At 41.0% G+C, this 207,802-nt stretch overlaps 3 protein-coding genes and 1 long non-coding RNA gene across 8 annotated transcripts; 1 reads left to right on the top strand and 3 right to left on the bottom strand.

Moving 5' to 3' along the window:
• Window positions 1–1,674: 1,674 nt before the first annotated feature.
• LOC145344020 (uncharacterized) lies at window positions 1,675–47,352 on the bottom strand. Its single transcript, XR_013886828.1, has 4 exons — window positions 46,698–47,352; window positions 4,956–5,134; window positions 4,368–4,486; window positions 1,675–2,431 (listed from the first exon to the last, which is right to left on the bottom strand). It is a non-coding gene; the product is annotated as an uncharacterized LOC145344020 (long non-coding RNA).
• On the top strand, window positions 14,055–148,531 carry LOC145344011 (coiled-coil domain-containing protein 158-like). Of its 4 annotated transcripts, XM_080190675.1 has the most exons (25): window positions 14,055–14,587; window positions 29,195–29,290; window positions 35,821–35,866; window positions 40,310–40,473; window positions 48,503–48,699; window positions 51,054–51,163; window positions 52,554–52,881; window positions 61,348–61,424; window positions 79,509–79,619; window positions 87,388–87,502; window positions 88,977–89,096; window positions 91,897–92,094; window positions 93,920–94,435; window positions 100,220–100,409; window positions 106,363–106,515; window positions 107,821–107,933; window positions 113,545–113,703; window positions 118,193–118,285; window positions 125,629–125,748; window positions 132,140–132,300; window positions 135,827–135,883; window positions 137,117–137,181; window positions 143,434–143,643; window positions 147,329–147,430; window positions 147,672–148,531. In XM_080190675.1, the coding sequence occupies exons 1-25, from the start codon at window positions 14,464–14,466 to the stop codon at window positions 147,746–147,748; spliced, it is 3,702 nt and encodes a 1,233-aa protein (XP_080046801.1). In that variant the 5' UTR covers window positions 14,055–14,463; the 3' UTR covers window positions 147,749–148,531. The 4 variants fall into 4 exon arrangements, 3 of the variants coding, with proteins under 3 accessions (XP_080046801.1, XP_080046811.1, XP_080046826.1); XM_080190685.1 differs by lacking the exon at window positions 79,509–79,619; XR_013886827.1 differs by lacking the exons at window positions 137,117–137,181; window positions 147,672–148,531.
• Window positions 148,532–148,543: 12 nt separating this feature from the next.
• On the bottom strand, window positions 148,544–156,378 carry stbd1 (starch binding domain 1). The gene is made up of 2 exons (XM_080190717.1): window positions 156,091–156,378; window positions 148,544–150,785 (listed from the first exon to the last, which is right to left on the bottom strand). Exons 1-2 carry the CDS (start codon window positions 156,311–156,313, stop codon window positions 149,881–149,883), a joined length of 1,128 nt encoding a protein of 375 aa, XP_080046843.1. The 5' UTR covers window positions 156,314–156,378; the 3' UTR covers window positions 148,544–149,880.
• Window positions 156,379–174,809: 18,431 nt separating this feature from the next.
• On the bottom strand, window positions 174,810–207,574 carry fam47e (family with sequence similarity 47 member E). Of its 2 annotated transcripts, none has more exons than XM_080190750.1 (8): window positions 206,349–207,574; window positions 203,219–203,591; window positions 200,933–201,075; window positions 193,329–193,488; window positions 190,735–190,821; window positions 188,297–188,452; window positions 181,474–181,551; window positions 174,810–175,102 (listed from the first exon to the last, which is right to left on the bottom strand). In XM_080190750.1, the coding sequence occupies exons 1-8, from the start codon at window positions 206,432–206,434 to the stop codon at window positions 174,995–174,997; spliced, it is 1,191 nt and encodes a 396-aa protein (XP_080046876.1). In that variant the 5' UTR covers window positions 206,435–207,574; the 3' UTR covers window positions 174,810–174,994. The 2 variants fall into 2 exon arrangements, with proteins under 2 accessions (XP_080046876.1, XP_080046866.1); XM_080190740.1 differs by having other exon boundaries at window positions 190,735–190,923.
• Window positions 207,575–207,802: the final 228 nt, after the last annotated feature.

Below are 207,802 nucleotides of genomic sequence, written 5' to 3' on the forward strand. Positions count from 1 at the left end.
CGATTCCCTCGAATTGAGGAGATTATCCTCCAAAAACCACAAACCTTTGTTCTGGGTATGACTCCAACCAGTGGAAGGTTTTCCTCATTTGTCATGTGTCCATTCAATTCATCAGCCAGTGTATGTCCTCCTGATTATTATTTTTCTCATGTTTACTATTTTATCAATTTTGTGTCATATGCAAATTTTGAAATTATGCTATGTGTACTTAAGTCCAGTTCATTAATATATATCAAAAAGAGCACTGTCCCCAACCCTGAATCCTGGGGGACACCGTCTTCCCTTTCTGAACCATGCTGTCTTATTGGTGACCCCTCTGTCCTCAGGCACCACTCCAGTCTCTAAGGAGAATTGGAAGATTGTGGTCAGTGACTCTGTAATTCCACCCCTACTTCCTACAGCAACCTAGGGTACATTCCATCCAGAGGGTGACTTTTCAACTTTGAGCGCTGTTAGTTCCCCTTCTTACTCAATGTTTCCTATCCAATTTTTCTACTAGCTTGTTTTCATATATATTTTTACATTTTTTGTGCATGTGTATACACTGTTACTTAGTTGTGAGTCTTCAGTGGGATCTGAGTCCAAGTAATCAAAGTGGAATCATATAATCATAGAATACTAAAGTGCAGAAGGAGGCCATTCGGCCCATTGAGTCTGCACCAATCACAATCCCACCAAGCCCTATCCCCATAACCCCATGCATTTACCCTAACTTTGACACTAATCGCCAATCCACCTAATCCATATGTCCTTGGATTGGGTCTTATGTAACTGTAGGGTCAGGGAGGGGAAGCAACCATGTGTGTGTAGCAACAGCAAAGTGTGGATGGCGTCCATTCAGCAAATGCACAATCATTGACATGGCTAGGGGCTACACAACGAAGTGGGCTAACCCAGAGGAGTGTGACAGTACTTGCTGCGGTCAGGATCTGTCAGCTTTTCCAAGAGGAACAACTTATGCGCTAGGTCTGCAGGACTTTCTTTTTCTTACGTTCTCTGCCCAAACATGCTTGGTGATTATTTGCCAAACTATGGGTAAGTGCCCTGATTTTTTTTGTTATTGTTAGGGTGACAAGGTAGATCCTGAGACTGTCTCAGCTGGAACAGGAGTCAAACCCCGTGCTGTTAATATTAATCAGATCCACATGCTAGCTGTCCAGCCAACGAGCTACCTGCTCCCCATGTAGGGTGTTAAAGATGAATAAATACAAGCTTAAAAGCCTTGACAGGTACAAGGATTGTTCCTGGAGATCTTAAAATGAACCAAACAACAGGGAATGGGCTGATTTCTCATTTTCCCACAGGATAATCAAGGCTTGAAGTGTCTAAGACAGAAAAATGTGAAAAGTTTGTTAAGAAAAAGATTAAGTTTAAACTTAGCCAAGGGAAAAGACAAGATGACAAAAAGAGGCTTTAAAAATTTTCAGAGACAGTCTACAAAAAGGCGCAGATAAGGCACTAAGCCCCCAAGTGCTCAGTTTATGCAATTACAGTGTGATGAAGTTGCATAAAGGTCATTTGAAATTTTGGCAAAGGAATTTATAATGATATAAAAGTGAGACAAAAGGTCAGACAAAATTATGGTAACACCACATAAAGTGGTACAAAACAAACCGCAGATAATTGTAAGATTTTTAATATATTAGATATATACATTTAAATGATGGAGTAAAACCTCTCAGTAGAATCAATAATATTTGTAACGATAATACAAATAGTAAAAGTTTATATTTATATAGTGACCTTCATGAACTCAGAATGTCCCTAGGTACATTACAGTTAATGATGTGCTCTTTGAAATATACTCACTGTTGTAACTGCAGGGGAACACAGTGGACAATTTGGGGAAACAAACCAACAAGATCCCACCAACAGCATATTATCTGAAAATTTATTGCATGACACTCATCATGGATTGATATTAAGACAGGCAATAATGTCATATCAGGTATTGATAAACAATTGCTGGAAATGTTCAGCAGGTCAGACAGCATCTATGGAGAGGAAGGTGTTAACATTTCAGGTCACTAACCTTAGTTCAGAACAGGTCTATCAGCTTCTGATGAAAGGTCATTGATCTGAAACATTAACTTTTTCTCACCACAGATGCTGCCTGACCTACTAAGCATTTCCAGCATCTTTTGTTTTTATTTCAATTTTTCAGCATCTGTCACAGTTTGCTTTTGTAATATTGAAAATATTTTGTATTTTGTAATATTGAACCAAGAAGCTCTGGGTTCAGGTCTCATCCTAGGACCTGATGACCAAGGAAGGTGTGTTCATAATGCAGCCAACAGGTTGAATATTAACTGCAAAATCCTTCTAAATATGCAAATGGTTGGTGGTCAGAATGGGAGAGATTCCTGGTCATCCATATTTGATGTGGAGTGGTCCCCGTCAAGGTATAAGCCCCTGGTGACCAGCTAGCAACCTGTTCAAAGAGAAAAAAATCACGATAGGAGCAGATGAAAGACTGCCAACAATAGGTAAAAAGACAAAGATAAACCCTGATTGTTATTTTGAATTTGGACAACAAATTAGATATAGATGAATGAGACATAAGACTCCCTATGTCCACATTGTAATTCAGCTTCCAGCTTTGAGAAGAGGTTATTCTACTTTATACAAAAGAATGCCCTCAGGAAAGAGGGACAAAAGGAAATTAAATTTTATGTGAAGAACACAGGCCAAAGTGCAGCAGTGGAGATGAGTACTGCAACGACAGCAACTTTATATTGCCTTTAACAGCCGTCCCATATTATGTCATAGGAACATCATCAAACAAAACTTGAAGCAAAGTTACATAAGAAGACATTGGAACGGGTGGTTGAAGCAGTAGGCTGTAAGGAGTATCTTAAGGGACAAGAGAGAGGTAAAAAGGCAGAGAGATTTCAAGCTGATCTTCCAGACCTGAGGACTCAAGCAGATGAAAGCATCGTTTGCAATGATGGAACAATTAAATATTGAAATGTGCAAGAGGCAGGGATCCCAGTCGGTTGCGAGACTGGGGAATGTCAGTGATAGGTAAGAGTGAGGCCACTGAGGGATTTGAAAACTGAGGTAAAAAATTTAAAATCAAGCCCTGCTCTTTGAGCCTCTCTTGATTTTTTTAAATGAAGGCTCAAAAGAGTTTGAGCTCAAATATCATACAGACGCTACCACCTTCACCAGCAGAATCTGCTGCTCCATTTGGCCATGAAAGATGGCAGGCTTATTCTTCTGCTATTGTACAATCTCGTTATACAGGTAGCTCATTGTACAAGCTTAGTAACTTGTTAACTGGTGATTTAAAAATGGTGGGTGGGTTTCTGATGTAAGTGCCAGTTCACCTTGCATAATATTTGAGACTGGCGTGATGATCTAATCTTGTCGATCTGAATCATCACATCCCATGTTCCATTGCTGTAGGGGCGTGACCCACCCAATTTGTAACCATAAAATTCAGCCCAAGTTTACTTTCGGAATGACATGAAACTCTTTTATATATTGTCAGAATATATAAAGATCACAATGTGATCTTTAAGCATCAGGCTTCCTTCATATAATATATTTTTGGAAAGGATGGCAAAATTATTGTCAGTGTTTCCAGGTGTTCATACCACCAGTAAGGAAGTCAACTATCCTACTTCAGGTACTTGTGTCATCGCACTATGAGGCTCTGTTGAGTTGCCCAATTCTTAATCTGGCAAAGATAACATAAAAAAGTCTGGAGTGCAGTGTTTCAGTATAAACCATTTTCCATTAAGAGGCACCATGTGTTGTTTATAGAAGGGACACTAAACATGCCACTGTCGCTTCATTCTTCTCAGCCTCCTCTCAGTGCAAGCAGGCATTGAAGATGAAATGCAGCATCAACTCCAATGTGCCAGTGCTGTCTTCCGACACCTGAAGAAACATGCACAATGTACAACGGACACCTTGAATCCTTGGAGAGATATCACAATCATTGCCTCTGCAAAATCCTGTAAATCCATTGGCAGGATAGGCTTACCAACGTGAGCATCCTCTCCCAGGCCAATATCCCCAGCATCAAGGCACAGGGCACGCTCGACCAGCTCGATGGGCAGGCCACATTGTCCACATGCCTGATACAAGACTCCCAAACAAGTGCCCTAATCCGAGCTCCACAATGGCAAGTGATCAATAAGAATGCAGAGAAAATGCTATAAGGATACCCTGAAAGCCTCTTTAAATAAATGCAACATCCCCATTGACATGTGAGAAACGCTTGCCTTAGCTCGCACAAACTGGAGAAGAAGCATCCTCAAAGGTGCCAATCACCTTGAGCATCAGTGGATGCAGCATGTGGAGGCCAAGTGTAAATAGCGGAAAGAGGGCACAGAATCTAAAGCATCCCATTCACCCACCTCATCAAACACCACCTGCCAAACCTGTGGCAGAGTGTGCGGCCCCAGGATTGGACTATTCAGCCACCACAGAACCCATCTCCCCGGAGTGAAAGCAAATCATCCTCGACCATGAGGGACTGCCAAAAAAGAAAAAAGTTACTTCACTGTAGGTCAGTGTCATTTCTACCCAACTTACGTTCTAATTCCTAAAGCTAATGTTAAAAGAAATTCTCATCAGTTATTGTAGCAACTGACAAATTTTAACTTCCCACTCATTTTTTTGCCAGTAATCTTCCATTTCATGCATACAGCTTTGAAAGCCACGTCAGAAAATACAATTTCCATTTCCGATCAAGGATGTCCTTTGATGTAACATCCATTGTTCTTCTTGGCAGGCATTTTTAAAAACAGAATTAGTATTCTTTTATGACCATGGACGCCAGAAGTTATTTCAAAGTAGTGCATCGTTGTTAATTGCTATAGTATTTTTTAAATCACTGCCTCAATGGAATAACTATAATTATATAAAAATAACTTCTTCCAAGGTACATCAGAGGTAAGTGAATTTGTAATCAAATCAAATTTTTGATTTTTCCTTTCCTTTACCTTATTTAAAAGCAGTACATCCAAAAATGTAAAAAACAGAATTCATTTATTTTCTATTTTTTTATTAACAGAATCTTCTATGGAGTTTATGTTTTTTTTCATGTGTTCAAGGTGATAAGATTCCTCCAAACCATCACAATGGAATTGATGCATCATATGTCTTGACAGGACAGCTTCTTCTAAACAAAAAGGGGAGTGACATTTATCAAGTTGTTTCCAGATATAGGCTTCCAGATATTTCTCAGTAGATCAACATGTCACATGCATCTTGATTTTTTTATAGTTTGGATCAGATTTGGCTGAAGAACCAACCATTGGAAACAGTTTGTCAAGGACATTTTTATATGTGGCTTTCACTTCATAGAGCCACAGAGTTCACATGGCACAGAAGGAGGCAATTTGGCCGATCGAGTCCATGCTGGCTGTTCATAGAACAATCCAATCAGTCCCATTCTCCCTTTCTATCCTCATAGACCTGCATGTTTATTTTCCTCAAGCGCCCATTCAATTTCCTTTTAAGGTTATTTATCATTTCTATTTCCATCACCCTTGTAGTCAGCAAGTTCCAGTTCATTGCTTAAAGGAGCTTTTCCTCACATACCCCATGTATCTCTTGTCAAAAGCCTTAAATCTGTGATCATTAGCCCTTGCACCATCAGCTAATGGGAACAACTTTTCTTTGTCAACTGTAGCTAACTTGTCATAATCTTGCACACATTAAGCAAGTCTCTGCTTAACCTCCTTTGTTCTGAAGAGAACAATCCCAGCTTCTCTAACCTTTTAGCTAAAATCCTTCAACCCTGAAACTAACCTGACAAACCTATACTGTACCCTCTCACAAACACTCCCATCTTTCCTAAACTGTGTTGACCAGAACTGGTCACAATTCTGTGGTTTGGTCTAACCAAAGGTTTACAAAGTTCAACATAATTGTCCCTGCTTTTGTACTCAATACCATTCCCCTCGCCAAGTCCCATTGGCTTTGCTAATTACTCTCTCAATATGCCCTGCCACATTCAAGTAAAGTTAAAGTTTATTTATTAGCCACAAGTAATGCTTACATTACCATTGAAATTCCCTTAGTCCGGCTCCTGTTCGGGTCAATGCACCTAACCAGTATGTCCTTCAGAATGTGGGAGGAAACCGGAGCACCTGGAGGAAACCCATGCAGACATGGGGAGACCACACAAACTCCAAGCAGTGACTCAATTCGGGAATTGAATCTGGGTCCCTGGTGCTGTGAAACAGCAGTACTAACCTCTGTACAACCGTGCCGCCCTTTGAAGATTCATAGATATATATGCACATGAACGCCTAGTTCTCACTGTCCCTGCACATTCTTCAGAACTGTACTGATGAGCCTATATTGCCTTTCCCTATCTATTCCTTCTGCCAAGATGTATTACCTCACACTACTCTATTAAATTCCATCAGGCACTTGACTGCCCATTCTGCTAACCTATCTACGTCCTCTTGCAGTTGATTTGTATCATCTTCACTGTTTGATAGACCTCCAGATTTGGTATCATTGGCAAATTTTAAAATTTGACCCTGCAGTACAATATCCAAGTCATTTATATATATGTGAACAAAGCAATGGTCCTACTACTGACCCTTGGGGAACACTATTGTCAACAAGCCTGAGAAAGAACCATATACCATGATTTGTGATCTTCTGTCCTTAAGCCCAAACAAACAGTAGGAAATGCCACAGGAAAAATATTGAATATTGTTTGTTCAGACTGATTTTTTAAAGATCAGAAAAGATGGATTTGGTTATACTGACAAATAAAAACACAATAAAAGCAAGGGCAGTGGAAGATGAGAAGAGAATGGGTCTCAATGATGGGGAGGGGTGGGGGGAGGCAGCTCAGTAGTGGTGTTTGTTGGTGAAGTTTCTCCAAAACAAACAGAATGCGTGTTATTTTCTGTAATTAATGACTTGATAACTAATTTACACCCTCAAGATGAGCACGTCTCAAATTCCTGACATTGTGTCAGCAGGTTTTTAATTAATTATGCTTATTATTCTCTGTAATTAATCATCTATTGACACAATTACATGAATTGCAAATGTGCGCATCCTGAGAGGGCAAATTAATTATCAGGTTATTAATAATAAGCAGCTTATTTTTTCCAAAAGAACACTTTTACCTCCACGTGTTTGCATGTTTTATATGATTGTAGCTTAACTGGTGTTGCATGTGGGTGTCAAGACAAAGTGCATCTTTCACTGGAACAGGGTAAGAGGACAGGATTTAAGTAGGGCAGTGTGGACAGATCTAATTCAATTACCATTTTAAAGTAATCTATTCTGTTGTTAGTTTATATTACATGTAATTAATCAGAAAATGATACAGTAATTTGGGAAGCTGAACTGCTGGGAGATTTAAACATATGGTACTATAGCATCACCATTAGCAGGAGAGTGGAAGTACAACATGATAAATGCAGTTTGAAAGTGAGCCAAAAAATTACAATGTGACAATGGAAAACTGAGTTTCTTCGAATGAGCTGAGAATTGTCTACGTTTGTGTTGCTGGTTTGAAAAAATGAATTGTTGATTTAATTTATATTTGTTGACACTTGTTTCATGTCATAAAGCAGTAGGTTTTTAGTTGCCACAATCTTGACAGTGATTGACTAGATTTTAGCAGAAATTATCATTTATACCTAATATTTATAATCACTAGGGGGCTACAGGGCTAGGGTGGGTGAAAGGATTTGGGTAAGATATTCGTTAGGCCAAACGGCCTCCTTCTGCACTGTGTTAAAATGTAACCAATGATAACATTGAATCTGTTATAATGTAACCAATGGTAACATGTTGTGAGGGTCAGCTGATCAGCTGACCTGGTAGACAATGTAACCAATCACAAATTGACCAAAAAAAAGGGCAGCACAGTGGCATAGTGGTTAGCACTGTTGCCTCACAGTGTCAGGGACCTGGGTTCAATTTCGGCCTTAGGTCACTGTTTGTGTGGAATTTGCACATTCTCCGTGTCTGCATAGGTTTCTTCCGAGTGCTCCGGTTTTCTCTCACACTCAAAAAATGAGGCTAAATTGACCATTAGTGTCAGGAGATTAGCAGGGTAAATACACGGGGTTATGTGGATAGGGTCTGGGTGGAATTGTTGTCGGTGCAGGCTCGATGGGTGGAATGGTCTCCTTCTGCACTGTAGGGATTCTCTGATTCTATGAAAATGATGTGGTCAGTATAAATAGAAACAGTTGGGAATTACAGGGTGCTTGCATGGCCCAGATGTGGCCTCAAGTGTTGCAGTAATTAAGTTTCTTTGATTAAATCTTTTCCTTTGATTTACTTGCGAAGTAAGTTTTTTTATTGCTTACAACTGAAGAATTCCTTCTGTCGGATGAACATACTGTAGGGATTATATGATTCTATAATACTATAATTTCCCATACCTATTTTACCAAGAACAAACTTTCAATTATATAACGCATCTCATAGCAATTAAAAACAAATGAATTACTGTTGAAGTATTGTTACTATAGCTTGGTTGGGAAATACTGCAACCATTTTCTGCACTACAGAGTCCAACAAACATCAACTGAGATGAATGGCATAATTCTGTTTTGATTGAGAGCTGAATGTTGGCCAGTAGAAGCTCCAACTCTTCTTTGAACAATGTTAAAGGATCTTTCACAATACCCTGAACAGGCAGAGAGGGCATTGTTTTGATGACCAAATCATCACAATGTTGATATTCCTCATCCTCCAGTGTTACATTTCCACCACAACTGACTGGACAAACGATTAGAATATTTTTCAGCGAACAAAGCCGTGTAATGCTGCAAATAATAGATAGTAATGAAAAAATTTCAATTGCAAATATCTGTGGGAATTTCAAACTTCAGGTCATAAAATTTTTAAGTGTAATGCTAACTACAGTTAAAAATAATAACCTCATTTATCTCTAATACTGGTAAATTATTTGCTTTCAAATAATTATAGAAGCCACATTTTATCTATGTTGACTCTATCTCTGACTTTTATCTCTGTGAGCTAAATATAGACTGGGAAAGGAATAGTGCCAAGCGGGGGCAAGAGTTCCTGGAATGTATTCAAGATCATTTTCTGCAGTTGTATGTTTCCGGTTCAATTAGAGGGAAGGCATTCTTGGACCTGATTCTGGGAATAATGGCTCAAGTCGATCAAGTATCAGTGTGAGAGCATTTAGGGACAGTGACCATTGTATCGTAAGGTTTAGGCACACAGATGGCAGATGAAGTTCAATGAGGGGAAGTGTGAAGTGATTCATTGTGGCAGGAAAAATATGGAGAGACAATATAAAAAAAGGGGAAAAACTCTAAAGGAGATGCAGGAGCAGTGGGGCTGTGGCGTATATGTATATAAGTCAATGAAGAGGAGAGAGCAATTAATAAAACATATTATATTTAAGACTTTATTAATAGGGGCATTAAGTATAATAGTAAGGATGTCATGTTGACATTATGTAAGACATTAGCTTTTAGTCCTCATCTAGAGTACTGTGTCCAGTTCTGGGCACCATGTTTTAGGAAAGTTCTGAAAGCATTGGAGGGAGGACAGAGAAGATTCACAAGAATGATTCCAGGGATAAAGAATTGTAGCTATGGGGATAGATTGGAGAGGTTGGGACTGTTTTCCTTGCAGAAAAAATGGCTGAGACTTGATAGAGGTATTCAAAATCCTAAGGGCTCTGGACAGGTAAATAGTGAGAAATTATTCCCATTCAAGGGAGCATCAAGAATTAGAGGGTACAGATTCAAAATCATTGGCAAAAGGAGCAGTTTTTTTCACCCAAAGGATGGTTGGATTCTGAAACAAACATCCTGAGAGGGTGGTGGAGGTAGGTTTGATTGAGATATCCAAAAGGGATTTCTACGTGAAAAGAAAGAATGGGCAAGGTTATAGAGATAAGGCAGAGGAGTGAGATTAGATAAAAATGCTCTTGCAGAGAGGCAGTGAGAACTTGACGGGCTGATTGGCCTCCTTCTGGACCGTTGTGAATTCCAGTTCATAATTCCCTTGTTTTAGAATGTAATTCCAGTTTTCAGAATCAAAGTTTTAATTCCATAAATTGGGGGGCAACCCTGATGTAAATACAACTCAAACAAATCTGGGTTTATTACACTTAAATGGTAACTTCTGTTTGTCTTGCAAAGTCAGTGGTAGAGGTGTAGACTTCAAATAATAAATTATCCACTCTGAGCTTATAAGGGAGCAATTAAACATTTTAATAATTCATATAGATGCCAGATCAAAAGAAGGTAAGACCAGGTACAAACATGTTGTTAAGGAATAACGCCTACAATTTTGAAGAGGGTAATTACATCCATTAGCGATTTGACTTATTCATGTGGGTTACAGAATCAAAGAGATATGTTGAAGGTAAAATAACTTGTTTAATTGAACCATCCCAAAACATGCCACAATTCCATGGAGATAGTGGATCAGGGTGGAGCTTTGGTTAGAAGGTTATTTTCTTTAATTTTTTTCTGTGTGGTTGCTAACAGAAGCAGACAGTTTAGTTTTGGATTTTGTTGAGGAAAAGCCATGGGGAGATTTGCTTGCAGCTCGTGGAAGAAAGCTATAGTGGTCCACTAGGGCTCTTTGGCAGAAAGCAGTCAGCAGAGTTAGCCTGTAAGTTTGTGAGAAATAGTTGGATATATGCCAACAACTTCATACCTTTGAGTTGATACCAGGAAAAACAAATGAACTTTCAAGGTTTTAAAAGATAAAGGAACTCTTGGCTGTTGGGTGGGGGTGGGGAGGGAACAAAAGGTAGAACTGAGTTAATGGTATAAGTCTTTATAAGCTATAGTATTCAGTTAGTAGGCTTTGCTTTATTTAATTTCTCTTTATACATACAATAATGTTTGTTTTTGATTAAAGACATTAAATCTTGTAGCATCTTTGTGTTGGTTATTTGCAGGTTATTTGCAAGGCGTTAGGATTTTATCTTTAAATAATAACCATCCCTGACAGGATTGTAATGTTACAAAAATATAAACTGTTATTGTTGTTAACATAGACTTAACAATATTGACAAAAAAGAAAAGGGAAATGAAGAGAGTGTTTGTTTATGCTGGAAAGGGGAAAATGCAGCCCTATGGAAAAGAGCAGGGGAATGGGACTAATTAGATAGCTCTTTCAAAAAGCCAGGACAAGCATGGTAGGCTAAATAGCCTCCTTCAATGCTAAACAATTCCATAAATACATAAAAACACAACAGCACCTAATCTTTAGATTGTTTCTATGGTCAATATGTACTTAAATTCAGCAGAAAAATGTTGAAAGATAATAAAAGAGGACAATATTGTTCCAAGAACATACAGTTTTCCTGTACTCTCACACTATATCAACCAAGGTAATTGAAATGAATAGAAGGATTCAGCTTCTACTTGTAATGAATAGCTGCAATTCAACCTCCATTGATAGAGGGACAGAACACAGACCAGCGATGACAGTTCCCTTCTTGTTCTCACAACTACAGTGTTAGGGGGCGACCCTTGAAGCTACTGGCTCTGCATAGGTAAGGTTACTAGGCAACAGGAGAAGAACTTCTGGGTTCGATGGACTAATGAATTCCTAATTCTGCGAGCAGATAGAATGCTATTGGCCAATGTAAATAAAGTGTATTAACGTAATTGGGCCATCCAGCTTGGATGACAGGTTGGCCAAGAGCATCAAACCTTCAGAAATGTATATCTGTTGTACACATGTGATGTAAGGAATGAGAGAAGTTAGAATCCTCTGACCATCTCTCTCCCAATGCAATGGTCAAATAAAGAACATCTTTGACAACATACTGTCTTTCGCAAGTCTTTGTGTTTACTGAAATTAGCTGAATACAAGAGGACACCCCAAGGAAATCTCCTTAAGGTTACTGAATCAGCTCAATGGCAGAGAAGAAACACCATGAATGAGAATGAAATGAAATACAGAAAGAGAAAGGGAGGGAAAGAAAGATTAGATTGAGAGGCATCATTCTATACTAAGATTGGGTGACCAATAGTATTCTACAACTGTTTGTGCCATTGCTGTACTGGAAGAATTTTGGCCAAATTATAAATGCATCTTGCCTGGCCTTCAAGTCCAGCGTTTGGATTTAAACCCAGAGCCTTTGGCTCAGAGGGCAAGGATGCTACCCAATGCACCACTAGACCTTCATGGGGGGCACTGTGGTGGTTTGTACTGCTACCTTACAGCACCAAGGACCTGGGTTCGATTCCAGCACTGAATGACTGTGTGTGCGTGGGTTTCCTCAGGGCACTCCAGTTTCCTCTCACAGTCCAAAGATGTGCGGGTTAGGTGGATTGGCTGTGCTAAATTGCCCGTGGTGTCTCAAAATGCGCAGGTTGGGGGATCAGTTGGGTAAATACATGAGGTTACAGGGGCAGAGTGCGTGATGGACATGGGTAAGATACTCTATTGGAGAGTTGATGCAGACTTGATGGGCTGAATAGCCTGCTTCTGCACTGTTGGGATTCTATGATTCATTGAGAGACATTGCAGGAACATAAATCTTGGTTTATGTTACTGCAATGCTGTTATCAGCCTTGATCTTCTACAACGAGTTTAATTTGTAATTAATGTGTTAATTAATTAACAGCAAATTTTTGAAACTCACAAGTAGGTTAACATCATGATATTGATGAAACATGGTTAACAATGTAACAGTGATTGACAACTCACACCATTTCTGCTCTATGCCAAAACATGCAGCACAATTTACACATAACAACAAAATTTGCACTAGACTTGCTATTATTTTGGTGGAAAGCTATGGTTCAATAATGATTCAGATAAGGAATGTCAGGAAATTTCATCATGGTCCATGATGCAAATAATGCCTCAGTCAGCGGTGTCCTAAAGTTTAAAGTTTATTTATTAGTGTCACAAGTAGGCTTACATTAACACTGCAATGAAGTTACTGTGAAAAATCCCCAAGTCGCCGCACTCTGGCACCTGTTCAGGTACACTGAGGGAGAATTTAGCATGGCCAATGCACCTAACCAGCACGTCTTTCAGACTGTGGGAGAAAACTGGAACACCCAGAGGAAATCCACGCAGACATGGGGAGTGGGTGCAGACTCCAAACAGACAGTGACCCAAGCCAGGAATGACCCACTGCGCAGAGAGGCAGCAGTGCTAACCACTGTGCCACCTGCTGTCCTTCCACTCCCTGGAAAAAAATCCTGATCAGTGAAATGGATAACCTTTCTCCTGCTCCTTTGGGTTTCTGGAACTTGTCATCATTAGCGCCCATGATTCACCAATCTTCAGAACATCAACAAGCAAGTATTTAAATTCTTATTGCTTGTGATTGTTACAATTGGCACTCCAAATAGTTCTTCAAACTTGAATGACTTCACAGTCCAAAACATTAATGCTTCTTATGCCCAAATTTATTTTATTTATTAATTCACAGGATGGGGGCATTATTGATTTTGCCAGAATTTACTGGCCACCCTAATTGCTGTTGAGGTGGTGGTGGTGGGGAGCTGCCTTCTGAATCGTTGAATGGTTTCAAAAAGGAGATGGATAAATTTCTAATAAAAAAGGGTTAAGGGGATATGGAAACAGGTGGTGAGATGGATTTAAGACTAGGGAGAGATGAACCATGATCTGATTGAATAGCAGAGTAGGCTCAAAGGGCTGAATTTGCCTACTTCTGCTCCTAATGCCTATATTCTTGAAGTGTGGCCGTCCATATGGTGTTAGCGAGGGAGTTCCATGAGTTTGACCCAGTGACTGAAGGAATGGCAATACAGTCCCAAATCAGGATGGTGTGTGGCTCAGAGGGGAACTTGCAGGTGGTGGTATTCCAGCGCCTCTGTTGCCCCGGTCCTTCTAGGTGATAAGAGGTGCTGCCCAAAATGTCTAATGGAGTGGACAACAGGGGAGCAGACTGCATGTCCCCCTCCTCCCTCCCCCTTTTTGTGAGCAAGCCCTAGTTGGGGAGCAGGAGGCTCGTGTTGTGATAAAATGCCCAGTAATGCCCACATCGACACAGTCCATTGTGACTGCACAGGGGCAGTCCTTTGTGACCTCACAGAGCCGCAGGGAACTGGAACGGCGACTGCTAAGATATGGAGCGTTGGAAGCCTTCGAGCGTTCAGCCGCCTCATTTCCCGCTTTGCAGTCGGCTCCAGCGTAGCGGACAGCGTCAGCACTTTGGAACCACAGCCGAGGCTGGGCTGGGCTGGGCTGGGCTGGAGGCCGCTGAGCGCCCGTAGACTGAGGGAAAGGCTTCCTCTGTAACCAGGGCGACAGCTGGCGTTGAACCGAACTCTCACAGTGTGCGCGGCGGGCAGGATAACAATAGTTATATTTTTATTCTCTTATTTGGAATTTTTTTACCTGAACTCTTTTTATATATATATAAAAAATCGCAATAAAGGTCGATATATTTATTTAAATGTAAATGTTTATTTTTAAGTAAACAAACGTTAATGCCCAAAGGATTTATTTTTAAAAAACGAGTCGCTTGTATTAAAAATGTCCAACGTCTTTGAAACTGAAGCTGAGAAGAAGGCAGCGACCAATGGCAGCTTTACGAAAGGTGGATCACTGAGTTGTTCATCGCTTCTCGATGTTTCAGAACTATCCCCAGCTTTAGAGAGTGAGTATCGTGTGGTGAAATTTTCATTCATGCTGTGTTATGTAAACAGGGCTGGGCATGCAATCTAAGACAATGGTTCTGAACTGGGACACTTTGATGTGAATATTGAGTATCTGATTGAAGTTGAACATTACCAAGGTAGGATGGGGAGGACAAGCACTTCTCACCTTCAGCTAGGCCGCAGTTTTCCAAGCGTTCTTGCCGTCGTGGGAAGCTGGATGAGTGGTGCCATGGGTCAGAATAGAATTGAGGATGCAAAAGGAGTTAACGTTTATTTATTCGAGCCACAAATAGGCTTACATTAACATTACAATGAAGTTACTGTCAAAATCCCCTTGTCGCCACACTCCAGCACTATTTGGCCACACTGAGGGAAACTTTAGCATGGTCAATGCATCTAACCAACAAATCTTTTGGATTGTGGGAGGAAATCAGAGCACCTGGAGGAAACCCATGGAGGACGTGCAGACTCTGTACAGACAGTGACCCAAGCTGGAAATTGAACCCAGGTCTCTGGCTCTATGAGGCAGCAGAGCTAACCACTATGCCACCATATCACCCAAAGAATGTGGCATAAGTCTACAGGTCGCAGTTTCCACTGAGTGCTTTTGTTTTTCATCACCTCCCAGCAACCAAATAATTGAAACAAAATGTTGTGTTTTAAATTTATTCCTTCATGGTAATGTGGGCATTGTTGGCTAGACCAACATTTATGGCCCATCCCTAATTGCCTTTGAGGAGGTGGTGGTGGGGAACTATTGATAACTATTGTAATAATAAGTAGATTTAACTGAACAAGTCAAAATTGGTTTTGCTTTTACTGACAATTCACCGACAATTCCAGTCTTTGTGTCTTTGAGATGAGATGATAATCCTGTCGAACTACTGGAGCAACTTGATTATATGACAGACAATGCAGATTTGCCAAAGGCAAATTGTGTCTGACTAAACTGGTTCTCTTTATGGAAGTAGCAGAGAGGATTGATGAAGGTGTTGCGGTAGGTGGATTTCCTGACGTTCAAAAGGCACTGGATGATGTCCCATATCATGGCTTATTTGGAAAATAGTAACACATTGCATTAAAGTGACAGTGATTAATTGGGTACACTGGTTGTGTGAAAGAAGGTAAAAGAGTAATGGTGGATAGATGCTTTTCTGACTGGAGAGAAGTATACAGTAATGCCTGCCAGAGGTCAATATTGGGGCCACTGCTTTTCTTGTTATATTTAAATTAATTGGACTTACGTATAAGACTTGTGATAAAAGTAAATTACTGCGGATGCTGAAATCTGAACCAAATGGGGCATGTGGCACAGTGGTTAGCACTGCTGCCTCACAGTGCCAGGGACCTGGGTTCGATTCCTGGCTTGGGTTACTGTCTGTATGGAGTTCTCCCTGTTCCTCCGGGTGCTCTGGTTTCCTCCCACATTCTGAAACACGTGCTGGTTGGGTGCATTGACCTGAACAGGCACCAGACTGTAGCGACTAGGGGAATTTCACAGTAACTTAGTTTTAGTGTTAATGTAAAGCTTACTTGTGACTAATAAATAAGCTTTAAACAAATACAGAAAATGCTGTGACAGCATCTGTGGAGAGAACAGCTAACGTTTCGAGTTTAGATGTTTTTGAGACAGGAGCAATCAGAGTGGGAAATAAGGAAATAACAGAAACATTTACAAAAGAATGTTCTAGTTGAGGATCAAGAGCCTCAGGACATTCCTGGGAATTAATAGATTCTTATGGGCTGTCCAACATATTTTATGGCTCAACTGTCTCTTACGTTGGAGCTACTGGGGATCTTCCGTTAGTGTCTGTAAAGGCTGTTGTATGTTTATTGATGTCTCTTTTTTGCATCCACAGGCGATTGGGTCCACCTTGTTGGCCAACAAGGGGCATACACATGGTGGGTCGTGCAAGGGCTGCTCTTGGATGTTGCTTCGAGAGTTGCGTAGTGCTTCACGTCGTTAGTGTATGCTTAAACTGGACCAATTGACGGGCAACACGACAGCTCAGTGACTAACGCTGTTTGCTGTGCAGTTACAGGGACCCGGGTTGGATCTCCGACTTGGGTCGGTGTCTGTGGGAGTTTGCACATTCTCCCTGTGCTTGCGTGGGTTTTCTCCGGGTGCTCCGGTTTCCTCCCACACCCCAAAAACGTGCTTTTAGGCTGATTGGTGTTAATAAATTGTCCCTAAATTGGATCTCCGTTAATCTGGCGCACATATAATTCTCTAAATTTGCACCCCTCTATTGTGGAGTCCACGAGATGTAGACAAAAGTTGTAGGTAGAAGAAGGATTAGAATGAGGCACTCACTGAGTGTTAAAATGGGCGGCACGGGCTTGTAGGGCTGAAGGGCCTGTTTCTTGTGTTGTGTTTGTTCTTTAATAAAACAAATAGAAGATACATTCAGAAATAGTGTGGAACCAAAGATCTCATGAAAATGAGGAATTTGGAGAAAACAGAAAATGCTGGATAAACTCAGCAGATTTGGAAACATCTGTACAGAGAGAAACTGTCAATCCTAATGTGCTTGGCCGGAATATTATTAAGGCATGTGGAGAAATAACTAATGCCTGTACAACAGCATCTTGGGTACAACCATCAAGGGAAGCCTAAAGATTTTAACAGATTAGATGTGACAAAAGAAGTCTGGTCCCATCATACAATTTGTACGAGATCAAAATATGCAGGCCTGTCATGAAATATAGCAGGAGCAGTGGCTTTATTCAGTTGCATTGGTTTGATTCTGGGGTCTGAAACAAATCAATGGCTTGGAATTTGAAGTGTTCCAACAAATAAGAGTTGCACTAAAAATATCGTAAAGAATAATTAAAAATATGCACGATGCATCAGTAGGCATCGTGTATGAGGCATTGTTTACTAAATTTTATTGCTCAATTATTTTAAAGTTTAAAAGGCATAATATTGTAGAGCGTACAATTAATGCTAAAGAATGCGCAAGGCGAGAGAATTGAGACAAAGTGAGGTTACATTCTCCATGGAATATGTAAACAGCCTTTTAAATATAATGGGTGCAAATGTAATGGGACCATTGCTGGCAAGGAATACCCCAGTGTGTAGATACAAAATGAGCTTTGCATTAGCTATTTGAATACAGGGATACAAACTTCAGTGAAAAGCATATAAGTGTAGTTAAACCCATGCTTTAACATAGTGCTTAAACCTATGCTTTAACATAGTGGGTAGAATTTCTTCTAGAAAATCAATCAGGTTAGAAACCTTGCATTTCAGCTAGTCAAGTAACCAGAGAAGCAGTGTACATCAAACAGCTCTGCACTATTCGTGGAGCGATTTATTGAAGCATGGAACCAAATGTTGCACCCATATGCTGAATAGAACTCCTGTGGCTAGAATCACAAGTGAAATGTATCCTGTACAGAGAAGCTGGTGACACCATTTTCAGAGCAGGTGGTCAGGAAGGCTAATGGGATGCTGGCCTTCATAGCGAGGGGGATTGAAAATAAAAGTAGGGAGGTCTTGCTGCGGCTATATAGGGCATTGGTGAGGCCACAGCTGGAGTACTGTGTGCAGTTTTGGTCGCCGCACTTACGCGAGGATATTTTGGCCTTGGAGGGAGTGCAGAGGAGGTTTACTAGGCTGATACCAGAGTTGAGGGGGTTGAGCTATGAGGAGAGGCTGAATAAACTAGGCTTGTACTCGTTAGAGTTTAGAAGAATGAGGGGAGATCTCATTGAGACATATAAGATGATGAATGGGATGGATAGGATAGAGGTGGAGAGACTCTTCCCGCTCAGAAAGGACAGTAGGACTAGGGGGCACAGCCTCAAGATAAAGGGGGGGCGGTTTAGAACGGAGTTGAGGAGGAACTTCTTCACTCAAAGGGTGGTGAATCTCTGGAATTCTCTGCCCGTTGAGGTGGTGGAGGCTGCCTTGTTAAATATTTTTAAGACGCGGGTTGATGGGTTTTTGATAAGCGAGGGGATTAAGGGTTATGGGGAGAGGGCGGGAATGTGGAACTGAGACATGACAGATCAGCCATGATCTTGTTGAATGGCGGGGCAGGCTCGAAGGGCTAGATGGCCTACTCCTGCTCCTATTTCTTATGTTCTTATATTATTTGCTTGTTGAATAGACCATTGTTGATTACAGCAGCTTGTCAGGGAAGACAGAAATTTGGTGGAATGCGTCTCACTTTGCAGGATGACTTGACCTAATTGGTAGAATGCACTGAGGAAAACCTGGGACGTGTGTGGCTTTGCCAGAACTTCTGCTAAAATTGTAATCCGAACCACTGCAAGTACCAAATGAACCAAATGTTGGTTCTACTGTTGGTCAACAACATAAACTATCGGCCTACAGGAAGGTTCTTTATAAGGCAGTGAGCAAATATGACGACGAGTTGCATAGTTGAAGTACTGTTCTGGTGGCATAAAAGTAAGATTTATCATGTTTAAAATGTTAAAATTGTATGTAATTATGAAGGGAATATCCATGTGGTATCTGTGGATGAGATGTTTTAATGTAACTAATAGTAATGCAACTATTAGTGTAATGCATTGAAAATTGTATTGTGTATTTTGCCCACTTGTGGCTAGGAAACAGAAGGCATCTGCTAGCCAGAGAATACATATTAAAGGATTCCTAGTTAACAGCTTATGTGTTCTAACTTTAATTTTAAATATCTCTGGCTGTCTATATAACTATTTCTGCCCCAAGAATTTCACAAATACCATTGTATTAGTTTAAATGTTTATTTTTCACGTGCCTCTGCAGTTTTAATTGATGTGTGCTATTTAGAACATAGAAAAACTACAGCACAAACAGGCCCTTCGGCCCACAAGTTGCGTTGATGATATCCATACCTACTAGGGTTACCTATAACCCTCAATTCTATTAAGCCCCATGTACTCATCCAGAAGTCTCTTGAAAGACCCTATCGAATTTGCTTCACCACCACTGACGGCAGCTGATTCCCCTGAGTGAAAAACTTACCCCTAATATCTCCTCTGTGTCTACTCCCCAGCACCTTAAACCTGTGTCCTCTCATAGCAACCATTCTGGCCCTGGGAAAAAGCCTCTGAAATCCACCCAATCTATATCTTGTTTCATTTTTGAGTTCAAATGAAAATTCAGTAATTGAGCAAGTTATTTATTCTGTCAAATGCATGTATTGTGGACTACATTTTGCATATTACAAATAAGTTGATGGTCAAATAATAGTAAGAATAGATTTCTTGAGATATGGGCTTTGCTGGCAGTTATTCCCTGTAGTTGCCCCAAGATTGTGGTGGTGATTTGCCTTGTTGAACAACTGTCCCTATCTACTTCAAGAAGACGACCATCATCCCTGTACCAAAGAAAAGCCAGGCAGTGTGCCTTAATGACTATCGCGTGGTGGCTCTGACATCCATCATTATAAAGTGGTTTGAAAGGTTAGTCACGTCACCAATCAATTCTGGCCTCCCAGATTGCTCAGATCCACTACAGTTCGGCTATTGCTGCAACAGGTCCACAGTAAACATCATCTTCGTGGCCTTACACTCAACACCTTGATAACAAAGACACCTATGTCAGACTCCTATTTATTGACTACGATTCAGCTTCAACGCCATTATTCCTATAAAACCCATGTCCAACTTCCGTGGTCTAGGGTTCGGCTCCTCCTTCTGCAACTGGATCCTAGACTTCCTTACCGACAGACCTCAATCAGTAAGGATAGGCAACATCATCTCCTCCACGATTATCCTAAATACCGGTGCCCCACAAGGCTGTGTCCTCAGCCTCTTATTATACTCCTTGTACACCTGTGACTGTGTTGCCAAATTCTCCATCAACTCGATTTTCACTCGCCCCGTTTAATTTTTTGACCGACAGATCTTTAATTGTTATGAGGCAAGACTTCCACCCTGTTCCAGGAGAAAGAGCTTTGAGCCAATTAGAGGCTGGTAGCTCTGCAATACTGGTAGTGCCATCAGGAGCAGTGACCTCTGCTGCGATGAGGACATTGAGGAGACAAAGTGATGGACCAAACCTCCAGATAAGTCTTGGATTTCGCCAGGACCAGGCTGACAGGCCCTGATGAGGGTGGTGGGTTTGTATGTTGGAGGGGTTCCTGAATGGTACTGGAGGCCTGGAGAGAAAGCACTCTCCCATCTCGGTAGCTAGCAACTTGCAGGGTCATACGTGTCGAGCTGCATGTTAGGCTGTTGTAAAGTGAAAGGTGGGTAGATGTGCCCTGACTAACTTTGACTAGTTTGTAGTAACCCTTTATAACTTAGACAGGTTAGGCGGTGAGATAGACAAAGGGGACAAGAATCAGGTGAAGTTCCAACACAACCTTATTGAACACTATCAAGGAAAAACAATATTGATCAAACTCTACTATCTTACTTTAATTAAACTCCAACAATCTTACCATAGGACTCTTCTGTAAACAGTCTCAAATCTACACTATTTTCTCCTGACACGTGCTTCTGAGGATTCGTTACACCCTGTCCACAAGCCCCTATCACTGTATTGGAACTGTTTGTCTGAAAAGATTGGTAATGCCCATTCAATAAGACTGGGACAGACTGTTCCTTGGTCTTTGAGGATTGGCTGATGTTTGAGTTTGTGCAGTCATCGATTTAGGCTTCGTCTGTCATCTAGGGCTGGTTCTGGTCTTTGGGTCATCTCACCAGGTTGTCAGTCTGATAACGCTGTCCCTGAGGTACAAGGAGCTGGAGATGCTGTGCAGCTTGGCTTGGTCGAAGGTGCTCTCAGGAGATGTCATTGAAGAAGGCGCAAAAACAGAGCCAGGCTCCAGGTTGCCCCCTCCATCCTCCTCTTCACACCCTTCTCAAAGATTCTATGGCCTGTGTCAAATATTAGTATTGGGTGGGGGCAGGAAGATCCAATGAGGCGACTGCTTTCCATATTTGGAGGTCACAGAGCATGGTTTTGGATCTTCAATGGTCAAGTCCTGTCCTTGTCATGTTATGCTGCTGGCCTCCTACCGAGCTGGGTGCCACCAAGTGTAGCAGGTTCACTGGAGATGTAAATAATGTGACCATTAGCACCTGGCCAGGCAGTTCCAGGCCTGTCTGGTTTTGACGGAGAGTTGATTGTCCAAGGCCTGGCTGCGTGAATACAGTCTATTCCATCTCTGCAGTTTGCAAATTGCAAAGTCTGGCTAGGTTTAAACTTGGCCTCCACATTTTGAGTTTTTATCCACGCTTATGAAAAACTACCAATATTTCTGTCACAATCCTGGATGTCTTGGGTCACCTAACCACAATGTGCAGGCCTCTCCTGTTGCCCATTAAATCTGAGCAGAACAGGATGAAGCCCACATGTGACCTGCTGATTATTTCTACCATTTTCCATTTCTAGCACAGCGCTGATAATTGGTGTAAACAGACAGATAAGAATGTAAGAAATAGGATCATGAGGAGACCAGATGGTGCGTTGAGCCTGCTGCACCATTCAATATGGTCGCGGCTGATCTTGGATATATTTCCATTATTCCACCTGCTTCCCATATCCCTTAATTCCCTGAGAGGCCAAACATCTGTTCATCCCAGCCTTAACTGTATCTAGCAATGGGGAATCCAAAGCTCTCTGGGGTAGAGAATTCCAAAGATTCATAACTCTGAGTGAAGAATTGTCTCTTCATCTCAATTCTAAATAATTAGCCCCTTGTCCTGAGACTGTCCCCTCGTTTTAAGTTCACAACCAATGAAAACTATCTCTCTGCACCTACTCTATCAAGCCCATTCAAAATCTTGCAGGTTTCAATGAGATCGCTTTTCATTCTTCAAAACACCAGGCAATATGAGCACAATTTACACAGCCTCTCATCATAGGGCAATCCCTTCATCCATGGACTAATTTAGTGAACTTTTGCTATGCCGCCTCCAATGCAAGTATATTCTTTCTCAAACATGGAGACCAAAACTGCGCACAGTACTGATATGTTCTCGTCAAAACCTTATACTACTGTAGCAAGACTTCTAATTTTTGTATTCCAATTCCCTTAAAGTCTAACATGCCATATGCCTTCCTAATTGCTTGCTGCACTTTCTGCATTCCTTATACCAGCACACCCTCTTTGGACATCAACATTAAGTTTCCCACCTTTTTGAAACAAAAATTCTGCTGACCAAAATAAATAACTTCACATTTCCCTATATTATACTCCATCTGCCATCTTGTTGTCTACTCGCCTTACCTGTCTATATCTCTTTGCAGCCTCTCTGGGTGGGATTTCTGGCCTTTGCGAGCAACAGGATCTTCTGAACCCACGAAAGGTGACCAACCCCCTCATGACAGGTTCCCTGGTAGTGAGGCGGGTGAGCTATACAAAATGCCACAGACTTTGACAGGACCAGGAGATCTCGCTGATTTCCGAGCCACATCTGCTACTTTAAAACACACCATGAATTTGTCTATCGTATTGCAGGCACTTTGTGCATTCAGCTAAAGAAACTTTAATTTCATTATTTTACTTCTGTTCCCTGCAATGACCTTGTTCATAGTTGTATATTTTTTGTTAAACTCTGTCCCTTTCTGCCCCACACTGCTTGGCTTTCTGTATGTCACTATATTATTTCAATACCTTGACTTTCTCTTTGAACTTCCAAGTCTCCCTTTCCCCCATCCACTCTGTTAGTTTAAAGTGCTTTCCTCTAGTTATACAATTGGCTTGGACATTGTTCCCAGCTCAGTTCAAGTTGAGCGCATTCCAGTGGAATAGCTCACTCTTCCCTGACTGCTAATGCCAGTGCACTATGAAGCAAAACCCTTCTTTCTGCACTGTTCTTTCAGCCATGCATTTAATTCATTGATCTTTAATAGTGTGCCAATTAGCTCACAATTCAGGTAACAGTCCAGAGATGATTACCTTTGATGTTCTCAGTTTTAATATGGACCCTATCTCCTCAAATTCTCTTTGCAGAACACTATTCTGGATTCTATCTATGTTGTTTGTTCCCACATGGACCCTCATACTTCAAGTTTCTCTCCAACTGTGAGGAAATGTCGTTAACACAGGCATTGGGCACATTGCACAATCTTCGGAGGTCCCTGTCACAGCTGAGGAGACAGTTTCTATGTCCCCGATCGTTTCGTCCCCTATCACACCACATTCCTCTTCACTCTACCACTTGAATGGCATCCTTCACCATAGTCAGTCCGTTTATTCACCTTGCAGTCCTTCTCTTATCCACAGGGTAACAAGCATTTGATACCTGTTGGATAAAGTCAGGGGCTAAGGGGTCTCCATCACTACATGCTGATCCCCCACTCCCACCTGACCTGCAACCACATCTTCCAGTCTCTGACTATTGACCAAATCTAAAGTCCTGCCTTTCCTAAGGGATGTGACCACCTCCTTAAGTGCATAGCTAACTGTTTCCCTCCCTGATGCATCACAGGTTCTGCAGCTCTGACTCTAAATCAATAACTCAGAGTCCTCAAGCTGCAGACGTTTACTGCAGCCGTATTTGCCTTGGATCACACTGGTGTCCAGAAACTATCACGTTTCATAGCCATAACACATCACCTACCCTCCCATCTTAATTCTGTGTTCATTAGTTAATTAAGTACTTTTCCTTAATTAATTTATAATTAACAAATCCCACCTCTCCTAATAAACTTCACTACTGCAAGTACAATGTAATGCTACTAATAAAATCTTACAATTATTAATAAATAACACACTTTAAAAGATACAGAAACAAAACACTCACCAACCAATCACTTATCTGTTTTCCTGTGACTGCATACTTTGATAATTTTCCAAATGTGGGTGTTCCATACACTGATCCACCCCCCACCCCCTGCTCCACCCTCTGCTCCCTCAAGACCTGTCTACCATCTACAAGGCACAAGTCAAGAGTGTGATAGAATACTCTCTCCAATTGTCTGGATGAATGCAGCTCCAACAGGTCTCAAGAAGCTCAACCTCATCCAGGACAACAGCCGGTTTGGTTGGCACCCCATCCACCACAATAAACATTCACTCCCTCCACCATGGACGCACAGTGGCAGCAGTGTGAACCATTTATCAGATGCTATCAAACAGTGCGACTGGAATCTTGTGCTGTTCACGCTGGCAGGATTTTCCCATCCCACTGCAGTGAACAGAAATTTGGGTGGCCGCTAAATTCTCTGACCTTGCTCCAGCGGAGAGTAGCGTGAACGGGCGGTAAGATAGTGCCCACAATTTTTCTGATTTCCTCAGGCACTGTATCCTGTCCTGAATATTCTTTCTATAACTCCAATCGGAGTATTCTCCCCACCAACTCTAAAGTCCTGCCTTTCCTAAGGGATGTGACCACCTCCTTAAGTGCATAGCTAACTGTTTCCCTCCCTGATGCATCACAGGTTCTGCAGCTCAGACTCCAAATCAATGACTCAGAGTCCTCGAGCTCCCCAAATTGCAGAGCTTTTAATTGCTTTTGTTTTACTCTTTTTAAAATTTCCTTCTTAAATATGCCTATGCAGCAATGTACCAAGGCTCCTTTGACAGCACATTTCAAACCTGCAATCTCTACCACCTAGAAGGACAAGGACAGCAGCTGTATGGAAGCACCAGCACCTGCGAATTCCCCTCCAAGTCGCATAACATCCCGACTTAGGGATATATCGCTATTCCTTTGCTGTGGCTGGGTAAAAATCCTGGAATTCCCTCCCTAATGGCACTATGGGTGTACCTACAACATACAGATTGCAATGGTTCAAGAAGGCAGCTCACCATCATCTTCTCAAGGGCAATAAATGCTGGTCTAGCCAGTGATAGCCATACCCCATGAGTTAATATACAAAAACAAAAGAGCAACTTTTATATAGGAGTGGGCTCTCTTCTATTTGATTCTTCTATCTTATGGCATGGCAAGTTTGAATTGTGGGGAACTGAAACCCAAACCGACATTGTCCCACTGTGCCAGCGTTCATTAGAGGTGTGGCAGGAGTAAGTGAAATTTAGAGGCATGGAACAGAGATGGAAAGACAGCACAAGTGTGACATGTACATGCTGAGGGAAGGGCAAATTTAAGATAAAATTGATTAGCAAAATCATGATTTCCATAAATGTATAAATCATAAATTCCCAACTGCAAAATAATGTTCTTGTTTATGTTGCTGTGAATCATAAACTGATTATTCTTTGTTAATTATGTCATAATACCCCATCACAACACTGTCATTGCAATATCTCTCTAAGCTTTTTCCACTTTTGTCCAGCTGTGGCGGTAAGAATATCTCTCTTTGATTTTTAATTTTGTTTCAATATATATGTAATGAAAAGAGTAGAGGACTTCAGCTAATTACTAATTAATGTCATTTGAAGCTCTTTATTTTTAAGTTATGCCCTTGCTATTTACTCTCTGTCCATACACATGGGTCTGGATATATCTTAATTTCTTAAATACTCCCTCACTTAAGTTTTAAAAGTAATTTTATTGAAATATTGAAGTCAATTGAGAAAATGTGACTTCACCTCATTTGATATAATCTCATTCTGGAAGAGAACTGTAAACATTATTACATTATTTTGAAGCTAGGCTTTTTTCTTAACATTGCATATTTGCCTTAATTAATTATGATGTGGAGTTCCAGTGTTGGATTGGGGTGGGCACGGTAAGAAGTCTCACAACACTACGTTAAAGTCAAACAAAATAAACCAAATAAATCTTTTGGACTTTAACTTAGTGTTGTGAGACTTCTTACTTAATTAATTAGTACGCAATACCACATAATGAGATTTCACTTTACTTTTACTGAAGCTGTCGTCATTTGCAGACTTTTTAAAATATGTTTTTGTAGTCTGTGCAGTACAACGGATTCTATGTGGTCTGTGGGAGAAATTGGTTTTGTTGGCTTTTTTCTTGTATGTTTGCTCATGATGCAATTTTGAAGCAGATCCTGATCCTATTCCATCAAAGTCATAGGCCGGAATTCTCATGCTGTGCCAGGAGAGAGGAAGGAGAATTTGGCGCTTAGCCAAATCTCCATTCACAGCGGCGAGAAAGGAGAATCCCACTGGCGTGAATGGCTGGAGAATTCCAGCCATTATTTCTGGTGCTGTTCACAGCTTTCCTATGCTCTTTCTTTGTAATTCTCTCAAGCGCTATATATTGGCTTAAATGTTCTTTAACCCTGACCTGAATATTCCCTGTTCTTTGTCCCAATATTAATTACAGAGCTTTTAACTGCTTCCGACGTACTCTTCAGAACTTTCTTCCTAAATGTGTCTTTTCTTTTCCCCTCTACCTTTCTCATTTTTTTCAATCTCTACACAATACTCAACTCTTAGTAATCCTTTTTGTCCATGGCACAAACAACTCTCTTCTACTTCCACAGCATCCACCTCCATCCCATTTCTCCATTATGCCTTGAAGCCCCGGTCCCTCAAAGTTGATTATTCCAATATCCTTCTTGCAAGTTCCCTAGCATCAATCTGCCACATGTTTAAATTCATCTGAAAAACCACATTTAATTTCCTTATCCATAGTAAACCCCTTTTGCTATCAACCAACTCCCTTCCAAAGTCAGTGACTGTACACCCCGACAATTGATTTGACACTCACCCACCTTCCATTGTCTCCTCCTATGTTACATTTTTAAAAATGATTTTATGAGATGTGGGCATTGCTGTCCAGACCAGCATTTATTGTCCATCACTGTTTGCCTTTGAGAAGTTGGTGGTCAGATGCCTTCTTGAACCGTTGCTGTCCCTGTAGTATTGAAACACCCTCAGTACTGTCAGGGAGGGAATTCCAGGATTTTGACCCAGTGACAGTGAAGGATTGGCAATATTTCTGCGTGCACCTTTGATTCTTAGATGTATTGGCCTCTCTAGCATTAGCAGCTGCTTATTCAGCCACTGTGATCCTGTTTTTTGGAATTTTCTTTGTGTTCCCTTCCCTACTCTTGAAAGTTTCCTCAAAACTTCCTTCTTTAACAGCATTTTCAGTTCCACATCTGAGACTCTCTGTTCCTTTTTTTTTTAACTGCATCCCCTTTTTTCCTTCATTGTAAAAGACTGAGTTCTCTTCTGGTCTTGACTGCCATATAAATGCAAGTTCGTATGGATGTGATTGTAGTTGGTGTAATGATAAAATTAGGAAATTAATACTTGGACCATTTCATCTAAAATTGGATTTATTTTCATTTTCAGTATCAAAAACTTGTAATGTTCTGTACTGTGTTGCTGTTATTTTGTAATGCTTTGAATATTGGAAGTGCAAAAGTTATGACACCCAAACCAACAAATGGTAAATCTACAAGTCTAAGTACAAAGATGGCCTGACCTGTTGTCTGCTAAGACAGTGAATAACGTTTAGCTGATTTGGTAGTGGAGTGAAATCATCTTTTAGATTTATACTGACATTGATGTGACTTCATCAAAATGTTCCTCTCCTTTCAACAATATCCTTGCACTGTCGTAGTTTCCATTAATGGAAAAAGTGTTGTCAACTGTTGTCGTTGATGAGCAACCTCTTGTGGCAGAATTCAAAGGAAAACATTGTATTTTCATTACTTATTTCTGTGCTTTCTAATTAGTCATTCAGATCAGATGGGCAGCACGGTAGCACAGTGGTTAGCACTGCTGCTTCATAGCTCCAGGGACCTGGGTTCGATTCCCGGCTTGGGTCACTGTATGTGTGGAGTTTGCACATTCTCCTTGTGTCTGCATGGGTTTCCTCTGGGTGCTCCGGTTTCCTCCCACAATCCAGAGATGTGCAGGTTAGGTTGATTGGCCATGCTAAAATTGCCTCTTAGTGTCCTGAGATGTGTAGGTTAGAGGGATTAGTGGGTAAAATATGTCGGGATATGGGGGTAGGGCCTGGATGGGATTGTGGTCGGTGCAGACTCAGTGGGCTGAATGGCCTCTTTCTGCACTGTAGGGATTCTATGGATCAGATGCAATATTGACTAAAGAGTTTGAGATCTTGGGGAAATTCATTATCCAGCTTCACTTAATTCTGACGAAGGGTCATTCCGACTCGAAATGTTAACTCTGTTCTCCCTCCACAGATGCTGTCAGACCTGCTGAATTTCTCCAGCATTTTCTGTTTATGTTTCAGATTCCAGCATCTGCAGTATTTTGTCTTTATTTCACTGTTAACTTGTTTACTTGCAAAATGGCAATATCTATTTAATATGAATATTAACTTAATGGCTGGAATTCTTCTGTGGGTTTCCCATCAGTGTGGGATGATGTCAATGGGAATTCCCATTGACAATGGCAAGACCAGAGAATCCTGCCACTAGCAAACAATACACTAACTCCCACAGGCAGAAAGCACACAGCTGAGAGGCCAGAGAACCTCACCCAACATGATATAGAATGTGTTACAAAAATCTATTGCCATACTCGTGCTGTCAACTGCTAGTTAAATCACATGGAAGAAAGCATTTTACTACTGTGCTACTATCGAAATGTTTCAATTATTCTTCATGAAAGTGAAATCTCTTTTTGGAATGAGTGAATTAATGTAGTTTGGAATTCAAAGAGTAAAATAAAAGCTGGTGATTGAGTTGGGCTGAAAAGAAGAGCAACAGCATGCACACAGACTAAAGAGCAACATACTTGTGAATCCAGTTCCATGCTATGATTATTATGTTATTTTATTACTAGGGGCTCGTGGACGCTTATCATCTACTGACAATCGGTCTTGTCAGTCAAGTCTGCATGCCACAGAAGCTGGAAAAGAACCATTTACATTGTGTAAATGTAAGTGTTTGGATTATTGATATTCTTTGGATATTTTAATTCCTGATTGAATACTTGAACATAACACTAACTCAATTTTAGACATTAAGAGGTTGTTTTAACTAGATGAGGAATCTAGGCCTAGTGGGCACAGTTTTAGGACCACCAATCATTTAGGACTGAGATGAAATTTCTTCGTTCAAAGTGTTGTGAATCTTTGGAATTCTGTACCCTAGGCGATTGCAGATGCTCCATCGCTAACTATATTTAAGGCTGAGATGGACAAATGTTTGGTCTGTCAGTGAAGGAAGGGATATGGGGAGCGGGCAGGTAGATGGAGTTGAAACCCAAGGTCAGCTGTGATTGTATTGAATGGCAGAGCAGACTCAATTGTATGGCCTACTACTATTTCTATCTCTTGTGTTTTTGGATTCTTAATGTGTTCTTGTGAAATCTTTGTAGTGGAGAGATTATAAGCCATGGTGTGTCAGTTTTTATTCTATGGTAGCAAATTCTAACTTAAATTAATAATTTTTACAAAGTTATAATATGTCCTCTCATTTTACAATATCTTTTTTAAGCATTTGTCTAGTGTTATAGAATTTTAACTTCAGAATACTATTTGTGTATTTTTGTGGAATTGTAGTGCTTGTGGGTGTATATGCAGTCTGTGCAGCTTCAGCATGTTAAGGTACTTTATTGAATGGGGAGGTTACAAGATCAATTCAAATTCATTTAATGAAATAAATCTAGAACAAACAGCCAGTCTTCGTAATCGTGATCAGAATTGTCATAAAACCCATGCTCATTATCTCTTAACAAAGGAAATCCACTGTCCATACCTGTTCTGGCCTGTATGTGACTCCAGACTCACAGCAATGCAGTCATCTAAATTGCCTTCTGAAATGGCCCAGCAAGCCTTTCCATTGTCTCAAACTGCTAAGGAAAGTTTAATAAAAATAAAACTGGGCAGACCTCCCAACATTCACCTCAAGTGAACAAAACAAAGTCTTCCATTCTAACATCTGGGAACCTTTGCCAAAACTTGAATAGCGCTTTCATAGACTAATTAAGCAAACAGGCTGACAACCTTACAACCAATGTTGCAGAGCTTCTCCTTTGCCATCCTGTCCTGACCCATTGGCAGATATACCCATCAGAGGGGGGTGACACAATGGCATACAGTTGCGAGGGAATAGCAACTCCCTCAATATTTGGGGCCTCAACATTGATTCCAGGGCCCATTGAGTTCTATGGCGTCCAGTCAAACCTATTCAAGGAAACCTTGTGCAATTACCATTACCAGTTGTGCCATCCCACAACTGTTGAATGCCACTTGGAAGAAGCATTGAGGGTAACAAAGGCATAGAATGTACTCTGGGTGCTGACTTCAACATCCATCATGAAGAGTGCCTCAGTAATGTGATTACTGATAGCTGTCTGAGTCCTGAAGGACATACCTGCCTGTGGGAGAAAGTTAAATCTCACGGGATCCAGGGTGAAGCATCTAAATGCATACAAAATTGGCTTCTTGACAGAAGCCAGAGTTTGGTTGTAGGAGTTGTTTTTCAAACTGGAGGCCTGTGACCAGCGGTGTACCTCAGGGATCAGTGCTGGGTCCACTGTTATTTGTCATTTATATTAATGATTTGGATGAGAATATAGGGGGCATGGTTAGTAAGTTTGCAGATAACACCAAGATTGGTGGCATGGTGGACAGTGAAGAAGGTTATCTCTAATTGCAGTGGGATCTTGATCAATTGGGCCAGAGGGCTGATGAATGGCATATGGAGTTTAATTTAGTAAAATGCGAGGTAATGCAGTGCAGAGGGACCTGGGGGTCCTTGTGCACGAATCGCAAAAACTCAGTCTGCAGGTGCAGCAGGTGATTAAGAAGGCAAATGGAATGTTTGCCTTTATAGCGAGGGGGATAGAATATAAAAGCAGGGAAGTCTTGCTGCAACTGTACAGGGCACTGGTGAGGCCGCAACTGGAGTACTGTGTGCAGTTTTGGTCCCCTTATTTGCAAAAGGATATATTGGCCTTGGAAGGAGTACAGAGAAGGTTCACCAGGCTGATACCGGAGATGAGGAGGTTAGCTTATAAAGAGAGATTGAATAAACTGGGCCTGTTCTCGTTAGAGTTTAGAAGGCTGAGGGGGGATCTTACAGCGACATATAAGATAATGAAGGGGATAGATAGGGTAGAGGTAGAGACATTCTTCCCACTTAGAAAGGAAAACAGAACTAGAGGGCACAGTCTCAAAATAAGTGGGGGGGCAGTTTAGGATGGAGTTGAGGAGGAACTTCTTCACTCAAAGGATGGTGAATCTCTGGAATTCTCTGCCTGTTGAAGTGGTAGAGGCTACCTCGCTGAATATATTTAAGTCACAGGTAGATAGATTTCTGATAGACAAGGGAATTAAGGGTTATGGGGAGAAAGCAGGAAAGTGGAACTGATCCACTTCAGATCAGCCATGATCTTATTGAATGGCGGGGCAGGCTCGAAGGGCTAGACGGTCTACTCCTGCTCCTATTTCTTATGTTCTTATTTTGGTAGGTTGAACCAGGGCAGGACTTAATCAATTAATGGTAGGGCACTGGGGAGAGTTACAGAACAAAGAGATCTTTGGGTACATGTTCTTAGCTCCTTGAAAGTGGAGTCACAGGTGGACAGAGTGGTTAAGAAGGCATTCGGCATGCTTGGTTTCATTGGTCAGAACATTGAATACAGGAGTTGGGATGTCTTCTTGAAGTTGGACATGACATTAGTACGGCCATACTTGGAATACCGTGTGCAATTCTGGTCACCCTATTATAGAAAGGATATTATTAAACTAGAAAGAGGAAGATTTACTAGGATGCAACCAGGACTTAATGGATTGGGTTATAAGGAGAGGCTGAATAGATTGGAACTTTTTTCTCTGGAGCCATAGGAGGCTGAAGGGTGTCCTTATAGGGGTCTATAAAATAATGAGGGACATAGACAAGATAGATAGTCAATATCTTTTCCCAAAGGTAGGGGAGTCTAAAACTAGAGGGCATAGGTTTAAGGTGCGAGGGCAGAGATACAAAAGTGTCAGGAGGGGCAATTTTTTCGCACAGAGAGTGGTGAGTGTCTGGAACAAGCTGCCAGAGGTAGTAGTAAAGGCAGATTCAATTTTATCTTTTAAAAAGTATTTAGATAGTTATATGGTTATGACAGGTATAGAGGGATATGGGCCAAATGCGGGCAATTGGGATTAGTTTAGGGGTTTTAAAAAACAAGGGCTGCATGAACAAGTTGGGCTGAAGGGCTTGTTTCCATGCTGTAAATCTCTATGACTCTATGGCAAATATTGAGCGAATCCACATAAGTGAAAGATCTACTTTACTTTATCCTCACCAAGCTACATGTCACAGATGCATCTGTCCATGACAGTATTGGTAAAATAACCATCACACAGCCCTTTGGAGGTGAAGTCCCACCTTGACACCCTCCATCATGTTGCATGGCACCACCACCATGCAAAATGGAATAGATTCAGAATAGATCTGGCAACTCAAAACTGAGGATCCATCATCTGTTGCACATCATCAGTAGCAACAGACTTGTATTCAAACATAATCTGTAACCTTACAGCCTGGCACATCCCTCATTCTATCATTGTCATCAGGCCAGAGGACCACCCCGCTTTAGTGATCAGTGCAGAATGCATGTCAGGTAGAGCACCAAGTGTACTTAAAGATGGGGTGCCAACCTGGTGAAAAAAGGACAACATGCATGCTAAACAGCATACTGTGGAGGAACTAAGAAATCCAAAATCATTGGATTAGATTTAAGCTCTGCAATCCTGCCATATCCAGCCATGAATGATGGTGAACAATTAAATAAATAATAGGTGGAGGATTTTCCCCATTCTTAATAATGGTGGAGCCCCCAGCAAGTAAATGCAAAGGATAAGGTTGAAGTATTTGCAACCATCTTCAGTTGGAGGTGCCAAGTAGATGATCCATCTTGACGTCTTCCTGAGATGCACAGCATTACAGATACCAATCTTCAGCCAATTCAATTCACTCCATGTAATGTAGAGAAACTGAAGACACTGGATAAAACAAAAGCTGTGGACATCCAATAGTTTCTCAGCTGTAGTATTGAAGATATGTGCTTCAATACAAGCTGTGCGTCTGTCAAACTGTTCCAATGCAGCATTGGCATTGACATGTCAACATGGAAAATTACTCAGGAATGTCCTGTCCACAAAAAGCAGGATTATTCCAATCTGGCCGATTACAGCCTTATCAGTCTACACTCAATCACCAGCAAAGTCATGAACGGTGTCATTGACAGTGCAATCAAATGGCACTGATTCACCAAAAAACCTGCTAACTGATGCTCAGTTTGGGTTCTGTCAGGCCCACTTGGCGCCAGATGTTATTTCAGCACTTGTCCAAACATGGACCACAAAACCTATGTTCTAGACGTGAGGTGAGAATGGCATTTGAGTGTCGCATTGAGGAGCCGTAGCAAAGCTGAAGTCAACGGGAACTGGAGAGGGGGAGGAGGGCAGTGGGGGTGGATGGTGGTGGAAGCGGGGAATTCTCCATTTGCTGGAATCATACCAAGCACAAAGTTTACGGTTATCACAGAGGAAAATGTCCTAGACCCAGTCACCTTTAGCTGATACATCAATGACCTCCCTCCAACTTCATGTCAGAAGCAGGAATTTTCACTGTGCAAAGTTCATTACCATTCGCAACTTCTCATTTAAATAAACAGTCCCAGCGCATGTGCAGCAAGACCTAGACAATATTCAGGCTTGTTCTGATAATTGAGAATTAATATTCATGCTACTCAAATGCCAAACATGACCCTGAACAATGAGAGAATCTAACCGCCTCTCTTGATATTCAATGACATTGCTGTCACACAATCTCCCACTATCAACTTCCCCAGGGGATTACCATTAATTAGATACTGCAGTGATTCACGGAGATAGTTCATAGCCATTTTCTCGAGGACAATTAGGGTTGAATAATAAATGCTGGCCTTGCTAATGGTGTCCACATCCCATGAATGAATAAGCATACTAGCTGCCTAGTTCCTTCTCTGGAGTGTTTCGCTGATTTTTTTGAATTGCCATACACTATTTCCACTCAGGATGTGACAGGCAAGTCAACAAGTGACCATGTGAGCAGAAACAATACAGACAGTTTCTCTGTTAATCTAGCCTATTACATCAGTTGAGATAACTCTTGACAGTTTCTGACTCAGTTCTTTATGTCTGGGGTCACAGTCATAGATACAGAAAGTCGTGTGTGATATTTTCATTTCAGAATAATGAGGGCACCTCAAAGGCTGATGGGGCCAGAATTAATTTGCTTTATTATTTCACATGTATTAGTATACAGTGAAAAAGTATTGTTTCTTGCACGCTGTACAGAGAAAGCATAATGTTCATAGAGAAGGAAAGGAGAGAGTGCAGCATGTAGTGTTACAGTCATAGCTAGTGTGTAGAGAAAGATCAACTTAATGCACGGTAGGTCCATTCAGAAGTCTGATGGCAGGAAGGAAGAGGCTGTTCTTGAGTCGGTTGGTATGTGACCTCAGACTTTTGTATCTTTTTCCTGATGGAAAAAGGTGGAAGAGAATATGTCTTGGGGTATGTGGAGGCCTTAATTATGCTGGCTGCATAATTCCCAAGGCAGTGGGAAGTATAAATAGAGTTATTGGATAGGTGGCTGGTTTGAGTGATGGATTGGGCTACATTAACGATCTTCTGTAGTTTCTTGCGCGTTGAACAGAGCAGGATCCATACCAAGCAGTGATACAACCAGAAAGAATGCTTTCTATTGTGCATCTGTAAAGATTGGTGAGAATCGTAGCTGATATGCCAAATTTCCTTGGTCGTTTGTGAAAGTAGAGACGTTGGTGGGCTTTCTTAACTATAATGTCAGCATGGAGGGGGACCAGGAGAGGTTGTTGGTGATCTAGACACCTAAAAACATGAAGCTGTTGACTTTTTCTACTTCATCCCCATTGATATAGCAGGGGCATGTTCTCCCCTATGCTCCTTGAAGCCAATGGCAATTTCCTTTGTTTTGTTGAGGGAGAGATTGGATTGATGATGAAATTAAATTAATTGAAATTAGGCTGGGAGTGCGCTCATGTGGAGCATAAATATCAGCATAGACCAATTGGGCTCAATGGCCTGTCCCTGTGCTTTAGATTTGAGACACATATCGTGATGCCCAGTTTAATAATAGCATATCTCTGGCTACTGAGCTATTGTAAAGAAAATTACAATCGGCTACTGGGCTATTGTAAAGAAAATTACACTCATCCAATGTTCATGTCCTTGTTGCAAAGGACTGTGACACAGATGCCAATTCTTTGTCCCATGTCTTGAATCAAGAATGTCTTTGGCAGTTCCACACAAGAGTTTTCTTAATAATTCATTCAGGGATTTAAGAAAACACTGATATTTTCAACTTCTTAATTTGATTAATTGTAGTTATGATTCTCATGGTCTTAAAATGAAAATATTTTGAATAATACATTTTCTTTTTCAGATATTTCTGATAGCAGAAGACCGAGCAAAAACTTAGAGGAATTGAGGTTAGTTTCAGGTAGAGTTATTAAGTGCATGTTTGGTTGACGTCTCTCTGCTGATGTGATACTCAACTGAATGTGCTGCAGATAGTGCGTTACTTGTTAATAGAACATTACAGCACAAACAGGCCCTTCGGCCCACGAGTTGCGCCGATCACATCAACACCTACCAATCTATAGACCTATCTATAACCCCCAATCCCATTAAATTCCATACACTCATCCAGAAGTCTTTTAAAAGACCCCAGCGAGTTCGCCTTCACCACCACTGACGGCAGCCAATTCCATTCACTCACCACCCTCTGAGTGAAAAACTTACCCCTAACATCACTTCTGTACTTGCCTCCCCGCACCTTCAAGCTGTGTCCTCTTGTAGCGACCATTTCAACCCGGGGAAATAGCCTCTGAGAATCCACCCTATCTATTCCACTCAACATTTTATAAACTTCTATCAGGTCGCCTCTCAACCTACGTCTCTCCAGGGAAAAGAGTCCCAGCTCCCTCAACCTACTTCATAAGGCATGCCTCCCAGTCCAGGCAACATCCTTGTAAATCTCCTCTGTACCCTTTCAATAGCTTCTACGTCCTTCCTATAGTGAGGCGACCAGAACTGCGCACAGTACTCCAAATGAGGCCTGACAAGGGTCCTATAAAGTTGCAGCATTACCTCCCGATTCCTAAACTCAATCCCTCGATTAATGAAGGCCAGTACACCATATGCCTTCTTGACCACATCCTCCGCCTGTGAGGCCGATTTAAGAGTCCTGTGGACCCGGACCCCAAGATCCTTCTGCTCTACAACACTACTAAGACTCCTGATCCTTCTGCTCTACAACACTACTAAGACTCCTTGTTCTCATCCAAAGAAGGAAAGCTTAGGAGAAATTAATTTCATACATTTAACAACCTTATCACAAATTAGAATATGGAAGATTCAGTGCACACACTGTAAAATGGCACTCCGTAGGGACTTACAACTTGAGAAACAGTGGTTGGGCAATCTGTGATTTTTTTTTAATCCATTAAAGTTAATGGCAAAAAATCACATTTGACATTTCACAATTTCCCAAGATGCACTCCTCACCAGGAATACTAAATCAAGGGGCAGACTTTTCTGCTCTCTGGTGGTGAGCTTGGAGGGAGGAAGGGGTGGGGGATTTGCAGAGGAAGAAAGTGTATTTACTTATGTGGGATGGTGACGGTCCTGAATCTTGTCACCACCAATGGAGGTCCTTAAGTGACCAATTAATGATCACTTAAGGACCTCATCTAGCCACCACTAATATTAGCCCAGCTGCAGACAGGTCCGTCACCTTGTGGTGTGCATGGCAGCTAATACTATGCAGCCAGCTTCTCACCTCTTAGCAGGTTGTGGGGAATGGGATGGAGACATCAAAGGCATTCAATGCCTGATTGAGGTACTGGACATCAGGAAAACAGAACCCGCTGAGAGTCATCTCCCTGCCCTTGCTACCAACCCTCCTCCCCCCCACTACCACCACCACCAAGCCCACCTTCCTATGACCCCCTCCCCCAGCACATTACTTACCACAAATTAGAATATGGAAGATTCTGCGCGCACACTGTAAAATGGCACTCATTTTACAGTTCTTCAGCGTCCTGGAACTCTGGTGTCTATCCTTCTGGCAGTAGCCACGGTCTCCCCCAGTAGCACTGCTGAGCACAAGAGCTGCCACCTGTGGTGGGTGAGACTTCTTGTACCGGGGCCTGGATTCAGAGAAATGGCCTGTTGCTGGCTTCGCTTGGTTGGCTTGTGGTTCAGCGAGCCTTCCTGACAAGAAGCAACGCAGGTCTCTCACCAGCACCCTAGCTGACAGATGAGACCCTCTATCGCCTCAACAAGATTTTGCCCAACGAGTCACTCTTTCACTCTTTACATAAGTTTAGGTTTTAAATTCCAAGGAAGGTATTTTCTGATGCATTTGACACAATTTTCAAACATACTGAATATTGTTGCAATTTTCTCCATCCCTGCCAGTGAGGCACAGGTATGGTGCAGAAGATCACAATCACTGGTCACATTTTGCCATTTAGATGGAAGATTAAACAGAGATTAAAACGTTCTGATTTTTCTTGTTTTAAATTGATATAGTTGACCATATCTTTAAGTTAGAGACCATTGTATTCCTCGGCCCCTTTTTCTGTGAAGATAGAGTGTGAGCGAGATTATATTGTAGCAGTTTGCATCAGTCAGTGCTTTGTCCCTAAACACTAATTCTGAGAATCTGTCGTAGACACACCTATTCCTTAGTATTCATCCTTTTCACAGAAACATTAAATACTACAAGTTTCTGAATTGTTCTTGCTGGTAATATTTTGGTTACTAAACATTAATTCAGTAACATAATAATTTCTTTCTTAAATCATAACTTTTCTGATCATATAGTTAGTTTCTTTTCCCCATCCTCCTCAACTAATAAATTTGTGACAAGCTTGACAACAGAACTTGATTGAGCACTTAGTCCTTTTCAAAAGCAGGAAGTGTAATGAAACCGGTCTGCCAGTACATTAAAACTTAAGATTTTAATGGAACTAACTTTCTTTCCTCCAACACTCCTCTTTTTATCACAGGTGTGCAGGGCAGTTTATGAATGTGAACATCAGTTTAACTGAAAGAATCACTGATTCTAGTCAGAGTAGACTATAGTGGCCTGAAGACTACAATATGTTAAACAACGACAATAATGTACATTTATCTGGCCTCCAAAAGAAAAAGCTTGTTCAAAGAAGTAGGTTTGAGAAAGAGCAAGAGATAGAGAGCTTTAAGGAGGGAATACCAGCTCATGGGACTTGTACTGCTGAAGGCAAGATTGTCAGTAGCAAGGTGGAGGGAGTAGGGATACAGAAAAGGCCAGAAATCTCAGATTGCAAAGTACTCATAGAATTTTTGGGTTGGAGGAGGCTACTGAGATATGGAGGCTACAAAGTAATTTAAACACAAGGATAAGTATTTTAAATTGGAATTGTTGGAAGACTGGGTGCCACTGTAGATTAGTGAATTTGGGTTTGAGGTGAACAGAATTTAGTGCAAGTTGGGTTATCGGCAACTGTGTTTATGGAAGATAGACAGATAGCAGGAAAGCATTTGTATAGTTGACTCTAGTGGTTGGAAATCTACAGATGACGGTTTTGGCAGTTAATGGACTGAGGCAGAGGTAGAGGCAGACAAAGTTGGAGGCGGAACTTAGTGGTCTTCATGATGGAGAGGATATGAGATTGGAAGATCTGCTCAGAGTTAAATCACCTTCAGACAGTGAGTGAGGCTAAAGACTCCATTACTTTCATTAATTTAACGTTTTTAAAATTTAGGTTCAAAGTCAGCAGTGCTGACTTAAACTTAGTCAGTTAATTGATCAGATTTTGCTGGAGCTATGTCCCATAAAGTTAGATTTGGTGCAGCAAGTTTAACTTTAGAAGATGTTACCCCGAAAGCTTTTGAAACTGCAAACAATATTGGTGTGGCAAGGGCATTAGTGCATCTGGGAGCTTGGAGAAAAATGGGACAAATGCTGTATCTCATTAATCAATGAAATTAAAGATTGAGAAATAAAGAGAGAAAAGTGGATATGAGAGTGATTGAATTCATTGTCAAATTAGGTGCAGAAAAAGAAATAAAGAGAGGGAAAGAAAGATTGGATTCAGGGAGAGAGGAAAAAAGAGGCAAAGGGAAGTTTAGAATTTTTAAAATTGTATTTGACAACAGCCTGAAGGAATAAGATTACATTCTTATAATAGTTTACTTGGCAAGAGAGTTTGACTGGAAATCAAGTTATGTTAAAAGGATACTTACACTGAACATTATTAAACTTTGGCAAAATTTAGTGAATTTAATGGACAATTAATGTGCAAATGCAGCAACTTCATATAACTCATAGGAAGGTTAAGCATAAGATACCTTTTCTTACAGCTAATCACAGAGCTTTGCAAATTAACCAGCAACTTGAGGATTCACAATTCATGTGTTATTTCTTCCTCACTGTTGCTGGCTGATTTGCACTTTAATAACTTTGCGTTGTTGAAAAGTTGTTTTTTAACAAATTCTGACCCTTAGTTATAATTCTTGTGACTTTTTCAAGATCTATGAAGAAGATCTCAAAACATATTCACCTTGTTACTTAAAAAAAAAGGAAGTTATATTGGATGAATATAATAAAGTATTGTATTTTCACTGCTGCATGTGTTTTATGGAGTGTGTAGGAAGTAGAATTGAGCAAAGATCTGATTGTTGAGACTTGCAATAGGGACAAGACTAATCTTTAGCAAAAACATTGCTGACTTATTTATAATGAGCGCAGCAGATGCAATTTATCATTGGCTGATTTTCTTTTGTGATGGCTGAGATGATGGATGTTACTGTTGGCTAGTAGAACATTTTCCAGCATCAGTGACAAAACACCTTATACCCTATTTTTGTGTTCCTATCTATAGGAAAGAATTAGAAAGACAGACAAAAGAAACAAAGATACTTCAGGAAGAGGTAGAACTTGCTACCAAATTAACAATGGAAAAATTCAACTGGAATTTAAATGAGGGTAGAAATTGTAGTCATGATGAGTTCTCAACTAGCCCCAACGACACGTCAAAAACAGACCGTAAGTATAGGACCATGTACTACAATGTGGAGATGATGTCTTGATGCATAGTACAATTACCATAAATTTTAGACATGTGTATTTGGGGTCAATTATCCCCACATTTTCCTGATGGATAAGACAGCTTTCAAAAGAGGCATCTTAAGGGACACTGGATGGTCATTGTTTGAAATGTTGAGAATGTGCAGAAAATCCTTTCTTTCAATATGCTACAATGGAAAATAAAACTTTATGCCACGGTCTCCACTTTGGAAATGTAGGGTTACAATTTCTTGCATTTATTTCAATCTTTAGATATTGTTAGATCAAAGTCTCAAATTTATTCAAAATTTGAGTCATTGCTATTTCCATCAATGCACCCCTCCCCAATAAGCTCAACACATTCTCTGCTCGTTTTGAGCAAGATGTCAACAAGAGCATGCCCTCCACCCCAGAAGCCTCGGCCAAACCCATTTCCAAGGTCACCATCGCAGATGTCAGAGCAGCTTTCTTGAAAGTCAATCCACATGAAGCAACCGGCCTGGATGGGGTACCCAGACGATCTCTCAGATCCTGTGCGGACCAGCTGGTGGGGATATTCACAGACATCTCTAACCTCTCTTTACACAGTCTGAGCTCCCTATCTGCTTTTAAAAAAATGACAATCATCCCAGTATCAAAGAGAAGTGTGTCTTAATGACTATTGTCCGGTGGCCCTGACATCCATCATTATGAAGTGCTTTGAAAAGTTAGTCATGGCACAAATTAATTCCGACCTCCCAGACTGTCTGGATCCACTACAGTTTGCCTACCGCTGCAACAGGTCCACAGCAAACACCAACTGCCTGATCCTGCATTCAACCCTGGAACACTAAGATAACATAGGCACCTATGTCAGACTCCTATTTACTGACCTCAATTCAGCCTTCAACACTATTATTCCTACAAAACTCATCTCCAAACTCTGTAGCTTGGGGCTCGGTTCCTCCCTCTGCGACTGGATCGTAGACCCAGAGACCACAATCAGTAAGGATAGGCGACATTACCTCCTCCATGATCACCCTCAACATCGGTGCCCTACAAGGCTGTGTCCTCAGCCCCTTGCTATATTCCTTATACACCCCTGACTGCGTTGCCAAACTCCTTTTCAATTCGATCTTCAAGTTTGCTGATGACACCACTGTAGTGGGTTGGATCTCAAACAATGATGAGATGAAATATAGGAAAGAGACAGAAAATCTGGTGAACTGGTGCAACAATAATAATCTCTCCCTCAATGTCAACAAAATGAAGAAAGTAGTCATCAACTTCAGGAACCATAGTGGAGGACATGCCCCCTGTTTACATCAATGGGGATTAAGTGGAAATGGTTGAGAGCTTCAAGCTCCCAGGTGTCCAGGTCACCAACAACCTGTGTCCTGGTCCTTCCACACTAATACTATAGTTAAGAAAGCCCAATAATGCCTCTACCTTCTCAAGAGGTTCAGAAAATTTGGCATATCCACTATGACTCTCACCAACCTTTACAGATGCACCATAGAAAGCATTCTTTCTGGTTGTATCACAGCTTGGTTTGACTCCTGCTCTGCTGAAGACTGCAAAAAAACTACGAAGGGTCCAGTCCAGTCCATTACACAAACCAGCCTCCCATCCATTGACTGTTTATACTTCCCGCTGCCTCGGAAAAGCAGCCAGCATAAAAAAGGATCCCACCCACCCCAAACATATCTTCTTCCACCTTCTTCTGCAGGGAAAAAGAATCAAAAGCTTGATTCTATGACACATACTAACTGATTCAAGAACAGCTTCTTCCCTGCTGCCATCATACTTTTGAATGGACCTACCTTGCATTAAGTTGATCTTTCTCTACACCCTAGCTATCACTATAACACTACATTCTGCACCCTCTCCTTTCCTTCTTTATGTGTAGAATGCTTTGTCTGTTTAACGCGCAAGGAACAATACTTTTCACTGTATACTAATACTTGTGACAATAATAAATCCAATCAAATCAATTACCCATCACGTTTTGTGTCCTAGCCTAAAACGACTGACCCTTCCCCTACCCACTGCTTTGGTTCTCTCCACATTGAAAATAAGTTTGGTTCTAAATGCTTTGTTTGCCAACACTCGATCATGATCATTTTGTTCTGGAGTTACACTGCAAAACAAAAACTTTTTTGTAATAACTTAGTCAATTTTAAGCAACTAACTTGTTAAAGTCTTTTCAGGGAGGATGTAAAGCACTTATGAGTGATGGTCGTAGTGCATTACAAATTGTTTAACAAAGGGAGCAGGGATAATCCAGGAAATTATAGGTTGATGAGCCTGATGTCAGTGGAAGGGAAGCTTTTGGAGAAGATACTGAGGGACAGGATATATGCGCATTTTGAAGAAAATAGACTAGTTAGTGACAGACAGCATGGTGTTGTACAGGGAAGGTCACGTCTTACCAAGTTGATTGAGTTTTTGAAGAGGTGACAAAGATAATTGACAGAAGGGCTTTGGATATAATTTAAATAGACTTTAGTAAAGCATTTGACATAGTTCCACATGGCAGACTGGTACGAAAACTAAAATCACATGGGATTTGGAGTGGGCTGGCTAGATGGATACAGAACTGATTTGGTCATAGAAGACAGGGTAGCAATGGAAGGATGCTTTTCAAAATGTAGCTAGTGCTGTTCCACAGGTTGTTTGTAGTATATATAAATGATCTACAGGAAAATGTGTGTGGTCTGATTAGTAAGTTTGCAGATGACACAAAGATTGGTGGTGTTGCTAATAGTGCTGGGGGTTGTCAGAGGATACAGCAAGATATAGATAGATTGGAGACTTGCGTACAGAAATGGCAGATGGAGTTTAATCGGGACAAATGCGAGGTGATGCATTTTGGATGATCAAATTTAGATATAAATTATACTGTAAATGGCAGAACACTTAGGAACCATTAACATACAGAGGGATCTGGACATGCAGTCCACAGTTTCCAAAAATTAGCAACACAGGTGACCAAGGTAATTAAAAAGGCAAATGGCATGCTTGTCTTCATCAGCTGGGGCATTGCAATTCCACAGTGGTCTTATTTAATTGTTCCTCAGTAAACTGTGGCCATTTATCTTAGCCAGATCTATGCTACCCAATCCCCACTTCCACCAAATCCACCAGGGGTCAAGCTGCTTGAACACAGCTGACACTTTTATGTGCTTGATGATGTGTAAAATTGTTCAGGTATATCCTACCTGCAAAAAATGTTTTAACCTATCTCATATCTCCCAATCGTCAGCAAAGTAATGGAAGAAGCTACCAACAGTGCTATGAGGCAACATTTACTCACGGAGATCTATTCATTGATTCCCAATGCAGACTCCATTTAGCTTCAGACTTCATCATTATCTTATTGCAGGCATTGATGCAAGAGCTAAATGCAGAGTGGGATGAGAGTGAGTGCAACTGCTCGCAACATCAGCATTCAACTTTATATGGATAAAGCTGGAACTCCTCTAATAACTGGAGCTGTCACTGACCTATAAGAAAGTAGTTGTGATTGTTGTCGGAGAGTTGTTAGAGTAGGAGTTCACTGGTCACCTCTTGCCGCTCAGCCACCTTAATTTGCCCCTTTGATGACCTTCCCTTCATTATGATGTCAGAATTGGGATTGTTTGGTGATAATTACAATGTGCTCAGGTCCATTCACAGCTCTGTGACAATGAAACAGCCCATTGCAGAACTGCATTAACACGTGGACAATATTTAAACTCAGGCTGACAAGTGTCAAGGACCACTTGCATGATGTAGGTGCTATGTAACGACCATCTGCAGCAAGGCAAACTGCAACTACCCATTCTTGACCTTTAATTGCATGACTGAATTTTCCACTTTCCAAATCTTCTATGTCATTTTGAACTGAATTTTAAAAGGATTAACCAAGTTAATAGAAGCAGACGTTATGTACCCTGACAAGTGCATCACTTCTTGACCCCTCAAAGCTTTGCCGATATCTACAATAATGATTGAAAACACATCTTGGTGTGCCTATGATGGCTGCTGCAACAAGAATCGGAGTTCAACATTATCCAGAACAGTGAACCGTGCTTATTCAGAGTCCTGCCATCGGATTCGATAATTTTCTCCCTCCATAATTGGCACAGTGTGGCTTCAGTAGATCCAATTTACAGGAGACGTTGCAGCAACTCACTAAGATTACTTTGACAGCACGTCTCATCCAGCTGGAGAAACTATTGATTTAACCACATCAGACAGGAAGTCCAATGACATGGTGGTGGTTGTTGGGTTGAGAGAAATGGCAGAGTTAGGGTGGTGTGCTGTGCAAGGTGACAATGTTGATGGGCAGCATATTGATGGGGATGAGTTATGAGTTAAAAATGGATTTTTCAAGGACACTAATGACTATAAAGCGACAACGAGAGAATCCTTTGATAGAGTTATATTCGTTGCTTTGAGATAAGTGGGAACTGAACCAAGTTAAATGCATAAACCTTAACCATAGTGGATGAAATAGTGAGGGTAGTTCAGTTTAACGTAATGTTTAAGATTTTTTAAATTTCCTGAATAATTTTGTAAACCTTTTATATCCAGCTTTCAGAATCTCTTGCCCAGGTTGAAAAGCTGAACATTTCCCTCCACAATCCTGAATTTTACACTGTGAATTTACAGGTCTTCATTGTTCCCTGAATAAAACCTAAATACTGTGGATGCTGGAAATTGGAGATAAAAATACAGTATAGGAAAAGCTCAGATCTGGCAACATGGAGAGATAAGCAGAACTATAATTTCTAAAAAAAAGTCAGCCACAATCGACTCCATATTATTTCTCTCTCTCCACAGATGCAGCCAGACTTGCTGAATTTTTCCAGCACTTTATTGTTCCCCTTGTTTCTTGGCCAGCAGACTGGGCATTGTTTTCGAGCTGCAGTCTGGTCTGCATGGAAAAAAAATCATAGAAACCCTATAGTACAGAAAGAGGCCATTCAGCCCATTGAGTCTGCACCGAGCACAACCCCACCCAGGCCCTACACCCATATCCCTATATATTTACCCACTAATCTCTCTAACCTACGCATCTCAGGACAATTTTAGCATGGCCAATCAACCTAACCCGCACATCTTTGGACTGTGGGAGGAAACTGGAGCACCAGGAGGAAACCCATGCAGACACAAGGAGAGTGTGCAAACACCACACATACAGTGACCCAAGCCAGGAATCGAACCCAGGTCCCTGGAGCTGTGAAGCAGCAGTACTAACCACTAAGCTACCGTGCCGCCCTCATTTACATGGTTTAATGAGAATTTCTTCTTATCATTATTCTACTGTTATTAATATGTTGCCAATGACTTGAGTGTAATAAGTTTACCAGGGTATTATGTTCACATTTGGAACAAGGGGAAATAGATTAAGGCAACTCTCTTTACCTCCATTTTCCCAGATGGCTTTACATTTCCTTTTCCCTTGTACTTATTAGTGACTGCCTGATAATGCCTTTGGACAACCTGAACCATGAATTGTTGGGTAATGTAGAGAATGCAAAAAGAAATGTAAAGGCTGTGCTGAAGCACAGCTTGCCTTTTTTACCACCCTACCAATTTCTGATGATAACTATTCTTTGGTTATGCTGCTGGTCACACATCTTGATCCCAAAAGGACAGTGCTATTTGCCAAATGATGGAAGATTTTTGAACCACCACAGGTTTTACCAATCGTGAAGTCAAAGGAAAGCTAAAATATAATTCACTTGCGAATATCATCAGAATGAATCTAAAAATATTTCATTTGACTGAATTTGTTTCAAAATTGATGTAAGCTGTTTCTTTCTATAGCTGTCTGGAACTTTTTCTAATTTTCCACCTTGCTTTGCCTCGATCTCTTTTGTATTATACATATCTTCTACGTTCAAATGGCTGTCTGCACATTTTTCTTTGTGTTCACCTTTTGCATATGGTTTCAAAATGCATTTGTTGTGGGCTTTAACTGATCACAGCTTTACCCTTCGAGTAACCAGGTAAGTAACAGGGTTCTCTTAAACACCTGTTTTAATACAAGCTACAGAAAGAATGCTGCGAAGCTACAGTTCACCAGAGTGGTGTATTCCAAGATATAATGGCAATTAAAATTTTCAAAATCAATTACAAGTAATTAGCATAAACCAATCACAATCACTTTACACTTGCTTCATTATAAAATCCATTCAGCATGTACTACTTCATAGCACAACTCATTTTTGTACCTGTGGATCACTCCCATTTTCCAGTTACAGACGTCTGATTTATGTGCTTTGCCAGACTAATGGCTTTGGTGTCTGTCCATGAAGGCTCTTATAAGAAGATCTTTGTTTTTCAGTCTGTGTGATTTTTAAACTTGTGTGATTATTAACCCATTAAACATTATTTTATATTTTTCAGTTTCCCTTTCAGAACATGGTGTTACAACATTACAACCTAAGAAATAGGAATAAAACTAGGCCATTTGACCTTGAACTTGCCTAATCATTCAACAAAATTGTGGCTGGTTGTCTTTACTTCCGGGTCCTACTGTATCTCTATTGTCATCTCATTCCCTTTGTATCCAAAATTCTGCTGATTTCTGTTTTGAATCTACTCAACAACAGATTATCCATAGACTACTGGGGTAGAGAATTCCAAAATATCACCATCCTTTGAGTGAAGACATTTCTCATCTCAGTGCTAAATGGCTGACCCTTTCTTTATTCTGAGATTGTGATCCCTAATTCTAAACTTTTGGAACAAGGAGAAACATTGTCCCAACATCTACTTGTCAAACTCCATGTGTTTCAATGAGATTTCCTCACATTTTTCTAAGTTCAGTGGAATATAGGCTATTCACCTTGACCTCTCCTTGTAGGGCAATCTGCTCATCTCGGAAACCAGTGTAGAAAATCTTGGTACACTCCCTCTCAGGCAGGTGTATCCTTCTCTGGTCAATGAGACCAAAACTGTACACAATACTTAAGGTGTGATCTCACTAAGGCCCTAAATAACGCAAGTAAAACTGCTTTACTCTTGCACTTGTTATAATCGCAAATGAGACCACCAATTGTCATGATCTCAGTAGTGATCAGTAATGAAAACCCAGATATTTAATAAAAGGCTGAAAGGACGAGATTCATGGTTTAAATCAAAACAGTTTTCCTAAACAAAATCAAAACATCAGTATTCATAGTTATACCAAGTTAAATGTTTGGAGATATTTAAAGTACAAAAAACATTGCTACTTATTTTCTAAACTGAGTTTAACATTAATTTTCTCCTGCTTCCATTTGCTTTCCGCCCCCAAAACCCAAGTGAGATACTTAACAAAATTTTGAAAAACAACCACTTGATCTGAGTACCTTGCTCTGCAGTCAGATTATTCTAAAAACACTGAACACTGTTTTCAACTTGCATGCTGCGTTAAAAGAATTTCAAAATGGTTACCTCAGTCACAAGAACACTCCCCATATTTATTTCCCAAAGTTTTGCTTATATGATGTCGAAACTGGCAATGCTTTTGTTTTATGGTGAGGGGGGTAAGTAGATTCTGTAATGGCCCAGCAGTCAATCCCCTGAATGTATCATTTTTCAGTTTAATGTGATAGGAAGATATACCTCCAGATAACCAACCTTCCAGCAGACTTTCTGTCTCTGCTGAAGAGCTAGTCTTATGGGAATGTAAATTTTAGGTCCGATATATTTTTTCAGTAAATTCCTTTGAAGTAGTTTTTGACATTCTTAGGTCTGAAATTCCATAGAGTGTCTTGGCATGTCTGATTTACAGTTCACAGTGGAATTTTCAGAAGTTGGTTAACTTGCAGTACCATACTTCAGGTGACTTGTGGCAGCAATCTTTAGCCAGCATCTTTTTTTGTCATTTAAAAGTCCGTTTTAATCAGCGAATATATGTTTAGTCAACCAGTGAAATTGCAGATGAATATCATTTATGCACAAGTCACATCATTATGACAATGTCTTTTTTTCAGAAATATGCAAATTCTATACTGCCAAACAATTATTTGTTTTTAAACTGATTTTTCAGGTTCTTTTGCAGCAGCCTTCCCAAAGGTGCGATCTCCATTTCATAGCTCATTATTTCAGGCTTCTAACTCAAAAACCTCTCGTAACAAATCGCCACAGACTACGAGATATGATTTGGATTTGGTTATATCCAGAAAGAATGTCCCGTCTTCTGGATTACCATGTGTGGAGAAGCCAATGGATGACTGTGCAAGTGAGGTAAACAATTTATATAAGTGATCAAGCGAAGAGAAATTCTTTATGAAAAGCAAATTATTTGAAAATATATCTTTTTGTCCTCTACCTCTCCATTTCATGCTTGAGAGTATGGGTAGATGTCGCTCAGGAGTCAGTCCTACTGTTGAACTGAGCACCAGTAAGTATCTTGTACAACTATACCCAGAGATTTTTTTTTGAATATTGCATTCCCTTTCCTGGTCATGTTTACGAACTTGCTTTTGGAGAAATTGTAGAAACGATACCTGCATCTTCTCATTTCCATGACATTCATATGTTTGTTGTAAACTTTATTTATTATTATTTGCTGAGCCATTTGATGTGGCAACCAAACTTTGTCGGAATTTTCCCAGTTAAAATAAAACACAAAGGTCCTCCAGCCCTCAGCTCTCATATCCCTCACACTCCCCATGCCCCATCTATACCACCCTCATGGCCCAGTGCCGAGCTGTAGCACTCCACCCATTCCCCCATGACCTCTCACGCTCCTTATGTCAAGTTACAGCCTCACTCATCCTCGTGGTCCCTTATGCCCCCATGCCAATCTCTGCACTTCGATACCAATTGACTCACTTATATACTGTATAGACCAATGAATCCTATAGTGGCAGCAGGGTGTGCTTAACAAAAAAACTTTAAAAAGTTATTCATTCATTACATTCCACAATGTTTAAAAAAAAAGTCATCTCACTATAAGGCAGCTGTCTCAACAAAAGTAATAATGCCTTGGCTCCCGAACAGCCAAGCCTCATTATACATGCCTCGTTATGATCTCTCCAATGAGAGTAACTTTCTTATTGGGCTCCCTTTACGCTGCTGTTTTTTCCCCCCATTAACCAGCCCATGCTACGGTCACCATTGGCAGCTGCACATGCATGAAGTGTTCCAGTCCGCTGCATGCCCCATGTGCCTCCAAATGCATCAGGCAATGTCCAATAAATAAATCCACCAATAGACATGATAGACGTGCCCTTAAACCAATCAATGAACACTGTTCAAGCAGACTAAAACTGAGATAAAAGCAAAATACTGCGGGTGCTAGAAATCTGAAGAAAAAAAAAGAAAATGCTGGAAAAACTCAGCAGGTTGGGCAGGATTGGTAGAGAGAGAGAGAAACAGAGTTAAAGTTTTGAGTTCTTATGACTCTCTTTCAGAACAGAAACAGAGTATTGTTATTATAAATGTGGGGTCTGAATAGGATCAAATGTGGATGTGAGATCCACTTACCCCATGATTGAATGGTCTTCTGCCACTCATCTGGCTCGTACATGAAAATAACTAATTGGTTGAGGTACCAGAGACCTGCCTTTACCTGTAACACTTTGATGTCTTTAAGGAAGTGAAGGAGGATGCTAATGATTCAGAGATGGGGAAAATACTATAACTGTTGGAGTTCATAACTGCTGTATTCACCTTCTTCAATACCCACCACATTTTAAGATATTATTTTGATCCAAAATGCTGGCTCATGTGGCCTTTTAAGGCAAATGTCTCAGCAATCACTGCGATAATGTGCTGGGATTGCATATCTAAAATAACATACTATTTTGACAAGTATTTATGACAAAATTCCATAGTACAGGGATAATACACAAGATATGGATAAATCAAATATATTTCTAACCTTGGCAAATATTAAAAAGAACAATGATTCTTTGATCATTGATGGGTCTTTGGGTGCAGATGAAGAATACTTGAAATTCTGTGTTGTGCTGTGAAAATCATTCTCATATTTCTGTAAATTTAATTTTCATTTAGCATGCCCCAATTTGAAATTTAGTGCGCGACAAATCGGCAAGGTTTCTGAAATCGGCAGAATTTAAAGAAGTTGTGATCACTGCATTTTCTTAGCTCAAAGTACATTTAAATTTCTTTGCAGATTTTTCTTCACAGAAAATGAATGAAAGTAATGCTGTCCTTGAAGAATTTTGATGAAAGTTAGGAGTTTCTTGAACAATGAGAATCACTCCTTATCTCATTATTTCTGTTGGGTGTATTCAGAGAAAAGGCTGCAATCCCTTAGGTGCAGGACAAAAATGGTCCCTGAACTTGTGTGTGCTCTTTTCCATAAGAACTTTTAACAGGAGTTTGGTGAATAGATGATGAAATGCACTTATGAAGGAACTCATTGTCTAATCATTTTAATGTACTGAAATAGTTTTATCACAGATTTTACTTAAAGTTCTGTGATAAGGTAATTTGCTTTCTTTTCATTGTTAGTATTCATATATGTATAATTTTTTAATGACAATGGACCTAAAATGAATTATTGTTATGACAATAAATTGAAGCTTAATTTTGCTAAACATCTTATACATTTTCCTCCCTCTTTTCAGAATGTTCAATATCATGAACAGCCAAAGTTTAATATGAGACAGTCTGTGATAGATTTGCAGAGTAAATTACAGGAATTGCAAACTGAAAGAGATAACTTGATGGACCTCAGGCAAGTACTGACCTGATTTACTGTCGGGAAATCTGGTGAACATATTTTTAGACTTATTTAAATTCCCTCTCATTTTTGTTCACTGTAACCTCCTACTCAATTAATATTATTAATTTTTCAACGTGGAGGTGGGATGTTTTGACAAATTCAGTTACAGGGTGGCATGGCAGCACAGTGGTTAGCACTGGTGCCTCAGTGCTGATACGGGCACCCTTTAAAGATGGCGTTCCAGCCTCTGTGGCCGACTGGAGGGACAGTGTAAACCACACTCCCGATTTTTTTTTTAGTAGCGTGGTAAAGATCTGGTCTGAATATTCGACTATACAACTGGAGAGATACACATCTTGATTTAGTTAGAGCCTGGCACTCTGACAAATTATGGGAAAATTTCACCCCCAGTATTTTCCATATCATACAACAACTGTGGTCTTAAATGTGAACAATCTGAGCAGACTGTAGCTTCACGTTTCCAACCATCTGCAGCCCTGGTTATGTTTTTTGTAGATGCCTTGTGAGCAAATAAACTTCTTATCATATTTTTCTCTCTGATCTGGAGGGTGCCACAACAGTTAAATTCAAAGGAACACAAAGCAACCCTGAGTTTATATAAACAGTTGTTCCTTTTTAAAAAGAACTCTGTCCAATTTTCAACCATTTCTCTTGAAGACACTAACTATCTGTCAAGGTGCACTTTCTCCCATACCTGACGCTCTGTTTTCTTGTCCAATTAACCATTCCTTATGGCAACTGTGAGTGCCAACATGGAATAGCATTTTCCATCTTCCCCTGAAATTCACACACATATACAGTGGAAATTATCAGCTTTGGGAAATCTGACTGATTCCTATTTAACCCCGGCCCTCCCTGCTTCATCTTTACACAAAGTTACTTAGGCCAGTGGTAGAAGACTGAAGCAAAGTAGCTTTAAATCAGCTAATTAGGGAGAGACTAGGGATTCCAAATGGAAGATTCCTTGTGTGGCTTAGCAGCATACCAGGTGGTATATTTTATTCAGTAAGATAAATCTTTTTTAAAATAATTGTGGTCTATCTGTTCTCCATCTTGCCCTCATCACCTCTGGAGTCTCAATGCATTAACATGCTATTCCAGAACTAAAACTTGCTGGCATCTCAAAAGGTGCTGCTACTGTGATAGCTCACCAGATTTTATGCAATGGTGACAATGGACAAGTATGCCGGCTATTATTTTTTCTCATTCTTAATTACTTCTGTATTATTCCCAGTTGGATTTTTCTACTTTAATGTAAAAATTGTTCTATTTTGGCCTGGATTGATTTAAAAGTATTTAAACAGAGCTGTAAAAAGTCCAAGAATTAATGGAACCTTGCAAGAGTGGTGGCTGAAATCAGTGAATTTTTGTTCTATTTCAGATTTAAAGAAAGTCAGGACCAAGGAGAATTGATATGCAAGCTGCACAACACAGTGCAAGACCTTGAAACAGTTAATCATATGCAAGATGAGACTGTTCGAGATGCCAACATTCAGATTGAGCAACTGAGGAAAAAAGTACATGTCTATGATACTGTGCTTAATGAAATCCGTCAAGCATTGATGAATTATGAAGAGCGCACTGGCAAGAAAATATATGAACATGAGAATATCTGCAACCTTCTTGTCCAGAAAATGGGCACAACAGTGGATAAAATCCTGAGAGACATGGATGCTGATATTTGCTACCTCAAAGAAAGACTTGGTCCAGTAAGTGATTGACATGTTTCACTGGGTGGAAATTTCCTGGGCTTTGGGTGGGGGCTGAGGGATGTTGCGCACACTGGGCAGTATTCATAGAATCATAGAATCTCTACAGTGCAGAAGCAGGCCATTCAACCCATCAAGTCTACGCTGACTCTCTGTCAGAGCATCAAACCCAGACCCTAACTCTTAACCTACATATTTACCCCACTAATCCCCCTAACCTAGACTTCCTGGGACACTAAGGGACAGTTTAGCATGACCAATCCATCTACCCTGCACATGTTTGGACTGTGGGAGGAAACTTGAACACCTGGAGGAAACCCATGCAGACATGGGAAAAATATGCAAACTCTACACAGTTGCACAAGGCTGGAATTGAACCTGGATCCCAGCAGTGCCACCTGTGCCACCCTGCCACCCTGTGGGATTGCGGGGCGTTGCCAAGAAAATGGTGGATACCATGTTGTGACAGTTTTCTGATGCAGTGCTGCCATCAGGAAAATTTCCCAGGGACAGGACTGCAGGCAAAGAGGCTGTGTGCCAAATAGAGGCAGGTAGCCAATTTAAATATTTAATTAGACACCATTAGGATCTTTTGTTGAGGCCATGGTGGTAGGTACCCTGCTGGGTGGAGGGGCTGCTAGTTTCATGGAGTGGCTATCCACAAGGGCATTGGAGCTGGAATTGCTGGAATTTTACCGGCACGACCGCCCCAGAATCGAGGTGGGCGGGGCTCGCAGAACAGCATTCTCAGGTGGGATCTTAGGAGCCTTGGGCAGGCAAAGAGGTAAAATTCTGCTACATGTCTCAAAGAGCAGTAAAATTGCTGAGCAGACCCCATTGCTGGAAATGTGGGCTCAGGACTCCCATTTAGTCTCAATGTCAGTGTCCCAAAGCTTGTGGTAGAGTTCTGACCATTGTTTTCTAAAGATTTCTGATGGAACTTGGATATTTCTGGGATACTGTTTACTCAAACACATTTGATGATCTCATCCCCAGCAAAAACTCACCCATCTAATTAATTTTCCCAGTATAGCTTCGCTGCTTCAAGTCTGAGCAGTGTAGACAAACTCATCTAGTGCACGATTGTTTGAGCCATCTATTATCGGATCTCATCTCCCTCTGCCAAAACCACCCACTATTGCAGACTTATCCAGGGGCTTCTGCTTCTCCTGCCTCCTCCACCCTAGTACCCCTAGTACAAGGGGTTCAAGAAGCCTATTTATTCAACTACTTACTGCTGCCTTCTTTTTCCGGGTCAAACTCTTAAACACGTCTCATGTTTCTCTGATTCCTGTCATGTTTCCCTCTGATCTCTCATTATGCCCTCTCTGAGCATCTCTTTTCAATGAGACTTACCTCGTGCTCCCTTAACCCAGTCCTTCTGAAGTGCTGATCACAAATATCCATGAATAAGTGATTCCCCTCCCTTGAGCATTGGGCTCTTGCCTTAAGAAATGCTATCATTGCATTCCCCAAAAAATCCACTTCTGACCCCGAGTCCATGGAAGTACCTGCCCACATTTCAAAAAGATGAAAATTCATCAACCTGAAATGCTAACTTGCTTCTCTCTCCATATATGTTGCCAGACCTGAAATGTATTTCCAGCGTTTTTTTGGTGTTTTGCAGAGCTTCAAATTTCCATTTTTCTACAGTCCTTATTATTTCAATATCTATGTCCTTCTTTCTGACAGCCTCTTGTTTGAATCTCTCCAATCCAGTTCTGCCATACCAGAGCACTGAATCAACTCCAATCAAAGTCACTGTTACTGTATTCACCGTGCATTATTCTTTCTCACTCATTTCCATATCGCTGCAACCGGTGACACAATTGGCCACACCATCCTCCTATCTAACACTGTACAACTTCAATACATTCTTTCTACTTTTATCATTCCCACTGTGACTGGAGCATCTTCAGCAATGGCTAGTTTTCCTGTGATGCGCCAATTTCGCTAGACATTCTCAAGGATTTATCTTTAGCTCATTCACTTGCCTCAAAAATGTGGCTCCTTGTTGTTGACATCCGCAGGCATGGGAACAGTTTCTACATTTACACAGACAAGAGCTACTATAATTCCCTTGATCCCTTCATTTCCTATTCCATGCTTCAACTCCTCAGCCCCATTGTCATTGACCTATATTGGCTCCCAGTACCCTTGTATCCTTTTTGGTCTTCCCTGATAATGTCTGCTTTTGCTTTGATATCCATATTTTCCTCGTGCCTATGTGAAGTTCCTTGGAATGTCTGAGGCTCAGTATAAATGCATGATGCCTAGAAGCTGTCCAAGTGAAGCATGAGACAACAAACTAATATTAAGTTATCAGTGAGAAATATTATTATCTGAAGAATCATATGCAAAGCAAACAAGGAGGACACCTCTGAGTTAGTGGTATGGAAATGCATTTTCACATCTGATCATTTTCTGAGGAAAATATATACTTTTGATATTTTGCCAAATTTGAAATCCATCATTTTCTGAATTAACTTATCATTATTTTGTTGTTCCAAAAACATAATAGAACTAGAATATAGAATTAGCCTTAATCCTGACACAGGTAAAGCTGATTTTTTTATATTTTTGAAATGATAGTCTGGTGTTTTGCATGTATTTTCTGGCACAGTGTTTTGTGGGTCTGGGAATCCTTGCTGACTTTCCATTACCCCTGCCTAAGGATACTGAGACAGATATAGTTTCTGATAAATATAGTTTCCCATAGCAGACACAGCTGACATCATTTACTTCAGCGCATTCCATTTATCAAGTTTGTGACACTGTTGAGCTTATGGCACATTGCCACATAGTTGTTCTATTAATATCAGTCTGAGTACGAGTTGAAGTATTTCTATTTGTTTATACAGCCTTACTTTAACAAGAATTGATATGCATGCACCTGTGTGTCTATGTGACAATTTCCAATTACTACCTACCAACCACATGACTACAAATGTATCTCTGCCAGGGAGTAATGAAATTCTTTTAGTTAGGGCTTGATCAGATGCTGCCTCAGACTTGACTCATTTTTGTCCCATTGTCATTTTCACAGTGGTTGACTGCCAGATTTCAGGCCTCAGCCAGATTTCTTCCTAACTTTCCATCTGGCTATCGGCCTGTCTCACTGCTATTCCTCATATTGTCCCATTCTCACTGCAGTTGGCCTCAGATCTACTGCACAAGAAACTGGAAGACAATCCAATGTATTGGTATAGTGGTATTATAACCGGACCAGTAATCCAGGATAATACTGTGAGGACTTGAGTTCGAATCCCGTCATGGCAGATTCTGAAATTTGAATTCAATAAAAATTCTGGAATTAAGAGTCTAATGTGACCATTAAATCATTGTAAAAACCCATTTTGTTCATTAATGCCTTTTTGAGGAAGGAAATCTGCTGTCTTTACATGGTTTGGCCTGTATGTGACTCCAAATCCACAGTAATGTTGACTCTTAGTGCTTGGCTTGCTAGAGCACCTGTGGGTATACCTGCAGCAGATGAAGAAGTTAGCTCGCCACCATATTCTCAAGAGCAATATGGATTAGCAATAAATGCTGGCCTAGCCAGCAAAACCCAGATTATTTGAATGATTAAAAAAAAATTGAAAATGCTCAAGCTCAAGTCCTCATTTTGCTATTCCACTCATTTCCATTCGCCTTTTCAAATCTCTTGCCCCCTCCATCATTGATCCCTCTGAGATTTTTGTGTCTTGTTCTGGCCTCTAATGCAGATTTTCAAAGCTGTGCACCTAGTTGCAAGCGCTGGAAACTTCTCTCTGAACGTCTCTGCTCATCTTAATTTTCCCTCCTTCTCAAAAATGCACCTGTCAATGTTCAAGGTCAATGGAACTACCTGTTTGACGAAGGCAGTGGCTCAGGTTTTATGGTCAGCAACAAGTTAGACACTTCACACTGACCTCTGGTTATAAGGCCGAATGAGATTAAAAAGAAAGGGATGAATTAAAACAAAGGTGAAAATTTTAAAACCAAGGCATTGCTTAACTGGGGTCAACAGGTTCACATGCATTGTCTTTGTAAGAACATGGTCAGCAGAGAATTGGCCTCGGGTTTACAGAGTGTGGGAACCTCACTGGGGATGCTTGGAGTTGTCAAGTCTAGAAGTAGCAAAGTCACAGATGAAGATTTCAGCAGCAGATGAACTAAGATGGGTCAAAGCTGGACGATGTTACAAAAGTGGAAACGAGCAATCTTAGTGGGAGTGTGAATATGTAGTTGGATGCGTATCTTGGGGCCGAATTTTGTGAACAAACTAGTTCAGCTGCAAGCAGTTTGTTGAGGACAGAAATGGAGCTGATAGCTTGGGACTGGGATTTGGAACAGAGCCCTCTGAGTGAGCTTGCTAATTAGTACCAAATATTGGTATGGCTTCTAGAGTAGATGCAGGCAAATCTTGCATTGAGACCATTTAAACTAATTTCACGGGATCCTTAAAGCAACAAATATAAAAAAGGATAGCAAGAGTTTTTATAAATATATAAAAAGGAAGAGGCTGGCTCGGGTGAACGTTGGCCCCTTAGAGGATGAGAAGGGGGACTTAGTGGTAGGGGATGGGGAAATGGCTGAGGGCTTGAATAACTTTTTTGTTTCGGTCTTCACGGAGGAGGACGTGAATAATTTGCCGGATGTTAGAGATGGAAAGGTGGTAGGACTGGAGGGTCTTAATGACATTACTGTTACTAGAGAGGTGGTGCTCGACAGACTGGAGGGGCTGATTGTGGACAAGTCCCCAGGACCGGATGGAATGCATCCAAGGGCCCTGAAAGAAATGGCGGAGCTGATAGTGGATGCCTTGGTGGTTATTTTCCAGACGTCGCTGGATTCCGGGGAAGTGCCGGAAGATTGGAAAACGGCTAATGTTACGCCGTTGTTTAAGAAGGGTGCCAGGCAAAAGGCGGGGAATTATAGGCCTGTTAGTTTAATGTCTGTTGTAGGTAAAATGTTAGAATCCGTCATCAAGGAGGAAATAGCGAGGCATTTTGAGGGGAACTGCTTGATAGAGCAGACGCAGCACGGTTTCATTAAAGGGAAGTCGTGTCTGACAAATTTACTGGAGTTCTATGAGGATGTGTCTAGGGCGGTGGATAGAGGAGAGCCGGTGGATGTGGTCTTTCTGGATTTTCAGAAGGCATTTGACAAGGTACCTCACAAGAGGTTATTGCAGAAGGTGTAAGGGGGCATGGAGTTGGGGGTAGGGTGTTAGCGTGGATAGAGGACTGGTTGTCAAATAGGAGGCAGAGAGTGGGGGTCAATGGGTGCTATTCGGATTGGCGGATGGTGACTAGTGGAGTGCCCCAGGGTTCGGTGCTGGGGCCTCAGCTATTTACCATTTATATAGATGATCTGGAGGAGGGAACCGAGTGTAGGGTGTCGAAATTTGCTGATGACAACAAAATTGGTGGAAAGGCAAATTGTGCGGAGGGTGGGGAGAGTCTACAGAAGGATCTAGATAGGCTGGGCGAATGGGCCAGGAAATGGCAAATGGAATTTAATGTTGGCAAGTGCGAAGTGGTCCACTTTGGTAGGAATAATGGTAGGAAGGATTATTACTTACGTGGAGAAAAACTGCAGCAGGCGACGGTGCAGAGGGACCTCGGGGTCCTTGTGCATGAGTCGCAAAAACCCAGTTTGCAGGTGCAGCAGGTGGTCAGGAAGGCGAATGGGATGCTGGCCTTCATCGCGAGGGGGATTGAATGTAAAAGTAGGGAGGTCTTGCTGCGGCTGTATAGGGCATTGGTGAGGCTGCAGCTGGAGTACTGTGTGCAGTTTTGGGCGCCGTACTTATGCAAGGATATTTTGGCCTTGGAGGGAGTGCAGGGGAGGTTTACTAGGCTGATGCCGGAGTTGAGGGGGTTGAGCTATGAGGAGAGGCTGAATAAATTAGGCTTGTACTCATTAGAGTTTAGAAGAATGAGGGGAGATCTCATTGAGACGTATAAGATGATGAATGGGATGGATAGGATAGAGGTGGAGAGACTCTTCCTGCTCAGAAAGGATAGTAGGACTAGGGGGCACAGCCTCAAGATAAAGGGGGGGCGGTTTAGAACGGAGTTGAGGAGGAACTTCTTCACTCAAAGGGTGGTGAATCTCTGGAATTCTCTGCCAGTTGAAGTGGTGGAGGCTACCTCGCTAAATATTTTTAAGACGCGTGTTGATGGGTTTTTGATAAGCGAGGGAATTAAGGGTTATGGGGAGAGGGCGGGAATGTGGAGCTGAGCCAAGACAGATCAGCCATGATCTTATTGAATGGCGGGGCAGGCTCGAAGGGCTAGATGGCCTACTCCTGCTCCTATTTCTTATGTTCTTATGTTCAACTTAGCGGTGTTCCGAATATTTAAGTGGACAATTCTGCTGCTTATCTAGTACTGATGCACAACAAGCAGTCTGATAATTTAGCAGCAGTGGAGAAATTGGGAGGGATAGTGGTGAGGTGTTATCATAGGGCAGCATGCAGATGAGAATTAAGATTGAGCCAAGGATAGATTCTTGAACCACAGGTAGTTGTATGGTAGTAAGAAGATAGGAAGAGAAGACACTGCAGGTGATAACCTGATAATGATTTGATAAATGAGAATCGAAATAGCCAAGTGCAGTCTCAGCACCTGTTGAGAGGTGTTAGGGGAGGTTGATATTGTTAGGCATGCTGAAGGCTGCACACGGGTGAAGAAGGATGAGCAGAAGTAATTTACCTCTCTCACAATCTCACAGGATGCCACTCATAACTTTGATAAGAGACCTTTCAGTTCTGTGGAGAAGAGAAAACTTGTGTTATGATCTCTGTGGAAATTAACAAACCCACAAGAACCAAATTTATCCAACTTCCACAGCAAAAAAACCCAAGCACACTACCTCATCTTTTATAACTTTTGCTTTAGCACTGAAACGAAAGTTAACATAAATTAAATATGAACTAACAGACAAATTGTAGTCAGTATAAACTATAAATTGCACTCGAAAGAGCAGATGCAAGGAAGATAGATCTCAGGGATTTAATAGGTAGCCCACTTAGTACATATGGCATCATGTTCAACCACAAAATTCATCAAAATTCTGGGCGGGATTTTATGACCTCGCTCGTCCCAAACATTAAAATCCCATCCGAGGTCAATGGAACTTTCCATGTTCTGCCCCTCGCCTGCTCCGATTCCCATGGCGGGAGGGGTGGTAAAATTCTGGCTTCTGTCTTCCTCAGAGCTCCAGTTCCTTTCTCCAAGCACAAGTCAGACATAGATGCTCTTTCAACACATGCTCTCTACCAACCCAAGTTTCACACAAGCATTCATAGAACATAGAATCCCTAAAGTGCAAAAAGAGGCCATTCAGCCCATCGAGTCTGCACCAACTCTCCAGAAAAGCACCCCACCCAGGCCCTCCCCTCCGCACTATCTCCGTAACCCTGCACATTTACCATGGCTAATCCACCTACCTTTCCCTTTCAGTTAGGGTGATCTCTTCCCAAGAATCTGTTCCTACACCTGGATAAATGAATTAGATTTTTAATGTGTGTAATACTGTGTACAGTTCTGGTCACCCTATTATAGAAAAGATTATTACACTAGAAAGAGTGCAGAAGAGATGCTACCGGGACTTGATGGTTTGAGTTATAAGGAGAGGCTGGATAGAATGGGTCTTTTTTCTCTGGAGTGTAGAAGATTGAGGGGTGATCTTATAGAGATCTATAAAATAATGAGGGGCAACGATCAGCTAGATTGTCAATATCTTTTCCCAAAGGTAAAACTAGAGGTTTAAGGTGAGAGAGGAGAGATACAAAAGTGTCCAAAGAGGCAATTTTTTCACACAGAGGGTGGTGAGTAGCTGGAACAAGCTGTCAGAGGTAGTAGTAGAGGTGGTTTCAATTTTGTCTTTTAAAAAACATTTTGGCAATTACATGGATAAAATGGGTATAGAGGGATACATGCCAGTGCAGGCAATTGGGACTAGCTTAGGGGTTTAAAAAAAAGGGTGGCATGGATGTTGGGCTGAAGTGCCTGTTTCCATGCTGTAAACCTCTATGGTTCAGATGTGTAAAAAATATTGTAAGTAGATTAAAACAATGAAAGTTTAAGAGAGAAAGGCAGACATTAGGATGAAGTAGAAGCAGGGAAGAAGAGAAATCTATAAAAGGATGGAGAAAGTGCACAAACTATGAAAATAGAGCCAGAAGTGAGAAAGTGTAAGATCCAGAGAGGGGAATCATAAGTTAACAAGAACAAGTGAGGAGATGGAAATAATTATGGCACGATAGATAAGTAATGACAGTCACGGAAGGGACATTTAGATCTAGATTTTATTCATTAGAAATTAGTTCCAGGAATATTGCAACTTTCTATTAAAAAGATTTCCACGTTTACTTTGCATTATTATTTCTGAGAAACAATTCAGTATCATTGTGTCATTATCTGTTCACTAGTTGAATTAGTTATTATCATCCTGAAACATGTTATTTGGGTTTAGATGGAAGAACAGCTGGAAAACCTGAAAACTGAATCTCACAGCAAAACTGAAGCTTTGCTTAAGCAACAAGAAGACCGGTAATTCTCTTTAAGGTCTCCTTTATGTTAAATTGCACTTTGTGTTATTATGGATTGTTAGGTAGGGAGAAGCTGAATTAGAATAAATTTGCTATCTGAAGCTTCCCCACACAGTATTTTTGAAATTTGTGGTTTTAATATACATGTTTTCCCTTTTTTAGATTTACCCTGTGTCACTCATCATTCTTTGCTGAGAGATTGTTTAATCCCAAGACTTATGCATTTTGTTGTTGAACTGAATGTTTCTGATGACTTTTTTAAATTCCCTTTTTCTTTCTTTGGGAAATGGTCTACCTTTGATTCAGCGTATGTCCCAGTACCACAGGTTGGAAATCTCAGATGTAAACATACACTGTGCATGGAAATATAAAAGTGCTTTGCCAGTTTAATGAACACCTTTTCGACAATTGTTAAAAATTCCAGTTTCTCTTTACTGTTAGTTCATGATTATGAACAATGTTTCAAAATCATAGATACTAATTTTAAAGAACTATAATGTCTGAGATTCAATATCCAACTTTAATTTCATGTGTTGACTACATGCTAAGGTAACCGTTTCCTCTGGCACATTGCCCTAGTAGCCATTCTTCATGTATGGACATAGAGTGACCGGCAGTAGGTTATTTGGATGTACCAGTGAGGGCTTTGCAACCTCACTGGTACCGTTCCAGTATGTTGGTTTAATCTTCTGTCCAGGAGCATCTTAATTTTAAAATTCTCACTCTTGATTCCAAATCTCTCTATGGCCTCACCCCTCTCCATCTTTGTGATTTCCTTCAGTCCAACAACCCTCCAATGTATCTGTGCTGATCTAATTCTGGCCTCTTATGCAGCCACAGTTTTAATCACCTTAATATTTGGCGCATGTGCCTTCAGTCAACTAGACCTCCAAGCTCTGGAATACCCTCCCTCCACGTATCCACCTCACATTCCTCCTTATCACACTCCTTACAACCTACCACTCTGACCAAGCTTTTATCCATCTGACCCCATGTTTTGTTTTATAATATTCCTGTGATATGACTTGGGATGTTTCATTACATTAAAGGTACTACTGTTGTTACTGGGGGTACTGAGGGCAGATTCCCTGATAGAGGTCAATTAACACAGCACAGATTGGAAGCCATGTCTAGGTTATCGCTGGATAGTGTGGTGCAACCACCTCATGTTTTAAACAGCTAAGCCATTGTGGAAGTCATGTTGATTGTTAAGTTTTTATTACTGTGGAAATCGAAGACTTCAAGTAACATTTAAACAGACTTTAAAAATAGAGATGTCAGACCTTGGTATTGCAAGGGGCTAGTGTAAAAGAGCGAAGAAGCCTTGCTACAATTGTACAAAGCTTTCGGAGACCACATCATGACTCTGCAATTTTGATGTATTTATCTGAGGAAGAATATTGGAACTGGTCTGGCAAAGGTTTGCTAGATTGATTCCTGGGGACAAGAGGGTGTCCTATGATGAGAAGCTGCGTGAATTGTGTTGTAGGGTGTTAGGCATAGTTTGATAGGTCTTATTCGGGTATTCATTGTCTTAGGTAGTTTCACAGAAAGCATTTATAAACTACTAAAAACTATCTACATAAATACAGTAAAAGTCTAAGCTAGGAGCTGTCTCCGTGCTTGCTTAGACACATGGCTCTGACAATACTACACTGAGTCCTAGGTGGGAGATAGTGGTGTCATGGTAATTTCACTAGACAAATAGACCTGGTTAATTCTCTGGAGACATGGATTTAAATCCCATCATGGCAGCTGGTGGAGATTGAATAAATTTGATTTTTAAAAAAGACTGTGATTGAAATAGTAATATTGACCTTGAAACTGAGATTGATTATTGTAAAAATCCACAGCATACTCGAGAAAGAATGAACTCAGTTAGTTTAATTGCACAAACCGAGGGAGGTAGATAGCAACTTTGTCTCCTTTGCATCAGACAGTAAAAGAGGTATTGAGAGAAGAAAGATTTACAGTGCAGAGACCACAGAAATATAAATATTGTTTCACCTTTGTCCAAAGTCTAACAAGGTATTCCTTCTCGGAGGTCAGCAGGTTGAAAACTGATACTGTATAATTCACTTTTCTGGTGAAGCTAACTTCACGCAATAAAAAAGGACTGCAGAGATGAATCAATCTTGTTGGCAGTGTTACAGATGTTCCTGCAGAAAACAGTGTAAATGGTGGCAGCTATTTTCTTTTTTTTTATTTGTTCATGGGATGTGGGCTTCACTGTCCGAGCCAGCATTTATTGCCCATCCCTGAGGACATTTTAAGAGTCAACCACTTTGCTGTCAATCTGGAGTCACGTGTAGGTTGGAATAGGTAAGGATGACAGATTTCCCTCCCTAAAGGATAGATGGGATTTTACAATAGTTGAAAATAGTTCCATTGTCATCATTAAGAATTTTAATTCCAGATCTTTATTGAATTCAAATTTCACTATCTGTCATTGTGGGGATTGAACCTGGGTCCTCAGTGCATTACCCTGGGTCTCTGGATTGCTAGTTCAGTGACAATACTACTATACCATTGCCTCCTCTTATTTGACCTGGGCACAGCTCCTTTTCTGTGAGGCTGTATGTGGAATGGTAAAATGGCAAGATTTGAAATTTTACGGTACAGTAAAGCACTATAGCATGTTTTGCCAGCTAGAGTCCTCATTACCCCTATCTCTCCTCTCCCTTTGGCAAAGGACATGTATCCCTCATCCAGCCCCTGAAATTGTTGAGCATCCCAGCCATTAAAAATTGAAAGGAAATTTGTGGGGCCCTTTGTCCTAGTAGATGAGCAGAGTCGATTTGCTAGTTTGAGTTATGAAATGTAGTCGTGTGCTCCAGAGAACTCCCCCTTTCTTATATCAGCTACACTTTATGCACAGTCTACTGAATTCACACTTCAGTTTAAGTTTCTATTTTCTTTGTCGCCAATCAATCCTATTGTCCACACCAGGGAGAAAAATCATCTTCAGACTTGGTCATTTCTTATAGTTAGTTTCAGTAATGTAATTAGTCTGGTCAAACTAAATTTAAATAAATGATTGAAAGTGTTTTTGTTCAGTTTAGTCTTTGTTATTGATTTTCTGGGAAAAATTTGATACTATCCTCAGATGAGCTCAGAGGCAGTGCCAGGGGGAGGCGGTGGGAGAATGGTGGCCATTTGATGACGTGGGTCGGGGGGAGCACTGCCATCTTTTCAGCTTCTCCTGGTTCAGCTTTGAGAGGGAATGGTGGATGATAACTTCATCAACTGAAGATAGTTGAAGTAATTAAATAATTACTTAAAGGCCTCTGTTGCTGGTATTCAACCAGTAGGGAGCTTGCCATCTGGGCAGACCATTCAGCAATCCAGATTATATTTGCTAGCAGCCTACCCTTATTCACGAACAAGGAGCATCTGCTGAAAGCTACCTCCTTGCCTTGCTTCCAACCCCTAACCCTTCACTGGCAACACTCTCAGTGTCATCCTTACCTTGGTGCACACTCATCACTATGTAGAGATTCATTACTGATCCCTCCTGCAGGTCTTCATGTAGTACCTACAATGGCCACTGTTCCTGGTGGTGCTATGCAGATGACTTCAGATTGGCCAGCTGCTTTTGGGGGTGTGATTTCCATTCCACTGGGGGCTTAATTTTGTGGGAGGCCTGACGCTGTCCGGGTAAGTGCCTGATTACGTGATAATTGTGTCAGGCCTCCTGGAGAGAAAGTTCATGGGGCTCCCATTGGTCCTCCAATCATTGGCAAGACTCCTGTTGCACTCATTAAATTCCACCCTTTATTCCAGAGGGCAATGTTTTGCTTCTTAAGTCGAAATGTATATCATTAAATGTGGTATCTTCTTGACCCATTGTGACTACATCAAAGTTCTTGATAACATTTAGTCAAGAATCATACCCACAAATGTTGCTTAGATTGCTTTTGGATGTGGAGTGGGTACATTTAAGTGCAAGACTTCAAATGGGCATGGGAGGCTGAAGTGGTGCAAGGTGATCCTAGAAAATTGTATGGTATCAGGATTCCTCTGTACTTGCCCATCTCCTCAAGCTCTGACAGGATTTCTACAATGGTGTAACTATAACCGAGCCCATCAACTGGCACAAAACCAACTTTAAACTCAGGGATACAGATATCAGTGATGGACTGGTTGGATGAGGATTCCTCCTCAAAGCCTTTTGCAAAGAAGCCATCCTTGAATCAGTTGCTGCCCACTTTGTCAATCTTTAGCTATGGCCCTGATTTATGAGAAGGAGTGATATGAATGGAGGGAAGAAATTGCTTTTAATAATGAGTTGATCAAGAATTCCATACCAAAAGCCCTTGACTGATGCATGCTTGTCCATTTACGTTGGCACCTGATCTAGCTGAGATAATGGGTGTTTATTGCCTTTTGGATATACCCAGGGATTTTGTTTACTAGAATAAGATAGCCATTGGGTCCAGGCAAATAAAAATCAAATATGAATGAATAGTTGAGGAATATTATGTCCACACAGCAGATGTACTTGATGTTACTTAGTTCACATTGTGATATCTACCACTGGGAATGGATATCTTGCATTAGAAGACAATTTAGACTTTTTCCTTTCACCTTTTTCATGCTGAGCTCCAGCAAAATAGTATAGGAGGCTTTAACTCGGCTTTTCTTAGAAATTAAAAAAATACAGTGAATACGAGTGGACTTTTTGTATTTTTCTTTACTTGCTGTTGACCAAATCTGTTATTCCATATATGGCAATGCAAGACTCCTGTACAGTCTGCTTTGTGCACAGAGCAAATATAATGAGGTTCGAGCATAAAATCCTATCCCCAGTGCCAGGTCTAAGGAGTTCTGAGGGAAGAGCAATGATAAACAAAGTCACTTATGGGGTACAGAATTTTGAGAATCAGCTTCTTTGGATAGTGCTGGTGCTCATATTTGGTGAACTTGAACCTCCTTCCAATATTGAGAGCTTCTTTGTTTTGTTTAGATTAAAGCTGGGTGTTGAGTTGCACAAGCAGACAGTTGAGCTGTACCTGGGATTACATTTGGTGAAACCATTCAGTATCTCCAACTTCTCATAAGAGAAATTCTCCTGCCAAGATAGACTGGAAGATTCATTTGCCTGTTACTGGGGAGATCTGAAACATGCAAACGTGCCTGTCTGTGGAGCAAGATATCCTGAGCTGCATCATCTACCACCACTACCACCACCACCAATGAGGTCATCAATTGTGGATTGTTGCAGTAGCTTAGCAGTCTGTGCAAAAGCAACACAGCAAACCAGCTATCCCTGACCAATGGCATGAGGTTAGTTAATGTCATCATTAAACTGAACCATGTGATAAATAAATGTAACTAATTTTCAGTGTGACATGGGTACATGGAGTTTTAGCACAGACACCCCAATTTTTAAATGACTTGTGCTTTTCCATATCCCTTTGATAAAATTCTCAGAGTTTAGGGGCTAGGTTTCTTGGGACAGTCAACCTATTGCCATGGAAGTTTTGGCTTCAGAGATAAATATTGAGTGGTTATTTTTCAAACTGTGTGGTGAAGTGTGCAATTGTGTCATGCAGGGTTGGGACTGTTGCTGTCTTTGATATATATTAATGACGTGGACTTGGAGACACGTAACATCATTTCAAAGTTTGCAGATGACACAAAATATAGTGGTGCAGTAAATAACGAGGAGGATATTAACAGATTTTAGGAGGTTATAGACAGACTTGTATAATTGGCAAACTCATGGCTGATGAAATTTAACGCAGAGGTGTGTAAAGTGATTAATTTTGGCAGGAAGAAAGATGAGAGACATCATAAACTGAGTAGTACAATTAAAAGGAGGTACAGGAACAGCAACTTGCAGCTGGATATATGCAATTCTCTGAAGGTGGCAGGACAAATTTAGAAGGCTATTTAAAAAGGCACGTGGGATCGTTGACTTTACAAGTAGAAACATTAGAATACGAAAGCAACAAAGTTATGCTGAACCTTGCACAAACACAGTTCTGGTCCCCAGGTGGAATGCTGTGACCAGTTGAGAAGCATGTCAATGCCTTAGCAAGGCGAAGAAAAGATTTATTAGAATGGTGCCAGGTGTGAACTGCTTCAGCTACATGGAGAAACTTCAAGAAAGGGCTTCTACTCCTAAGAGCTTAGAAGATTTGATGGAGGTATTCAAAGCCGTGAAGAGTTTTAATAGGTTAAGTAAGGAGAAACTGACAAAGGGGCAAGCCAACAGATTTAAGGGAACAATATGAGGAAGCAAGACTTTTTGCGGTATTCTAAAATACACTGCCTGAAAGGGTATTGGAAGTTGATTAAATAATCATTTTCAATGAATAATTGGATAAGTACTTGAAGTGGAAACATTTGCAGGACCATGGGAAAGAGCAGGAATGTGGAACTAATTAAATAACGTTTTGAAGAACCAGTACGGGCATTGTGGGCCAAATGGCTTCCTTCTGTGCTGTATCATTCTATGACCGTATGAAGACTCATCTTCAGCTAAAGGGATGCCTTCTTTGTGACTAGGATTTACTCTTGTTGTTTGGTCACCCCAAGAAGGATGAGTGTTTCCTGAAATGCAATTAATGTAAAGATCTTGAATTATTTTATCCTTAAGGAGGCGTTCAAAATGGTAATGCTACTTCAGATCATTTAGGGAGTAGACTTCTGGCATCTATCAACCTTAAAGATCCGTCCATGATAATTGAGGTAAATCCAGCCCTTGAGTCTCAAAGCCAGCTATCGGTGTAACATTCTCCCTTTCAGTCTGGTCTCAGCATTACCATAGTGCTTCTTCGCTGCGACAGCTACATATTTCTATCTGCTTAGAAAGTAAGTCTGCTGCACTCCTTTTCAAAACTCACAAACTATATATATTCATGGAAAATCAATAATTCCTCCTTAATGAAAAAAATGAACTACCAATCAGCAATGAATCTGCCTTTCATAACAGCTTCATTTTAAATAGATCTGCTCAAAGTCTGAATATAATTTTGTATACCATGAAGAAGAAAGCAGAATCCAAATGTAAAATTGTTTGTAGGCCCTACATGGCAGCTTTGTTGTGTCAGGTATGAAAGGATTCACAAGAGAATTGTCATCACACTTGTCTTGGAGTGTGCCTTAAAGCATCCACAGTTGCTTCATGACGTAAACAATAAGACAACTGCTACCTCAATCTCATGTTCTTGCGAAAGAAGAGGGATTGTGTGTGTGTGTGTGTGTGTGTGTGTGTGAAGGGGATGGCAGAGGAACTCATCACTCACTGTATTTTCTAATCTCCTGAATGTAGTCACAACTTAAAGAGAGGGCCTGTTCTTTCACACAGACCTCTGGATACTCATAGCATCCCCTGGATTGGCCATTTATTTAAAATCACTCTTGGCATGAAAATTTTATTGAGGCAACATTTCTTTCCTCACATGACAATTATTCAGCATTCAGAAAAAGGTCTGCTCTAAAGTCATAAAATATCAAATTAATTTAAATTTCTTGACTCCTTGGTATTCAGTACCCCAGCTGGTTTTGGTTTCTTTTGGAACTTTTTGGCCCATCATGTAATTTGTTGGAGTTTTGGGTTTCATGTTTCCAGATTCATGTAAAGCAGGTTAACACAGGGCTGCACAGTATCATAGTGGTTAGCACTGCTGCCTCACAGTACCAGGGACCTGGGTTCAATTCCAGCTTTGGGTGACTGTGTGGAATTTGTACATTCTCTATGTCTGCATGGGATTCCTCCGGATGCTCTGGTTTGCCTCCAGAATCCAAAGATGTGCAGGTTAGGTGGACTGGCCAGGGTAAATGTGCAGGCTTACGAGGACATGATGGAGAGAAGGGCCTGAGTCAGATGCTCTTTCAGAGAATCGGTGTAGACTCGATGGGCTTAATAGGAATTCTTTGGTTCCATGGGTTCTATGGTTTAAAACTTAAACTTTCCATTTTTCTGTTGTCTTTACCTGAAACATGAGCCTTGATTTTTGCAAGATCTTATCTGGTCTATTTCATCTATTGATCTTATGAGGCTATGTATTTGTATATGAGGCACTAGTCAGCTGCATAGTTTGGTGATTTCCCCTGCGTTATTGAGGCAATTAAATAGAGCGCTCCTATTTCAGATGTAAAAGTTTTGTGTTTTACAAGAAGTGACCAAACATTAATACAAAATTTGGCGGTCAACAATAAACAAACAATTTTTGAATGGGTGGTTAGAATACATCTTTACTCATCAGCAGCTAAAATGAACAGCTTGGGGTTGTTTTGCTTGTGCCCTGGACCAAAATATAAATAGTCTATCTTGGCGAACCTGTGTTAGCTAAATGAAATGGTTTGCAAGTATTGTTGTAGAATTTTAAACTAAATCGTGGGGGCAAGGGTTCAGTTGCATGGCAAATTAAGAAATCAAAGTTAAAGGAAAAGGTATGAGTGCAAGTTAGTGATGAGGCTGATTGTTACCAGAAAAGAAAAGGAAGGGACAGAATGTGTGAACATCATATTACATTAAAGAATTGTGCAAGAGTAGGGAAATTTGATAATAGAACAAACTTAAAGACTTTGTACTTAAATGCACTAAGCATTCAGAATAAAATTAGTGAGTTAGTGGTGCAAATAGAGACAAATAGGTATGATTTGGTGGTGATTACTGAGACATGGTTACAAGGAGACCAGGTTTAGGAATTGAATATCCAAGGGTAACCAGTGTTTCGGAAAGATAAGCAGAAAGGAAAAGGAAGTGTTGGAGCTTTGTTAGTAAAGGGAGGGATCAGTGCTGCAGTGAGAAATGGTACAGGCATTGAAAATCAAAATGTGAATTAGTCTGGGTAGAAATGAGAAATAACAAGGGCAAGTTGAAGTAATCTACAGGTTCCCAAACAGCAGTTCTGCAGTATAAACCAGAAGATACTGGAGGCTTGTAAGAAAGGCATGGGAATAATCATAGGTGAAGCTAATATGCACATAGACTGGAGTATCAAATTGATAAGGGTAGACTTGAGGGAGAGTTCATTTAATGTATTAGAAATTCTTTCTTGGAACCATCCAAGGAGCAGGCTATTCTGGGCTTTGAATTGTGTAATGAGGAGGGATTGATTAATGATCTCATAGTTAAAGATCATTTAGGGAAGAGTGATCATAGCGTGCTAGAATTCCAAATTCAGTTTGAAGGTGAGAAATTGGAGCCCCACAGTAGCGTTCTAAAGTTAAACAAAGGTAATTATATAGGCATGAGGATAGAGTTAGCCCTGGTGGATTGGGCAGGAGGACTAAAAGGTGAGACAGCTGATGAACAATGGCAGATGTTTAAGGAGATAGTCAATTCCAACTAAAATATATTCCGAAGAGGAAAAAAGATTTGGGAAAAGCATCTATGGCTAAGCAAGGAAGTTAAAGATAATGTAAAGACAAAAATTAAGGCATACCATACTGCAAAGGCTGGTGGCAGGCTAGAAAATTGGAAAAGTTTTAAAGATCAACAAAGGCTATTTAAAAAAAAGAAAAAAGGTAAGTTATGGAAGAAAATTAGCACAAAATATTTAAAAACACAAAAGTATATAAAAAAGAAGAGAATTGCTAAAGTGAATGTTGGCCCCTTGGAGGATGAGACGGGGGTGTTAATAACATGAACAAGAAATGGCAGCATGCTAAATTAATATTTTGCGTCAGTTTTCATGGTGGAAGACATTAGTACCGTCTGGATAGTAACTGGTAATGTAGAGGGTATAGAAAGAGAGGAACTTAGAACAATCATCATCACTAAGGAAAAAGTATTGAGCAAACTATTGAGATTGAAAGCAGACAGATCTCCAGGGCCTGATGGACAATGTCTTGGTGTCTTAATGGAAGTGGCAGAGGAGATAGTGGATCCATTGGTTATAATACTCCAAAATTCTCTGGATGTGGGAAAGGTCCCAGTGGATTGGAAAAATGCTAATATTTTCTTATGCAAAAAAGGAGGGAAGCAGAAAGTTGAAAACTATAGACCAGATAGTTTAGCATCTGTCATTGGAAAATTGTTAGAATCTATTATTAAGCAAGTAATAATAGGATGTTTGGAAAGTCAAAATGCAATTGCTCAGAGTCAGCATGGATATGTGAAGGGAAAATCATGTTTGACTAATTTGCTGGAGTTGTTTGAAGATGCAACGTGCAAAGTGGATAATAGGGATCCTATAGACGTATGTCTAGATTTCTAGAATGTGTTTGATAACGTGCTGCACGAAAGGTTAACACACAAACAAAGATTACATGACGTTCGCAGTAATTTATTAGCTTGGTTAGACTAGTTAACCAACAGAAAGCAAAGAGTCGGGATAAATGGATTTTTTCTGGTTGGCAAGGGGTGCCACAGGGTTCAGTCCTCAGACCTGAAACTATTTATAATCTATGTTAATGACTTGGATGCAGGAATAGAAGATACTGTAGCCAAATTTGCAGGTTACACTAAAATGGTGGGATAGTAAATTGCAATGAGGAAATAAGAAATTTACACGTTCATAGAAATGCTTATAGAAATATGGATAGGTTAGATGAATGAGCCAAAATTTGGCAGGTGGAGTTTAATGTGGATGAGTGTGAAGTTATCCATTTTGGTCAGAAAAAAGAAAGGCAACGTATTATCCAAATTGAGAGAAACCTCATAGTGCTTTGGTGCAGAGAGATCTCACTTGTGCATGAATTGCAAAGAAGTGGTATGCAGATACAGCAGCTTATAACAAAGGCAAATTGAATTTTAGTATTTGTTGCTCAAGGAATAGAGTGGAAAAGTAGGGACATGTTGCTGCAACTGTACAAGGCATTAGTGAGACTGCGCCTGGAGTATTGTGTACAGCTTTGGTCCTCTTACTAAAGAAGGAATATAGTTGCATTGGAGGCAGTTCGAAGGAGGTCACTAGATTGGTTCCAGAAATGAGGGGTTTGTCTTATGAAGAGAGATTGAGCAATTCTGGCATATGCTGTTCAGAATTTGGACCAATGAGAGGAGATCTTATTGAGGTATGTAAGATGATGGAGGGTTTTGACAGGATGGACGTAGCGGGGATGTTTCCACTTGGGCAAGCAAGAACAGAGGTTATAGCACTAGGATAAGGTGTAGCAGATTTAAAACAGGTATGAGGAGAAATTACTTTTCTCAAAGGGCCATGAACCTGTGAAATTCACTACCCCAGAGTGTGGTGGATGCTGGGACTTTGAGTAAATTTGAGAAGATAGACAGATTTTTAATTAATAACGGGTTGAGGAGTTATGGAGAATGGGCAGGAAAATGGAGTTGAGATTGAGTTGACATCAGCCATGATCCTGTTGAATGGCAGAACAGGCTCAAGTGGTTAAAGTGTCTACTCCTGCTCCGAGTTCTTGCGTTGTGTTGAACTGGCTGCTCAAGTTAATATCTAATTGAGGCTTGCTTCAAAATTAAGTCCTGGAAATTCACACCCTCATTTTTCTCTATTCCTTTCACTTACACCACTTCTGTTTGAAGAATGAATACATTTTGAGGAATGTTTAAGATTTTATCTTTAATATGTTTTCCCTCATTCTTTGAATACCGGTCAGACCTCAGATTCAAAGGTCCTGCTGCACAATCAACTCTCAGTGCTTTTCTGATCTGATTTACTTTAGTTCTTATTCTTTATGTATGCATTAATTTAGTCTTATTCTTTATATATGCATTTATTTAGTCATCAACTATTTGATAAATTTAGTTTCTCTTCTGTTGATTCAATTTTTTTAGAGAAGTTGAATCTTAAATTAGGAGGCGGATCACTATGACTTCTGAATAGTTTAAAAAATGGCCATGTGTAAGGGGGTTCCCCTTTCCTTTTCCCAGTCAAGGCTGACTCATTATTTTTTATAAGGAGGCTGAACTGCATTTAAAGAAAACCATAACAAAGGTAGCAAATCTAAAGTGTTCATATTCTGATGTATGAATAAAATGGTCTGGTGCATCATTTGTATACGAATGATGTCTTGTATTTAGTATCATTCCTCTGTACTGAATTCAAGTCTATGTGTACTTCAGTATGTTCTTTGGATATGTTACTGTGAGAGGACCAAGTCCTTGGCATCCGTCATTGTTGCAGTGACTGTAAGCTGCTTGGAGTTCCAACAGGAAAAATACAACATTACCTTTTCCTCCAGTTTCCTCTTCTCCAATGAGGAAGCAGCTGTCCTTGCTCAAGAATTGCACCACAATGTTTTAGCTGTGATGAAATATTTATTGGCGTGGAGTGTGTATAGAGTGCTGTTCAGAACTCTTTATAAATTCACCAATTAAGAATTTTGATTTTACTTTTGCTGTTACATCCTCATAGAAATATAGAATGATACTGCACAGAAGAAGGTTGCTCAGCCCATTTGTACCTGTGATGATAGAGCTATCTAGTCAGTCCCACTCCTTTCTTTGTTTTTTCCACACAGATCTGTAATTCCTTTTGCTTCAAATGCATATCCAATTCCATTTTGAAGGTTACTATTGAATGGCTTCTGCTACCCTTTAAGGCAATGCATTCTAGATCACAACAACTTGTTACATAAAATGTTTTCTCTTGTTTGTTCTGGTTCTTTGACTAATCGTCTCGAATCAGTGTCCTCTGGTTATCAACCCTCCATCCATGAGAAATTGTTTATCCTTATGTACAGTATGAAAGCAGTTCATGACTGAGCACCTCAATCATTTATTTTTAACCTCAATTCTGAGAACAATACTGCAGCTTCTCCAGAGTTTCCACATGACTGAAGTTTCTCATTCCTGGTAACTTTCTAATACATCTCTCCTGCATCTTATCTTCTCTTAAGGCCTTCACATCCTTCCTAATGAGTGGTGCACATAATTGAACACAACACTCCTGCTGATGTGTTCTCTATAAAAACACAATAATAATCTATACTTCAGTGCAATGCTCAGTGAGTTGCATGGTGTCACAAACCCAGCTGATATCTGCAAGGGTGTCCCATGGTCCATGGTGGCGTATTGTTTTGTCTACAGGAATGGTGTAAGGAGCCACATGCGGTGGTACACAGCGAGAACAGTAACCAGCCCAGTCATAGTGTAACACTTACTAAAGACTATTTATTCCAATAAAAACACAGGTTTACACAAACAGGACAATAATGATCTAAGATGGTTGTATACAAGAAAACAAATAAACACACCCACGCAGTTTAAGTAGGAATTAACCTTTTGATCCAAAGTACATTTACCAGATCTGAACTCCTTCAGGACATCCATCTATCTGAACAACATCCAATTCAATGGACCTGTAGGTAAAGGCCAGCTTGTAGTTACCACACCGTATATGATTGAGTAATTATTATGGAGAATGTCTCTTCTTGGTTCCACAGAGGTATGGATTTTACCTACCTCCATGAAGGTTTTCTGCACCCTTGTTTCAGATCTGTCAGTTGGTACTGGTTTACATGTTACTAGATGGAATCTGCTCCCTGCTTCCATGAAGAGGTTGTCAATTATTATCATTGTTTCACTTTGAAGATTCTTTCTGTATATTTGGTTGTCTGTCCCTTTGGCTTCTGTCAAAATGTGTCTTCCCTCAATGCTGCAATCTATGTGTTGCAAGAAGCAGGATGGTGTATTTATTTTCGTCTGTCTACAACTTTTAATCTCGTTATTGGGATTCACATCTGATGAAATATACTTTGAAATGCTGGCAGTTTTGAACCTGCATGCACATTCATGACACATGGTCAGAGGTGGGTTTCTCTGGATAAAATGGTAAATTTTTCCCATTGTCCCAGTTAACATTCCTCTTTGAGTATCACTGATTAATTATCAGCCTGTTGGTTTTTGTGGTGTCTTAATGTATGTAAAATGTCTACCACATTTTCAGTCTTTGAGCTTCAAAGAAATTTTTAAATATGTAAGAGTTAGGGATGTTTCTGAGGAGTGATAAGGCAGTAGATAGAATGTTTTTCCTTCATTTTAGTATTGGATTCAATGCTATTTTGCTTATTTCTTGAGTACTTGACAAATGCAATCTACTGTGTACTAAAAAGGTTGAATGCACTGCAACATTCCGCCTCACTTAGGAGGCAGGTTTTTTAAATCCTACAGTGCCAGAGACACCTGCTGAAAACTTCCATACCTGGCTTTATAAATGGAAAGCACCATTTTGAAAATATCACTGTTTGGCTGCAGTACTTGTTACACTTTAGGAGGTGCTGTGGTTGGTATTAACAATTGAAACTCCTTCATGTTCCCTTACTAATAGAGTATTTGCTTTGAGGGTCTTAAACTCCAAAACTGGATTGTCAGAATCGTAGTCTGAGGTTGCGATAATTTGCAGTAAGTCCTCACTTAAAGTTGTGTTTGAACTCCTGAAAATCACAACTTTAAATGAAGCAAGTGAATTTTGAGTTTCCATAGGAATCAATGCTACAGCCAATGTTAGGTTACTTTGGACATTTCTTACCTGGAAATGTACAAGTTGAAATACTGTACAATACATGTGCAGCATTGTGTATTTCTATCTGAAAGAACTTGAAAAACAAAATAAGCTGCTAACTATAAAAGAAATATTGTATAAACCGAAAGGAAGATTTTGTAGGGCTATGGGGAAAGAACAAGGGATTGGGACTAGTTGGATAGCTACTGTATTTCAAAACATCGGGCATGATTGGCTGAATGTCTTCCTTCGGTGTTGCATAAGTTGACTGTTCTCTGATTAGAAACCTTGTCCTCTGATCTTTTCTCTGAATAGAAAATCGTTACCAAATTTTCCTCTGTACGATTCAGAAATCTTGTCACCTCAGTGCTTTATTCTGCAATTCTTCCACTCATGCAGCTAAATGTATTTTAAAAAATATCTTTTGGTAACCTCTCAACTTTGAAATACCGCATCACATTTTCATGTCTCCTTTTATCTCAGCACATTGCGTTTAGTTGGCCCAGTGATTTTCTTCCCAAGCATTCCTTACCCTTTGAAGGACACATTTAATCCCTTTGTCATAGGTGGCTACTCAAGCCCTCCAGTCACCTTCAGATCGGTTTACGATATCCTCTGCCTGAATTTCCATACATTCATGGCAATAGGATTTCTTCTCATTTACGATAAACTGATCTGTGATGATGATGTGCAAATCTGACACCAATGCACAATTCTGAAGCTGATGTTAGAAATGATGAAAACATGAAAATGGCGATGCAAAATGGAAAACAGACCCTGAAGAATAAACTTTAAACCAAAATGGTATTGAGGGGATCACTTAAATTGAGGACTTCCTGTAGTGCAGTAATCAACTAAGTGATCACAGTACGATCCAACAATTTCTCCGCCAACTTAAGATTAAAAATTCTCTCCTTGGTGAATAGAGGAAAAGGAGGGATGAGGATTGGTTCCTAAATTTCTGCCTTGACTCCTATTGAGAAAGAAACCTTAGTGCCACCCCCAACCACTCAAAAAAGCATGAAAATCCAAATCTTGCATAGATGTCATGAATGATCAATTTATATTATCTATGATCAAAAGTTTTTTTTGTTATGTATTAGTCACAAGTAAGGCTTACATTAACACTGCAATGAAGTTATTGTGAAATTCCCCTCATCACCACACTCCGGTGTCTGTTCAGGTCAACGCACCTAACCAGCACATCTTTCAGAATGTGGGAAGAAACTGGAGCACCCGGAGGAAACGCACGTAGACAGGGGGAGAATGTGCAAACTCCACACAGACAGTGATCCAAGCTGTGAATCGAACCCAGGTCCCTTGTCATTCTGTAGCAGCAGTGCTAACCGCTGTGCTACCATGCCACCCCCATATAAATGTAAAAGTAAAGTTGTTCCTTGTTCTCAATTGATGTTCTTTTTTTAAACTAGCACTAAATATAAAAAAGGATAGTAAGAATTTTTATAAATATATAAAGAGGAGGAGGCTGGCTAGGGTGAATGTTGGACCCTTAGAGGATGAGAGGGGAGATTTAGTGGTGGGGGATGAGGAAATGGCTGAGACCTTAAATAAGTTTTTTGTCTCGGTCTTCATGGAGGAGGACACGAATAGTTTGCCAGGTATTAAAGATAGAAGGATAGTAGGAGTTGAGGGCCTGAATGCGATCACTGTCACTAGAGAGGTAGTGCTTGATCGACTAGCAGGACTGATGGTGGACAAGTCCCCAGGACCGGATGGAATGCATCCCAGGGTTCTGAAGGAAATGGCAGAGGTGATAGTAGATGCCTTAGTGATTATTTTCCAAACCTCGCTGGATTCCGGGGAAGTGCCGGAAGATTGGAAAACGGCTAATGTTATGCCGCTGTTTAAAAAGGGTAGCAGACAAAAGGTAGGGAATTATAGGCCGGTTAGTTTAATGTCTGTTGTAGGAAAAATACTTGAATCCGTCATCAAACAAGAAATAGCGAGGCACCTTGAGAAGAATTGTTTGATAGAGCAGACACAGCACGGATTCGTTAAGGGGAAGTCGTGTCTGACAAATTTATTGGAATTCTATGAGGATGTGACTAGTGCGGTAGACAGAGGGGAACTGGTGGATGTGGTGTTTCTCGATTTTCAGAAGGCATTTGATAAGGCGCCGCACAAGAGGTTGCTTCAGAACATTAGGGGGCATGGAGTTGGTGGGAAGGTGTTAGCGTGGATAGAGGATTGGTTGTCTAATAGGAGGCAGAGAGTTGGTATCAATGGGTGCTATTCTGATTGGCGATTGGTGACTAGTGTAGTGCCCCAGGAATCAGTGCTGGGGCCTCAACTATTTACCATTTATATAGATGATCTGGAGGAGGGGGCTGAGTGTAGGGTGTCGAAATTTGCTGATGACACAAAGATAAGTGAAAAAGCAAATTGTGCAGAGGGTGTGGAAAGTCTGCAGAGGGATCTAGATAGGCTGAGCGAGTGGGCGAGGACGTGGCAGATGGAGTACAATGTTAGCAAGTATGAGGTTATCCACTTTGGCAGGAATAATAATAGTAGGAGGGATTACTATTTAAAGGGCGAAAAGCTGCAGCATGCTACGGTGCAGAGGGACCTGGGGGTCCTTGTGCATGAGTCGCAAAAACCCAGCCTGCAGGTGCAGCAGGTGATCAGGAAGGCGAATGGGATGCTGGCCTTTATAGCGAGGGGGATAGAATATAAAAGCAGGGAGGTCTTGCTGCAACTGTACAGGGCTCTGGTGAAGCCACAGCTGGAGTACTGTGTGCAGTTTTGGTCGCCGCACTTGCGCAAGGATATATTGGCCTTGGAGGGAGTGCAGAGGAGGTTCACTGGGCTGATACTGGAGATGAGGGGGTTGGACTATGAAGAGAGGCTGAATAGACAGGGTTTGTACTCGTTGGAGTTTAGAAGGATGAGGGGGGATCTCATAGAGACATATAAGTTAATGAAGGGGATGGATAGGGTAGAGGTTGAGAGGTTCTTCCCGCTCAGAAAGGACAGCGGGACTAGAGGGCACAGCCTCAAGATAAGGGGGGTGCAGTTTAGAACGGAGTTGAGGAGGAACTTCTTCACTCGAAGGGTGGTGAATCTCTGGAATTCTCTGCCTGTTGATGTGGTGGAGGCTACCTCGCTAAATATATTTAAGACACGGGTAGATAGGTTTTTGGTAGGCAAGGGAATTAAGGGTTATGGGGAGAAAGCGGGAAAGTGGAACTGAGCCACTTCAGATCAGCCGTGATCTTGTTGAATGGCGGGGCAGGCTCGAAGGGCTAGATGGCCTACTCCTGCTCCTATTTCTTATGTTCTTATGTTCTTAAAGAGCAGCAATATTGAGATCCACTCAAAGAATCTTTGGACAGTACTTTGTAAATATATTTGGGGCGATTCTCCCATCCCGCTGCTCTAATTTTTTTAGTGCAGTGGGCCAGGAGATTTAAGCTGCACCCGGTGCGCGGATTCCATGCTGGACGTCCCATCCTGATAACATCTTTCAATGACAGATTTCTGGTGGCATCAGCTCTGCATTGGAAATAGATGCGGAGCTGCATTATACATGCAAACGAGCATGTAAATCTGATTTAAATATAATTAATTGACCCGGGACTGAAACCTCCTGGCCCACTAGCCTCTTCCCCACTTTTTCGTTGTATCTTTTAAAACAAAGTACCATCATGTGGAGAATTCTAGGGTAACTACCCATCCTTCCTTCATAGAATACAGCAGCTGAATCATGAACATGAACGAGAATTGTCAGCATTAACTGGAAAAGTAAACCGTTCTCGCAGCTTTGCCACAAATTTCCAGAATCAGGTGGAGGCTATACAGTAAGTGTAGACTTTTTCCATCATGCATTATTGTCATTGTTTAGATGACTCTTTGAAGAGTTGAAAAACCATACAAGTCCCTTGATGCTTGTTACTTGGGATAAATTTAGAACTTGGTTATCGGGCATCAAATTTCAGATACATGTGCTAACAAGGAGGCGAAATTTAATCGACCAGCTTTTCACAAAACGTGTTAAATGAAGCCCGTCCTGTCAGTTACAGATCATTAATACATTTTAAGCAAGTGAAAGAGCGAGAGTTTAGAAAGAACGAAGGGTCATGAATGAAGCCAATCTGTCATGCAAACCAGCCTCCCATCCATTGACTCCGTCTACACATCCGCTGCCTTAAAAATGCAGCCAGCATAATCAAGGACCTCACACATTCTGGACATTCTCTCTTTTACCACCTTCCGTTGGGAAAAATATACAGAAATCCGAGGTCACATACCAACCAACTCAAGAACAGTTTCTTCCATGCTGCCGTCAGACTTTTGAATGGACCTTCCTCATATTAATTTGATCTTTCTCTACTTCCTAGCTGTGACTGTAACATTCCATTCTGCACCCTCGCATTTCCTTCTCTATGAATGGTATGCTTTGTATAACGCACGAGAAGCAATACTTTTCACTTTGTACTAATACATGTGACAAAAATAAATCAAATCAAATAATTTCAGTGCAGAAATGGCACTTAGGAGGAAATGTGATTTTACTCGGCATTCCCAATCCCACACCACTTCCATCTGGCATTTTTGTGGGTTGGGAATGTTGGTGTGCAAAACACTCACCCAACCTGACAAGGCTGAAATAGAGGGCAAAGATCTCATTACCTATTGCATAGTATTTTCATCAGCCAGTATGAGGATTTGTAAGCCCAGTAAAACACAGCAGGTTTGATGGTTTTTGAAAAAATGGAGAGCCTGTTGGGTCTGGAATATTCTGAGACACAAGTGTGAAATGTTTTTGCACCTCCAGATGTCATTATTAGGCAATGTTCTATAATGTAGATTTATTTTTAATGCAGTGATTCATCATCAGGATCTGAACTTTAAAGGTAAGTAGACCCTTACATTGACCAGCCTTGTGTATTTGTTCACATGCATTACAGTGCTTTTGCAATGGAAAAAGACACCATAATGCGATGAAAAATATTTTAAAATATCCCATCAGCCTGTACAGTCATCTTTTCTACTGTGAGTTAAATGGCTGTTGCTGTTTCAAAGAAAAGACTGTTTTTAGACTTAAGCTGATTGATGTGTGTAATTTGAAATTAAAATGAGCACTTTTTTTCAGATTTGTTGGCACAAACTAATAGGATTACAAATATCAGGTTTTTGACACACAGCCGAATGTAATTTTTTTTCTCATTATTAATGATATGGAGACTTTTAATAGGTGGTGAGAGGTTAATTTCTTCCCCAAGGAATGTAAAATATTTCCCATTGATATGTGACTAAGGTCGGGGGTGGGGGGCCTGGATAAGATGTTTTGTTGGATAGTTGGTGCAGATTTGATGGGCCGAATGGTGTCCTTCTGCACTGTAGAGATTCTGTGATGTTACATCGGCTTTCCATAGCCAAATAGCTACACCATGAGACTATTCTCGGGAGGCACACATCTTAACAGATTATACATATTTATTGAACTATGATAAAGCACTGAAGAAGCACGGCTGTCCTTAAACTTCAAACATGATATCAAAATTTGGAGAAAAAATTGATCCTTCAACCTTGGAAATGTTGCAAAGAAGACAGTGAGAACCCAGGCACATACAAACATTCAAACCTGCAAAGTGCTGCTGAAACAGACAAATACATACCAAAGGCTGCAAAAAAAGTATTGAGTGAGTAAGTAACATGGCTGGAGTAAATTTTTCTCTCCTTTCTCCTGAAGAAATGAAAGGAGATATGTGGCAAAATTGACAGTTTTTCTGCTTGCAATAACAAAACCATGAGATTGCAATCAATTTAATTAACAGTCCGGAACCAGTAAGAGTAACTACATGCCTCACATTTCTGGGGTGGGACTGCTTCAAATTGTGTACCATCCTAAATGTAATCAATGAGCAAAGAAAATAGATGGCAGCCATGTTGAACATCTTGAATGAATGCTTTAAACCTCGAGTGAATGTTATGTATGAATGCTATATTCTTCAATAGAGATAAGTAAAATGAAAACCATAGATGAGTATGTGATTGCAGTCATACAACTTGCAGAATCATGTGAATTTGGACAGCTAAAAAATAACTACATGTGTAGGACCTCTCAATGAGAGCAAGTCCACTGAAAGATGAGAAACTGATGCTAAAGAAACTGATAGACGTTCAAAATGCAGAAGTTTTTAAATGTCAGTTGGAGCACCTATATGACAGAACAGACCAGGAGATGCATTATGCTGAGAGCCATTCCAGGCGTAAAGAGCAGAGCCATCGCAGAGAAAGGTTGCAAATATTGCAGAAGATGTTATACAAAAGAGAAGGCAAATTACCCTGTGTGAAGAAAGCAGTGTTTTAGCTGCCAAGATAGTCCAGGGTCACTGGTCTTCTCCATCTCAAACTTCAAAGGCATCCCCAGCCATTTTCGGGTAAGTTCCGACTTCTGAATGCCATGATGTTTGTGACGTGTTCTGGAGTGGCATATTTTCCTGCTGGTGTAATGACAAATCATGTGTTGGGGGAAGATTCCTGTCGAGCCTTTGTTTGCATTCATTGGTGGGATGCAAATTGGCCTTCAGTGAGATTCCCGATCTGCTGTGGCAGGCACCATCAGAAAAGTCTGCTGTAAGTGCATGAAACCGATTTTTAGGCATGCCACCAAATTCTTCTTCCACCACACACACACCCGCCCCCCCGCATGTGAAATGCATGTGCAGAGACTGATTGGGAGAGCAAAAATTGTGAATGCACTTTCCCAGTTTGATCTGCAACTCTGACCGCTTTACATTGATTTTCTGAATGAGATCATTTATGTAAATTAGAACAGTAGTTGTCTCAACATCCAGGCCAGATAGTACATAAAACTTAAAACCCATCTAATGAGCAGTTCAATTGCTTTTATATCCATTTCCCAGGCTTAACCTTTTGATTTTGATTTGGTTTGATTTATTATTGTCACATGTATTAACATACAATGAAAAGAATTGCATCTTGCACGTTATACAGACAAAGCATACTGTTCATAGAGAAGGAAACGATAAAGTTCAGAATGTAGTGTTACAGTTATAGCTCGGATGTAGAGAAAGATCAACTTAATGCAAGGTAGGTCCATTGAAAAGTCTGATAGCAGCAGGGAAAAAGCTGTTCTTGAATCGGTTGGTATATGACCTCAGACTTTTGTATCTTTTTCTCAATGGAAAAAGGTGGAAGTGAGTATGCCAGGGGTGCGTGGGGTCCTTGATTATGGCTGCTTTGCCGAAGCTGTGGGAAGTGTAGACAGAATCAGTGGATGGGAGGCTGGTTTGCATGATAGACTGGGCTACGTTCACAACGTTTTGTAGTTTCTTGCACTCTTGGGCAGAGCCGTAGCCTTACCAAACTGTGATACAACCAGAAAGAATGCTTTCTATGGTGCATCTGTTAAAGTTGGTGAAAGTTATAGCTGACATGCCAAATTTCCTTAGCCTTCTGAGAAAATAGAAGCATTGGTGGGCTTTCTTAATGAATAATCTTTTGTGTGGAAAATCCCTCTAAAGCCAAATTACATCACGCCCATAAAGTTTCCTGCAATCCAGTTAAATAGTCATTAAAGGGGTTGAGGGGTTAGTCAATCAGTTTCATAACCTTAGAATTCATGCTGACTGTTTTGCAGTTTATTATTTCAGAGGTGATTTTTAAGCTTATTCCTAATAGTTGAATCCAATATTTTATGTGGAATGGAAGTAAAACTAATTAAATTTGTAGCTTTCTGTGTTTGCTTTCTGATCGCTTTTGAATATGTGTATCATATTAGCTTGTTTACAATTGACTGGAAGCTCCCCAGTGTCCATTGGTGCCTAGTGAATATGATTGTTAATGTCTCAGAAATCTGCTTCCTACACTCAGCACTCTAGGATAAAAACTGTCTATTGCTGAGACTTTATTTGTTTTGAATATAAATAGCTTGCTTTAGACGCTCCACCTCGTATATACTGAAATCTGTCATTTTCCTTAAGAACATAAGAAATAAGAGCAGGAGTAGAACATTTGGCCTCTCGAGCCCGCTCCGCTGTTCAGTAAGATCACGCCTGATTTGATTGATGAGTTAAGTCCGCTTTTCTTTTGATCCCTTATAAATGTGATTCTACCGTAGATCAAAAATCTAATTCAGCCTTGAATATCTTCAAAGACCAAACCTTCACTGCTCTCTGGCGTAAAAGATTCCAAAGACTAATGACCGTCTGAGGGAGAAAATTCTTCCTTATCAGTCTCCATTCAGAGACTCCATATTTTGAAATCATATTCGGAAAACATTGGGAGGAATTTAATGACCTGCCCCTCCTGGTTAAGTTTTGAGGCAAGGGGACCATGTAATTGTGGGGTGCAGAACCTGCCACCTTCCTGTTTTCTTCCAATTAATTCTGGAGTGGGAAGGTTTGCAGATAATCTTTCCACCTGGATGCTGGTTGAGGCCATTAAATGAGAAATCCATAATACCCGATCAATGGTAGGTGGGGAGAAGTGAAGCTCTAGGAGTAGAGTTTCCCCCACATTGGCGATGTTTGTAATTAAATGTTTCCATTGGAGCTGGGAGTTCAGGTAGATGGGTTCCCATTTTCAATTAGGAGCTGAGGTATCGGACATCCAGGGATACAAATCCAGGTGGGCACAAATGCCACCAGCTTTGGTGGCAGATGTTGGGCTGTCCACTCTCCTCATTAAATTCCATTCATCCTCTTAGCATCTTGTCTGTCAAACTAGCTAAGAATTGTCTCCGTTTCAATAAGATCGCTTCTCATTCTTCTAACCTACAGTGAGTTCAGGCCAATCTGTTCAATATTTTCTCATAAAACAAACTCTTCATCCCAGGTTAATTGCCTCCAATGCAAGTTTTTCCCTCCTTACGAAAGGAGACTCGGGACTGGATTTAACTTTTCTGACAGGTGGAAGGAGGCGAAGTGGGAACTTATGGTCTACTGCTCCCGCCCCCACTACCTCAGCATGACAAACCAAGCCAGATGGCCAGTTTACAACCACCTGGCAGGAGGATGAGCCATTTGCATTGGGAAGGGGCTCCATGCCCAATTGGGCATCTAGGCTAGGATGTCAGGTGGGATAGGGGTATCGCTGTGAATTGGAAGCCAGTCATAGCTACCAGTTCAAAAACTCTCATTTGTCACGGCAGCCTAAACCAGTGAGTAAATACATTCTAATAACATCCAAAGTCTGCCACCTTTTCCAGCACATTTTGTTGCTACATGCAACTATGATCCCATTTACAGATTCTTTTATCCATCTTTGAGCCACTTCATCATACTTGGTGTAGATCACTTCAAAATGGCTTCTGGTCGGACTACTAAACATAGAGTCAGCATGAAAAATTGCAGTTAAGTCATTTACAAGCTCAGTCAGTAGTTAATTGTTATTTCAAAATGCTAGATAGGCTTCCAAGTTTGATGCTCACTTGCCTTCCATAATATCAAAGGCTGGCATAATAACACAACATTGCCAATGTCATTATATTCTATGTAAGAGGGGAAGGAAGGGGCAGGGTAGAAGAGGAGATGGCTATAGAATCTAACCCCAAAACCTTGCACAGTATTCTTTAATTTGATCTCATCGTAGAATCATATAATCCCTACAATGCAGAAGGAGGCCATTTGGCCATTCAAGTTTGCACTGATTCTCAGACAAAGCACCTTACCCAGGCCCTATCTTTGTAATTCCCCCACATTTTTCCCCACTAATTCCTGTAACTTAATATACCTTGAGAATTAAGGGACAATTTAGCATGGCCAGTTCATCTAACTTGTACATCTTTGGACTGTGGAAAGAAACCAGAGCACCTGGAGGAAACCCACGTAGACATGGAGAGAACGTGGAAACTCCACATGGACAATCATCCAAGGCTGGAATTGAACCCAGGCCCCTAGTGCTGTGAGGTAGCAGTGCTAACCACTGTGCCACCGTGCTACCCAGTTGCAGCAAGACCTCCTAGTTTTATATCCCATCCCCCTTGCAATAAAGACCAACAGTCCATTTACCTTTCTAATTATTTACTATACTTTCATGCTAACTTTTTGTGTTTCTTGTAGTAAGACTGCCAGGTTCCTCTGTACCTTAGCATTCTGCAGTCTCTCTCCATTTAAATCATATTCAGCTTTCTATTCTTCCCTCCAAAGTGGACAACCTCACATTTTCTCACATTATGCTCAGTTTACCAATGTTTTGTCATTCATGTGTCTTAACCTTTTGCATATATCCTTTTGCATACTCTGTTTCCTCCTCACAACTTGCTTTTCTACCTATCCTCATATTGTCAGAAAATCTGGCTGCAGTATACTTGGCCTCTTCATTCAAGTCATTAATTGTAGGTATAACTAGTAACAACCCACTGGTTATGATTTGCTAACCAGAAAATTTCCTATTTGTTTTAATTCTGGTTCCTGTTGGCTAGCCAATCCTTTATCCGTGGAAACACATCATCACCAACACTATGAGATCTTATCCCTTGTAGTAACCTTTTATGCTGCAACTTATTGAATACCTTCTGCAATCCAAATACAGTACATCCACTCATTCCCCTTTATCTTGTTGCATCTTGTATTTGCTACATCTATAAAGAACTCTAATGAATATATCAAGCACAATTGTCAAGCACCATGTTGACTGTGCCTGACTATTTTAGGATATTTTAAATGTCTGTTGGCTACTTAACCATGAATTCCAAGATTATCGCCATGACAGATGTGAAGGTAACTGGCCTGCTTTCTGTCTCCCTTCTTTCTTGAATAGAACTGTCACACTTAAGGCTTTCCAATCGGCTTGTACCTTTCCAAAATCCGGGGAATCAATGCATCTACTATCTCTTGCAGCCACTTCTTTTAAGCACTTAGAATGCAGACCATCAGGGGACTTGTTAACCTTTAGTTCCATTAATTTGTTCAATACTTTTTTCCCTCATGATAGGGAATGATTAAAGTTCCTCCCTTGCTTTTACTTGACACATCTTTTTGGAATGGCATGTTACTCATGTCTTCTCATGTTATCGTTCAGATTTTTCTTTTACAATTTTAACATTTTCTGTTACAACCCCTTTTGCAGCAGTCATGGTTTTTATCTCTTTAACTGACCTTTTACTGATCTGGTACCTAAATTATCTTTTACTATTGTTTTTAGCCTCAGCGGCTATGCCTTTCTCCAGGTTTCTCTTTGCTCCACTGATTATAATTCCAACAGTGCTCTGTGTTTTCTCATTGTCATCCCAGTGAACAGTTTCCCTTCTCTCTGTGAAATGTTTGCATCCTTATTTTTCCTCTTTGTTTCTGTTTGAATGTGGTTGTTAATCCATTTAGGATCATGCTTATTTAGTTGAGCTTTGTTGGTTTTGTACATGTTTCTAATTGGAGTATTTGATATTCTTTTAATATAGAGGAATATGTTGCAGGTATCCAATATTTCAAGGTTTTAAATATTAAAATATTAAATTCTCCCATCTTATATGTTTTATTTGTGTTGTTGTTTGTAATTTAATCGTATTCATGGTTATTGGAGCATAAATTTAAATTCTCAACTTTTTTTTCTGCTGTTATGTATAGAAAAGTATTAAGTCAGTATTTTTCTTGCTTCCAGAGAGCAGGCAAGGAATCAGAGCACAATGTACTCACGACAGCTTACAGAACTGGAGTCCACAGTCTGTCATCTGCGAACTGAACTACGGGAAGCAAAAAGGATGTATGAGGACAAGGTCTGGTCTGCAACTATAATTACACAATAATTTATTTCAGTTGTTTGATGTCAGCAGCATTCCCTTTGCTTGCCACCTTGTTAAAAATATGAGAGCTGCACCTTGCAAAAGAGTTGGTTGAACAATTCATATAATTTTTCATTCTGGTAGCAACATCTGCAAATGTCACACTCCCTGCTAACCAAATATACTGGGAAAGGATTAGCGCCACTGGCTGCCTAGGTAATCCACAAGTCCACCATAACCATACTAATTTTCTGGGTTTATCACATAATGCATTATAAACAATATAATGTGTGTACTTTAAATATAGTGCATCATAACAGAAACTATACAACAGTTGCCAACAAAGCAAATTAAAATGAACTTTAGCTGTGGCACAACAACATGAGATTTTATTGCCTGTATACAAATAGGGAGGTCAGGGTGTGTTGCAGCACGGGTTAACACTGTTGCTTCACAGCACCTGGGACCCAGGATCAATGCCCAGCTTGGGTCACTGTGTGGAGTCTGCACATTTGCCCCATGTCTGCGTGGGTTTCTGCCGGGTGCTCTGGTTTCCTCCCACATTCTGAAAGATGTGCTGGTTAGCTGCATTGACCCGAACAGACATTGGACTGTGGCGACTAGGGGAATTTCATAGTAACTTCATTGCAGTGTTAATGTAAGCCTACTTGTGACTAATAAATAAACTTTACTTTTACTTTAGCATTTCCCATGGAAATTGCAGTGTTAAAATCAATACCTACATGTGTCCATGTTGCCAGTAATATACCACCAAATGGCATTATAATGAGAATTCTCCAGTAGCATTAATGCCAGCAACAATCCATCACAAGTCTCGATCTGTAATCAGATTGCAATCTCAGTGAGATTTTGTGAGTGCTGTCTTCTTAGACTGTCCATAATATTTTGGCTTTGTGCAAAGAGTTTCTAAACAGTGTGGGTAGTTCATGTGGTAGATAATGTGACTCTTAATTCAAAGGTCATGATCTTGAATTCCACATTGGAAAACTGTTTTTCTCCTTAAATGTCAAAATAAAACAAAATACTGTTTTATTGATTTTTATCAAAAAGTTAAAAGTTGAAGTTTATTTATTAAGGCTTACATTAACACTGCAATGATGTTACTCTGAAAAGTGTCTCTAAACTAAATATCACAGTCAATTCTCCACATTGGAAGTTGAGAATCTCATTTACTGTAATTTACTGATTATACATCTTTATCATTTACTTAATTATTAGAAGTGTGTTTTATAGAGGGAGCAGTTGATACATGGATAAGTGAACTAGATACAAGAACTTGGTAAGGACTATACAGACCTAAAAATGGGGAACTTGAACTTTATTGTTAGTTTTTGTGAAGCATCCAATTAGCATTTAAGCCTAGACTGCAAGTGCAAGAAGTGCTCCCCCTAGTGTTGTGACCTTGTTTAAACTTGAGCTTCATTGTACTTTTGTGCTGTTTCATCAGATAGAGAATTTGGAGAAGGAAGTGGAGCGATCTCAATGTGAGATGTATAATTGCAAGAGAGAGAGAGATGAATACAGGCAACAGGTTGAAAACACAAATGGCCGAATCCAACTGTTAATGGTAAGTTTAGCTGCTATTTAATTTTTAAACTGAAATCATTTACTTTTAATATATCAAGAAGGATAGAATTTTTTTTGTGTTTAATTACAATTGTTTGACACTTATAACTGGTTTCACAGACTTTCAGTTACATACAAATGTACTAATTAGGCCATTCAGCTCCTGGAAATCTGCTACACCATTTGATAAGATCATGGCTGAGCTGATTGTGATTTTAACTCAATTTTCCTGTCTACCCCATACTCATTGCCTCCCTTGTCAATCAAGAATCTAGCTCATTTGGGCTTAAAATATTCAATAACTCGGCTTATACAGCTCTATGCGGAAGAGAATTCCATGCATTAATGACACTGAGTTCTGCTCAACTCAGTCTTCAGTGGAAGACCTGTTATTTTTAAACTTTGTGCCCTAGATCTCATTTCTCTCTAAAGGGAAATGTCCTCTCAGCATTCATACTGTCACCTCCCCTCAGGACCTTATACGTTTCAATAAAATCACCTCTCATTCTTCAAAACTCTAATGGATACAGACCCAATCTTTCCAACATTTCCTCGCAAGTTAACTCCTTCATGTTCAAAATCATGAGGGGGCTGGACAGAGTAGATAGGAAGAAACTTTTCCAGCTGGTAAAAAGGTCATGAACAGTTGGGCACAGGTTTAAAGTGAATAGCAAGAGAAGCAAATGTGATGTGAGAAAAAAACTTTTTCACATGACAAGTGGCTTGGATCTGGAATGCAATAGCTGGGAGTGTGGTGAAGGCAGGTTCAATTGAGGCATTCAAGAGGGCACTAATGATTACTTGAACAGAAACAATATGCAGGTGTATGAATGAAGGCGCGGGAATGGCACCAAGTCACCTTGCAGACACAATGGGCCAAATGGCCTCCTTCCGTAACAATTCTGTGATCCATCCCAGGAGTCAGTCAAGTGAATCTTCTCTGAACTGCTTCTAATGCAATAATATCCTTTCTTAAGTAAGATAGACCAAAGCAGTACACAGTACTCCAGATGTGATCTTGCCAGCATAATTGTAGCAAAACATATTTACTTGTTATGTTAATCTCCCTTGCAATAAATTACAACATTTCATTTGTCTTCCTAATGACATGCAATACCAGGACAGCAGTTTTTTGAGATTCATTTACCAGAGCATCCACATCTCTCTGTACCATCGAATTCTGCAATCTCACTCTATTTAAATAATATACAGCTTTTCTATTCTTCCTTGCAAAGTGGACAAGTTCACATTTTCCCACGTTATACTCCACTTTCTTAAAACCTATCTATGCCTCTTTTAAAATTATGTCATCTTCACATACTACCTATCTTTGTTGATAAATTTGCTGATGATACAAATGTCGATAGGAAGGTAAGCTGTGAAAAGGACAATAAGAGACTACAAAGGGATATAGATAGATCAAGTGAATGGGCAAAGCTCTTGGGTCAACTGGTGCAGTGAGCCAGGAAGATAATGTGCGAGGTTTTTGGGCTGGGCGTGTACTGGTCACGTGCTGAAAGCCATCTTTCCTGTTTTGTTAGCATGATCAGCTTCGCATCTCTTTAAGTATCAATATCATGATTAATATGTAATTAATACATCTGGCTTCCCGACTGTTTCCCCTCTCGTCAGTGAGAGTCATTCATGGTCCCCATCCAATGGTGACCAAATGTGATGGCCACGCTGGAGGGATTGAAGACCATTGAAACCTCCAAGTTGTTGGCGGCATGACTGGCAGTGCCCATCCAAGCACCCTGGCAGTACTGAACCACACCATAATAGGCAATGCCAAGGGGGTGGAGCTCTGACGGGGTGAAGCTCTGCAGATGCGGGTAGGCAAGGGGGGTGATTGACAAAAGATGGTGCTTGTAGAGGGATTGATCGGCAAAGGGGGGACATACAGTGGAGTGATTGGCAAAGTGGGGAATGTGCAAGAGGGGTGATCAACAAAGGGGGAAGTTTATGGGGGGGGGGGGGGTTGGTGATCATCAAAGAGGGGGCCACAAAGTGGTTTGTAATGGGGGACTCATCGACAGGGTACCGATGCCCTAATGCTAGTGACCTATGTTGCATGGGGATGGGGGGGGGGGCGGGGTGTCATACCGCCACCAGTGACAGGAGGGGAAGGTGATGGGGTATGAGTACTGTTAGAGAGAGATTAGGGCGTCAATGGCAGTCTGCAGCCAGCTTCTCCAGTGAGCTTCGGCTCCATTCATCTCTTCCCCTGCTGGCATGAAGCTTTTGACTGCCAAAAAAATTGACAGTGTGGGAAGATTGTGAAGGGTAGCTCGCTGAAAAAAGCAGAATGAAACACTCCATTTTTCAAACTTTTTTCGGAAGATGCCCCCCATCCCACCGCACCATCAGGAAATAGGGAATAGTGTGGGAAAATGTGAAATCATCCATCCTGGCAGGAAGAATAAATAAGGAGCGTATTATCTAAATGGTGAGATATCGCAGAGCATTGAGATGGAGGGATCTGGATGTCCTAGTGCATGAATTGCAAAAATGTTAGGATGCAGCTACAGCATGTAATTAGGTAGTTAACAAAATGCTATAGTTTATTGCAAGAGGAATTGAATACAAAAATATGCAGATAATGGGAGAGGAGAAATGAAGGAATTGCATCTGTGCATCTGCAACATGTTTGCAAGATCCTGCCCACTGTTGTACATTAAGCCCAGTATGCCTTTATTGCCTCTATTTCACAAAATCCCCAAAAGATATCCTAATCCGTTCTTTGCTGTGGGCAAAAGCATTTTTTTCAATTTCTATTAGGTATTATGCATTTTGACTTTCAGGCTGATTATTGTAAACTTGAAGAGGACCTCAAAGTGGCAAAAGAACAAAACCAGAAGCTGTGGGAACGTGGCACAAGTAGTAGCATCTCTGTTGAAAACTTGGAGCAGGAATTGGAATGTAAAAATCAGGAAATTCTGCGGCTGGATGGTGTAATAAACTCCCTGAAGGAGCAGTACCAGCATCAGTTACAATGTCAGGTTGGTCAGCAAGGTGGCTCTCAAACCTATTTAATTGTGGGTCCTCAGTTCAATTAGATTGGTGATCATGAACCCCCCGGTACCCCAATCCAACACGTTTAAATTATAATATTAAATAATTCTTGTATTTGGCACATTTTCTTAATATTAAATGTTTTTTAAAACTCCCCACTCTTAACCCAGGCCGAACTCATCTCTCTCTACTTAGAGATTGTCATTGCCAGCCTTTGTAGTTAGACCCACTTGTAGAAGTGGGTCTAACTACTGAAACATCCTGCTGCACACATTGTTCCTCAATGCCACTTCCGTTTGAGGTGAACTGCTCTGCTGCCCTTGTTCTTCTAGGCACTGAAGATTTTGTAAGATGCTATTGGGATAGCCTTTTGATGCAGTATTTGCCTTGCTGCCAGGCTGAGCCAATGGTGAAATTAATGATTAAGGTGGTAGAAGGGGTGCCGATCAAGCAGACTATTTTTTTCCTGGATGGTGTCAAGCTTAATGAGTGCTATTGAAGCTGCATTCATGCAGACAAGTAGGGGATATTCCATCATACTCCTGACTTGTCTTGTAGATGGTGAGTAGGCTTTGGGGAGTCAGGAAGTAGTTATTTGCTGTCGAATACCCAGCCCCTGATCTGCTCTTGTAGCCATGTTATTTTTGTGACTGTTCCAGTTAAGGTTTTGATCTATGACAAGTGCCAGAATGTTGATGATAGGAAGGGAATTAGCAATGGCAATGCTGTTGAATGTCGGGGAGAAATATAGAGATTCCGTCTACTTAGAGATATGATGTGGATATGCCAGCGTTGGACTGGGGTAAACACAGTAAAAGGTCTGACACCAGGTTTAAGTCCAACCAGAACTCTCCATTCACCTGACGAAGGGACAAACCCGAAAGCTAGTGAGTTTACTATCAAATAAATCGGTTGGACTTAAACCTGGTGTTGTCAGACTTTTTACTGTACTTAGAGATAGTCATTGCCTGACACTCGTGTGACATGAATCTCAATTCAAGTCCGAATGTTACCCAAGTCAATGTGCATGTATGTAGACATAGTTTGTATCATTATCTGATGGACGGAACTGAACTCTGCAATTATTAGTGTGTATCCATTCAGACTTTATAATAGATGGAAGATCATTGATGAGGTAGCTGTAGATAGTTGGGTCAAAATCATTTAAGCTTGTGTCACATAATTGAGGTAGAATTTCATGCAGCAGAATCAAGCTATGGCAGAGGATCAAGCCGCTTAAATATAATTCCTTTCCTGTGAAAGTGTTGTACTTTATTTCTTTAAATAAGAAGTCCTTGATCATACATGCCATAGGTTCAAATGAAGTACTTTCATTTGAAGCACTTTTTGTTATTTCTATTATTCCTAAGGGTTTTTTCTGGTGAAAACTCAGGTTGGAAAATATTCCCTCTAACCACAAGACATTCTTTAAGTGTGGGGATGTCAGTGTAAAATCTCAAAGTAGAAATACTGCAGAGAGTAGAACATGCAAAAGACCAATTCTCGATATGGAAGTCCAAACAGATTTTTGAATACCATTCCCAGTGGCCAGAGAGTAAAAAACAGTCTCTTTCATGCTGGAATACGTCCTCTCCAACTTAACCACTTAAGTCGGCAAAGACATAACATATTAGTAATGAGTAGTGCCAGAACATTTGCTTCAAAATTTCTAAGGACTTTTTTTTAATACGTTGAGAAACTAACTAAAAGATCATGATCCATACTGTAAAGTAAAATTCAATAGGGTTCTTTTAAAATAAACATTCTTTTAGACAGTTTTTAACATGTTTTTTCCTTGTTCAACCAATAAAGGCATCAATCGAGGAGCAAAGGAATGAAGACCAAGAGAATATCAAGACCCTAATCAAACAATATGAGAACTGTAAGGAACAGCTTTGTGAAACTGGTGAAGAGCTCAACCTGAAGAATCAGCAACTTGACAAAACAGAAATAACCATCTGTCACTTGAGGGAATCAATAAAAGAAAAGGAAAGATGTTTGGAAAATGAAGCCATGGAAAAAAGTAAACTGAAACAAGAAATTGAAGAGAAATGCCAAAAAATTCATCGGATGAAAATAGCAGAGGAGACCATTTGTGATCAGTTTGAAGAAGCTGTTACCCATTTGAAGAAAATGCAGAATGATAATGATGCAGTGAAAATGGAGCTGAATGAGAAAAATAAGATGCTTTCGACTTTGCGGCAGGAAATGGAAAGCATTTCTGAAATGACATCACAACAGAGTTGTGCATCTGAGGCATTGCAGCTTGAAAGAAAACAACTTCAAACTGAAGTGGATTGCCAAAACCAAAAGATTCAAGAATTAAAGGTCAGATAAGAATATACAACCAGAAATAGACCATTCGATCAACTTGTTTATGCACCACCCAAGTTTAATTCCACCTTTCTTTGTCTAAATTCATCAGCATAACCTTCTATTCCTTTTTCTCTCTCGTGTGTGTGTGTATGTATAACTTCCTCTTCAATGAATCAGTGCTATTCACTGTAACTATTCCATGTATTGACTTCCATATTTTAATCCCACTGCATGTAAAAAAGATGCTCCTCACTTTCCTATGAGATCTATTCTACCATTTACATTTATGCCACCTAGTTTTGGACCCTCTTCAACTGGAAATACTTTTTCTATTTCCGTCCTTTCTAATTATCTAGCATCGATCAAGTCACCCCTCAGTTTTTATTTGTCCAGATAGAAGACCCCCAGCTGTTCAATGTGTTCTGATAGGTATAACCTCCTTGTAAATCCTTTTGAATTTTCTTCCGTGTCTCTATGTTCTTTCTGTTGTACAGAGAGCAGAACTGTATGCAACATTTCCAAGTGTCGTGTAACCAAGGTTCTGTATACAATTAACATAACTTCTTATCTCCCTGGAAATTATCCTGTGCTTTTTAGTTTCTTTTAAAAAGGTCTTATTAAACTGTATGTCTGCCTTTCGTGAGTTGTGTATCTGTGTCATCTGATCCTTTTAATTCTGTACACTACTTAGACTCTAGAAGTGGATGGAAAAGTAAAATAAATTCTTACTTTTTTACCAAGTCTGGGATCAGATTTATCTCTGTGAATTATGTTGAAATATTTGCAAAATCAATACTGCGAATTAGTCCAGAAGTACACTAACAGCTAGGCCAGAATCAGTTAAGTGTGGGTGGTCTGATGGGGAGGGAAGATGAGGCCCAGGGCTGGTAAAGGGTCTTGTCAGAGCACCTTCAGAGGGCAGACATAGCAGCCCCAGTTTAGAAAGAGCACTCTTGAAGTACTTATCCCACCCAAGGACCACACTGGGTAACCAGCTGGGTTTTCCCACCATTCCAGAAATCCTGCTGCCAGGCTCAAAATTGATGGGGGTGGGAAGTGGCCTTTCAGTAAAATTGTGAACCAGTTGGGCACAGGGTGGTAATCTGAAAAGCACCCTGTGAAATTTTCTGAGCCTTGCTGCCGTCTGCAAACCCAACTGCAGGGAACCATAGAATTCTGCCCCAGATTATAGACCACCAAATAGGAGGAAGAAGATTGAGGCAAATTTCAAAAGGATACAAGAACTGTAGAATAGTGATAATGGAGTCTTAAATTATCTTAATATAGATTGAGATAGCGATGCTGTAAAAGACATAGAGGGACAGGAATTCCTTAAATGTATGTAAGAGTACAAGAAAACTTCCTTAATCAGTATCTTTCCAGCCCAACAATGAAGGAAGCAATCGTATATCTAGCTGTGGGGTCCTGGGATCTTGCAGAACTCTGTGCTACATGGTGATTTTGGGAGGGGACGGGGGGGGTGCAATTATTGCAAAAAAAGATTCTATGTCAAATTCACATAAAAACTGGAGTAAATCTCACTGTTTTTTCAGTATGAGTTTGAAAACGAATCTTCCACACTCTGCTCCGCAGAGTGCACTAGCATAAATCAGTCCAAACACCAGTGGGCTATTCCCACTGGAGAGGCCGGTAGCATAGCGCTGAGTGGGCCACTTCACATGCGCTGATCCGTCAATGGTCCCACACTGCCAGCCTCCCGATTGCTGGCCAGCTCAATTGCTGGCCAGCCCCACGACCCCTCATTGCTGCCCCTCCGATGAGCACCACGACATCCTCAAGTCTCCCAGCGCCAGATTTCCAGCACTGTCAGCTCAGTGTCAAAAAGTGGCATGGACCTGCATAAGTCATGCGGTTCAAATTTAAAAACAAGTTAAATCCCGTTAGCGAGCATGGGACTAAAGTCTCAGACCTGCATGTCTCTCCACCTGGAATCCCCCACCCCGCCAAGAGTGTCGATCACTGGCCCCCAAACATGCCCGGGCCAGCCTCGGCTTAGCCTTCTCACCCTCCATTCCCCTACTGCATACCGCCCCACCTCTCCCCTGCAGGCTGACACCCCCTCTGTCACTCAGCCCAAATGCAGAGTGGCAGTGGAAGCCCCAGCCCCATTGATTGCCCCACAGAGGCCCCATCCCCATGGCACTGCCCAATGTTGGTGGGCAGTGCCAAGACGCCCCTTGCATGTTGGCACTTTGCCCATGGGCAGTGCCAGAGGCCCAGGCTGGCACTCCCAAGGTGACAATGCCCAGGGAGCACCCCCCCCCTTAGACCCAACCTCGTGGGTATTGAGGAAGCAGGGGGTTTGCAGAAGGACTTGGACAGGTTAGGACAGTGGGCAAAGAAGTGGCCCCCCTTCATTCCAGCAGGATCGGGCAGCCAGCTCCCAGCAAGTGGGGCACTATATCAAATCCCGCTGGAGTGAACCACTCCTGGTGGGGCGGGGGATTCCAGGTGGAGAGACTTGCAGGTCTGAGACTTTAGTCCCGGGCTCACTAATGGGATTTAACTTGTTTTTAAATTGGCAACTGCATGACTTATGCAGGTCCATGCCACTTTCTGACACTGAGCTGACAGTGCTGGAAATCTGGCGCTGGGAGACTTGTGGATGTTGCAGTGCTCAGCGAGAAGCCCGTGAAATGCTCTCCGCTCAAGTCTCGCTTGTTACAAAAGCAGATCAGCAGTAAGGGAGAATCATCCCGCTGGTGTCCTAATACGTGAATCACAGAAAGTTAGAATGCAGGTAGGGCAAGTGATTAGGAAGGCAAATGTAATGTAAGTGTTTATTGCAAGGGGTTAGGAATATAAAAGAAAGGATGTTTTTCCAGTAGCTGTAGAGGGCCTCGGTGAGGCCACATCAAGAGCACTCTGCATAGGTTTTGTCTTCTATTTTAAAAATTATATAATTGTGTTAGAAGCAGTTCAGAGAAGGTTCACTTGACTCATTTGTGGGATGAAGGGCTTATCTCATGAACCCGTTCAACCAGGTTGGGCTGATATTTATTGGAGCTTAGAAGAATGAGAGGTGAACTTATTGATGTACTGAAGATTCTAAGGGAGCTTGAAAGGATGGAAACCGGGAGGATGTTTTCTCATGTGGGAAAGTTTAGGACTAGGGGACATAGTTTAAGAATAAGACTTTTCTCTTAGAAGACCAAGATGGAGCGATGTTTTTTCTGACCAGCCAGTCTCCCTTTTTAAATAATAATACAACATTCGCAATCATTTGCAATGGTGCCTGTAGCCAGAGAGTATTTGAAAACTGTTAGAACTTCTGCTATCTTCTCTGTTGCTTCTTTTAGCAGTTTGGAAAACATTTCATCCAGGTTTGGGGGTTTATCTACTTCCAAAGATGCTAACTGCTTGATATTTCCTCTCTTTCTGTCTATATCCCATCCAATATTTCAATCTCCTCCTTGTTAACTACAATGTCCACATCATCAACCTCTTTGTAAGGATAGATGCAAAATATCCATTAAGAATTATGCTTGTGCCTTCCACCTCCAGACACATTAGCTTTTTAGGTTACAGAACAGAATGCACTCGGGTGACCCATGTACTATATGCCTAGTCTTCATTATCTGCTAGAAGGTCACCTAATACCTTTCTGTCTGTGCACTTGTAAGTTACAGGGTGACCACCTGCAGAGACCGCCTGTGCTGTCTGGTCGACTTTCTGGATGCAGCTCTGAAATTCCAGTTGCTGCTCAATTAGCAAGTCCCAGAGGTTTAACCTGCTCCAGCTGATGATTTTTTTCATGCACGTGTGATCATCCAGAACACACAAAATGTCCTGTAGTTCCCAGCTGCACAGGATTTGCTTTAGTGCCATGTCTCTGTTTCTTAGAATACTAACAAAATGTCTCAATTTAACCCAACACCATGTATTACTGATTCAGCTTCCTTCTCATAATAATTAACATCTATTCAGGCAATCACAATTCATTGACAGATAACTGCTGCTGATGGGCAGTTGCTGTTTGAATATTGATTTTTTTTTTGCAGTATACTTTAGAGCTTTTGAAGTTCCAGGTTAAATTCAGGAAGTTAAACTAAAGACTGAACTACATTCCAGTTGGACTGTACATACCCGCATCTAAGCCATCAAAAGACTCCTATTCACACCAAATGTTTGCTCTTTGTTTCCAGTGACCACAACTTTTCACAATATACATTAACAATTTGGAGGAAGGAACCGAAGGCACCGTTGCTAAGTTTGCAGATGATACAAAGATATGTAGAGGAACACGTAGTATTGAGGAAGTATTGTAGTATTGGGGTTTGCAGAAGGACTTGGACAGGTTAGGAGAGTGGGCAAAGAAGTGGCAGATGGAATACAATGTGGAAAAGTGTGAGATTATGCACTTTGGAAGGAGGAATGGAAGCATAGACTATGCTTAGGAAATCAGAAACACAAAGGGACTTGGGAGTCCTTGTTCAAGATTCTCTTAATATTAACGTGCAGGTTCAGCTGGCAGTTAGGAAGGCAAATGCAATGTTAGCATTCATGTTGAGAGGGCTAGAGTACAAGTAAGAAATCTCACAACACCAGGTTGAAGTCCAACAGGTTTATTTGGCAGCAGAAGCTTTCTTGAGTCCTCCTTCAGGTGAGTGAAGTGTTGTATTCACAAAGAGGGCACACACAGACACAAATTCAATTTACAAGATAATAGTTGGAATGCAAGTCTTTACAGGTAATCAGGTCTTAAAGGTACAGACAATGTGAGTGGAGAGAGGGTAAAGAGGTATGTATTGTCTCCAGCCAGGACTTTAACCTGGTGTTGTGAGACTTCTTACTGTGCTTACCTCAGTCCAATGCTTGCATCTCCACATCATTGTATACAAGAGCAGGGATGTAGTTCTGAGGCTATATAAGACTCTGGTCAGACCCCATTTTGAGTATTCTGAGCAGTTTTGAGCCCCATATCTAAGGAAGGATGTGCTGGCCTTGGAAAGGGTCCTGAGGAGGTTCACAAGAATGATCTCTGGAATGAAGAGCTTGTCATATAAGGAATGGTTGAGGACTCTGGGTCTGTACTCGTTGGAGTTTAAAAGGATGAGGGGAGGATCTTATTGAAACTTACAGGATACCGTGAGGCCTGGATAGAGTGGATGTGGAGAGGATGTTTTCACTAGTAGGAAAAACTAGAATCAGAGGGCACGACCTCGAGCTAAAGGGATGATCCTCTAAGACAGAGATGAGGAAGAATTTCTTCAGCCAGAGAATAGTGAATCTGTGGAACTCTTTGCTGCAGAAGGCGGTGGAGGCAGGTCATTGAGTAGCTTTAAGACAGAGATAAATAGGTTCTTGATTAATACGGGGATCAGGGGTTATGGGGAAAAGGCAGGAGAATGAGGATGAGAAAAATATCAGCCATGATTGAATGGCGAAGCAGACTTGATGGGCCGAGTGGCCTAATTCTGCTCCGATGTCTTATGATCTTATAATGCACTCTGTTCTGAGACCACCCTTATGCTAACCATTGCAATTGTGAAATATCTGCAAAACATGCAGGTGGTTATTGCTATTGTTATGATAGTTTGCTTCCGGGCAACTGAGTGAACAAAATTTGCATTTCCATCGACTTCAAGAATTTTGCTTGGTTTAGCATTAACTTGCTCCGACACAAGGTTGATCAAAGTAGCGAATTATCAATCGAATGCCATTGGTGCTAACAGGCTATTTTTGTAATAGTGGACTACCAGATGCAAGTACAATTGTGTAGGTTGTCATTGTGCATTAATCCAGTTTGATGTTAATAATTCTGTTTTCTGTTAGAATGATTTGGAACATAAAGATGCACAAATGCAAGAGCTGAAGGCACACCTCTGTGAGTTGGAAAAGGAGAAGATTAAACTGGTAAATGCTGCAACTGAGCAAATGTCTGAACTGAGAGACTTGTTACAGGAAAAGGATGTGCTTTCAACTGAATTAAATCTCATCCAGAACCAAATGGGTGATCTGAAAGGTATGAAGACAGTGTCAACAAGGCAAATTCAATCTTTTATATCTTGATTGTACCTTGTTTACCCAGAAATGTTTTAAACTCTTTTTTCCCCAGCACTACCCCCTTCTCAAAGCAAACACACCATGTTCATATAAATATGAGTTTGATATCTTTGTGATTGCAAGGCAATTGATGTGGCCCCACCAGCATTTCATTGAAATGTAGCTCCATTAGTGAATGATTGACAATGTTAACGAAAGCTGTAAATGGAACATAAACTTTTAAAAATTTATTTGTTCATGAAATATGGGCATTGCTGACTAGACTAGCACTTTATTGTCCATGCGTATTCACCTTTGAGAAGATGGTGGTGAGCTCCCTTCTTGAACTGCTACAGCCCGTGTAGTGTGGGAACACTCAGTCCTGTTGGGAAGAAACTTCCAGGAATTTGACCCAGTAATGGTGATATAAGTCTGGTTGGTGCATCACTTGCTGGGGAACTTGAACGTTGTGGTGTTCCATGCATCAGCATAACTACATACAGACTATATTAACTGTTGTGTATTTGTTAAAGTAAGTTATGACCGTTCTGGAGAATTAGTCATCTGGATTTTTTATCATATTACTTAAAGTAATAGGACTATTTCCTTCAATAGCTCACATTGTGCGGCATAAATAAGACAAAAGTTTTAACGGTTAAATAGCAGGAATGGCTTACGTTTGCCAAATGTTGCTGTGGTAGATATGGGAGTTGATTTGACCATTCAGGGCAGATCTGTTAGCAAAAACTGTACCCTACTCACTCAGTCTTCAAGTTATTGAGCCTGACTGACAGCAAGAGTTATCCTGCCCCACATGGGAGTAGAAAGATTTTGGGGATGCGTATTTCATGAAGCAGTCATCTTACTGTTTGAGTGTTACGAGTGGAAGGTTTGGAAGTGAGTGATTGTATAATGAGGTGAAAGGGACTCTGTGTTGCCAGGTAAGTTTTCAATAATGAATAGATGCTCCAAGGATGTTGACTCAGGAAAAGCTGCAGGAATCCCTGTTTGCCCAGAGAGGGAGAGTCGAATGCAAGAATGCAGCTGCAAATAGTTGAAAGACGCCAGACAATCAATTCTGTAATAGTAATTGTGAGTCCTGAATGTTGTGATGCCTTCAGGGTAGAGGACATTAGAGAGCTGATGTAGAAGTTGGTAAATTGTCTGTAAACTGTAGTTCATTATCAACATGAGCAAGGATAGGATTCAGGATTAGCAAAAAACTTGTTCTAAGAATTAGAAAATAAGAAGCAGAATATTACAGGTAATTTCAACTTTATTACCAATGCTACATAGAACATAGAACATAGAACACTACAGCACAAACAGGCCCTTCGGCCCACAAGTTGCGCCGACCACATCACCTACCAACCTACAGACCTATCTATAACCCTCAATCTCATTAAACCCCATATACTCATCCAGAAGTCTTTTAAAAGACCCCAGCGAGTTCGCCTCCACCACCACTGACGGCAGCCGATTCCATTCACTCACCACCCTCTGAGTGAAAAACTTACCCCTAACATCACTTCTGAACCTCCCTCCCCGCACCTTAAATCTGTGTCCTCTCGTAGCGACCATTTCAAACCGGGGAAATAGCCTCTGAGAGTCCACCCTATCTATTCCTCTCAACATTTTGTAAACTTCTATCAGGTCGCCTCTCAACCTTCGTCTCTCCAGGGAAAAGAGTCCCAGCTCCCTCAACCTAACTTCATAAGGCATGCCTCCCAGTCCAGGCAACATCCTTGTAAATCTCCTCTGCACCCTTTCAATAGCTTCTACATCTTTCCTATAGTGAGGCGACCAGAACTGCGCACAATACTCCAAATGAGGCCTGACAAGGGTCTTATAAAGTTCCAGCATTACCTCCCGACTCCTAAACTCAATCCCTCGATTAATGAAGGCCAGTACACCATACGCCTTCTTGACCACCTCCTCCACCTGCGAGGCCGATTTAAGAGTCCTGTGGACCCGGACCCCAAGATCCTTCTGCTCCTCAACACTACTCAGACTTCTGCCCTTAATAGTGTACTCGTTCATCCCGTTGGTTCTGCCAAAATGGACGACAACACATTTATCCGCGTTGAAGTCCATCTGCCACTTCTCCGCCCAGTCCTGCATCCTATCTATGTCCTGCTGCAACTTTTGCCATCCTTCCAGATCATCCACAACACCACCGACCTTCGTGTCATCAGCGAACTTACTTACCCATCCCTCCACTTCCTCATCCAGGTCATTTATGAAAATGACAAACAACAAGGGTCCCAGAACAGATCCTTGAGGCACTCCGCTGGTGACTGACCTCCATTCAGAAAAAGCCCCATCCACAACCACTCTCTGTCTTCTGCAGGCAAGCCAGTTCTGGATCCACAAGGCCAAAGGCCCTTGGATCCCATGCCCTCTCACCTTCTCAAGAAGTCTTGCATGGGGGACCTTATCAAACGCCTTGCTGAAGTCCATGTACACTACGTCCACGGCACTTCCTTCGTCAATGTGTTCAGTCACATTATCGAAGAACTCAACTAGGCTTGTAAGGCACGACCTGCCCTTGACAAATCCATGCTGACTATTCCTGATCATGTCAAACCTCTCCAAATGTTCGTAAATCTTGTCCCTCAGAAGCCTCTCCATCAGCTTACCAACCACTGAGGTCAGACTCACCGGTCGGTAATTTCCCGGGCTATCTCTGTTCCCTTTCTTAAAAATAGGAACTACATCCGCAATCCTCCAATCCTCTGGAACCTCTCCCGTCTCCATTGACGACGCAAAGATCATCGCCAGGGGCTCTGCAATCTCTTCCCTCGCCTCCCACAGTATCCTACATGATGGCTGGAGGTGAATGTATGATTACAGAAATAGTAAATGAGGTAAAAATCCACAATTCTGGGTTACCAGGACCAGGAGTGAGATGGACAGACAGGACATAAGAAATAGGAACATGAGTTGACCATACCACCCCTCAAGCAGAGTCACCATTCCAAAAGATATGGCTGATCTTCAGGCTTAACTTCACTTTTTCACTTCCTCCACATATCCCTCGATTTCCTGTGTGATCAAAAATCTATCATGCTCAGTTGTAAATGTATTCAATGATGGAACATCTACAACCTTCTGGATAGAGAATTACAAAGATTCATAATCCGTTAGGTGAAGAAATTTCTCCTCATCCCAGTCCTATATGACCTGCCTGATCTTGAGAGAGTACCCCTGTCCTTGATTCTCCAGTAAGAAGTCTCACAACACAGGGTTAAAGTCCAACAGGTTTATTTGGTAGCAAATGTCACTAGCTTTTGGACTCTGCCCCTTCATCAGGTGAGTGGGGAGTTCTGATCACAAACAAGACATATAACGACACACATTCAGTTTACAGAATACTGATTAGAATGCGAGTTTGTAGTCATGCATGTGAGTCATTCTAATTGCCCATTACCTTGTTGCCCATTCACTTAACCTGTCTCTATCTCTTTGTAGCTTCTTTGTGTCCATCTCATAGACTACATTCTGCCCTAGCTTTGCATCACCTATTAACTTATATACATTACTTTCTGCCTCTCAATCTAAGTCATTGTGAACAGTCTGCACTGATGTTGTGGCATTCCACGAGTCTCAGCCTGCCAACTTGAGAATGCCTCTTTTATTTCTCTGTGTGCTAATAAATTACCCACAACTTCATGAGCCCTTATCTTGTACATTAACCTTTGTGTATCACCTTATCGGATATCTTTTGGAAATCAAGCATATACTGCAGCAGCTGGTTCCCCTTTATCTATACTACTGGTTACAGCCTCAAAAAACTAATAAATATGTCAAACCTTATTCCATTTTCATCAAACTGTGTTGACTTTGTCTGATCATACTATAAATTTTGAATTGAATTGTTAAGACTTCCTTAATAATAGATTCCAGCATTTTCTCTGATATCAGCCTAACTAGCTTGTTTCCCTGTTTTCAACAACCACCGCCCCCCAAAACCTCACTGAGTGGATAGCAGAATTAGACTTGTTCACTTTTCAATCTGCTGGGACAGTTCCAGCGCCTAGGGATCCAGAACCTCACACCCGAACAGCACTGAGAGTAGGATTCTTTCAAAGGGCTGAATTGGAGCTCTGGTTGAGAATTAGCACTCTGAGTGTAGGGGAGGAATGGTGCGAGGGAAGAGTCAGCATCTTGGAAAGGAAGGATGAGTTTGTGATGTTTAGCTAATGAGGTAGAAACATTAAAAGATATAAAGGTCAAGATAGCAACAAAAAATTAAGGTGACAATAAAAAGAAAAATCCAAAGGGGTGCAACCTAAAATGTTTGGATATCCATGAATAGAGTAGAAGAAATAATAGTAGAGAACAAGAGTCACAGATTAAAATAGAAAATCAATGCAATATACTATTATGTCACAATTTTCCATTTGAATTTCATTAGGGTTATAGATCAGTTAGTACCATTAATTTAATTAATGTGTCAGCACAGTGGCACAGTGGTTAGCAATACTGCCTCACAGTACCAGGGACCTGGGTTCAATTCTGGCTTCAGGTAACTGTCTGTGTGGAGCTTGCACATTCTCCCTGTGTCTGCATGGGTTTCCTCTGGATGCTCCGGTTTCCTCCCACAGTCCAGAGATATGCGGATTAGTTGGATTGGCTGTACTAAATTGCCCTTTAGTGTCAGGTGGACTAGCAGGGTAAATACGTGAGGTTAAGGGAATAGGACCTAGGTGGGATTGTTATCAGAGCAGGCTTGATGGGCCAAATGGCCTTCTACTGCACCACGGGGATTCTATTCTATAAATTAAGTATTCATTTGAATAAAACTTAAAAGAGGGATAAAGGAGGTGGGATAACAACAATTTACAGCTAATATTTGTGCCCTGGAGTATGGAAATATTTAAATAGGCATAAAGTCAAACCACATGCTTTGACTCCAAATGAGGAATAGACAAGACGTCTTACTTGAGAGCATATTATAAATTGCTATTTAGTTATATTATACTTCGCCAAACAAGCAAAGTATAATATAATAAAGGACCTTCTTCCAGATTAAATAGAAGGAGAAATCTGCAAATAGTGATCAGGAGTGGGAAATATTTGAACAGGAGCTAAAGATACAAATCAAGTATTTTCTAGTATTCCATCAATGAAAAGGGATGCATGCGCAAATTTGAATCTGAAGAGAGATATCTAATGCTCACAACGCAATTTATAAACATTGAAGCCAAATAAAGGATAAAGGAAATTATGAAATGGAAATTCTAAAGGCTGAGAGGGAATGTAGGAGACCATTCCAAAATATAGTGCATTAAAGGGTGTTTTTTACAGGGATATTTGCAGTAATATGTAGAATAAAGGCCAATAAGTAGGCAAACTTTGGAGAATGAAGGAATAGCAGATAGTGGAATGCATTGCTTCGGTTTTCAAGAGAAAATATTATATTGAAAGTTCCATAGAAAAACACAACAGTGAGTGGAGGATATTATTTAATGAAAAGTGGCACTGAATGTTTACTCAGATTAGAAATAGACAAATTACCAGCTCCCATTGGTTTATACCCAAGGAATACTGGGGTAAACTAAAGTTGAAACAGCAAAGCCTGTTACAGTTCTTCATAATTTTTCTGCAGCAAAGAAAATTGGGCTGGAAGGAGATGAATATGATAGCTTTCTTCACACACGCTAAGCAACTTTAGTCCTGTTTGTTTTGCTTCTGTTGGTTAATGAATTGATGGAACCTGTAATAATGAAACAAAATATGAAGCACGTGGGAAAAAACATAGGGATGGGAAGTACGTTTTATAGAGGTCTGTTAATGTGTTGAGATGCTTTGATTTTGTGCATTGTTGTCTAATTGTGAAATATATTAAATAAGGACTGTTGAATGCTTAAAGTTCAAATGTCATTTATTTGTTTGAGTTTATGATTTAGCTCTTTATTGGTTGATTGTAGAGGAGTATAATAATTTGCAGAGGAGCTACAATTGCAAAACAGAAGAATATGATTGGGCTACTAGCAAACTTAAAGCTCAGCTGAAATCAACGCAAAATGATCTTGAACAAACCAGAGAAGCAATGAAAGTACTCGAGGGAGCTGATACACATGGTACCAATTTTTAGCCCATATTTACTATACTATCATATTTATATATATATAAGCTACTTTGTTCTATGCTTTTCTCTTGAGAATTGTGTTGACTTGTAGAGTGGACAAACAGTGGAGATTTTTTAAAAACTTACATATGATTAAAATATTTGGGCCTTTTGTAACTGTATAACATGTATTATTCAAGTAATTTTCCTTTGGACATGCAGTTGACCAAACAAACAAAATTATTTTTAACATCCTGAAATTGCTGAACTTACAAAATACTTTGGCTTCCAGTGAAACCCATGAAATTTGTAATACTGTAACTGAAAGAGATTTGGTAATCCTCTGACCACGCTCCAGCATGTGTTCCACATTCCTTTATTATTTAGTACCCTTGCAATATTCTACAACTCATGACCACTGCCATCTAGAAGGACAAGCGCAGCAGATATCTGGGAACCCCACTATCTGGATGTCCCCCTCCAAGTCACTTACCATCCTGACTTGAAAATATATCACCGTTCCATCAGTGTCAATGGATCAAAGTACTGGTATTCCCTCCCTAACTACATCGTGGGGTTACCTACATCCCAGGGACTGCAACAGTTCAAGAGGACAGCTCACCACCAACTTCTGAAGGGCAACTAGGGATGGGCATTAAATGCCCACATTCCGTGAATAAGATGGAAAACAATGCAGCAATCTTCTCACGTATTTGTGAGAAGGGAAAATTCAGTCAGTGGGAACTGTGAATTACAAAAAATGCTGGAATTGATGATGGTCAGTTTGAATCTAGAAGGTTTCAGATGAAGGATATCCTAACTTTCCCTTTCAGATACTGGCTGACATGATCTGCATTTCTAATTTCTTACTAATTACAAATTTATACATTTGCAATTTATGGCTCTAAATGTATATGGAGAGAGAATAGTGAGCTTTTGTAACCTCCTGCCATAATTTTGATGGAAGGTTGCTGTTACCTTTGGAGAGATGACTGGAAAGGGTCATATATACTATTTCTAAGAAAGCACCAACGATCTTGCAACAAAGATATGGCAGGAAATCAGGACAACCCATTTTAAAATTCAGGGCTTGATTTTTTTTGAAAGTATTGAACTCTTTTATACTTTGAAGAAATTGAAGAAAAATACTCTGCTGAATAACAGTGAAAATTTGTGCTGCTCTTCCAGTCCTCAGATTTAGAATGGCCCAAATTTGTCCGTTTGCTATAAGGATTTGGCTCTATGTAGTTAGACCTTTCCTGTCCTCTCAATGTCATGCCCTAATTTACTTCAAAAAGTTGAATTGTGTGCTTTACAGCAATGAAAGTTGCCATGGGAATGCAAAAGCAGATCACAGCCAAGCGTGGACAGATTGATGCACTACAGAGTAAGATCCAATTCCTGGAAGAATCTTTAGAGAACTCTGAGAGGGTATGCAGTAATTCATTATTCTTAGAAACATATACAAATGATTGAAAACAAATTGTTGTTCTTCACTTGGTCACTCTCTGCTTAATAATGATACCTCACCATCTAATGGGGGCTTGTTGCACACAGGGCACACTCCAAAGCATACATTTCCATTAATACTTTGCATCTTAATCAGGTGTTACTTTCTAACATTTCCTAAGTGAAGATGTGCTCCTAGCCATATTTTAATTTCTCTACTATGAAATACTGATATTTCTTGATAGCTTTCCTTGCATACAAAGAATAAAAGCCTTCTGCATTTATTCAACTTACTGTTATAAGTATAGGTATCATAAAATTCTGTCAAAGATTAGTAACGTTTTCCAAATTTTACGTGTTCACAACATATTTGATTGTAGGCACCAATTCTTCCTTTCTTAGCCAGGTTTCACTATTATTATTTAAATTGGCTCCAGCATCAAGCAGGTGTTCTAGTTAATGCTAAATTCTGAATTTCAGACTCACACTGAACATAAGAACATAAGAAATAGGAGAAATAGGAGCAGGAGTAGGCCATCCAGCCCCTCGAGCCTGCCCCGCCATTCAATAAGATCATGGCTGATCTGTCGCTGCTCAGTTCCACTTTCCCGCCCTCTCCCCATAACCCTAAATCCCCTCTCCTATCAAAAACCCATCAACCCGCGTCTTAAAAATATTTAGCGAGGCAGCCTCCACCACTTCAACGGGCAGAGAATTCCAGAGATTCACCACCCTTTGAGTGAAGAAGTTCCTCCTCAACTCCCTTCTAAACCGCCCCCCTTTTATCTTGAGGCTGTGCCCCCTAGTCCTATTGTCTTTTTTGAGCGGGAAGAGTCTTTCCACCTCTATCCTATCCATCCCATTCATCATCTTATACGTCTCAATGAGATCTCCTCTCATTCTTCTAAACTCTAACGAGTACAAGCCCAGTTTATTCAGCCTCTCCTCATAGCTCAACCCCCTCAACTCCGGTATCAGCCTAGTAAACCTCCTCTGCACTCCCTCCAAGGCCAAAATATCTTTGCGCAGGTGCGGCGCCCAAAAATGCACACAGTACTCCAGTTGCGGCCTCACCAATGCCCTATACAGCTGCAGCAAGACCTCCCTACTTTTATATTCAATCCCCTTCGCTATGAAGGCCAGCATCCCATTCGCCTTCCTGACCACCTGCTGCACCTGCAAGCTGGGTTTTTGTGACTCATGCACAAGGACCCCGAGGTCCCTCTGCACCGTCGCCTGCTGCAGTTTATCGCCCCGTAAGTAATAGTCCTTCCTGCCATTCTTCCTACCAAAGTGGACCACCTCACACTTGCCAACATTAAATTCCATTTGCCATTTCCTGGCCCATTCGCCCAGCCTATCTAGATCCTTCTGCAGACTCTGCAAACATCATTTACCCTTTTGGATATCTGGTACCAATGTTTTACTGCTGATGTTTTAGAGGGGGCAATTTGCGGGATTCCTGTGAGGGTTCACGTCCCACTAGCATCTCCCAGCGCCGGTCTACTCTGTGCCTGAAATCGGCAGGGAGATGGGGAATAGCATTTAAATAATATTTTACACATTTCACATTTCACTTAAATGCTATGAGAGGACCCGGGACTGAATTCTCCAGACTGCTAGCCTCTCCCATCCCGCCAAAGTGTTTCACTTTCAGGGAGCCAGTGACCTGACCCGCTGGAGTGAAAAGGGGACAGTTGGAGCCCACCAAGGGGTCAGGTGGCAGTGGGTGCACCCTGGGCATGGGCACCCTGGCAGTGACATCCTGTGTGCCCTGGCACTGCGATAGAGCTGGCCAGCAAACGAGAGGCTGACAATTTGGGGCCAATGCACATGTTTGGAACCCCACTGATTTCAGCCTCCCAGTTGGGAATAGGCCCCTCCCCCTGAAATTTAATGATATTCATGCTGGTAGCCTCTGCATTGCACATTGTGGGAGATTCTAGTGTGAGCTTCCACTGAAAAAAAAGCGTGAACTACTCCCGCTTTCTGCAAATTCAACACTTAGGGACCTATTTTAACCTTTTTAATTCTAAGTGAAGAATGTGGGTGTGATTCAGGTCTGACATGTAAACCTGTTCTCAGGTGCCCCCGTATGCACTCAGCCTGAAAAAGATTCGTGAGTCTGCATCACGCTGTGGACAGGGCTTATCATGCCCAAAATGCTGCTGCTTCGATTGGAGCCTTCAACTGCGCAAGCGCAGGAAAAAAGAAATTTGAAAATGGCTCCCCTGTCACATTGCTCCCAGGCGGCAAAAAGCAGATAAAGTGGCCCTGGAGCGATGGCCCCCAAAGATATCATCCAAACCACCCCCCCCCCCCCCCCCCCCCCCCCACAAAACATAATGTTCCCCTTATCTACCCATCCCTCCACAATGCAGACCGATTGTGACCTCTTGCCCCCTTTCTGAGAGACAGCGGACCCCCCTGCTCCTGCCATACACACACACACCCACCCACCCACCCACCCCGTTTCGGGCATGATGCTGATCGCAGCCATTTTTGGACCTCGGTAAAGAAGAATTTGTGCGCCCAAATTTTACCAAGTTTTTGTGCCCAAAAAAAGATGCAACACAATGGTAAAATAGGGCCCTTAGAATTCTTTTGGGAGAATTCCACCCAGAATCGTCAAAAATGCAAAGCTTGCTCCATGGTAGGCTCCACAGTGATCATTTCAATAATCCTAGCACTGCTGCCCTCATCAAATGGTTGAGGCTGGCCAAGAAATGCTTTCAGATGTGGTGGGAAGACACTGATCTGCTCCTGGAACTGCAGTTTGGGAAAAAGCCCAGTGCAGAGCTCGCATTTGTGAGCTTGCCAGAGCTGATAGGGGCAGCCAAAGAAATTCATCAACCACTAGCAAGAAATCCAAATTTGCATTTGGACATAGAGCTCTGGAATTCTTTTTAACAATTGACATGCTTTGCTATTTGTAATCTCCACTTTAGTGCATGTATAGAGAAGGGGGACTCCAGAGAATATAATTTTCAGAAGCTATGTTCACACCATTCCTTCCCCCTCCATCCAACTCCTCTTTGCCCTTCCGTTCTTTCCCTTCTGAGCTCCACCTCCTACTCGTGATTTGTAGACAATTTCATTTTGCTACTTTGCACCTTTGTATGGAATAGCAAATGTGTTATTGTATATGTTTCTCTGCAATTTATTTCAATTTAAGCAATAGGAGATTGTACACATTCCGCTTTTCAAGGCCACTGTCCCTCACTTTTTATTTTTGCCTTGCACAAAAATGTTGATGTGAATTAAATGAAGTGCCTGCATGATGTAAATTGACCAATTCATTGAATTGTTATCTGATGGAGATTATTGGTGAAATGTTTCACTCCTCTCCCACAAACTTTTTTATATAGCTGCATACCATGATGAGAGTTTTAAGTTTTCCAGCCAGCTGCTTTTGGCAGAAGGTCAAACATGGTTAAATTTAGCTAACTTCCAGAGCAGCCTTAGAAGGAGTGGTTCTGATTCAAATGGAGTTGTTATACTCTTCAAATTGAAGGTATTGTTTCTATTTTTAATTGCATTTTAATATTTGCAATTCTACACTCAGGTTCCTACCCGCATTCTTTTCTGAAAATATTCAGCATTTCCAGATGACCGTAAATGCCCTGAGTGAGGTTAACTATGATGTTCCCATGTACATAGCTGCAATGATTATACTGTACACAATGAAAAACCTGGCAAGCTATTAACATTTTAAATACTTCTAGAATATCTCAGCTAAACCAATTGTGAAACATTTCTTACCATTTTTAGAAACATCCAAAAGTACATTCAATGTTTAGTTTATATGTCTTGAATAAAGAAAATATCAATGTTTCAAATTATTTCTGTTCAAAAAATTAAGCCCAGGTGCCTGATTTATCAATATTGTCCTATCTCATATTTTGCCTAAATACAAATTGGATTAAAGTTTACTTATTCACCAGTGTGCAAAATAAAATTGTGGTATACTGAAATGGAGACTGAAGACTAGAATTTCCAATTGGAATAAGGGGGAAAGGCTTAATCCCAGATCTTCACCTACGTAGCTTCATCTTCAATTTAGTGACAGGATTTGTTTAGAATCCCAAGAAGTGCCTGTCAGATCACTAAACGAAATGTGGAAATAAGGTGTTAGTGATAATATTATATAATGTACACAATTTGTTGGCATTCATGCAAGGCTAGCATTGATTCATCCATCTGCCCATTAAGTGATATTCAGAGCTGCTAAGAACCATCCTTCATGAACAGCCCAATATGAAGACTGCTTTTTTTTGGTTCGATCTCCACATTTCCTTACAGGTGATCAGCAACCATGTGAATTGTAGCACTGCAATCTTAACCAATGCCCAGAATTGCTGAAGTGGGTTCTTTATAGTGGAAAAAAGGGACCAAAGGAGAGATGTCTAGCATATCAGGCTGAATCAGAAATGTTTTGTGCCCATCTGGAGTTAGTGGAGAAGTGTCAAGAGATGCCCCTTGCATATCTGTTTTCTGTTATGGTTAGCCGATCTCTTGAAGGCCAGTTGGTTGAGTTGGCTAGATGGCTAGTGTGTTGCATGGGTCTCAATCCTGTGGCTGAGGTAGACTTGGGTCCTGCCTCCTTGCCCTATCAGTAGGAAAAAATATTATGGCACTTAGCCGAGGTTCCGTGAATAATTGTCAACGACCTTTAGACAGGAAATTCAAAGAAAGGAAGGAACCTTCTCCTGCAACAGATTTAGGCCTCAACTGAAGCACTGTGGCCAATTCTGAGAACTACTTTCAGGCAAAGGAAATTTACTGGAGTGATTCCAGGAGTAAGATACCAGTTTTGCAGAGACACCAGAAAAACTGGAATTGTCCTCCTTTGTAGGAGGTCCACAGTGCTTAGTACAAAAAAGCTTAAGAAAGATTTAATAAAGATCTTCAAAATTATAAAGGATTTTGATGGAGTAAATAGCAAGAATGAATGTCCAATTTGAGCAGCTTGCCTGAGAGAACTGTAGCACTTCAATTTGCCCTATTTGCAGCTCAGCAAATTAGAACAATGCAGTTAAATTGCTCCCCTTGCAGAAATCGTGCAACACCAAAGAATTTTGCTTAATTCCAATTAGGAAAACCACAGTGTTTATTCCTTCAAACTGCTGAAGGTGTTTAAATGTTTCAGATTTCCCACTCATAAATGGGTAAATGCCCCAAAATGCAAGCATAGTCATCTATATTTCTTAAGATAATCCTAGAACTATGAATCACTTTACTGCAGTTTAGATGCTGCTCTTCCAACCTACATCCAATGTATGTGATGCATCTTTTCTTATCTTGGTTATTCTAGTTTTAGAAATCTTAATGTTGTCATTAAATAGTCAGTCTAGAATGTGGAAGTGAGTTTGGCTTTGAAACAACGGGTGAGATTTTCCGGTCGCGCTCACCTCAAGGTCACAAAATCCTGCCCGCAGTGAATGGATTTTTGCATGGTCGTGTCCCGCCTGCTACAATTCCAGTGGCAGGTGGGACAGGAAAGTTTCACACAATATCTATGATTACATTTCCCGTCTCTTCTTCCATCTACCCTCTCCCCCAAATAAAGTTTAACCTGTTTTATGTTCTGTAGGAGAAATGCTACCTAAAAGAAGAGAAGGTTCGCCTAACTAAGGAACTTGCCTGTATCGTATCAGAACGAAACAAAATTGCTGGAGAACTTGATGCCCTGAAATCACAAGAGAAAAGCTTGAAGGAAAAACTGGTTAGATTGGAGTCAGCACTAGAGAAGGTAGGAATAGGAAATAGGAGCAGGAGTAGGCCAACTAGCCCTTCGAGCCTGCCCCGCCATTCAATAAGATCATGGCTGATCTGTTGTGGCTCAGTTCCACATTCCCGCCCTCTCCCCATAACCCTTAATCCCCTCTCTTATCAAAAACCCATCAACCCGCGTCTTAAAAATATTTAGCGAGGTAGCCTCCACCACTTCAACGGGCAGAGAATTCCAGAGATTCACCACCCTTTGAGTGAAGAAGTTCCTCCTCAACTCTGTTCTAAACCGCCCCCCCTTTATCTTGAGGCTGTGCCCCCTAGTCCTGCTATCCTTTCTGAGCGGGAAGAGTCTCTCCACCTCTATCCTATCCATCCCATTCATCATCTTATACGTCTCAATGAGATCTCCCCTCATTCTTCTAAACTCTAACGAGTACAAGCCTAATTTATTCAGCCTCTCCTCATAGCTCAACCCCCTCAACTCCGGCATCAGCCTAGTAAACCTCCTTTGCACTCCCTCCAAGGCCAAAATATCCTTGCGTAAGTACGGTGCCCAAAACTGCACACAGTACTCCAGCTGCGGCCTCACCAATGCCCTGTACAGCCACAGCAAGACCTCCCTACTTTTATATTCAATCCCCCTCGCGATGAAGGCCAGCATCCCATTAGCCTTCCTGACCACCTGCTGCACCTGCAAGCTGGGTTTTTGCGACTCATGCACAAGGACCCCGAGGTCCCTCTGCACCGTCGCCTGCTGCAGTTTTTCTCCACGTAAGTAATAATCCTTCCTACCATTATTCCTACCAAAGTGGACCACCTCGCACTTGCCAACATTAAATTCCATTTGCCATTTCCTGGCCCATTCGCCCAGCCTATCTAGATCCTTCTGTAGATTCTCCCCACCCTCCGCACAATTTGCCTTTCCACCAATTTTGGTGTCATCAGCAAATTTCGACACCCTACACTCGGTTCCCTCCTCCAGGTCATCTATATAAATGGTAAATAGCTGAGGCCCCAGCACCGACCCCTGGGGCACTCCACTAGTCACCATCCGCCAATCCGAATAGCACCCATTGACCCCCACTCTCTGCCTCCTATTTGACAACCAGTCCTCTATCCACGCTAACACCCTACCCCCAACTCCATGCCCCCTGACCTTCTGCAATAACCTCTTGTGAGGTACCTTGTCAAACGCCTTCTGAAAATCAAGAAAGACCACATCCACCGGCTCTCCTCTATCCACCGCCCTAGACACATCCTCATAGAACTCCAGTAAATTTGTCAGACACGACTTCCCTTTAACGAAACCATGCTGCGTCTGCTCTATCAAGCAGTTCCCCTCAAGATGCCTTGCTATTTCCTCCTTGATGACGGATTCTAACATTTTACCTACAACAGACGTTAAACTAACAGGCCTATAATTCCCCGCCTTTTGCCTGGCACCCTTCTTAAACAACGGCATAACATTAGCCGTTTTCCAACCTTCCGGCACTTCCCCGGAATCCAGCGACATCTGGAAAATAACCACCAAGGCATCCACTATCACCTCCGCCATTTCTTTCAGGACCCTCGGATGCATTCCATCCGGTCCTGGGGACTTGTCCACAATCAGCCCCTCCAGTCTGTCGAGCACCACCTCTCTAGTAACAGTAATGTCATCGAGACCCTCCAGTCCTACCACCTTTCCATCTCTAACATCCGGCAAATTATTCACGTCCTCCTCCGTGAAGACCAAAACAAAAAAGTTATTCAAGACCTCAGCCATATCCCCATCCCCTACCACTAAGTCCCCCTTCTCATCCTCTAAGGGACCAACGTTCACCCTAGCCAGCCTCTTCCTTTTTATATATTTATAAAAACTCTTGCTATCCTTTTTTATATTAAGCGCTAGCCCAGCTTCATAGTTTCTCCTACCCTTCTTTATCAACTTCTTTGTCAATCTTTGTTGACATTTAAACCTCTCCCAATCCTCTTCTCGCCCACTACTCTTAGCTACTCTAAACGCCTGTTCTTTTAATTTAACACTTTCTGTGGTAGCTGTGTCAGCTTTAATTATTAGGGGCATCGTTTGTATTCCTCAGCATTTGTATGTAGAGTGACTCCTTAAATAAACTTTGCCACCTAGTTTTTGCATCAAGGGTCCAAACATACACTGACCAGCAGGTAAAACAGATATCATTAATATCAACAGTAGGGTGGATTTGAACCCAGGTGAGTTAAGGGAAAGGCCAGTGTTCTAACCCACTGCACCACTCATTTTCTGCTCTGGTGCCAATGGTATGAAAGTAGAAATTATCAACGTTTTCACTGACAATTGTCCAATCAGTTTTCAAAAGGCCACATGCTTTAAGTAAGGGGCAGACTTTGCAACATGGGATAGGGGAAGGGAAATAAATTAAAAAACCTGTTCCTTCAAATGACTTTTCTGCTGACCTTTCTTTGACATGATTTAGAGGAAGATCCCTTTTCACTACTGCTCTTTTGCTGAAGGTGTCCCTAGTAGTTTATGAAAAGGACATTAGATTTTATCTTTTCAAAGATTCCTTTCTCACAAATTTTTTGCCCGAAGTCAAGGTAGTTTTGTTCGCGAATGCCTCGCCTTCTCAACCTTGGTCCTTGCCTGAGATATGGTATCCTGAGGTTAAATGACTACCAGTCAGGGGGACTATGTTGACTCTACCTTTTACCTAAAATGTTTTATTTTCTTGTTTTTAGAGACAGTTCTTCAAACAACTAACATTGCATGGTGTCTCAATCCTTCTTTTGTAAAAAGAAAATCCTTTGTCACATCTGTTTCTTGTAGCTTCTGAGAACAGATATTTTATAGAGTGAAACCTGTAATTTAGGAGTACCTATGGGACTCCTTTGTCTGCAGATGTCATTATTTTCAAAGTAGTCACTTGATGCACAGGAAAGCAGATGAGGCATGACTGCATCTTGTGCTCTATTTTCACTCTCACCTGGAATAGTGCCTAATTTGAAGCCCTGTCATGTCAGCAGGGTGTGTTTTCCGTTCACTTTATGTTTATTATGTTTCCCATTGTTATCCCAGAGCTCAGGGCCCTGATCCTGTTATCTACTGTGATGGCAGCCTGCACAGGACAAGGTGATTGCTGAATGACAGAGTCATTGGTCAGCAGGTGGGAGGGTGTTGGTGATGATGGAATAAGGTTATTGCACAGCTGTTCCTTTGTATGCAGCAGCTGCTAATGTTTGAAGTTCTAGAGGGCGACAGCTATGAGTACCTGAGGTGCTCATGATATAAGGTTGTCAACTCTTGTTGGAGGTATTATGTGAGGTTTGATCACCGACTAGGCCAAGTGACTTCTACAAATGTTATTGGGTTCACATTATAAAGAAATCTCCATTATACAAAATGAGGAATTCTTGGAGGGCAGTCTGGTTGGGAAGCTTGGGTACTGCAATCTTGTGGGGGGTCCAAAGATGGAGAGACTATGGTGGCTTACAAGAGCAGGCAAAATTTTCCCAAAAGATCTCTAAGTGTCAAAATGGCAAGAAAAATGGGGTGAAACACGCTGGTCTCTCAGGTGCAATCTTTTGACAGTTAGCCCATTAAGCGTCTAATTAAATGCAATTTTATGTCTGCTTTTATGGTTGGCAGGTGGCCTGCTTGACCAGGTGTATTTTACATTTCAGCTGCAACCTCGGTCCAGAATGGGATGAAAGATCAGGGCTGAAATAGAATTTAAAAAGTCGTCAGATGACTGAAGTTTGTGTCTGAATATGTGTTGTATAGAGAGCTCCATAGCACTATCCTTCTGAGGGAACACATTGGCAGCGCCAACCCATACCGTCTCTTTTCTTGGTACCCACCCTCCCCAGCAGCACTCAGCCTTTCCCAGCACACGCTTCATGCTTCTTTGTTAATTGGCTAGCCAGTGTGAAATTGTATTCCAGGGCCAGCCGCAGCCTAAAATCATTTTGCACTTACTTCCAGGTTCTGTACATGCACCCGATGGCTCAGAGTTCATTATAGTGTAAGCTATTTGGGACTGCTAGTAAATGCCCATTTTTGTTTTGCAGATGTCCCTTTTCTTGGACTGCCCATTTGTACAGGTTTCTCTGTAAATTATAAAACTAGATTCCATTTACCTTGGTGGATGAACAGTTTCTTTTAAGTCCGAACAATATCTATGCACCAACGACACTAAAAGTGATCTTTTCAAATTTCCAAATTCATAGTCCTAATTGTGTTCATATAATTCATTTATTCACTTATCTGAATTCTGAGTTGCAAAAGCATCAAGAACTGGATTTGTAAAGTGATTATGTCACATGACCACAGGTTCCTCCTACAAAACATAGAAACATTACATAGTGTCCCAGTTGGAAATCATAGAATAATAAGTTGCAGAAGTATCTACCATCTCGAACAGCATAAAATTATAATTGGTAATGGATTTCAGGATATAAATAATGCTTTGAATAAAACCTGCTAAGGGAGCAGCTAAACTTGACTGATTATGATTTATTTTCATGTGTAACAGGCCTGCCTCAGGTTTTCTGATTGTCAGTCAGTTATTCAGCGTCAAGAGCAGGACTTCATGCGTTTAAAGCTGCAGCATGCTTTGGAAGTAAAGGTATGAACTGTTTGCTTACTTTACATTTTAATGTTTTGTGGATGCTTTGCTGTTTAATGATTTCCTTTAAATCTTAGTTTCAGTCTCTGTCATTGGTACTTGATTTTTAAGCCTCTTTAACTAAACAGTTTTGGATAATTTTGTGTCTGCTTTAACTACTTAATTCTTTGGGACTTATATAAAATGGAAAGGATTGGTTTAAATTCATATAATAGTATTACTATAAAGCTTGGACTTGGCTTACAAAGTAATGACTTCCAGAGGATCAACATTTTTTACTTTACATTGTATGCCCTCAAGATGGGTTTCCAGAAAGGCATATACTGTTTAGTTTTGCATGTTGAGACTTTGACTTTCTGTAGGGTCTGGGCTTAGTTATTTCAAATCATTCCATTCATTGTGACTATCAATCTAGGTAGAACCAATTACACAGGGCAGAATATAACACTACCACCCACCCTGGAGTGGACTTGGGGAGGTGAGATGAGTGTTTAATTAGGTGGGAACACTTGACTGGAGAGCCTGTTGTCTTCCTGACTACCCCCACCCCAACTCTATCCCATCACTGGGTTGATGGATGGACTAGTCAGCCAGTAAAAACTGGTAGCCTGCTTATGGACTGAGGTTGGGACCTTCCTAATCAGATAACATACTCAGTGGACGGCTCTGCGCTGACAGAGGCAGCCCCGAAGGAAAAGTCTCCTCCTGCCCTCCACATCAATGCCCCCACTCCATCTCCCTCTTCAGGGCATGCTTAACATGTCCCCAGTAAGTGCACCTCATTCACCTGGGTTCTGAGGTCACCTTGGCTGCTTCTCTGCCTGGCACCTTTTTCAGTGCGCACCATTCCAAGTGGTGTTTCTGGGTATGAACACTGCCAGCCTTTGACTTAACAGCAGCTCTTGGAGACAGGATCCCATCCTAATGTCCTGGGAACCCCAACCTCAAGCAAATTAATGTCTGATTGGAATTCCATCCCACCAGAACGAGCTGTTGCAGCGTTGGCACCATCTCTCCAGCCAGTGGATAGGACCACTGCCATGGTCATTAAATTCAGCCCAAAAGTTGGATTCCAGATCAGTAAATAAAGCCGTGGACAGAAAAATATCTATGAATTGGGTTTACTCATACAGACTTTCAGATGGCATTTAATACAATTCCTTCTAAGACCTAAAGTTTAAGCTCATAGAATTGAGAATTGAAGGAGACTTATTAACCTGGTTAGGAAATTGACTGAGTGGAAAAAGAAAGAATAAGGATAATGGACATGTACTCTAATTGGCACACTGTAGCCAAATGTGTCCCATAGAGATTTGTTTTGGGGCTTCAGCTTTTCATTGCTTTCATTAATGAATTAGATTATAAGGTGGAAAACCAGTTTGCTAATGACGCAAAGGTAGGGAGCATGTAATTACTAAAGAAATATTGATAAATAAAGCAAATGGACAAAACTGTGGTATACGGATTTCAATGTGAGGTCATCCACTTTGGATCTAAAATCAAATAACTTTCTAAATGATTAAAAGCTACAAACAATGGAGACTTGGGAGTCGACATGCACAGATCATTAAAATATCATGAACAGAATATAATGAAATAATAATATATTGGAATCCTGGCCTTTTTATCTAGAGGGCCAGAAGATGAGAGGGTCTAAGTCATGCTTCAGTTATACACCTGGAGTATTGAGAGTCATTTTGGGCATTGCATCTTAGGAAGGATATATTGGTTTTGGGGGGAATTTAGCTTGGGTTTACTGGAAAGATGCCTGAACCCTAATGGTTAATAGAATTTGAATTTTTTAAATGTGATTTTTCAAATAATTATGTATTTGATCGTATGTAAAGCTATATGAAGAAATAAGCCAGCCATATATCTTGAGTTAACAAGAGTTTGATTAATTGTTTAAAAAACTCACTCAGGTAACAGTGTAGGATCTATTTTTTAAAAAAATGCCCTGAATCCCAAAGCTATACACATGGACTAGCATGCAAAATAGAACAAGTACAGGGTAGAGAAGGTGGAATTGATAAGAATTAAAGTCCATAAGGAAAGAAAAATATACATTCCCAAGTCCTTTTGATGGTATTTGTTGTGGCCAATGTAAAATGGTTATTTTTCTGGACACAGGTTCTTTTAAACAGCGATCTACCTTTTCCCAAAGTGGATGTTATGGCATTTTTGAAGTTCCTTTCGATTGAAATTCTCTTTCTTCGTGATATAGTCTAAAATGTAACAGAGTTAGGATCCTGAACTTGAACAGCAGGGAGAGTGAGATAATGTTAAATTCTGCAGTGCTTCTGTGTGTTCCTTTCTGCAGACTCCTTTCTTGCTGTAACCAACATACAAGCAGATAATCATAGCCTTTCAGACATGGGGTTTCAACCATGTTACAGCTGGCTATCGGCCCACAAAAGGGGGCAGTCCATATTAATGAAGCAGTTTCAATCCCCCGTTGTCAAAGCTATCAAGATGCCATTGAAACAGAAAGGGGTCCTTCGCACCCTCCTTGCCTAATGAGTTTCATTAGTCCTTCTCTGTTTCTGGCAATATATGAAGCCTAGTAGCTTGTTGTCTTTGCTTTACAGAAACTTCAAACAATGGCAGATGTTACATCCATCAGGTAAACTGCCTAGACATGTCCACTATAATCTGCTTTCAGATGCTACTGGAAACATGGGAAATTTGTAGGTCAGGTTACTTCTGCAGTCATTTTAGAACATTGTCTTTGCAGTTCTAGTGCCTTTGCAGTTCTACCTGACTTTCTTTCCTTTTAAAAAACAATCCAAGGCCTTACACCAGTCAATGAAACTAATGACTAATAGTCCACATTGCACATGACACATCCTTGTAACAGTGCATTTTTTTCATTTGTTTATACCAGTGTTGTCCAATATGCTAGCTACATGTGGCTAATTGCATCTTTAATTAATAATTTACTACTATTGTGTATTTGCAAAATGTATGCATGTGTACTTGAAACTTTTTATGTATTCATTGGTAAAATGTTAATTTGCTACACGATATCTAACACAAACTTTAAAAAGCCAGTCGTAAGTACTGTGAGATCACAAGCAACATTGCATGGAGAGAAGTCATCATGGCCAGCTCATCCAATTAGAATACTCCAGGCCAATGGAAGGAAAGAAACTCAACAATAAGGAACAGTTCCAACAGGGCGCGACATGTCCAAGGGCAAGCAGCATTTAACCATGTTCTGGATGGAGAGCAGGGGGCAAGTCTGGTGCATCTCAACGAGTCAACATTCTCAGCAGCCAGTCTGATAAAGTCGAAGCATCACCTGCAATTAATGTAAAAATGCCTAAAAACTAGTGAAAATTATTGGGTGAGATTTTCCAATCTTGTCTGTACCTGCCGCACTGCCAGCAAGAATGGAGAATATGGTGCTCAGCCAAAATTCCATCCACTGCAGTGGCACTGGAGAGTTCCAGCTGTGGACGAGGTCAGAGGTTTTTGGTGATTGTATCTGATATATTCATGCCAGATTTACAGACTTTGAAAGAAAAAGATGGCAGAGTTTCACGCTGAAAAGTGGTATGTGTCTTTAGAGTAATTATACGCAGTGAGATACATATTGCATATTAGCCATTTCCCACTGAAGTTTAATACACATGGATGAAATGGTATTACCATACCACCCTTATAGTTAGCAAATTCCCTTGGATAACATTGATATGTATCATGTAGAATAACCCTATTTGTTGGTTTATATTCATGATTTGGATCTGTGTCTTTTCAGTTAGCCTTCCATAATGACTGAAGATGGCATGTAATAGCAGATGAGAAAATATAGTATCCAGTTCACACAATAAAAGGGTCTAGGTTGTCATCCAAGTTAACTTAAAGTATTGTTTACAGACACCTTGTAGCACCGATATGGATAACTTGTGGATCTTGTGCCAATAGCAAACTCACCGTAAAGTACATCTGCAGCTATCAGTCATTTGGCTGACATGACCCAGTCAATCAGTTAATTAGATATTGGGCAGAATTTAATATTTGCAATAGGGATCTCACCTGCTGGCTAAGGAACCAGCAGGAGCCTGGCATTGCCACAGTTATGGGAAGCCAAGTGCCTGTCAGGGGCTTAATTTAACTCTCATGTAGATTGGGATAAACAGACAAACTCATGTCAAAAATATAACAAACCTGTGTAGTTTTTTGCAACAATATGTTCTGGAACCAGCAAGGATGCTTACCATATTAGATCTAATAAAGGGTAATGTTTCAGGTTTAATAACAGCCTTTGTGAGTGAGAATGACTGCTCTTGATATCAAGCCTGCATTTAACCAACTGTGTCATTAAGAAGCCCTAGTAAAACTGGACTCAAGGATTATTGGGGAAAACTCTCCACTGGACTCATACCTGGTACAAAGGAAGGTAATTGTGGTTGTTGGAGGTCAGTCATCTCAGCTCCAGGACATCACTGCAGGAGTTCCTCAAGGGAGTGTCCTAGGCCAATCAAACAATCTATTTGTTGGTTTATATTCATGATTTGGACAGTGTCTTTTCAGTCAGCCTTCCATAATGACTTTACTGTGGATGGTGTCAGGTGTCTTGAATGTTGTTGGATCTGTTCTCATCTAGACAAGTGGTGAACCGATGCCGTGTAGATGGCAGACAGACTTTGGGCGTCCAGAGAAAAGTTATTAAAGATTAAAGCACAAGGGGAAACTAAAGAATTGGTCTGTATACCGGGGAGGGGGGGGGGGGAATGGTCTGATTCAAGTTTTTTATGGCATTAGAGGGAACCGATAGGGTAGATTGGGAGAAAATATTTCTGCTGATTGGAAAACCTGGATATTAGAGTCAGATCAGGGATGAGGTTAGGAAACAATTCTGCGTGCAAAGGGTTGTAGAAGTTTAGAACTTCCTTCTGCAAGTGATGGTTGGTGCTGGGCCAATCGTTAATTTTAAATCTGAGGTTGATTGGTTTTTGTGAACCATGGTGTTGGGTATAAAGCAAAAGTTGCTATGTAGAGCTGGGCCACATATTAATCATGATCTTATTGAATGACAGAACTGACCTAAGAAACTAAATGACCTGACCAGTACTAACAGTCCATCACCTCTTCAAAAGTTACTTTTTCACACTGAACTGCAGGGCTGAAATCCTGGTTGCCGTACTCACAAGAAAAAGTTTTCCTCTCATTGGGCAGGATTTTCCATCTGTGCTCGCCCCAAAACTGGAAAATATTATGCGCGGTCGACAGACCCGAGCATGGTCCGCCCCCCTCACCCACTATGATTCCCATGGCAGGCGGGATGGGAAAATTCCCTCCTGTGTGTTTGTAGGAAGATCAAAAAAGTGTTGTTATGCACATTTTTGGCTGCATTAAATTTACTGAGCTGAAGAAATCATTTCACAGAGTGTTATCCTGTCCACATAATATTAGAAAATACTTTTTTTTTAAATCGCTAATCAAATTAATTCCTAAATTTACAATTTAATGAAGATCAATGAAAGGTCACATAAGGGTATAACAAGCTTAGCAACACTGCAGAGTAGTTGTGAAGAAATAGTCTTCTTTCAAATGTAATGAATGCTATAATGATGAACAACATTTGAAAAGGTTAAGAATGGGATTGAAAGCTATGAGTATAAAAATAGACACAGACTGTGTGCAGCATTATCATTCCAATCCTGCTGAGGCCATGAAATATCTGAAGTACACTGGCTAAAGGTGGAAAATATAAATTGTAATCTTTGATTGATGCATTGTGATTTTGCTTAATTGCCTTATGGAGCCCGGGTGAAACTTTCAAAAGTTTCTTGGAATTTTTACTTCTAATTACTGGCCTCCCTCAGGTGACTTATTTAATTGGAATAGTTCCATGGCAGTTTAAATAACAAGTCATCTGCTGGGAGATTTGGTAGGTGGAATTGTCTGTTGTCCTGATTGTTAAAGTAATATTTTAAACTTGCTGAATTAAAAAAGGAAAATGCTGCTGTAGTGTACTAGAGGTTTGAGCAGAAGTTTGTGAATGAGTGTTTAAATTGCTCTAGTACAGTACAAGTACATTCAGAGTGTTTGAAATTAGAAAATAATTGACTTGGGGGTGGGAGGGAGATGAAATTGTTTTGTCATGTTAAAACTGCTATTGGAATGGAGGTCATCTGTATTTCCTCCAAGACTAGCCCTAAGCAGGAAGAGCATGACTTTGCTATTATTTTGTACATGAATTATGAAAGATGGACAGGATCAAAACACATGCTGTAATCCTTCAAACAGAATATTACTAATATGCTGTATCAAGTTGATCCTGGCTGAGGTTGTGTTACTAATTCTGAACTGAAATAAATTGAACTCTTAATGCCACAATTTAATTTGGTAAAACGTCTGACAACACCAGGTTTTAGTCCAACCTATTTATTTGATAATATTCTCACTAGCTTTCGAGGGGACAGCCTCTTCGTCAGGTGAATGGAGAGTTCTCAGAACTCTCCATTCACCTGACGAAGAGGCTGTCCCCTCGAAAGCTAGTGAGAATATTATCAAATAAATAGGTTGAACTAAAACCTGGTGTTGTCAGACGTTTTACTGTGTTTACGCCAGTCCAACGCCGGCATACCCACATCATGACAATTTAATTTGACAGCAAACTTTTACTTATACCCATTTAAGTTGCCAATTAACTTAACGTTAACACACAGTTAAAGTAATAACATAATCAATAGTACACCGAACAAAGATTTGATTTATTTGTTCAATAATCATGTGCATCGCTGGCAAGGCCCTCATTTATTGTCAGTCCCTGATTGCCCTTGAAAAGCTGGTGCTGAGCTGCTGCCTTGAACTGCTTGCTGCATTCCATTTGGTGTAGGTAGAATTGCAGTGTTGTTAGGATGAGCCAGATGTTAACTACATTTAACCAATGGCGTGCTTGGTTGCTGCTGATTAAGCTGTACCGGGATCCTTTCATTTGATTTGGCTTATATCGGACAACCGAGCCAGAAAACCTGAACATAAATTTAAGTACCTGTTAGCCCCATGAACTTGGCTGTTCCACTGGCGGAGACACTGAGCAAAGACCAGCAACATTGTCACACAAAAGAATAGAAGGCAAATCAACAGAGATTGCTTTGTGCACTTTTTGGTGTTCAATTGCAGGGTTCCAATGGGAGAAATCATCCATTCTGTTATCTTCTTTCCTTTTTTTCAAACCAATATTGTTTTGCTTGTTTTCATTTTAGTTAAAACATCATGTTGTCAAAATCAATCACGTTTTTTGCAATATTTTGCTATATATTTTTACTTTTTTTGAAAGTATATACTACTAACCTTCCATGATAATTTTGTATAATATCTTTGTTTTAAAGGAGCTCCAGGGTCCAGGTTTTAGTACTACTCCTGGTCAGTGTTCAAACGCTCGAGCCTATTCCCCTCCAGTTTGTGTTAATCCATCATCTTCCCGGCCATCGTCAGGATGCCTTTCTTCTGTAAGCGTTTGTCTTTCGTCATCCATTTTATGAATGCATTTTTACTTTCCAGGACCATAACCTTGCTGTGAGTAACTTCTTTCATCCCTTGTGAAGATACCTTGAGTGCAGGGGGAACCTGTGGGGCTGGCAGTTCAAAGATCCCTGGTTTCCTCATAGCAGATCATTCACCTACCGCTTTTCTTTACACAGTAGTAGGGTAATGGGGGCAGGCTGGCAGCTCTGCTAATTTCTCCTGGTTTATTCCAGTTCTGTAATGCGATTACACTCACCAAAAAATTTGGTGAAACCTTTGTTTGTCTTGTTGACCGACCGAGAAAGATTAATTGGTTACGAGCCTGAGGAGGAGCTGCTGTTTCAGATAGGCCATTCAGCGAAAACAGACCCAGTTGAAAAGTAGGCAAAGCAATGGTTGGTTTTGTCAATGAATAACGTAACAATTAAATTGAATTGCAGCAAACATTCATCATCAAACCTGAAATGCACTTTGCAGCTGTGATTTTCCAGGCAGAATTACATCTGTCTGAGTCCTGCTAAATGCAACAAATAACTATTCAGACAAGGAATTAAGAGCCTACCTACCTGAAACTTTTAAAGTGGAAATACTTGAGCAACCAGCATTTTCTTCAGCTGTATTAATGAAAAGGACACCAATTAATAACTGACTAAAGTCTAGTTTGCCAAATAGATGAGCAAGTTGACCTGATAAAAATAAAAATGCCAAGTGAAAATGCCATGGGATCAAAATTTAAAAAATACTGATAATACTCAGCAGGTCTGGCAGCATCAATGGAGAAGGAAACAGTTTCAGGTGACTGACCTTTCTCAGAACTGAAAAAAAGTTTAGAGATGCAACAGATTTTACGCAAGTGCTGAGACCAAGGAGTAGTGGTGAGAGAGAACAAATGAGAAAGTTTGTGATGGGGTGGAAGACAGGAAAAATTAAGTGAGAAAAGGGGTACTGATGCAAAACAAAAGGAAATGGTAATGGGACAGGAAGCAAGATGGATGTAGAAAGGCTCTTGTAGGTGAGTCCAGAATTAAAGGGCACTGTTCTAAAATTGTGTCGCCCTTTTAGGACAGAGATGAGGAGAATTTTTTTCTCTGAGATTTGTACAACTTTGGAACTCTGCCTCAGAAGGCAGTTGGAGACAAAGTCATTGAATAGTTTTAAGATAGATTCTTGTTAAACAAGAGAATAAAAGGTTACCGGGGTACTTGGGAATGTAAACTTGAACCAAAAACAGATCTGCCATGATCTTATCAAATGGCAGAGCAGGTTCAAGGGGCTGAATGGCCTACTTGGTCCCCTAATTTGTATGTTTGTATGAAAAAATAGATTGGTCTAGTGGAAGCATAAATGAGAATAGCAGAAACATCACTAAGAGATGGTGTCCAAAAAAATAGGGGCCAATTTTATGATTTGAATTTGTTGAAAGTATTGAGTTTGGAAGTCTGTAAATTATCTAATCAAAAGGTTACATTATGTTTCTCAAATTTACTCTGAGCCTCACTGGGACACAGTAAGAAGGCTCACAACACCAGGTTAAAGTCCAACCAATTTATTTGATAGTAAACTCACAAGCTTTTGGGGTTTGCCCTTCTTCAGTTGAATGTCTGTGCTGTTATATGCTCTGTCTGAGGCCAGAACTCTCCATTCAGCTGACGAAGGGGCAAACCCCAAAAGCTTGTGAGTTTACTATCAAATAAATTGAGTGGATTTTAACCTGGTGTTGTGAGACTTCTTACTGTGTTTACCCCAGTCCAACACCGGCATCTCCACATCCTCACTGGGACACCATGGAGATCGATGAATGAGAGGTTCGAGTGCAAATTAGATGTGAAAATTAAAATGATAGATGACCAGAAGTTCAGGGTTACGCTTGCAGAGGGGTTCTGCAAAGTGACCACCCAATCTATTTTCAATCTCCCCATTGTTGAATTTACCACATCATGAGCTGTTAACGCAGTAGCCTGTTTTGGAAGTATGCCATACAGCTCTGTTTGTTCTGAATATTGTGTTTATCAGCTTGTGTCCAATATCCTCTAAGTAGCAAGTCAGAAAAGGGGCGACATTTTTCAAACAGCTGAAGGTTAAACACCTCTTACTTCTATTTGTATACCTCAGTGGAAAGATAGTGTTACAGTTCCATGTAACTAACCAGACAGATCTAAAGACACGTATAGACAAAATATTTCTCTGTTTACATTTGTGATTGTTTCTGTCCATTGATCTATAGACATCTGTTTTAAATAATTCTGTGCTTGACTATCATCAGGCCCCAATGATCTTTTACTCTGGCCATTGATGACACTGTTTCTGCTCCACTCCCAATGTTAATTGTCATTTGTCCTAGTTGTTTGTCCTGCAAATCGTGATGTAAATGCACCATTTAAAGATCACACACAGCAGAGACAATGGAGTCTGTTGCAAATATAACCATTAGAACAAATTCTGCACCAATATGTGAGGATGTGTAACTTGTTCAGACATCAATTACATTATTCATCAGGGTTTATCTTTTGCAGAATTTTGCAGAGCAAGCTGTTATAGTGCTATTGTCTATTTAAGAGGAGTAAGAAGGAAATGAGTGCTAACTGGTTTTGATTTCAGGTGGTTCTAGTGGAGTTCTGCAAGGTTCAATCCTCATGTTTACTTACAATCTGTAGTAATAACTTAGATGAGGGACCATAGAATTCTTATAGTCCAGAAGGAGGCCATTCAGCCCATTAAGCCAGCACCGATAACAATCCCATCCAGACCAATTGTGAGATAACCAAGTTTGCTGATGATACAAAGCTAGGTGGGAAAGTAGGCTGTGTGGTGGACACAAACAAACTGCAAGGGGATATGGACAGATTTCGTGATTGGACAAGAAGATAGCAGATAGAATATAACCTGGGGAAGTGCAGAATTATTCACTGGCAGGAAGAATGGAAAAGCAGCATATCTTTGTGATAATAGTCAGTTTTGGTAGTTAGACAGATTTGGAGGTCCTTGCAAATGAATCACAAGTTGACATGCAGGTAAAACAAGCAGTTAGGAAAGCAAGTGAGATCACATTGGAGCACCTATACTATGTAAGTTTTACTGTCCTTACCAAAGGAAGAATTTATTGCTTTAGAGGGGATGCAATAAAGGTTACTTGAGTGATTCCTGGGATGAAATAGCTGACCCAAGATGAGAGATTTGTGCATAATATACACAAATATGTCTGGAGTTTAGAAAAATGAGGTGAACTCATTGAAATGTGTAAGATTCTGAGAGGGAGTCACAGTTTTGTTGCTGAGAGGCTGTTTTATCTGTCTGGACTGTTTAGAATTAGGTCTCGGTCCTAAATTGTCAACTCCTGGTTTTGAAACTGAGGTAAGAAAAGATTTCTTCATTTGAGAGGATTGTGAACCTTTGCAGTTGTTTACCACAGAAGGCTATGAATGCTCAGCCAATGAGTTTATTCCTCTCTGGTGGGCATATCATTGGAAAAGGTTCTGAGGAACAGTATAAATTGGCAATTAGAAAGGCACAAATTAATTAAATCAGTGACAGGAGGCAAAAGGTAATTATCCACAGATGCTTTTGTGACTAGAAGGTTGCTTTCAGTGGTGTTCTATAGTTCTCAGTATGAGATCTTTTGCACTTTGTGGTCTATATGAATGATTTAGGCTTAGATATGGTGGCCGGGGAGGCATTATTAAGAAATTTGCAGATGATGCAAAAATTTAATATGAGGAACAAGGCTGCAGATTGCGTAACTGTATCAATGGGTGGGTTCGGTGGGCAGAAAAGTCATTAATGGATTCAATCCAGAAAAGCAGGAAGTAATGCATTTGGGAAGGACAAACAGAATATACCAGTAATGGTTGGGACAGAAGTACAGAGGAACCTTACATTTCCAGAGCATGCTGGAGGCAGCAGGACAGGTCAATAAGTTGGTTAGGAAGGTGTGCACGGATATTTTATTAGCCAAAGCACAGAACGTAAGAGTGGGGAGGTTATGCTAGAATTGTATAAAGCTGCAAGCTGTAGTCATAATAAATTCACTCCGATTAAGGCACTGTCAGTTTCACTTCTGATTAATGGTTGCTGCATCACTGGAAGAAAGTGATAATACTGGAGAGAGGTGCATAGGAGAATTATGAGGACATTTCCAGCACTAGAAAATTTTGGCTGTGAGGGAAGATGGCATAGGCTAGGGTTGTTTTCTGTAGAATACAGTAGGTTAAGGGTCAGTTTTGTTTAGATGTATGCAATTATGAAAGGCTTGGAATAAATAGTGTAGATGGGAAGGATCTATTTCCCTTAAAAGAAAGGTCAATAACAGGGAGACGTAAATTTGAAATAAATGGCAGAAAGATAAGAGAAATATTTTCACCTAGAGGTAGTGGGAATGTCTGGAACTCTCTGGCTTAAAAGGTGTTGGAATCAGAAATTCTCAGCTCATTTAACTCAGGTGTGCACTTGAAGTGCTGTAACCTACAGGACTACGGACCAAGAGCTAAAACTGGGATTAGGCTGAACAGCTTTTTCAGAAAAGTAAAGTGGACCAAATAACTGCCTTTGTACTAGAAATTTTCTTCATTTTTATTGAAATTGATAGATTTCTGGGTATTAAATTAATTAGAGGACATGGAAATAGGATGGTAAAGTGGACTTGATGCAGAACTTCAGCCATGGTCTTAAATGAATTGTGAATTAGGCTCAGTGGGCAGCATGGCCATCTTCTGGGCCTACTTCTTGTATGGTCACTATGCAGCTTGTAATTGCAGCATTGCTAGTTTCCAGTCTACTGCTAGAGATACCAGGATGTTGTAATAGTACCCAGTAAAGTTGCCAAATCCCATGCACAATGGCAAATTACAGCTGTTTAATTGAACATGTCAGTCATGGAAAATGCATAGATGTATTTATATTTCTCCCTCCATTGCAATAGTCAACTTATTTGGTGGGCATGAACGTTAGAAGACAAATCCAATCTTGTGATAAATCACTTTAATTTCCATCTTCTTGATGACAATGTTCATACATGAACTTTCATTTTAGCTGAAAAATGTTTAACATTTTATGCTGAAATGTAATCCTCCAGAAAGCAGGTGTTCACCATAGTTACCATAGGTCATCAGATCATGGAGCAAGTACTGCATCAATTGTAACGGATTTGAGAAATGTGTGTACTCTTTCACTGACATTATGTTAAGATTCATGAAAGTTGTGTCACCATCACAGGACACTTCACGCATTGCAAAATTATTAATTGAAGTTTCAGAAAGGTTAAAACCAAACTGTAGTGAACTTTTCAAAAAGCTTGCAACTCTAGAGATAATGGGGATCATTTTGTCATCGCCACTTGAATGGTAAACTGAGGGAGTAGATTTCATTGAAAACTAAATAGGATAGTTCTCGCATTAATTTCACCCATTTGAGTTGAAAATTAGCTCAATGTTTCCTCCCCAGCTCCAAAGATCTAAGTCAATTTCAAATTGCATCATAATGTTAAGAACATAAGAACTAGGAGGAGGAGGAGTTGGCCATCTGGCTCCTCGAGCCAGTTCCACCATTTAATAAGATCAGGGCTGATCTTTTCATGGACTCAGCCCCACATACTCGCCCATTCACCATAACTCTTATTCCTTTATTGTTCAAATGTCTACCTTTGCCTTAAAAACCATTCAGCAAGGTAGCCTCAGCTGCTTCATTGGGCAAGGAATTCAACAGATTCTCAACCCTTTGGGTGAAGAAGTTCTTCCTCAACTCAGTCCTAAATCTGTTCACCCTTACTGAGGCTATGCCCCCAAGTTCTTGTTTTCCCTGCCTGTGGAAACAACCTCCCTGCTTTTATCTTACCTATTCTCTTCATAATTTTATATGTTTGTATAAGATCTCCCCTCATTCTTTTAAATTCCAGTGAGTATAGTCCCAGTCTATTTAGTCTCTCCTCATAAGCCAACCCCCTCAACTCTGGAATTAACCTAGTGGATCTCCTCTGCACCCCTTCCAGTGCCAATATATCCTTTCTCAAGTAAGGAGACCAAAACCGTACACAATACTCCCAAGTGTGGCCTCACCAGCACCTTATACAGCTGCATAGTAACCTCCCTGTTTTAAAACTCTATCCTTCTAGCAATGAAGGACAAAATTTCATTTGTCTTGATTAGCTGCTGCAACCTGTAAACCAACTTTTTGCAATTCATACACAAGGATACCCAGGTCCCTTTGCACAGCAGCAAGCTACAATTGTTTACCAATTAAATGATAGTCCATTTTGCTGTTATTCCTATCAAAATGGATGACCTCACATTTACCAATATTGTACTCCATGTGCCAGACCCTTGTCTACTTGAGCCTTTTCATTAACTATTTAATTATATATTTTTTTCCACTAATAAACTTCAGGCAGTGTCCGGATCCTGTTGTTTTCAAGAGGAGTTAAACCCTGAACTAAAAAATATTCTAATGGATCTGAAGAGTGCAGCTTCTGATGGATGCAGCCGATCAGGTGGTTTAAATTACACTGAATGTGAAGGAGAACGAACATCAAGAAATATGCATGCTGTGTAAGATTCAAATACTTGATATATTTTATTGTTTGGTCATAATGGAGCAAATTAAACTTGTTAAATTAGTTTAAATTTACCAGAATTACAAGTTCAGGGTGAAATAGCTGAATTCCATGTTTACTTTCCTGGACAATGAAGTTATTAAAGCACGCTGTCCCATGTTTCTATTGACAATACTACCAGTTCATACAATTTATGGAACGAGGCATTCTGTTTGGAGGCGAGTATTCACTTTCCAGAGTTAACATTTGGATAAATTCACATATCTCAGGTATAGATCATCTAAATCTATTTGAATTTTTCTGAGGCTGCGAATTGAAGGGCCCTCTTCGTGCATTCCAGGATACTTTTTCTGTTGCCTCCATTGAAATAGAAAATATGGTCAATCTGTATTATTTGCTAGACTAACCTAATAAGTCTTTGTAAACAAAGCTTTATTGTCTTGATGCCGACTATGTTTTGACCGTAAGAAATAGGAACAGGAGTAGGCTATTCGGCCTCTCAAGCCTGCTCCACCATTCAATAGGATTGTGGCTGATCCAACATTTCTCATGTCCACTTTCCTGCCCATTCCCCATAACCCTTGATTCCCCTACTGATCAAAAATCTATCTCAGCCTTAAATATACAAAAGGGCTGTGCCCCACAGCTCTGTGGCAAGGAGTTCCAAAGATTCTCAGTCCTCAGAATAAATTCCTCCTCATCTCAGTCTTAAATTGGCACCTTTTTATTCTGAGACAATGCCCTGTGGTCCTAGACTCTTTGGAGCAGGAAACATCCTCTCAGCATTTCTTCTATCAAGTTCCCTAACAATCCTATATGTTTCAGTGAGGCCGCCTTTCATTCTTCTAAAGTCCAATGAGCAGAAACCCAACCTGCTGCTCATAAGATAATCCCTCCATACCAGGGAACCTTCTCTAAACTACATCTGATTAAATAATATCCTTCCTTCAATAAGGGGACCAAAATTGCTCACAATATTCCAGATGTAGTCTCGTCAGTACCTTGTACAGTGAAGCAAGACCTCCCTATTCTTATACTCCAACCCCCTTGAAATAAGGGCCAATATTCCATTAGCTTTCCTAATTACCTGCTGCACCTGTGCTAGCTTTCTATGTTTTATGCACAAGAATCCCAAGTTCCTTTGCATTGCAATTTTGTGTTTTTTTTTCTCCATTTAAGTAATACTCCATTCTACTTTTTACCCAGTTACTTGATCTTTCAATATCTCTGTAAATTGTTCACCCCCACCCCCAGATTGCCTTTCCATCAATTTTTGTGCTTGTAACTTTGGCTACAATACATTCACTTCCTTCCTCCAAGTCATTAACATATATTGTGAACAGTTGCAGCCCTAGCACTGATCCCTGTGGAACCACACTGATTACAGGTCACCAATCTGAAAAAGAACCCCTTCACTCGCTGTCTCCTGCTCATTAGCCAATCCTCCAACCAGGCTAATATTCTACTTTTTGCATTAGAGGTATTCCTCGATGAATTTAGTTGTGATAAAATAAGCCAAAAATGGCTTCACCACAAAAAGCATTTTTAACCTGTCTAATAAATCACGTGTGTAACCTGATTTTGCTGCTTTAAAGAACCATTAACCAGTTTAGTTACTGTAGAATAATTTAAACAAAAATAGAAGCTCTTTAGTCCATAATAGCATTGTACCTTTGTGTTGAGAAAAGAAAAACAGCTTAATTTTAATGAGCACAATGAGTGGAAATTCACCACAATGATTAATTTGATCTGGTGTCATAGCCAGTTGTGTCAGGCTAACTTCCCATGAGCTAACTCAAAAATTGTGGAAATATAATTTGGTGTGATTCTAACTTACACTTGAAACTCCAGGATCATTTATTTGCACTGAGCTGGCAGATTTTAAGCAAAAACAGCCTAATTTTCTATTTTTTTTGAAGTTCACATTCCCTGGTTTGAAATGTTTGTTGCTGTGTACAATGTCCTCCAAGAAGAACATGTTCAATTCTTCCTTGTAACTTTGGTTCACGAGACTAGGTTGAGCATCCTGATTGTATTTTTTTCTTTCCCTCTCCCTCTTTCTTGAGCAGAAATAACTTTCCGAAGTTACTTCAAATCGAGTCTAATCAGTTAACACTATCACTTTGTCTGAATTGCATCCTTCCTCTCAACTAATTACCTTGTTTACCATTTTTATTATAGCCATAAAGTAGGTTGATGGTTCTAATTAAATCACCAATCTTTATTTTCTGATCAGCCTTCTGCACCACTATTCCATTCAATGCATACTGCCAATTTTAAGTCCTTCTTCCTTCTTTTAAATATTTGCTCATGGGATGAAGACATTGCTGACTGGACCAGTATTTGTTGTTCACTTTTCATTTTGGTAAAACAAATAAACAAACTAATGCACAAAGCAAGAATGGGATCCCTCAAGGGTGGGGGGGGTGTGGTGGTGGTGGTGGTGGTGGGGGAGGGTGGGATGGTGCGGGGGTGTGGGGGTGGGTACTGACCAAAACAAAAACCAAAGCGGAAAGGAAACTTAAAACATCAAAGCAAAATGTGATTAAAGGGGGTTGATAATACACCCCAGTCCCTGTGGGGCCCAACAAGCCACAGAAGGCCTTGTTGGTGCCCTTGGACACCTTATGCTCACTCTCCAGGGCCAACCCACTGCCACAATAGATGCGCAGACAGTTGGGTCGGGAGCCCTCTTCTGTCACCTGCAGCCTGGACCTGTTAATGGCACATTAGCTTGTGAACCAGCCAGGAGCAGGTTCACAAGTAACTCCTCCGCCTTCAACGCCCCTCCATCCCTAATACCCCTTGAGCTGACTGGCTTGCTCACCAATTTCAGAGGGCATTTAAGAGTCACCCACATCACTGTGCATCTTTTGTACTAATTGTTTTTAACTGATTTCTTCCTGATTTATTGTCTCTTTCATTTTAGTTCACTTTTTGCTTTGGTGTTCCACCATCTTGATTTCTTAATGTGGTAAGTTCACCAAGCAAAGGTATCCTGTGGCAGTTTGGACAAAGGGAGCACAGGTTGAAAAAAAAATGCTGATTTCTGAATGGCATTGGCCACTCTTGTTCAACCCCCTACAACAGCCCACCCTCAAGCATGCAATGAATTTACCCTAATGAACAATAAACCATCACATCTAATAGTATTTACATTCTATTAACCCTGTATACTGGAAGCTCTACATCTTTCTGCCTCTGGATACATTGCCACTTACAGCATCTTCTGTAAATATGAAAATCTTTATATACTGGATACCTTCTTACATATTTATGAAAAATCATAAATGAAGTGATAATGTGGCTCCTAAGGAAATAAGTCCATCTTGCATACTTGAAGTGTTAGATTTCAGAATACTCAAGTTGGGTGGAAAATTCATTTAAGAATATTTGCTTCCGTGAAAACAACATACAATAACTGCTTAAGCCTGAAAATAATCTTAAAATTGGTAGCTATGAAATTAGAGAGTTGCTGAATTTCACTGCATTACTTTTGTCCCCTGTTGTTTCAATTTTAGGGATGACTTGAATACAGACGTCTGTATGTACAAAGGAACACAAGACACCTGCTTCAGGTTTGAGAATTCTACAGTTTGGTTGGATGTGTTTATTATCAAATGTTCCTTTCAGTTCAGTATTGTTTCGTGATTGATGAATTGTTGGGGGAACAAAAAAAATTGAAAATATCAGTCATCGTTTTCTACTGCAAATAGTATTAATAAAATTAAATTCAAATCAAGCTTGCCAAATTCCATAATTTATGAAATGTACTTGGAAAAACAACCTAAAAATGAACTGAGTAATGTAGTTTTGGAATTCCCTCACTTCATAACAAGATTTTTGCAATTTAATTACCAGTGTGAGCGGGAATTAAGACTGTATTTGATAGCAGATGTTTCAATAAATGTATATTTGTGGTAAATTTGCTCTCATTTATCCCTTTTCTTATTACTTGCCACTCCTGTGTTAACTGACCACTCATTAGTATACGCTCAGTTCTCACTCTTTTTAATCTACTTAAGTACCAATTTTCATAGCTTGTGTCTGTGGAACCATAGTCCAGCAATCTCCAATAGCTCATCTATGTCCAAATCCAGACAATAAGTGTCAACCACTCTTGGACCTTTGAGGGAGACGATGGCCTTGTGGTATTATTGCTAGATTATTAATCAAGAAACACAGCTAATGTTCTGGGGACCTGAGTTTGAATCCCATCACCCAGATGGTGGAATTTGAATTTAATAAAATATATCTGGAATTAAGAATCTACTGATGACCATGAAACTATTGTCAATTGTCAATTGTCAGAAAAACTCATCTGGTTCACTAATGTCCTTTTAGGGAAGGGAATCCACCATTTTTAATTGGTCTGGCCTACATGCGATTCTAGAGCCACAGCAATGTGGTTGACTCTCAGCTGCCCCCTGAAATGGCCTGGGAAGCCACTCATAAGAATAACAATCTGATCCTATCCTCCTTACCTGACATCCACAAGCACACACGCTATCCAGCAAGGCTGACTGGATTGCTTTTTCAATGCCTTTTCTTGCAAAATTAAACTTTGAAATAACACTTTTGAGGATTTTTTTTTTTAAATACAGCATCTTTGAAATCCAAAATCGCTTGAATGTACTACCCACCTTATTTGACAGTTAACATTGGGCTGGGCAGCTATTTCGCTTCTCCTTTGCTCTCCCTGCAGCAATGTTTGTTTGCATGCTTGCTGAAGTTAACCCTATATGCTGTTGTTACTAAGTCCATGCATGCTGCCAGCAAGTTGGAATGCTATCTGCATCTCTTCCCTGCAGGGATCGAATGATGTGTACTCCGGATGTAAAAGAACCCTTCAGTATTGAGAATTTTACTTGCACTGGTGAGTTTAACATTAACGCGGCTGGGGTTCGGTCAGAGTCTGTATCTCCTTGATACTAGCAAAATATTAACCTGAATGTTATTCTAAAAAATCTAATTTGCATGGGAATCTATACTGCTGCACTTCCACAACAAATTTGTATAAGGGATGTTAATGTTAACATAACCAAAAATGTTTTGAGGTTTTGGAAAAAAAAAGCTGTCTACTTCGTAACCATTAAATTGTGATTGTGCACATGTCCAACAGGAGGCTGGTATTAAGCATCAGGAACTAGACACTTCACGCTTCAGAGAACAGTTCAGCACTTTTACATGTGGTATAGTGAGATTAGCTTTCACTTCACCTCAAGCATGCATTTCAGAGCACATCCCAATACAGTAACTTAGTGCTAAGTCTTGCTTATTTTTGTGCTGTGAGCCAGTTTTCATTTAAGATTTAGTCAACATAGAACCCTTTTACGGATATTGACAGAAGACTGTCGTCCTAACAGTTTGACTAGATTGAAGCCAAGTTCTGCAGCTGAATGCAGGGCATTCTAATACCTAGCACACACATCTGTGCAATACTTTGTAGTTAATATAAACAGCTCTGAAGAGGAGTTATATGGATTCAAAACATTAACTCTATTTTCTCTCTCCACAGACGCTGCCAGATTTGAGTTTTTGCAGCATTTTCTGTTTTTGTTTCAGATTCCTTCATTTTGCTATCATTATAAACATTCTCTGCTGTTTTTCCTCAGTATTTAATGCAAACAATACCAAAGCCATTTTCTGACGACTTTATAGGTAGGAACCTTGGAGGCAACCTGTTTCTGATGTGCTATACATTTAGTGCAAATGGTGAAAAGTTTGGGTGCTCAGATTTCCAGCATGTGCTCACAATTGATGTGGTTCTCTGCTGGATATATGGACATTATATATTAGAAAAACAGTACCTTTTTGGCTAAAGCTTTCTCTCATAACATTGAAGTTGCTTTGTATTTCTCAAATGTGTAGAAACCTTATTTCTTGCTTGTCTTAATTGTAATCAATTACAGGCGACGGTGCAGAGGGACCTCGGGGTCCTTGTGCATGAGTCGCAAAAACCCAGCCTGCAGGTGCAGCAGGTGGTCAGGAAGGCGAATGGGATGCTGGCCTTCATAGCGAGGGGGATTGAATATAAAAGTAGGGAGGTCTTGCTGCAGCTGTATAGGGCATTGGTGAGGCCGCAGCTGGAGTACTGTGTGCAGTTTTGGGCGCCGCACCTGCGCAAGGATATTTTGGCCTTGGAGGGAGTGCAGAGGAGGTTTACTAGGCTGATACCGGAGTTGAGGGGGTTGAGCTATGAGGAGAGGCTGAATAAACTAGGCTTGTACTCGTTAGAGTTTAGAAGAATGAGGGGAGATCTCATTGAGACGTATAAGATGATGAATGGGATGGATAGGATAGAGGTGGAAAGACTCTTCCCGCTCAAAAAAGACAGTAGGACTAGGGGGCACAGCCTCAAGATAAAGGGGGGGCAGTTCAGAACGGAGTTGAGGAGGAACTTCTTCACTCAAAGGGTGGTGAATCTCTGGAATTCTCTGCCCATTGAAGTGGTGGAGGCTGCCTCGCTAAATATTTTTAAGAAGCGGGTTGATGGGTTTTTGATAAGAGAGGGGATTAAGGGTTATGGGGAGAGGGCGGGAAAGTGGAACTGAGCCACGACAGATCAGCCATGATCTTATTGAATGGCGGGGCAGGCTCGAAGGGCCAGATGGCCTACTCCTGCTCCTATTTCTTATGTTCTTATGTTCTTATGTTCTAATCCAGTTGTTTCAAATAAGTAGCAAATTGTGGGATTGAATTTGATCTGCCCTGATTTTTTGGGTGCAGGGGTCAGGAATTGTGAGCACACCTCTCAAAATCAAGGTTGTCTGAATGAGGTTTTCATCTACTCACCTCATTTGACTGACATTGAGCTGGGGAGCTTTAGCACTTCAGCTGTGAGCCTCCCAGCAACATTGTTTGATCAGGAGATACAGGATGCCTATTCTGAAGACTCTTGTGATCATTTGGCTAGTAAAATCAGCTTTGAGCCCATGTCGGATTCTCCAGAGATCAATAGTTAGCCAAGTGGAACTATGGGATTGTTGTAAGTACTCAGTCACCATTACTGATAACTGCATAAATCTAAAAGAAAGCTAGTTAACAGAATTTAATGTTGTTTACCAGATCAAACAGAAGTGAAATAGAAAACACTAAATGTGAATATGGAAAAGGGAAACCTCAGATGCTATAAACCTGCTGAATATTTCCAGTATCTTCTGTTTATATTTCAAGATGGACAGTATTTTGTTTTCATGTTAATGTTTAATTCATCACCATTTATCTCCACTTGAAGTTATACTCCTCTGCAAAAGCATTTTTGTTTGTCTCTTTTCCTGTTTCAACTTTCTAGTTCTTTCCTTCCTTGCTTTTGAATAGGAGCTACCAAAACTCACCTTTTTCTTCTTTCCTCCCCAACCCCACCCACTCCCAGTCTCTGAACTTACTACACCTAACTTCTTCCTGTTTTGATGAAAGTAATTCCTTTTTCTCTCTCCACAGCTGCTGCCTAACCAGCTGAGTTTTTTTTACTTCCTAACCTGTTTGTATGTGGGTTCAGCTTTAATTCTTGCCTTTCTCAGACTGGCTGCCACAACGGGAATTAAAACCAACAATTGAGTTCTTTAAATTGTCATATCAGTTTATTTACAGATTGTACTTGCATCCATCATAGAACATAGAAAAACTACAACACAAACAGGCCTTTCGGCCCACAAATTGCGCTAATCATTATCTCTCCCTACTAGGCCTACCTAATACCCTCAATCCTATTAAGTCCCATACCTGCAGTTTTAATGCATCAATTGTCTGCTTAGTTGTGAATAGGCTAGGATGTCAGTCTCCAGGAACTACTCACAAACATTACATTAGATTGTCCATCAAATAGAAACTGCGACAGAAATAGAAGCTAAATTTTGACTCATTATTGAAATCACAGCACAAGAAGCACACCATATGTCACTGTAGATTCTTCCACAATAGGCCAGATCAGGGTCAGCAGCGCTTAAGTTTAAACACTTGTGTTTGAGTTATTTTGTTTTATAAAATGCATTTAAAAATGTCATCTGTGCAGATTTCTGATTCAAGGTTATAAGCTGTAACATTGTACAAAGTATATGTACATCATAGCTTTGACAGTATTAAAGGATAAACTGCATTCGGTTTATAGCCTTGGGCCAAAATAATGATGTATTAAAATTAATACTATATTTTAAGAGACAGAGTTACTTAAACTATTGTGGTGTTATTGGTAATGTTTCTGTAGACTGTAATTTTGACTAAATGTAAAATTATGCAATCTGAAACAGATCAGCCTACAAATGGAACAGTTTTAAAACCACATCTAGTAAAGGTGTGAAAGGTATTGAAACTTTATCAAACAATCTTTGGATCAGTAAGAGAATAACTGGAAAATGCAATGAAAGCTGGGAGATATCTCACTGAGCTCCTTGCAGGTATTGAAAGGCAGTGTTCTGGTTTCGTGATATTGTATTACCATGTTAAACAATAAAATCAATTGGTTAATAAAGAATCAGCTGAGACACCTGATTACTTTGTAAGAGATAAACCAAAGCTGCAGTGTTAATGCTGTAAATTAGCTGTGCTGCTTCTAATTTGAAAACCAAGTTGAATATAAATCAGCATTGGCTATGTATGCTGCAAATTTCACCAATCTTGTTGTTGAAGGAAATCCTGGGCCAGTATGCTCTTATTTGTAGGCAAGCAAATTGGTTTAGTTGCAAAATAAAAACAAAATGCTGGAAAATCCAGCATCTGCAGTATTTTGCAGTTTAATTCAGATATGGTTTATGCCTAAAATAGTACAACTACTATTTGGCTCAAGCAATGACTGTTTACTCTGTTCAATAGATGATGGGTTTTTAAAAATATCTCCCTCTCCTCTTCATGCTAAAAGGAAATGTTATGAACCAGTAATGTGTATTTTGCATCTTGCAACCTTTTAAGTTTAGAGGTTAGGTCTAATAAAGTTAATTTCAATAAACTGTACCACTAAGCTTTATGGAGATAGTCCCTTTTTGTCACCGAAGAGTAGAATCATGCACGTTAAAACAATGACTATCTCTTCAACACAATGAAGTGCAGGAAAAAGGGGATGCTATTTGGGGTAAATGATTAGAATTGCCCTTCTCCAGCAGTTCAGGGGCCAGTTTAATCCCTTTGAAAAGAAGTGCTGTGCACAGCCTTTTCAGTTTGAAAGAATTCCAGCAATATTTTTTCAAGTTCTTCTCTCAGTTCCAGCTTTCATTGTAATGTAATAAAACACCAAGGCATTTCAAAAGAGTATGAAACAAAAGCCACGCAAGGACATAGTTAGGCTGATAACCAAACACCTGAAGGGCTCCCTTAAAAATTCTTGGATATGCACATGAAATGCCTTTAACGTGCAGGGCTATGGGCCAAGGATTGTCACAGAAAGAGGAAAAGGAGAGCGCGGCAGAAAATTTGAGGAGAAATTTCAGCTGCAAGGACAGATCCAATGATACAATTAAATCTGTGGGTTCTGAAGAGAGACCAGAATTAGAAGATTGAAATGACTTCTCTTTCTGCTCCTGCATTCTTAACGGTGTTACCCTCCCTCACACACATCCCCACCCCCTACCCCCTGATCTACCTTGGCTCCCTCCAATTTCTAATCTGAATGATTACCCCTCAGCAGAGATTAGAGGTAGGGTAGTGACTTCAGCGGCGCTGGTGTGTGTGTGTGTGGCGGGGGGTAACTTTGTAAATGAGATTTTTTTAAAAACAAGGCTCTTACTGAACTAGGAGGTAGCGTAGGTCATTAAACACAGGATAATGGATGAACAGAATTTAGTGGGAGTTGGGATGAAGAATAGCAGAGTTCAGGATGATATCAAGTTTATAGAGGGGAGAATGTGGGACACTGGCAAAAAGTGCATTGGGATAGTCATTTCTAAAGGTAACAAGGGATGTGTGCGTGAGTCTCAGAGGGTGAATTATGCCATGGGTGAAGCCAGGCAATGTGGAAATAGGGAATGATAACAGCATAGAGGGATGGTCAGAATCCCATTTCAGAAGCAAATGTGACATGATTGTGAACAATCTAGTTTAGCCTCAGAATTGCCAGATGGAACCTGTGGCAAGGGAATGAAGTTTGTGGTGGGAACCAAAGGCAAGATTTCAGTCTTTCCAAAACTTAGTTGTTGGACATTTCTTATTTAGTATGGAATGACTGACTAACATCTTACAACAAATGAGGAGTCTGAATGTGGTCTCTAGAAGGGTTGAGTGAAATGATGCTTAGGTTTGGTGTAATCAGCATACACGTGGAAACTGATGTCTCGTTTGGATGATGTTGCTGATTAGAAATTAGAGGGAGCCAAGGATATATTTTTAGAAGCATCACCATTCAAAATGCAGGAGCAGAAAGAGAAGGTACTGCAGGAATTCTCAGATGATTACATTGTTAATGGAACCAGTGAGTGTAGTACCACCCAGTTGGAAGAGTGTGGAGGGGTGCTGGAGGAGGTTTGGTGTGGTCAACACTGTGAAAGGCTGCAGGTCGCTCCAGATTAAAAAGAGTGATCATTTATTCTTGAAGTAGATATACAGCTTGTTATTTGTATTTTGATAAGAACTGTTTTGGTACTGTGGCAGGGTCAGGAAAACAGATTGGAGAGATTTCAAATATGGAGTTCCAGGAAACTTTGAGTGTATTGTCACCTCTCCCTAAGGTTCAATTTTAAATTTAATTTCTCCCCCTGCCCCAGCATAGAGTGAACTTCTCCATAAATCTTAATGAGGTCTACGCTTCACCCTTCAGGGCCACAACACTAATTCAGTCAGCTGATTCAAGAAAAACTCCACATTTGGAGAAAATGTTAAAGCTTTCCCATGATGAGAAATTTTTGATTTTCACTCAGCAAGCACATTAGGATGTTTTACTGCATGAAAACCTTGTACACAAACATTTCCTTATACCTAACTATTGCAACATTTGAAATGAAACTTCAGTGCCTGTTGAGAACTGAAAAAGAAAGCAGCAGCACTGAACTCAGGACTTCAGTTAAATAAGGTGCAATTTTTTATTGCTTATTCTCTGATCTGATTGCAGCAACTCCACATTGATGCCTCTAGTAACAGTTTGATGTATTTCAATTACCCAGTTACATCTTGATAAAGATAAAAATTGCTTTACTCCCTGCAGCAGACCACTCGTTACAGATAGGTGGTCCATGTTACGCCTCCTCCCCGAAGCATCAGAGCCTGTCAGAGAGATCACCAGTATCTTCCTTGCTAACTGGCTCATTTTGTGAGCACAACCGGGAATCCTCGGTCCTCGACGACTTGTGTGCTTCAAGGACTGGCTACATGTCAGCACCATATTCAGAAAATGAACTTTGCTTCCAAACTACTGGTAAGAACAATTGTGTACTCAAAGGGGGAGCCATGAAAACTTTTCCTTTTTATAGTCTTGACAAAGGAAGTTTGATTTTAGTTTGCTTTTGAAGGGTTAAGTTTTAAAACAAGGTGAGCATCTGCAATCAATTAAAGAGTGGGGGGGGGGGATGTATCTCAGCTATTAGCTAAACTTCAAATCCAAAATTAAAGCCATGTCAAAAACACAAGTGTCATTAACAAAACTCTCAGTTATTGAACCAGTATATTCCAGCAGAAAAATCTTGTCCAAAATGGGGAACTAAAGTTGTGATTAAATGGAAGAGTATGAAGACGAAGACAACTTTGCAAGTTACTTTTCCTTCAAATACTTAGGATTACATAAGATATATAGAACAGATACAGGCCATTCAGCCTAATCAATCCAAGTGCTTATGCTCCACTTGAATTTCATCCCATCTATTCCTTTCTACCTCCATGCATATGCTTGTCTGGTTTTCCCCTTAAGTGCATCTGTACTATTTACTTCAACTACTCAGTGGTGACAAATTCACATTCTCACCACTGGGTAAGAAACTGAATTCCCTATTGGATCTTATGGTGACTAAGATTAATGGCCTCTACATAGCCACTCAAAACCTTTCATTATTCTAAAGCCCTGCATTAGGCCACCCCCTCAGCCTTTTAAAAAGAGGAAAAGATCAGCCCAGTCTTTTGTTATATACCATTGGTACTATTTCCCATACTTCTACAATCATTTTTATGGTGGGGCAACAAGAACTGCACACAGTATTCTAGTCTGTCTAAGGTTTGATAACACAGCTTCCCTACTCAGTCCTGTCCCTTTAGAAATAACACTGCTTGCTTTGCTTTCAAAAATACCTCACCTTACTAATCTGTGGCGCAACTGATGTATTTGTGCTCAGTTACTCTATCCTACCCAGACATACACCCCTCCAAGTAATATAACTTTAGTATTCTTATCAAGATGTACTACCACACATCTGTGTGAATTTAATGGGCTAATTATTGGCCCTTTCTGTAATTTTATTAATATTTAATTTTTTGCAGTCCTCTATATTGACTATTCCACATACACCCACCCCCTCCAAATTTGGTGGTGTTTGTGAATTTGAAGTGTTTTTATTCTAAAAACCAAGACATTGATATAAACTGTGAACACCAATTGTCCCAGCACTGATCCTTCTCACCTGCTATTGATCCACTATACACTGTCTTGAAGCTAGTTAGCAATCCATTCTGCCATTATCCCCAGACTGTGTATTCCAAGAATCATTGGCATAAGCTATTGGGCCCATCAACGTGTCTGTGCTGCGCCCCCCCCGCCACCCGAAGGAGAAATTCACCTGTGCCACTTTCTTGCTTTTTCAGCGCTATGCACTTTTTTTTGCTTTTCAGGTAACAGTCCAATTGCCTTTTGAGTACCTCAATTGAACCTGCCTCTACCACATAAGCTCCATACTACATAAAAGTTTTTCATGTCACCCTCATTTTGCCAATTATCTTGAATCTGTGCCTTTTGATTTTTTGAACATTGCACCAGTTGGACATTTCTCCCTTCCATCAGTAAGGACATTTTTGCTCATCTACCCTGTCCAGACCCTACAGTATTTGAATAATCAGTCAACTCTCCCCTCAAATCAATAGTCCCAGCTTTTCTTAAGCACTCCTTCATGTTAATCTATTATGGGACACAAGCCCATGATTTGCCCTGTCTCAAACTGTTTGATCAAGCACAATTTTCCCTTAAACAATATTACCATATTTCTCACTAAGGTGGTTCTATTTTCTGTTTAGTAAATATTCTATTTTCACTCACTATATTAAGCTGATTGATCTCATGTTCCTCTTATTTATAGGAATTACATCAAGTACTCTGCACTGTATCTAACAAAGTACACATAGCAATGCCTCTGCTGCAGATTTTTTAAAAATGTGGATACAATCCAGTGATTGTTTTAATTTATTCAATACATCCCTTATTTTGAATATACTTCTCATTAAATCATTCAGTATTCTTTTCATTGTTCTCATCTCCCTTGCAAATACAAAGGCAGAAGTAATTTGCTGTTTTCACTACCTGTGATATTATCCCATCAAACCCTTAAATGGTCCTAATCCCATCAGTCTTCCTTAACTACAAGTTTGATAATTTTAGTCCCTTCCCAATTGTTTTTGGCTTCAATCCAAATCTCAGACAGCAAGAGTGTCCTGTGCACTTAAATCTCTTAAGGGTTAACTGTCCCTTGTCTTTATTCATATGCAATCCTACTAGTAATTAATTGATCTTTCCTTTTATCACTAAAGTTCACCCATACTCAAATTTTCCCCAATCACTTTGTCACCATAATATGGGTTTCATTTAGATTAGTCATGTGCCATGAAATTCAAAAATTAGACTAAAATAGACTTTTATCTTCAACCAATGTGTATGACCAACAGGACCCAGAGCTGAAGACAAAAGGTCTCATGCAAAGCTCAAGGCCACAAAAGCTCAGAGCATTAAGACAGAAAATAGGAGGTGTACCTCATTTAAAATGAGGGTCTGCCATGAAGATTGGGGACCACTGATCTAAATGTTCCTCTACTTATCTGCAGTGGTTTTGTCCCTGTTACTTGATCCATTAGTGAATCTTGCCTTAGACTTCAGAATGGAATTCTGTACACATCACAAGAACTCTACTCCCTATCTCCTCTGGTCAATTAATGTCAGGGTAGTTGAAATCCAAGTTTAAAACAAACTCAATTCCAAGTAGGTACATTTCTTTCACTTGTAAGAGAAATAACCTTTTGTTGTAATCTGTATCCATATGGATTCCATTTGAACATTTCACCTCTTCTAAAGATTATACCCTACAATGTACAATTCCCATCCTCATTTTACCATAATCAATGCACACTAATCATGTCTTCTAATAAGTGGACCCAGCACTGATCCTTGAAGCACACTGCTGAGCACAGGCCTTCAGTTTGAACAACCACCCTCTAGCTTCTGTTATCAAGCCAACTTTATGTATTCAATTACCAACCTCACTCTGGATCCTGAGAGATTTAACCTTATGCAACAACCTATGCAGTACCCTGTCAAAGGCTTTGTAGCCAACATTAACTGCCCTGCCCTCATCTTAGTTACCCCTTAAAAAGAACTCATTCGAGAGACATGATTTTCCACCCAAAGCCACACTGACTGTCTTAAGTCAGTCCTTGTCTCTCAATGTCTGTAGGTCCTGGCTGTCAGAATACTCAACTTTGAACAGAACTGACAGGATAGACTTCACTAAGTTTCTGTCCCAGAATAGCCCATGAAAAAGCAACCAGTCTTTCCCACAGCAACCATTCCTCCTATGTTAATTTGCTGATAAGTCTGCTCAGTTCCAGTTTGTACATGGCTCAGACAACAATCCAGAAATTCTTACCCTTGAAGTGTTGCTACTCTAGTAACAGATATAGGTTAACAATTTAGATGGCAAGGTGAACCACTGATAAGGATTTTTGATAATTATACTAATTTGATTTAATAACTGTTCAATAGAAAGCATTTTATTTCTTTAATCAAATGCTACAGGACATCTGAAAGTGCTTTACAGGCAACAAAGCATTGAAGTTAATGACTAACATAAATGCCATAGTCCAAATTTCAGATCCTAAGTTTTAATGTACTTCCTGACTATTTATCCCTCCAGATTCTGACCAGATGGATGTTGCAGGGCAGGCCTGCAAAAAGCTGCAGAATAAACTGGATGGTCTGCAAAACCTGGTGGAAGATCTTCAACTCAAGAATCATGGTATTATAATACTAACACTTTGCACATTTTAAAGTTTGCCTCCTTCTAAATTTAAGAGTAGCTAGAAATAAAATCTCTACAGTGTTGAAAATGGAATCTTGAGACTCATTCTGGTCCATGCTTCCATTATATGCTTCAAAAAAAAAAACAGCTGTTTGTACATAATCAGTTTATTTCAGGGTTTCAGATTACAATTTAATGCTTTGGAACCATTACAGAATCTAAAACATTTGATTTACAGAAATGTCCTCCATGATCAGAAACCAAGAGAAGAGGATAAAGAGAGTAAAAGACAGAGAGAAAATGCTAAAGAAGTGAAGTCCATGTTTCTGCATTTTATTCTTTACCATGTATGGGTTTTGACTTGCTGCAGTACACAAAATAAAATCTGCTGCTATTTAATATGTTGTGAAACCTATTTTATTTCCTCTACATGATATTGGATATCAGGTACAGGAGATCCAGATGGGTACAGGATACTTGGCTACCACAAGTTCAAGAGCAATTGAAACACTACAGAACTTTTAGTCTCATGTATGGAGTAAGCAAAAATATACTGGAAAGAGACATGAAATCACTCTACAAGCCCAGAAGAGCTAAGCTAAGGAGGACATGCAAGCTACAGCTTGACCTTGGTCTTCTATATACCCGTTACCTATGCAGAGTTTTCACCACATTCTGTTCAAACAAGGAAAAAAAAATCATTCTAGTCAAAGATGATGAAACTGAAAAAAAACAAACTAGAGGTTTGTGTGAAGTCAAAGTATAAATGAGTTCAAACAATGTTGAGGGATTGCTGTAATGGGATTTTTCTATGTTAATTAGAAATCATCAACTGTAGTTCTGGTGTGACTATGCTATGTCTTGGTCATAAAAGATTACTTCTGTCTTGTAATTAATTTTGCAATCAGTATATGGAGGAGATAACCATGCTTCCATTTTCTTTTACTGGTAGGATATTTTGAAATATACTGGATGTTTTGATGAGTCAGTTAAGATTAGTGGCATTTTGGCAAGAGCAAATCTTAAGCAAAAAAAACCACACCCAGTTCATATGGCCAAAATTAGAACTAACTCAAGGCCATGTGAAATTTCAGTATAGACTTAGACTTAGCATGTTTATTCTTTTCAGTGATATTCATGTTCAGCTGTTGAGAAAAGCATAAGCAAGTTTTCATCTGGAAAAGAAAACCAGCTTTCAACTAGTCTTGTCCACCCTTTTGGATTAGTGGAGCAGCAACTGGAGAAAAGCAATATAGTGGGCATGTTCAGGGACAGATTTCTAATATGCATAATATGTTCAGAATTCACACTGCCTCCTTAAAATTCAGAATTACATGCAAAATCCAAATCGGGTGTCATTTCATACTATCAAGACTCCACTCAGTTTTAGTGTACTTTTCAACCACTAGAACTACAGCTATTTCCATGTAATGTTTCCTGGCAAATTTCCTGAACAGTGTGCCTGGCAAAAGAATTTAACTTCTACTGAAATGAAAAATCATATGTTTTATCCCAAGAACTACAACTGCAAATACCTGAAAAATCCAAGTCAATCTGCTCCCTATTCAATATCAGATTTTTGATTTCCAACTTCAACCAATCCCCCTGAGTCTGACCTGAATACTAACATCAGAGCAGCAATTCTTCTGAACCCCTGCACGATACTAATGTGAAAGAATTAGAATTTTAGGCTAGAGGGGAGCACAGATTTCATACATTTACGATCATGTACTTGTCCTTTTTGGTTTTAAATTTAAGCTACAATATTTCAAAACTTGAACAGCATAACTGCATTACACTTATGCCACAAAACATTTATTTAATTTAGTATATTGTAGATTTAAATTACCAAGAGTTAAAGAATTCACAACATGCAAACCAAGTTTATATATAAAGCTCAGGTTTTTTTTTGAAAGACAAACCTCTTTCTAGTTGCTGGTTTCTGATCACATCAGTGGCTGGGAAAGAAGGGGATGTCAGTATACCTTTGAAAAAGCTCAACCTTTTTATCCAGAAATATTTACTGAAATCCAATGAAAATAATCATTCCCCACAAAATAGTAGCAGAAATTGATGAAGATTAAAGTGACATCATGCAGTAATTATATTACTCATTAAAAAATTATAGTAAATATGAATACTCTATGCTTATTTACATTGCTGATTACCATAGTAATGTCTCTTGAGGAAATGACAGTGCAAAGCACATCTCAGCAGCATCAGATGGTTACCTAGAGACAGATAGCCTTCAGAAGTGAAAAATCCTGGCAGCCCACACAAACAAATGAAATGAAAGCAGAAATAGAAAGACGAGAGAAACAGCTGACAGATGTCAAACTAAAATTTGACATCAAGTTACATTATCACTGAACTACATTTCCTTTTGAAAGCAGTCAGTTAAGTGAATGCTTCATCTTGCAGTACTGACCAGCGTACACTTCCATGATTCAGTGGTAGCCCCAGCACTGATAGATTTCAAAATCTTCATGACCTGTCTCTAGTAGCCTATTGAGACATTCCTCCCACCGGCAGATCTTTCCATCTTCCACCACCACATATTTCCACTCAATCTTGGAATTTACTGGCAGCAGAATGGAATTAGACCAAAAACCATCCTTGTTTGGTTTCAATGGCACATACTTCTCCCACTGGCCCAGACACTCGTGGTTTCCTGTCACTGCAAGGAGCTGAGCACTTGAACAAGTAATATAGTGAACATTAAAATTCACAGAGATGTTATTGAGGGGCAAAGGAGACACTGCAGCAACTTTCCTGGCAATATTTTCAGGCTCTGAACTTACACTTGTTCTTTCTGACTCAGCATTAACCTGCTCTTGAAAGAATTTTCTTTTATCTTCTCTTTCAATTTCAGTTTGAATGCAGTTCAACTCACTTGTGTTAATACTACTTTCACAAGTATCAGTCATGTCACCATTATTTAGATAATCTGTTCTATTGAGTTTCTGATTAACTGCTGAAATTAGATCAAAAGCTTCATCTTGATGCTCAGATTTCTCATGCACCTTTTCAATGCTGACTGTTGATTTTGTTTCTGTCCCATAATTACACTCTTCAATTCTGCTTGCGTTAGTGACTTGCCCAATGTCAGATGGCCAGGCTATCAAATTCAATGGTGTGTGGTTCTCACAAACACTCTGTCTGGAATCAGAAATATTCTGCTTATTTGAGAGATGTTGGTTTTCTTCACACTTCTCATTCTTGACCATTGCATCAGAATTATCTTTGGCCTCCAAAGCAGCAGTATTTTGTTCAAAAGGAGACTGCTGAACATCAACTTTCAACTCTGTCTTGATCTTTGCTATGTCATCCCTTTCACCACCTGCAATTTTACCTGTAAAGAATTAGAAGACATTTTCACTTGATACTTAGCACTGAAACTTATAAACTGATTTTTCACTGTATATCCCAATACATGTGACAAGTATTGTCATTTGCACACTATACAGACAAAACACTTCATTGAATACATACAGGAGAAGATGTCTAATGTAGTTTGAAAGAGTTAGAGTATGGTTTTAAAAGCATAGAAGGTAGAATTAGAGGGTATGCTGGGAACAGCCTGCAAGAAGTTGCCTTGTTCTGGGGCCACTTTTTTTTCATAACTTACATATGGAAACATTCAAAACAATCCAACTTTACCACAATATTTCAGGGAGCTGATTAGGTTCTACTCCAAGAATCTAATTTGGAAAATTTTATTCAAGAATATTTGTAAGTATTAAAAATTAGCTATACAATATGATTTTTCATAATGTGGCATTTAGTTCATGGCATCCAAGATTAGATGTTATATGTACAAATAAAGTCTTGTTTTAATTCAGGCCATTTAGTCCAACAAGCAAAATAACTTGAATAAAGAAATGGAATCCTGATATTTAAGATTAGCCTCCTTCATAGAGGAATATCTCAAATGCTAATGAAAATTGCCAAATGCATACAAATGATTTCAAAATTAGATAAATTTTGAATTTGACATCCCTGTGCATCAGTACATGCCATGCAGGTGCTACTTGTTCCGTTTGGGGATAGTTCTGACTACATTGCTATAGAATGCTCCAAGTAGTTGGACAGTGCTGTACCACCTATCCTTTGTGGAAAGATTTCATAGAATCTTAGAACCCTATAGTGCAGAAAGAGGCCCTTTGACCCATTGAGTCTGCACCAAACAGTCCCATCCGGGCCCTACCCCCATATCCTAATATTATATCCACTAATCCCTCTAACCTATGCATCCCTAGATACTAAGGGGCAATTTCTTAGCACGGCCAATCAACCTAACCCACACATCTTTGGACTGTGGGAAGAAACTAGAGGACCTGGAGGAAACCCATGCAGACACAACAAGAATGTGCAAACTCCACAGTGGCCTGAGCCAGGAATTGAACCCACATCCCTGGAGCTGTGAAGCAGCAGTGCTAACCACTGTGCTGCTCCAAGGTGGTCACTGTGGGATTTCATGCCTTGCAGACTCAATACAGTAAATACTCATCTCCAGCCCTTGGATTTAGCCAACAGCTTGCATTTGGGCTAGTATGCACTGAGTAACATGTGGGTAGCACACCTTAGAAATTTGCTTTGTTCTGAAATTACATTCACTCAAAGCAAAGCCAAAAATCAGACACAGTGGTGGAGCAGGCTTAACAGCCTACTCCCATTCTTATGTTCACATCCAGTCTCACCCCCTCCCCACATTACCATTGCCTTAATGGCAGGGAAGAGACCATTGATCACTTCTTTTTGGAATGTACTTCTGTAAAAGGACAATCTGATTTGGGGGGGGCGGGCAGGGTGCTGTGGAGAGAGATTTTTGTCAAAGTTTATCTTGAGTAGCTGTGATTCTATGGGCTGTTCACTTGAGACAAACAGCTAGAGGATCAACAATTGTGAAAGATGCTTTTTTTTTTGGGGGGTCTACCAAAAATCTAGGTCTCAGTGTAAGTGCTACCCACAGAGCATTGTGGACTGGCACATTGCAAGGTCCAGAACTACATACTGAGATGCAAAGCTTGGGGCAACTGCCATAATTGAAAAAAGTCATTGCCTAAAGCCTTTGAGCCACAAGTGCACAAAGGAACTGGAAATGGTTTCAACACTTAGGCTGAGTGAGTTGCATGTAATATTTACTGTAAGCATTCCATGTATCACAGTTCTATCTGCCACCTGATGAGCCACAACAGTAACCTATGAACAGCACAAGGACCATGTGGCTAGCAACCACAAAGCCAATCCTAGTTGTGATTTTTTATGCATCTGACTCTCCTCCCAGGATACAGATGGAAATATTGGCAACATCTTGCCATCTGCTACTGCACATGTCACTGATCCTGAGAACCAAATACATTGCCTGCTTCTCCAACAAGAATCAAGAGTGAGAACATGACTGATGTTTGCAGGATTTCCCATGACACCATTGCCTGTAGACATCATTTTGCAGGCACTACATGTGAAACTCCACCAGATACTGCAACCAAAAGGGATCATAAACTTTAATCAGCATGATTCTCTGCCTATTTACTGATTACAATTAGACTTACATTCACACTGCAAGGAAGTTACCATGAAATGACTGATATCCAAGTAGGAGTCACAATACCTTCATTCTACAGTAGTCTACGACTAGACAATTTAGATTTGAGGCACCATAAAACCAAGGGCCACTGCTGACCGTGTACCTCATGACTCTGGACAATCACATGCAACAGAATAAGACTATTAATGTGCTGAAACAATGTTTCAGTGCCTGGACTACACTGGAGGAGTCACTTTGGAAAGCCAGGGTAGAGTCAACATATGATCTGTTGCTCTATGTGGACAGTCCACATCACCAGATGTAGGACAGCATAAGAGGCAGCAGTCTTCATAGTCCCTTTCTGTCCAGGGAATAAAGGAGACACCATTGCCTAAAACCCCTTTTAATAAGTCTCCTTCCTTGCTGCCCAGTGATCATCATAACATCCATCCAGTCAAAATACAAAAATAATTAAATGGCACAAGCCAAATAAGAAATCAATATTATACCATATTTGCACCCATGTGGAATCTGTTTTGTGTGCCTGTACAGTGCTATCACCAGTCACTGTCACTTGGCTGGTGGAAGATTGCTAACTTTCACAACAACTCTGGGTTGAACAAGCCCAGATGCAGGTTGCATTCACTTGGCACAAGCAAACAGCAAGAGTACTGACAAATGGCTGTAGCAGAAGATGTTGTCTTCCTAACAGGGGGACAGCAGATGTCAACTCAATGGAGACATTGTCCCTTGGACAGCCTCACAACCATTCTAAGTTACTAGTTTGCTGTGACACCTTGAGCACCGTTATTGACAGCCATGATGGTAGAAGTCTGAGCTTCAAAAAAAAAGGAGCAAGAGAAATTAGAGTGTACAGTCTGAGCTTCAACTGAAGCTCAGATTTCTGGTGGAAGCAAAGACATTGGCCATCAGATGCCAAAATCTTGGCTGGCTCCACAAGTGTGCTAATTGAATTAACCACCCCTCCTGTGTTGGAAAGGACCTAACTTGTGTGCAAAGGTCATTGCCAAGATGTCGCTGGACTCCATGTTCATTGGCAGTGACCACAGGCTCTTTTCTGGTAGGCTACCAATGCATCTGGTATTTTGTTGTGCAGACCAACTAGCTCTCTTCAGTCAGTCACACCAAAGTGCTCAAGTGAGTCATCTACAAAAGCAGTAGTGTGCCAAGCTCCCTCACCAGTATGCTGGTATCTATATTAAACTGGTTTGCTACCATGGCTAGAGGCCACATATCTACCCATCTCAAAACAGCTATCCTCTCAATTAGTCAGTATCAGAGCTGTTGTTGGCCTCAAATGTGGTATAATGTAACAGTACTGCATCATTTCTGTTTCTCCACTGCCTGGGTAACTAAAAGGAAGAAAGGCACAAGGGTAAGGCTGTAGTGCAGCAGGGCAAAGCATGTGGAATCAGTGTGAGGATACCATCACCTCTGACATTTTCAACCCAGTCATGGCCATACCCTCAACAATTGCCATTCCAATAATAACCAGCAATCTGATCCCTAGGGATCATGCTGGCAAGCCTGTTCACTTCTGGTTAGCTCCTGCTGCCTCTTGTGCACTTTTCTCCTGCCAGAGAGAAAAAGATGCATGCCAATGGGGATCATGCAATCTGTTTGGCTGATATGGCTGTCACAATTATAGACTAGAATCCCTACAATGTAGGAGGCCATTTGGCCCATCAAGCCTGCACTGACAATAATCCCCCTCAGACCTGATCCCCAAACTCCTTGCTAGTTCCCCAACATTAAGGGGCAATGTAACATGGCCAATCGATCTAATCTACACATCTTTGGACTGAGAGGAAACCCACACAGACATGGGAGAATCCACAGACATCCAAGGCCAGTATTAAACCCAGGTCCCTGGCACTGAGGCAGCTGTGCTAGCCACACTGCCACCAGCAACATATAGCTGAGAGAATTAAGTGGGTGAATGCAGCAGTGCCAACTGTACAAGGGTGTTGTCATCCAAATGAATATCAGGCACAAATTATGCAAGTTGGTTGATTGATGCAAGCAGTGGCTGGTGGTGCAATTGCAAAGGTTTGAACGTGCAATCACTGACCTTGACAATTTATTGCAGCACACATTCAAGTGCTCAAAACCTACCTCCTGGCATTAGTACCCTTGCTTCAAGCACTCTGTGGAAGAGATCCTGTACTGCAAGACATCAGTCCCCACTTTGCACTTTTTTCACCAAGGCTTCTAAAGAGCCTCCAAGAATCTTGGAGCCCACTCTCGCTCCTATTTTGTTCACGGATCCCCCGCACAATAGCCAGTACCTGCTCCCACTATACTTAACGAAAGAAGGGTGCGCAAAGTTATTAATTACATCCGTTCCGACAAGCAACGGAAAAGTTAGTGACTAGCTGGACGGTGAAAATCATTTAAAACAGCGGATAACAATTGGCACAATGCCCACGTTGCAGACAACAGGTTTCAAGGGCTCACTCAGGGGTCGAAAAGAGTGCAGTGTTCATTTGGTGCAATGCGGTGTGGGGACGGTGCACAGGAGATTGGAGTGGGTACAGACACCTCAGGGTAGACCCTCATCCCGAGCTCAGCACATTCCTCATCTCAAACCGAGATGTGAACTGACCAGGCAGTGAACTTTAGGATTCATCTCCCTGACGACTCTCCCTCAATAACTGCCCGCAACAGAACTGGAGTCAATACAGGCATTTCACATTAAAAACGTTCCGTCAAATCCTTTTATTGTCTGTTCCATATTAATAAGCTTATAAAAACGCTTTAAGAATGATTCGAGAGAAGTTATCTGAGTGGATAAGGGTTAAGCTTCACTCAGACAACCCAAAAATGTGACCTTTGTATCCCAGGTTGATTTAGTCCCCTCCGGACTGCGTTATAGTACTGAACGCAGATTTCGAGGCGACTTTCAAACTGAAGAAACGGGACTGAGGTTTGTGGAATCAGTGTGACAGATTCAGGTTTCAATCACTATATTCCCCAGCTGCTGGTGAACTTCCTGCTCCAAGCAAAAGCCACCCCTGGACTGCACACCCAGGAAGAGACAGCTGCTCCCAGCCACCCTGCCCTGCCCAACAAGCAGCTCCAAAGCAAACAGCGAGTTAATTTTTACCAGCGCTGCTCTCCTGCTGCCTCTGTCCGTCCTCACGGCCGACCTCCCCCTGGCTGCGGTCACTGTCCTCCAGGGAAGTGCTCGCCAGCTGCTCCCGCTTCCTGCCTCTGCTAAACCACAGCCAGCTGCTGACAGCCACAGCCAGCGCCACCGGCAGCACTGCCCACACACTGCTCAGCATTGCCACCATGCCCTGTAATAGGCTCGCCAGCCCCACTGCCATCGCCGCTTATTCCCAAACCTTCCACTGCTCCGGGGATCCCGCTTCACTCTGATCCTTTTCAGCTGTTGCTGTGGATTAATCCCCGCCCCGGACCGCCTCCCAGCCCCGCCCCCAGCCTGTCCCCGCCCCCTGATCCAGGCCCCGCCCCCAGCCCTGGAACCTTCCACACACCTGACGAAGGAACACCGTTTCCGAAAGCTTGTGGGCTCACTGTCAAATGAACTGGTTGGTCTTAAACCTGGTGTTGTGAGATTTCTTACTATGTTTACCCCCCAGTCCAACACCAGCATTGCTACATCCTTCTTCCTCCCCAGCTCCAAGCCAGTCACTGACACTGTGCACAACAAATCCATTGGCAGGATGTGCCAGGATTTCATTAGAAATTGGCCCTGTTCCTCCTGGGATGTATCTGTACACATGTTCTTAGCTTACATACCAAGTAGGAACAGAATTAGACCATTCCGCCCCTGGAGCCTGCTGCACAATTTGATAAGATTGTGGCTGACCTGTTTGTGTTTCAAGTTCCACATCCCATCTCCCACCCAAAAACCTTTGTTCCCTTTGCCCAATAGCAATCCTCTGCCTTAAAAATGTTCAATTACCCCATGGCTTTCTGAAGCAAAGAGTTCCAAAGTCTCGCAACCCTTTGAAAACAAAACTAATTTCTATACTAAAAGGACAACAGCCTCTAATTGTAAAGCAGTGCCCCCTAGTTCTGGACTCACTCACAATTCACAAGAGAAAACACCTTTTCCATGTCCACCTTGTCAAGAATTTTCAGGATCTCCAATCAAGTCACCCCTCATTCTTCAAATCCAGTCTGTCCCAGCTTTCCTCATAAGTCAACCTACTCATTCCAGGTATCAATCTCATAAACATCCACTGAAATACCTTCAATACATCTTTCCTTAAATAAGGAAGTCAAAATTGCACAGTATTGGAGATATGATCTGACGAATGCTCTGTATAACCAAAGCATTACATTCTTACTCTTATGTTCATTCCTTTCACGATAAAGGATAGCACTCCACTAGCCTTCGAACTTATGAGTTCTACCTGCATACTGATTCATGCACTAGAACACCCAGATCTCTGCACCTTGGAATTCTGCAGTTATTCTTCCTGCCAAAATAAACAACTTCACATTTTACTACATCTACCAGACTTTTGCCTACTCACTCAACTTATCTATGTGCAATCTCATGTCCACTTCACAACTTACTTCCCAACCTATCGTTGTGGCATCTGCAAATTTAGCTACCATGCCTTCACTTCCTGCATCTAAGTCATTGATATAAATTGTAAAAATCTGAGGCCCCTGCGGAATTCCACTCTCATATCCTGCCAATCAGACAAAGATCCATTTATGCATTCTCTCTGTTTTCTGTCAGCCAGCCAATTCATGCTAATACGTTAACCCCTACATCATGAGCTCATACTTGCTCAATAACCTTTAAGATGGCATTGTGTCAAAAATCCAACTACAGCATGTCTACAGGGTCCTCTTTATCCACAATGCATGTTACTCCTTCAAAGAATTCTTGTTAAACATAATTTTCCTCTCACTCTGATTACCTTAAATTTTTCTAAGTGCCAAGCTATGACATCTTTAATGATTGATTATAATACCTTCCTACAACAGATGTCAAGCAAACTAGCCCATAGTTTTCTGTTTTCTGCCTCCCTTCTTGAATAGAGGGGTTGTATTTGCTACTTTCTCATCTGATGGAACCTTTCTAGACTCCAGTGAATTTTGGAAAATTAAGACCAATCCACTACATCATTTGCCACCATGTTTAAGATCCCAGAATGAAATCCATCAGGACCCGCAGACTAATCCGCTCACAGCTCCATCAGTTTGCTGAGTACACCTTCCCTAATAATTATAATTTCACCAATTTCCTCATTCCCTTCCAATTCCTGATTTACAACTATTTCTGGGAATGTTTTTGTTTCTTTTATAGTGAAGTCAATAGCAAATTATTTGTTCATTTCATCTTCCATATTATCTAATAACTCTCCATTGTTTCTCCCTGAAGGTGGCATAGTGGTTAGCACTGCTGCCTTACAGTGCCAGAGAGCTGAGTTTGATTCTCAGCTTGGATCACTGTCTGTGTGGAGTTTGCACATTCTCCCCATCTCTACATTGATTTCCTCCAGGCGCTCCAATTCCCTCCCATAGTCCAAAAATGTGCAGGTTAGGTGGATTAGCCATGCTAAATTGCCCCTTACTGTCAGGGGGACTAGCTAAGGTAAATGTATGGGTTATAGGGATAGGACCTGGAAGGGGTTGTGATCGGTTTAGACTCAATGAGCCGAATGGTGTTGTCCTGCACTGAATGATTCTACGATTTATGATCTATTACTGTTCGGGGCTGTTATAAATGTTTTCTTGCATTTAAAACTATCGTTCCCCTCAAGTAGTCAGACAAAGTAACAGAGTGGTTTAAGATGATTTATTATAGCTATAGGACTCCAAATGAAGTCATTCAGTAAAATAATTAGAAATACATAGGCAATTAAAATCTCAACTTTGATTACATGTAATTAGCGTATACCGATAAATGTATAGGAGATATTTCTATCCAATCGTAGTTAAGGTTACATCATGCATACATAAGGTATAATGTCCAATTATAACTTATAGATGTTATATCATCAAGAAACGATTGCTATATCTCTGACCAATGGTATCTCAACCTCCCTTTCCATTGTTCCTTGTTCTAATGGGCAGACATGATCTGCAGCTACACATCTTTCAATTAGATAGTGCTTCAGTATCTGGGCTTTAATCAAAACCTGTCATCTGCACACAACTTTCCCTCTGTGACTGAGGTTCAGCTTGCTGCTTATGGGATTCTTAAACTTGAGTGATTATTAATCCTATCAAGGACGAACACTCACTTTACTGTTTTCCTTCTTAAATATATGTAGAAACTCATGTTGTAATTTATATTTCTAGTTAGATTTCTCATTCCAATTTCTATCTCCTGATTAATATTTTAGTCAGTCTCTGCCTTTTTTTATATTCTGACCAATCATCTGACCTGCCGTTCATCTTTGCACAGTTATATTCTTTTTCCTTAAGGTTGATTCTTTCTTTAACTTCCACAGCTTGCTCGGCTTTCATGTCCACATAATTGTCCTCATTTGACTTTAAAATACTCATTTTAGAGCCACTCTTTGCCCCTTCAAGTTGGATGTAACATTTAATCATAATGTGCTTGCTGCTATCAAGAGGTGTCTTTATTCTGAGATTATTGATACATCCTGTCACATTACACAATATCAAGCCTAATATAACCTGCTCTCTGGTTGGTTCCGGAACATGCTAAGAAACTACCACAAAAGTGTTCTATGAATTCTTCATCCAAACTCTACTGCCAATCTGATTGGCACCCTGGCCCTGCCAGCCTGGCACTGCACACAGGGCACCCACCCTGGTACTGTCCACCCTGCACTGGGCAATGCTAAGGGGGCGAGGCATAAAAGGGGCATGGCCTAAAGGAAGGTGGCAGGGCCTTGATGAGGGCAGACCCTAAGGGGAGGAGCTATGCACTCTGCAATTGGGCCAGGGTAGGTGGGGAGAGCTGATCGGCCAGGGCTAGGGGGATGGTTGCGCAGGGCAATTGGCCTGTTGTACAGAACACTAAGAGATGTGTGCATGTGCAATAGCATCCTCTAACTGTGAGCAACCAGCTTTCTGGTGAGAATAGACTCTATCCACTCGGTCTACTGACCTGAATCACACTTTGGCTTTTTTTTGCACTACGTGGCATAAAATCATGTATGAAAATTTGTTGGAAAAATGGGCGTGATTCTCTCCCATTTTCACATTCATTTGGCACTTGGAATTATTTTGGTAGGAGCACCCCCGACATTTCAAAGAATCATTTTGTCCTATAATGTGTGGCAAATATATGTGAACATCTTCAAATTAAAATGGGCCTCTTCTTCTTTCCAGCAAGACAGCAATGCCAATTGACACTTTTTACATTTCATTGTAAAGAAGGACTGGAGGATATACATTCATTTGTAAAGCAAGAATACAGGAAGCCTTTTACGTCCATAATGAATTTTATAAATCATACGAACACAAAGGATATATTGGATTGGAACTGTTATTGATGTATATTTCTTTCTGACAGATGCAAACAAATATAACAGTGGCAATATGTAGATGCACCTAAGTCAATGTTAATAGATATTAGTACAGACAAATAGCAGCTCACACTTCTTTTGGCAAACTTCCAAACAAAATGAAGTTTTTCTGCTGCAGTACTTTTAGTCATGCTAGTAACTTTATTCAAGACAATTGTAACATTCTGCTCTCTGACTCCTATTTGTCTTCAACTATTACTTATGGAGTAATAATAATTTGTAAAAAAAAGTTTCAAAATTTCCAGTTTCAGTTGTTTGTGACAACTTTAGTCTTTCAATTCTCCTTAGGTGATGTAAGAATTCTTGTGAAATTTCAGTCGGGTTTCTCAACATATTGGGTAGGATTTTACAGCCTCGCTTGAGTGACACCAGAAATTCCTGCCGCTGATTGACAGAGATTTCTGTTGCTGGACTTTCGTCTGCTCCGACTGTGGACAGGTGAGGTGGTAGGGTTCTGGCCAAAGTATTCAGCCTTGAGCACGCAGAGTGAAATGGCTGCAAAAATATTTCAGACTGTCGAAACAATTTGCGCAGGACACCTTTATTGTTCAAAGCATGCAATTTTGATTTTTTTCTAAATATTTATCGTGTATAGGATTGTGAGAAATTTGTGCTTGTAGTCACGTACTCCTTAAAAATGTTCATGCATCACCATGATACCCTACGCGAGGAGAAACTGTAATATTTGTGATTACTTCTAAAGGTTTGATAATTAATGTGTGTTCTTTTAATTCAACTAGATGTTCACTTCTGAAATCCTGACCTTGAAACACTAACTCTCTGTTGACATAAAACTGGCACTAGTCAAGGCAAGGACAGACATCGCTCATGACCCTAGTTCTTGTATTATTTTACAATTTGGCACACCCCAAGCAGTATGTTATAAGTAACAGAAATAGTATAAGAAGGTCACCATAATTTAAGATTACTCACGTCTCAAGAAGTAAACACCCCTAGTAATCAAATAGCTTATTTTATCAATAGTCTGTCAGACGATTGCCTCACCTTTAAAAAAATAACTTTATCATTAGGTTGTCTACTTTGGCCTGCCTTTATTGCTTCCATACATTTCTTTCCAGATAATCTGTCATCTCAATCCTTCTTCAAATGGAAAATAAAACATAATGAGTCAATTGGCATTCTCCTGAAACATTAATCAAAACTGAATACTTGAAGTTCTCCCTGAAACAAAAATTTAGAAGGTATAAAATATGATCAGACATCTTTCCCTAATAGTCACTGCATTTGATCAGTAATTCATTTGTGAATTGCTATGAGGTATTTTATCCTGATATGATGGAGTTACATAAGTTCACAAATGTGTCATAGTGAAACTGAGGCATAACGTTTCAAACAAACCTTGCAGATTTTGAAATCCAGCAACAAGTGGACTGACCACAATTTAGAAAATGATGGGAGCAATCATACCAATAAAATTCTAAGTTCTGAAGGAGCATGAAAATGGGAATCACACCCACTCTTTGGGCGAGCTCCCAGATGCAATCGTACAGCACTGAGAAAAAAAGAGACAAAATGTAATTCTTGCCAGAAAGGGGGAATGGGCGGAGCCTATTCACACCGAGAAGTGGCTGCTGAGCTGTAGGGGTGCCATTGTGCAGGCATCCTGATCTTCCAATGTTCTGTGTACAAGATCTGTCATTCCCTCCCACCTGCCCCCAAACATTGCATCGCCCCCATTCACCGCCTGGGCATGACCCCTCCCCTCCGATCAATTGCTGGACATGCTGCCCCCCATGAAAAGCCCCTGGACATTGCCCCCCCCACCGCTGATCCCATCGTCCCCCCAATTGCCACCCCAATCAGTGCCCCGGCCAATCACCACCCTCAAGCCCCCCCTTCATCCCAGCCTATTTCCGCCCCAACTGATCCCCACTTCCCCCGATCGCCTCCCCAGCCAATCCCCACCTCCTCTTCCCAGTGCAGAGTATCCCCTGTCTGGAGCTCCCCCACCTCCCCATCATGGCCCCGCTCCATCAGGTTCCATCCCCTCCCCTTAAGCCCTGTCCCCTTGTATAGCACCAGTTATATTAGAAACATAACTAACATGCAGTAGTTGGTAATAAGTGCATACAGATATAACTATTCAGGAAAGATTGAGTAGACAAGGAATGAGATGATGTTGTGCTATATGTAGGTACATAAGGTACATAAAGTTGATCTTGATGGAGGTGTAAATGTCAAACAATATATTACTATAGTTCAACATCTTTAGTGGAAAAAAGACAAAGTAAACATGAGAGGAATCTAAAGACATCAAAGGTCAAAATAAAATGGATGGCAGTTTCCTTAAAATGGGGATAAGAGAAATATGCTCAAAGAGGAAACTTTTTCTGAATGAGCACTTCAATCAACCAAACATAAATGGGAAATGTTGATGTGGATTGTAGACTGTTGGTAAACATCAATTCAAGACTGCTTCATAGCACCAGGGAACCCAGGAAAGGCAGTGCATTGACTCAGCAATGACAAAACATTCAGGAAAAAGTATCAAAAATAGAATTCTAGACACTACCGGAGGATAGTGACCACAGAACTTTTGAGAATAAGTATCACGTGGTGAAAACAAAAATGCAGAGAAGTGTGAAGAGGTCTATCATTTTAAGAGATTTAACCTCTAAATTCAGCAAATTGATGGAAGATTGGGAAGGGTTTACTTAATAATACTTCAAGATGACAGGTGGGACACGGCTAGTGATACAATGCTGAACATACAGGAGAAAATATATAACTAGAATCAGTAATGCAGATGAAACAAAATAACCCTTAAAAGTCTTAACAAATGAATCTTAAGCCAAATAAAGAAGGAAAGAATGACCACAAGTCCTACATGGAGAATGGGAAATAATACACCCCAATGAATATAGGAAAATTGAGAATCCGGTTAAAGGGGTAGCAAAAATCTAACAAATGTTCTGCATGGAGGGTGATCTTATTCAAATTTGGCAGAAAGAGTGTCGGTTCTGACAAGAAAAGTGGAGTGAATTGCGCCAATGGCTCCAGTGTATTTTCTGATTGGATCTTGAGCCTCATTGACAAAACTTTTTATGGCCATAAAAAGACACACCACATCCCCCACAGCTCCACTTTAACCCCTTAAGCAAGGCTCAAAGTGAAGGTGTGTCTGAGTAAGTGACCATGGGCAATGAATCCTGTAGTTTCTCAGAGCTGAGTGCACTGTAAGAAGTAGTAAGAAGGACCTTGCCTTTATTGTTGCTTTATAATATTAAAGAATCTAATGAAAAGACAAGTAAAAATTTTGCATAAATGAATAATCTTGTGAGCAAAAGTTTACATGATGAATATTTTATTGGAATGGAATTAGATGGCTAGGAACAACTCATGTCACAGGACCCATCTATAACATACATACAACAGTTTGCTAAGGTGACATAGTAGTTAGCATTGCTGCCTCACAACGCCAGGGACCCAGGTTCAATTCTGGTCTTTGGTGACTCACTGTGGAGTTTACACATTCTCCCCATTTCTGTGTGGGTTTCCTTCAGGTGCCCCAGTTTCCACCCACACTCCAAAGATGTGCAGGTTAGGTTGATTAGCCATGCAAAATTGATCCTTGGTGTTTGTCCCAAGGTGTGTAGGCTAGGGGGATTGGCAGGAAAAATGTGTGGGGTTGCAGGGATAGGGCCTGGATAAGAAGATTTGTCAGCAATTCAGTGCAGACTTGATGGACCAAATAGCCTCTTTCTGCAATGTATTAATTATTTATGACAAAATCCCTGCAATCAGAAGATTGAGTTATGAGAAAAAACTTATTGATGGAAGTGACTTGAGATTTTATTAAGTTATACTAGAAAATAAATGGTCTAGAAAAGGAAGATCCAAAATATAACATCAAATATATGGCATAGAACAACACAGGTTCACACCATTAAATACAATTTTAGGACTGATGTCAATAAGGTAATTATTGAGTGGCTGAATAAACTAGGTTTGTACTCATTAGAGTTTAGAAGAATGAGGGGAGATCTCATTGAGACGTATAAGATGTTGAATGGGATGGATAGGATAGAGGTGGAGAGGCTCTTCCCACTCAGAAAGGACAGTAGGACTAGAGGGCACAGCCTCAGGATAAAGGGGGGGCGGTTTAGAACGGAGTTGAGGAGGAACTTCTTCACTCAAAGGGTGGTGAATCTCTGGAATTCTCTGCCCGTTGAAGTGGTGGAGGCTGCCTCGCTCAATATTTTTAAGACGTGGGTTGATAGGTTTTTGATAGGCAAGGGGATTAAGGGTTATGGGGAGAGGGCGGGAATGTGGAACTGAGCCACGACAGATCAGCCATGATCTTATTGAATGGCGGGGCAGGCTCGAGGGGCTAGATGGCCTGCTCCTGCTCCTATTTCTTATGTTCTTATGTTTCTTATGTTCTTATGTAATTTTAATACAAAAGGGCTGAATGCATGTTGTGGAATTTAGGGCAGGTTCCTGCAGGCGCAAACCTTGGGGTCATTTAAGAAACAGCACAATGTGTAATTATGAAACTGTACAGCCTCTGTTGAGAGATGCATTCAGTTGGGTTGATTATAATTCCTGGTGTGTACCAACAATCAAACTTGACAATTTGCTGGCAACAAACTAAGATAGAATTCCATTAACTGATTCATGCCAAAATCCATCAACAGTTTAAACAGCTTGACTAATAATTATTCACTTCTGAATAAACAGCACCTCCTATGAGTTTTCTTTTCCCTTTGTTCTATTATTTGCTGATATTAACAATTAACTGATTACACCAAACTGCTGCAGGTTATTTGATACAAAACTTGTTATCCTGACCAGAACCCAAACCCCATAATGTTCTATCCAAGTCTTCTTGGCAGACCTTGTAGCTGAGTTATAAGAAATAAAGCATGAAAAAATAATACAATTTCTCTGACATATTAAAAAGGCAGAAGATTTTCTACAATTATAATTATGACATTCATGTCCCAGTTTTGGAATTCAAGAGTTAATAGGAATTTCCTCAGACTCACAGAAATCTAATCTTTAGACTGCAGCCTGGAGGTCAGGAAGCCAGGTAGTTCAGAAGGCTTTGCTGTGAACTTTCAACTCAGCCATGGCATTTGCACCCAATTTCAGGGCTCCCATCCAATCAGAGTGGCTGGACATAATCACAAACCACATCTGACTGCTCAACTCTCACTAACTCCAGCAGCGATTAGAATGGATTCATTCTGCCATTGCCGGGACAAAGAAAGCAACTGGCTTAATAATGGAATCTCAACATAGGAAGCTTGTTCTCCCTGCGCTCCCTTTGTACCTCCTATTCACCCACCGTTCCCCCCCCACTTCCCCCCTCCTCTCCCAACCTCACCTTTGCCCAACACTTGTTGACACCCCTGAAGTTAATGTGGGCTGGACTTGTATCTGAGAGACCTGGAAGTGACAGAGGAAATAAGTGATAGGGACGAGGCCTATCATCATAGGTACACCAGTGCCAAGATATTTAGTGAGTTCACCAAAGCAGGAAAGACCTTTCACATTCAAGTGCAAATCCCACGCTTAGATCCCCTAGTATTCCCCTGTGCAGTGAGTCCTCAGAACAAAACATCTTGCAGCTCCACTCATTCCTCTCCAGGTACCTCACATCCCACATCTGAACAGCCCACATTGATTCCCATTCTCATCTTAACAGTATCTCACACCCATCCCTTAGTCACTCTCCGTGAATGTTGTCATTTCAAAAAATTCAATTTCTCACTCTTACAATGCTTTCTCTCTCTTCAGGAGAAGAAAGCACAGGATTCTAAGGAGAGGCAAGGAACTGCAAATGGCCCTGCAGTAATTGCCACCTTGTCAATTACAGAGGAAGACTCCATGGAGAACAGAGTCTAGTGGTGTGCATGGCCAGTAATGTTGGAGAGATGGTGGGTCTCCCATTTTGTGCAGCCAAATGGTACACAACACTTACTCGTGTTGAATTGATATCAGCAGCCTCTAAATATGGTCACTTGCATTATGCTGACTGTGAAGTCTTTCATCTTGTCTGTCCTCACTTACATTTCACCTCCCACAGCTCATCACGCAGGTGATGGTGCAGGAAATGGCCAGGACTCTTCTGAGGAAGGTGTGCACTCTCGAGGTGCACAATCACACAACTCCAACAGCTCAGAAACACATACCTCTGAGACTGGTAACTACATGATCAAATAGTGAGGCACACAGCACAAGTGCGCAGGAGCAGGTGTCTCAGAGACAGGGCTGAAATGGAGAGTCCCCTATGGAGGTGCAGGACAAGCCAAGCTCTGATCAGCTACAAGCAAATGCTAACTTTCAGGGGGTGCTGATGGAGAGGACCATTTTGTAGCAGCAGCAAAAAACATGTGCAGTTCAGTCAGAATTTCCAGAGACACTACTGGAGAGAGATTGGAGAGGTTTGGCCCTGGCATGAGGGTTGCCCACTTTCATGAGAAGTGGTCATATTCATGGAGAATCAGTCACGGCAGCAAGCAAGGGTGCTCAACAGTGGCCTGCAAATTCTGTTTAAATAAGATGGAAGAAACCTCACCTTGGCTGTTTAGTGCCTCCATAAAGTGCTATCCAACTCCTTGGACAGCAGGAAGGAGCAGAATCTTGAGAGAAGAGATGGAGAAAGGGCACCTGGAAGTGGAGACTTTTCTCAAGGTACCTCCACTCCTTCTCCCTTGTTGACCTGCTTTCAGTGGAAGAAAAGTAGTCACAGCAGCCAGGGCATTATCCTCTCTGTCCTTCAATCACTAGAGATGATGGGCTGGCTGGACTGTGACATTTGTTTAACCCGTTGATGCCACTGAATGAACTTGTGTGACAGTGGAGGAATGTTCTCCCTGAACTTTGGAATGTCTTTTTGTACTGGAGTTACAGAAATTTAAATTTAAACTTTTTAGAAAATAAATTAAGATGATTTCCAATTCCAAAATAGAGCTGGCTCCTCTTTAAATATGGCACCTGCTCCTGCATTGCCATTGGTGTTGTGGGCTTCCCGATGTCAGAGCCTCCTTTGGCATGTGTTTCAATGACAAACCTACATGATCTGCATTCACCTGCTGCCATCTAATCCAGTTCAGCTGACTGGCACAGACACACGCCAGATTCCAGATGATCACCAGCCCTGCCGGAGGGTGCCGCCATGGTAGGAGTAAATCCAACCCATTAATACAGTCGCAATTCCTATCATCAGCCTGTCTTTTTAAAGCTAACTTGACTTACCTATAGCAGAGAAGAGAAGGTAATGAACAGTTTAATTAATGTAACTTCATTTTGTGAAGTCTGATACCTGATCAGAGAAACAGCCAAAATTATTGATTCTGTTTCATTTCGGTCTCTGCTTTCTTTTGTTATCATTACTATTTTCTGCTAATTAAACTTGAACACCAGGTCTGTACTGTAATGAAATATCAATTTTCCAACTTGATTCTGCAGCTGTGGAAAACAGTACAAGTTCACTTTTCATGAGCTTAAGTGAAAATCAACTACCTTACTTCACTATTTGCTTCTGAACTATTCAATAAGCCATTTTTGGAAGAGTGCAATTATTTGGTCAGCATCAAAGACAGAATGTTTCATTGCATCACTTCCATGTATGTTTCCTTATTGACTAATGCTATCAAAAAGGGATGCATAGTTCACATTCACACGCACGTCAAAATTTTTCAGCTTTTTGCCTTTTTGGAAATTATTTTACAAATAAACCAAATTAAACAAATAAAGTGATATGTAAGGATGATCATAAGAACATAAGAACATAAGAAATAGGAGCAGGAGTAGGCCATCTAGCCCTTCGAGCCTGCCCCGCCATTCAATAAGATCATGGCTGATCTGTCGTGGCTCAGTTCCACTTTCCCGCCCTCTCCCCATAACCCTTAATCCCCTCTCTTATCAAGAACCCATCAACCCGCTTCTTAAAAATATTTAGCGAGGCAGCCTCCACCACTTCAACGGGCAGAGAATTCCAGAGATTCACCACCCTTTGAGTGAAGAAGTTCCTCCTCAACTCCGTTCTAAACCGCCTCCCCTTTATCTTGAGGCTGTGCCCCCTAGTCCTACTGTCTTTTTTGAGCGGGAAGAGTCTCTCCACCTCTATCCTATCCATCCCATTCATCATCTTATACGTCTCAATGAGATCTCCCCTCATTCTTCTAAACTCTAACGAGTACAAGCCTAGTTTAAGCCTAGTTTATTATATGTGGATCACAGTGAAATGTGTAAACAACGGAGTCTGCTCTTCAAAGAACGTTCTAACTTGAGTTAACGTTGGTCTGGGCACCGCCTATCCTGCAATTACATCAAACAAAGAATACTTTAGGATCCTACACTGGACAAACTACATTCTTACAAACCACACCAATTTAATGCTTCTATTAACAGCAAGTACTGGATCGGCTGTGGGATATTGAGCGCCTTATCTCCCTTTTGATATTGTCATATCAAATATTTTAAGAAGAAATACAGACAGGCAATTGATGGACATTCTAATTCACTTTCATACAGGCAAATTCAGACTCTGTTGACCAACTCCACCATGTGGCAAACAGGTCCATATACATTTTAAATCCATTTACATCAATAGGATGAAGTGATAGTGTACGGGCCCAAGCAGCTTTGCGGAAAGAAACCCCTGAACAGTCATAAAATAATTCAAATCTGCTGAACTCGCTCTGTCAACCTAATTCAATATTTAAACAAGCTAAAATTTGCATTTTCAAATCAAATACAAATTAGAAGTGCCAATATCCAAACTTAAATGTCACCAGTGCAGATGACAGAGAACAACATTGGGCAGGAGATTGCAGGGGCAGAGCATCTCGTGGTGTGCCCTGTTAAGCTAGATTTTTTCCTGCACTCTTCAGCTTGGAAACACCATAGCCTGCTGGAAGCATGAACTAATAATGGTGTGGCAAGAGGAATGGGACATCTAGGACCTTCATGAATGGTAGGACCAACAGTGTATCTCCTTAACCAGTGAGATTTAAGGATTGGAAAAGCAGTATCTATACGGGATGACAGGGATGAAATTGCAGGTCCACTAGCAGAGATACGTGAAACATCGACAGCCACAGGTGAGGTGCCTGAAGATTGGAGAATGACAAACATTGTGCCTTTGTTTAATAAGGGCTGCAAGGAAAAGCCTGGGAACTACAGACTGGTGAGCCTAATGTCAGTGCCCGGTAAGTTGTTAGAAGTTATTTTGAGAGACAGGCTCTACAGGCATTTAGACGCAAGGACTAATTAGGGACAGTCAGCATGGCTTTGTGAATGGAAAATCATGTCCCACAAATTGGATTGAGTTTTTTGAATGAATAACCAAGAAGGTAGATGAGGGCAGTGCAATTGTTGTTGTCTACATGGACTTTAGCGAAGCCTTTGACAGGGTACCGCATGGTAGGTTGTTGCATAAGGTTAAATCTCATGGGATCCAGGGTAAGGTAGTGAATTGGATACAAACTTAGCTGGACAGAGGGTGGTTTAAAAGGTTTTTTTTTCAAACTGGAGGCCTGTGACCAGCAGTGTGCCTCAGAGATCAATGCTGGGTCCACTGTTATTTGTCATTTATCATTTATATTAATGACTTGGATGAGAATTTAGGAGGCATGGTTAGTAAGTTAGCAGATGACACTAAGATTGATGGCATAGTGGATAGTGAAGAAGGTTGTCTAGGATTGCAATGGGTTCGTGATCAATTAGGCCAATGGGCTGACAAATGGCAGATAGAGTTTAATTTAGATAAATGCAAGGTGATGCATTTTGGTAGATTGAACCTGGGCAGGACCTACTCAGTTAATGGTAGGGCTTTGGGGGAAGTTATAGAACAAAGAGAACTAGAGGTACAGGTTCATAGCTCCTTGAAAGTGGAGTCACAGGTGGACAGGGTGGTGAAGAAGGCATTCGGCGTGCTTGGTTTCATTGGTCCGAGCATCAAATACAGGAGTTGGGATACCTTCTTGAAGTTGTACAAGAAATTAGTGAAGCCACCCTTGGAATACTGTGTACAGTTCTGGTTATCCTATTATAAAAAGGATAATATTAAACTAGAAAGAGTGCAGAAAAGATTTACTAGGATGCTATCGGGACATTTTAAAACCAACAACAATGACTTACTCCACATAAACGAATCAGAATCTGTTTAAATTGTTCCCTTTTTGGTCCGGAGAGGTTGATGGGCATTGCATTAGCAATTATAAGTCATTTAAAAAGGTACTTACGGCATTAATCATCTATCCTAACTTACTACAGCCTGCTTAATGGACGATTAGTGTGGAAATCCAGTAAATTCTTAAAAATAATGGAGAAACTAAGGACAACAGCTGAGAACTTCTTTGGAGCTGCTCGTGGTTTGCCAGTATTACTTCACTGTAGGGGTGACTAAATCTCATTTACAAACATCAATGCAGTTTCTGTTGCACTTCTAATGAACTAAAACTGGAAAAGTGGGAGCGACTCCTTGAGTTTTCCCAGTCTGTCAGCAGAAAAACTAAAGGTAAGCCTCAATTCTCGATATGTGAGGCTGAATAATCTGAAGCAAACATCAAATTTTGTAAAGAAAGAACAGATTCTGGTCTTAAAAAAAGAGTCAGGCCTATGTCGCCCAGTCAGCAGCAATGTTAGGTACATTGCTGTGAAGGGTTTTTCGAACAGGCTATGCTACCCACTTCTTCCAGCATCTTCCAACCCTAACTGAAGCAGAAATGGTCAGCACAGACACTCCAGGTTAAGGCCAGCAAGTGTAAGAGAGTTAGGGGAAAGAGAAGACATGTCTCCTAGTTACAACATTAGCTGCTGTATACAGGTAAGCTTTTAAAGGTTTCAAGTCTTTTAACATATTAGGGTGGGTGAGTGAAAGAGTGAGTGGTTGAATGAGTGAATAGGTGAGTGAGAGAATGGGTAGATGGGCGAGGTGGGTAAGTGGGTAGAGCTTTTAGGTGGTTGGGTGGGATGGTTGGATCTGGTCATCGGGTGGTCAGGGGAGTTGTTGAGTGGGTGGGGTGGGGGGGTGGTGCATGACAACAATTGCAGTGCCGGGATGAGCTACAGAGCCGTTAGACCAGGAATTCAACTGTCTCACATTTCCAGGGTAAGCTTGCAGGTAAATTCTGTGCAACTGGCCCAAGTTAAACTCAGGGTTGGAAATATTTGTAGAGGGTCTCGGGCAGCAAGGAATCAGCTCTTCACAAGTTTAAACCTCCTGGGCAATTTCTGCATAGTGTCAGGACTTCTACAAGCTCCTGAAGCACATCTCCTAATGTATGTCTAATCTCTGACTATCTAGAGACCAGAAGTTTTGAGCCATGTTTAGGGTAGGAGCTTTGTCAGAATTAAAATGCAATGCTCCAGTCTTCCTTGCAACTGCTGGAGTCACTAACTGGAAAATTGCATATTCAGTCCATGATTTTCCATCCAAATAGGTGCATGCTAGAATCACTGAAGTGGAAAATCTCCCTTAAAGTTCCCTCTGGCCAAATGCTGTACTGTAGATATTAACCTTTGCTTTTGCTTCACAGATACAGGAAGACCTAGTGTGCATTTGCACATTGCTCTATTTCAAATTGTCAGCATTTGTAACTTTTATTTTTACCAAAATAACCATACATTTTGAAACACTGGATACAAAATTGAATTCAAATTTTGAAGATAAAAGTATTTTGATTCTCTTCTATGTTCAGCACATTGCCATTTAGTATATTCACCTTGCAGTTATCAAAATCTGATCAAACGAATATATCATTGAGCAGGGCTCAGTACTGGGACCTCTCCTCTTTGTAATATACATAAATGACTTGGAAGAGAGTGTAGGTGGTGTGATCAGCAAGTTTGCTGATGACACCAAGATGGCAGGGTTGGCGGGTACTGAACTGGATTGTCAGGTGATACAACAGGATATAGATAGGTTGGTGCATTGGGCAGATAGGTGGCAGATGGAATTTAATCCTGACAAATGCGAGGTGATGCATTTTGGAAGGAATAATGCAGAGAGGAGCTATGTGATAAAAGGTAGACAGATTAGGAGTATAGACATACAGAGGGACCTGGGAGTGCAGGTTCACAAATCCATGAAGGTTGCGTCACAAGTGGAGAAGGTTGTTAGGAAGGCGTATGGAATGTTAGCCTTTATAGGAAGGGGTATAGAGTATAAAAGCTGCAGTCTAATGCTTCAGTTGTACAGAACGTTGGTTAGACCGCATTTGGAGTACTGCGTCCAGTTCTGGTCACCTTACTACCGGAAGGACGTGGAGTCTCTGGAAAGGGTGCAGAGGAGGTTTACCAGGATGCTGCCTGGCATGGAGGGGCTGGGTTACGGGGAAAGGTTGGAGAAACTGGGACTTTTCTCCTTGGAAAGACGGAGATTGAGGGGGGACATGATAGAGGTATATAAGATACTGAAGGGAATAGATAGAGTTAATAGTGAGAGACTGCTCCCTAGACTGGGTACAAACACGAGAGGTCATGATTTAAGGGTGAGGGGGGAGAGGTATAATTTGGAAGTGAGAGGAAGGTTCTTTACGCAGAGAGTTGTGGGGGTATGGAACGCGCTACCGAGTAGGGTGGTGGAGGCGGGAACGTTGGACTCGTTTAAGGTTCAGTTAGATAGACACGAGTGAAACGAGGATGGAGGGTTATGGTAGGGGCTATTAAATAAGGTTAGAACCTCGGGAGACACCGGAAAAGCAGGCTTGTAAGATTAACGTTTTTGTCTTTTTATTCCGCAGGTGGAGGTCCACCTCGTGTCAAACAAGGGGCATGCACACGGTGGGTCGTGCGTGGGCTGCTCTTGGAAGTTCTGGGAGTGGCCTAGTACTTCGTGTCGGTGTGTGTGCTTGATCCTGGACCGGTAGACGGGCGCCGCAACAGCTCGGTGACTAGCACTGCTAGCTGTGCAGATACATGGATTTGGGCCTGTGTCTGTGGGAGTTTGCGCATTCTCCCTGTGGTTGCGTGGGTTTCCTCCGGGCGCTCCGGTTTCCTCCCACACCCCAAAGATGTGCTCTTAGGCTGATTGGTTTTACCAAATTGACACTATTCTCCCCTGAATCTGGCTAAGTTAGGGGTTCCATTCGTAGACATGCAGGGTAGAATAGGTGCAGGGTGATGCGGCGGCGCGGGCTCGTTGGGCCGAAGGGCCTGTTTCCCGTGCTGGGTTGTTCTTTGTTCTTTGTATCATTACTTGTGTACTGTGGCATTCTTTTGATTTCCTCCCACTCATTATGTGACAGTTTTCATGTCTGTATTCGAGAATGTGACAGTCCAGGAAACTTTTCTGCCACTGTGTCATTACTATTGACCTCAATCTTCTGAGCTTTCCCCATATTTCAGTTGCAAACAGTTAACAACTTCCTTTTCTAAAATGGCTTCACTTCTGTCACTGGCATCTTATGCCCCAGCAAACTTTAGCAAAAATTTAGTTTCTTTTGGAAATGATTTAGAGTGTATACGTCTGGTTATTAATTTCTTAATTAGCGGAATAGATTTTCTCTATTCATCTCAACAAACATACTTCTCACCGCTCAAAAGCTCTCTTCCTTCTTGTTCTAATGACAGGAACCAAGGTTTTTCCATTCTTTTCTCAAAACCAAAGCACCTTGTTCTTGGAATTATCCTGGTGAATCTCCATACCTTGACATAGAAACATGGAAAATAGGAGCAGAGGTTGGCAGCATTTGACCCCTCGAGCCTGCACTGCCATTCAATATGATTATAGCTGATTCTCTATCTTAATGCCATATTCCTGCTTTCTCCCCCATACCCCTTCACGCTATTAAAATCTAAAAGAAATCTTTCGTAAAATGGGCCACGCCAAACAGCATATAATCTCCTAACTGTAGTCTAACCAATAATTTTTATAGGCTTAAGTTAACTATATTATAGTAAATACATGAAAAACAACTAAATGAAGAAAAATCTGTTCCAGTTAACTTGAATGCTCACTTTCAATTAATTGGTCAGTTAGACTGTACAAATCTGATGATAAGTAAGTGTGCAGGGTCTGTCACAATGGAAAGAGACCCCCGGATGGATAACGAAAATTGATGAACTCCCAAAATTTTACTCTTGCGTTTACAATTGAGCAAAATAGTTCTGAATTGTAATCTTCTATGCTGTGTGGTTAATTTAGTGAGCAAGTCAAAAGATTGGCAGTAATGACTGACATCTAGGACACATTTTGTTTTGTGAAAGTTCTAGCAATAAATAAAGGCTTCACCCTTTTTTAGTTTAGAAATAAAATGTGATTGCTTTGTCCTTTTAAGAGATGGAAGTGTTCCTTGAATTACACACTATATGTAATCAGAAAATCAGCAAGAACTGTTCAGGTAACACATCAGAGAACTTGTCCATTTATTGGATTACGTGTAGTGTTCACACATTACATGTATTGATACATTGTTTTTGAAGGAACGCAAGTATTTTCACATGAATATATATAATTGTGCAAAATGTTGCTTAAGTATAAACTAAATAGGGAGTCATAGTCACATATAAGCAGTGATAAAATGATATAATTGGTATTACTTGCTAATTAAAAAACGCAATCACGTTCACTGAAGGGGCAGGTTTTAGCTGTTCCACTTTGTTCTTCTGATTATCCTTTCCTTTATCTTCGGAAAAAATTTTCTTCAGAAACTGAAATATTTAAAACCATAATATGTTAATCATGATGAATACTTAGAAGTACAAACTAAAACAGTTAAACCACATCACTTACACAAAATACCTATTTTTCAAATCTGTATATCTTCCTAATTTCATGTGGCCTTCAAGATTATCACTTGTAAGTGTCCTTCCCTTGGCAGACTGCATTCAGATATTAATGATACCAAATGTTCTCATGACAATGGTACTAACTATTCCAAATGTCACCTATTGGAAGAGACCATCACTTAACCTATTTTGCGGTTGTATCACTCCTAAAACATACTTTTGCAAATGCTTAATGGGTTTGCAACTATAGGCAAAATGTCACTTCTATCATTTCCGAAATGCTTACAGTTTTGTTGGAGGTTCAAAGGACAATGTGGACCAAGGTAACAGGACTATTGAGCAAAGTGTTTTCGTTTATATCCTTGAAGAAAGAATAGCTGAATGCTTGATACATTTGTTAGCTGATTCATTGGTCACATGTATAAAAATGGCACTTGCAAAAGCAATCCTATTTAAAGGTGCTTATTGGCTTATGTAATACACACATAAAATGTTTATAGTATTAAGTGTTGTGCATATGCCCACTGAACCTGAAAGGTGAGCACAGGTGGCCACAGGGACAGAAAAATGCTAGGGTCCGCTGGTTAGGTTTGTCTCAATTTTCTGGGACATCATCCAAGTTGTGTTAGAAATTGTTATACCCTCTAGCCCTCACCCTCCCCAAGCACTGTTTGTGTCCCTTCATATCTTCCAGGGCACCTCCAGAGACAGTCACCCACTATTCAACATGCGCCATGTGGAGATGTAATCCAAAACTCCTAATAACCTAATACAGCACTCACTCCTATATACTTCATAACAAAAACTAAACCCCATTCATAAATGCCATTTAAAGGGCAGAATTCTCCTATTTGGGACTACGTTCTGTGGGGGAGATGGTGTTTCCTGATGCAGGGCCAGCGGAAACTCTGCCATGTCTTTCAACCTTGACCTAATTAATTTTGCAATGAGTGTTTTACACCATATTCCGCGGTGGGACAAATCACACTGCGCACATCTGCTGTCCTATCCAATCACCATATTTATTCAGTATCCAGAATCCCTACTGTCGGCACCAACCTTTGTGGAGATGTTAGAAAGAGAATGTGAGAGTCTAGCATCTTAGTTTAGTGATACCACCCTGCATGCCCTCCTCAATCATGTTACAGTCAGGAGGAATGAACTCTAACTGGATGATGTGAGAGGCAGGAGGCCCAGCAGAATTACAAACCCAGGTTGGGAGCAGGTAGGTGATGCTGTCAGTGCCCAGGGGATGGAGACAATTAGATGAATAACCTTATTCATCCTGCCAGGATAAGTCTCAATAATGGTTGCATAATCCACAAAGACTCCGAAATATCAATGTCCAAGGACCAGCGGCAACAATATGTCCTGCCTCACAGCCCCATCTCACTGCATCCATACTTTGCCCCCAGTGTAGGCGCAGAGGAAATGAACAGCCTCATATCATGGATGAGCCTTCCTCATGCATTTGAATGTGCTCTGGACTCTGGAGGGAGCTGGTCCAAAACTCTAGCCCAATTCACACCAGTGATGACTTGCCATACAAAAGTGGGATGCCTTACGAGAGGGACAAAGGGGAATGTTCAAAAATGCAATGCTCCAGCCAATATAATATTCAAATCTTCTCAAGCATTCTCTTCTCTGAGCAAGATAAGCTCCAACAAAATTGAGCACAGCAAGAGAAGGTCAAAAGGGGGTCAACAACAACTGAGGGTTCTCACAGAGTTTGAGGAAAGGGCCCCGGAGCTTTCAGGAATCGAATGGAACTGAGCCTTCGGCAATGGGGAACTTTGCCATCCACCTAGCAAGGATTCTTCCATTGAATGGAAGCCTCAGGGTCAAATGTGCCTCCATCTGGAGGCAGATGATGCTGTCACTCTCCTATCTCACTTGCAGGTGCCTTTAGGAAGAGACCAAGGCCAGAGGAAGTGGAAGAGGAGCCCCTCTTTGGCCCCAGCCTAAGGCAAGACAGGAGCTGGGAAGGAGGGGGAGATGAGAGATCCATACTGTTCAAGGCATCACAGCATTCACCTGCCCCTCCAGCAGCTCAGGTACAGCTCCAGCAGTTTGGACTCCCTCCCTTACTCCTCTTCTTTACCTTCAGTCTTGTCTTGTGTTTTGCTCCTTTGTCACCTCTTATTCCATCACCATTCCTTACTGCCTCCCTTGCTCCTCCTTCTTTTATGACACTTTTCCCCACAGTGCCATCTCTCTCCCTCAATATTCCTTCTTCCCCTCAACCATCCTAAGCTCTCCAAAGTCCTAGCCCAAGTCTTTGCCCCATGACACCCACTCCAATCTCTCTCTCCCTCAGATCTTTATCTCCCAAAGCACCTTGCCCCACAGTATCATGTGTCTTTCCTATTCTTTCTTGCCCCCCGAGACTTTCCAGCTATTCTTTCCTGCTCCCAGAGACTTTCACCCCTCCTAATTCAGTCCCTGCCAGGCTCTACACCACTTTCCCCCCCAGTATCTTCACTTCCTCCCCCATCCCAGTCTGACCTCCCTAGGCATCTTCAACCCCTCCTCCCAGCCAGCCCTCAACGTCTTCTTCCCCCATGGCCAGACTCACCCTCCCCCCAAGATCCAGGACATCTCTGCAGAAGTTCCTCAGGGTGGCCCAACCATCTTTAGCTGCTTCATTAATAACCTTCCTTCCATCATAAGGTCAGAAGTGGGGACGTTTGCCAATGATTGCACAATGTTCAACATTATTCATGATTCCTCAGATATTGTAGCAGTCCATGACCAAGGCACCAAGACCTGGACAATATCCAGGTTTGGGCTGATATGCGGCAAGTAACCTTTGTGTCACACAAGCACCAGGCAATGACTGCTCCTGAAGAGAGAATCTAGCCATTGCCACTTGATATTCAATGGCATTACCAAAACTGAATCCCAAATATCAACATTCTGGGGGGGTATCATTGACCAGAAACTCAGCTGGACTAACCATATAATACTGTGGCCCCAAGAGCAGATCTGAGGTTGGGGATTATGTGGCAAGTATCGCACTGACTCCCTAAAGTTTGTCCACAATCTACAAGACACAAGTCAAGAGTGTAATGGAATACTCTCCACTTGCCTCTCCACTAGCTCCAACAGTCAGGAAGCTCAACACCGTTCAGGACAAAAACAGCCCACTTGATTAGCAGTGCCTATCACAAACATTCACTTTCTGCACCACCGATGCACAGTAGCAACAGTATGTATGATCTACAAAATGCACTCGAGGATCCTTAAGCAGCACCTTCCAAATCCATGACCGCTACCATCTGGAAAGACAAGGGCACTAGATACATGGGAATACCACCACCTACAGATTCCTCTCCAAGTTACTCAACATCCTGATATGGAAATATATCACCATTCCTTCACTGTTGCTGGGTAAAAATCCTGGAATTCCCTTCCTAACAGCACTGTGGGTGTATATACACCTCATCAACTGCAGTAGTTCAAGAAAGCAGCTCATCATCTCTCAAGGGCAATTAGGGATAGGCAACAAATGCTGGCCTAGCCAGTGAAGGCCACATCCCTTGAATGAACAAAAGAAACCTCCGGGGTGATTGAGCCTCTGATGATCCAGCTGCTGGCTGCTGCAGCCTCAAAGCTGGAGGAAATGTTTGTTCGGGGGCTAGGGCTAGATTGAACATTACAGGAAGTTTGCCCAGGTGAGCTCGTGGAAGAGAGGCATATAGCAGAAGATTCTCTTTGCATTCCAGGATGCTCCTGGACAGTGAACTTTGTCTAAGTTTACTGATTTCATTTTGGTAATTTGATCTGTAATATACAAGAACTATTATATTCATTGTCCAATTAGAGACTGTGGGTGGTACATAGATACAGAAGGACCAACTGGAATTGGTCTTAAAGAGAGCTTTGGGAGGATTTGTCAGAAGCACTTAAAAGCAAAGAAAACTGGTCCACCATAAGAACATAAGAAATAGGAGCAGGAGTAGGCCATCTAGCCCTTCGAGCCTGCCCTGCCATTCAATAAGATCATGGCTGATCTGAAGTGGCTCAGTTCCACTTTCCCGCCTTCTCCCCATAACCCTTAATCCCCTTGCCTATCAAAAACCTATCAACCCGCGTCTTAAATATATTTAGCGAGGCAGCCTCCACCACTTCAACGGGCAGAGAATTCCAGAGATTCACCACCCTTTGAGTGAAGAAGTTCCTCCTCAACTCCGTTCTAAACTGCCCCCCCCTTATCTTGAGGCTGTGCCCTCTAGTCCTACTGTCCTTTCTGAGCAGGAAGAGCCTCTCCACCTCTATCCTATCCATCCCATTCATCATCTTATACGTCTCAATGAGATCTCCCCTCATTCTTCTAAACTCTAACAAGTACAAGCCTAGTTTATTCAGCCTCTCCTCATAGCTCAACCCCCTCAACTCCGGTATCAGCCTAGTGAACCTCCCCTGCACTCCCTCCAAGGCCAAAATATCCTTGCGTAAGTGCGGCGACCAAAACTGCACACAGTACTCCAGCTGCGGCCTCACCAGTGCCCTGTACAGTTGCAGCAAGACCTCCCTACTTTTATATTCAATCCCCCTCGCTATGAAGGCCAGCATCCCATTCACCTTCCTGACCACCTGCTGCACCTGTAGGCTGGGTTTTTGCGATTCATGCACAAGGACCCCGAGGTCCCTCTGCACCGTAGCATGCTGCAGTTTTTCGCCATGTAAGTAGTAGTCCTTCCTACCATTATTCCTACCAAAGTGGACAACTTCACACTTGCCAACATTAAATTCCATTTGCCAGTTCCTGGCCCATTCGCCCAGCCTATCCAGATCCCTCTGCAGACTTTCCACACCCTCCGCACAATTTGCCGTTCCACCGATCTTGGTGTCATCAGCAAATTTCGACACCATACACTCGGTTCCCTCCTCCAGATCATCTATATAAATGGTAAATAGCTGAGGCCCCAGCACCTATCCCTGGGGCACTCCACTAGTCACCAACCGCCAATCCGAATAGCACCCATTGACCCCCACTCTCTGCCTCCTATTTGACAGCCAATCCCCTATCCACGCTAACATCCTACCCCCAACTCCATGCCCCCTAACCTTCTGTAACAACCTCTTGTGCGGCAATAAGACACTATGACACTAACAAGAAGCGGAGCTGGCCAAGTCGTGCAGTTTGTCATCTGTTCACCTCTAGGTCTTGAGTTAGATTCTACACAAACTAAGGAAATAAAAATCTTTCCATAAGCTATTTTAGTTAACAGAGCTGCAATGTCTACCCAGTACCAAACAAATATTCTACATAATTTAGTGTCAATTAATGTCACTAATTTGGCAATATTTTTGACCAACACTACAATGCAGTGATGTGGTAGATGCTTTTCTTTTATAGTTTGTGCTACTATCTGTTGGAATTTATTCTGCCTGTGCTATACAAAGCCCTGCCGTACACACTGAATAATAGATGCCAAAATTGGAAAACAGGTATATTCCCCAGCATTGATGTTGCTCACCTGCATTAAAAATATAATTCAGCAAAGCTGAAACTGCCATATGTTCCCATAGCCCCTTGCAATGTGCACAGTTCAAGAGTGCAAAATAACATGAAAGTGAGTTCTCTAATTTAAGAGGGAGTCTATCAGAGATACAATGTTTTCAAACAACACGAACATCAATATTTAACAACATTATAACAATAGGGGGGGGCAATGAATTCAGTTTAATTGACAGCGACAGCTTATTATAAAATTATTAGCTGTCTCTGATGTGGGGCTGTAAATACAAAGTTTGGTTTATACGGAATTAATTACCTGAAGGAATTTAAATATATTGAATGGGTTTTTATCAGAGTGTTTTTTAAAATGTAGTCAAGTCTCTACTTGAGACTTCAAACTTAACCTTATTTCATCTCAGCATGGCTCCAGAAGTCTGTCCATAGTGGATACTGAGTCAGTTGGCTGTCATGAAGGGTAAGGGAAAAGGGTGATGGGCCATTGGTTGGCATACTGGCATATAATTATAAGGGACCATTGGGATGCGTAAGAAGGTCATGGGTTGACATTGTTAGTAGCGGTCACCCCACCACCCAGAATGAAAATCTGAACATTCAGGGAAGTTTCCCTAAGTCTCTAGGAAATCTGCAGAATTCTTGGAAAGGGCCTTGGAGATCAAAGGCCTCATATTCATGTAATACTGCAGTATACAGAACTGTGATTTTGCATTCAGCATATATTACATTAGTCTGATTTCACATTTCTGAGTTTATAACTTTGCTCCACCTATGCAAGCTGCTGTGCATTTGTACTTTGTTAGTCTCTTCTTACCTCTGGCGTCCTGTGTCCTCTATCCCTTGTGAATTTCATGAAAGATATTGTTGTACGCATCCTTCTTACTTCTTTATCCTTCAAAGGAAGTTGCAAAGGAGATAAATTAGATGACTGATCACAACACTCCTGTCTTCCCATTTGCTCCTCTCTGCCACCGGTCCTCATGTCTACCTTCAAGTATAACTGTTGCCAAACTTGGTGAAGATGTCTGACTATTCAATATTATGGAGGAATGCTAATATCAAGGTTGTAGAGGAAAAGATGCTTCATTCTTTACCAATCTTACAATCTTAGGTAGGTAGGTAAGTAATTAGTCATATTTCATGAAAGACCATAGACACCTAAAATAAAGATTATTTATTTATTAGTCACAAGTAAGGTTTACATTAACACTGCAATGAAGTTGCTGTGAAATTCCGCTAGTCACCACAGCCTGTTCGGGTCAATGCACCTAACCAGCATGTCTTTCAGACTGTGGGAGAAAACCAGAGCACCTGGAGGAAACCCAAGCAGACATGGGGAGAACGTGCAAACCCCACACAGACAGTGACCCAAGCCAGGAATTGAACCCAGGTGCCTGGTGCTAACCACTGTGCCACCATACCACTCCATGCGAGAGAGACAACTGGTTAATTCAGCGGTTCCCAAACTGTAGGTCATAACCCCTAGTGCGGTTACTGGACAAACAATTGGGGTCGCAAGCTCTGAGGCAGCTATGGTGGCTGTGGAGTAGAGACTCAGATTTGACAGTCCTGGGATATGATGTGAGGCCCCCTTTAAAGGTAGTGTTTTTCTGCATGTGGGCACAGTCTAATCTATTGAACTCTGAGACCTGACTGCTGATACCAACACAGCCTGCAAAATACTACGTGTCTTATCTGTTTCTTCTGTGCATGTACCCATGCTGTTTGATCTCCCATTGCACTGACCAACCTTCCCCCACTGCCTCCAATTTTCACTCTAGGATCGCACCAAGGCAGAAAATGGGGTCACTGCAGAAATGATTTTGGGAAGCACAGAGTTATTTACTACTGAAAGGGTCAATAACGACCTACAATTCTATAGCATCTTTCATGAACACTAAACTTTCCATAGAGCTTTACAGCCAATTAGGTATTTTTTAAATGCAGTCACTGTTGAAATGTAGGAATTGCAGCAGCCAGCACCTACAAGCTTTGGAAAGCAGCAATATGATAATGACCAGATAATAATTATTTTGTGAGGTTGGCTGAGGAATTAATATTGCGCAGGACACCAAGAATAATTCCTCTGCTCTTCTTCAAAATAACGCCTTGAGATTGTTTACATCAATCTGAGAGGGCAGACAAGGCTTCGTTTTAATGTTACATCCGAAAGCTCATCCGGCAATGCAGCACTGCCTGTGGACTACACAGGAGTGACAGCTTTGATTTTTCTGCTCATGCCCTAGGCTGGCACTTGAACCCAAACCAGTCTGATGCAGAATCAAAAGTGCTACCAGCTGAGCCACAACTAACACTAACCAAGAAACATCCAAGACTAACAGCTCGTTTGACACAGGAACAAATATTTATTTGAAAAATCTCTCATATTCTATTTACAAAATATTACTTGCACACCATACAAATCAAACCATCAGCTGTTGATTTTTTTTAAAACATTGATTTAAAACAGCTCTTTATCTGTAATGTGTTGAAGGTTAGTGTTTCTCTTTCAATCCCCTCTTCTATTGCAATTACTAATAAAGTATTGTTCATTATTGTACATTTATAATAATCGTTTATGCATTTTTTGAATAGTTTTTATGTATAAACAGATTTTGGCAATGGGTTGGATGTTCAAACAGTATCAAAAGTCTTCTATGCTAATAAAAATACCTTGAATAAGTGAATTTAACAATTAGGTTGCTGCACTTAGTTTCCAAAATAAATCTACCCTCAAGTATAACTATTGCCCAATTTGGTAAAGATCTCCGACTATTCAGTACTTTGGAGGAATATTAATATCAGATGGTTCGGGAAAACATGCTCCAGCAACTGCTCTCTTCTTACTTTCTTAGGTAGGTAGGTAATTAGCCTTAGTTCATGAAAGACCATTTTAACATTAATATAAGACAGTGTGAATTCCTGAGTCTGAGTGGAGTCCACATTAATTTTGGAATATAACTACAGTACATTTGATCCCTATGTAGTTTCCTGTCATTGACGATTTCTGCCTAATGAATTCCTCTTTCAATTGGGAAAGCTACAGATCCACCATTGTCATTATGATCACCAACAACAGGTGCACTGCAGACATTTTGGCTTGGATTTTCACCGAGTCTGGATGACTTTGTCGACTTTTAAAAATGGCGAGCGGATCCCCATTCCAGGATTCCTAACTCCATTCCTGGTTTTCTGATTTTCAGGAGTGCTTTTTTAAGGGTGCAGGCTGGCTCAAGTTACAAGGCCTTGCCCTACACTCCTTAACTGGCTGGCTCCATTGCAAGGAAAGGCAGGTTCTAGTCCTCTGCAGTTTTCATGGAGTCAGGCCAGTTTTATAATGTCATGGTTCACAGACCCTCAGAGGTGTCATGAGCCATAATCTGCATGAGGGAACCTTTTCAAATCTAAGTTCAAAAAATGTCCTCCTCATGTCCCCTATGTCAGGCTATGCAGCCACCTATTCCCTATATCCCCTCATGTTAGGCAGTTCCCCCCACCACCTTCCGTGGCCTCTCATACCCCCTCTACTACCAGGCCCATGACCCATAGTGCCATAGCTTGGCATGAGAGGCTATGGGAGGTGGGTGGGGGACAGAGTCTGGCATGGGAGAGGTGAAGGGCCATGAGGATGATTGGGAGGCATAGCTTGGCACAGGAACATGAGGGGCCATGGGATTGAGTTGGGGGCATAGCCTGGTATGGGAGCATGAGAGAACATGGGGTGGATATGGAGTTAAATCGTGGCATGGGGGGGCGTTAGGGACCATGGGAGGAGTACAGAGGCATTGCTTGGCATGGGGGCATGGATGAGTGTGTGAGAACTGATGGTTGGTGGGCCTTATTTCTTTCATTATAACTGGGACAATACTCATAGCACCAAGGTAGGCCCTTTAAACAGCCCACCTCAGCACCTGGCAACAACCCCTTCGGCTGCCTCCAACCTATTTTCACATTTGCTGGTCTAACTGCAGCTAGCATTTGCCTCTTCAGCAATGAAGATCTCATTTTTGTAGATACTTTCACCTGAGGTGGAAAGGTCATGTCTGACTAACTTGCTTGCAGTTTTTGAGGAAGTAAGAAGGAGGACTGATGAGGGTGATGTATGTAGTTGAAGTGGGGCTTGATTTTATGTGCCCCCGTCGGGCATATTTCAGAAGATGTGGTGTATAAATAAGGAAATTGGTGGGGGGGGAATTGTGGGGAGTAATTATGGCAGGTGCAGAAATTGGCAGCACACCCATCATGGTTAAATAAATAATCAAGGGTTAATTGATCTTCTTAACAAAACATGGTGGGCTGAGTGGCCTCCTTTTGTGCTGTAAACTTTCTATTATTCTAGTTTTCTCAACACTTGTTGCCCACCTCAGTGATGAAAATCCAGACCTTCAACTTGACTAACATTTCCACTTTTTGCTGAGTGGAAGATTTCCATCATTGTGCACTGCTCCATCCAGTGGCTAAACCTATAATTTCCTATCTTGCTTCCCATCAAGCCAATAGAGGATAAATTTTACTCTGTGCACTTGGGTTAAATGGACAATAGTGTATCTATTTTACATCCGTCCTGCAATAGAAATGAAAATTGGAGAAGACGTGATGTAGCTGCCAATTTGCTAATACCTGTTTTACATTATGGTACTGAAACTCCCTTTGTATTCGTACATGTTTCAAAACTGGAACTTGTGGAAATCTTTACAGGATTTCAGTGATTCACCAATAAAGTTATTAAGCCACTATCACTTGTTCCACTCAAAGAGCTGGCTTGTTCTTCAAAACGTGGAGATGCTGGCGTTGGACTGGGGTAAACACAGTAAGAAGTCTCACAACACCAGGTTAAAGTCCAACAGGAAAGTGGTGTTTCCTATCAAATAAACCTGTTGGACTTTAACCTGGTGTTGTGAGACTTCTTACTATTGTTCTTCAAATCCAGAAACATTAACAGAAACTCAGTTTTCCAAAGTATCTGCAAACAAAACTTTTATGTTTGAAGGTTTTTGACTGCATGATATGGCACTAAATAAATGCAAGCCCCACTTTAAATTTAATTAGCTCCCAACTGCATGACAGTAGTCACTGTCATGTGTGTGGTTCCCATGCCTGATCAGCCTACGTCCACCCCTATAGAAAAATGTCAATAAAATATTCGCCACAGTCAACTCCCCATCTAAGCCACACATGAAAGATGGTGCCTTGGGTGGGGTACCAGTGGTTGCTCTGTATCCATTATACTGTCACCTACATGAGTCATCAACTTCTAGATGGAAGAGGAGAAAACTGAAAGTAAAAAAAATTATCAATAAATAATTATTTTTTGCATAATCAAGCTAACTCACAAATTTGAAAGCTTACTATTATCAAAATAACTAAATATACTTTGTCCATGTGTTCATTCACAATGTTATGGAGTTAAACCCAGAAGAGCGTTACCAGAAAATAGTTCCTGTAGATGGAGTGTATCTGGATTGCCTGCCAGAAGGCATTTGATGTGGTGCTGTACAAAAGGTTAATACACTAGGTTAGATCACATGGGGTTTAGGGTAATATATTAGCTGGAGTAGAGGATTGGCTAACAAATTGAGAGCAGAGTGTGGGGATAAATGGGTCTTTTTCAGGTCGGCAAACTGCAACTAGCGCTGTGTCACCAAGGTTCAGTCTTTGGGCTCCAACTATTTACAATCTATATTAATGACTTGGATGCAGCGACAGAATGTACCATAGCCAAATTTACAAATCTTATTAAAATAGGTGGGAAAGCAAGTTGCAATGAGGAAGTAAACCTTTTACCAATGGATATGGGTATGCAAGGTGAATAGGCCAAAAAAAGGGTGAAAAAAGTGAGGTTATCCATTTTGGATCAAAGGAATAAAAATTTTAGTTTACTTATTCATGTCACAAGTGGGCTTACGTTAACACTGCAATGAAGTTACTGAAAATTCCTGAGTCACCATACACCGGTGCCTGTCTGGGCACACTGAGGGAGAATTTTAGCGTGGCCAATGCACCTAACCAGCAAGTCCTTTGCACTGTGGGAGGAAACTGGAGCACCTGGAGGGAACTCACACAAGCCCGGGAAGAACGTGAAGACTCCGCACGGACAGTGAACCAAGCCTGGAATCAAACCCAGGTCCCTGGTATTGTGAGGCAGCAGTGCCAACCACTGTGCCACCATTCACTTATTATTTAAGTGGAGTAAAACTTCAAAATGCTTCGCTTCAGAGGGATCTGGGTGCCCTCATGTGCGAAATCACAGAAATTTAGTATGCAGGTGCAACATGTAATAAAGTTTATTTATTAGTCACGAGTCAGCTTACATTAACAATGCATTGAAGTTACCGTGAAAATCCCCTTGTCGCCATACTCTGACACGTGTTTGGTTATATTGAAAAAGAATTTAGCATGGCCAATGCACCTAACCAGCATGTCTTTCAAACTGTGGGAGAAAATCGGAGTGCCCGGAGAAAACTCACGCAGACACAGGGAGAACGTGTAAACTCCACACAGACAGTGACCCAATCCAGGAATCAAACTCTTTTCCTAGCACTGTGAGGCTGCACTGTTAAAAACTGTGCCGCCCACACACCCAAAATAAGGAAAGTAAATGTATTTTTGGCATTCATTGCTAATAGAAGAGTATAAAAATAGAGAAGCGCTGTTGCAACTGTGTTGGGCATTGATGAGACTGCATCTGGATTATTGCATAATTTTGTCCCCTTACTTGAGGAAGGAAATAAATGCATTAGAGATGATTCAGACAAAGTTGACTAAATTGATTCCAAGAATGAAGGACTTGCCTTATGCAGAGAGAGTGAGCAGTTTAGGCTGTTATTTGCTGTCGTTTAGAAGAATGAGAGACCTAACTGAAGTATATAAGATGTTAAAAGGGGATTGACAAAGTAGACGTAGAGTGGATTTTCCCACTAGTTGGACATTCTAGAGGCCATAGTTTTAGGCTAAGGTGTGGCAGATTTAAAACAGAAATAACAAAGAATTATTTCACTCAAAGGGTCATGAATCTGTGGAATACTCCACCCAAGAATGTGGTGAGTGTTGGAACACAAAACAAATTTGAGGAGATTTTAGATTTTAAATTAGTAGAGGAGTGAAGGATTGGGGGAGTGGGCAGGAAGGTGGAGCTAAGCCGAGATGGGATCAGCCGCGATCATATTGAATGGCAGAGCAGGCTCAAGGGACTGAATTGCCTACTCCTGATCCTAGTTCCAATGTTCTTAGGTTCTTATGTTTTATGATAAGAAAACCAGGCAATGAAAAGCAATTAGGTTGCATAAAATCATGGTGACCAGCAGAATTTATGATGCTACATTATCAGAACTTTTCTTTTATTTCTTTTCCCTCAACCAAGACTCTGCCTAGAGTATTCCTTTAAATAGTGCACATTGTATTAGGAAGTTAGTTTCAATAGGATGACCATGCTATTTAAATTGGAGAAAGAGAAAGATGACAAAACCAATGTCACCAAGATGGATACAGGCCAGTTATTTATATCAGAAATTTTTGGCTCCTATCAGATGGTCCTTTTTTTATTGAACAGAAAAATCCATCTAATTAAAATAGTTTGATAAGACACTGAAAATCAGATGATCCAGTTATTAATTTGCCAAAATAAGGAAGTATATTACCATCGCTCCAACTGCTATAGGAAAATACGATTTGCTTTCCTGAGCCTTAGAACTGGGATCCATCAAAGGTTCATCAGCTCTTCTTTTCTTCCATGTCTTTGGATCCAAATACCATGCTCCATATATATATTTACACCCATATGCCTCAGTGGATTCCTGCTGAAAAATAAAAGCTAAATAAACTTTTTCTCTGTGAGTTTATGTGAAGACCTGCAATCTATTGATACAATATAAACGCAAATTACTCTTCCAATATTACCTTAATGTAAAAACAAAATCAGCAGTTATGCAGAAACATAATTGGTGGAATCAGAGGTGGGAGATTAGGAACTGACTCTAAGTGTTCCCACCCCGCCAGATTAACAGTGCAAACCAAGCCTGGTATTTTTTTTTGGCAGTTAATGGGACAAGATCTGGAGAGAAAACTGGCCACTGGAACTGGAGAGTTCCACACCAGTTTTCTCACCAGAACTGACACACAAATTCTCGTTAGATTCCACCAATTACGTTTCTGCATAACTGCTGATTTTTTTTACATTATGGTAGTATTATGGATGTGAACCTGATCTTGTTGTCGGCGAAAATCAGATATCACCGTCTCACCGGCAAGATCTGTGACCTCCGAGTTTCGCTGGACCTTGAGCTCTTTTGGTGATCTCATGGACGGAGAGTGAGGCCACAAGATCCTGCCTAATACAAAACAAAACATTCCCTTTGTCCTGATAAAGGATCTTAGATAAGCCTCATAACTGTGATCAGTTTGGTGAATGTGGACTAGTTTTGAACACCTACAAAGCTCAGAGAAAAATTATTCACCTATTTTGTTCTAATTTGCCTGGGATTTTATTTGTTTTTTCATGACTCCCAAGAGTGTCTGTTTTGTGAACCACAACTATACAGGGCAAAGTAGATGAACCAACTGCTCTTTTTTGCTGCCATTTTTGTAAGCTTTCACAATCTTTTCTATTTTACTTTCAACATATGTCCTATTTCTATTTGTTTGGAGAATAAGTCTGCCAGAAGGAATGTCTGCTTGCGACCCATGTTAAAGGTTCCATTTGGAACCCTTACATTTTACTGGCAGTGATATTATCTATTGGCTGTAATTTCCTCAGAGCGGCAAATACTGGCAGACTGCCACTTTGGAGGGACTTATCCTCACTGAAATTCCAAAGCTCCGGCCTCACCCAACCTTCCTCCCTCACGCTGAGTGAGACAGGAGGACTGAAGCTCACCCTTGGCTGCATTGGTGCAGAGTAATGGGAACACAGAGGAGAAAGACACATGCCCTTTTTCTGACACCAGATGTGTAAAGGAGGCGTTAAAGAGGACAATTTCAAGGAAGTAGGTACGGTTTAAAGGTGAGTGGTAATTCAGACATTGTGGGGAGAGCAGACATAGGTGGGGGACAGTCAGTACTTCAGGAGGAATGTGATGTGGGCAATCCCCTGGAAGGGGGGTGGGGTGGGTGGTCATCAGTATGCCTGGTGTCTCGTGCAGAGTCAACCCAGGCTTTTTAAAGATCGTTATTCTGAAGTCAGAAGTGTTTTTTCTTTCCTCTTCTAATTCTTTCAGTGTAACTATGAGGTTAAAATGGGCAAAACTATCTGAAGTTAGTGATTTAAATTACTTTGTCAGATTGATCCCAATGCAGTGCAATTGTCCAAGGGAAGTTAGCCCAATGGGACATTCCCGCACCTGGCAACATGCTATCGGGATTCCCCAGTGCATCACTGGGGTATCTCCCAAATGCGATGCTGGTAAACGAGGATGTTATGGACCATTATTTATTTAATCAGATGTCATCTCAGAAGAGCAAAAAATTCTTGGGAAAGCCTCCAGCCAAGCATTAACCTTTCTCTATAAATACTGATCGAATCACTGCATGAATTTCAGGATATGGTGGCTTAATTATAAAGAGTTCAGTTCTACTTAACATGAGATGCACACCAAATGCAGAGATGTTGATACGCTTCACAATCATCAGACTTAAAAGAGAGAAGCATTCTTTCAGCAGAGAGTGCGGAATCTGGCATTGTGTTTTCTCAGATTGGGCAACTCTACTGATTCTCTGAATTACTCTTTCTGTCTCTGTCTGTTTTCTTGTTGTGCCTGTATCTGTGTGTGTGTCCTGATTCCAGCACAGCTAACAGAAATTTTGATTAAAATTTTAAAAAAAGATTTATCTCCACACAGATCTAGGGCAATTAAACAAACACCTGGAATTTTTGTAGGATTCTCCCAATCAACTGCCATAACTTAAGTCATATATCAGTGGAACCCCCAGGCAAACAGCAGGATATCAGGAGAAACATGCAGAATTTTTCTCCCAAATTATTTTGCTTATATTTTGTTCCCCTCTAAACATGAAATAGTGAAAGATGTTCTCAATGTTTTTCAAGAAACAGATTGTTGGTAAATTGTAAATGTCTGCTTACCAAGGCAGTGGTTTTGCGGCTCTTAACTGAAGTTTTCAGTGGAGGGGCTCCAATTATCATCCTTAACTCTCCAGGAATATTCGCCAGCTTCAATACTTTGAGGGGTATAGCAAGGGCAGAACTGGTTTCATAATTAATGGCAAAGAGGCGCATGATCGTAGATTCTTCTATATTGTTGTTCTCTCCACCCTTTACAGTACAAGCAATTTATGAAATAAACAGTGTAATTATCATGCACATAGTTTGATGTGTAAACTAATGGCAAAGTAAGTAGAGCCAAAAATAATTCTCTTTTGGGAATGTGGAAGAATCTTCATTGTAAAGTGTCCCACAAACCAATAGCACTAGAATCAAATTTTTCCCTTTGCTGAGTTAGTTGAGCAGAGAAGGGACTGCTAGATAGATTCCACAAGGCTATCCCATTTAAAGTGTGGGTATTTAAGAAATCTTCCAGAGATGCTAGTTGAGCTGCCATAATAGGGGTGAACCTGTCATGTCTCTACAGCAGTATGGTTGTGATCAATAGCTCAGCACAATGTGGAAAATTGAACCTGCAATCCATGTTGCTCCAATGCCTTATCCACCACACACTGAATTCTATTAATTCTCTTTTGCATTGCCTTTAATAAAACATTGAGAAATTTGGTTGATAATAGCAGCTAACATAAAACAAAGAAAATTTATTCTAAAATTTAAAGTTTGAGTTTTACAGCATGAGGCAGGTTGGATGATCACCATCAAAAACATTATTCGAGTTTGGACTAAACCAGGCTAGCAGGGCCCCCAGATGAGAAAGAAGTAATTTGTATTTATAAAGCGGCTTTTATTACCTCAGACTGTCCCAAGGTGCTTTTCAGCCAATGATTTACTTTGGAAATGTAGCTAGTGTTGCAGTGTAGGAATTTCAGGTCTTTAATTACTTTGGAATATTTTGGAGTACTAATAAGCAATCAAGAGGATGAATTTCCTTGATGTTTCTCCTGCTCCACTGGCATAATTACCACTGTGGTCATTTGTCAGAATCCTGTTCATCCAACATATATAACTGTGTTTCCACCAATGTTACAGGGCTAGAATGGGAAAAGGCCAGAGGAAATTCAGTCCCCAAGTATTCTATTACTGTACTTATTCTGCTACTGATTCAATTTATCTGTGAATACATTTCAATGAGTAGTTCCCAGCCTGAATCATTAGGACACTTAGTGTACTGTTTTCCACTGATTTCAGAGAGATCAGTTGTTTTGTGATTAGTTATATTGGATAATGAGGTTATATTCACTGCCACGTATACACAAATCTGAACAGGATTTATGATTCGCCCCAGGTAGCTATGTGCAATGTTGATTCTCAATTTATAGGCAACAGGCCTATGGACATTTTCCTAAATGCCCTCAAGGAATGCAAGGTATTTTGTCATGAAAGGGGAATAATGTTCGAAAGTGCACCATAGAAAACATCTTTTCTGGTTGTATCACAGCTTAGTATGGCTCTTGATCTGCCCAAGACCGTAAGAAACTACAAAGGGTCATGAATGAAGTCCATTCCATCACTTAAACCAGCCTCCCATCCATTGACTCTGACTACACATCCCGCTGCCTCGGAAAAGCAACCAGCATAATTAAGAACCTCGTCCATCCTGGACATATTCTCTTCCACCTTCTTCCGTTGGGAAAAAGATGCAAAAGTCTGAGGTCATGTACCAACCAACTCAAGAACAGCTTCATCTCTGCTACTGTCAGACTTTTGAATGGGCTTACCTCACACTATGTTGATCTTTCTCTTCACCCTAGCTATGACTGTAACACTCAATTCTGCACTCTCTCCTTTCCTTCTCTATGAACACTATGCTTTATCTATATAGCATGCAAGAAACAATACTTTTCATTGTATACCAATACATGGAACAATAATAAATCAAATTAAATCATAAGGAATATCTCCAGAGATATGTCATTAAAATAGACTGCAAACCTATATATGTTGAAGAGTATTGTTACAATTTTGAAGCCCTAATTCTTCATATGCAAAAATGTGCTTACTAGTGATGAATTATTATGATCTTTGCTAATAATTTCTTTTTTGTGACTTGCTGTATTCCCAGATTTTGATATGAAGAATGCAATGTTGAATAATTATTTTTTTCAAATGAAAAACTCATGACACATGCTGTGAAAGTTGATGTTTGTTTCCAATTGTCTTTTATGATTGTAGTTTTTTTTTAACGACTGTTTGTATTGTAATTATCCTTTGAATGTATTGTGTCTTCTAAGTATATGCAGGGATCACACAAGAAAGGGGATATTGTCAATAGCAGGAACCTATCGCAGGATCAGCACTTCACAAAATTAGATTTATAAAATAGTTGGCTGATTCAAGAGATCAGTTGGAAACATAGAAACTAGAAGCAGCAGTAATCAATCCAGCCCTTCAAGCCTGCTCCACCTTTCATCTTGATCATGGTTGATCATCAAATTCAACATCCTGATCCCCCTTCCTCCTACATTCCTTGATTGCTTTAGCCCCAAAGCTATATCAAATTTCAACTCCATTGCAACACATCAATTATCTTATTCATATACATTTGCTCTACATACCAGAGAAGCAACCCAGTCACAAAATTCCTTTGTTACTTGTTTTATTTCTTCATCTTGTTGTGGTGACTTGTCCCATTTTAGTTTGGTTTTCTGGTCTTCTTTCTGTGTCCCTCTGGACAAAATCCACTTGTATGGGTTTCTATGTGTCGATTCTTCATTGCTGTACAACACAAGCACAAATAACTACTGAAACTGTTTGTTTCAATAGAAATATCACACTATTCCAAGGCTGATCTGCAATAAAAATATTTTAAAGCTCTAAACTAAGGATTCATGTAGGGATATAGCTTTGCAACACGTCATCAGATTTTACATAACAACTGGGATGCAAAGATCTTCTCAGAATATTTGCAACACTGACCATGTCGAAGGCATAGAGACCCACTGCAAAAAGCTAGTTAACAAAGCAAGTTTTAAAAATTACTTTAGTGCAAGCATGATGCATGCACATATGTGGGTTTAACCACCCCCCCCCCCAACTCCCGGCTTCTTCTTAGATTGGCTTTGTGCCTTCCCCAGGAAGTTAGATGAAGAGAGGTACAGAGTGGCTAATTATTTTGTGTAACGGATGTTCCAGGCTAAGGTGGGCCATACTCTGTGGACCAGTTGGTCTTAACCAGCCCTTCTGTTTAATTTTTTTATAAAAATTAAAAGATCAAAGATTTTTGGATTTTTTTGGCAGCCTGAGGTGTGACAGAACAGGTCTCTCAGGTAGTAGCTGTGATCCTGACTCTGCTCCAAATTCTCAGGTGGGAATCATTTCAATATGGGGACATGTGTATCTGCACCAGTTTTGGCACTACTGGAGTGTTTGTATCAGTAGCAGCCAACAATTTCACCTTGTTACATTAAATAACTAGCTACTCCAGCTGAAAATATAAACATATTGAAAACATTGGTCAGTGAAACTGCCAACAACAACAATCAATCACTCTGCAATTAATACCTTTCAATGAGACTAAAGCCTTTATTTTTACTGAGTTCTGGTCCCAGCACCCACCAATATGTCTGCATCCTTCAATGCATACTAGTGTAGCTTTGGACCTACTTCGGGGCAGGAGATTGGTGCCAGTTCACCTTCTTCTGGTAAAGTCCACACGGAAGGTGTGGAGGGTACTGCAGCACAACATGCACTGCTCCTGGAAGACCATGGAAACATTTATACAGGCAAGTGGAAAGACAGTGATTATTATTTCAATAGACCTGCTGTTCATAGTAAACACACGTAAAGGCAGGAATTGGAGATTTCCAAAAAGATTTTCCCATGCATCAGCCAAAGTCTTGTTGGAAGATCCATGTCATCTTATGGCAGACAATTGAGAGAATCACAAACTTCCCAAATCAAAGGCATGCTACCACAGAGGAAAAATAAAAATGATTTCTGTAGTGTTTTTGGTAACCACCTTCGAGCGCTCAGAGTAGCTTGGAAACTGGCTCAAACACAAGGGAGTACATGGCAACCCTTTGTTTAGAAAGGGCTGCAGGGAAAAGCCTGGGAACTACAGGCCAGTGGTGGGTAAATTGTTGGAAGGTATTTTGAAAGACAGGATCTACAGGCATTTAGAGATGCAAGGACTAATTAGAGACAATCAGCATGGCTTTGTGAGTGGAAAATCATGATTAATAAATTTGATTGAGCTTTTTGAAGGGGTAACCAAGAAGGTATATGAGGGCAATGCAGCCGATGTTGTCTACATAGACTTTAGCAAGGCCTTTGACAAGGTACTGCATAAGAGCATAAAAACATAAGAAATAGGAGTAGGAGTAGGCCATCTGGCCCTTCGAGCCTGCCCCGCCATTCAATAAGATCATGGCTGATCTGTCGTGGCTCAGTTCCACATTCCCGCCCTCTCCCCATAACCCTTAATCCCCTCTCTTATCAAAAACCCATCAACCCGCGTCTTAAAAATATTTAGCGAGGTAGCCTCCACCACTTCAACGGGCAGAGAATTCCAGAGATTCACCACCCTTTGAGTGAAGAAGTTCTTCCTCAACTCCGTTCTAAACCGCCCCCCCCCCTTTATCTTGAGGCTGTGCCCCCTAGTCCTACTGTCCTTTCTGAGCAGGAAGACTCTCTCCACCTCTATCCTATCCATCCCATTCATCATCTTATATGTCTCAATGAGATCTCCCCTCATTCTTCTAAACTCTAACGAGTACAAGCCTAGTTTATTCAGCCTCTCCTCATAGCTCAACCCCCTCAACTCCGGCATCAGCCTAGTAAACCTCCTCTGCACTCCCTCCAAGGCCAAAATATCCTTGCGTAAGTACGGCGCCCAAAACTGCACAGTACTCCAGCTGCGGCCTCACCAATGCCCTATATAGCCGCAGCAAGACCTCCCTACTTTTATATTCAATCCCCCTCGCTATGAAGGCCAGCATGCCATTCGCCTTCCTGACCACCTGCTGCACCTGCAAGCTGGGTTTTTGCAATTCATGCACAAGGACCCCGAGGTCCCTCTGCACCGTCGCCTGCTGCAGTTTTTCGCCATGTAAGTAATAATCCTTCCTACCATTATTCCTACCAAAGTGGACCACCTCTCACTGGTAGGTTGTTGTATAAGATTAAATCTCATGGGATCCAGGGTGAGGTATCTAAATGGATACAAAATTGGCTTCTTGACAGAAGCTAGAGGATAGTTGTAGAGAGTTGTTTTTCAAACTGGAGGCCCGTGACCAGCAGTGTGCATTAGGGATCAGTGCTGGGCCCACTGTTATTTGTCATTTATATTAATGATTTGGATGAGAATATAGGAGGCATGGTTCGTAAGTTTGCAGATGACACTAAGATTGGTGGTATAGTGGACAGTGAAGAAAGTTATCTCCAATTGCAACGGGATCTTGATCAATTGGGCCAGTGGGCTGACGAATGGCAGATGAAGTTTAATTTAGACAAATGTGAGGTGATGCATTTCGGTAGACTGAACCAGGGCAGGACTTACTCAGTTAATGGTAGGGCACTGGGGAGAGTTACAGAACAAAGACATCTTTGGGTACGTGTTCATAGCGCCTTGAAAGTGGAGTCACAGGTGGACAGTGTGGTGAAGAAGGCATTTGGCATGCTTGGTTTCATTGGTCAGAACACTGAATACAGGAGTTGGAATGTCTTGTTGAAGTTGTACAAGGCGTTGGTAAGGCCACACTTGGAATTCTGTGTGCAATTCTGGTCATCCTATTATAGAAAAGATATTATTAAACTAGAAAGAGTGCAGAGAAAGTTTACTAGGATGCTACCGGGACGTGATGCTTTGGGTTCTAAGGAGAGGCTGGATAGACTGGGACTTTTTTCTCTGCAGTGTAGGAGGCTGAGGGGTGATCTTATAGAGGTCTGTAAAATACTGAGGGGCATAGAACAGCCAGATGTTTGATATCTTTTCCCAAAGGTAGGGGAATCTAAAACTAGAGGGCGTAGTTTAAGGTGAGAGGGGAAAGTGTCCAGAGGAGCAATTTTTTCACACAGAGGGTGGGTGGTGAATGTCTGGAACAAGCTTCCAGAGGTAGTAGTAGGGGCAGGTACAATTTTGTCTTTTGAAAAGCATTTAGATAATTACATGGGTACGATGGCTGTAGAGGAATATGAGCCAAATGCGGGCAATTGGGATTAGTTTAGAGGTTTTAAGAAAAAAAGCTGCATGGACAAGTTGGGCCAAAGGGCCTCTGTCCATGCTACAAACCTCTACGACTCTATGACTCTAACAAGACCCCAAAGGAGGATGTAATTGGCGGAAGGAGCAGGCTTCGTTACGATAAAAAAAGTTTGAATTAAAATGTGGATCAGTTATGACTGGACTATTTGGCCTTTTTTTAGGTAAACCAAATAAACAAACTCAAGAACAAAGAACAACCCAGCACGGGAAACAGGCCCTTCGGCCCAACGAGCCCGCGCCGCCGCATCACCCTACACCTATTCTACCCTGCATGTCTACGAATGGAACCCTACTCAGTCAGATTCAGGGAAGAAATAGTGTCAATTTGGTAAAAACCGATTAGCCTAAGAGCACATCTTTGGGGTGTGGGAGGAAACCGGAGCGCCCGGAGGAAACCCACGCAACCACAGGGAGAATGCGCAAACTCCCACAGACACAGGCCCAAATCCATGTGTCTGCACAGCTAGCAGTGCTAGTCACTGAGCTGTTGTGGCGCCCGTCTACCGGTCCAGAATCAAGCACACACACCGACATGAAGTACTAGGCCACTCCTGGACTTCCAAGAGCAGCCCACGCACGACCCGCCGTGTGCATGCCCCTCGCTTGACACGAGGTGGACCTCCACCTGTGGAATAAAGACAAAAATATTAATCTTACAGCCTGCCCTTCCGGTGTGTCCCGAGGTTTAACCCTATTTAATAGCCCCTACCATATCCCTCCATTCTCGTTTCACTCATGTGCCTATCTAACTGCATCTTAAACGAGTCCAACGTTCCTGCCTCCACCACCCTACTCGGTAGCGCGTTCCAGACCCCCACAACTCTCTGCGTAAAGAACCTTCTTCTCACCTCCAAATTATACCTCTCCCCCGTCACCCTTAAATGATGACCTCTCGTGTTCGTACCCAGTCTAGGGAGCAGTCTCTCACTATTAACTCTATCTATTCCCTTCAGTATCTTATATACTTCTATCATGTCCCCTCTCAATCTCCGTCTTTCCAAGGAGAATAGTCCCAGTTTCTTCAACCTCTCCTCGTAACCCAGTCCCCCCATGCCAGGCAACATCCTGGTAAACCTCCTCTGCACCCTTTCCAGAGACTCCACGTCCTTCCGGTAGTAAGGTGACCAGAACTGGATGCAGTACTCCAAATGCGGTCTAACCAATGTTCTGTACAACTGAAGCATTAGACGGCAGCTTTTATACTCTATGCCCCTTCCTATAAAGGCTAACATCCCATAAGCCTTCCTAACAACCTTCTCCACTTGTGACGCAACCTTCATGGATTTGTGAACCTGCACTCCCAGGTCCCTCTGTATGTCTATACTCCTAATCGGCCTACCTTTTATCACATAGCTCCTCTCTGCATTATTCCGTCCAAAATGCATCACCTCGCATTTGTCAGGATTAAATGCCATCTGCCACCTATCTGCCCACTGCACCAACCTATCTATATCCTGTTGTATCACCTGACAATCCAGTTCCGTACCCGCCAACCCTGCCATCTTGGTGTCATCAGCAAACTTGCTGATCACACCACCTATGCCCTCTTCCAAGTCATTTATGTAGACTACAAAGAGGAGAGGTCCCAGTACTGAGCCCTGCAGCACACCACTGGTCAGTGGCCTCCAGCCCGACAAGGTCCCCTCCACAACTACCCTCTGTCTCCTATTTCCCAGCCAGTTCTCAATCCACCTAGCTACCTGGCCTCGTATCCCATGCGCCTTAACCTTTTCTACCAGCCTACCGTGAGGGACTTTGTCAAACGCCTTACTGAAATCCATATAGATGACATCAACGGCTCTCCCATCGTCAACCGTTTTTGTCACCTCCTCAAAGAATTCCACCAGATTCGTAAGGCAAGACCTCCCTCTAACAAAGCCATGTTGCGTATCCCTAATCAGATCGCAACGCTCCAAACGCTCATACATCCTACCCCTAAGTATTTTTTCCATTAACTTCCCTACCACCGACGTCAAACTCACCGGTCTATAATTCCCAGGGTTATCCCTACTACCTTTTTTGAACAACGGGACCACATTTGCTACCCTCCAGTCTTCTGGGACCTCACCTGTGTCCAAAGAAGAGACAAAGATGTGCGCCAGAGGCCCAGCAATTTCATCTTTCGCCTCCCTAAGCAGCCTGGGATAAATACCATCAGGCCCCGGAGCTTTATCCGTCCTTACGCTACCTAAAAGCCCTAGCACTTCCTCTCTCGTAATAACTATATCCTGCAACTGAACCTCCGCTCCCTCCAAGAGACCGCACGATTCCGAACCCCTCTCCTTTGTGAATACCGACGCAAAGTATTCATTCAGGAGCTCCCCCATTCCCTCCGACTCAATACACAACTCTCCACTCTTGTCCCTAAGAGGACCAGTTTTCCCTCTAACTACTCTCTTGCCTCTAACATAGGAATAAAATGCCTTTGGATTTTCCTTAATCCTACCAGCCAAAGCCATCTCATGCCCTCTCTTCGCCCTTCTAATTCCCCTTTTTAGCTCCTTTTTTTGTTTTTAAAATCACAACTCATCCCCCAAACCCCCCTCCCCAGGCCCCAAACTCCCCCTCCCCCTCCCCAGGCCCCAAACTCCCCCTCCCCCTCCCCATCCTCCAAATTCTCCCTCTACACTTCATTATTAAAAACACATATGAAAAATATTGAATACTCAAAATAGCAAGTCATTAAAATACATGATTGAGCCCCATGGCAACTTTACCAAAGCAAGAGAGAAAGTCATAACTGTGCACTCAAGTTTGCTTTACATGTCTGTGCAAAACTGAATTATATACAAAAGAATTATTACAAGAACATTTTTATGGGACTCTTTTGCACTTGTTATCAGTAATGCAAGAGTTACAGCACCACACACACAACATAATTACCAGTTAGCTACCAAGTGAGAGTGTGTGTCTGCGCGCGTGTGTGTATGTGCGTGTGCACGTGTGTAGATCAACATGGCTCATAGTGGAGTTAGCCATTTATACTCAAGATTTTCAAATAAACTAAAGTTTTAAGGATGCCACCATGACTGGAGTTTCCCTAACATCAGCATCAAACTTGTGGTTGGGTACAGTTGATACAATGACTTTCATTTTAACTAATATAAAACTCTACTTACAAATCAACAATTACTGCAATGACATTGCTCCCCTACATCTGGCAACGGTCCTCTGAATTACCCAACTCGTGTATCGCTACTTGCTTTTCCAATAACAGGTTCAGGCAGCTTGGGTTTGGCATGTCAGAAAAGAGAGAGCATAAGCGAGAACTAGTCGAGTTCAAGAGGAACTGTTGTCAGGATTCTCTGACTTACGAGCCCTGAAACCTTTGCTGCAACTTTGCAGTATTCCCTAGCTCATCAATACTGTTTAAACAAACAATAGTTCTAAAAGGTTGAGGATTGCAGAAATTTAACCCATTGCCATTTATGGAAAGTTGTTTGGTAGGCAAGCATACAGCAATTGTAACTACCCAAGATGAATTTCATTAGCTGTAAAGGTCCAAGACATCTTGGGCTTGTGCAAAGCATCATACAAATTAGTTAGTTTCACATCCAGGAACTTTATATTTAAAATACATTGGTTCAGAATTTCCTGAACCAATGTATTTTAACTCAAGTTAAATCAGGACAAAGTAAAATGGGCAGCTTCCCAAAAGGAGGGGGAACAGCCCAAACAAAATAAAAGTACAAAGGAAACTTGAAAACATCAAATGATAATGTGATTATTAGGCCCGATAATGCACCCTAACCCCTGTAGTGCTCAATGGGCATGGAAGGCGTCAACTGTGCCCGTGGACACAACATGCTCTCTCTTTAGGGGCACTTGGCCGTGAACGTAGCTGCAGTAGGATTTTGAATAAGCCGAGCTCTTTTTGTTTTTTACTTCAGCATCTCATTATTTGCTATTTTTAAATGTGTTTGTCATTAAAAACACTTAAGCACAGGAGGTACTTACTCCTCTGAGCATTTTATGTTGGATGCCTTCTCTTCTTTTAATTTCATAACCTTCAGCTTCACTTCAGCAGGTACCTCCTCACAAATCTCCTCATTGGTCAAGACTATATCAGGATCCAGAATACCCACAATTTCCTCAAAGAGCTGGATTGAAAATATTTGTGTTATTCTTCTCGTGAAATGTACATGTCTGTAAAACTTTTGTGGCTGTTCTTAGTTAATTACCCAACAAGAAGATTGGCTCAGCTGGTAGCAGTGTCTATGAATTACAAAGGAGTCGGTTCAAATTTCACAGCTGGATTTGTGTTCAGGCTAGTCTGAGTTTCCAGTGTAGTACCTAGTAAGTACTCCTTTGGCCATGATGCCATCTTTCAGCTGAAGCACTAAATCAAAGCCTTGACTGCCTGTTTTGTCTTTTACTTTATTTTGAACCCATGTTCGCTGTCCGCGGGAATGCCAGCAGGGACTCAAGATCTGGTGAAACCCAGAAATCATGAAAAATGGGTGTGAACCAGATTTATGTTCATTTTAATATATGATCATATGATTAAAGACCCCTCCGCCAGATATTGAGCCCCCACCATATTTTCAAACTGCATCAGCATGTTTATGACAGGTTCGCCCAGACGTGAACTTATCGTGGGGGCATACATGACAGCATGAAACTCACCTAGGTGTTTTTTGTGACAGAGTGTGGTAAGATCTGGAGAGAAACACACTGGTTTTCTCACTGAAAACATCATTCTGCCATTTTTTGGTAAGACTCCCCCCAGTACATGAGCAATGTTGGTGAGGCCAGCATTTATTGCTCATACCAATTGCCCCTGAGAAGGTGGTGGGAAGCTGTCTTCTTGAACTGCTGCAGCCCCTAGTATCCCATTTAGCTATAGAATAAACCTCCCTCTACATTGTCCCCATCAAACACTCCGAGGGACCGTAAGCAAAGTGTTATCTGCAGAATAAATCTCCCTCTAAACTGTCAGCAGCAAGCACTCCCAGGGCATGCACTGCACGGGTTTAGATACAGAATAAAACTCTCTCTAAACGGTCCCCATCAAACAATGCCAGGACAGATGCAAAACGACATTAGATACAGAGTAAAGCTTCCTCTACTCTGCTCACTTCAAACACTCCCAGGATAAGTACCGCAAAGTGATATATGCAGGGCTGTAAGGAAGGAAGTTCCATGATTTTGACTCAGTGACAGTGAAGGAATGGTGATGTATTTTCAAGTAAGCATGGCGAGTACCTTGGAGGGGTACTTCCAGGTAGTGGTGTTCCATGTGTACGCTGTCTTTATCCTTCTAGGTACTAGCACTTTTGGGTTTGGAAGGTGCTGTCTGAAGGAGACTTGGTGAGTTCCTGCAGTGCATCTTGTAGATGGTACACATTGTTTTCAGTAGTTTGAGGTAATATTTGAAATACATAATAATGTGGCTCTTTCTTATATATATTTATCAACAGAAGCCAGCGGCTTCTATGCCCATTTACTCTCACAAAATATCTAAATTTGGAATGGAAGCCACAAAGAGTATAACAGACTTCTCTAAGGGAAATTCCTTGCAGATACTTAGTAAGTTAAGTGTATGGGTAGATTTAGCCATTTTAGCACGAGTGATTGAGTCTTTAATGCAATTTTGTTATCAATGTTATAGTCTAAGGAAGGTCCAAAGGCTAAGATTACAGGTGGAAAAAAATGTGTTTTAAGTTAAGCAATGTGACTGTTTTACACTGCAGTAATTGAATCGGTCAATTTTTTTTTAGTAACTTATTTTGCAGTGAATAAGTAGTTAAAATCCTTGAGACAAAAGTAAAATACTGTGGATGCTGGAATCTGAAACAAAAACAGAATGTCCTGACTGGAAACGTTGGCTCTATTCTCTCTCTCTGCTGTCAGACATGCTGAGATTTTCCAGCATTTTCTGTTTTTGCTGCAGTTAAACTCCTTAGTTGATCCAAACAGAAAAATGTGGCTTTTTTTTGCTATCAGACAAATGTGATAAACTCTATATGAGTTTTTGAATTTATGCATGTGATTTTATTTCTACCCATCCAGCAAAAAGGGGGCAGGTAGAACAATTTAAAATTGCCCTGTGGGAATTACCCACCAAGGTCTTGCTCTTTTCCTGCAGCATCCAATTTTAATCTACTTAGAGTAGACCTGCTTTAAATGTGCAGATTGAACTCTGATGATATCATTCAAGCCTAACTGCTATTTTAACCAGAGGCCCAAAAAAAGTCAGTTAAAATCAGACAATACCAGCATTTTGTCCAAATAATTTCCTACCTCTGGAGGTACTCCTTCTTCCAGATGTGGGTAAAGAGCTAATGGATGCTGACTCAAGCCATATTCAATTTCTTCCATCTGTTCTCTCTTCGTCTGTTGTAATGGTAAACACTTGGAAAAATACATCTGTGATTTAGTCAGTCTTTTTGACACACTCTGAACAGGTTTGAACGTTTCTGTCACATTCTTGAGAAAGGGACTTAGACCAGCACCTTTCTCACTTTGTATTATCGCTAAATCCTCTTGTGATTGAGGTGGATACCCATCACGAAAATCATCCAATCCATTTTTCATGAAACGCCATCGACGTCCATTCAAAGCATCAGACTGTGAGTTCTTTCTTAGGCACTTGGTTTTTATCCTCTCCTTGTACCTACAATTTCAATTAAGTTTTCAGTTTAATTCATTATCTGGAGCTGTACCTCACTATCATAGATTCATGGAATCATTGAATCCCTACAGTGCAGAATGAGGCCATTTGGATCATCAGGTCTGCACTGACTCTCTGACAGAGAGTCTCTCTGACAGAGTCACCCAGGCCCTTTTCCCCATCCTATCCCATAAACACACACATTTACCATGGCTAACCCATCTAACTTTCACATCTTGAGACACTAAGGGGCAATTTACCATGGCCAATCCAAATAATCTGCACATTTTTGGACTGTAAGAAGTCTCACAACACCAGGTTAAAGTCCAACAGGTTTATTTGGTAGTAAATGCCACTAGCTTTCAGAATGCTGTTCCTTCGTCAGGTGACTGGAGAGTTCTGATCTCAAACAGGGCACATAAAGGCACACACAGTTTACAGAATACTGATTGGAATGCGAGTCTTTACAGCTAATCTGCTATTCAAGTCTTAAAGGTGCAGGCAATGTGAGTGGAGGTAGGGTTAAGCATAGGTTAAAAAGATGTGTATTGTCTCCAGACAGGACAGTAAGTGAGATGTTGCAAGTTCAGGCAAGTCATGGCAGTTACAGATAGTGTGACACAAACACAAGATCCCGGTTGAGGCTGTCCTTAAGTGTGCTGAACTTGGCTATCAGTTTATGCTCAGCGACTCTGCGCTGTTGTATGTCGTGAAGGCCACCTTGGAGACTGTTTATCCGAAGATCAGAGGCCGAATGCCTGTGACATTTTTGGACTGTCAGAGGAAACCCATGCAGCCACTGGGAGAACATGCAGACTCCATAATGACAGTCACCCAAAGCTGGAAATGAATCCTAGTGCTATGAGACAGCAGTGCTAACCATTGTGCCGCCATGTAATTATATCACTATGCCTTGTCTTTTTCTCAAAACAGCCCTGGATTTACAGGGCAGATTAATTCTTAAGGTCCCCTCCAGTAGCAGTGATATTCTACTGTTCATAGACATCTTCTACCACACGAGGAGAAGGGATGGCTCCACGTCTAGGCTATGTGCAGGTACACTTAGTGGAGATATTGAGGGCAGAAAATACAGATGGAATTGGTAGTAGGTTGTTTTTGAAAAGCACTGGACTTATGAACGGTCATGGAAAATCTGGTGGAATAGAAAGATATGCAGGAATAAGAAGCACAATGTGATCGACCCTATCACTGCCGTGATTTTCATGCACTTTAATGGTAAAGTCACGAAATTATTGCACAACTGCAACCATATCTTTTGCACTGTATTGGAGAAGCTCATGCTGTTTACAGCCTCACTCAGTCTACAGAAATATCTGGCAGCCACATTAGAGGCCAAACAAAAACTTCTGTTATTGTTTCAGATTCAACATTCGCAGTGTTTTGCCTTTAAAAACTTCCCTTTTTTGCTCTGAATCCTGGAACCACAGCTCTGCAAAATCCCTAATTCTACATAGAACATAGAACACTACAGCACAAACAGGCCCTTCGGCCCACGAGTTGCGCCGATCACAACACCTACCAATCTATAGACCTATCTATAACCCCCAATCCCATTAAACCCCATATACTCATCCAGAAGTCTTTTAAAAGACCCCAGCGAGTTCGCCTCCACCACCACTGACGGCAACCGATTCCATTCACTCACCACCCTGAGTGAAAAACTTACCCCTAACATCACTTCTGTACTTGCCTCCCCGCACCTTAAATCTGTGTCCTCTCGTAGCGACCATTTCAACCTGGGGAAATAGCCTCTGAGAATCCACCCTATCTATTCCTCTCAACATTTTATAAACTTCTATCAGGTCGCCTCTCAACCTACGTCTCTCCAGGGAAAAGAGTCCCAGCTCCCTCAACCTAACTTCATAAGGCATGCCTCCCAGTCCAGGCAACATCCTTGTAAATCTCATCTGTACCCTTTCAATAGCTTCTACGTCCTTCCTATAGAGGCGACCAGAACTGCGCACAGTACTCCAAATGTGGCCTGACAAGGGTCTTATAAAGTTGCAGCATTACCTCCCGATTCCTAAACTCAATCCCTCGATTAATGAAGGCCAGTACACCATACGCCTTCTTGACCACATCCTCCACCTGCGAGGCTGATTTAAGAGTCCTGTGGACCCGGACCCCAAGATCCTTCTGCTCTTCAACACTACTAAGACTCCTGCCCTTGATAGTGTACTCGTTCATCCCGTTGGTTCTGCCAAAATGGACGACTACACATTTATCCACGTTGAAATCCATCTGCCACTTCTCCGCCCAGTCCTGCATCCTATTTATGTCCTGCTGCAACTTTTGACATCCTTCCAGACCATCCACAACACCACCGACCTTCGTGTCATCAGCGAACTTACTTACCCATCCCTCCACTTCCTCATCTAGGTCATTTATGAAAATAACAAACAGCAAGGGTCCTAGAACAGATCCCTGGGGCACTCCACTGGTGACTGACCTACCTAACACCTTTTTTAAAAAGTCAGGGATGCTCTTTACCCAAGTAACGTCGAAGAAGCGTCACCAAAACGGAAGAAAGAGCAACCTGAAAGTACGTCCGGATTTATATAACTGTTGCTACAACAACAGCACTTAACCAGCCTGCCTTCAGATGGGCCGAAAGGAATCCCTGGCAGGCCAGATTTACATACTGCTTGTCAATAACAAACTGTAGTAAAGAAGTTAGCCGCTGCTGTGGAGCGGGCTAATCGAACACCAACACCTGGACTTCATGAGTGAGGCACTTACCACGGCTGAGGAAGTGGCTCCTTGTCCGAACGTATTTTGCTTAACTCGGATTTCTCAACAAGAAGCGTGTCGTACTTGCGGCTCATAGTGGCGGTTTGGGCCGCTCTGTGGTTAATTGCGGACAGCGTTGGCACCTGAAGCTGCCCCAGGCCGGCCCTGACTTCCCGCCTGAATCCTCCAGCCGATTGTAAACAATGTGGTTGCTAGGAGACGCCATTGTACAAGCTGCAAACCCCGGATGAGCGGTTTTATCCTCAACAGAGAGAGTGACGAGTCTGTCACACCATAGGACAGCAGAGGACCCCATTCACCGACTGACCGTCATGGCTCTGTGCAAGAAGATTCACTTAATCCCATGCCCCAGGTCTTTCTCTGTAGCATTGCATTTTTCCCCTTTGCAACTATGCTTTAAATTCCCTTTTGAGAATTGCTACCCTAGCTATGATTGTAACACTACATTCTGTACTCTCTTCTTTCCTTCCCTATGTATGGTGTTAGAGATAAATATAAAATGTGGTTAACATAAAATTACGACTCAAGAAACAGAACTAGGATCTTGTGACTATACAACAGCAAACAGACATAGTTTAAACAACAGAGGATGGGGCAAGGATGAGGGGAGAATGAATGTTATCTCATGAGAACAAACTAAGCAGGACAAAAACCTACAATTCGGCATATTACCAACCCACATTATGGGAACAACTGTGGTTTTAATCACTAATACAGGGTATGAAAGTTGCTGAGGCTAGACAGAACTATAGTCAAGGACAGTGAAGAAACTGCCTATTGTGTAGGGATAACACCAGACGTGCAGTGTGAAGTAAGACACGTACACCACATCTTGTAGGAATGTAAAGTGTCCAGATTGTGAGACAAATGGTAAGCAAGATGTGTTGTTTCTGCAACTGAGTATATTTTCTAACTACAGGGGGATAAAGGTCGCTGAGATAGCAGGGACATCAGCGATTAAGTTAGCAGAAGACTGAATACAGTCGGTTTGAACTGGACTTGTTAACAGTTCTCCAGGGAACATCGATAAGACGGATGAGTTCCCATGAGAACTAATCAAGTAAGGATATTGAAACAACCCTACAATATGCACTCTTGCAATAACAGGAAAATATGGCTAGAGGGGAGTAGAGGGGCTTGGGACATGAGCCAACATACAGCACAGCCTGTGGCTAGGGGCACCTTTAGCCAATAGGGGAATGACAACACATAAATGGGATGGGGACCACCAATTAGGGGAGAACAACGTATTGTGTAATTGATCAATATGCTTGTAAAAATAGTATAAAACCCCTGCTTAAACTCGATGTAAGGTGTGCCTATTTTATTGGACACCTGGTCTTGCAAGAACGTTAAATAAAATATCTTGCTCCTTCGGAACTTGACTCGACTAAATTGTTTGACTGTGAGCTGCGTTTCTCACATATGGTATGGTTTGTCTG

This window comes from Carcharhinus amblyrhynchos, chromosome 1, assembly GCF_965287045.1.
Source record: "Carcharhinus amblyrhynchos chromosome 1, sCarAmb.v2.hapA, whole genome shotgun sequence".
Lineage (NCBI taxonomy): Eukaryota > Metazoa > Chordata > Chondrichthyes > Carcharhiniformes > Carcharhinidae > Carcharhinus > Carcharhinus amblyrhynchos.

Bases quoted from the DNA above. Each gene is read 5' to 3' on its own strand.
- LOC145344011 (XM_080190675.1), top strand. From the start codon at position 14,464: ATGTCCAACGTCTTTGAAACTGAAGCTGAGAAGAAGGCAGCGACCAAT. The intron at 92,095-93,919 runs GTTGGTCAGCAA...CAACCAATAAAG, and splicing joins AGCATCAGTTACAATGTCAG to GCATCAATCGAGGAGCAAAG. The intron at 137,182-143,433 runs GTGAGTTTAACA...TACTCCCTGCAG, and splicing joins TGAGAATTTTACTTGCACTG to CAGACCACTCGTTACAGATA.
- stbd1 (XM_080190717.1), bottom strand. From the start codon at position 156,313: ATGGCAGTGGGGCTGGCGAGCCTATTACAGGGCATGGTGGCAATGCTG. The intron at 150,786-156,090 runs GTAAAAATTAAC...AATTCTTTACAG, and splicing joins GCAGCAGGAGAGCAGCGCTG to GTAAAATTGCAGGTGGTGAA.
- fam47e (XM_080190740.1), bottom strand. From the start codon at position 206,434: ATGAGCCGCAAGTACGACACGCTTCTTGTTGAGAAATCCGAGTTAAGC. The intron at 181,552-188,296 runs GTAATATACTTC...CTTCCTTTGAAG, and splicing joins CTATAGCAGTTGGAGCGATG to GATAAAGAAGTAAGAAGGAT. The intron at 175,103-181,473 runs GTAAGAAGAGAC...TAAATATTTCAG, and splicing joins GAGGACACAGGACGCCAGAG to TTTCTGAAGAAAATTTTTTC.